The sequence below is a fragment of the Cricetulus griseus genome (genome assembly GCF_003668045.3).
Source record: "Cricetulus griseus strain 17A/GY chromosome 1 unlocalized genomic scaffold, alternate assembly CriGri-PICRH-1.0 chr1_0, whole genome shotgun sequence".
In the NCBI taxonomy this organism is placed as follows: Eukaryota; Metazoa; Chordata; class Mammalia; order Rodentia; family Cricetidae; genus Cricetulus; species Cricetulus griseus.
The window spans coordinates 68,243,505-68,531,862 of record NW_023276806.1 but is presented as its reverse complement, the minus strand read 5'-3'; the positions used below and the strand labels follow the sequence as shown (position 1 = coordinate 68,531,862).

The 288,358-nt window shown below is 41.8% G+C and overlaps 3 protein-coding genes and 3 non-coding genes across 14 annotated transcripts; 2 read left to right on the top strand and 4 right to left on the bottom strand.

Moving 5' to 3' along the window:
* The first annotated feature begins 65,510 nt into the window (after window positions 1–65,510).
* LOC113833146 lies at window positions 65,511–65,626 on the top strand. Its single transcript, XR_003480699.1, has one exon. It is a non-coding gene; the product is annotated as a small nucleolar RNA SNORA32 (small nucleolar RNA).
* An 18,718-nt stretch (window positions 65,627–84,344) lies between these two features.
* Sh3d19 (SH3 domain containing 19) lies at window positions 84,345–239,884 on the top strand. 9 transcript variants are annotated; one of them, XR_004772123.1, is made up of 23 exons: window positions 84,345–84,845; window positions 154,961–155,000; window positions 185,441–185,481; window positions 190,732–190,774; window positions 193,243–193,381; window positions 193,510–193,663; window positions 194,338–195,327; window positions 205,363–205,470; window positions 210,271–210,383; window positions 215,363–215,424; window positions 216,534–216,798; window positions 219,080–219,148; window positions 219,329–219,469; window positions 223,853–223,934; window positions 224,858–224,988; window positions 227,563–227,621; window positions 230,971–231,173; window positions 231,530–231,582; window positions 232,297–232,483; window positions 232,844–232,941; window positions 236,692–236,810; window positions 237,176–237,228; window positions 239,103–239,884. XR_004772123.1 is itself a non-coding variant. In XM_027392988.2 (22 exons), the coding sequence occupies exons 1-21, from the start codon at window positions 84,734–84,736 to the stop codon at window positions 236,806–236,808; spliced, it is 3,207 nt and encodes a 1,068-aa protein (XP_027248789.1). In that variant the 5' UTR covers window positions 84,345–84,733; the 3' UTR covers window positions 236,809–236,810; window positions 239,103–239,884. The 9 variants fall into 9 exon arrangements, 7 of the variants coding, with proteins under 7 accessions (XP_027248789.1, XP_027248788.1, XP_027248791.1 ...); XR_004772122.1 differs by having other exon boundaries at window positions 236,692–237,228; XM_027392988.2 differs by lacking the exon at window positions 237,176–237,228.
* Prss48 (serine protease 48) lies at window positions 108,307–117,665 on the bottom strand. Its single transcript, XM_035450587.1, is given in 7 exon segments — window positions 108,307–108,413; window positions 108,416–108,485; window positions 108,488–108,649; window positions 112,574–112,758; window positions 113,293–113,543; window positions 115,456–115,618; window positions 117,617–117,665. Coding segments are annotated over 7 exon segments (987 nt in total).
* Window positions 239,885–247,707: 7,823 nt separating the features above from the next.
* Rps3a (ribosomal protein S3A) lies at window positions 247,708–252,499 on the bottom strand. Its single transcript, XM_027392993.2, has 6 exons — window positions 252,342–252,499; window positions 251,584–251,687; window positions 251,133–251,320; window positions 249,007–249,215; window positions 248,525–248,634; window positions 247,708–247,879 (listed from the first exon to the last, which is right to left on the bottom strand). Exons 1-6 carry the CDS (start codon window positions 252,401–252,403, stop codon window positions 247,758–247,760), a joined length of 795 nt encoding a protein of 264 aa, XP_027248794.1. The 5' UTR covers window positions 252,404–252,499; the 3' UTR covers window positions 247,708–247,757.
* LOC113833143 lies at window positions 248,825–248,892 on the bottom strand. Its single transcript, XR_003480696.1, has one exon. It is a non-coding gene; the product is annotated as a small nucleolar RNA SNORD73 (small nucleolar RNA).
* LOC113833142 lies at window positions 250,294–250,366 on the bottom strand. Its single transcript, XR_003480695.1, has one exon. It is a non-coding gene; the product is annotated as a small nucleolar RNA SNORD73 (small nucleolar RNA).
* Window positions 252,500–288,358: the final 35,859 nt, after the last annotated feature.

The following is a 288,358-nucleotide window of genomic DNA, read 5'->3' as shown; positions in this document are numbered from 1 at the left end:
ACCTCTACAACAGCAAAACATCAAGTAAATCATGTAAATGCCAATCCCTCAGTTTCCTCACCAGCAGCATGAAAGAATGGAAAATAAACAGTCTCAGTGGTCCCTGCTAGCTGGAAAATATGACAATGAGCCTTGATTCTATCCTTGCCAGAGGATTTTTAATATACACATAAAATAAAACATTATATAATGTCAGAAAATCATAGCCAGAATCAGCAGACTCTTGCCTAGCCCTCTTTATCCTAAGTTATATGTTCCTCCTTTACAAAAATCCTTTAAAAGACCCTTCAACTCATAGCTATTTCTTCTTGTAGTTACTCCACTATTTGTAAAGGACATATTTACCTCTTCATTTGGGTTGGGCTTGGGGGTTTTGTTGTAGGTTTCTTTTTTGGTGATTATATATTAATATTTAATATATACCTATATTATATGTATATATCATTGGATAGATAGATAGATAGATAGATAGATAGATAGATAGATAGATATAGAGATATATATTATTCCTGGTATACTAACTCCCCAGGAGTTCTCATTTGAATTAATAAGAACTAAGATCTGGGGCTGGCCACAGATGGGTCAGAGGTTAAAGGAGCCTGCAGAACAAGTCTGATGAACTGGAATTCATGTAAAGGTGGAAGGAGAGAACCAACTCTGCAGAAAGTACCCTATGTCTTCCACACATGTACTGGAGCAGTAAGGCATTCTCTCTTGCTCTCATTTTCTCTATCTTACTCTCAAATAAATAAATAAATTCTGATAAATAAACCTTTCTTATTGAGCTGGGGAGACAGTTTGGTCAGCAGCATACTTGCTGCTCAAGAATGAGGACCCAAGTAAAAAGGCCAGGGACAGCAGCAGCCTGCCTGCAATCCCAGCCTGGGAAGGTAGAGAAGGTAGAGATGGCAAAACCCCTCAGGATTGCTTGTTCAGTAAGATCCTGTCTCAAACAATAAGGTGGAGAGATATTGAGGAAAACAGGTAACATTGTCCTCTGGCTTCCAAAATACAGAGAGAGAGAGAGAGAGAGAGAGAGAGAGAGAGAGAGAGAGAGAGAGAGAGAGAGACTTTTAAATTAAAAACAAAAATAAAATCCCATTTTACATCCAAAACCTTCATGAATTGTAACAGGGGGAAAATGACAAGTATGGCCCATAAGTCAACAATCTTACACTGAAGGGTAAATCCACTACTCCCAGAAGCTGAGTATGTCCTAAATAAGTCTCTTTACAACCCTGAGCCTCATCTGTCTTCCTTCTGTGTAGTCTAAGTGCAATGTACTCACTGAAAAGTGTTTGCGCTACACAGCTTTAATATGGCACACCTGAAAGCACGTGCCAATCATAATACTGTAGAAAGGTCTGCTTCTGTTACTGTTTATCCAAGAGATCCATAAATGAAATCCTTGGGGTTCTGGTCACTCCTGAGCACTGTTCCTCTAAATAGGCTATTAACTAGTGCTAGGAAGTCAGTGGAACTAAAGATGAAATAGCTATAAATTGTGCTTCAAAGCTAGAGTCCAAGGGTCCACCTGTGAATGGGCCTGTGGACTACCACAGAGACAACTGCACACTGAATGGAGAGGTCAGACATGGTCATTATGTAATATTTTCACAGAGGATGGATATTGTTCACCAAATTCTCCTTTTAACAGTAACCCAAGAGGACTGAGGGTATCACAACATAGTAAAATGCTTGCCTAGCAACCTGAGGCATTGCTTTCAATCCATGATACTGAAAGAAGAAACTAATACAGGCTCACAATTTCACTCCCCAGTGACTTCTGTTGTGGCCCCACTGGGCCACATATTTGTAGATTTTTGGTTTACAGCCATTGTCTACTAGTGTCCTACTACAGAAAAAAACTTTGCAGAAAAAGTTCTGAACTAAACCTGAGAGGTTAAGAACTGTCCAGCAGTGTATTACTCTGATTTAAAAGAACAAACAAACAAACAGAACACCCTAGTCTCCAAAGGCCTACATTTAAAGGGGAACACCCCATAGTGCCTCTTGTTGGGAGCGAGAAAAAGCTAACTGGGTAGTTGAGCCTAAATTATTAGACCACTCTCAACTATTCTAAATCCACTTCAGCAAGGCCTACTTCTCTTGCCCTTCCTCCCGTGTAGTTTAATCATATCCCTAAAACTAGAAGACAAATGACAAATGGTACCTCAACCTTAAAATGCTTAGCAGTGTCATGAGAAAGAATTCATTGGTTCTCAAAGAAACCAGTCTTTAATTATCTGAAAAGTAAAGCCAATCTGTCTGCCATATTGGACTGAATCTCTCGATTTCTGTCCCAAGAAGACCACGGATGTCCTCCAAATGGGTACATTGGCTGGGGCCCACAAGGTCCAGACATCTTCAGAAATGTCCTATGTAGTGCCAGGTGCACAAGTGAACTGCAGGTCAGGCAGGTACATTAAGGAGGGGGAATTTCACCCTTGTTAATCAACAGGATAAAGGTGATTAAGCGGGAATTATTTTTCATTGACCTATATAATTTCATCAGAACTGCTATGGCTATTAGCTGAAAGCAGCTGACTTCCTAATGAGATGAACTTGATAGCAGGAACAGAGTGGCCCAACCTAAAGGAAGCACAATTGGTCTGCTGTATTTCCCACCTTCCTCTTTCTGGGAGCTGTCTTTCGTCAGTTTGGAGCGCTTTCCCTATGAGAAACAAGGTGGTATTCCCTGAACCTGGATGCCTAGAGCTGCAGCACCTGTGGAATGGTTAACAGCTGCTCGGTCAAGTACAGGAGGCTGAAACCAACCTGGACTAATTCTCCGGACCCCCACACACGATTCCCAAAGTTCCAAGCAAACATAGCAGCTGTCACCACCAATACCTCATCTACCCAAGCTTGAAATAAAACAATAGCTAGTCTACTACCTCACAGGAGAGGGGGGTTAACAAGAGAGCTTTGTTGAAGCCAGGGAACCCACACACACTATCAGTGAGATCATAACTCTAGTCCAGTTTCATCAGAGAATTTATGAAATTGAGCAACAGCCACCCAACAGTAAATTTCTCACAGCAGAAAAGTGCTGCAAGCCCAGTGGCACCAACTCCGATTTCGGTGTGTGCCGGGAGGATTGGAGAGGAAGACAGATAGATCCAGATCTCATCGCCTTTGCCAGTTACTCCTGGGAGACCCAGGCACTGCGGCCCGAGGGACCGAGAAAAGCCTGATGACATCTTCCTCCGTCAAAACAAGCTGGCCCTCTCTTGGCCAGAGTCAGTCATGAGTAACGTCGCGTGCAAGAGCCCGCAGCGTCCCGGGCAGTCACAGGGCTTTAGGCTGGGAAGGTGCCAGCCTTCCTGCCCTCCTCTCTCAAAAACCTGCTCCTGTCGCCCAGCAGGATGCAGGAAGGAGGCTCTCGGGACACCCTCTTCCTCCTACTCCAACATCCTAAAATAAAATACAAGCAATCCTTCAAGCACAGATCTCTTACCTGCCGGCGGCCACGGATCCTCCCGCCACGCGGTATCCCCTCGACAGTCAGAAAGTTTGTGCGATGGTCCCGGGGACAACCGAGCCGCCAGAGCGCAGGGCACTACTAACAGCGGGGCAGAGCCGGCTCCTCCCGGGCCCAACACCCAACTCCCGGCGCCCGGGCAATTGCTCCTGGGCGCGGTGACCTCCAGGCCCGGCTTCAACTCAGCCTAAGGACCCGGGGACAAATCACCAAGCGAGAAAGGTCAAGGCACAACTTTTCTCCGGCGCGTCAGCCCTTGGCGGGGCCCGACAGGTCTCGGGCTGGTTCCCGCCCCACAGCCCGCACCCTCCGAGGAGCCTGGGCGGGCCGCTGACAAGAGGCAGGGCCCAACCTGCCCGGAGACCCAGGGGAGCTCGCGCCAGACCACGCCCCCGGGGCCTCCACCGCCTCGGGCCACGCCCCCTCCAGGCCACGCCCCTCCTCTCCGCCCTGTCTCTGCCAGGTGCTCCAGGGACTCGGGTTGCGCGCTCTCAGGCGCGCACGGGTTTCCTAGGTGAAGGAGGCGGGGCCTCCGAGAGAAAGTTTCCACCGAAACTTAAACTGGGACGCGGTGGAGGACACCTCGCCCTTGGGGGCTCGCCTCTCCCGCGAGCTTCACCTCCTGTCCCGCGCCACGCCTGACGAGCAGGCACGCACAGCTGGTTTCTAGGGTTTTGTAAGGAAAGGAAGCCGTACACCGCGACGGGCAGACGTCGTCGATTTCCCACTTCCAGAAGGTTCGAGTGCGGAGCCTGACGCTCCCGCCCCACTTGGGTTCCTTTCTCTTGTTCTCTTTTTGCTCAGATATTTGAACCTTGACATGACAGTCCCAGTAGACCTGAGTCAAAAGATGAACGTGGTGGCTTGTTAGTCTACTGGTAAACCCGCCGGCATGAACAGGAGGCAATGCATTTGGTCCCAGCAAGGAGGTGGGAGTTGCCGTTTTGCAGTTAAGTTTCTTACGGGTAATTTTAGCCATACGAACCTGATTTATGGGCTTGAGAGTATTGCACAGGTGTGACGCTCGTTCACTGCCAACTGTCCCCACTGCCACCCCACCTCCAGCCAAAATAAATAAATAAGTAAAAGAGGGATGTTTAATGTGGACAGTCCTGTGGCAAGGATGAAAGTTCGCAACTCAGAACTCCCCAGAGGAATCAAGAGAGGAAGGGAGGCGGTGATGCTTTGGCACTGCATGGTACCTTAAGCTCTTCCAGCGCCCAGCCCTCGACCCGGGGCGACCTTTGTCTAAGAACTGGGAGCAGCTTGCCACGCCAGCTCTCCCCTTCAGTCTCCACACCCCTACATGCTTGGACTGTCTAGTCTGGACTCTGCGGTCTGGACTTTAAATCCCAGAGGAGGAATCTGTATCTTGGTTAGCAGCTCTCTTGGTATTTGCATTGCCCTGTGGTTAGTGTGGCTGAAACTTGAAGTGAGCCTTCCTCCCAGCGGATGGGGCTACACCACAGCAAAAACGGATGTGGAGGTGTTCCACCACAGCATCCTACTAGCAACACACCAAATCCCGCTTCTGAGGAAGTGTCTTCCTTTATTCTACATGAATGGCATTCAGAGATAATCAAATTCGAGTAGATCTAGTTTTCAAGTTTTCCTTGCCCCCATAGCAACTGTGGATGACATTTGGTAGCAAACAGAAGTACCGGAAGAAGCTAGTGACACAGAAGGACAGATAATGGCCTTGGAATCACACTCTGGAAGTATCCTAGCTCTTTTTCTTTTTCTTTTTTTAAATACCATTTTTATTTAAATTAGGAACAAGCCTGCTTCACATGTCATTCCCAGCTCCCTCTCCCTCCCCTCCTCCCCCTCCCCCCCACCACCCCACCCCATCCCCCCTACGCTCCCCAGGGAGGGTAGGGCCCTCTCTGGGGGCTCCTCAAAGTCCACCACATCATCCTTGGCCCGGCCTAGGCCCTTCCCCATGTGTCCAGGCTGAGAGTTCATCCCTTCACGGTGGGATGGGCTCTCAAAGTCCCTTCTTACACCAGGGGAAAAAACCGACCCACTACCAGGGGCCCCATAGAGAGCAGAGGCCTCCTCATTGACATCCACGTTCAGAGGTCTGGATCAATCCCGTGCTGGTCTCCCAGGCAGCAGTCTGGGGTTCATGGGGGCCACACTCCTTTAATTCCAGGCAGAATTTAAGGCCAGCCTGGTCTACAAAGGAGGAAGAGGAAAAAAGAGGAGGAAGAGGAAAAAAGAAGGGGCCATTCAGAATAAGCTGAGGAAGAGGAAGGTAGGGGGAGGAGAAAAAGGAGGAGGAGGAGGGAGGAGGAAGAAGAAGGAAGGAAAGAAAGAGAGAGAGAGAGAGAAAGAGAGAGAGAAAATCTTCAATATAAACTGAGGATGGCCAAGGTAGTATGAAGAGAAATTAAGAATAGAGACTAGGTCACAGACCTGCTCTGCCATTGGAATGTGGGTAGATAATTCCTCTACTCAAAGAATACCTATTGGATAATTTTTGCGTGCCGAGCACTCTTTGAGGGGTTGGGGAACAAAAACATTACAGTTTCAGCAATCATGAAGTACGCAATTTCTCAGCTGTGGTTGAAAGACCCCCGAAGAGGTACTTTCGTAGAAGGAGACCCGCACCCAGGAATCAGCGAGACCACGAGCTTGGATGCAAAACCTCAAGAGGCTTTATTGGAGATACGGGTACCCGGGCGACTTAGCTTCTGTGAGGCCAAGCGCGCCGAGCCAAGGGAAAGGGGTCCTTATATAGGGAAAAAGGCGCAAGCTAGAAGCAGGGATTCTATTGGATAATTCTAATGAGGCATTGTACAGAGCTATTCCCATTGGTCAATGTAAATGAGGCGCTATACAGGGTTATTCAAATGAGGCACAGTACAGAGTTATTCAAATGAGGTGAAACACAGAGTCTTTCAAATGAGGCGAAATACAGAATCATTTCTATTGGATGGTTCAAATGAGACACAGAGCCATTCCAGATCAGCATATTCTCAAGGTCTGGTGTCTGGTGTCTGGTACAACAGACTCAATTCCCCCCACCTCCGCGTCCAGATGGCTGACCTTGGGGGCGGAGACCTTGGGACGGAGTGTTTCTCATCGGGCAGGGGCTCACTTGGTGTTCGTTCTCGGGCCGGGCGTGCGGCGGGTGGCGGGGGAAGTGGAAGCCGCCGGGGGTGGGGATCGGGGAAGCCGCCGACAGGAGGAAGAGGAGACAAACTTGAGAAAGAAAGGGCTAAGGGGCAGGGGTCTTTCATGGTGAGCACCCACAATGGTGTGCTTTGCTGCCATAGGGTCAAAGCAACAATTGGTAATGAACTGTGAGCCAAAATAAATCTTCCTCTTTTTAAGTTGATCCAGCTAGGTATTTTGTTACATTAATAATAGGCCAAATAACACAATTAGTAACGTGTTAACCTTTTAAAATGGACATTTCCTTTCCCAGTTTTATTCCTGTATACTCTCTTTGGCTGTATTACATATTGGACTTGAGACACTGAAATTACACTTCTTTAATGAAGAAGCCAGACTTCATTCCTCACTCTTTCTCTTCCCACTTTTACTCCCATTTGTAAATGCACTTATATAAAGTTGTATCATGTTTTCTAAATTTTTCTGTTTTAAATATCAGAAATCGTGTGTTAAATGTAAAAAGAGAAAGTCATACTCCTCCATTAACACATCCAGACACACTTTCATGCATTCTTATGGACCTAAACTTATCAATATGAAGAAGTAACAAAGGCCATCATCACCTCTGTCTAAGAAACCTAAAGTGCAGCACAGAGAAACATGGTACTGGACACCTTGAAATCTAAACTAAAAATGACATGAAAACATTATCATTCATAAATTAAATGTAAAATTTAAATTGCCTTCTAGAATTGAGCTCAGCAACAAATGCTGTACATTTTATTAGAATAATAATCATCCTGTCAAGAAATTGTTTTCTAACAACAACAAAAAAGTTGCTTTTGAATGATTTTATCTCCTATGCAAATGATCAAGTGGCCAGACTACTTCACTAGTTGTATAAGGTATGTTTATTCTTACGCACTTTTAACATCTACTTATCTTGAACTTTACCATGACTCACCATAGCCCCGGCTATCTAGTCAAGTTCCAGGCCTTTGTTTTCCAAATTTGTGACCCTGGTCAAGTAAATTCAAGTCTTATGTTTCAACTTTCTCTTTGAAAAAAAGGTGATGATTATATCTGCATCACTGCATTGTGACTATATATTTTCATTTCCAACACAGTTCAGACCATATAATAAGCAGTTATTAAACATTTCCAAGGCAATTTCTAGAAATTTATTAAAAGGAATCACTGTAAAGATGTAGGAAATTCTATGTACAAGTATTATTAGCAGGATTTTACAATATAAAAACTACATAAACAACCATCCAATAGGAATTAAGTAAGTTTTGTCCTGAGCAAATGTAGTCTACCAAATACTATATTTTGAGTTTATGATTTTTAAGTGTGTTTAGAATTACAATATAGCTATGGAAGTTGCTCGAGGTGTTTTACCTCAGGGACAGGTAGGACCTGATACATGTATATCCATAAGAAAACAACAGGCCTTTTGCCAAATTGTATTAGCCTTGGGTGTAGATGGTCAGAAAAACATCTCTCAAATTCTCCAAGCTAAAATGTGAACTCCAGTCATCCTGAAATACCAGGAGTGCAAAAGATATTTATTTTCTTTGTTATGCTTTTCTTTCTTTTCCTAACGTCCTATGATGGACATGCATTGCTTTTATAATAAGATAATCAATTTTATTCTGGGGAGGTTCTCCCTTTGTCTCTGTGTGTGTGTGTGTGTGTGTGTGTGTGTGTGTGTGTGTGTGTGTGTGTGTGTGTGTGTCTCTCTCTGTGTCTCTCTGTGTCTTTCTCTCTCTCCCTCTCTCTCTCTCTCTCTCTCTCTCTCTCTCTCTCTCTCTCTCTCTCTCTCCTCTCTCTCCTTGGCTGACCTGTTACTATGTAGATCATGTTGGCCTTGAAGTCACCTCCTAAATGCTGGGTTCAAAGGTGAGGGCCACCATGCCTGGCATTAATTTTACTTTTAAAATAAATTTTACTAAAGGAATAACAACACTGAGCTATCACCTCATAGCCATCAGTGTTAGTGAGCATGTAAGATGGTATTGCCCTGTGGAAAACCATTTGGCAGATCTTCACAATATTAAAAATAGAGTACTATGTGATCCAATAATCTCATTCTGGGTATATATCCAAAGGGTTTAAAAATAGCATCTCACAGAGATATGAGTACTCCCATATCCATAGCAGCATATTCATAATTAGCAGCAGGATAAAGCTAGGGGTTCCAGCATTGCACCTCATCAGCTGTGCCCTCTTCTCTAGGTAACCTGCTTCCAAACACAGCCAATGCAAGTAATCAAAGTCTGCCCACCCACTGCAAGAGCTGTCCCAGCTGAAGCCTCTACAAAGACTGTACCTCCAATCCTGCTTCCTTTAGTCCTCCATACGTCTGAATTCCAAGACCCAATAAGTTCCATCCTGATGTGAATCTCGGTCTTTTGAGTTTGTTTTCCAGAAAACCCAGCCTACAGCATTTATTGAAAACTTTTCTTTCCTGGTGTTCTGTATTTTCTTCTTTTTTTTTTTTGTATATTTGACATTTATATTTAGTGTATTTAGAGCCTATCTTATGTAAGAGGAAATAGAAATCTGTTGTACTATTCTCCTTATTTCCAGGATCAAGGTCTAAATAATTCCCCATTACTTCACTGACTTGTGGCAGGCTTCCTCTATATTGAACCCCCATGGATTTCAATTGCTTTGTTTTGCTTTCTAAAATTGCCCTGAAATATTTGCCAGATGCAATTCAGACTCGTTCTATTGGTTTCATTCCAAAAAACTCTCAAATTTTTATTAGAATTATATGAATTTAGTAGAATTTTATAGGAATTAAACATTTTAAATTTAAATCACCCCATCTGTTAGCATGGCATTTTACCTCATTATTTGGCTATTTTCAATGGCCTTTAATAGAAACAAACCTTGGCAGGAGGGAGAGCTGGGAATGAAAGCTCAGGTCCTGAGCATGCTCTGCCAGCACTAGAGCTGTGCTGAGCTGTGTCACCAACTCCCATGCTTCTTACTTTACTAACTTAATTTCTGGATATTGTATGATTTTTCCCCTTTTTTTTGCTCCCTCCACCTTTTCTTTTTTAGACAAGGTCTTGCTATGTATCTTTGGCTAGCCTGGAGTGGAATTCACGGAGAGATTCCTCTGCTTCTGCCTCTGTCTCCAAGTGTGTGGCACCATACCTGGCCATTTTCTAATATAGAGCAATACAATTTATTTATGCTAACAAGTATCTGAATGTCCAGGTGAACGCTTTTTAAATTGCTAGTTGTTAGTTAGCTTTTAAAAGCATCAACTGATTCCTTCACAATTGTAAATAATAGTAGATAAGTAGATATTTACTTGGGGGGGCATCCAATCAGTCTTCAAGTATCCTTCCTAGTTTGAAAGAGATTGTCTCCATCAGTAGGATTACAGCTGCACCGAGATTTTTAAGTGGATGCTGGATATCTGAATTCAAGTCCTCGTTCTTATCTGGCAAGCACTTTTCTGACTCAGCTATCTCCCCAACCTGCAACAAGCCAACAAACCCACAGTACTTCCTTCCAAGGTCAATGCCCCTGAGATCCAGTTTCCTCCTGTTACTGTCCAGTTCTAAATGGTTCTAATACTATCCCACCAAAGATCAGTCCTCTAGCACATGATTTTATCCAAACCATGCTAGAATGTCATTGAAGATCTGTGCCTTTTTTAACTGAACTTTGACTCTAGGCAGAATGATTAAAATGTAAAATAAATAAATGAATAAATAATTCCCCTGACTTCACAATTGATTTCAAGCCAAGATGAGACTATCTGTGTGGTCCAAAAATACCATAAATATTAGATTATAAAAGTTCTGGGTTGACTTTTGCTTCTAGGTTCCCAGCTAGAAAAAAAAAAAGTTTAAAGAAAGCATTTTTAATTCAGGTTTTAAGGAATTGCCACAGACACATAATCCAAGAAAAGTATTGTAACTTCTCTTTTGATTCCTTTTAAGCCCTATGTACCTTAGTAATGTTTCATTGATAGGTATTTTAAATTTTACCTTTGTTATTAATCGTTGCCCTTTCTCAAAGAATATAACCTGAGTGATCCTAAATTTTGGAAAATTTTTCTAATTTATTTATTTTTATTTTTATCTGTGTTGGTGTTTTCCCTGCATATATGTCTGTGAGGGTATCAGATCTCCTGGAACTAAGTTACAGACAATTGTGAACTGCCATGTAGGTGCTGGGAATTTAACTCAGGTCCTCTGGAAGAACAGCCAATCCTCTTAACGGCTGAACTATCTCTCCAGCCCATTTTTCAGAATTTTTTGAGGTGTCATTTGGAACCCACCACATAATTGATTGATACAAATGTTCCCTGAATATTCTATCAGGTGGTATTTGTTTTCTAGGAAAAGTTATATACTTTAAAAGACAGGAGGCAAAGCTCATTAATCTTCAACTATTTTGCCTACTTATTCCTTATCTGCCTTAATAAACATTTGTAAAGATATCCAATTATAGTTACTGTTTTCTTGGTTTTCTTCAAAACTTTAAACCCATTGCTCTACATACTTATGCAATCAATGTTTTGAATTGTATTATTGAAGTCATACCTCTTCATTTCCTGGTAGCATATACCTTAGACATTTTTCTATTGCTGTGAAGAGACACCATGATCAAGGCAACTATTTATTATAAGAGAAAGCATTTAATTGGGGTATTGCTTACAGTTTGAGGTTTAGTCCATCATCATCATCATGGCAGGGAGCATGGCAGCATGCAGGCAGACATGGTGCTGGAGCCATATCTGAGAGCTACATCCTGACTGTAGGCAGAGGGAGAGAGAGACGGCCTGGCATGGTCTTCTGAAACCTCAAAGGCCACCTCCAGTGACACACTTCCTCCAACAAGGCCATACCTCTCTATTATGTGACTCTGGCTATCACTTGATCTATAGACAAGGCTGGCCCCAAAATCCCAGAGATCCCACTTTGTCTCCTGAGTGCTGGGATTGAAGGCATGGGCAACCACATCCAGCTCACCTATTGTTCTTTACTACAATGAAACCACTTACTTTATACCTTCCTTATACAGAAACAGAATCCTATTATAAGAAGTGTCAGATCCAAATAGCTGGTATCAGACCAGAAGGCCAAATACCTAGGAGAGCTGATGTTGAGATAGTCTTGCAGAATCTGGCCTTTTTGATTTATATAGTACTTGACTAAATGATGCCTGCCTATATTATAGGGTGTCTTCTCTACCCAGAGCTTATTAATCTCATCCAAAATACACTCTACAGTGGTTAGAAGAGAATTTCAGTGAGGAATTGCCTTGATCGTGTGGACCTATGGTCACGTCTGTGGGAGATTGTCTTGCTTATGTTAATTGTAGACAGAACTATTCTCAGGACTGGGTCCTTGCCTCTGTGTGTATGGAGAGATACTGAGTTCTGCTTTTGACTGTGGATGTGACTAGCTACTTCAAGTTCCTGCCACCCTGATTTCCAGTCTCATGGTGGACTGGAGCCTGGAACTGTGAGCCAAGTACACACTTTCTCTTCTGTGTTGCTTCTGTCAGGGCATTTTATCACAGCAACAAAAATGAAACTAGAACACACCCCAAGCTGATTCTTAAAATTAATTAACCCATCCTTCTATCCTGCCAGTTTTAACGTGTGTGTGTGTGTGTGTGTGTGTGTGTGTGTGTGTGTGTGTGTGTTACCAAAGTTTGAGCTCAGGCCCCACTCATGCTAGACAAGCATTCTTCCACCAAGCTGTATTCCTAAGACTCTTTTTGATGTTTATTTTGAAACTGCATTTCACTGAGTTGCCCAGACTGGCTTTTAACTCACTTTGTAGTCCAGACAGGCCTTGAACTTATGATCCTACCTCAGCTTTCTGAGTATCGAGGTTACAAGCCTTTACAACAAGGTCCAGGCTGGTATTTTCTATTATTCTATTTCTTTATATTTTATGCCTTTCATGCAAATAATATGTTGCTAGACTTAATTTTTAAAAATATACACTGAGATTCTCATTCTTATGATTTATAAATTTAATCTACTTATATATGCTATAAATTTTGGTGTATTGAAGTATCCTTGCCATCATTTTAAATTTTATTTTTGCTATATTTTCTTTGTTTCCTGGTGTTTGACAAATCAAATTTTCTTCTCTTTGTTTGAGACATATATTTTATTTTTATTCTTCAGGTGAAGAATTACATTGATCATGATTTTTTCCTTGCCAGTGTCTAAAATGAAGCAAACCCTTCCTCTTGCTAAGTTCTCTTTTCACACCTCCTTTCCACCGTGTATCTAATTCCAGATTGTTATGGAAATGTTCTTCCTTGAATGTCCACTATTGTTTGTTTGGGAAAGGAAGTTGGTCTTAGCTCACCGTCTCATCTAGAAACAGAAGTCTACTTTAATGCATAAAACTTCCATATAAGTACATTCATATAAATACATTCATGCCTCAAGAATAGGTGTAAGCCAGCTGGGCTGTGGTGGTGCATGCCTTTAATCCCAACACTCAGGAGGCAGAAACAGGTAAATCTCTGTGAGTTCAAGGCCAGCCTGGTCTACAGACTGAGTTCCAGGACAACCTCCAAAGATACACAGAGAAATCCTCTCTCTCAAAAAAATAGGAATATGCGTATGCATGTATACATATGTGCATTTATTCTATTCTTTATTGGTTCCTGATATTTTATACATATGTCAAGAACCAACCAAGTCCTAAATATTGAATTAGGCTTTCAGAAAGCCATAAAAATAACACAAAACCATTTTACTAACATAATCCAGGAAGTAAAATAAAGTGTCTACCTTTACTTAATCACCTTATGCAAAAAGTGAGATAAATTTTAGTTATAAGGAACTTTTAAAGAGGAAGTAAGTTAGCTAGGGCTAAACCCAGGGAGGTCTAATAGGATGTTATTTAACCAATACTTTGATGGATTAAGTAGCATTGTTGTTATTCTTTTGGTTTGGTTTGGTTCTTGGGGTATTTATTTACTCAATATGTAGACCAGACTGGCCTCAAAATCAGAGATCCTCCTGCCTCTGCCTCCCAAGTGCTGGGATTAAAGTACTCAATTTAAGTAGCTTTTTAACAAATCAAGATTGACAAAGAACTGGCAAGATATCTCAGCAGGTAAAAGCACTAGCCTTGCAAACCTGATGAGCTGAGTTCCATACATACACACACACAGAAACAGACACACAAACACACACACAGAAACAGACACAGAAACATACATGCACAAAGAAACAGACACACAAACATAAACACACAGAGAAACAGACACACAAACATACACACACACAGAAACAGACACAAACACATACACAGAAACAGACACACAAACATACACACACACAGAAACAGACACAAACACACACACAGAAACAGACACACAAACACACACACACCATGCACACACACAGAAACAGACACACAAACATGCACACACCATACACACACAGAGAAACAGACACACACACAGAAACAGACACACAAACATACACAGCACACACACGCTGTGGAATAATCCTTTTATACACTGTGAAGATTTGTCACTCAGATTGGTTTAATAAAAAGCTGATTGGCCAATAGCTAAGCAGGAAGTATAAGAGGAGCAACTAGACAGAGAATTCTGAGAAGAACAGAGTCTAGAGTTGCCAGTCAGACCCAAAGGGAGCAGGAGTTGAACATGCCATGCTAATAAAGGTACCACCATGTGGCAGAGTGTAAATAAGGAATATGGGTTAATTTAAAATGTAAGAGCTAGTTAGTAATAAGCCTGAACTATCAGCTGATCATTTGTAACTAATATAAGCCTCAGTGTGTTTAGTTGGAAACTGCTGGTGGGACAGAAACTTCCATTTACACACACACAGACACACACAATAATAATAATAATAATAATAATAATAATAATAATAATAATAATAATAATAAATAGTCAAATCTTAAAAGAAAACATTTCCTATGAAAAAGTACTATCAACAGTGGTGTCAAACTTAGTAGCATGATAATTATAAGCCCTGTGCCCTCTTTCTCACTGTAGAGCCTATGAATATTTGGTTCATTATCCCAGATGATGTCTTAACACCCTTTTTTCAGTCAACTAAAGGATATAATCTCCACAGAAAAAGAAGATAAAAAACCCAGTGCCTTAAATGAATATATAGAAACTTCTTTCCCCTAATCATCCTGCTATTATCAAGGAAAAGGTCTAAGTTAGTCCAACCCAATTTTCTCTTTAGAAAGCTAAGCAGACCTTGCATATTTCCTAGTGATTGAATAATGACTAGGGCTAATTAAATTATCTTTCTGAACTTTCAAGATGAAGCTATTATCCTAAAATACCAAGGCAGATTATTTCCCCCTTCCTCACAAAAGGGTTCTGCACTTACACTGTCCTGGAGTGTTTTATTCCTGTGTAATGACGCCCTTGTTCTTCTTCTCCATGGACCCACGTGTATAGGTTCCCAGCTCCCACTTAGCTCTTCCTGAAATGAGCTGGTCCATTTTTTAGAAATTTAAACATTTTCCTTCCGGATTTCATGATATCTGAGGTTTGGTTTTCTTCAGGCAAAGTCTTGCTATGTTGTCCATGCAGGTATCTTGATGCTGGTAACCCTTATGCCTCTGCCCATGGAATAGCTGGCATGATAGGCGCATAAAACCATGCCTAGCTCTTTTGCTTGATTTGCCTTCTCTCTTTACAGGAGGCATCACTGTAATGGTCAGTGGCAATCTCTGAGTAGTGAACCCCTCCTTTTGTTCCTTGCTTTATCTACTGTGACAGTCCTAAGAATGCTTACCCAGAGCCTTTATATTTCTCACAGACTGAGTCTTCTTGCAACACTGCCACAGTTTCAACTCACATAATTAGGAAACCTACAGCTAGCTTCAAGAGGTTCCCCTAAAAAAACAGTGAGAGGTTATAATGAAGCAGTTGCGTAGAGCTTTTGAAAGAGAAATTGCAACAGAAAATTTTGGCCACCATGAATTCTTGATTAATCAGAAGATAAAATGGCATGAATAATTGAGATCTGTGGGTTATCCTAAAAAAATTGACTTCCTTCTATGTCATTAGGCTTTAGTTCCTCAGCCATTCCTACTTCCATAACTCATAGTCTCATCCAAAATTTGGAAAGATAACTACTAGGGAAGTCACTCTTGTAGTTTAAAAAAATATGAATCAATTGTACCAATATTAAGAGTTATGGTGATTCATATTAAAACAAATCTATATAACAACACTGGGAATCATTCAGCAGGGACTTTTTACTCAGCTGAAAAAAATAAAAGCAAATTTGAAGTTGAAACCTGTTCTAAGGGAAATGTGTGCAAAACAAGCAATCATCTGTCAAATAACAATTGTGTTTTAAGAGATGATGAAAAATCAATAAGAAATAACAAAAGAGCCGGGCATTGGTGGCGCACGCCTTTAATACCAGCACTCAGGAGGCAGAGGCAGGCTGATCTCTGTGAGTTCGAGGCCATCCTGGTCTACAGAGTGAGTGCCAGGGCAGGCTCCAAAGCTACACAGAGAAACCCTGTCTCAAAAACAAAACAAAACAAAACAAACAAACAAACAAAAAGAAATAACAAAAGATACCTGAGAAAATCTGGTTTAAATACTAAAGATAATGTCTTAGTGTAGCAGTACTTTTTTGTCTAGAAGTCCAGCCCACAAATAATGACAAAGAACTTATTAATTACGAAAGTCTGGCCATTAGCTTAGGCTTGTCCTACTAGCTCTTATAACTTAAATTAACCTGCTTTCATTAATCTGTGTTCTTCCACATGACCAGGTTACCTCTACTGTGTACCATATGTCCAAGCTCTTCAGAGTCTCCCTGGAATCTCGCTGGCATAATCAGCATGCCTAGATTCCTCCTCCTCTTCCTCTCTCTCCCCAGAAATCCCACATATCTCTTCTGCCTAGCTATTGCCCATTTGGCTCTTTATACAGTTTATCTTCATATAGTGTACAAATGTCTCACAACAAGTTAGGGTTTTTATTGCTGTGAAGAGACACCATGACCGTGGCAACTCTTATAAGGAAAACATTTAATTTAAGGGGGCTCACTTACAGTTTCAGAGGTTCAGTTCATTATCATCATGATAGGGAGTGGGAAGGTGTGCAAGCAGATGTGGTACTGGAGTAGCTGAGAATCCTACATCTTGTAGGCAGCAGGAAGTCCACTGAGACACTGGGCAGTATCCTGAGCATAGGAAACCTCAAAGCCCGCCCCCACAGTGACACACTTCCTACACCAAGGCCATAACTACTCCAACAAGGCCACACCTCCCAATAGTGCCACTCCCTTTGGGGCCAATTTTTTAAACCACCACAGATGATAGTACAAGTTGTGTATCCATTGTCAAAAGTGCTTGGGATACAAAGTATTTTCTAATATTTCATGTTTGGAAGTGTGTGTGTGTGTGTGTGTGTGTGTGTGTGTGTGTGTGTGTGTATTTAAAAACATATATATAAATATAACTTGGGACTAGAATCCAAATCTAAACAGGAGCTAAGTGTCCTACGTCTTATCTGACAGGCAACAGGAAGTGGTCTGAGACACTGGACAGTATCTTGAGCATATATGAGACCTCAAAGCCCGCCTCCACAGTGACACACTTCCTCCAACAAAGCCACATCTACTCCAACAAGGCCACACCTCCTAAGAGTTCCACTCCCATTGGGGGCCATTTTCTTTCAAACCACCACACACATACCCAACACATTAATATAGACAAATTAGACTACATCAAAATTAATAATTTCTACCATAAAATATATTTAGTAAAGTAAAAAAAATACATGTTTGAAAGTATTATTATATATATTTGTACATACTATATTATTGGTATATATTGTATATTATTGTATATATTGAAGTCCTAATGCCCACAATAAAAAACTTCTGCAGATAAAAATTACATACTATTTTTTTCAAAAATATAGGAAATTTATTGTTGCTACAACTCAGTAGCATATTATGAAATTGATAGTATTTGATTAAGCATTCTCCAAAGATATAAAATTATTATTATATTATTAGTAAGAAAATGCAAATCAAAACAGCAATAGGATACCACAACTCACTCACTAGCACTAAAAAAAATCCCAGAAAATAACAAAAGCTAGTACGACAGTAAAAAAAAAATGGAGTTTGTGCAATTTATCTATGTATATAATGATATTGTCACTGTAAAAAATAACATGGGAGATACTAGATTTTTTTAAATATTATCACTAGTTTTAGTCTTTTTGTGCTGCTAAAATAGAGTTCCTGAGACCCTAAAACAGATATCTGTTTTACTCAAGATCTTGGAGGCTAGGACATCCAAATCCAACATCCAAGGATCATCCTGTGATAGAAGATGAAGAGGCAAGAGAGCTTCGATGAGTGTTCTCATTGTCACCTTGAGTGCATTCACAATCATCTAAGACTTTAAAGAGGTTTCCAGAAAGGCTTAGCTAAAGAGGAAAGACCTACCTTGGATTTAGGCATCACTATCCCATGGGCTGCAGTCCTGGACTGGATGAAGAGACAAAGAGGAGAGAGCAAGCTGAGTAACAGCATTCATTTCTCTGCTTCCTGAGTGTAGATGCAGTGTAACCTACTACTTCATGCTTCCATCCACAAGTTAGATGCTATCCCTTCAACCATGACCAAAACCAAACCCTTCCTTCTTGTAATAGAAATTTTTCTCATTGTTGTAACAAAGTGCCTGGTAAAATAACTTCAGGAAGGAAGGATTTGGTGGGGTGGAGGGCTCATAGTTTAAGAAAATATATAGTCCATGATAGCAGGAAAGGCAATGTGGCAAGAGCCTCTTGTCTTAGGGTTACATAGTTAGGTTGCTATGATGAAACATGACTGAAAATCAAGCTGGGGAGGAAAGGGTTTATTTGGCTTATAGTTCCACAGCACTGTTCATCATTGAAGCAAAGTTAGGACAAGAACTCAAACAGGGTAGGAGCTGATTGAGAGGACATGGAGGGACGCTGCTTACTGCCTTGCTCCCCATGGCTTTTTCAGCCTAATTTCTTATACAACCAGGACCAGATGGCATCACCCACAATAGGCTTGACCCTCCCTGATCAATCACTAATTTAAAAAATGCCATATAGCTGGATCATTTTGGGGGGGGGGCGTTGGAGACAGGGTTTCACTGTGGCTTTGGAGGCTGTCCTGGAACTAGATCTTGTAGACCAGGCTGTATAGCTAGATCTTACGGAGGCATTTTCTCAATTGATGCTCCCTTCTTTCAGATACATCTAGCTTATGTCAAGTTGACATAAGACCAGCCAGCACAGCCTCTGTAGCCAGGAAACCAAGCACAGGAAATGGGGCCAGGTTATACAACCACATAATCCCATGAGAACACCTAACATTCATACTAGAATACTTTTTAAGTTGCTTTTGTCACATCAACCAACAACAAGAGCATGTACAAGAGAGGACTCAACTTTCATAACTAATCTACTCATCATAGTGATCCCACTTCTGCAATAGCACTATTCATAAGAGGTCAGCCTTTTATTGGTTTGTGGTGCCGGGGATCAAATGTAGGGCCTCATTCGTATTATATAAGCATTCAGCCACTGAGCTACAACCTAGACCATAGCATTTTAAAGGCCCTCTCCCAATAGTGTTGCATTGAGATTGAAATTTCTAGCATGTGAATTTGAAGGGACACATTTAAATGATAACACCATGTGATGTAGACTTCTACAGGGTGTAAACACACAAAACTGAAAGCAGTGCTTTATTTGCTTGTGATAGTGTCACTGTAGCCCAGACTGGATTTAAACATATTATGCAAACCAGGCTGTCCTTGAACTGTCAGCTGTCTTGCCAGTACCTGGGAAGCAGAGGCAAGATCAGACAGTTCAAGGTCATTGTCAAGCTACATAGCAAGTTTGAGACCAGCATGGATTACAAGGGACCTGTCTAAAATGAAGAAAATTATTATGGTGGCAAATTTATGTGTGCTTTACTTCAATTAAAAGTACGTATACATATGCATGTATGTATGTATATATATATATATATATATATACATATATATTGTGAGAGCATATATATATATATGTATGTGCATGCAGGTGTATAAGTGTTAAAATATTTCCCTTGCTGGCAGCAGTCATTCCTTATTTCTTTTTCTCACCTAGAGTGTTATCTATCACTAGAGCATTAGAAAAATGGGCAAAGTTATTCAACACTAAAGGTGGAGTCTTTGGCCATCTCTAACTCCATGGAATTGTCAAAAAGGTTAAAAGTGTCAACTTCTTGGCACTTTGGCAATCAATTTACAGACCTCTACTGGATAATATCTATCAGCCTAATTTGTAAACCTAGTCCAGTCCAACTCTGTCTTCCTAGGTTCTTTGGATTACATAAAACTGAAATGCTGCACAAACCTGTTTAAATAAAAACACAAATTTATTGACACCCATATATGTAACTGGCCACAGGCAAGGATGCCTTGGGGGATCCAAGTGATCTTCTTGACTTGTTCTCTCTCAGTTGACTGCATACCAGTGGCTGCCAACTCCATTTGCCGCAGTGCTCTAAGTTAATGATTCTCAATCACAAGCAGATCTGCACTGCAAAGGTTCAGTGTCTCTAACGTGAACATTTTTGTACATGCCTCCAGAAATGGGAGAGTTTCTCTTGGGAAATAGTTTTCAAAAGATAACCCATCCTTGCTTTCTCAAACTTTAGGGCACTCATAAATCACCTGAGATCTCGTTAAACTGTAGTTTCTGATTCTCAAAGTTTGGAGTGAGCCTACCTTCTGAATTTCTAACATGTTCCCAGATGTCACTGAAGCTGCTGGTCTAAGGATCACATTTTCAATACCAAGGCAGAATTCAGAAATGGGTAGAAGTAATTTTCATTGTCACTGTGACTGGGAACACTCTTGGCAATTAGTAGTGGGGATGAGGATGTTAAATCTCCTGCAGTATATAGGAGATTTCTACATAATGGAAAAGGGAACTATCTGAAATACCAATAGCTCTGCCTTTCAGAAGTGGCATCCAAGAATGTGAAGACACCACAAAGTAAAGAAGTAGAGTAGCCATGCAAGGACATATCAACAGCAATGCAAGACACTGCTATTGTGGCAAGTGGATCTGGCGAGGCACTTGGCATACCTTGTGTGCTAAGAATTGGGTACATTGAACAATAAACAAAGCAATGAGAGAATAAGCAAATACATTGAAGAAAGTATTTACCAAAGGTAGCCCAAGGCATTAAAAGTTGTAAGGATTAACTATCAACTTCATATTTTATACATGTGTAGACACATTTGAAAAATAGTTATAGACATGTATATACATGCACACATGGATTCACTACTATCCATAAAGAAAACTAGAAACAAATACAATATTCTTCTCTCAAACACAGTGACAATGAGGAACCTAGGTGCAGTGATATCTTGCTTGTACAAATAAAGCCTTTCTGAAGGTCAGAGAATGGAGCTTGCCATTAATTAATCATAGAGGTCTGGAGGTCTGTACAGAAAGTCAGGAAGTGCGATGGTTGGGCACAGACAGAAGTGAAATGACTGGGCAGAGACAGGATATAAGCAGGAAGAAATAGGAACTTGTTGTCTGTCTGCTGAGACACTAAGGAGGTAAGGTGTGGCTGTGGCTTGCTCCTTCTTCTCTCTGATCTCTCAGCATTTTCCTCTATATATGACTCCGGGTTTTTATTACTTAGACCAATTAAGAACTCCATTTATACCTAGGTCTCAAGATCTTGGTTTCTAAATAATGCCCACCAGTAAAAAGAACTTAAGGTTTGCTGGAGAAATGGATACCTTTGGACTGGCAATTGGAAGGCACAAGATAAACCTGGAGTATTCAACCCAAATACTTCCAATCCAAAAAAAAAAAAAAATAGGAAATATTCAAAAGAATAGAAATGTGCTGTGATGGTCAAGGTTAATTGTCAACTTGACAAAATCTAGAGTCATCCCAGCGATAGCTCGCTGGGTGTGCCTGTGGACGATTGTTTGGATTACACTAATTGAGGTGGAAAGATCTGCTATTCTGAGGCATTTTATGAACAGAAGATCCTGAACTATGTACGAGTGGAGAAACAAGCTCAGCACCAGCATGAATGCATTCATTGCCGTCTTCCTCTGACAGTGGAAGTAATGCAACTAGCCACAATGCCTTGACTTTCCTACCAGGACACACTGTAAACTAAAATAAGCCCTTTCTCTCTGAAGCTGCTTTTGTCAGGGTGTCTTTATCATAGCAACAGGAAAAGTAACTAAGATGCCTACCAAGAAGAAACAGGAGCCACCTTGAAGGGATTACCACTACATAAAGTTGAACATTAAAAATATGTTTAACACCAAAACACAAAAATAAAATAAAAATCTAGGCACAGTAGTTCTTGTATATAATGAGGCAGAGGTATCACTTAAGCCCTGGGGCTCAAGACCACCCTGGACAACAAAGCAAGACCTTGCCTCCAAAAAGGTCTTGGGGGGAGGATAAAAATAAAAAATCCATAAGTTCATATACATAACAAATAAATGTCATATACATAACAAATATTATAATAAAATGATAAGTGACAATAAATATATTAGGTTGGTGAAAAGGAGTTGAATTTTTGAATCATGGATTGTAAATCATTATATAACTTACTTATGGTGTGGCACAGACAGGACTGCAGCATCTTTCCTATGGTCTTTCTATCAGGGAAGCAGGACCTGATCCTGATCATGTGTGGGGAAACCTAAGCCACAGGCTAAGGGTCACCTACAGAATATGGGAGACATACTTTTTTTAAACTAGAGAACAACAACAAAAAAAATTGTGGATTCTCCCAGACTGGAGGAGAATAAAATAACATGATGACTGCATTATTCAGGGTTCTCTAGAGTCACAGAACTTACAGAATGAATATCTCTCTCTCTCTCTCTCTCTCTCTCTCTCTCTCTCTCTCTCATATATATATATATATATATATATATATATGAAAATGTGTTGGAATGACTTACAGACTGGAACCCAGTTAATCCAATAATGACTAGCTGTGAGAAGAAAGTCCAAGAATCTACAGTTGCTCTGTCCCATGAGGCTGGATTCCTCGGCTGTATATTCTAGAATCCCAAAGAAGCAGGCTCCAATGCCAGTGAAAAAATGGATGTACTGACAAGGCGAGGGCAAGCAGGCAAGAATGAATGAACCCTCCTTCTTCCATTGTCCTTAGATAGGCTTCCAGCAGAAGGTGTGGCCCAGATTAAAGGTGTGCCTTCCAGCCTCAAGATCTGGATCAAAAGCCTGCATCTTCCTGCCTCAAGATCCAGATCACAAGTGTGCCCTCCATTTCTGGACTGTAGTTCACTCCAGATATAGTCAAGTTGACAACCTAGGTCTCAAGATCTTGGTTTCTAAATAATGCCCACCAGTAAAAAGAACTTAAGGTTTGCTGGAGAAATGGATACCTTTGGACTGGCAATTGGAAGGCATTGAACAGCCATCACAATGACTAAATTCAGTATGTATCCTGGATGGGATTCTGGGCCAGAAAATAAAATGAGATATTTTGGAGATGGCTGGTAAAAAATGTGAGTGAGGTTTGTAGACTGAGTGGTTGCTATGGATTTATGCTCTCTATGGGTCTCTTGTAATTAAAGGTTAGTCCCCAGGGTAGCATTATTGAAAGGTAGTGAAACCTTTGGGAGATGGAGCCTAATAGAAACCCTAGCTCATTGAGGGTATGAGGTATTTCTGGCCCTGCCTGGCTGGGAATTCTTCATGAAAGAGAATAGCCTGGATTAATTTCCTATAATGGACAATTGCCACACCCTGCTCTGCTCAGCTTTGGGACTGACCTGACTAGGGCAATAGGGAAATGAAGAAATAACACACACACACACACACACACACACACACACACACACACACACACACACACACACACACACAGAGAGAGAGAGAGAGAGAGAGAGAGAGAGAGAGAGAGAGACAGAGAGACAGAGAGAGACAGAGAGAGAGACAGAGAGAGAGAGAGAGAGAGAGAGAGAGAGAGAAGAGAGAGAGAGAGAGAGAGAGAGAGAGAGAGAGAGAGAGAGAGAGAAAGGCTGGAATCAGGTGGGCCCTGCATTCTGAAGATGATCAACAACAACCCAGAAACTCAGCACATTATATGAAGCAAGAATGAGGAGGAGACTGGCCAGCTATTCTCAGTAGGAGGTCTCTGTATGGGGCACTCAGGTTGTTGTCATCCTGGAAGAGGAAGTTGCAGTCTCTTCATACACTGGTTTTTGCTAAAGGCCAACTGTTTGTAAACATCTGTACTTGGACTAAGGGGAAAGCTTTGCCATTTCCATGGGTCTGAGAACTGACATGGCCATGCTTGTATCAATAGTACACATTCACTGAGGACTTCATCTGCTCCCCAAAGATCTAATGTGGAAAAGAAGAAAGTCAGAGTAGTAATATTCTTACAGATACAAATGGCATGCATGAGCATTTACACTTAGAGCCTGGAACAAGCATTACATAGTCAGGGAGCAATAAAGAGACTGACTTGAGCAAAGTAATCGTGGTGAGGTTCAACCTAGGGAGGGGCTGGAGATGACTGTTGTTAAGCTGGAGTGCAGCTGTAGATTTTTACCTCTAACCTCGATTTCTTTTGAGGAACTGCTTGTTCTCTATTTCATGTGGTCCCTGGAGTGAGTCCAAGACCAAGACCTGTCCTATTACAGGATGCATCTTTCTGGGGAAAGTGAGTGGGCCAGGGATGGCCATGTATGCCAAACAGGAAAAGTCAGAGTGCTTCTTCCCAGCATTGCTGCGCAGATGTGGGAGCAGGCATGAACTTTCTTCCTGGGACAGCCATGCTGGAAGGATGTGACTATGAAGCTGACAGAAGTTGTTTCACCCACCGCCAGAATTAATGTTAGCTTTTGAAATTCCAAATTGACATAAAGCACCTTTTCTTTTTTTGTATTGCTACTCATTCATTCTCCTGGCTTGGGTTGAGCTCCTACATGAAAAATTCCCGGCCAGGGGGCGTGGTACTTATGCTTTTAATCTCAGCACTGTGGAGGCAGAGGCAAGAGGATCTCCATGAGTTCAAGTACAGCTAGGATAGATAGACAGCAAGTTCTATCTCCTTTATTCTTTTTGTATCAGCCACAGTTGGGGCGTTTAAGATAATCTGGCTTTATATTGCTGTGTAAATGTTTTGTGTGTTCCCTCTGGCTTCCTAACAATACTGCCGCTCTAGTGGCAGTTGAGCATCACTAAACCTTTTGTTACAATGTGTTGTAACAGCCAGGTACTGGTATGCCACACCTTTTATCCCAACACTCAGGAGGCAGAGGCAAGTGGATCTCTGTGAGTTCAAGGCCAGCCTGGTTACAGAATGAGTTTCAGGACACCCAGGGCAGTTACACAGAGAAACTCTTTTCCAAAAAGTCAAACAAAAGATGCAATATAACAACCCAAACTTAAGACCAGGGGTCTGGTTTGTGTAGACCTCTTCTTCAGGTCCTTCCCGCCCCAATAAAGGCCTGTACTATCTCAAGTTCCTCATTCTCTTGTCTGTCTTTCCTTCTTGCTTACCTTTCATTGGGAGGCCACATGGGGAGTTGGTATGTGATCTCTCCACCTGGGGTCTCAAGTTCCTTTCTCTCCTGCATCTGCCTCTGACACCTTCCTATACTTCCTCTTGAGCAACTCAACAAGACTACATGTTTTTTATTCTAATATTAAATATATTAGTCCTATGCTACATCTATGTTAAAATGTCAACAAACTACGCCCATGCTGTCAGAACTTCAAAGGTAAGTATGAAGAGTTACAGGTCCAAAGCCAAATCTATCTAAGACTATCTTAGGTTTTTTTTATTTATTTTTTATTTTATTTTATTTTTTGAGACAGGGTGTCACTATATAGCCTAGCCTGGCCTTGAACTTATAGAGATCCACATGCCTCTGCCTCTGCCTCTGCCTCCCAAGTGCTGGGATTAGTCAAACACTATCATAGCTGGCCAATCTTAGCCTTTTTAATAAGCATGTATATGAGACACAATTTTGAGACCAAAACTTTAAAACTAAGGTAATTAACTTCAAGACCATCTGAAATGACATAATCTCAGCACTGTGGAGGCAGAGGCTCCTATTAAAACCCATCTTTACTCTCTGATGTCTTCCTTCAACGTCCTCTAGAACATCAATCCTCGAATCTTCTAGATTCTCTTCTCTGGTGCTTTTTCTATTTTTAACTTTTTTATTTATCCTCTGCCACCTCAGAGCTGATCAGGTCATGCCCATCTGTATCTGTGTCTCTCCCCAACCTAATGATCTTAATCTCTTACCAATCTTCCGTTCTTATGGGGTTCTGGTGGTTCATCTGGGCTTCTTCCCTGCTACAAGGGTTCCTGTGGGTACTCCCAAGTTCTGCCCCCTCCTTCTGGAACTTCTGTTCTTTCTTCCCCTCCCTCTGAGAAGCTTCTGAGTTCTTCCAGATCCCTGTTGACCTTTCATCATGCTGATCTTTGAGTTCACCCATTTCCAAACAGTAACTTGGAGCTCACAAAGATGTTTCTCTTCTCTCTCCCTGCTCTACACCCTCTTGCCTTCCCATCCAAGGATTCTGACTTGGCTGTCTTGTTCTACTCTTAAGTGCTGTTTTCTGGATTCTCTATTGTCATATAATAAGGTCAATAAATTTCCTGTATCAGAATAAGGAGGTAATATCAGACCTATGGTTGATTACCAGCACCACCACCACCATTGATTCTTTGGTTTTTGAGGCTTGTAGAACTATTTGCATTTTAACAAGTTCCCAAGTGATGAACTGCTGCTGGTGGTCACAATTGTGCTTAAGAGTTACTAGTTATGATCAAAGATTTTGAGCATATTGACATCTGAGGTCAGACAATTCTTTGGTAACTCTTTGTTGTGGGTCTCTTTGTGGGATGTTTAGTTAGCAGCATTCTTGACTTCTACCCAATAGACATGACTAGCACCTCCCTGTGACAAAATTATCTCCAAGCTCGATATGGTAGCATACACCCACAGGAAGCTGAAGCAGGATGATCTCAAGGTAAAGGTTAGCCTGGGCTATATAGCAAGACCTTATCAAAAACAAAAACAAACCAACTAACCTCTAGGCATTTCCAGTATCCTTTGAAAAAGTAAAATTGTCTCCTTTGAGAATGACAGGTTTAAGAATATAAACTAGTAACATGAACCAACCTTAAAATATATATTTTAAGAGGACATACAGTTAACATGCACATATTCATATGAATTTGAGAAATATGAAAGACAATATAATACATTTTATGAATGCATTCACATATCTTTAAGTTATCAGAAATAATTATTGAAAGGACACACAGCAAAAGCATGAACATGAAAGAGGCTGACTGTATTAGTTACTTTTCTCATTTCAGTAAACCAAATATCTGGCAAAAACAACTTAAGGAAAGATTTGGTTTGGCTCACATTTTGAGAGGATACGGTCCACCTAGGTGGGGAAGGCATGGCTTTGGTAGAGTGAGGCAGCTAGCCACACTGCTTCTGCAAAGCAGCAGAGAGAGACAAATGGCTCTCTTTGTATTCTGTTTCAAACCCCAGCCCAAGAGAGGGTGTTGCCTACATTAAGAGTTGGTTTTCTACACCAAGATGTGTGTTTCCATGGCGATTCTACATCCATCAAGATGACAGTGAAAACTGACCATCACACTGCCTCTGAAAAGAGGAGTAGCAGTCGGCCTGGTGGGATTCTCTACTTGTAGTGTGTGAGTATTTTATCACACAAGCATTGTTAAAATCAGTAGCTCATTTGACAACATTTTTTTTTGTCTATTCTTAAGTGACAGGAATTGCAAATATTTATTACTTATTTTTTTATTATTTTTCCCATGTTCAGAACATTTTTCTGAATTAAAAAACATTCTAGTAAGCAAAGCAACCATCCACATTACTGTTTCCATTTTTCATGTAGTGGTTGAAAACATAGGATGGAGTTCAGTTGGAAAAGTGCTTGACCCCCACCCCATGCACAAGGATTTGAGTTAATTCCAGAACTTTGTAAATTGGGTGTATGGCACATAACCTATAATCCTAGCACCTGAGAAGTAGAGGCCGGAGGATAAAACCTCAAAGTCAACCTCGGTGACATAGCAAGTTCAAGGCTAATGCAACAATCTCAAAATGTATAGATTTTTTTTTCATTAGGACCTTTATTTTGGACATGTGTCAATTTGGTTTGTGTGTATGCTTCCACCTAAACATTACTATCCTAACCCCATATCCAACATTCTGAAATTTTTAAGTCAAGCTATTGGCTCTCACCAGATAATTTGGTTACCATTGTCCACTTGGGTTAAGTAGAAAAAAATAGCTGTAACTTTCTCATTACACACTTCTAATCTCTGAAACACAACTACCCTTCCTTCTTAGAGACAGCAAGCTTGTCCTCTAGTGAAATGTCAAACTAATGAGCAGTATTTTCACTCCCTTTCACGGTCACAGTCTCAGAGGCCATGCTGTAATCTAAATTGTGTCTTTCACACACTATATATGACAAAATAAATAGAAAAAATGCAGCAATCTCTGTAGTACTTTCAGTGCCTTTTCCATTATATGTTTTATAATGAAAATATATATTGATTTCATAATTAGAAAAGAGGATAATAGCTGTTATGATTTTGTGACTTTTTCATGTGGTTAAGTACATATAACATAAGATTTACCAGTTAACCATCTTTTAATCTTCTGTGTATGTGGGGTGTGGGGGGGGGGTGTGTGTATGCACATGCACACGTGTGTACATGTGCCTCAGTACTCATGTGGAAGTCAGAGGATAACCTCGTGTCATGAAGGCCTTCCACACTGCTTGCTGTTGCATACACAGGGTTGGTTGTCTCAGGGGTTTTTAGATTCTTCTGTCTCTACTTCCCATCCTCCCATAGGAACACTGAGATAACGGATATTCTTGCTGCCATTCCTGGCTCATAAGTTTGTTCTGTGAATTTGAACCAGTTCCTCATACTTTCAGGGCAGATTTGTTACCCACCGAGTCATCTTCCCAGCCCCTCATTTAAGCTTTGCATATACCCTTCTATGATCCTAACTAAATTCTGGTTGTTGACAAATGTCACCACCTCCATCTCTAGACCTTTTCCATTTTCCTCAGCTGAAATTCTTGAAACCTAGATCACTAACCCATCGTCCCTTCCTACCCTCACATCTTGGCAGTCACCATTCTACCCTGTCTCTATGAATTGGACTACTCTAAAACTCCTGTGTAGATTCAATCCCATAATATTTATCCTTGTGTGACCGGTTTATTTCACTTAGCAGAGTGTCTCCAAGATTCATCTGTGTTGTAGAACATACCAAAGCTTTTAGGAATGTTTACTGAATGGGAATGTATGAAAGTTTTCCTCCAAAAAGGTAATTAGCAGTGGCCAGCAGGCTCGTGGTTGTGTTAGGACGTATTTATCTGAAAGAAGTGTAAGGTTGGCATGGACTCTGCCTGATGTAATACATTTCCCACGGGGGAAATAGACCTTGCTTGTTTTCATTGAACCCAGGCATCTCTAAATTGATACAGTAGTAAGTAATCATTTTTCCTTACAGGAAATTTCAATCTTGTATTTGTACTCAAGTCAAGTAGAAATGTGCTGATAGTTTCCGGGAAGGCGGCTGTAAAACCTGCTTAACTAGAAAGCTGTCGGGTGTCCAATTTATCCTGCTCACCGGTCTCTGTGTTTGATGGGATTTGGTAACTGCATGAATCAAAAAAGGACGACTCAAAACATAGAGCAGGGTTTGATTCGGGATCTGAGGCCCTTCGTGTTTGATAGATTTTGTTTATGACAACTTGCAGCCTTACCCTTCTAATCTAGGAATCGCATCTGCACTTATCTGTGGGCCAGTTTCATTTCCCCTTTCATCATTAAGAGAATAGACTCTTCCCGGATAAGCATTCACAGTTTTTCATTTACCTCTCAAGGCTTGGGGATAGTTACCTGCCAACACTAATGAGATGGTCTTTGAAGAGTTGGGTGTTTTGGCTTTTTTTTTTTTTTTTCTCTCCCTCTTCTTCTTTTTGGCTGCTGACAGGCGGCTTTGCTGTTATGCTGCCCCACTGTGGCAGCATAAGGAAATTCATGTCTCTGGAGCGGGGTGTTCTTCCTTCCCCCTGCATCTCTCAATCTTTCCACTCTCTGATGTTTATTCTTGTTCCCATTTATACAGTGCATTTAAAAAAAAAATCTATCACATGGCCTTAGAGAGTAGCTCAGTAATGATAGAGTGCCTGACCGCATGCACACGGCCCTGTTTAGCTCCCAGAACCAAACAAAAAGAACAAATAAAGCATTTACCACAGATTGGGGGGAAAAGGGCTTAAGAAATAGTTTGTAAACATTCATTAAGTTTTTGCCTGATATTTAAAATAAAAACAACAGGACAGAGTTTGGTGTTCCAGAAGCACCTACTGTAATTTCTGTCGTCATTTTTGAAAACATAATTATTTTATCATTTATAAGATAATTGAACTTGATAGACTGCAGCATACATTAGAGCTTATTCCATCTGAACCATGATAAGAGACACAGTTTCCCATTTGCTGCTTTGAAAGGGTCTTTTAAACCTGGCTCTAAATGTTTACTAGCCAATATAAATTTTCCTAGCTTTTCTTTCATTTAAACATTTTTCTAAAATCCTAAATAAAGTCAAGACATTGGAATAAAGCTTTCTTCAAAATAAATTTTTGAAAATAATCTTATCCAGAAAAATTTAAAAACTCATACTGACAGATATTCATGTGACTCATCATTATACTAGAAAAATTTGCCTGCGAAGTATAATTCATAAAGCTACAAAAACTAAGCATTTTATAATAATGTCACTTATTCCAGTTTAATTATTCTGTCTCCTGTAAACATCATGTGATAGAATGCAGTATAAACCTAAAGCATATGTAAAGCTTTATACAACACAGAAAACATAACAACAGGAATACTTAACAATTGCACAGAGCCTTACAATTTAGTGTTTTATCAAACTGGATAGGGAGAGTTATCAATAATTTCAAAACAATCGTTTTCCTGAATCTATTGATATTCAAGTATGTATAACATCTGCCAAATATGTATTAATAACTTTTGAAGTCAGGTGTGGTGGCACATGCACATAATCCCAACACTGAGGAGACAGAGACAGGAAAAAGTATTTCAAGTCTGAGGCCCAGCATGGTCACATAGAAGTTTCAGGTTATCCTGGGCTATACAAACAAATAAACAAAAAAGTATTTCTAGAAAAAGAATACATAAACATTTTCTTACCAAAATAGGGTACAGAAGCTCAAGGCAACTATATCCCTTAGTTCCAGTCTGCTCATTCTAGATTTCCTCTGCCCTCAGCAAACACCTCAGCAGGTCTTGGTTCTTTTTATCTGGAGGGGTTATTCATATATTTATGTTTAAGGGTCAGGGCTATTTATCACCCTGCCTGGATTACGTTGTAGTTTTACGTTGATTTCAACTACAGGACATGGTAGGACCAAAAAATGTCCTAAAATACCTCCTGCAATCCAGACATGCCTGTCTCTACGTCCACTGTGAAGAAATCTTTTCATGTATCCCCAGACAGCTTGCTCAACAATTTTACAATCATGCTTCTTCCAAGTCTCCAACCATCCAGCTAAACGACTAAAGTCCAGGACTCAGAACATAATCAAATCTGCCCACCTTTCCTTCTAAGCAAAACCATACAGGAAGCTCTGCCCACTGTGAACGTTTCCTCTCACCACTGTCTTCAGGGTTGTCCCAGAAAGAAGCTGTGATGTCGTGACTGACAGTTCTGAGTGGTGCTTGTTCAGTGTAGAACCAGCATTAAAGCAGTCACCTGATCACGGAGCACACTTCATGAGGCCATAGGTGCTTGGTGCAGAAAGCACCACAATCAGTATTCATCAGGGTCTCCCAGAGGAACAAACTGCTAGAATAAATATATATGGATTTATATATCCAAATATAAATAGGTATATATTTATACACAAATTATAGTTATATAACGTGGATCTATATATGGATCTATTAGATTGTCTTATATGATATAGGTTGGGTAGTCCAACAATGGCCATCTGCACACTGGAGTTCAGAAGCCCATCTGGTGCTGAAGGCCTAGAGGATTCCTGGAGGGCTGCTGATCTTCAGTTTGTGTTGGGCCACTGGTCTTCGGTCCACATTGGACGACAGAGAAGCTGAGTTCTGATGTCAGCAGCAACAGGTTGTTACATATGTTCATCAACAAGTAGCAAAGGCATGCTAAGGCCAAAGATGCTATCAACCCTGGAAAAGACTTTCCTCCTTCAGTTAGTCAAATTGACAACCAGGATTAACCACACAGAGCCAGGTGAGTGGTGTGTAGTGGTCTAAATGGTTTCAGGCATCTTTGAGAGTCTTGGGATGTAACCCTTCGTTTACTGAACGACTGAAGTTCACAAAGGATCATATGACATGACAAAGCAGGGTTAACTTCAGGAAAGCAGGTCTAGTGTCGTATGAACAAATTAGCCTACGTAGTTCATCATCTTAACAAATTAAGAGACCACAAACGAGCCTCCAATTGGATGCAGGAAAGATAATTGACAAAATTCAACTACATAATCTTAAAAACCAAGTAACTTCCTCAAAGTAGTAAAGGTCATCTATGATTACCTGCACCTAACATCATAGTTAATTATAAAACACTAAACTTGGTGTGTATGTGCACACCTATAATCCTAGCACTCAGGACACAGAGACAGGAACATCACAAGTTCAAGGCTAACCTGCGCTACACAGTAAGACCCTGTCTCAAAGCACAATAGAATGTGAAATACTGAATGTATCTATCTTAAGATCATAAACACACATCGACCACAGACTGCTGTCTGGGAGGCCAGCACAGGACTGATCCAGACCCCTGAACATGGATGTCAATGAGGAGGCCTCCTCACTCTAAGGGGCCCCTGGTAATGGATTAGTATTTTTCCCTGGTGTAAGAAGGGACTTTGAGCACCCATCCCACATGAAGGGATGCTCTCTTGCCCTGGACACATGTGGAAGGGCCTAGGCCCAGCCCAGGATGATGTGGTGGACTTTGGGGAGCCCCTGTTGAGGGCCCTGCCCTGCCTGGGGAGTGGAGGGTGGATGGGATGGGGGGTAGGCCAGGGGTGGGGGAGGAGAGTGGGGGTGAGGGGAGAGAGAAGGAGAAGGGATTGATATGGGAATCAAGCTTGTTCCTAATTTGAACTAATAAAAAATAGTATTAAAAAAAGATCATAAACAAAGTATTGATGTCAACATTTCTTTCAACATTGTACTAGAGCACCCACTCTCAACCTGTGGGTCTTGACCCCTTTGCGGGGGAGGGAGTGCCACATACCAGACATCCTGCACATCAGATATTTACATTATAATTCATAACAGGAACAAAATTACAGTTATGAATTACTGCAATGAAATCACAGCAACAAAATAATTTTACGGTTGGAGTCACTGCAACCTGAGGAACTGTATTAAAGGGTGGCAGCATCAGGAAGGTTGGAACCACTGTGCTAGAGGATTCAAAAAGAAAGAGGGAAACTGTTCTCACCTGCGGGCATGTGCTCATCTATGTAGAAAATGGAGTAAACGCGCTAAGGAAGCCATTTGAATTAACAAATGGGTTTAACAGAGTTTTAGGATGTAAGATCAATATACAAAAATCAATACAACAGATTGTTTGATAAATCAAACTAACTGACCATTTGTTAGTAAGATACTATAATGGTAGAAACATGTGATTATACCATTTGTCAAAACGCATGGAATGCACCACACAAAGAGTGAGTCCCCAAGTAAACTGGACCTTTAATAATCATACATCAACATTGATTCACCAATGTAACAAGTATTCCACTGCTCATTACTAGTTATTACTCAAGATGTTGGTCATAGGGAATACATTTCAGATTGTAAGAGCCAGAAGATCAAGAATTTGCTGAGACTGTATCTCTTACTAATGTCAGACATTGTACCCTTAAAAATCTCACCAACATGACTGCCTAAATGTGAGCTGAACAAAGACAGCAATAGACACACTCAAGGGGCAGGAGAAAGACCACCGGGCCTCAGCCCTACACAAAGAACTAGAGACAACTAAGGAATGCTGAGAGTGGGAGAAACAGGCTTCCCCAGGGAAGAGCACATCTATTGGTTAGCCAACACCAAATGGCCAGCCCTGAAAACATACATACAAGTACAATCATACAAACAGAGTAAACTGTATTTAATAATGTAGATGTGTATACATATATGCACATAACAACAATTGACGAAAAAAGGAGGCCATGAATTTGAGAAAGAGCAACGAGAGATGTATGGGAGGGTTTGGAGCAAAGAAAAGGGAAGGGGAAAATGATGCAATTATATGAAAATCTCAAAAAAAAAAAAAAAGTAATTTTTAAAATGTGTCTGTCTTTCTACTTACTGTCCACCAGGAGGTGAAGAGCCTCTTCTGGCACACTCTTCTGGCAGCATGTTCTTCCCAAAGGGCATGTGGCCAAGTGACCATGGACTGACCCTGAACTGGAGACAACCTGATATGCCTTCTGATAGCATGAATTATGACGTACACAGCATTTCCCAGCACATATGACTGCCAAAAAAATTGTGAACCTGAATCTATTCCTGCCTATGGCTTAACCTCCTGTTTCCAGGAAATACATCTGGTGTAGAACAGATTCAAGGGCACCTCAAGAAAGAATCAGGCTCAGGGGAAGAATAGAAGAGAGCAAGAAGAGATACCATAGTAGAGGGAGCCATTGTAGGTTTAAAGAGAACTGGCACTAGTTAAATGTCCAGAGATCCATAAGGATGACCCCAACTAACAATCTAAGCAATAGTGGACAGGCTTCCTTAAATGCCCTTCTCCAATAATGAGATTGATGACTACCTTATATGCCATCCTAGAGCCTTCATCCAGTAGCTGATGGAAGCACAAGCAGATACCCACAGCTAAACACTGAACTGAACTCCTGGAATCCAATTGCAGAGAGGGGGAGTGATGAGCAAAGGGCTCAAGACCAGGCTGGAGAGGCCCATAGAACAAGGGGGAACTCATGGACCCCAGACTGATAGCTGGGAAACCAGCATAGGACTGTTCCAGACCCCCTGAACGTGGATGTCAGTTTGAAGGTCTGGGCAATCTATGGGGCCTCTGGTAGTGGATCAATATTTATCCCTAGTACACAAATGGACTTTGGGAGTCCATTCCACATAGAGGGATACTCTCTCAGTCTAGACACACTAGGGAGGGCCTAGGCCCTGCTCCAAATGATATGACAGACTTTGAAGATCCCCATGGAAGGCCTCACTCTCCCTAGGAGCAGAAAGAGAATGTGATAGGGGGTCGGTGGGGAGCAGAAGAGGAGGGGAGGGAACTGGGATTGACATCTAAAACAAGCTTGTTTCTAATTTAAATAAAAAAGAAATAATCAGGCAAATTTAGAGGGCAGAATACTGCAAGATGTCTCATGATCTCATAAAGGTAATGCTAAGAAAGAAGTACAAAGACTACTCTAGACTAAAGAAAATTATAAATGACAATTCAATAACATATATATATGTATATATATACACTTCTATTTTTAAGTATTTAAATGAACCATGTGTGCTTCCTATAGAAAAAAACTTAAAAATACAGAAGAAAATTGATGATGATATATAATTACAACTAATTAGTGATTTATTAAATATTCTTTCAAAGCCTTGTGAGTTGGCTTCTCAATCCCTGGCCAATATTAGGGGAAAAATCTATCTGTAGTTGACATTTTCTTTGGGCCATCAACTAGCTCCCTAGTAATGACACTTGTTATTAATTATGAATGCTCAGCCTTGGCTTAGGCTTGTCCCACTAGCTTTTTTAACTAATTAAACTTGTTTCTATTCATTTACATTTTGCCTTGGGGATTTTTTAACTTTCTTTCAATCTGTATGTCTTACTTCCCTGCTTCCTCTGTATCTGGGTGGCTGGCCCCTGGCATCTCCCTGCTCTCTCTCTCTCTCTCTCTCTCTCTCTCTCTCTCTCTCTCTCTCTCTCTCTCTTTTATTTGCAAGCCTAAATTCCTCATCCTACTTAGTCTCCCTGCCCAGAAGTCCTGCCTACATCTCCTTCCTCACTATTGGTAGGTTAGCTTTTTATTAGACCAATCAGGTGCCTTAGACAGACAAAGTGAAACAGCAACACATCTTTACATAATTAAACAAATGCAACACATCTTTGCATAGTTAAATATTCTGCAACACCTGCAGAATATAAGCAAACATGGAGTAGTCCCATAAGCATTAACAACATCCACTACGACTGGTAGACTGGATAGTCCTCTGTTTTGGTATTTCCTTCATTACTTTTCTCCTAAGCATAAAAGTGTTTGTGTTCCTTATTTTATAAAATTATAAAACCTTATAAAGAGGGAAATAAAACTTCAACAATAAGTCTGCCATATAGAGATTTTATTCTACGTTAAGTATGTGCCATCTAAAAACTTTAGTACCACTAGAATATCAAATCATTTTGGTATCGGGATTTTGCTTTTGTTGTTGTTGTTGTTTGATGTGAGGTAGTATTTGTGTTCCCTGGTATTTGTGTGCACTATTTGTGGGCATTGTGAGATTGGACATCTGCATGGAGTGGCTTTCCTCCATTGCCTAGATACCTTTGTTTTTGAGACAGAGTTTTGCTGAAGCCAGAGCTGACCTAGAGCTAGCCAGCAAATCCCAGGGATCTTCCTGTCTGCCTCTGCAGCTCTGGGATTACAGTGTCCTCCTTTTTACCTAGATGCTAGGGATTGAAACTCAGGTCCTAATGCTTGGTGGCAAGCACTTTACCAGCTCTTGCCAACTCCCAGACACACACACACACACACACACACACACACACACACACACAATATATTTTAAAACAAAATCTCATTGTGAGGCACAAGTTAGCCTCTATTTTGCAATCATCCTTCCTGCCTTAGCCCCCTGAGTACAGGGGTTATAAATGTGCCACCACGACAGGCTTGCTTTTTTGACTTAACTACCTTTAAGTAATGGCTGGAACGTGCTTGCATAGCTGTACTGTGTTTCTTTGTATGAGCATTAACAAGTCATTTTGCCAGCCCTTCATCATTAGATATTTCTGTTATTTCAATTTTTTTTTTTCCACAAGGCAAGACCACTTACTGGAATAGGGAACGTGTAATAAGCCTGTAGAAACTGTTGTTTAAAACATTTGGAGTTCCACAGAGATTAAGGTAGAACTGAGAGGCGAGATGGATGGTAAAGATAACTGGTAGCAATAAAGGACACCTTCCAACTGCTTCCAGATCAGTTCTCATTACATGGGAAGGGATTCGCTGGAAGCCGCCTCTCAACACAGTTCCTACTGTCCGCTGAGCTGCACTGCATCCATGTGGCCATGGGTGGCACTGCAGCACGTAGCCCTTGGAGAAGCCACTTGGATTCCTTTTCTGACCGATTTTAAAATCCAATTTAAAACTGTGACACTTTTCTTCAACTCACAAACTGGAAATGTACAAGCTCAAAATGATAGACTGTGATATTTTCCCTGTAATAAACACTACTTTAGCGTCTTGAGCATTTAACTAAAAAACAAACAAAAACCTACCCAGCTGCAGCTTCTGCCCTCCCACTCCCCACTCTGCCCTTACTCAGGCCCTTTGCTTTAGCCATGATGAAGCAAGTTCTCACACAAACCGAGTTTATTCTTCCTTCTGGGAGTTTCCACATGCTAAACAAGAACTCTTAAGACTCAGAGTTCTTTGGATTCCAGTGGGTTTGGTTGCCTTCCACGTGCTTCCCCAAGTCTAAACAGTAACACCCCACAAGCTAATGTTCCCTACAGGGCTAGAGGGTTTCCTCACTTTATCCATCATTTTTCTTATCTTGGAGTCACAAACACACAGTAGAAATCAAATGTACAAAGCCCGGGAACATGATAATATATAGTGCAATACATTTTCTCCATGCAGTTATAATTATATTCAGTTCTGTCAGTGTTCCCTGGGCAACTACTGAATAGCCACAGACGCTGACCCCGAGACGGAAGGGCAAGGGAGGAGAATGAAGGCATGGGAGATCTGCTAGTAACTGTGCACTGTGCACAGTGTATAGTTCCTTTCCATCTCCTACAGTGGGGACAAAGTTTGGTGTGTTGGAGTTCGGCATCTGGACTTCACCTGATGATTTTTGTGTTTGCTTGCTTGCTTTTTCAGTACTGGATAGGGACCCGTGGCCTTGTGAAAGCCAAGCAAGCACTAGACTAATGATTGCCAGCCCACTGGACTTCACTTAAGATAGTAAGCTCGGACATCCACATTCTTAAAAGAATGTTTTGGCTACCCACATGACTCCCCTACACCACCAACACTGCAGACTTTTGCAGCAGAGTATCTGCAGTGCCAAAGGAAACTTTTGAGACTCAGTATTAAGGAAATGGTTCTAAGAGTAAGAATTTCTGGAAGTTACTTGAAGACAGACAGTACAGAACTGGTTTTGGGGATCTGCTGGTTTTGCTGCCTACTAACCACTCTGTCTTCTAAAAGCAACTGATTTTCCCATGTGAAACTGCTGGTTTGTTCCCTACCTAAATCCTTGACTTGAGGTACAAGAGCCTCATCCTTGCTTCCCTACCTGGCTCAGTACAACCACACCCACCCCTGCCCATATGTACACACACAGTGCATCCAAAGTATGACTTAGCTTTTACGGAGCTAGAATTGCCCTTTTTAGACAAAACATCCACCTTCAAACTTTTCCATTCTTGAACCAACCATCCCCAGCTTTACCATTTTTTCTAAGTGAGTTTGATATGGACTTTGTCATTTGCAACACAAAATGTGTATGCCTCTCAGCTGTGTCTACACACAGAAGGGGACTGATATATCATGCTGTTTTCTTTGTTTTGGTTCCATGGTAAAATTTCCTCTATCATTCTAGGCAAAGTTCAAGATAATCAAACACAAGTTGTCCTGCTAATTTGGAATACTTCAGTCCTGTCCAGAATATCTATTTCTAACACAGGTTCTTATAAGCTGCCCACATACATAAAATGGAGATAAGATATTTCACAGAGTTATTGAAGGTAAAATGTAATAACCCACATGAAATCATTTCATGCTAGAGAAGTGTTGGATTTTCCTAAAGGTGTCCTCATCGTTATCATCATCTTTCATTTCCTGACACTAAGTTCCTGGAAAGTTATCTGCCGTTAGTATCAATGGCTATACAAAGCAAGAAAGCAATGAAAACAGATTTTCTGGCTTTTTAGGCTACAATCTTCCCACAAATGTTACAAAGATGAGTTTGAATAATGTTCCCTACATTTCTTTGAAAACAGAAATGCTGTGGTGTGGTTATCTCTGCCAGTGAGCCACTGCATCTTTGAGGATCACTTCCATAGAAGCTCTATTTCAAGGCTTATTAATATCTTATATTTTTCATTTAATTTTAAAACAAGAAACCCACAGCTGTTTCAGAGAGGGTAGCTTTATACAATGAGCAGCTTTATCTTGGTTTTCATTTGCTCCAGCCTCTCCGTGGCATTTAACCACCCTGACAACCCACTGCTGGAAATTCCTTCCTCCCTAGCCTCAGTGGCAATGCACTTCCCTAGCTCTCTTGGCCTTGTCAGCCATTGGACCCTTTCTTCTCTTCTTCTAGCTCCTGACTCTGAGGATCCCTCCCCCAAGGCTCTGGTCTTGGTCTCTAGCAATTCCTGGAGAATTTATCCATTTTCATGTATCTTGAATAACTCCATGGTTTCATCTTTCTAATATTTATTTCAGTAAGTATGTCTTGCCACAAACTCATTTTCAGTATCATTTTCCCAATCTTTGCATTGGTAATTGGCTGCCTTTGCAATGCCTGTGTCCTTTGGTGTCACAGCTTCGGCTTCCATGTTCTGCTCTCATTGCTGCTTCCCTCTCTTTCTCTTTTTCTTGGTCTCCAACCATTTCAGCATCTTTTAATCTCATTAGTCCCCTGGTATCACAAGTCTCACAGGAGCACAGGCCTCACCATCTCCCTGCCTACCCTCATAACTGGTTTCTTTAGTACTGAACACTGCCTGTCCTGTTTTACCCGTGAACTGCAGCTAAGTTGGTAAAATGCCTCCCAATGAGCTCTGTAGGAAGAAAAGCCATATACAGGTCATCATAATGTTCCCAGCACATGGTGCAACACATATTACAGCATTTGGTTGATCATCATTCCCAACTCAAAGGAGTGGGGGCCGGGGGCACATACATGCTCCTGTATTCAGTTTGACATTCCTTAGCTTGACTAGGTCTTCATAATACAAATTACTCATACCATCTTATTTCTGAATACTTCACAAAGTAAATCAGTTATTAAATTCAATCTGGATTTTCCTTTTAGAAGTTCACATCATACTGTTAATTAAGACCAAACTACCTGACCTCATTAATTCTCTATTATCAATGTAATTTGTCTCCGTAACCAAATTACAATATTGTTGAAGCCTGAAACTCTTATAATCAACTGCCTAAAAGCAGTTGATTTAGCCCTTACCAAAATACTCCTTCACCACAAATGCTACCTATAATCCATCAAAGCAAAAACATCTGATATGATTCCTATCTGTGTACAGGTTTGCAGATCTCATTGTATCTAATGGAAGTGGCCATGAGTCCATTACTCAATAACTATTTGTTGACTTAAACAAATAAAACTGAGTAGCATTCCACTTTAAATCACTCCTTGACCTGTAAGCCCAAAACAAAACTGTACTTTGGTGGTCTGACCTCAGTAATAACTTTTTTGTGTGTCCTGGAGATTAAACCCAGCAACTCATACATACTAAGAATGCATTCTGCCACCGAGCTGCTCTAGTTAATATTTTCATTAGGAAACATCAGAACCTAACTTGTCACTGAGTGTCCTTTAGTTCAGACATACTAGAACCTTGAGTATTTAGCCTACCCCCCCCCAAAAAAAATAATAAGGATAAAAAGCAATAATAGCAACATTCCATCAAAAATGTTGGACTTAGAATGAAAAAGTGTCTCACTGTTGCTACAATGGAAAGAGAAGAAGGAAGGAGGAGTGAAGGGAGGAAGGGAGGGAAGAAGGGAGGGAGAGAGAGAGGGTGGAAGGGAGGGAGAGAGGGAGGACCTTTACCAGTTCAAGCTTGTGTCTTTTCTGATCTTTCTTTTGTCCTTTTTCCCCATGACAAAAATGACTAAATGATCACCTGTAGACCCCCAAAGAATTAATGAGCCTTTTAAAAATTCACAGCTCAAACCAAAAGAGTTATTCCAAGGACCCAGTAGAATCTAATACATTGTGTTGACGCAGGAAGGAGCCTTCGAAATAGACTTTAAGGCTGTAAAGTTCTGCATGTATTTGAATAATTAAAATGTATGTGTCCCTTCCCCCCAGCCAGCCTTTCATTTGGAGCACACTGCGGACATTAACAACGTGAAGCGAAAGTGCACTCGCACACTTTCTCAAACAATTGCGCTAACTGTGGGTTTGCCAACTCCTAACAAGAACGCCAGTGTGCTTAACCCTGCAGTTGTGCTCAGTTCTAGGAAGAGATAGCAGCACTTTTGTCTCCAGTAGCCACAGCTCACAGATGGGCCACTTGGCTGAGGCAGAACTGGGCTGTGCTCTGGCAGATGGATTGGAAAGTTGGCTGACTTGCTCAGAAACCTGATATACCGACCATCTCCAGCCTTACACACAGACTCTCCCAGACAGAGTTCACTCCCTTCCTCCCGTTCCCGTCAGCAACCTCCTGGGGAAAGTCCCTTCTTACTGTGTGTTTACCTCCACTCTGCCTCTCTGATGACTGTATTTTTGCATGTCCATCATATATAAGAAAGAGAGTGTCAGTGTATCCAGGGTTCCTTAACCCCAGCATTCTCAATATTTTGTACTGGATAATTCTTTGTGACAAGGGCCTGTCCTGTCATGATGATTGAAAATGTCTCTAGACATTGCCAAATGTCCTATGGGGGTAGAAATAGTTCCTTGTTGACACTCAGTGATACCGAGTAATGTTGGGTGAATTATTTCAATGGTGTCTTAACTACTGGCATGGTCATAATCCATTAAGAAGTACAACCATAGAAAAACTCACTAGAACTATACATCCGCAAGTGAGAGTCATTTCTTTGCAAGAAATATGAAGTACAGCATAAACAGAATATTTAAATTTTTAATGATACTAAACTTTTGTTCCAATTTATCCTTCTTAATCAAGTAACATTGATATATTAAGCTTTTGCTCAAGACATTTGTATAAAGAAGACAAGTGCTCCCAAAGGCTTTTGCCTCCTCAACTTGCCTTGCTAGAGTCACAGATTCTGTGCTAAGTACTTAAAAACGTTGCAAGATGAAGCTGGGCAGTGGTGGCACATGCCTTTAAACCCAGTATTCAGGAGGTAGAGGTGGGTGGATCTCTGTGAGTTGTAGACCAGTCTGGTCTGCAGAATGAGTTCCAGGACACTCAAGGCTACACAGAGAAACCCATTTCAAAACACCAAAAAAAAAAAAAAAATGCAAGTTGAAATAATTTCACAGCACAAAGTCTGGTGCAGAGTTGGTGGCTTTCAGTAAGTTTGAGCAAGTGTTATTATCTTGCTTAACCCTTATAGCAATCTTTTAAAATAAAAACTATTAATCCTGTTTTAGAGATAAGAAAAGTTAAGAAGAAAGGGGCTCTTCTACTGGGCCATGCAATTACAACCTATCAGAGCTATTCATGGAGCCCTGGCCCTTTGTTGTTTTGGGCTTTTAAAAAAAAAAAAAAAAAAAAAAAAAAAAAAAAAACACAAATTCTACTTTTTTTAGTTTCTTGTTTTCTTTCTACTATATTGAGAGAACCAAAGCCAGGAGAAGAAAGAAATTGTCACAACTGAGGAAATTCTTGGTGGACAAAGTTCCTGATGTGCTTAAGAACTGAGTTCAGATCCTCAGTACACTGTGTTGGGTGGGTGTGGAAGCCCATCTGAATGCCAGTGCCCAGGAGGTAGAGACAGGATCCTCAGTGCAAGCTGCTAGTGAGACTAGCCAAAGCAGCAAACTCTGGTTTCAAGCGAGAGACCCTGCCTTAATAAATAAGGTAGAGTGACTGAGAAAGATAACTGTCATCAATCTCTCATCTACACCTGAACACAAGTGCATACACACCCACAAGTGTGTCCACATTCATGTGAACGCATACATCACACATACACACACACACACACACACACACACACACACACACACACACACACACGCACTCGAGTGCTGCAATAAAAAGTAAATAAAGAAGTTGTTGGAAAGCCCCAACAGGATTTCTTGGGTGGCTCTCCAGTTTTGCTGCATCACGGCTGGGGCATGAAAGCCTCTCTCACTCACAGTTCACTCTTGCCCTTGGCAGGCTTGAAATGCTATCCCTATCCCCGATCTTTAAAGGGGCTCTTCCTTATAATGCTTCCTGGAAGTGCATTTAGACCCTGCAGTTGCACATGTCAGTAGTCCCAGTACTCAGGAAGCCCAGGCAGGAGGGTCGCTGGAGCCAAGGAGTTCAAGACTCCATCCATATCAAGAACAGTGTAACTTCTGAGTCTGATTTTGATCCATTAGGAGATGATCTGGGTTGAGTTATTTCTGAAACTGGCCATTGGACAAGATCTAGAATAAATTCCAGTGAACCTGGGATGGGCAGAGTCATGGGGTGGGCATGGGAGAATAAAGATGGGAAGACCAAGTAACTGGAGAACAAAGCTATCAGTGAGTTGAAGACATGACCCCTGCCCAAAACAAGCAGAGGCATGTTCAGAGTCCCAGCCAAGGAGAAAAGAGATTGTACAAAGGAGAAAGTATGTTCTCCACCCCGGGGGGAGTAAATCTTACACCACTGATAGAGAGGATCCCAATGATACTGCCAGACTGCCATAACAAAACCACAAACCATATTACTTAAAACTTCAGAATGTATTGCCTCAGCTCTGGAGGCCAAGGCTAAGATCAAGGTGTGGGCTGGGTAGGACCTTGCTGGTGCTATAGGAGGAAACTGTCGCTGGCTTCTCCCCTTAGTTTATGGTGTTTTCTGGTAATCTTCCATGTTTCCTGGGTTGTTGAAGCTTCACCCCAGACTCTGCCCTCATCATCATGTGACACTCTTCTACGTGTGAGCATGTCTCCAAATTGCCTCATTTGATAAGAATATCCATAACGTTAGATCAAGGCCCATTTCATGACCTTACTTTAATTTGACTAACTCCCTGAAGACTCCAAATAAAGCCATGTTCTGTGATCCCGAAGTTAGGACTTTGATATGTGAATTTGGGGAGAGATAATCCAACCTATAGAAAAAAAAAAACGTAGCATTAAATGTTTCAGAATGAGCAATGGGACTGGTGATATGGCTTAGAGGGAAAGGTACTTACTACCAAATCTGACAACCTGAGTCCCAGGAGCCCACAGTGGAAGGAGAGAACCAACTCCTGCAAGTTGTTCTCCGACCTCTACTCATGCACAATGGCATGTTCAGTTCACATAAATAAAGTAAGAAATGTTTTTAAAAAATGTACTGAACTTTGACTGCTTAAGGCTGTAGTCAGGGGTAGAGCAATTGCATGTATGGAGTCCTGGGCTCCATCCCTTAGCACCGCACATATAGGTACACACCAAGAAATGAGCCTCACTGTGGCTTCTCCCTAGAGGCCTCTTCCTCCCCTTCTACTCTGACCCAGCAGTGCTGACAGCAATGCTCCAGCTCCAGGTTCAGACACTGGAGAGACTACTTCAGACCAGCAGCTGGTGAGCCATGACCACGCCACCCCCAAACCCCTAGGAGCAGAGAAGAACTCATAAAAGCTGCTGTGGATGTCTTTTAGATCGTATAAAGCACACACTTGGCTTACCAACACTGAGAACTCCATTTCTGAGCTGAGGACATTAAAAGACAAATGTCTTTCAAGATAAACAGAGATTGGAGATTAAAAAAGGAACACCTTTTAAATGAAATGCTTTGGAGAACTTAAACCATGAGTCGGTGACCCAGAAGTAATTAAGACATAATTAAGGTACTCCGGAGTGTAGGAACAGAACTAATTCAGACGCAAGAGACTAGAACCCAATCACAAATGAAAGCCAATGACAAATGAGAGCCAATCACAGAAGCATGAATCAGAGACTCCTCAGAGCCCTAACCAAAGTCAGCAGAGCGTCTTCATGGACTGTTTTGTCCTCAAATAGTAGCTGCTATCTTTACCTGCTCTTTCCTCCCTAGCTCACTCTTCTGCCAAGAGTCCCCGCGACCTCCTAACTAATCAGGATGGGCATCTGACTATGCCCCATCTTGGTGCTCAGTCCCCATCCCCATCAGCCACCCCATTTCAGTGTGAAGCTTAAGATGCACCCATTAAAGTCAAACCAAGTTGCAGAAAGGCTTTTTCCAAAATTGTCTACCAAGGAGAAGAGGCCCATTCTTGTCTCTTATGTCACAATGCAGAAAGGTTGTGAATTTGAAACTGTCAGAGATGATGTCTCTGGGACTAGCAAGGGATGGATGGGAGGCCAAACAGAAAGTCTGGGCAGCTTTGAGCCGCGGTTAATCACTAGGCACTCAGAACCACTCTTAGTTCCGGCCTTTCTGTCTGTTTTGTGAATGGCTTCCATTTCTGTTTAATAAATCTAATAAGGTGGTTTGGCTGTCATTTAGAACCAATGGAATTCTGAGAAACACACTTGGGATCTGTTCCTAGATGAAATCTTTTCCTCGAAGTGGAACATGACTATACAAGTGCTGACAACAAATACAGTTTAATATTTGCCAGGTATTGCTAACTCAATCTAGAGATGTCTGCAGTCACTAGGTGGAGGCTTTGCGAGTCCATGATCAAGGGTGCCATAACTACGAAGGAGACTCTACAGAACTCCCAGGCTATGGTTATCTGTCTCAGTTGAGGTCTGCCTTAGCATCACACTAAGCAATATAATAACAGCATATAGGACCATGAAAGGCAGAATGAGAAGAACCAGTTCCTGTGTGAAAACCTCAGAAATGATCTCAGCATTTGAGTGTTAATTATAGACCAAAAAAAAAAAAAAAAAAACTATCAAAAGTTAAGGTAAGCCTGTCAAAAGTGTTTACCTTGCCTTTTCTATCCAGGGCTGGGCTGACAGAGCTCAGAGCCCATGGCAATTAGCCCTACCCAAGTATGCAGCAAGTCACCACATGTTGCAAATTTCTCCTGAATGGAATGTAACCACCTCCAGCTGGTAAACACCCTGCACAGGCTGGCCTGGCCTCTCCTCATGTCTGCATGTGTTGCCTCTCTCTCAATGGTTTGGTTTTCTCTAGCCATGGGGAGCCATTTTCTGCCTCCCACTCAGGTTATGCAGGTTCACTTCTCCTTCCTCGATAGTGTCATGACCTCTGCCTGAAAGCCTACCCTTCAAGGATTTACTGTTGTCCTCACCAGAAGTGACTCGTTTAATTTTGCATTCATGCATCTGCCTGTTCACTTCAAGACTTCAAGGGCTCCTTGGTGGTGTCTGTCTGTCCGGTCTTGCTACCACCTTGGTTACAGCATAACTCTCTTCCTTGGTGTGTGCTCCCTAATGCTAGAGGTCATCTCTTCTTAATATCTGCATCACATCCACTAAGAAGGACTACAGCCAGGCATGGACTATATGGAGAGACACATTGGCCTAACTCTATGAAACAGTTTTCATTCAGCTCCTTCCAAAAAGATGTTTTGGACCACTTGTTTTTGCCATTATTTCCCAGGTATAGTGTTGGTCTCATTTTAGTCTTTGCCCATTCATTGATCCAATCCATTTATTCATGCATTCATTCTCTCCTTCTGTCACTCAAGTGAGAACTTGAATGTGCAGAGCATCAGACATTGTACAGAGGGACCGAGAACACAAAAATGTCAGGACTTTCTCTTTGCCATTCTATATGATAGAGGAGACAGATAAGTAAGCCAACCATTAGAAGTAGCTTATAGGGACTGTGAGGTTTAGCTCAGTGATAGGGCATATGCTTAGCATGCCAGTGACTTGAATCCAATTACTATCACTACATATATACAAAATACTGTGTGGTACAGTTAGAGTGTAAGAGCGATACACCTGCAATTAATGTGAGGAGAGAGTAGTTAAGTCTACCAAGGAGATAGGACTGTGGTCAGGAACACTTTACATGATACATCTGCAGCAGCAACAAAAGATTGTCACTGAATGTCACTCTGAACAGTCAAGGGTTGTGGGCAGTCCAAGTGTGAGCCACTCATGGCCCCGTGAGGCTGTCTCACAACTGGGGATACTCAGCAACCTATCTTGGGGTCTCTCCTTGGAGTAAGATTGGGAATCAGAAAAACTCGAACTTATTTTCTCCAACACAATTCCTCCAACAGTCTAAAATAGTCTTTATTTAAATTAAGGTTCTAATTCATCCCTAAATAACTCATAATACACTTTGCCTGTGATCTGTGTGCTTCCTGTATGCAGAGTCATCTCAACTGTCTCTAGTAATGCAGTTCTCAAGACTCAAGGAGTGACCAACAGGTATACTCTAGTGATTCACATGAGAATTCCTTCCCACTCTACGCTACAAACTCCCAGAATGCAGGGTCTAGTGTGGTCTTGTATATCCTCATAGCCATCTGTGCTTGGTCCCTGATAAGGAAGGATCAAAGGCTATTGGGGAAACAAACTCCTTTTTCTCTTTCTCTAAGGCAATTCCTACTTCCCATCTTCTCCTCTAACTCCTTATCCACTGCCCACTATTCTCCCTACTGTAAGCTGCCCTCTGGCCCCAAGGGGCCATGCACTATCTAGGAAATTCAAATTTTCCCAAAGGAATAAAATTTAGGTAGCTGTTGGACCCTCAGTATTTGTTCACTCAGTATGATTCAATATACCAAGGTACAAATAGTTTATTTGCCATAGTTATTTGTTCTCCTGTTGTTTCATGTTCTATTACTGGAGTTGAGTTTTTTCATATAAGCCATATTTTAAAATAGATATTGGGAAAAAAACTAGTTGATAAATGTTTATCACAAATAGCTTTGTGACATAATTTTTGAATCACACAGTTATTCATCAAAAAACCTAGGTCAGGATGATTAAAAGAACTGTGTGGCCAGGCAGTGATGGCACACACCTCTAATTCCAGCACTCAGGAGACAGAAGCAGGCAGATCTCTGTGAATTCGAAAGCAGCCTGCTTTACAAATCAGGTTCCAGGACACCCAGGGCTATTACACAGAGAAACTCTGTCTGGGGGTGGAGTGGAGGACTAGAATGTTTAACAATGTTTTGTAACTACTAAGTACTATGAAAAAATTGTTTTAATATTATCCATTATTGCTGTCCCAAATGGGTGTTTTTCACCTCTGAGTCATGTGAAAGACTGGGCAGCATTTCCATTCCTTCCCAATTCAAGATAATTTATAGCAAGCAGAGATGATTTTATCTTTCTTAGTTCATCATAGACTCTGATCAACAGTGAGGACCAGAAGTTGAATATGGAACAGGGCTATACATTCTTCCAAAGGCAGTTAAGAGTTTGGAAGCCAGGACTGTCAAGACAGCTCAGGAGTTAAGAGTACTTGCTGTTCTTAGAGAGGACCCAGGTTTCATTCCCAGCACTCATATGGTAGCTCCAGTTCTAGGAATCCAGATTCCCTCTTCTGATCTCCATGGGCACCAGACATACACATGGTGCATATACATACATACATACATACATACATACATACATACATACAAGCAGGCAAACACTTATACACATAAAGATAAATTACCCTTTAAAAATGTGTAAGTTTGGGAGCCAAAAAAAAAGTTTCTCAAAGTAAAATCTTATCATCAGTGGACACTGATGCTACAACTGGAAAAGTCTGGCAGCTACCTGTAGAGCTCCTGGGTGAGTCTGATTGGTGCCTTCTTGCCTCTTTCTGTTGTGCAGATGTCTCCCCCCTCCCCCCATATTGGCTGTCAAGGCAACAGGATTCTGTAACTCGCTTCTGTGGTTCACATCTGGGAAATGAAACTACAAAGTGGAGTCAGGTTATCAACATACCCTGAGAGCAGACTTTCATACAAGTGAGATCTATGTAAACATGTATGGTTTAACAGAATTTTGTAAAATAGAGTACAGAAATGCAGAATAGGAGTATGAACCCTGCGTGATAAGACTGAAGAGGGTGGAGACGAACTTGAAGCAGGTGCTTTGTTCCCGGAGCATTTTTCTGTGCTTCAGTTTATTGTGGAATAAAATTAAGTGAAATGAGTTAGTAAAGTGAGAGGTACCAAGGCTGTTGCCTAGCAAACAGTAAACACTTAGATATCACACGCATCTCCTATTCTTCTGCCATTGTTATCATCAAGGCTGTGTCTAACTTGAAAATCAAGACCTAGAATAACTAGGCATGATAAGACATATCTATAATCCTTGCACCTGGGAGGCAGAGGGAGGAGGATCACCAGTTCAAGGTCAGCTTGGGCTATACAGCAAGTTTCATGTCAGTTTGGGCTGTATCAGACCCTATCTAAGAAAGGGAAAAAAAAAAAAACGAGAGAGGCAGTAAAAGTAAATTATCATGAGAACTGGAGACAGTAGGGGTATGCAAGAGGTGTGTTGAAAGTATTGCACACCCATCCAGCAGACCAGTGTGAATTATCTATACTTACACATATAATAATGCCTTCTCATCCTTGCTCTTATTCTCTGTGGTTCCAGTTCACTATCATAAATTTTGATCAAAAATATGAAATAGAAAATTTCAAAAAATAAATATTTTGGTTGTTGCTTGCATTTGTTTGTTTCACACTATCCTGAGTATTGTGATAAAAATCTTGAGCTGTCCTGCTATGTCCCACCTGGGATAGGAGTCATTTCTTTGTCTATAGTATCTATACTGGCTATACTCCCCAGCTGCTACTCAATAGCCATTTCAGTTATCAGATCTATTATAACAGTATCACAGTGCCTGTGCTCAGGTAACTCTTAAGGAACAGACTGACATAGTACCTATGTCATCCACCTCATCTCATCACTTAGGCCCTGTATCATATCACATGATCACAATATGGGTGACATAGAGCAGTAAGATGTCTTTACGGAGAGACCATGTTCATAAAATATGTATCACAGTCTATTAGAATTGTTTGATTTTGTTATTGTTGTTACTCCCTTACTGTGCCTAATATAGAAATTAAACTTGTTCATAGTTACCTTTGTGTAGGAGAAAACACAGGATGTGTTACTGCTCATGGTTTTAGGCATCTACTGTAGAATCTTCAAATTGACCCCTTGCAGACAAAGGGGAGCCTTGGTATTAAACGTGTATGAGTTCTGACAGAACACAGACTTAGAATTCAGTACCAAGCCAGTTAGCCTGCAAAGACTCAGAAATACAACCAGACTAGAGGAATAAGTGAGAAGCATCAGAAATGATTCAGCACTTTAGATGTGGTTTCAAGTCATCATAGTTATGAAGCTGCCCTTGCCCTCAGCAACCCTAGCATATAAGAATCCGCACAAAATAAAATTCTGAATTCAAGGCAGAGATAAGGAAAGGACATTTTCCTTCCAAAATACTACCTCAGAGCATCAGTCATTGCTATGGAAGATAAATCATAGTACATCTCTGGCATTCATCAAAGTGCCAGAAACATCATAGACACTCAGTATTTATTAGATAAATGAATCTCAGTTTTTTAAAAGAATGTTTGACAGTTGATTCCAGGTAGAGATGATGGATTGAACAAATGCAGCTAATTTGGCTCCTTCTAGAATACCACTAAAACTCTAGGAGAGCTGGGGGGGGGGCAACAATTGAAACCATGGTGGAGGCTTGAGAGTATGATGAAGGACCTCACACATCTGAAAAAAAGCAAGTGCTAAGTTAGTAACAGTGCCACATCTTCCGGATATGAGGGAAAGATGGATAAGGTCCCAGGGCTTCTAGCCAGAGAGCTGGGATTAATGGATGCAGGCCCTCTATCTCCTCCCACTTCCCCAAATGCTGGGAGTAAGGCCAGACCCTTCAAGAGAAGATTGGGATAGACTTCTCCAGGGGACACAACCAGGCCAAGAGGAGGGAACAGCCCTTTGACACACAGTGACAGTGGGTGAGATGGGAAAGACTGCCCACCACCTTACATAAAGTTCTACTCTGCTGTCCTTCAGCTCACTCTTAAATATGAGCAGACATGTGGGATCAGCAGAAGGCAGAGGCAATTCTCTAGTACGGAGGATAATGGAAGGGTCTAACTGGCCAGATTGAGAATGTCTGCCAACTATGCAGCTCAGTGGATGCAAAGCCCCATTCACTACTTATTATCATGATATTTTAAAAAGTACACTTAAAACTTGCAGAAGGAAACGGCACACACTAAAGGGAAGACTCAGAAGGGCATCAGACATTTCAAAAACAACCGAAAGTGGATGTCCCAAGCTACCTTCCGGTCGTCCTAACTGCAGTCATTCTTGTCAGTTCTCTCCTGTCACTGTGTCCACTGATTTGCCCAGAAGTGGTTTGAGCTCAGAGAAGCTTAGAGTCAGCTTAGGTTTCTTCTTGGTGACCTTACTTGATAACACCTTCTTGCTTTTTCCATATACAACCAGGTTTGGGTTTGCTGTTGAGTTCTTATAACTTAAAGAATTATTATTGTTTTTGGTTTTGTTGTGGACTGATTTGGGGTCTTATACTTTGTTTTGTACCACTGATATGTGTGTGTGTGTGTGTGTGTGTGTGTGTGTGTGTGTGTGTGTGTGTGTGACAACCTCACTAAGTTGCCCAGTCTAGCCTCTAACCTGTGTTCTTGTTGCCTCAGCCTTCTATGTAGCTGAGACAATACATGTTGTGACAGCTTTTAGGTTAGACTTTGAATGGTCTCCAAAGGTTCGTATGCCATGGGCCTTGTATCGAGCTGGTGGCACTATTGAAACTTTAAGGGAACCAAGTTAGGTTATCCTTGAAGGAGCTACTGGGTCTCCACTCTCTGTCCTTTCTCCTTCCTCTCCCCTATCTCTATCTCCTTCCTTCCTTTCCTATCCCTCTCTCTTTCCCTTTCTCACCAACCATGAGGTAAAGAAGTCTTTTCTACAGTGCCCTCCCCACCATATTGTAGCATACAGGTCAAAGGGTCAATGACTACAAACTGACACCTTTGAAACCATGAGCCAAAATAAATCTTTTCTACTTCTAAGCTTATGATACCTCCTTAACTAATTCATATATTCCTATTCTATAACTTTGGAAATGGTATTCTGGCTGATGAGCCAGTCAGCAGTAAACTGGACTGTAAAGAGCCTGTGTGATAGAAAAGCAGCCTCACAGGGCCATAGACAGCTGAGGAAACACCTGTTCTCTGACTCCACACCTCCACCCTACCTCACACCCCACCCCATCTGTACTTGTTCAATTGGCCCTTATTACCAGTACCCAGTCCCTCTCCAGGAAAATAACCACCTAACAATAATAGTTACTCAAATAATAAGGTCTGATAAGGATGGGAGGGAGCCAAAATACTGCTTAAAATTTTTCCATGGATCGCTCCTTCATCAAGATGTCCCCGCCTTTCCACAGAGCACATTCCAAGATTGGGTTAGATGCACTTGCCTTGAGCATATCTGTGCACACCACACCATAGCGAAAATCATCTCCGCACCTATCTGTGTCTTGCATAAGCCTTAAATATTTTGATGGTAGAGACAAAGTCTTCATGTGTATACAACCCTGGTGTCCAGAACAGAATAGGAATTAAATAACATTTATGAATTTAATTCTTACAAAGCCTATGATACATTGAAAAACTATTGAGTTTGTATCACTTTTAATTTGAAAAAATAATTGATGGATTTTATTTTTAAGAACAGCTTTAGGAGCTGGATAAATGGCTCAGCTGTTAGGAGCATGAACTGCTCTTGCAGTTTAGTTCCCAGCACTCACGTGGGAAGGCTCACAGCCGCTTGTAACTGGAATTCCCGGAGGATTCCACACCTCTGCCATCATTGAGCACTGCTCATGTGTACAAACCCCTACTCAGACACATACGCATACTCACACATTTTAATTCAGAAAAGAGAAGTTTTGTGTTACAGAAAAGTTAAGCGGGGAGGTTTCGGTATACACCCTGGCCTCACTCCCAGTTTCCCCCATTACTAATAATTTGCATTATTGAAATGATTTTTTTTTTACGAAGCTAGTGCTTCTATGTCAGTCTTAAGTCCATATTTCACTTAGTATTCACTCTTTGTGCTATACACCCTGTGGGTTTTGACAGTTACATTTGTATCATACAGAATACTTTCACTGCCCTTACTTATCTTCCTTCCTGCATCCCTTCCCATGCCATCCCAGCAAAACACTGATTTCTAAATTAATTTTTAGTAGACAAATATGTGTTTATGACATTTTGTACTTTGCATCATTGTACTTTGTACTGTCACTTGGACCATTGAGATTCTTGTATCATTATACTCTGTTGATATTCTCTCTCCCGCTGCTTTCCCTCACCCATCTTCCCCCCTTCTCATTGGTCCCTTTCTTTCCCCTAATTATTCCTCCTTCTGTTTTTATTTACCTATTCCACATATGAGATGAGATGTGAAAATTTGTCTCTCTGAGCCTGGTTTATTTCACTAACTATATCAATCCCAAGTTCCATCCATGTTCCCACAAATGAAATAATTTCATTCTTTTTACTGCCAAATGAAACTCCATTGTGGAGTCAACAAGATGGCTCAGTGGGTAAAGTGCTTGTGTAAGTCTAGTGTGAACTGAGTTCAACACCCAGAACTCACACAAAGGTAGAAGAAGAGAACAAACTCCACAAAGTTCCCTTCTGACATTCATATGGACACTGTGACGTGCGTACCTCAACACATATCATCTACACATGCAATAAAAATAATTTAAAGACTTCTAAAACTTCCTCTCTCTCTGTCTCTGTCTCTCTGTCTCTGTCTCTCTGTCTCTCTGTCTCTCTGTCTCTGTCTCTCTCTGTCTCTCTCTCTGTCTCTCTCTCTGTCTCTCTCTCTGTCTCTCTCTGTCTCTCTCTTTCTCTCTCTCTGTCTCTCTCTTTCTCTCTCTCTCTCTCTCTCTCTCTCTCTTTCTCTCTCTCTCTCTGTGTGTGTGTGTGTGTGTGTGTGTGTGTGTGTGTGTGTTTATCTATTTCCTGTTGTTGGGCATCTAATTTGTTCACTATCTTGGCCATTGCCAATGGTTCAGCAATTATATGGATGTGCAAACATCTCTGAAATATTATGATTTAGATTTCTTCAGGTATAGATCCTGGATAAAAACTGATCTTTTTATAGTCTCCATAATTTGCTTTTTTAGTATCATAAAGATGAATCATAACATATGATCCTGTCCATACTGACTTCTTTCACTCAACAACGTGATTTTCATTGGCTCTATGTCTTTGGAAGGAACATTATTATCTAATCTTCATAATAATTCTGCATGGTAAGTGTTTGTACTAGATGAACGCTTGAGATCTGGGAGGCAAGGTGACAGTGCAGATATAGCCCAAAGCACCTACTGCCATTATATTGTCAATCAGTGAAGTATTCATGCATTGGGTACTTCCTTTTCAGCCTGGCTCAGTAAGAATATGATTCCTCTTGGAGAAGCTAACAATTTAGTGTATAAGACAGCTATGTGCTTTTTGCTCAGTGTGGTATCACATGCCTGTAAATTTAACACTTGAATGTGGAATGACCAGGATGAGTTCAAGGTCATCCTCAAACACAGGACAAGTTCAGAGCCAGCCTAAGATACACAAGACCCTCTCTAAAAACAAAAAGACAGCTATATGGTTTTTAAAACCTCATCCTTTGAGCCAGGCATGATGGTGCACACCTTAAATCCCAGAACTTTGGACACAGAGGCAAATAGATCTCTGTGAATTCAAAGCCAATCTGGACTGTCTTGCAGTTCCATGCCAGCCAGAGCTACATAGTGAGACCCTGTCTCAAAACAAACACCCAGCCCTATCCTTTCATAAAGGGTTACTAGAAGAGTAGGTTTTTGTTAAAAAAAAAAAAAAAGAATCAGGTCATCATATAAACACTTAACATAGATATGAAACATCGTAATTGCTCATTGAATGTTGTTATAATTTTCCTTAAATTGTCCAATAACTTTAAAAGATACCAATTGCTTTTATTTTTCTTAATCAGTCTAAAGAAAATGAATTAGTATGTTTAAAAAAATCACAGAATGAGGTAATCTGATTTTTCCCCCAAGCCCATCCTCTTTCACTTCTGCTGTCTCTGTGAGCCAGACAGCACCATGTCCCTCCCTGTGCAGTACCATGTCCCCAAGTGGAGACAATTAGAGAGAAGGGTGTGTGGGGGGGGACAATGACAACCTGAGCATGCCTGAAGTACCTGGATGGGGAGGGGGCAGTAGGCAGTGCATGGATGCTGGTGACAGCCAAACTATATAGAGCCTCCAAGTATTGACGTTGGTAAAATGTTGTCAGTTGTCCTGATTTGCCCGTGGTATTTAGGCTCCAAGAACTGCTGAAGCTGAACATTCTCTTTGGAGTGACTGGAATAAGGCAAGCTCTGTGTGAAACATTTTTTGGTCTTGCTAAGGTCAGTGTGGTGGGTTCTGACAATTGCTACGGAGATGCTATAAAACAAAAATAAGCAAAAATGTCTGTTTCCCATATGCAAAACTAGGGAACGGCACAATAATTCAAGACTTCCTAATTAGCAAGTTCTTTAGATAAACAGCAATTCAAATAGAAACTTTAGGAAATAAAACTGAAGTTGACCAAGTGAAAGTTCTTGAAGAAAAGCCAGGCGTGGGGGCATATGCTCATAATCTTAGCACTTGGGAATTAAGGGCAGGAGAATCAGGGGTTCTAAGACAACCTTGACTACCTAATGAATTCAAGGCCAGCCTGAGATACATGAGACCCTAATCTCAAAAAACAGGAGCCAAAACCCTTGGCTGTGTGTTAGTGTGTGCATATATGTGCACGTGGAGGTGGGAGGTTGACATCAGATGTCTTTGTTAGTAACTCTTCATAGTGTTTTCTAAGATAGTGTCTCTCTCATTAAACTCAGAGATCACCCATTCAGCTAGGCTGGCCAGCAAGTTCCAGGCATCCACCCATCTCCATCCTCCCAGTACTGGGTATGTGAACATGGGTCCTCATGCTTGTATGCAAACACTCTACCTACTGAGACACCTCCCCAACCCCAAACAAGTTCTTAAAACCCATCTCTCTCGGTTAGACTGTTTCTATGTGGGGCTATTTCTTTTCATCATGCTAAGCCGTCTCTATCTCAATAAAAAAAATAAATAGAAATTTCATCTTTGGTCTTCATTATACCCTTGAAAGCATCATGTACTTTAAATTTAATGGAGCTGGAAATTGTGTGGAATTCTGGGGTGGGAGTGGGGGATTTATTTCTGCTTAGATTTTAATTTCATTTTTTGAGATGTGATCTCACTATATAGCCCAAGGTGGCCTCTAACTCCCTGTCTAGTTCTTTTCAAAAATACATTTAGCATTGATTTTAATGCAACAGGAAAAAACATTAGCATTGAGTTTTAATTAAGTACAATTGGAAAAAATTACCAATACCTAGTTAATCTGATATGCTTTAAAGTGTTAGACTCGCAAATATAAGAGGTCATTTCAATACTTCATTTTCTTGTTTCCTTAATAAAAAACCTGAATGCTGTCTGCCAATATTTATTTACACATTTTACCAGTTTTTATTGATGATCTATTACATGTCCAAATTGATGTCAGACACTTAGAATATAATTAGCAACATAGTCCCAATATATTTTACAGTCCACTTAATAATATCACAAAACTATAAGCAAACAATTACATCAAAAGATGGAAATTAGATATTTCTATTACCATATTTCAAGAAGTCCCAACAAGGTTAGTACATGCAACAGGGCCTCTCAAATTTCCCTATTCATGTGAATCATCTGGGGTTCTTATTATTTTCTGGCTCTAATCTCATAATCCAGGGTAGAAATAATGGCCTGTTTAAATAAATTGTCATACTTGTTGTCACTTCATGCTGATTCTCTTGGTCTATGGACCACTTTGAAGTAACGACAATACAACTCAACATAAAGGTGCAAGATTCTGGATTGAGAAGATGCCTCAGTCAGTAAAAGTGCATGCTGAGCAAGCATGAGGAACTGAGTTTGATCCCCAAACCCCACATTAAAAAGCCAGGCATGACACATTGGCCATCACTGATAATCCCAACATGGGGAGTTAGGGACAGGAGAATCCCTGGGGATCACAGGCTAGCCAGCCTAATTAGTAAGTTCCATGCCAAGTGAGAGGCACTGTCCCAAAACCAAGGAAGGCAGCACTTTAGGATTGACACTTGAGGTTGACCTCTGGCCTCCACATGCATGCTAGCCCACACAAATACACACACACAATCTAAGGTTTTAGGATATAGTATTATAATGCAAGGTGCAGAATAGGATCAAACCTTTTTTGGTTGAAACAATAAATGGATGAATGAGATATCTTTACACACAGTTCTACTGCTAAATGTTAATTCCCACAAGAAGAAGTAAAAGTTGGCAAGGGAACTAAATAGAGGGAAACAGCATCCAGGCTTATATTAAGAAGTTTAAGAAAAGCTTCCTAAGGAAGGCATGGTCCATAGCTGAGCCCAGAAGGCATAGAAGGTATCTTCTCCAGAAGTGAGGCAGAGCAGTACCGCTGGCTGGCATGGGTAATGGCAGTGCAGGGTCCATCCAGAGGCCAGTGAATGGTTGGACAGCTCTCCTGGGAAGCAGGAAAGGCAATGCTGGAGAGGAGGAGGCTTATGGAAAAACATTGTCTGATGAAAGAGCACCCTAGCAAGAACAGCCCCAGCGTTCCTAAGAATGTACCGAACCCCCCCACTACTGTGTGTGTGTGTGTGTGTGTGTGTGTGTGTGTGTGTGTGTGTGTGTGTGTGTGTGTGTGTGTGCTGTTTGTAGTGGTGCTGAACTGATGGTCTCAAGCACACTGATGAAGCACTATGCTCCAGAGCTGTACCCCCAGCCCTTACACTAACTTTCTATGAACACACAACACTCAGGCAGTACCTTGGTTTCTGACTAAGGGCTCTGTGCCCAATCCAGGATCTCTGTGTTTCAGCTCTTCTGGCTATTCACTAACCCTATTATTTACCAACTTCTTAGCAATTTGCTGTTTTTCTGTCTTTCTCTAGCCTGACTTTTCTGGATTTTTGCTTTTTGACAAGATCTTTGGTAACAAGTTCTCTTCACTGGTCCTGTGGATGATTTTGATTAACTTTGGTTGGGTCCTCTCCTGGGTTCCTTTTGTCACCAGAGTCCCCATGAAGGCATGTCTAAAGTCCTTCATTAGTTGAGTGGCTGCTGCCTCGCTGGCTGCTACCCTCCCTGTTTTGTCTCCCAAACCTTGGAAGTCATGTAGGCTGCAGTCTGATTGAGTCAGAGACCAAAAGCAAAGGTCAGGGAAGAGAGAGTAGGGAGGAGCCTTAGCTGTATGCTAGACAGTGTCTGTTCTATAGCAAACACTCAATACTCGTTTGCCAAATTTTTGCAAATTTACTTTTGAGATGGGGTCTCACTGTTTCCCTACCTGGCCCTGCATTCTGGCCTTAAACAACCTTCCTGCTTCAACTTCCCCAGTAGCTGGGGTCACAAGGCTTGGTGCTGTGCCCTGGTAACTGCACCCTGTAATCCAAGTTTTTTTTTGTTTTTTTTGAGATTTAGGTGAACTAGAAGAGTATTTGGTATAGGGGATTGGCCCAAGAGTCTTGTGTATAATATAATAAACACACATTCCACCGAGCAATGGTGAATTTTCAATACAAATTGTGTGCAATCGTATTTTACTGACTTTCAAGACATTCATTACTGGTTTAAAAAGCACTCTCTATTAGAGAAAGTTTTTACATTGCATAACACTTTCAACTGATGAACATTCTTCTCTTACGTTGTTTTGAATGGAGATGAGGTAATGTTCATGGCACACAACATTCTGGAATTATACCATGACCCTCACCCTTTTCAGGATGGATGAAGCCTGTGAGTACGATGAGTCGCTGAGATTGCTGCTATGTGAAGGCTGTTCTGGGTGGACCTAGCAGAGTGGCAGCCATGGCATGACACATCTAAAGGCGGAGTTTTCTTTGGCTGTCTGCAGAAAAAAACAGAGACTTGAGCCGCAAAAAGGCTTGTGATGTCAGCACTAGCTTGAAGGGAGCATGTGGAAAGGTCCAAGGAACAGCTTTTAGTAGCTGACAAAAATGACAAGAAAATGTCAGTCAGCCCTACAACTACAAAGATACAGATTCTGCCACCAATGCAAACAGGTTCTTCTCCAGAAAGCCCGGCTTGTCAACACCTGGATGTCAGCCTTGTAAATAGTTAATTCTGAAGGGCCTTTTTTTTTTTTTTTTTTGAGACTTGATTTGCAGTTCTGGGATGAGCTGAAACTTGTAACCTTGGCTTTTACCATATAGAACTGAGAACTGTAATCTCATGGCTATTGTTCAATTTGCTAGGTGTATAGTAATCCATCTCTGCACAGGGCTGCAGAGATAGTTCAGCAGCTATGAATGCATACTGCCCCTGCAATTGACTCAAATTCATTCCTAGTCCCACATCAGGCAGCTCACAACCACAGGTAACTCCAACTCCAAGAGGATCTGACACCTCTGGCCCCTACAGCCACCTGCACACACATGCACATAACCACACACAGATGCAAAATTTAAAGACAAGGTTAAACCAGGCAGTGGAAGTATATACCTTTAATCCCAGCTCCCTCAGAGCAAGGTGGATCTCTGTGAGTCTGAGGCCAGCCTGAACTAGAGGGCTAGGTCCAGGACAACCAGAATGTATTAGTTAGGGTTTCTATTGTTGTGAAGAGACACCATAACCATGGCAAGTCTTATAAAGGTAAAACATTTAATTGAGGTGGTTTGCATTTTTCAGAGGTTTAGTCCATTACTGCCATGATGCTACGTGGTGGTGTGCATATTGTTGAAGAAGTAGCTGAGAGTCCTACATCTTGACTCACAGGCAACAGGAAGTGGTCTGAGATACTAGGCATGGTTTGAGCATATATGACACCTCAAAGCCCACCTCTATTTCCTCCAACAAAGCCACACCTATTCCAACAAGCCACGCCTCCCAATGGTGCCATTCCCTACAGGTTTTGGGGGGAAGACAATTACATTCAAACTATCATACAAGGCTACACAAAGAAACCCTGTCTTGAAAAACAAACAAACAAAAAATTAATATATTTTTATTTAAGATATATTGAAAATTATTATCAACATAAAATATTTAATATATATAATCTTTAAAACTAGTATAATTTAATTTGTTTGTATAAACACCTCAATTTAAAATATGCATTTAATTAACTGTTTTCTACTATGTGTGCTGGAGGCAAGAAAAAATGTAGTTTAAATTACATAGGCAATATCCTCCCTTTGGTTATTTCTTTCAATAGACTGTGGGAAGCATCTGACAGAATCACTATAACATGTCCCTCAGGAGGCGTGATGGACATCTATCTGCCTTGTTCAGTTCACCTCCAAGCTCAACTGACATTTCTCAGAATTTGTAGGTTTCTTCATATTTCCTAACTCTAGACATCCCTATATTCACTGCACTTATATTATCCTTCATAATAGTTTAAACAATTGGGGCAATTTTGATTATGCCCTGCCTAAGAAGCACTTCACTCTACTGGTTTTTCTTATTTAAAACTGGGAGTCACCCAGCTATCTCAGTGTAAGGGCATGAAGATAAGTGAGTTCGCTTGTCTTCATTAGCTTTGAACTTGTGCTATATGATATGGTAGCCATTAGCCCCTCATAGGGACTTAAGTTTAAGTTTTACTAAAAGTAAGTAAAATGTAAAGTTAACTCTTCAGTGTCATTAGCCACATTTCACGAGTGTAGCTCTGTGACCGTCACATAAGACAGCGTAAACACAGAACACCACCATCACCATAGAAAGCTCTGCTGGATCATGAAGAGACTCGTGTCTTCAATTGCCATTCGGTCTGTACTCAAATATCCTTAGCTTATAGCTTTTCATCAGAGAAGATTTTTCAAAGAAGTGATTGAAAAGTACAACTTTTTAATCAAATAGTCTGACTTTGAATGCTGGATTCACCACTTGAAGACTCTGTGACCTGTAGGGACAGTGGCAGGACAATGGTCCTTAAAATCGTTGAAAAGACTGAATAATCTGGGACTGGTGAGATAGGTCAGCAGGTAAAGGCACCTACCATCAATCCTGTCTACCTAAGTCAGATCACCAGGACCCATATTCGGAAAGGAGAGAGTGGATTCCCACCAGTTGTCCTCTGACCTCTACACACACACACACACACACACACACACACACACAGAGAGAGAGAGAGAGAGAGAGAGAGAGAGAGAGAGAGAGAGAGAGGGAGAGAGAGGGGGGAGGGAGGGAGAGAGACAGAGAGAGAGAGACACAGAAGAGAGACAGAGAGAGACAGAGACAGAGAGAGAGACAGAGACAGAGAGACAGAGACAGACAGACAGACACAGACACAGACACAGAGACAGAGAGACAGAGAGGAGATTAAACAATGTAATTTATAGAATGTGCTTAGGATAATGCCAACTCCTAAGCACTCAGTATGTTTAACTACTATTTTTGTATCAGTATTTTAGAAATCAAATTGATATTTGTTACCTCATTAATCTGAAAGCTCATGATTTGTATTATCTTGGGATAATTTCCTGTCATTATCCTCTCTCTCTGCTTGGGATAAACCTGGGGCTTCATGCATGCTAAGCAAATGCTTTACCATTGCACTTATCTTTTCAAGTGTCTCCTTGCCTTAATTCTTTTATCTTGTCCTGTCTAGAATTCTGGCTAGCTATCCATTGTATGCTGTCATTTTATCTTCAGTAGCCTTTGAGTCAGCTTGCTTTTCTATAAAATGAGGGGACAAAGAGTATCTATCTCGTAGGCTGGTTGTAAGGAATGAATGAGCTAAACTGTGTAATACATTTGTACCAGTGGCATGTATGTGTCAGCTATTTTTAACACTCTGGTCATAGTTCCTTATTCATTTCTAGTCCTTGGAGATTTTCTTTAAATTATTAGGGATCTTTTATAATAATTTATCTACTCTATTAAAATCAGAAGCTCTGTCTCTTTTGGTTTCAAGCTGTAGCGTATACTGTTTTTGTTGTTGTTCAGAATATTTTGCTTTTCTGCGTAACACCTTTCATGATTCTTTAAGATAGACTGTAATGTGTGTGTTAGTTTGATTTGCATTCAGCACATGTCTGAGAGCCCTAAAAAATAACCACAGTTTTCAAAAGTAGAAGTTTCTTTCTTATAAAAAGTAATGAAGTACAGAGGGATGAGATCTCTTCTAGGTATGCTTCTTCTCCATGATAATAAGGGTCCAGGCTTCTTTTCAAACTCTGGCTTCCATTATATACTAGTACTAATCAAGAGAGGAAATGGATTAGGAAAAGTGGGTTTCTTCCACTTAATACATTTCTCTAAAACATACATGCCATTTCCTATTGGTCAGAGCTCAGTCACATGGCTATGAGTGATGCCAAAGGATGTTGAAAATTTTATTTACTTATAGACAGATTCTTATCATGTAGCCTAGGCTAGCCATAAATGTATAATCCTTCTGCCTCAGCCTTCTGAGTGCTGAGATGGGAGACATGTGCCATCATGCCTTATCATTCATAAACATCAAACAATGAGGAGAAAACAGACTCGATGGATCTATCAGTCTTTGCTACAGTGCTTCTCCAATGTTGCCTTGAGGAGCCTGTCTTTGTTCATCTTAAGAGAAAAGGACTAGAGTCTACTTTACTGGGACTTCTCTGTGGTTACTGAAAATCCTGTATCCCAACACCTCTTAGCCCCACACATTTCTAGTCCCAAGAAAAGTGGGACCGTTGATCACCCTCTATCTATCAGGACTTAATGAAGAGTAGATCTATGTCTGATTCACTGCTACACATGCTCTAGAAAATAAATATAAGATGAGCGTTTTGTTTTAGCCCAAGGTCTCAGAAGTTTCAGTTCCAAATAAGCTGGGTTTCTTGCCTTGGGCCTTTGATGGCACAGCACATCCTAACAGGAATATGTGAGAAAGGTGCTCACTTTATTGTGAGCAAATGAGAGAGTAGGAGTGGCTGGAGTCCCAATATGCCTGTTAGTGGTATGCCCCAAATGGCGTAACTTCCAGCAAGCCCCACCTACATAGCACCGCATTCCAGGGGCCAAGCTGTAACACAAGAGACTTCGGGGACATAGCAGACCCAAACTATACCAGCACATACTCAATAAAGATCAGAGATGTGCATAGTCTCTCCTCTATGCCAAGAGGTGTTCTGGGTGTTTTACATATGGAATATGTTGAGTTGAGGCTCCTTAAAATTCCTGTTAACATCTTAGTTCCACACAAAGTGGCTTTATTTGGATTAGAGTTTCTACATAAGTAACTACATGAGGTTATGCTGGAGTAGGGTGGGCTCCTAATCCAATATGGCTGGTGTCTTATAAGAAAAGAGAAATCTGGCCTCAGAGACACCTACACAGGGAGCAGGTCAAATTAAGTTTGGAGTCAAAGAAGTGTGAGGAACCCTCTGAGCTTTCTGAGGGGGCAAAGCTCCCCTCTGCCACTGTCTCGGATGCCCATCCTTCACAATTGTGAGGTGGCCAATTTCTGCTGGTCAAGCCACTAATACTGCAACAGTTCTAGCAACCACAGCAATCTTACACAACATATTCACTCCCTTTAATCCCAGCATCTTCTGATAGCTGATGTTCTCCCATTTTACAGATGGCAAAGCTAGAAGTGCAGCAGTTAAGAAAACCAGAGTGACAAGGGAAAGTAAGGAGAAAGAGATCAGAACAAACTGAAGGATAGGAGGAGGGGAAGCTTTTGAAAGGTTACAGTATGGGCCAGAATACAGAGAAAGACTCAAAGGATGGGATTTTAATGTGGCCTGCCCAAAGAATGATACAAGTTCTAGGTTACTATATATACAACCAACATTTTCATTTTCAGATGTGTGAAGGTTTTGAATAAAAATGACCTTCTCTCAGGAAAGCTCCCTCATTTTGGACACTTGAAGTTATTTTATCGCATTTTGAACCTAAAGCTACAGTTCCTAAGAGCCCTGGTCTTGATTTTTCAAGATAGGCCTCATTTTTACTTGGAAAGAAGGATTAATAGTGATCTCTTGTTCCAGGAGCATTATTCTGCAAGGTTTGGATTTTATGTGTTCTATGGATTTGCTTCTGATGGATGAGCTTATCCTTTAAAAGTTTTCTAGTGTCAAATATATGTGTATATATATGTGTATATATTTGTGATATGCATGTGTACATATACATAGAAGAAGCACACACACAACATAGCTGAAGTGCAAAGTCAGAGGCAATACACAGAAATGATAGGGCTCAGTCTCCTGGAATGCAGAGACCTTCACATGGTTCTGTATCATCAATCAGAAGTATGCATGGATCTTGGGGTAAAGGAGGAGTGGATGCACTTCCCGAGGCCCACTGGGACTTTTTGTTCTGTGGTCCATAAATGGTTAGAGGTTCTTTTTATCAACACAAGTGTATATTCTCACCAAAGGATGCAAAAGGGTTCAGTCGAATTAAAACTATACCTGTCACCCGGGCATTTGAATTCCTTGTAGTCAGGGACCAGCCGGTAAGCAGAGCTACAGTCTTTGGGCAGTCATCAGTCATCAGGGAAGATTAGGAGTAGAACCAGTGAAGATCCATCCAGTGCTTCTTGTTTCCTTGCTTTCCTTTGGTGAATAGTAGCTATGAAAAGGTAAGCAAAGCAAACCAGCCCAAGATGGATATGTTCACCAGGCTAAGAAAGCCCAGTTATGAATTAGTCAAACCCTGGTGAGTTGCCATGACTAGCTACAGGCAGATTTTTTTGTTCTGCCTGCCAGCTCCCAAAAAACCACACAAAGACTTCTTATTAATTATGAAAACGTGGCCAATAGCTTAGGCTTGTTTCTAACTAGCTCTTACAACTTAAATTAACCCATTTCTATTAATTTACTTTCTGCCTCGTTGCTTTATTACCTTTATTCTGTACTGCCCATGCTACTTTCCTGCTTCCTCTGTGTTTCCCATCAGTCTCTCTGCCCCTGCCTAGCTATTGGCCATTTAGCTTTTCATTAAGCTAATCACAGTGGTATAGCTTCACACAGTGGAATATTCCACATTGCATATAGTTTTGCTATGTTAGAGTTAAAGCCCTTTCCTTTTTATTCAGACCAAAAAGGGGGGAATATTGTGAGATGTTTGAGTACACTGCATAAAGATATGTCACCCTGATTTGGTTTAATAAAAAACTGAAGGGTGAATAGCTGGCAGGATTGCCAGGCACAGAGGACACTGGGAAGAAGGGCACAGAGACACTAGGGACACAGAGTAAGCAGCATGGGCTTTACAAAGTAAAGGTAACTGAGCCAAGTAAAAGAACATAGATTAAAAGATATGGGTTAATTTAAGTTATAAGAGCTACTTAGAAACAAGTCTAAGCTATCAGCCAAGCTTTTATAATTAATAATAAGTCTCCGTGCCATGATCTGGGAGCTGGGTAGCAGGACAGAGAAAGACTCCTACAGCTAGTAGATGTGGGAGCTGAGGACAAAGGAATTGAGGGTGGATAGTGGAGAAAGCACACTCTGAGTACTTTTCCCTAAGCACACTTCAGAAAGTGGATTTGCCTCCTACAATACGTAGCTTGACAAACAATTGTGCCACTCAAATCTCCCCTCAAGAAAGGACTTGCTTGGTCATTACCAAGGTTTAAGAATGCTTTCTCAATCATTGTGGGCATCATCATGAAAAAATTACCACTAGGCTTCCGTCAAGTACCTCTCTAGTGATCAGCCTATTGGGAACACTTTTATGAATCCTTTAGTAAACTGCTACAGGAGGTGGCAGGCTTGTTAGCACATATCTATGATCCCAGCTCTTGTAAAGCGGAGGCAGGGAGATTACCGTGAGTTCAAGGTCAGCCCAAGCTACATAGCAAGACTCTTTCAAAAGAGCCAAGTAATAACAAAACCACTACTGGTTTTATACCCTCTCTCTTAATGGGCACTCTACTACAAATGCTGTGGACGCCATGTGTGATTTTCTAATAGCTATTTCATCCAAAACAAGACTTGAGTCATATTTCAGATCCTCATCCTGTATGCCTAGATGTGTAGAGCATTACAAATTGACTTTGCCTGGCTAATTTGCATTGCATCCCTTCTGGTTTGCTAATGACGGCAGTTTGTATATAGGGAGCTGAAATAGGCTGACTCTAGAACATTCTTGATTTATGGATGATCATCTCTTTATCTGGGTGTTATCACTATGTAAGGCTGACAGAACAACTGTAGATTTAGCATCACTTCTTCTAAAAAGGGCAGTCACTAAGATAAATCTTGTAGTGAGTTTTAAAAGAGCTAAAATGACCTTGATGGGCCATAGAAAGAATTACATGTGAAATCCCTTAAGTAAAAAATGTATTGTTTTGGGGATGGAGTTTAGCATGCATGAGGCCCAGAATTTGATACTTTTAGCATCAGAAGGCAAATAAAATGTAGCCATGCATGGAAGTCTGTGCCGGCACTCCCAGTACACTGGAATCTGAGGCAGAAGGATCATGAGTTTGTTTGTTTGTTTGTTTGTTTGTTTCCAAAGGGTTTCTTTATGTAGTTCTGGCTGTCCTGGAACTCCCTCTGGAGACCAGGCTATCCTGGAACTCAGAGATCTGCCTGCTTCTACCTCCTGAGTGCTGGATGGGATAAAAGGTGTGTGCCACCAAGACCAGCTATGTGTTGTTTCTAACCTAGGCTATACAGCAAGCTAAAGGCCAGCCTGAGCTACATGATATGATTTTATCTCAACAATACAAAACAAGAACACTGACTTGAAAAGAAAAGCCATTTTCACAGGCACAAAAGGTGCTGGGGGTCTTCAGCATGCAGCTGTGGGTGCCTCAGCTTTCAGGCAGCTCAGCCAACTGAGCCAAGCAGCGACTCAAGGACCTGGCTGTGTGTGCTTAGAGTGGAGTGTGGCTCTCTCCATTTCCAGAGCTTCCAATTGACTGGCAGAGGCCCTGTCAGGTTCGTAGAGTAATGAGAGTGCTCCTTTGTTCTTATTGCAGCCATTCCTCTCTACCAACATTGTTGCTCTCCTGTTTAATCAAACTATTAGTTCTGGGAGAATCCAAACCCAGTCAATTCTACACAACAAACAACCACAAAACCTTAACACAAAACACAGCACCTCTTGCTGACTGTGAGTTAGCTGACCAGCTGCTGTAGTTGTAACCTGAGCTGGCTCACTCAGGTGTCTGTGGTCAGTTGTTGGTCCTGTAAACATTTCTGCTGATGTTGCCCTGGGTTGTCTGTCATGCTTGAGTGCCAACCAGTTGTGGGCTGGTTTCGATGCCTCAACTGCGACAGGTAGTCTTTTCTTCCCACAGTGTCTCATTTACCAATAGACTGACCTTGGCTGGCTCATCTGTGGTAAATGGCTTCCAAGAGAACAAGTTGAAGCAAGCAAGGCTTCATAAGGTCTGACTTGAATGCTTGCATCACCATTTCTGCTGTATTCTAAAGACTAAAGCAGGCAAGCTCAACTTTGTGGAAACCATGTCTTGATGGAAGATATGAAAACAGCATATTTTGAAGTTAATATGAAGGGAGGCATAAAAGTGGGGAGTATTTTGCACTAATCTACTGTGGGGAGAATTCCACTGTGGGGTGAAATGCAATGCTCTAGGCTACCTAGAGCTATCTCAATTTACTACATTGCTACTGCCTCTCCAAATTCCTCAGTGTGTGTCTGATGCTTTTGCTTTTTAAATTATCGTTTATTTATTTTCTGAGACAGGGTCTCATGTATCCCATGTTGGTCTTGAATTTGATAAGTATCCTAGGATGACCTTGAACTTCTGATCCACATTAGTGCTGGGATTTCAGGTACGCACCACCAAGCCCAGTGTCTGTAGTTCTAGGGATCAAACCCAGGGCTTCCTGCCGGCTAAGAAAGCATTGTGCCAACTAAGCATGAGGAGTGTTTAGGAGGTGGGCCTGGCCAGTATGTCAGTAAGCAAGGTTGTTAACAATCAGGCACTCCACTGGCCTGCCCTCAGGGATGAGTGGCTTCATCAGCCCCCAAGGTGCAACACATTCCCACTGTCTCCACCAGTCATGCATTCTCCCTGTGTTCATGTGCTATACCCCCTTATAAAAGTCCTTCTCCCCTGATCCTTTTCCCCTTCCTCCTTGCCCAGAGGCAGCCTCTGACCTCACCCCCAATTGACCTGGTATGAGAGCTGTGGCGTGGTATGGCTTTGTGGTGCCTCTTGGCTCCAACCTGCCAAGGTACCTTTTGACTCTTAAATCATTACAATGGGCCTCTGGAAGTAATACCTGGCTCCAGAGCCCCAAGTCTTTCTGTTCCACCATGATGTGAAGAGCCTCCACCACACGCCCTTTGACTGCCATGTGGTCCTGCTATGATGGGTTAAGATTCTCTGAAACCATAAGCTAAAACAAACGGTTTCTCCCTGTGGTGGTTTGAATGAGATCAATCCTAAAGGCTCATATGTTTGAATGCTTGCTTGGTCCCCAGTTGGAACTGTTTGGAAAGGTTTAGGAAATGTGTCCTTGTTCGAGAAGGTGTGTCAGTAGGGTGGGCTTTAAGGTATCAAAAACCCATGGCATCCATTCCCAGTCTCTCCTCTCCCCCCTCTCTCTGCAAGTGCTTATAGATACAGATGTGAGCTCTCAGCTATTCTCCAGCACTAAGCCTGCCAACTTGTCTGTCTGCCTGCTGCCATACATGCTCTCTGATATAAGGATTGTCTTAGTCACTGTTCTACTGCTGTGAGCAGATACCATGACCACAGAAACTCTTGTGAAAGAAAGCATTTAATTGGGGCTTGCTTACAGTTTCAGAGGTTTAGTCAGTTATGGTAGGTGCATGGTGGCACACACAGGCAATGTGCTGGAAAAAGAAGCTGAGAATTCGATATCTGGATCTTCAGGCAGCAAGAAGAGAGAGACACTGGGCTTGGAATGGGCTGCTTGAAACCTCCAAGCCCATTCAGATTGCCCTGTAGGCATTTTCTTGATTAGTGATTGATGTGGGAGGGTTCAGACCAATGTGGACAGTGACCCACTTCTGTCAACTAAGCCACACCTATTCCAACAAGGGATTACTTCCTTAATCCTTTCAAATGGTGCTGCCCCTTAGTGACTGAGCATTCAAATACAGGAGCCTCTGAGAGCTATTTTTATTCAAACCCCCACAATGATCATGGACTCTAACCCTCTAGAACCATGAGCCCCAAGTTAAACATTTTCTTTTATAAGTTGCCTTGGTCATAGTATTTCTTCACAGCAGCAGAAAGGTACCTAAAACACCCTTCTTAAATTGTTCTATCAGGTACTGTGATCACAGCAACAAAAAAAAAGCACATAGTACACATTCATCCAAATTTAATCACTCTTGGAGCCCTGCAATGTTAAGAACCATGTTTTGAAGATTCGGTACTTTTAAATCCATCATTATAGTCTAGCCATTCTTATTTTTTCTCCTCTGAAAACTTCAGCAGCAAATTTTTAATTCCAGTTATTTTATATTTAAGTGAAAGGACCTAAGACTCATACTTTCAACAGAAAAAAAAAAGTTATGTTCATCCAATCATTAAATATCTATTGTGTTTCTATTTGCCTAACATTGTAACACATGTATATTTATATGGTTGTGCTGGCTAGTTTGTGTTTTTTTTTTTTTTCCCGGGGGGGGTGGGGAGGGGAAGGTTTTGTTTTGCTTTTTTGTGTGTAGATATTTTTTGTTTGGCTTTTTGAGACAGGATTTCTCTGTATAACAGTCCTGGCTGTCCTGAAATTCACTTTGTAGATCAAGCTGGCCTCAAACTCACTGAGATCTGTTTGCCTCTGCCTCCCAAGTGCTTGTGTGCTTGTAGTAAAGGCATGTACCACCTAGGCCGCTGGGCATGTGCTGACCAATTTTATGCCAACTTGATATAAACTGGAGTCATTTGGGAAAAGGGAACCTCAGTTGAGATTATGCCCATACCAGATTGGCCTGTAGGCATTTTCTTGATTAGTGATTGATGTGGGAGGGTTCAGACCAATGTGGACAGTGTCACCTCTGGGCTGGTGGTCCTGAATCCTATATAAAAGGAGGTTGAGCAAGCCAGTAAGCAACATTCTTGTTAACAGATTTTTCTTTGGGCTATCAGCTCACATAAAATGACACAGAGACTTATGATTAATTATGAAAGCTCATCCTGTAGCTTAGGCTTGTTCCTAACCAAATCTTATAACTGAAATTAACCCATTTCTATTAACCTATATTCTTTTACATGGCTCCATTACCTTTACTCTGCATTGCCCATTCTACTTCCTCTCCGTCTGGATGGTGACTCTGCCTTTCTTCTCCCTAGAGCTCTCTCTGTCCAGAAGTCCTGCCTAGCTGTTGGCCATTCGGGTTTTATTAAACCAATCACAGTGACACAGCTTCACACAGTGTAAATGAATATTCCATAACATTTCCCCCTTTTTGTCTAAATAAAAAAGAAAGGTTTTAACTCTAACACAGTAAAATTATATACAGTTAGAACAGTTATCAGGTAAGAATTACATTCACAATGTCCAGTCCATTTGTATTTGGTGAATTTAGAGAAAATACTCCATTATCTATCCTTTCTTTGTCCAAAGTTTTATAGCTAAACCACTTTTTGTCATAATTTGTATAACCATCTTAAGAATATCTTTTTAGACCTTAAAACATCTTTTTAGATAAACAACTCAAGCTTTTATGTTTCTCAACCTTATAAACTTTACATCTTATATAAGTTTCTTCTCTGAATTTGATAACAAGGAAAACTGTAAAACTGTAACTATCTAGTCTTCACACTCCATCAGAGACATAAGAAGAATAAAATATTACTTGAGTAAACAGAAAGTGCAGAGAAAGCAACATTGAACTATAGAAATGACAGAGACATCTGGCTGCCTGGACAGTCACCCAAGGTTCCTGTGCAATGTTGGGGCATCCATCTTTGGCCTTCAGGCTTTTTTGTGAAGCAGGAATTTTGAAAGACTGTCCAAATTGTCTTGGCAAAGTTCAACATTCACTTTCTTTTGTGTCTTGCTTATTCAGTTTGGACAGCATACTCTCAGCAATCAAAGGAAAGGCATTTATTGCTCAAATGTCTACCTTTTGTCACAAAGAAAACAAACTCCATATGGAGGCTTTTCAGCGCCCATCATCCTTTTTTTTTTTTTTTTTTTTTTTTTTTAAGTAGATTGGTGTTGCCAGGAGCAGACATGTCTCATTGTCATAAAAAACCTTATTTTATTAAAATATCTTAAATGCCATTTTATATAGGTCTTTGAAGTGTTTGAAGATCACCTATCTTAAATATGTCTCTGTATGACCTTGAAAACATACCTAACATGACTATAAGTTTGATTGCTACAAATGACTATTAACCATTCTTTCTTTAATATCCTAAACATCTTTTAAAAACTAAAACTTTACATTTTTAAATGAGCTGCATAGGTACAATGTCTTAAACAACAGTAGAAGCATATATACAGTATAATAAAAATAACCTTAAATTTGTATCAATATACAAAATTCCATAACAATGTAAAATATTCGAGACTACTGGTGTTCAAAGTAGACTTAACAATTCACTCTTTTATCCCATAATTTCTATACTATATCCCTTTTTTTCCCTTCAGAAAGAGATCCCTGAACCTAATCTCCTTTGTTTAGCTTTTTTCATCACCATGACCAATAACAACTTGTAACCTCCCCCTAAAGGATGACAAACAACCATAACCAACCTCTTGGGAATGTGGGTGTTGTGTTCTCTAGACTGTTTTCTGTTGTCTGGGGGTGATGGAATCTTTGGGAGACCCTGAGAAAATTGGGATAATGGTCAAGTCCTGGGGAGTTAGCTTTTGTCCAGTCTCTGTGCAATTGGAAAGCACAAAGCTTATCTGTAGTCCTGGCTAGAATAGTCTGTGAGGCTGGACCATCTCAACCAGCAGCCTTGAAGCTGTTCTGGATGTACAACTCTGAGGAAACTGCAACAGAGGCACTCTGAGAGTCTGGATCACGTGAACCACCCATTTTCATTGGTATCTGGTCCCCTTACTCCGAAAACACACAGACTTTCAAAGGTATATACTCATATTAACACAGTATGGACTGTGCATTGTACATAAGCCAGACAAAGATGATTTTTTGCTTTGTGTTTGAGCAGGCAAAATATACATCACTTGTCTTGTAGGGTTTTTTTTTTTTTTTTTTTTTTTTTTTTTTTTTTTTTTTTTTTTTTTTTTTTGTCTGTAGTCAGAATTTTCAGGGTGTCTCTCCCAGTCAAACCTGATTGTCTTTGGCCTTGAATGAATCCACAGCCTTTCATTTTCTGTGGAAACAAAAGCATAACTTCTTTCCCAAAGTAATGTATTTTCTGACTTCCATTCTAAAGTTAAGCCATTTGTGCAGTATCCAGGCTAGTTTAATTCAGCAATCCTTTCCACAATCCAATGTCTCTCAGCAGCTGTCATTCTCTGTTCATTAGCATTTAAAAGACTTAAAATCAGTAAAGTGCCATATGGGATCCAGATGCCCTATGTGTTTTCCATCTTTACATGGCTTTTTAAAATATACCATTTTATTCTCTTTTTAAACACTTTATTATTATTATTATCATTATTATTATTATTTTGGTTTTTCGAGACAGGGTTTCTCTGTGTAGCTTTGGAGCCTATCCTGGCACTCGCTCTGGAGACCAGGCTGGCCTCGAACTCACAGAGATCCGCCTGCGTCTGCCTCTAGAGTGCTTGGATTAAAGGCGTGTGCCACCCAGGCCTGGCGCTTGACTTAATTATTTTTAAACTATTTTTTTCCTATGGTGATCTACATCCATTTTCTTTTCTTTTTTCAGCATCTAAGCACATTTTAAAACATATTGTACCCTTTTAGAGGTTTTCTGTATCTGTGCCTAGCTTTACTAAGCATTTATAGCATTCCCTGATCATGTGAGACAAATCTCAAACTGCTGTGTCAGCCGCCAGTGTGCTCAGCTTCGTGCATGGTGCTGGCACACGGCATTGGTGGCTGGCTCAGCCCACAGGCAGTCTCTGTATGCTGAGCCTACCCAAGAGACCTTGCTCATCAGGAAGCTGCACCAAGAAGCCACGTTTGACTCCCTCTTCCAAACTTTTTGTTTGTTTGTTTTGTTTTTGTCAGACCTTATAGATATATGTGTCCAGACATTGGATACTATGTAGACAGATTTTTCTTGTGTTGCCAATTCAAAAAATTCAACACAGAGACTTATTATTAATTATGAAAACTTGCCCATAACTTAGGCTTGTTCCTAACTAGTTCTTATAACTGAAATTAACCCATGTCTTTTAATATACATTTTTTTTTACATGGCTTGGCTACCTCTACTCTATACTGTCCATCCTGTTTCCTCTCCATCTGATGGCTCTGCCTTTCTTCTTCCCAGGGTTCTGTCTCTTCCCTGAAGTCCCACCTATACCTCTTGCCTAGCTAACTATTGGCCATTGAGCTCTTTATTAAACCAATCACAGTGACACATCTTCACACAGTATAAAGGAATATTCCACAATATATTCCTCCAGGTTTATGTTTCAGTTTCTGCCTCCAGGTTCCTACCTTGAGTTCCTATCCTCTTTTTTCTTGGTGATAGAGTTTGTGACCTGAGACTTATAAGCTGAAATAAACCTTTTCCTGTGCAAGTTGTTTATGGTCATGGTGTCTTATCACAGAAATAGAGACCCTAAGACAATAGTATATTTTTGTTTTTTCTAGTATTTAATTACCATACTATTTTGCTGTAGGTTAGAGCTGTAAATTTAAACTAAGAAGCCAAGAATATTTTTCCTGGATCTGGTGAGACAGTTCATCAAGTAAAGAAACCTGATGACCTTAGTTCAATCCCAGGTACCTACACAGTGGAAGGAAAGAATCAACTCCTAAAGGTTTTGTACACAAACACACACACACACACACACACACACACACACTACACATACCATAATAAAAATGAATAAATAAATTTAGACATAACTTTAAAAAATAAAATACTTTCCTTAATAACAAGTGTACTTTCTGATATCTCTTAGAATATTTTTTATAACTTACAGCTTTGAAGGTGAATCATGCCCAAGTCTGGTCTCATCCCATGTTTCTTACAATTCTCCTTCTGTGAGTAGGTTCTTGCACCTTGGGTAGTGTCTTAGTCAGGGATCTCTAGAGGGACAGATCTTATAGAATGAATCTATATTCTCTTTCAGGGCCCACTTACAAACCTTTAGACTATGGACATCTGGAGCTGGTCAGTTTTATCACTGAGTTCATTGTTGTTCTTCACTGTGTTCTGAGATCCTGGGAGTTGTTTAATCTTATCAGGCAGCTCATTCTCTTCTTTGGTCAATTTATCCAGAGATGCTGGAGCAACCAACCAACATCATCATTTTCCTTATTTTTTTTCCTCGCATTGTTAAAAGTTTTATGTACATAATCACCAAATCTGTTGCCTCTCATAATTGTTGAATCAGGATAATAGAATGCATTTTTCTCCTTAAGTTTATAAAATAGTTCATACAATGGGTATGAACCAAGGTTCCAGGAGAGGCTTCAGTAACTGGGCTTCAGTACCTGTAGGTGTTGGCAAATTAGAAAACCTAGTCAGATCCTTAAAATTTTATATTTCTATTGGCTTACAACTACTTATGATACCAAAATCTTTACCAGTCAGTGTTCTTTAGAGGAACAGAACTTATATAATGAATATATAATATATGTATACATTATATATACATAGGAATATACATTATATATTCATCATGTAAGTTAATATATGATATTATATATCAATACATAGTAGATTGTATTAACATATTATATATTTATAATAATGAATCCTATATTTATGAGCATTTATTAGAATGGGTAACACTACGTGGTCCAGCTAGTCCAACAATGGCTGCTGCCAATGGAAGACCCAAGAATCAGTCCGGATATCTCAGCTGGTCTGTGGTCTACACAGGAATTCCAAAGGAGTAGACCCTAATGCCCATGAAAGAATGGACTTGCCAGTGAGGGTGAGAGCAAGCAGGCAAAGAGAGCAAGCTTCCTTTTTCCATGTCCTTCACAAAGACTGCCAGCATAAGGTGGATCTTCCCACCTCAGGAGACCCAGATTACAAGTGGGTCTTTCCACTGCAAATGATTTAATGAAGAAAAAAAATCCCTCACAGGTATACTCAGCATTTGGGTTTTAGTTAATTCTAGATTTAGTTAAGCTGACAACCAAGATAGCCATCACAGATAGGTAGTTGACCACACCTTTGGTTTTCTTTCATACAATTGCATTGTTATTGCTTGTAATTCTTACCTTTTTTAAAAATCTGTTTCCTGTGCTTTTGTGGTAAGGTGATTTATCTTTTATCTTAAATAGGCATTATTAAAATATGTGATAATATACAATTTATATACCAAGAAATTTGTTTCAGTATATTTAACATACTATCAAATTAATTTCTTTATTTTAGAAATAAAGTATCTTCATGGGCCAGAAAGCAGACAGCTTACCAGAAGTGAGGTCATTATGACTCCTAGAGTTTTCCCCCTAATGACCTATATCACCAGGCCCTGACTCTCAAGGGCTCCAACACCTCTCCATACAGTGCCACGAGCTGGCAACCAAGTGTTATACACATGAGCCTATAGTGACATTTTACATCCAAGCCTCACGTTAACACTCCCCGTGCTGACTGGTACTCAGTGTCAACCTGACTGGATTTAGAGGCACACTCGGACATGTCTGTCCTGGCATTTCCAGAGAAGTATAACTGAGGGAGGAAGACTCACCCAGGATGTGGATGCACACTCTGGGAGAAGGGGGGAGGCGGTGGAGTGTGAGAATCTCTGCTCTTTGCTGCCTGGAGTGTGGAGACATGAGTCCCAGCTGCCTGCTTCCACCATGGAGTGTACCCTAAAATCAGGAGCCAGAATAGACCCTTCTTCATTTACATTGCTTTTTGTATTTCATCACAACAACATGAAACATAACTAACACATCTCCACTTCTGCCTGCCCCTGGTAACCACTAAGTTTTATTTTGTCTCTGTGGACTAGCTACTCTGGACATGTAATGTAAACAGGATCAAATATCATAGGACTGTTTTGTCTCTGGCCTCTTTAACTTAGTGTAATGTCTTCAGTTTTTATGGCCGAATAATCTTCTATATGCCACATTTTGTTTATCTACTCACCAACTGATGAATGTTTAGTTTTATCTACTTTTAAGGTATTAAGAGAAAGCCACTAAGAGCATTTATGTACAAGATTGTAAGGGCCTATAATTACAATCGGCTGTATCTTTTAGATGTTCACTGAGAATGATAATTGCTATGTTAAGTGTTAACTCTAAGTTTAACTTTTTGAGGAACTGTTCTCCAAACTGGATATGGCATTTTACACATCCCAGACATGTGTGGGATATCCCTATCATCCATTTACATCAAGATTTCTTTGTAGAAAAAAATTAACTATTTTTCTATATGGTAATATAGTATGTCATGTATGTCCCTGGGAACAAATTAAAGTAAGCATCTGTTTGTGCGATATAGCCCTGACTGGCTTTGAACTCACAATCCTCTCGCCTCTGACCTGAGTGCTGGGATTACAAATATGTGCTACAATGCCTGGCTCCTTTTATGTATTTGCCTTCATTTGAGAATCTGGAGAATGCCATTTTCCAAAATAATAGTAAAAGGCCTTAGTGGTCTTTTATTTTTAATTTTACATTTGTTTATCTATTGCCTACAAGTGTGTGGGTGCATGAATACCATGAGACATGTATGGAATCAGGAGAACTTTTGGGAGCAGATTTTCTCCGTCCACTGTGTAGGTCCTAGGGATAAAACTCAGGTGTCGGGCTTTGTGTGCTGGCTTGTGAATGTCAATTTTTAAAATTAGACTAATTTATAATTTTTATTATAAGTCTTTGTGTGTAGATGTGTGCATGTGAATGCAAGAACCCTTGTAAGCCAGAAGAGATAGGTGTCAGATTCCCTGGAAGTAGAGTTACACACACTTGTGAATGACCTGGCATGGGTGCTAGCAACTGAACTCCAGTCCTTTGCAAAAGTAGCAAGCACTCTTAACCACTGAGCTAGCACTTCTCTCCAGCCCTGAAAGTATCAATTTTTAAATTGGATTTTATTTATTTATTTTTAGTTTTTCAAGAGAGGGTCTCTCTGTGTAGCTTTATCTGTCCTAGAACTCACTCTGTGGACAAAGCTGGCCTTGAACTCACAGAGCTTCTCCTTCCTCTGCCTCTGCCTCCCAGTGCTGGAATTATAGGGGTGAATCACTACCACCCAGCAAATTAGATTTTTTTAAATTGCTGAATTAAGCTTTTTATAGACTCTCTCTGTGTCTCTCCGTCTGTCTCTCTGTCTCTCTGTCTCTGTCTCTCTGTCTCTCTCTCTCTCTCTCTGTGTGTGTGTGTGTGTGTGTGTATGTGTGTGTGTGTGTGTGTGTGTGTGTGTGTGTGTGTATGTGTTCACATGAATGTATATCTCAATGGAAGTTGGAGGTCCACATTGTGTGTCTTCCTCAACTGCTCTTACTTTGAGACAGGGTCTCTCACTGAACCAGCCAACCATTCCCAGGATGCTCCTATCTGAATCTCCCTAGTGCTGGGATTGTAGGCTAGCACCTCCATGTCCTGGTTTTTACCAGGATGGTAGGACAAACTCAGGCCTGCTGTTCATGTTGTTATCACTTTGATGACTAAACCACCCAATTCACAATCTCATATTCTGATTTTCTTTATCAAGTATGTGATTTGGGAATATTTTATCTTTTTACTTGTTTTTAAGACTCAATTTTTAATTACTACAAAAAAAAATCTGCCAGGCTATGGTGTTGCACGCCTTTAATCCCAGCACTTAGAAGGTGGAGGCAGGCAGATCTCAGTGAGTTTGAGGTCAGCCTGGTCTACAAAGTAAGCTCCAGGACAGCCAGGACTATTACACAGAGAAGCCCTGTCTTGAAAAAAAAAAAAAACTGACTTTGATACTGGCTGGTTGTGGCACATGCCTTTAATCCCAGCACTTGGGAGGTAGAGACAGAGAGATGGCATATCTCTATGAGTTTGAAGCCAGCCTGGACTACAGAGCATGTTCCAGGACAGCCAGAGCTATATAGGGAAACCCTGTCTCAAAAGAAAAGAAAAAAAACTAACTTTATAATTTTATGAAGCCCTCTGACCCTGTGCTTATGCCTTCAATACTTCCACAATCTCCTGCTCTTCAGTGGGGAAGCATGCTTGACCCTGTCACTAACACGTTTAGTGAGTGTGGAACCCTTCTAGATCTGGCTAATGTGAGCCTTTTTTCCACTTTCAAAACTCTCATAAGGACTTTAGGTCTCACAGCATGAACTCCCCAAAGTCGGCCTGGATGCACACACCACATGTGGATTTTGGTGATTTCCCAACCTTCTTGGTCTAAAGGTAGCAACTGTATTACCAGAGGTTCTATTTATATTAGAGGTCACGTGCAGGAAAGCCTACAAAGGCATCTCAAATGCTGAGCCATTCAAAGTGCTTTCAGACACTGCTCCAGGAAAAGGAAAAAGTGACTTCGCTTTTAAATTTCTTTTTATTTTATGTGTTTTAGGTGTTTTGCCTGCATGGATGTCTTGGAGCTGGACAGTTGTGAGCCTCCCTGTGGGCACTAGGAATTGAACCCAGGTCTTCTGTAAGAGCAACAAATGCTCTTAACAACCAAGCAATCTCTCCAGGCCTAAATTCGCAGATGTTTCATACTGCCCTAGCAGGCCTGGAACTTGCTATGTAGACTAGGTTAGCCGCTAAGTCATAAAGTTCTCCCTGCCTCTAGCCTCCTGATGTTGGAATTAAAGGCATATTCCACCAGGTCCAGCAATACTGTGTTTTCTTTGATATGTTTTAAAATTCTAGTTCTTACATATAGTTTTTTAAAATTTAGTTTTATTTTTTGAGACTTTAATATAATTACATCAGTCTCCCTTTGTTTTCCTCTGTTCACACTCTCCCATGTACACCTCTCTTGTTCTCTTTCAATTTTTCTTTAATTATTGTTACATATGTGCATAAATATTGCTAAGTACATGAATGTACCCTGCGCAATCTGTGTAATGTTTCTTGTATGTATGTGTTTTCAGTGCCGACCATGTGGTATTGGTAAACCAGTTGGTGTGCTGTTCTTCCAATCTCAGGGTTCCTTGGTTTCCTGTAGGTCTTTGTCTTGACTTGAGGCTTTGTGAGCTTTCCCTGTCCATAGCATATCTACTGGTGCTGTCCTTGTTCAGGTCATATTTAGGCGGTCACGCTGGTGGGACTTTAAGGGTGTAACTTCTGACATTCCTAGGAGACACACTCTCACAGCAAACTCCCTGGACTCTTACAATCTTTCCATCCCCTCTTCTGCAATGATCCCTGAGTCTTAGGTACAGGAGTTGTGTTATAGATGTATTAGTTGGCATTGGGTTCTAGAATCCTCCCCTTGGATCAGTAATGGTCTCTGTCCATTGCAAAGAGAAGTTTCCTTAAATAGGGGTGAGAGCTACCCTTATCTGTGCACATAGGATAAATATTTAGAATATAGTTAGGGATTATGCTGGTTTAGTAAAGTGGCAATTGTAGGTTCTTGGAATTGTTTGAAAGAAAATGGCCCCCAAAGGGAGTGGCACTATTAGGAGTTGTGGGGTTTTTTTGTTTTGTTTTTTTGGGGGGGTTTGGAGTTGATATGGTCTTGTTGGAGGAAGTGTGTCGCTGTGGGCTTTGGGGTCTCCTATGCTCAAGCCACTCCCAGTGTCACAGACTATTTCCTGTTGCCTACAAGATGTAGAACTCTCAGCTACATCTTCAGCACCATGTCTGCCTGCATGTCACCATATCCCACCTTGATGATAATGAAATAAACCTCTGAAACTATAAGTGGCCACCTCAATTAAATGTTTTCCTTTATAAGAATTGCCATGGTCAAGAATGAGACTGGGCAATTGGGAGGTGACAGCAGATGTTTGCCCTGTTGCTTCTTGATTGGGAAAAGTAATTTTTCTTAATTAAAAATTTATTTATCTATTTAAAAAAAAAAAGAATTACCATGGTCATGGTGCCTTTTCACAGCAATAGAAACCCTAACAAAGACAGGTTGGTACCAGCATAGTGAGGTATTGCTGTGGCAGGCCTGACTATGTTTTGGAGAGGATTGTAGAAGGACTTTGGAAGGTTGGGCTAGAAAAGCCATCGAGGGTTGAAACCTTAGTGGGATGTTCAGTGGGAACTTAAAAAATAAGAATGTTGAGAAGGAAGTTTAAAGACTCTATCAGGGCCATTTTCTATTTTGGTTTAAGATTCTGTGGTCCTTGTTAGCTGAGACTGAAGAATCAGCTGTGATTAACAAGATACCAGAACTACTAAAATGAAACCTTTATATTGCTGGGATAATTGATGCTGGTTAGCTGAAGCTAAAAAATTAGTGGTGATTAAGACGAGACCAGCATCACTGAGTTGAAATCTTCTGGGAAGTGTTTCCTGAGAGCACAGAGAAGCTGGGTTCTAGAGGCAGTCATTGTTGTACCTCATGTTGGCAGCAGGGCTTGGTAATGTGTGAGAGTCACCCAGGTGGTACTGGTTTTGAAGGCGTAAAGGGCTCATGGAGAATAGCTGAGACTTAGCATTGTGAGATGCCCAGAGAGACCATTGGTGAAGGTATAGCCTCAGTAGCAGTTGAAGGCCTAAGACTGAAGGGGTCAGGCAAAGAAGTTAAGACTTGGCACCATGAAGAGAGCCTATGAAAGTTGATAGGTGAAATGCAGCCCAGTTGCAGCAAGGGACTTCAGCATTTTGGAGATGCCAGTATCATGGGAAGACCACCAAGAACCATAGCAACAGGCAGAGTGGAGTCAGCTGGAGCTTAGAAGACAAGCTGGGTGTTCTATAGAGGGCAGAGCTGCAGAGTGACTCAAGCCCTTTGGAGGAGTCCAGAAGATCATGACTGAATCCCAGATAATTGGACACTGAGTTACTTATACTGTTGGAGCTTGGTTTTGCTTGGGTCAAACTGTGACGGTGCCCTGGTTCTTCCATCTTAAAGACTGTATTTAATTTAGTTTTTGATTTTTAAAGGAGGCCACAGATGAAAGACTTGAACTTTTAAAAGAGCTTGGATATTTTAAGGAGATTCAAATTTTAATGTGTCTGAATTTATAAAGACTGTAGGACTTTTAAAATTATTTATGATTTTAATGTGAGATCTTAGGGATGAATAAAAAAGAAAGGGTTGTGGCTTAATAGTGATGTGTTTATGTGTCAAGTTGACAAGGAGTCTGTTGTACTGGCTGGTTTTGTGTGTCAACTTGAAATAAGCTAGAGTCATCAGAAAAAGGAGCCTCAGTTGAGAAAATGCTTCAATGAGATCCAGCTGTAAGGCATTTTCTCATTTAGTGATCAATGGGGGAGGGCCCAGCCAATGGTAGGGCGTGTCATCCCTGGGCTGCTATAAAAAAGTGGGCTGAACAAGTCATGGGAAACAAGCCAGGAAGTGGCTTCCCTCCCTGGCCTCTGCATCAGCTTCTGCCTCCAGGTTCCAGGCCTACCTGAGTTCCTGTTCTGACTTCCTCTAATACTGGACTATGATCTGGAAGTGTGAGCCTAATAAACCCTTTCCTCTCCAACTTGCTTTTTGGTCTTGGTGTTTTGCCACAGCTATAGAAACCCTAAGACAGTTCTCCAAAATCCATAAACCCACACATCAGAGCTGGATCTGACCTGAAAGTTTCCTCCTTGGGGGCCAGAAGGCACTATGCAAACTTCCAAAGAAGGAAAGCAACCAGTAGTCCTACCCAGCTATGACATCTATGCACCACAATAATGAACAGCATGGCACAATAACCATAAGGTTCCAATGGTGGCACACATGCCTTCATGGTAATCAACAGCTCTAATTGGATTTAAGACCCTCTTAACAAGAGGGAACTCATGCCTGGTACTAGACATCTTACATAGAGTTTTATAATACATGTTAACTTTTGTAGATGGGGGTCAAGTTTATTCTTTTATACAGGGATATTCAGTCATAAAACATTCTTTTCCATTGAATTAGCTCATCACCCTTGTCTGTGGCTATATCTTTATTGTGGGACTTTCCAACTACTGCTTTGCTTTGTTGTAAATTGGTTAGGTCTTTGTTGCATTAACTTCCTGGGGGAGACATAAATAGACATCTACTCAGCTTAGATAAGACACCAATGACAGACCAGTGGAATGATTCTACCCAAGTGTAGCTTAAAGAGCCAATCAGTTCATGCAAGGGGTGACTTACAGGTGTCCCCAAGCAACTGCATCGCCAGGAACTCTTATTACAGTATGTATGACAACTTCTCCACAGCTACATTGATGGAGCCTTCCTCCCCTTTTGTTCATTTTCTACCTGCTATATATGATAGACCTTCCATGTGCAGCTGTGGAAGAATTACATACCGATGAGGTGGGTGTGTGGGGGGGTCTAATGACCCACCCCACGCTTCTTTCCATAAAGGAATGCCAAGAGGCCCAATCTGAGGGTTGTTTGTGTGTGATCATGCTGCTAAGATCAAAATGGCAACAAATGGCTGCAAGATCAAGGCCGGCTTCTACAACTGTCTTTCTTGGGCAAAGAATGTAACATATATATATATATATATATATATATATATATATATATATATATATATGAAAAGCATCCAGGTCTTTCTTTCTTTGGTCTCTTCAAGGGATCATCTGGTGTGGCTCTTGGCACACAGTAGTAAGAAATAATGTTTGCTAAAGGTGAGCAGAAGCATGCACCCCTAAGTGGGTGTGTATCTTTGCATGGCGGAAACAGGATGATTTTCAGAATTCCCCAAACTAAAGGTCTGGAATTGGTGGATTGACCTCAGTAGTCATGCTGCTGTCAGAGAGAGGCCCCAAAATTATTCCTCATTCCTGAAAGCCAATGGGAAATACAAAACCCGAGAGTTCAGAATTCTATCACCCCATTTAGTTTTCAGCTATCCAAGAATGCACTTATTTAACTGCTTAACAGTAGCAGCATTTTTAACTCATGGATCTGACCTCAATTTCTTACAATTGAATTTTGTTCTTATCTACCTAAAACCAGAAATGCTTTTCTCAGGCAGCAACAGTCACCACTGCAAAGGCAAAGAAACAGGGCCAGCATTTCTGCCTCCAGTGGCCCCTCTCTCCCTTTCTTTTTCTGGCATGCTGAACGTCGGAAAGTCTCACTAGGTCTTAGAAAGAGAGCAGGAGTCTGTCTACAGATAAAAAGGCCTGTTCATCCCACGCAGCCCTTTCCTCAGGGTTTCGGTGTCTTTTTCCAGAATTCCAGAATCTGCCCTCTGTGTGAGATGTGCACCTACAGAACCTTAGATGTGTGTCACAGGGTACACACAATGACTTTTGTCACATTGCTCTTTCCAGCTTTGGAGCAGTGTTCAGGGAGTAGACCTCACAGTTAAGTGCTTCAAATTATAGCCTCTGACATCAGAGCCAACCCTCCCACCACTTGGCCAAATTACCTCTCTACAAATAACCAGGTACAGGACTCCTTAAACACGTTTTCTTCCTGGTCGTCTAGGGATCGTGGCCTTCTCCTAACCCCCAATTAGCCGGACTACAGGAAGGCTTTTTCTGTTTATTTATGTATTTATTTTTTACAGTGCCAGAGATAAGCCTCACCCATGCCAGCCAAGTGTTCTACTCCCACTCCAACCCCAAGTTCTATGTAGTATTTAAAAGAAATTAGACTTTATTGTTTAGATCAGTATTATGTTCTCAGTGAAACAGAAGTGAAAGTACAAATCCTTAGTTTGCCTCCTTCCCACCATCCCCCATATAGTGGTACATGTGCTACAACTCATCAACTTACTGGGACGCAAGAAACATCTTTATCACCCACAAAGTCCAAATTGTACATAGAGGCTTACTCTTGTTGTTGTGCACCCTATGCCTTTGGACTAATCTATAATGACATGTATCATAGAGTAGTTTCATTGCCAAAAAAGAACAACAGCAACAAAAGCCTGTTCCCTCGAGAGGTACATTTTAAAGGGTTATAAAAGGGGAAAAGGGCCCGACATGGTGGTACACTATTGTAATCTCACCACTTGGCAGGCAGAGGCAGAACGATCAGGAGTTCGAGGCCTACTTAAGCCACATGTCCCAAAGAGGGGTGGGGGGAGAAGGATGAGGGGAGACAGACAGACAGACAGACAGACAGACAGACAGACAGACAGACAGACAGACAGAGACAGAACTCCCAGAGCCTCTGCTCAACTCTATCTAGGTGGTGCGCCCCAAGTGAAGTTCAGCCTCTCCCAGCTGGCGCATCTCTCCTAGCTCGCCTAGGAACCGGTTCCTCCCCCTTTTGTTTAAGTGTCAAACGAATGGGTTTCCTGTTGACTCTGGGATATTGTGAAAGGGCAGGAAGAGGCCAGGCCTTCTCGTCTCTCTCTCCTCGCCATCCCCTTTATTTATTTTGTGCACGTCTGTTTGGGTTCTGGGGGTGTTTCCAGCTTGTGCTGCTGGAGGGCGGCCTCAGCAGCCCGTAACCCCTCCCCGAGGAGGCGAGGCCGGCCCGGAGCCCGCCCGATCCCAGGCTGGACCTCTGTGGGGCGGGGAAGGGGACAGGACGGGAAGCGAGCGGAGAGAGCCAGCTGTGGAGCTGCAGGCCGCCCGTGTGTGCCCAGGAGGCGGGGAGCTCGGCCGGGTCCGCGCCCCAGCTCCGCGCGCTGCAGGTGGAACCCTCCTTCCTCGCCGAGCGCGCTGGCGACGGGCACCCGCTGCCCGCAGCTCGCCCGCTGTCCCCGGGCTGCGTGGCGGCGCCTCGCCCATGGCTGAGGGACGGCGGCGGGAGGACGAGGAGGAAGAGCTGCGAGAGCGCCGCGAGCTTGGGGGCCCGCGCCGTGCCCGGGGCCGCGCGCTCCCGGGCCACTCGGCTGCAGGTGAGACGCGTGGGGCGCGGGGACCGGAGCTACACAGGGGTGGGGAGCGCCTAGGACCCGGCTCCTCGGTGGCCACTCACACCCTGCCCCGCGCGGTGGCAGTTCTCGCTGCAGCCAGGAGGGACTGACACCTTTAACTCGTGAAGACGAGAGGGCGGGACAGTGGCCATTCCATCCTTAGTCTCCTTTTTCGGGCTGAGCCCGAAAGAATTCAGATTGGTTTCTTTACCTGTTAATGGCTTTGGAGCTGAAACTCCAAAATTTCCATGCAAACTAAATCTAAGGTTGCTGGTTTGGAACTTGTGGCTGGGTGATTACTTATCTGTGGGTGAGTCAGAGGCCATGGAGAACTCCCTACGTCTGGCTCTCTCGGTGGACAACGACCCCTCCCTATGGTTTCGCCTGCACCTCCTCAACCTGGTCAGACCACGTGCCCACACTGAGTCAAGTCTTGTTGCCGCAGCCGGTTGAACTTTGGACCTCTGGTCCCTTCCTTCCCTCCCCCGCGGCACCAATGTTCTGCTTGAGAGTAATTTGTTGAAACTACCCTCCCCGTGGTAAAAGGGAGTGCCCTGTGTAGTATCAGAGAAGGGAATTCATTTGGACCGGGGATCATTTTGGGGCCTATAGTTAGTTACCTTTACGATCTTGTTTTGGGGCACACAAACGCCCCACGAATCAAGTAGCTTGGCGCGTAAGTGTAAAATGTAGATCCACATTCCTTCCCTTTTCCTGGGTGGTTTTATTTGTTTGTTTGTGTTTTTTTCTAATATAATGGGGAGGAAATGATTGGGCCTTTGGTTCAAGCTGGCTAACCACAGTTATCTGCAGCTGGAGGGAAGAATTAACCTAGAGGCTGATAAGGAGGTGAAGGGTTAGGGAAGAGTCAAGTGAAATTCCCCACCAGGCTGGAGTCTCCCGAGAAAGGGAAGGTGGAGGAGCTTTTCTATGTGACCACCAGGAGGAAGTTGGGTCTGTGGAAATGGAGGGCAGAACATGGGATACAAAGGAAAGGAGAAAGTTGATCAGAGTAAGGGTGCTTTCGTAGAAGTCCTGGAACCTTAAAAATAACTTCTGTGCCCGTTACTGGGCCTTTTCTTCAGAGTGAAGACACTTGACTGGTAATTTTGTTCGGTGTAACCCTAAGTGAAATAACACATAATTGTTGAGTAAATGATTCGGGAATGCCATGAAAAAGTTTGCAAGGATGTGCCGGATTCCTGGTACCTGTCAGCAGAAAGCTTCTCTCTTACAAAGGCTGCACTGTGGAGTGCTGTGTTGGAATTTAAACTAGGTAACACCCAGATATATGTTCAATATTTCCTCAGTGTCCCGTCCCCTTCTCCCCCCAAGGCCTGTACAAATGGCATTTTTGTAGCTTTTTACTGGTTCCATAATGTCTGAAGACTGCCAGGGGATAGGTTCTGTGATAATAGTTGCCAAAACATGGTGGTGTGTAGTTTCTGCATCTAGAAATAGGTGCATTCAGCTTTCTTATCTTTAATACGGCCTTTCTTCACGAAGGGGTTCGGGGACAGCGATTCTGTAAGTGGGTAAGAAGGTCAAACAGTTTTAGGTTTTATTGTCTTGGAGATAAGTTATTTAATAGTTGACACGCTTTAGAGGTAGTGCTTCTCTCGCCAAATTTATTACCATGTTTTCAAACACTTTTTGCATTCCTTACCAAGCTTGGGCATTAACTCTGGCGCTTGTCTGCTGTCCCCTTCCAAGGGAGTGTGAACTGACTCTGAGGCCTAATGTCCCTCTGCTTCCCCTTACAGTCGTGCATTCTGCCTGTTCCAGTGTTTCTTTCTTCTCTATCACCTTGAAGGTTTCCTTTCTAAAGATCTCTCCTTCTCTTTCATCTCATATAACCTGATGCATGTCATAACCCTGGGGCAAGGAGACTTGAAACGGCCTGTGAACCTCTTTGCCCTGCTAAATTATGTGTGGTTATACAAACTACCTATTTTTGCAATATACTTACAGTAAACTATAATGTGAAGACTACTCTATTTTATGCAAGAGTAAGAAAAAGAATATCAGTTCCTCAGAGTCATGCTTCTATCCCTCCCCTTCTCTCTGTATAGTTAACCATTAAAACCTTTTTCCGAGTGTGTGTGTGTGTGTGTGTGTGTGTGTGTGTGTGTTTCTAGGGACTGAATCCAGACCATTGTGTATACTAGGCAAGTGCTTTCCCACTTGAAAAAAAAAACAAAACTTTTTTTGAAACTGTTTCCTATTTTGTCTTTAAATTTTTACCACACATATCCTATATAATACTAAGTTTATACCTTGGCTTAGGTAGAATCATCATGAATATCCTTTCAGTTTGGCTTCAAATTAACAAAGCATCTGCCTCAGCCTTCTAAGTGCTGGAATTATAGGTATCTGACACCAGATCATGCTTTTGTTTTATTTTGTGTTTCTTAGATGACAGCTGTAGGGTATTCTTAGAAAGCAAAAGTGATTTTAATAATCACTATTTCAACTTACACATAGGAAGTTAATTGATTTGGTTCTTGCCTTCTTCCTAAAATATATTTGAGTTTTCTGAGGTTACTTTATTTGTTTGTGGGGACAGGGAAGCATTCTAGAGATTGAAGCCAGGGCCTTACTTATGCTAACATGGTTCTTACCAGCCCTATTTCTTTTTTAACTTAATTTATTTTTTAAAGTCCCAAGGCATTACCTGGGTTATCAAATGGACTATTTCCTCATGTTTTGATCATATTATTATTATTATTATTATTATTATTATTATTATTATATTCTCCCCACACCCATTATTTCTTTGTGACTTCAATTTTCTCTTAGTGATTCAGAGACTCCCACAAAAAAAAAGTTATAACCTATCGAAGGTAAGAAAGAGGGGGATTAAAAGAAAAGGAGAACAAAAGAATGAAGGGAAGGAGGAAGAAGAAAAAGCCAACTGAAATTTTGCAGAATTGGAGAAGCTACCTAGTTGACATTAATTTATGAGCAGATGGGAGCAGGGAGGGTAATCGTGCACCCGTGTTTGTGAACCCTGTGTGGTTCTGAACCTGGTACCATGTGAGAGATACTGTTGATAGTGTGATACGGAATCCTTAATTGCCTCACTTGACAGTTTTAATATAAAAGCTAGGCACATTTTAATTCTTGGAGCATCTTTACTGACCCGTTAAATGCCAGTCTCAAGCAGGGCAGGCAAATGTGGGTTTGTGAATCAAGTGAGTCTTGAACTTTTTCTTTGTGCACCAAAATTGCCTTACAGACACGGACTGCTGCTGAAAATATTCATTGTTGTTGTTTTTTTTTAATTACAGTTTATTTATTTATTTTGTATGTGTTGCAGAGGACAATTTGCCGGAGCCATTCTCTCTTTCTACCATGTGGGTCTCAGGAATCAAACTCGGGTCAGCAGTCACCTTTATTCACTAGGGCATCTCAGAGGCCTGGATCAGAGAATGTTCTTAACGTGCTCCCAAAGATTTTGATGATTCTGGACCCTTCAGAAGGGTTCTTTTGAACAGATGATTGAAAAACAAAGAGGTAAACACAGAGAGATCCTCAGACTAGCACATAAGCTTATTTTTCATTCTGGGGTTCTTGGCAGCTTAAAGGATTCCATGGTTATTTATGTGGGCCAGCCTAGACAGTCAACGGTGTTCTCTGTTCTTGACTTTTTCTTTCTTGTGATTGGCCAAAGATTCTTCATCTGTCTGCACAGCTAATTCTGTCGTGTTGGCATTCCTGTGCCATGCTGCTAAGTGGTTAGCGCTGGTGAAGTGGAGGGCAGGAAGTAAAAGCTGGGGTGGCCAATTTCTTTCCAGGTTTTCTGAGACTGCCTTAGGTTTTAAAATGGAAAGTTCCCAGGAAACTCCAAAGTGTTAAGTGCAGCAGGATGTAGTTACCCTCAGCAAAGCCAAGGTTGGGCATCTTCTGACCTTGGAGGAAGAGGGAAGAAAAGGAGAAAGTTGGCTGATGACACCACGCTTACATCAGAGTGAGCATCATGTTTGGTTTTCAGTCACCCTTGTTTGTGTCACAGGCTGCCATAGGTTTTTTTTTTTTTTTTGGTTTTTCAAGACAGGGTTTCTTTGTGGCTTTGGAGGCTGTCCTGGAACTAGCTAGGTCTTTTAGACCAGGCTGGTCTCGAACTCACATAGATCTGCCTGCCTCTGCCTCCCGAGTGCTGGGATTAAAGGCGTGCGCCACCACTGCCCAGCTGCCATAGATAGGTTTTTATCGCCATTGTATAGAATGGGTCTTCTTATTTTTTTTTTCACTTAACACCCTTTTTGGACCAGAAAAAAATTATATACCCCTGGATGTATAAGCCTATAAAAACATTAACTGATAAGAAATCACAAAGAATTTTTATGTTGAAACAATTCTTTGATATACATGTGATTATCCCACTCATTAAAGAGAAAAGCAGATTTTCGTGCTAATCAGCAGGATTTGGTTTTTACTTTGGAGTCTTGGCTGAAATGTTAGTGCTGGTGGATGTCAGAGCGTCTCCAGTGTTTTCAGAGTTGGGTATTTTGATTTTATACTTACTTGTCAGTGCTAACAGTGCTACTCATAGAAGCACATGGTCTAGGATGACTGAAGTTATGCTTAGGGCTTGTTTAGCAGATGGTTGGAAATTCTGTTCCAATCCCAAGACAAAATTCACTTAACAATTTTTTTGTTTGTTTGTTTTTGGAGACAGTGTTTCTCTGTGTAGTCTTGGCGGTCCTGGAACTTGCTCTGTACACCAGGCTGGCCTCAAACTCACAGAGATTCTCCTGCCTCTGCCTCCCAAGTATTGGGATTAGAGGCGTGGGCCACCACCGCCCAGCCCCATTTAATGCTTTTTTTTTTTAATGAAACAAGCCAGTATCTCAAATAGCAACTTTAAAGTGGACCATTTAAATCAAATGGTCCAACATAATGCAATTCAAATATATACTGATTTGATCCATGCTGAAGAATGGTGCTAAGAAAATATTGTCTTTATTTGCCATAATTAACTCATATTATTTCTATAAAACCAGAGACTTATTATATTCAGAAAAAATGAAAGAAAAAAACCTGCAATTTATATTGATTGGTGTGGTGACATGTGGTGCAGGCTCTGATTGGTGTGATGTGTGGTGCAGGCTCTGGTTGGTGTGGTGATGTGTGGTGCAGGCTCTGGTTGGTGTGGTGATGTGTGGTGCAGGCTCTGGTTGGTGTGGTGATGTGTGGTGCAGGCTCTGGTTGGTGTGGTGATGTGTGGTGCAGGCTCTGGTTGGTGTGGTGATGTGTGGTGCAGGCTCTGGTTGGTGTGGTGATGTGTGGTGCAGGCTCTGGTTGGTGTGATGTGTGGTGTAGACTGTGGGTGTTCCATGGTCAGAATCAGGGCTGCAGTGAAGCCCTCGGCTGTAACACAGGCAACAACTGCCAGAACCCTTGAATTTGCTGCACATTTGATTTTGAAGTTATTTTTGGCCCTTGTACATTCAGAAACATTTCACTATTCCCAATTTTCTTGAAAGTACACATTCAGTTATGTGACCCCATATGAAAGGCAGCAGTTCACACTTTAAGAAGCTGTGGTAAATACATTATGCTTTTTGTCCATTCTTTTTATTGATAGAAGTTCTTTGGCTTTTGTTTTTAACTAAGGTATCTAAAAAGTTGTGTTACGTGCACTGCAAATACTTTCTCCTCTGGAGCTTATCTGTTTGTTTGTTATTTTCTTTGTGGTCTCTTTGATGTCAACATTTCTCCTTTCAATGTAGATGACTGCAAATTTTTTCCTTATGATTGTGTCCACTTCCTCTTCCTGGTTAATAAATGTATGCCTACAATAAATTATGAGAGTATTTTCTCTGTAGTGTTTCATTATGACACTCATAGAACACAGCCAGACATGTTGTAATTATTTATAGTTATTAGTGCTTACTTTATGTCTACTTTTCAGTATTGCAGAAGTGTCTGACACTTAGTTAAATCTGAATTCTGTTCCATTTGGGGATATTTTGTGGGGCAGATTTTTGTTTGTTTGGTTTTGGTTTTTCAAGACAGGGTTTCTCTGTGTTATACCTTGGTCTGTTCTGCAACTCACTTTGTAGACCAGGCTGACCTGAACTCACAGAGATCCACCTGCCTCTGCTTCCCGAGTGCTGGGATTAAAGGTGTTTACCACCACCACCAAGCTAATTGTAGGTTTTTTATCAGCAGAAGCAGCAACAGGCACATGTAGTGTCACCATTAACAATCAGATATGGTTGATGTGAAATGTACACTTCTCTCGGGAATACATTAGTCCTACCAGTCTCCCAAAGCCTGAGACTGGTTCTTCATCTTGGCATTCTGTAAGCCATACTATTATTATCATCATCATCATCATCATCATCATCATCATCATCATCATCATTATTGTGTGTATGGTTGTTTTGCTTGCATGTGTCTCGTGCCCATAGAGGTCAGAAGAGAGTCTGGAGTTCAGACGATTGTTAGCCATCATATGGGCCCTAGGAATAAAACCGGGATCCTCTGCAAGAGCGACAAGTGTTTTTAATAAATGTCCCTACACAGATGATTTTAATATAGCCCAATAGTAATGTTTAGTTTTCATCATTTTCACAAATGAAAAGTTTGTTCCTGTGACTTAATTTCAAATCAGAAGTTGATAGTTTCCTTCCTCCTTCTCTCCTCAGTCCTGGAGATCAAACCCAGGGCCTTGAGTATGTGAGGGAAACACCTGAGCTGCGCACGCACGCGCGCGCGCACACACACACACACACACACACACACACGCACACACACATACACATGCACAAACACACATGCACACACACTCACACACATTCACACTCTCACACACACACACTCACACAACTCACACTATCATTTGCTTTCTTTCATTCCTCCTCTTCTTTTTTCAAGTTATTTCTAAGCTAAAACAGCTGACAATTTTATTTTCATATTTCACAATACACATGAAAACTGCTCTTTTAACCCGCCCCTCCCTTTAGTTTATATTTTTAATTATGTATATACAAGTGTTTGCCTTTGTGTATGCGCATCATGCACACCCCAGGGGCCTTCAGAGGCCAGAAGTGGGTGTCGGGTCTCCTGGACCAGGAGTTACAAACTATTGTAAGCTACTGTGTGGGTGTGGGGAACTGAGCCTGGATCCTTTGCAAGAGCAGTGAGTCTATTACAAATACTTAAACAAAAATAGCAAAAGGCCGACATAAAATAAACACTAATAACTTTATAAATATTTACATGTCTGGCAGTATTCTAGGGGTATTACACTGCAACATTACAGAGAAAATATTCTCATGACCTTTAGGGATAGCATAAAGAGTATGGGGTCTTGCTTTGCAACCCACACTGGCCTCAGACTTGTGATTCTTCTGCATCAGTCTCTGAAGTGCTGGCATTGCAGGTGTGCCAGCCTGTAATCATACCCGACTGGAGCAACCTATGCATGACGAGGGTGTGTCCTTTCATTCTTTGTCTTCCCCTCTTCAACCCCTGTACTTCTGTAACTTTATCAGCTTATCACATTCTGGGGAGAGCATAAGCATTCTGCTTTCAATGAAAACTTCAGCTTTGCATCCAATCCCTTCTCATTTAACTCTGTAGCCCTCAGCAGTTTACAGCATCTTTCTGGGCCTTAAGTTTTGCTTTAAGATTTTGTGTTGTGGGTGGAGGAATAGTGCTGGGGTGTAGCCCCAGTGCCTGGCACATGCTGAGCAGGAGCTCTGCCACTGGTCCAGACAACTCATATTTCCTTAGTTTCTCCTTACTGTCCTTACTGTGTTGTAGAATCTCACCTACCATATTGCATTTGCTTGCCATGTCTCTTTAGCTCCTTGGGTTTTTCTTGGTTTTGATGCCCTTGACGTGTCTCTACTGGGACTTGACTGATTGATTTCCAAGTTTGAGAAGCCACTTAAGTGTTTATTTGCTATGTGAGAAAGTGCAGCCATGGGTGTGCCCCAGTGGGCCTGTTCTCACTTTCCCTGTTGTTGAAGCAGGGGCAGTGTCTCTCGTGTCTGCTGCTGTGCTGTGCACCAGGGTAGCTTGCCAGTGAGCTTCTGGGTAATTCTGCCTCTGCCTTCTGTCTTACTTTAGGAGTGCTAAGATTATATTCTGCTATAGATGTATGCTCTCTCATCTGGCATTTTACTTGGTTCTGAGCATCAAACCCAGGTCCTTACCCATCAAGCTATCTCCCTGGCCCCCAGTTGTTTTTCTAAAGATGAGACTGGGTGCTAGGAAGACCACGGAGATGAAATGCCATCTTTATTCAGTATCAGTGATGTATACTATTCTTATTACTTATTCTTGGGGATGCTGACTTTGATCTCTGGCATTGGTAGTAACTGTTGGTTTGTTTACTTCAGCTTTGTTCCCCAAAACTTCTGTACTGAGTAAAATGAAGGAAGTCACTGTGTAAGACACCCCAACACAGTAAGATGCTTTGACATACATTTAAAAAAATACTCTACATGAAAAACCTATTTTGAATTTTTGAAGTGTCATATATTTCAGGCTGCGCTCAACCTTGTTATGTAGCCAAGAATGACCTTGAACTCATGATCTTTCTGCCAACATCTCGAGTGCTGGGATTAAAGGCTGATGCCACCATTCCTGGTTTTCAAAATTCTGGGAATCAAACTCAGGGGCCTGCTAGGCAAGCATTCTACCAACCAAACAACATTCCTGCCCTGAGATCATCCTTTTCCACTCCCTCAGTAACTTCAGCTCTACAGAACAATGGCATTTACTTTGGTCCAGGAGAATCTCAGTTCCTCCACCCTATGTCTTTGTATAATTTTATTTCAGAACTTAAAAGAGAAGGGTGTGAAATACACACCTGATTGAGGTGACCCTACAACTAAGGCTCATTCACACTAGAGCACTCTAGCTACAGGTAGGATGACTAACAGACATTCCTTTCCAATTTCAGAAATGGAGAGGAAGTCAGAGAGCAGGAGAGGATTTGGAAAAACACTGGGCTCTGGTGAATCAGATAATGAGTTACCATTTTACTGTGCGTTAGGTGCCAGGCAGTAGTCTAGTTATTTACACATTTTTTTCTCATTTAGTCCTGGCATGAGTCCAATGAAGTAGGTATGACTCTTTCCTTCATTTTATGGACGAAGGGCTCACAACCTGCCAAGGGTAGATAATCCACTGCAGGTCACACAGATAGTGATGGAATAGGACTGACAGACACTGGTCTACCTAGTGCTCATTCATTATATCATCTTGGTGATTGGAACACCTGTTGTTGCTGAGCGTAGTGGCAGCGTAGTTACCCACGAATCTGCTTCTAGCCTGCTAATGAGCTGTAAGTATGTGTTGAGTGGGGTTTCTGAGAGAATTTTGTTCTTTAAAGGGTTAACTCAGAGGCTGGAGGGATGATGATGACTCAGCAGTTAAGAGCAGTGGACCTGGGTTCTCTTCCAGTGGAACTGGGTTCAATTCCCAGCACCCGTGTGGTGTTGAAGGGACCAGCTTCCCTTTTGGCAGCCATAACGGCCGAACACGTGCTTCTATGACCTTGTCCTAGACACTAGAAAGTCAAATGCCTGCCTCGTGACAAGGAACCAATCAGAAGTTAGCTGGTGGCGCTATGCTCTACGACCCTGGGTGTGCTTTACGGACAAGCTCACAGCAATGATGCACAAAGCATAGCAACCACCCTGGGAGGGCCTATTGGCCATAACAACCAGTTGGCCGATCAACACAGGGCAAGCCCTCCAAGCCTGGAGGCACACCATTCGTGAGCCTGTGTGTACCCCTAGACACTCCCCTTACGCTGTCCTATAAGATCTCTTGGGAGGCCCTAGGAGCTGTCTTTTGCAAGCCTTCCACCATGGCGGGTGGGTGAAAGACCCGAGCTAACATGGGGTTAGCTCGTTAAATTACAATAAAGCCTCGTGCAGTTTGCAGCAAGCTCTCGAATCCGCCTGGTGATTGGGGTGACTGCAGTCGTGGCCTGGGACCCTGGATACCTGAGTTTTCCGGGGGTCTAACAGTGTTTAACAAGTGTCTGTACCTCTAGTTTCAGGAGATCTGATGTCCTCTTTTGGCCTTCAGATCACTGCATGTATGTAGTACACGGACATGCATGTAGGCAAAACACCTACATGTTAAAAAGAAAAATCTTAAAAGAGTTAACTCAGTTGCATAGAATGGGCTTTTTCCTATCACTTCATTTCCCCCCTGCTACTACATGTTGGTAAGCTTTCTATTACTGTCACAAAAAATCAGAGAAAGTCAACATAAAGGAGGAAGGGTTTATTTGACCCTTGGCTTCATAGGTGTTGGTCTGTACTCGATTAGTCCAATTGTCCTTACGCCTGTGGCAAAGTGAGATTCTCATGGCCAGCAGTTCTTGATACAAGAAGCCTCTCTCTCTTAATGTTTGTTGGAAGCAAAGGGAGAGAAGGGAAGGTTCCATGCTTCTAGTGACCTAACTTCTGTTTACTAGGGCTCACCCCTCATATCTGTTCCCTTACTTTCCCAAAGCACGAGAGGCTGAAGACCAAGCCTTCAACACACAGACCTCTGGGGATATAATGATATAATGATAACGTGCTAGGAATCCCAGGCTATCCCAGGCCCCAAGAGCAGAAAAAGACTATGGTGGAGCAGAAAGGTAGATAAGTTCTTAGTTCCTAATATTAATAGAGTCACCACAGGAACTTTCGCTTGCCTTCTTTCTGTGTGAGAGAAAAACAGCAACAACAACAACAGAAACTGTCTTGATTAAGCCACTGTTCTCCCATGCTCCTAACCACAAGCCCCATGTAGTCCTTAACTGGGAAAGGCTCCAACCTGATGCTTTTACTTGCCTTCTCTTATCACTAAACTTTAATGTACTTTGTTAAAGCAAGGTTCCCAGAGGATGCTTAGTTTGGGGGCTGGAGAGTTGGCTCAGTTTCTGGCTGCTTTTTAGACAAATGGAGTTTGGTTCCTAGTATTCAGTGGTGGCTCACAGTGGTCCATAATGCCAGCCCCAGGGGATCTGACCCCATAATGCCAGCCCCAGGGGATCTGACGCCCTCTTCTGACTCCTCAGACATGCACATGGTACATAGACTTCAATGCAGAAAAAACACACACACACACACACACACACACACACACACACACACACACACCAAACAAACAGACAAACAAAGACACCTAGATCCTTGTAATATCTTTTGCTTTATTTTGATGACCTTGAACAAATCACTTGGTTTTATGAGTCCCTCTTATTATTTTGGTTACCTCTTTTGAATGGGAATTCAAGAGGCTGATGATGAGAGGTGTGTTTATAAGTTTGAAGTTCACACCCACAATTGTGATGTTAAGGAGTCCAGGTTACCTCTGGACAAGCCTGGAGAAGGAAACCTAAAAACAGTTTTTCTCTGGTTTTGTCATTTGCCTAATGTCAGCTTAATTCAGAATAAGTGGACTAAAGCCTTAGAAGGAGGTGCTGCTTTTCCCCCTATGCATTTGAACAGGTTTCCATTTGCATTGCTAATGAAGACCATAATGCCAGCCAGGACTGCTGCTGGTAGGGGTCTAGAGTTCTCCTGTTTTCAGTATAGTTGCCTTCATTGCAAAAGAGGTTTGTTTTCAGATGTTGCGTTAATCAAAGAGTATTAGAAGGTTGTTAATATATTTCCTCTGAGACCTGTTGAGTACAAAGGGTACAGAAGAGAATGTTTTGTATAAGATGTAGAGGATTCGTTTTTTTTTTTTTTTTTAATTTTTTTTATTAGTTCAAGTTAGGGAACAAGCTTCTTTCACATGTAAGTCCCTTCTCCCTCTCCCTCCCCTCACCCCCAGCCTACTCCCCCACCCCATCCACCCACCACTCCCCAGGCAGGGTAGGGCCCTCAACAGGGGCTCTGCAAAGTCCACCAAATCTTCCTGTGCTGGGTCTGGGCCCTTCCCCATGTGTCCAGGGCCAGAGTGTATCCCTTTACATGGGATGGGCTCTCAAAGTCCCTTCTTACACTAGGGAAAAATACTAATCCACTACCAGAGGCTCCCTGGAGTGCAGAGGCCTCCTTATTGACATCCATGTTCAGGGGTCTGGATCAGTCTTGTACTAGCCTCCCTGACAGCACCTGGGGTCGATGTGCTCTCTCTTGTTCAGGCCAACTGTTTCTGTGGGTTTGTAGAGGATTCTTTTTACTTTCTTTTCTTTTCTGGTAATAAATATCACCATTTCTAAATAGTCGTTGGAGTTACAAAGTATTCACCTGATATTGCTCGGACCCCGATGTGGGATCATTGGTGTCCATAATCCCTTCTTATCCTTCGACCACACCCTTTGCTGTTCATCTCTTCTTGAGGACTTGTGGAGAATGGAGAATGCTGGAGCTCCCTGGAGGTTACAAATAGATTTGTGTTTCTCAGTTGAGTGTTGTCACCAGAGTGAGGATGTGTCACCAGAGGTCTCTTGGTCTCTGAGTGGATTCTGTTGAGCTAAGGGGTGTGGGGTGTGGTTGTGAGCCTTAAAATGTGCACCATTTGGTGTTTTTAAGACAGGATTTCTCTGTGTAGCTCTGGCTGTCCTGGAACTCACTTTGTAGACCACGATAGCCTCTAACTCACAGAGCTCCACTTGCCTCTGACTCCTTAGTGCTGGGATTTAAAGGCATGAGCCTTTAAATGAGCCTGGCTTATATGTGACTTTTAATTGGATGCTTGATGTAAAATGCCTTAATATCACAAACATAGATTTTTATCTTGTACCCTGTACTCTTTCTTTTTCATATAGACACTTTATAATGTGTCATATTCCCATATTTTTGTAGCAGCAGGACGTCTTCTTCTCAAATCTCATTATGTCCACAAATCAGCTGGAGATTTTGCTAGAATACAGGTCAGGATTTCGTAGGTTTTAAGATTCTGCATCTTTCCTTCACTTCTCTGCTCTTGTTTGACCTTTCCTCTCCTTTTCCTCTGTGATGGGGGTCTTACTGTGTTTCCCAGGCTGGTTTTTAACTCCTGGACTCAAGGGATCCTCTTGATACTCACCCTGAGTAGCTGGAACTACAGGCCTCCCGCTGAGCTCTGCAGAGATAAGCTTCAAGTGGTCCTGCTGGTGGTTGTCCTTGGACCAAATCTGATGACCAGATTCTCCCAGTCTGTCTTGTGGGGCAGTGATTCCCAAAGCTGGCAGAGCATTAAACTCAACTAGGAAGCAGTGCACATGTACCCCAACCCCGGGGGCTTGCACAGACAATGCTTTCTCTACTGAGCTACACCCTCACCTTTGCTTTTGAAACAGTGTCTTAATAGGTATCCCATGTTGGCTTCAGACATAGGCCTCAAGCTTGTAGGCCTCCAGCTTCCTACGCAGTATTTAGGATTATAGGTGTGTGTGTGGGGGGGAGCACCCTGCTGATCTTAATTTTTAAACCATAACTTGATTTACTGTCATTAAATTTATTTTATTTTAACCTGAATCCTTATGTATGCAAGGTTGGAAAGCGTCCTCTGGTCATGGTCTGCCCTGCTGAGGGGAAACCATTTATCTTTATGCTTTCCTGTCTTATGTGAGTCCAAAGAGCATTAAATGTTTGTCCTTTGGTACCATCAATATAGCCTGCACTAGCTTGTTGCTATTGGCTTCTTGTTGCGTGGCCTTATATGGATATCAAGTCCAGCTTCCAGAGCCTTCCCACCAGCCGTCTTTGGAGATAGGTGTTCTTGGCTATAGAGAGGCTCGGTGGGGGCTGTGAGCTCCCCACACAAAGGGAGAGCCAAGTGACTATTCGCATACCACAACTTCTTGGGTGCCCTGTACAGGAGGGCACAGCCATTGTGTTTTATCAATTGACTTTTAAATAAGTTCAAATTACATTTGTATATTTAGCCATGAAAAGAATGCTAATCATGAGGTAAAAAGGGAGATACTGGAAAGACACTACCATTAGAAGTGTTTGCAGCCTCTGTTCAACCATGTTCATAGCAGCATTATTTGTAATAGCCAGAAACTGGAAGCAGCCTAGATGCCCCTCAACCGAACAATGGATACAGAAAATGTGGTACATTTACACAATGGAGTACTACTCAGCGGAAAAAAACAATGGAATCTTGAAATTTGCAGGAAAATGGATGGAACTTGAAGAAATCATTCTGAGCGAGGTAACCCAATCACAAAAAGACAAACATGATATGTACTCACTCATATGTGGATTTTAGGCATAGAGTAAGGGATTACCATCCTACAATCCACACTGCCAGAGATACTAGTAAACAAAGAAGACCCTAAAAGAGGCAAACTTTGTCCCCTGGAGAAGGGGAAAGGGTCACCATCCCCTGAGCAAATTAAGAACATGGGAAGAGGGGGGAGGAAGCTACCAGAGTGAGAAGGAAAGAAAAGGAAGGATGCAGAGGTCATGAGGAAGCAGAAATTTTGAGTCAGGTGTAGATTAGAAGAAAGGACATATGACAGGTAGGATTTTAGTTGGTGGGTGGTAGAGGAGGAAGCGAGGGAGAAGGGAACGGGGAATCGTCATGTAATTCAATCTTGTTTGTAATTCAAATATATAAAAAAAAAATTAAAAAAAAAAAGATCCCCAGAAGTTTTTGCAGCCAAGTTTGGCATAGTGTGACAGGGTTATAATCTCAGCACTGAGGAGGTTGAGGCAGGAGGCAAACATTGAGGCAAACGTGGGCTAGGTCTCAAAACAAAATAAAAACAACCAAAAAACAATCAAAACCCCACTCACCTAATAAACCCAAACCGTGATTGCAAAAGCCTCCGGCTCCCTAACTCCCCACCAAGCTGTAGGAAGAGTTATGTGTAGCCGGGGTGAACCATTGCATTGTAGCCTGAACCTGGGGTACTGGGAGGCCTGAGTCCAGTAGTTCCAGGCCAGCCTTGGCAACACAGTGACTGTTTATAAGAACAAATCGTGGGGTGGAGAGATGGTGTAGTGGTTTGTTGCTCTTCCAGAGAACCCAGATTCATTTCCTAGCCCCCACATTGCAAGCTCACAACCACCTGTAACTCCAGCTTCACGGGATCTCACATCTATCCTCTGAGGGCACTACACCAAGGTGTATAAACATATATACATATAATTTAAAGTAATACAATAATTCTAAGTAAAGTATTTAGACAGAGGAGTCCTGAGATAGGCCAGGTGGTTCATGATTAAAGATGATAGACAGGAAGAAGCCTGAGTGTCTGAGTTCAGTGTCCAGGACCAACGTAGTGGAAGGACAGGGCAGTCTCCCACTTTTCCACTGACATTAATGTGCTATTCATAGCATGACAACCCCATGCTCACAAAATAAATAAGTAAAAATGTAATAAAGGAAAAAAAAAAAAAGATGAGTCTTGGGGCAGTAAAGGCAGTTCAGTGGTTAAGTGACTGCTCTTTCGGAAGACCTGGCCTTCATTCCCAACACCCAAATGGGGACTTAAGACTATCTGTAACGCTAGTCTCAGGGGATCCAACACCCACTTCTGGCTTTTGAAGGCACCAGACATATGTGTGTTGCATAGAGATACATGCAGACAAAACACTTATACACCTAAAAGAAAAACTGAAGAACATTTTTAAAAAACGAGTGTTACTTATCTGAGCATCGCACCCCCATTCAGACTCTCTGGGCTCCTTGTTTTCCTAAATCATAGAAAGCCCCCCCCCCACCCTTTTGTTGCATTTTCTTTGTTTTGTTTTGTTTTGTTTTCTTCATTGTATTTTAAAACATGATTTCCCAGGAATGTCTGGCCAGGGGAACTCCATTTTCTTCTTTGCCAAAGTGACTAGAAAAAGTAACTTTACCCCATTGCTCAGATACAGCCGTAATTAATGATAAAACAGTGTGTGTGGTTAACACTCTGGAGAGTGGGATGGAAGAGGGCCTGGAGTGTTTTACTTTATATTGCTGTATTGTTTGAGTTCCTCCAGGTGAGTGCCTATTATTTTTGAAATTTAAAGAAAAGGAAATAAATGTAAAACACAAAGGGTGGGGATAGGTCGGTGGTTCAAGCTTAGCTGACAGGACCTGGGTTTGTCTTCAATGCAGAGACAACAAAGGGAAACCTGAGAAGCGATTGCCAGCTGCTTTCCTATACCTGTTTGCTTTATGATATTTTTAAAATGCTATTTTTTCCTGAGATGAGTTCCTGTGAAGATAATAGCAAGTGCTGTCCTGTTGATAAAAGAAATGATTGATAAACTGTCGTGCAGATGATTGTAGAAAGGAGCATGTAATTGTGTTTCCACCAGAGTTCATTTTTCAAAATGCTGGCTAATTTGTCATTTGTTCATGAGTTTGGTCTTCAGCTGTTTACTTGTTTTCACAAACGCTATAATCATTTGAAAAGCAAATCCTCACTTATAATCAAACTGTTGCCTGTTTAACATAATTTAAAAGAAACCCAAGTATTCACTGCTTTATTTTTTTATGTGTATCTTTTTGTCTTTTTCTCGTGACCCAACAGAACCTCTTCTGGAACTAGATTCAGGAGATATGTATTCTTTTGGTTTTTCAAGACAGGGTGTCTCTGTGTAGTCCTGGCTGTCCTGGAACTTGCTTTGTAGATCCATCTGCCTCTGCCTCCCCAGTGCTAGGATTAAAAGCATGTGCCACCACCTGGCTGAGACATGCATTATAAATGCTGAACCTCCATGGGCATGGTGGAGCACACCTTCAATCCCAGCACTCAAGAGGCAGAAAGAAGCAGGTGAATCCCTGAGTTCAAGGCTAGCCTGGTCTACAGAGTGAGTTCCAGGACAGTCAGACTATATAGAAAGAACCTTTCTCAAAAAGCAAAAACAAAACTACTAAATTAAATGTATGACCTCCTACTGGCCAGCTGTCCTAGTTAGCATAAATGTCAATCAATTGTGACAAAGTCTAGAATCATGGGGTGGGGGGGGTGTGGTAAAGAGTATCAGTTGAGTAATTGTCTGTATCTGGTTGATCTGTGGCCAAGTTGCTGCGGCATACCTTGATTGTCTTAATTGATCTGGGAAGATCCACACCTGTGGGTAGTGCCATTATCAGGGAACTAGCCAGGAAGCTAGCCCCAGCCTTCCTCCATGGCTTCTGCTTCAAGCTTCTGCTTGAGTTCCTGCTATAACTTCCCTCAATGATGGACTGTGACCTGAAAGTGTAAGCCAAATACCTCCCCCCCCCAGTTATTTTTGGTGTTTTTTTTTTTTTAATACAGTCACAGGAAGAAGAAAATTAAGGGGTAAGAGAGATGGCTCAGCAGTTAGGTGTACCGCTGCTCTTCCAGAAGACCTCGGTTCAATTTCCAGCACCCACTTGGCAACTAACAACCATCTGTAACTCCAGTTGCAGGGGATTCAACACCACCTTCTGGCCTCTGAGAGCACTAATACACATAGTGCACAGGTATACATGCAGACAAAAATACCCATACACACACACACACAAAAAAAAAAAAAAAAAAATACCCATACACATAACCAAAGAAAGAAAAATAACCAAAGAAAATTAAAATACCAACTATATGGCCATGACTCCCTCTTCTCAGAATCTTTATTGACATGTGAAGGAGCTGGACCTAGGCCCCAAGCTTATGACTGCTATAAATTTTCATTGGCACATAGCACACACATTTATATGTAATACATATATATATATATATATATATATATATATATTTACACACAGATATATATATATTTTTTTTCCTATGGCTATTTAGTCCTATATCTCCAGAGTAGTTACAGTAGAACCTATGTGGCTGCAAGCTTGAAATACTTGCTGTCTTGCCCTTTGGAGGAAAAGTTTTGTAATTCTTGTTCATCAAGTTTCCTTTCAGGGTTAAAATTCTTGGTCTTGGATTTGGATATATAAGCCAATATCCCCACAGGCCCCTTCTTAGTAAAGTATTAGAAAAATTCAGCTGGGAGAGGGGTAAATACCATAAGTTATACATTATTTGTTAGCAACCTGAACCTGACATTTTTTTCACCAACACTGTGGTTAAAACAAGCTTTATATCTCACTGTCATATTCAGCTGGAGACATACGTACAAGTTCACCCTGTTGGTTCTGAGATCCTGGCTGAAGGAGTAACCCCTAGCTGGGTAAGAACAAACAGAAATCCACCTGCCACTGTTCAAGCTCCTGCTCAGAAGTTGCAGGTGTCAGTTCTCACATTTCTTTGGCTAACCTTGCTTTAACAGCAATGGGCAGTTGCATTCTCCTGTGGGAGACCTGGAAGTCATGGGGACCTTGAGTGGAATCCAGAAGGAACAGTGATGGTTAAAGGAGGTAACGAAGTGAAGTCTTCCTCGCCTGCTGAAAGCTTTGCTAGTTGGAAGCAACTGACACTGTTGGCAGAAACTTGTTTTGGAATTCTTTGTGCAATGCTTCTCATGAACTTCCTGTGTCTAAGAAATTACTAGAAACCAGCCCAGTGAGCTTTTGGAATATACTAGTTTTTGTAACTGGCTTATTCAAAAATCATAGTATGGGGTGTGCTTTTTGGAAGTTGAAAGTGATGCTATGAAGGATTTAGAGTAGGTCCATTCAGAACTACTTGGATATTGGCTTAGGCCCTTCAAATGGATTAACGTCTTTTTCCTTGTATGGCACTGACTTGGAAGTCTGAAGCAAGAGTGCACTTATTTTTCTTGTTTGTGATCTTTTATGTCGGCCCCCTCTTTCCGAATTAAAAGTAGATTCCCTGAACTCCTAGGGGGATAGGATATTTCTCCTAAAACTCAAATACTTGCCTTTGATGTGCCCCCAACTTTTAGTTTTCTAAAGCCAAGTATTCTTTATTCTTCCAAACTCATTGGTAGACAATACTGATTAAATAACTGCTGTCATTTCTCTTTACCTCCCCTATTGATATGGGATTTTTAATGGCATCAGTCAATTCTGAAGCCTAATAGCTTCGGCATCACAGATTTCTGTTGTAAGCTAGTCTTGAGCAGCTTCGTTTTAACAGATGAGTACTGTTTGTTCCAACTTTTCAGAAGGAGTCATGGCACAACAGCCAAGGCCTCAAGCCAGCTCAGAGGGCAACAGTGAGGATGCTGTGGTACCCAGAGGGTTTGAATCTTCCATGTCGGCTGCATCTGTTCTGTCTGATTTTCTTTCAATAGCCAGAATTCAGGAAAATTATTCCTTTTTTAGATTGAATGTTCCTTGACTTTCCCCTCTTAGGGAGGTGGCTGTCATGATATTGGGGCAGGCTGTTTTGTCATCACTTACGGCTTTCTGTGCTTATAGGGGTTCTTGAATATTTTGAAAATTATAAGAAAAATAAGTGAATGTGCATTTTCTCTTTTGGTATTTACTGCACTGGCAGTGTGGAAAAGATGGTCCATAGATGGAAAGGCTCTTTCTTATTTCTCTGCCCCTGCTCCTCCTCCTGAACTGTAGCATATCTGCTTGGATAACTAAAAGGTCCTTCAGCTTGCCCCATCTGTATTAGTTTCCTATTGCTTTTGTAACAATGTACAAATGAAAGGCTTAAAAACATGAAATTAAGAGAGTATAGTCCTGGAGGTCCAAAGCTGATCAGATGTTGTCTTGTCAGCACCGGCTCTATCCAGATTTATCCTGTTCACTAGTTTTCACTAAGCACAGGATTAATGTCTGAAGTGTCTTGGATCCCTAGGCTGGCTCCCTGCCCCTGCCTTTCACTCTTGGGTGTTGTGAGTTAATTATAGCCCGATACTGCATGTAAGGGTCATAAGTAGCACATACAGTGCCTGACACAGGACTAGATCTCAGTCACTTTCCTTCAGCCATATGGAGGTGAAAGTGAAATCTTACATCACAGAGGACACTGGAGAGAATCTGGATTGGTTAAAGGTAATTATCTTGCAAGGCAATTGGGATTTGCATGGAAGATTTCTGTCTCTTTTCTTCATCTGGTTGAGTATTTCCCCTCGATTATCTGGAACAAATGTTGAATGAAATTAAGCTCTGGTTATCTGAGCAACTCTTTCCCTCCCCTTCCTGAACAAAGAATATGTTTTTAAAAGTTGCAGATGACTGCTTTCTATTGTGTAAATAAAGCGTATTTTGTTGGATTTGTCAGGGAACTTGTGACATCGTCAGTGAAACAGCATCCAGATGGGTGAAGTACCACCATTGAAACAGTCACAACACGCAGGCTTCCAATCCTATTCTGAACTTTTTCTCTAATGTCCCCACATGTGGGAGGACAACTGTATGGCTTCATGAAATCGAGGGAAAAACTAGGTCCCTACTTGAAGCAGTCCACTTGCTACAAAGAAAAACAATCTGGATATCACTAACTACACACTCCCCCCTGCCACTTTTAGGGAGAAAAAAAATGTTGACTAAATTTCAGCAATTTTTATTTATTAAAATCCTACCTTAATTAAAATTTCTCAAGACATCTGAAAATGAAAGGTAGCACATATGAAAATGAGATACTCCAAGAAGTAACATATTCTGCAAATTAAAATTGATTTTAAATCAGAAGTCCTGTGCTGAGCCCTCCCAAAGCTGAGAATAAAGATGCCCTTGTTTATACCCTCCTTCACTCTGTCAGTGTGATGGCAATGGCTACATTAGTTGCCTGTAACTGCTTGACATTTTAGTTTTGTGAATATAAATGTCTATTGATTATTCCCCCCTTCAGTAATGTATTAACAAGTTCCATACCCCACATTTTGGGTTATACTTTCCATTTTGTGTTTTAGCAACTGAAACAGAAAATGTATATAATTACTTTGAGTCTTGTTTTGAAATGCAATCACAAGTATTGTCCAGATCTTTAGAGAGCCCTAAATATATCACAGACAAGTCAATATTTAAGTTAAGCAGGAGATAAACTTCCCTGTTCATTTTTAGAAAGTGACATTAATGAGATATAACTCATGTGCCATGCAATTCACCCATTGACTTTTAATTTTTCTCTACTGGTACTGGGGATGATCCAGGGCTTTGCTTACCACAGCAAGTATCCTACCGATGACCCACACCCCAAGCCCTAATTTAAGAAACCATTCCCTATGGTGCTTTTAATGTATTTTGTCTGTATTCTCCCTTTTCTAAGCAGTAGACAGAAATAAATGTATTGAGAGGTACAAAGACGGGTATTTTAGGTATGAAGGGCAGACACAATAAAGCCATGAGGTGGAAATGGGCTGAAGGATCGAGAACCTGCTCTGGGTGTCTCAATGCTGGGTGTTAATTCAGTGTAAGAAGCAAGCTGTGGCTTTCTCAGATCACCATGGTAAACGGGCTCCAAGGACAGTGCAGACAAGAAGCAGGGAGAGGAAGAAAAACAACACGTCAGGTGGAATCCCATTACTCTTACCTGACTCTTTGGACTTCTTTTTCTCCATCAGACTTTCTTGTACATGGCTTTAGTTTGTTTCTTTTGCATTAGGTATTGTCACTCCCTAACCAGGCTGTAAACTCCTGCAGGTTCTGCTGTTTATTTGGTGCCTGTTACATGGTGGGCACTTGATACTGTTAAATGTACAGATGCACACACTGACTTATTTCAGACTTCCCCAGGGGAGGAATGTTGTCCAGGATCTCTTAGGCAAGACACCTGGCTCCTGTGCAGTTGGGTTCCTGTTCCTGTTCCATCCTGTCAAGTGACACAGTCCTTTTGATTGCTTTCTTTCTACTTGGACCCTGCACCCACTAAAGGTTTATGTTTTGGTTCCTGGTTCATGAGATCCTATTCTGGTTGGGCATAGAGAAAAGGTAGAGTGATATACTAGGAGGCTGAAGAGGCAAGCTAGGGCCAGGTTTGAGGGCTCTGTGGACCATGTGCAGGATTTTTCTCCTTACCATGTGAAGGACTTTTCTCCTTATTCTCTGAACAAGATAGCGTTGAAGTGCTGTGAGTAGGAGAAATAAGGAGGCTGGTATTAGAAGTATTTCTCATTTTAAAAGCATGGGTGTGAATGCTCTGGAGAGTCAGGGAAGTTGGGTATAAAGCTCCAGCATAAGAAAGGACACAGACTCTTCTGCTCTTCTCTTCTTCCACCTATTCTCTCTCTCTCTCTCTCTCTCTCTCTCTCTCTCTCTCTCTCTCTCTCTCTCTCAACCCTGTTTCTCTTCTTTCTTAGTCTCCCTACTCTGCCGGGCCTATAATAAACTAGTTAACATATCTAATTAAAAAAAAAAGAAAGAAAGGACACAGAATCACCAGTTAGGATGCTGTCATAGCAGGTACAAAAGTGAGATTAAAAGTTAGCAAAGTCTTCCAAAAGTTTAAGTTATGTGTATTTATTTGGTCTGTGGGAAATGAGTGCATGTGCCATGTTTATATGTGGAGATCAGAGGATATGGCTCCTGGGAGTTGGTTCTTGCCTTCTACCTGTAGGCTCCAAGGGTGGAACTCAGATCTTCAGACCTGGTAGCAAGTGTTCCTACCTGCTGAGCCATCCTGCTGGTTCAGCTCTTAAGTTTCCAAGTCCACCTCACTGTCCTGCTTGCTCTTTTTCTCATTTTAGATACTGTCTCTGTAGTTTACACTGGCCTTGAACTCCTGCCTTAGCCTCCTAAATGCTTGTACTGCAAGCATGTGCCATGCCTGGCTTTTATACTCACTTCCTATTTAATGTATTTATTTATCAAAAAATTACTTTTGAAAGTTGATTTACCACAAGAGGCACAGATACAATAAATAAGTCAAATGAGAAATAAAGGATGGCTCAAAGGTGTATAAATGAAATTATACCAGAAAATCAAGGAGAAACAGAACTAAGCTCTGTGCTCCTGCAGTCTGAACACAGAAGCTCTTTCCTTGATCTGAGCATTTAAAGTCCTTTATTATAAAACAGGCATTCTGGAACCTTAGTAGTTTAAAATTGTTTACCTAAGACCTCAGGGCTTGAGCTCATAGCATTAGTCTACTTAGTTGATCGATCTATGTTTTTTAGACAGGGTCTTGCTTTAGAATGGGGCCTTCTAGACCGGTTTGCCTCAAACTCATCATGTAGCACAGGCTGGCTCCAGACTTGCTGACCTCTGATTTCAAGGTGCTGTGATTAGAGACTTTGCTACCAAACCTAACAGTATTTTTAATAGTAAATCACACAGGAATTTGAAAAGAGTAAAGCTATTTATATGCACTCCTTGTTACAGACTGAGGGATAGAAAAGGATTAGCAGGGAAACAAAGGCTAATAGAGGAGGCAAAAAAAAAAAAAAATACAGAGTAGGTAAGAAATCTATGATGCAACTAAGTTTCAAAATAGACCTTCCTAGAGTTCCTTGGAGACCCTCCCTTACACCATTTTAATTTTTTTAGCTTGCTTTTCTAGTAGTTATTTAACTCATATTCACAAATATGTATTCATAGAAAGCATCCTTCCTCTGTCATAAGATACATTATTCTGGGATAAAAATTTAAAAATACCATGCATAGATGTGGTAGCCTTATTTATTAGCTGTTTGCATTCTAACCACTAAAACATGAAAAAAATCAAGAACCTTTAAAACAAAATCATGAAGGAATCTCCGTGACTCTCTTAGGAGTTCTCTGCCCAAGGCTTTATTCTCCACCCATTCCATCTCATTAGTTCCCCAGCAGCAGCGTCTCTATTTTGTCTTGGTATTGTGTTAGGGCCAAGGCTCAGGAGGATCCCAGGAGAGCCAGAGAAAGAAGTACAGTAGGGAACAAGAAGTCACGTAAGTACAGTCACCACCCGAGCCCTGGGCTCTTGAGATAATGGCACTGATCCATTTTTGGTAGTAGGTCACGTTGGTGTAGACTCCAGGAGCAATTTTGCCACATTCCAAACCCCAGCTTACGATACCTATCTGGGTCCAGACACCATCAATTTGACATGTCAGAGGCCCTCCGGAGTCGCCCTGAGGGAGACAGAAAGGCCAGAGCTCAGCAGTGAAAAGGCCTGAGAGGGTAGGGGAGTGTATTATTATTCAGGAGGGATGAACAGGACCTGAGCTGTGCAACTGCAAGGGAGCTGGACTTCCTACTGCTTCAGGGAGAGCTCACAGGAGTTCTAGAATCAATAAAATTTGAAATTGGCAGGGACCTTAGAAAAGTATGTTAGTTGTTTCTAAATATTCATTTGATATACTGTGAAAAAGCAAAGGAAAGTTAATACAATATTTCTCATTAAGGTTTTCACTACAAAGTAAGACTTAAATGAGTGTAAAATACCCTTGTTTTTTTCCCACAGGTTCTTATTGTGTTTTTAGTGTGGTGTTCATTTCTTCTATGGGATGATGGCAGCCATTAGTAATTTGTTTCCTGTTTCTTTGTTTTATAACAGTTTTAAGATTTAATGTTGAGCTCAGTTGACTTTGTGTGTCTGGCCTGATGCTTGCCCACACTGTTTTGATTACTGTCACTTTATAGAAAGCTTTGGAATCAGAAGGTTTGAGTCTTCAACTCTATTTTTCTTTTTCAAGACTGGTTAGGGCCATTTGAATTTCCATATGTGTTTTAGTATCAGCTTATTAATTTCTCAGTCTAGCTATTTTTTCCCAATTTTATTTTAAAACAAACTTTGGCTTTTTTTCCTTTTTATTGTCTTTCTGTTCTCTGCTTCAGTAAATAAAATCCTTATTTCTTTGTTCTTTTTGCTCCCCAACCCCCAGAACTGTGCCCTCTCTCCCCTTCCCCATCCCCCTCTTCTTTTCCCTTTTTCCCTCTCCCTCTCTCTCCTCCCGCTCTCTCTCCCCTCTTCCTCTCTTTGGTGGCTGTCTTTCTCCTTGTTCTCTTCCTTACCCCTTTCCTCTTCAGTGTTCAGAGTGAAACCATGGCTTTGCACAGACAGGGAGGTCCTGCCTCTACATTATGTCCGGACTCCTTTCCCAGTGTCTTAATATAGAGGTTAGGTTCTTATCTTGAGATATTCTTGTTTATACAACTGACATTAACAACTATGAGTTTCTCTAACCACTGCTTAAGCTCCGCCCATAAGATGTGTCTTTACTTCATTTCTATCAAACTATTTCTCAATTTATATAGTGATTTCTTTTTTTGGCTCACTGGTTATTTCGGAATATGTTAACTACCACAGATCTGAAATGTCCATATTTTTTCTGTTACTTATTTCTAACTTTATTCTGTTGTTATTAGAGATCCTACTTTGTATGATTTCAATCCCCCTAACTGTATTGAGACTCAGCTTACAGCCTTGGATAAATCAGTTTTGGGGAATGTTCCATGTGCACTTAAAGTGTGTTCTATTCTTTGCTGCTTATCTCAGAGCAACTCTGCTGCACATGAAATAGAAAAGCCAACTCTATGAAGGCAGTGGAGAGGTCAAAAACAGACAGGAATTGGGTTAATCTTCAGAAGAAAAAGAATAACACTTTGTTTTTCTATGATTTTCTCTTAAACAGGCCCATCCTTCACTTATCTGATAGCTAGAACTTAAAGAGAAACCCACAGTCTTGCTGGCTCGAGATCAGGGGACAGAGCTCAGAGCTACCACAGGCAGTTAGGAAGTGAAGGGTGAAATGCTAGAAAGGAGAGAGGAAAGGAGGAAGGGAGCGAGAGGGAAGGGAGAGAGAGAGCAAGCCAGCAGCCTAGAGCAAGCCAGAGCAATGCAGCATATACGTGCATGAAATGGAGGTTCAAGCATTGGCTGGGTTGGTTGTTTTTATGGTGCTAGGAATCAAAGCCAAGGTCTCATGAATGCTAGGCAAGTCTCTACCATTGAATAATACCCACAAACCTTGATGACTGATAGTTGAATAGGAGAATGACATTTGAAAAGTATATGATGAAATATTAAGAAAAATAAAAATTTAAATTTTGTGTTTACCTCAGTATATTTGTGAAAAATTACAGGTTTTTAAAAATGTAATAACAAGTGGCTACTTTGGTCTAGATCAGTAGTTCTCAACCTATGGGTCTCGACCCCTTGGCAGGAGTTGAAGGACCATTTCACAGGGGTCACATATCAGATACCCTGCATATCAGATGTTTACATCACAATTCATAACAATAGCAAAATTACAGATATGAAGTAGCAACAAAAATAATTTTATGGTTGGGGGCCACCACAACTTGAGAAACTGTGTTAAAGGGTCACAGCATTAGGAAGGTTGAGAACCATTGCTCTAGATCAATAGTCTTATGTTTGAAGGAATTAAATTGATATAGGTCAACATTACAGAAAACATAGCCAATCAAAATACAGTGATTAAGAGCCCTGACTCCTTTTCCAGAAGACCTGGGTTCAATTCCCGGCACCCACAACTATCTAACTCTAGTTCCAGGGGACCTGACACCCATGGCAAAACACCAACACACATAAAATTAAAAACCCAGAGTTGTGGGGCCTAGTACCAAGGGATATATCTATAGTACAACTCCCACACCTAAGGCTCAGGGAACATTATGGAAAAAAAGGCAGAAAGATTGTTTAAAAGCCAAAGCTTCAGCTGGGCAGTGGTGGCACATGCCTTTAATCCCAGCAGTACTCGGGAGGCAGAGGCAGAGGCATGCAGATCTTTGTGAATTCGAAGCCAGCCTGGTCTACAAAGCAAGTTGCAGGACAGCCAAGACTGTTTCAACGAGAATCTGTCTTGGAAAAAAGAAAAAAAAGCCAAAGATTTGGGAAGTTTGCTGTGAGCTGTGTCTCCTAGTAATGTCAGAAGCTGCACAGGGTCTCACCAACATGACTGCCCAAATATGAGTTGAACAAAGACAACAACAGACATGCCAAAGTAGACAGTGAAAACCCCATGCAGCCTCAACCCTACACAAAGAGCTATAGGCAACTAAGGAATGCTGAGTCAGAGATATGGTCTTGGTTATCTAATACCAAATGGTCAGCCCTAAAAATATACATGTAAGTAACATTATACAGACTGAGCAGGTTGTATATAGGAATATATATACATAGGAATATATATATATGCATGTAACAAAAATGAAATGAAAATGGAGGCTGATGGGGGAAGTGCTCCTGTGTATGAGTTTGTCTTATTGGATGATAAATAAAGTATTTATGAGGCAGCAAGTTAGGCAGGACTAGGAGTTGAGGAGGATTCTGGGAAATGTAGTAAAGAAGTGTTGTGATTCAGGCAGGAAGTGACATAGCAGGGAGACTCATATATAAGCAAGGGCAAGAAAGAAAGTCGTTCCCTTTTTTCTTGCTCTTCCTCCTGGTCTCTGCTCTGGAGTCATCATGTGATCTACCGGCAAGAGAGGGCACCAGCAGAAGGTTTCCTCAATAAGATAAGTCTTATAAAATATCATATAGATTTATGATAATTAAGACTGAGCTAGCCACAACCATCTGTTATGAGATCCGGTGCCCTCTTCTGGTGTACAGATATACATGGAAGCAGAATGTTGTATACATAATAAATAAATAAAATCTTAAAAAAAAAAAGACAACTAGCAGATGAGAAATCCTAGTCATTGGCCAAGCAGCAGTAACTAATATAAGTCTCTGTGTGTTACTTGGGACCTTAATGTGGTGGCGGGCAGAACTTGGGCAGCCTGGCAGAAAGTGCCCATGTGGCAACAGGGCTCAGGCGGCTTTGGAGTAAAGACTTATTGTTTTGAAAGGGAGAAGCATATTGTAGGGTTTAGAGGGAGGAAGTGAAAGGGGGAAATAATGTGATTATAATCTCAAAAATTAAATATTGATATAGGTTAGCTGATTTGTCCAGCATAACTGAAGAATTACTGTCAGAACCATCATTTCTTGGGTGGTAATTTATTGTTAATTACAGATAAAATAACTTAGATAAGACCTCCTGGCAGGGAAGAAGGTACCCTGGAGTGCCTCAAGAGCAAACACTAACCTTGCAGCTATCCTTTTTCATCTTAATGTCACTAGCACAAAATTCGTCCTTCTTAATGACCGGTTCCAGCCCCGGGATGAACATGCTGAGGGGGTTGTACTGTTGCTCACACTCCACATCATCAATGAGGGGTACTTCAACTTCTTGGAGGAAAGCAGGGTACTGACCTGCAGAGGAAGACAGGAATGAAAGATTGTAAAACCCTGGAAAGTAACAGGGTGCCAGTCAGGACCAGCCAACTTCCAACCACACTTGCTATGCGAAAATCGGAGGTGCTTAAATCCAAACAACTGAATTTGAATTGCTTCAGTTCATACCAGCATTCTAATAAAGAAGCCAAAATGTAGGTAATCAAAATTATTCTAAAATTGTTCTCCTCCTCATTTTTCTGCTTCCAGATAAATTCCTATCATATCTCTACTTCATTCTGGGAAAGTATTGACATGCATTTTATAAACAAATTAACATATACACACCAAAAAAAAAAAAACCAACCCCTAGACTCTCCAAACATTAAACCTTGTTTAATAGTCTCTGAGGGAGAGGTAATTATGTGTTTAAATTGGTAATATTTTCTCTCTCAGTTATAACCAGACTCTAGGCATGATATAGAAGTAAATAAACAGGTAGCTGTCAAAAGTATATTTTATTTGAAGACTTTTAGATTGATTTGATCAATTAATCCCTCTCTCCACCCATCTCTCCTGTACCTTTCATGTTTTGTCCCCATCCAGTCACCCAGCAAGAAGCTGGAAGCTTATGATGCTTTGAGATATTGGGCAAGCAAATGGGCATAATGACAGAGGTGAAGGTGACTGGGGTAGACAGTTTCAGCAGGGCAATGTCTCCATTTGTATCACTCTTTTTGGGATGGATGACGATTTTGGACACATAGTATTCCTTGCCTTTGCTTGATTGTCTTACATCAATGGATCCAAGCCATATACTGTATGGAATAAAAATCCAGTGCCTAAGAGGAAAAGATAGAAGAGTATAAAAGTGGCATATTGGCTTGCCGCACATTAGACAAGCTACCTATCTGTAGCCCAAAGTCATCTCTGAACAAGAAAAGATGATACCACCAGGGCTCAGTTCATCTTGAGCTAAGATTAGTTTGTGTCCTTTTCTTATCTCCTGTGCCCTGTCCTGACTTCTCTTCTTGTGATCTCCACTTATATGCTGGTGGCCATAATTTGTCCTACATACTCTCCCTGGTTCCCCACTTAACCTCTTCCATTCTCCATAGGGTGTGTGTGTGTGTGTGTGTGTGTGTGTGTGTGTGTGTGTGTGTGTGTGTGTTAGTTTCATAATTTATTTTGTACACTAAATAACCTAAGTTCTTGTCTCAACACCATATATTGCTCTTTCTTGACACCCCCCTCACCCATACACACACACACACAATGTTTTGGACCTTAAGTTCCAAATACTCAAGGTAAGCCCTGGGCTTTCTTATACATCTCACTTTCCAGCCTTGTCCTAGTTAGTTTTTTATCAACTTGTCACAGCTGAAGTTACCTGGGAAGAGGATTCTCAACTGAGAAAATGCCTCCACCAGATTGGTATATAGGTGAGTCTGTGGGAGGGGTCGCTCCAGGGCAGGTCTTGGTGTTATAAGAAAGCAGGCTGAGTAAGGTATGGGGACAAGCCAGTGAGCATGGTTCCTCCTTGGTCTCTGCTTTAGTTGCTGCCTTGAGTTCCTGTCCTGTCTGTTTCATGATGGACAACAACTGTAAGCTGATGTAAATCCTTTTCCTACTGGGTTGATTTGGGTCATGGTCTTTATTACAACAAGAGAAAACAATGATGAGAAGCCTCTATCCTTAGTGTTCACTCCTCTCCCTAAAGGTCGAAACTTTCTGTTTTGATCAGTGTTTTCTTGCCACTGGGTAAACTTCCTGCACTGCAGGTTAGATTGGATCTTGTGATTGCATTTCTCATAAAACCCTTTGCTTTACCTGAAGTTCATAATGTAGTCTTGTTTTGTTTTCTTATGCCCATCACAGATCCATCATTTTGTCCCCAAACTCTCTGCTAGAAATACAAACTTCTCAGTACATCCAGGCGATACTGTCAGGCAGTCCATTACCACCACCAACGTGCTTCCTTGGCCCTCTGCCTTCTTGTTTCTCCCTGCCCATATGCACGAGTGGTAACATTGTTTTGTGGCTTTGAGTATTTGTAAATGTCTGTGTTTATACACTATCTATTCATAGTTTGTATATGGGTAGACTATATAATTCTGAACTAGGAAGAAACTCTCCCTCAGCATTTTGAAGTCACTATACCATTTTTCTGAATTTTCATGGTTGCTAATGAAAAAGCCTGTTATTTTGACTTCTATGCATATTAGTTATCTGTTGCTGCACAGTTAGTTTCTACAGTGTTCTGTGGTGTAAATGAAAATGTATTTGTGTCTCAGATTCTTTGAGTCAGGGATCAGCTGTGGCCTAATTTGTGCCTCCATCTCAGGGTCTCTCAAGCTGCTCCAGTCAGGGCGGGCTGCAGTCAGCTCCAGGCTTGACTTGGGAAGAGTCTGCTCCTGCTCACTTACATTGAGTTGGAGTCCTCATGAGGAACCGGTTTCATATGGTGCTCACCACATGGCAACTTGCTTTCACACAATGACTCTGAAAGCTCAGACTGTTTGTGAGAAACAAAAGCTCAAGACAATCTCCTGACAGGTAGGTAGTTCAGAAGAGAGATAGTACAATGAAAGGGACTTGTCCACACCCTGTCCCCGATTGTGTTCACTCCAGGAGATGTAGTGTTTCCTTCTGCCCTGCTCATCTTAACACTTGTGCTAGCTTATTCGTTCCCATCATGCCATCCAAACATTCCCAGAGAAGCCATCTGTGGGTCAGCTCCCAGCTACAACTTACCCTTTTAGGCAGTGTGCTGCTGTCAGTACCCAATTCTTGCTGATGAGGGAACCTCCACAAATGTGGGCCCGGCCAAACTGCAGGCTGACCTGCCAAGGCCAGCGCCCCAAAGCAGCAGCTTGGCCCCCTACGATTCGTCCAGAGTATACAGGTCGTCCACACACTAGACAAAGGAGAGAAGGAACTGTGCAGACTGGGAAGTTCTGTTCAACCTCTGGTGTCCATTTCATCATTGTCCCCAAACTCCCATCTCATCCTTTTCTAGGATTTAAGCCCTCCCTAAGGCAATTTAACCTCTCCCTAAGACAATTTATGATTCCCAATTCCAGTTTGTTTGTTTGTTTGTTTCCCCAAAGAATGTGCTTTAAGTATATGGGTGTTTTTATCTGCATGCACATCCGAACATCAGAAGAGGGCGTCGAATCCCATGGGATGACAGTTATAGACGGCTATGAGCCACCATATGGGTGCTGGGAATTGAACTTGGAACCCTTGGGAGAATAGCCAGTGTTCTTAACTGCTGAGCCATCTCTCTAGCCCCCCTCCCCACCCCCAGAATTCTAGTTTCCAACCCAGCAGTCCTAAGCCAGGGTGGAGACTACTCACCTGATTGCAAAGTTTTCTTTCTGCCATAAGGGCATTGACAAGACCCTACAGAAAACACACTATATCAGTAATGCATTGTAATGATAAGTCTTTCCGCCAGCCACTCGAGTTTCACCCGCCACGTGGGTGGCCAAAATAACACACAGAGACTTATATTAGGTACACGCTGCTGGCCAATGGCTAGTATTTCTTATCTGCTAGATCAGTATTAATTATCAACCATACTATTAATCTATATATTTATAAGACTTATAGAGGACACCGGCCTTGTGTTCTGTCTTCCTGGCGATCACATGGTGACTCCCGTCTCTAATACATTTCCCAGAATCCTCCTGACTCCTAGTCCCACCTATCTTTCTGCCTCATTGGCCGAACAGTGCTTTATTCAACAACCAATAAGATAAACATATACATAGAAGGACTTTTCCCATCAATGCATAGTAACACATCTTATGTTTAAACTCATGGAACAGAATGCTTTCCAGATTGGTGGTAAGGCTAAAATTTACAAATATCTACCAGTCACTGGGGCTCTTGATAATTATATGCCTCCCTTCCTATAGCAACTGAAGTTTACCTTACTTGATGATTCAGGGTCATTATCAGGAACATCAAGTATGTTTGGTTGTAATACAATGATGCCCTGGGATGTTTATGAGATTTATAGGCTGTTTATTTTTATGGCATTTTCTTTAACTGAATTGTCATTTTACAGTATTTATGAATCTTTTTGCTACCTCTTACCTCTTTGCTACTGACAGCATAGCCTTCTTTTCATCTATTGTAAGCCAGAGAAATAGCAAGTTATGTATTATACCTGAAGCAAGTTATGTATTATACCTGGAAAACTGCATTTCAGGCCCAGGTCTTACCTAACTTCCTCCCTATAGGGAAGAAGCCTTGAGTGAATGAAGCCCTGAGTGAATGTATACTGTTGACATGGCCATGGTCACATGCCAAGGGCCCTAGCCTCAAACCTGTGGGAAAATGGCAAAGCCCCCTCACTCTAGGGGTGGGGCACGGAGGGAAAGAAGAGCCTTGGTTCATGTGTGGATGGCAATAATATGGGCAGAAAATATCCCAGTCTCTTTCCAGGATCTGCTCAAATTATTCTTTTTTAGAGAGGCCATTTTAGACTAACCTGTTAAAATTACAGCACACCTCTTCTTCTTCTTCTTCTTCTTGTTCTTCTTCTTCTTGTTTGTTTTATGTAGGCTAGGTTGACCTAGAACTCCTAAATGTAGCACAGTCTGGCCTTAGCCCTCCTGTCTTGCCCCTTTCCTTTCTTAACATGTACTACCCATTACTGTGCTTTATAATTTACATTTTTAATTCGTGCACTGATTATAAGTCTCATGAAGACAAAGACCTTAGTTTTGTTTACTACTTTATCTAACTAACCACGGACATTAAAAGTCTCATATATGCAATAATCTCCCAAGAGTTTCTTAGATGATGCCACTCACAAGTAGCATCCATATGTTATCATATAATGTCTTCTTGAGTCAAATGGCTTCTGCTTTTCGCCCCTCTTGGCCCTGCCCGTGGGACTCACCTAGCATAAGCAGCAGCAGGACCATGGAGACAGAGAAGGCGGGTCCCATGCCTCTGCAATCAGGTGCAATACTTTCTCCTTCCCACCTCAGGGCCCAAGCAGAGGAGTATCCTGGGAAGGGGCTGGACCAGCTTCTGCTGTAGATGGGAGCTCTCAGCCAGGCTGCAAGGGATCAGATTTAACACTTGCCGGGACCCTGCAGCGCTCCCTACTGTGACGAGGAAGCCCACTGTGTGGCGTTTTCGCCTGAGTGGAGTAACAAGCTAAGGGTACTGGGAAGGTTTTGTCTGTCAGGAACGAGAAGATGAAGGGGGACAGGATTCGTAGATTAGTCAAAAACAAGAAATGGGAGCCTGACGAGGTGGCGCACACCTTTAATCTCACCCAGCAGCACTCAGGAGGCAGAGGCGGATGGATCTCTGTAAATTCGGAACCAGCCTGGTCTACAGAGCGAGTTCCAGGACAGCCAGTGCTACACAGAGAAACCCTGTCTCGACATCCTGCCTCTCCACAAAAAAAAAAAAAAAAAAAAAAAAAAGGAAGAAAGGAAAGAAGGAAGGAAGCAAGGAAAGAAGCAAGGAAAGAAGCAAGGAAGGAAGCAAGGAGGAAATTAACCCACTGAGTTAAATCCATTTTTCTTTTACAAATCAGTTTTACAAATAAACTCTAATAACAATAATCTGTGTATAGGACATTTATTGTAGACTCAGGTTAATACCTGGCGTATGAGTGGAAAAAGCCAGGAACTGAGTGCGACAGGAACTGGAGCAAACCTAGAGCAGACCTGAAGACCAGAGCTAGGAGGGGTTGGATGATGTTAGCTTGAGAGCTAGAAGCAGGATTGTTCAGTGTTTCCATCAGATTCCTTGCCATTCATACATTAAAATAGCTCAACTACATCTCATGCCACCTCCTGAGAGCTTCCTTGTAGTCCATTTGAATTACTGAGAGGCTTTATTTGATGCAGATAATCTGTTCTTACCAGGACATAGGTTCTCATGGCTATGGATTATTTTTGAGGTAGGCCTCCTTATATAAAAAGAGGAGGGGTGGGGGGATGCAGAAATGTCAGAGCAGACCAGCTGTTTTTTAGTGAGGTTGCCCTCAGCCCGACTCCCCTTACTGTTGTGAAGATGATGCCTGTGTGCACACTCTCTCGTGCATCTGAAACAGAGTCCCAGGCCAGCCTTAGAAATGTGATCTTCCCGAGAGTTAACTTTCTGGACCTATGTCACCTACTATTTTATTTAAATAACTACAGTTAAAAGACATTTTTAGACGTGAACAGTAAAAAAGCCATGCCTCCATGTATTTGTTTACTGGCTGCCCTGCTACATTTTACCAGGTTTGTGCTTTTCAGATCTACTTGTTTTGAATTGTATCTGCCAGATAAAGTGCCATCTTTGCCGTTAACCTACTAGCGTCCTGAAGACTGTCTTGGATTCTTAAGAGCTTTATACATTCGAACTGGCTTTGTAACAGTTGTGTGATTTTCATCATCTTATAATTTATGACTTCCTGCTTTCCATCTTGTTTTTTTTTTTTCAGAAGAAAAAAATCCATTTATTTTAATCACAACCACCTTTGTGGGTATTTCAAATAATTTATGGTGTTCACAATTTTATCTGTGAATGTAGCTTTTAAAAAAAGTCAGGAGGCTGGGAATAGCTCTATAGCAGAATGTTGGCCTAGCATACACAAGACCCTGGGTCCTACCCCAAGCACTGCAAAAAGTAAAAAGTCAGATCTTTGTCTAGCATTTGCCTCTGAATTGTGTCTGGAAATGGCTAGTTTCTCCTTGTTTTGCCATGATCCTTGGGTTCTGGACGGGTCTTTCACTTGTCTGGAGTAAAGGTTTGTGCAGACACTGTTGGGCCCCATCATTATCCCAGGTTGCTGGGCAAATGTGAAGTTTGAACTGACTCCCTTTATAATTTTGTTAGGTTGCTCACAGAATCTCTTTTCCCTTCCATTAATATATTTTCTAAAAATGTACTTTGGCTGGGCAGTGGTGGTGCACACCTTTAATCCCAGCACTTGGGAGGCAGAGGCAGGTGGATCTCTGTGAGTTTGAGACCAGCCTGGTCTACATAGCAAGTTCCAGGACAGCCAGAGTTGTTACACAGAGAAACCCTGTCTTAAAAAAAAAAAAAAAAAAAAAAAAAAAAAAAAAAAAAAAGTATTTTGCTACTGCTGTCTGTTAAATTTTGTTGTAGGCAAACTCTGTAGGATGTAATGAGGGCACCAGCTTCTCACTCTGAAAACTGGAGGGTAAAAAAGAGTTGTCCTGCTTTTCCTGTACAAATTATAGTTCACAGAAACCAGTTAGGCTCAGTTGGTGAGGGACAGAGTCTGCCCAATAACTGTCTTTGGACTAGTAGAAAATTTAAAAAATTAGAAGGTCACTACTTGCATCCCATCATGAAAATTGATTAGGATAGTGGTCACAAATAGCCAGAAGCCTTAGTTGAAAGGTGGATTCATATCTTAGGCTGGTACCTTTGAGCCCTCTGATCAAGTGTGGCATGGCTAAAAGTGGGACAAGGCAGACATGTGCCTCTTGATGTCTCGAATATGAAGCACACAGTACCTCCTGTGCAGCATTCTTGTCAGAAAAAGAGAGACCAGAGCTCTAAAGCTACTTCCATTTGCCAAAAATACAGGGGATGAAAGATCCAGTTAAATTACAACACAAGGAAGTAAATAGGCAGAGTCAGAATGTGGGACATTTTCTAAAGCTGCTAACCTAGTTTCTGTAGTAAGTCAACCCTGTGGAGGAAAAGGAGGGAGAGAGACTGCGCTAGTTATAAGAGACTTTAAAGAGGGAGGCAAGTATTGTCCCTGTTTGGATCCTGATTCCGTAAACCAACTCTAATGAGTCCTTTTTCTGCAAGGTAAGAAATCTGATAGAGCTGGATATTGGATGAGTGGCCTTAATCTTGGTAGGTGTGACAATGACATTGGGTTATATAAGGAAATATATATTTTCAAAGAGAGAACCAGGAACCCCTGAGTCCTTTGTAAATCTGAGCTAAATTCTTTTTGTCATTTTGAAGAATGCTCCAGTGGTTTTTAGTCTGTAGCACTATTGTTTTCATGGATGAAGCATTGTGGCCTTGAACACATCATCTAATCCAATGGCCTTTCTCCAGGCTCCTGTTGGGCCATGCAGGGATCAACTGAAGACCATAATATCCTTTATAAATGTAACATTGACTGTGCATTGCCTCTTTATCATCGTATGCTTTATTGATTCTACTTTTCCTCTATAATTTTTTAGTTTCAGTTCAGCAATCAAGAAACATGCTAGACTGGACAAGCTAGGCTCTCCTGGCTTTTCTAAAATAGGGAAGCACCAGAGAATTGGAAGTAATGAGTGTAAATCTTAAGCCCACCCCATGGACACTCTTGGAGCTGCTCTTACCATGTTCTGTCTCCGGTTTTGGATTCTCTGTCCCCAGATGTTACAGTTCTGGTGTTTTTCAGTTGCTTCTACTGTACACAAAAGCTGCTGGTTTGGGAAATGGCAATATTGGGGCGGGGGGAGTCTTGAGAACTTTGTTACTTGCTATGAAGCTGTGGACAAGTTATCACCTCTTTATCTTTGCAAAATAGGAATAAGTAATACACCATAAGATTTCCATAAGAATTAAATGTATTAGTACAGATCTAGCATTGAGCTTGGATTTCACCTATTAAAACAGCTTAATAAACTGCAGCTGTTGTTCTTAGTTTAATTCTCAACAAACATTACCTTGGTGACAGCTTAGATTTGTGCCTGTGGACACTGGAGGCTAAGATGCCCCAACCTTGGCACTGGTGGCCTTAGGGATCAGATGACTCTTTGCTGTGGGGGTTGTTGCCTTGTTAATTGTGGGGTATACGGAGCATCCTTGGCCTGCCAGGTGGAGGGAGTTCCCTACTATTAGTGGTGACATGTCTCCAGACATTGCCAGATGTCCCTGGGGTCAGAGTCAGTAGGTTGTTGAGAACCTGTTTGTAGAGGAAGGATGCCACATTGGAAATTAATTTTTATCATTGGTACCCTAAAAATAAAATAGGGGCAAAATTGACTTGCAAGTTGTGTAACTTTTTATTTACATCCTGTCTCTTCCCTATTCAGTCCATCAAATCAATCTATAATATTGGAAAACAATCTCCTAAAGCAGTGGTTCTCAACCTTCCTAATACTGCAACCCTTTATTACAGTCCCTCATCTTGTGGTGACTCCCAATCATAATATTATTTCTTTGCTTCTTTGTAACTGTAATTTTTGCTACTGTTATGAATCATAATGTAAATAGCTGATATGCAGGATATCTGATATGCAACCTCAAAGGGGTCACAACCCAAAGGTTGAGTACCACTGCCCTAAAGATTAATTGATTTCTCTAGTATGTGTGTAGTAAACCCTGTTATTGACCATTTTTAGTGCCCTCAGCAACAGATACCTATGTTCTCTACTAGAAGATCTAATCTGGGCCTGGCAAGATGGCATAGCTGGTAAAGAGCTTGCCATAGAAGCCTATCTACCCCAGTTCAATCCCTGGAACCTACAGTAAAGGAGAGCATTGACTCATAAAAATTGTCCTCTGACCTTCATAGTTGCTGTGGTGCACAGGTCCCTGTACACACATGCGTGTACACACACACTCGAATATATACTACCACCACCACCACTAATGATGATGATGATGATAAGCACAAATCTAAAAGGCCCAATCTGGTCTTAGTTCTTTAACCTGAACAAAAAAAAAATTTTTAGTCAAGCTTTAGTTTCACTACAGTAGTCATAGAACTAGTTACTGTGTATATGTAGTGTATTTGTTCCATCAAGTCCACACCATGAACAGCCCTCTTTCCCTGGCTCTTCGTTTTCCTAGCTGGTCTGTGTATATCTGTTGATGAGACTGACCCTGTGCAAAGCTTTGCCCTGCTTCTTGCCTTATTGTAGGGAGTTGTACTGTCCTATACATTACTAAAGAAAAAATACTTCCCTTTTAAAAATTTTGCTTCTAAAAAAAATTGCTTCTACTCATCCTGAGGAATCCTTCTTCATGGTTTTAACAGTTGTCTTAACAGTTGGATTTCTGTAGTGTGTAGTTCTAATCTTATTCATTTGAAAACTAAATTGAAGCCAGACAGTGGTGGTGTACAACTTTCCTCTCAGTAGGCAGAGGCCAGGGGAACTCTGAGTTCATGGCTAGCCTAGTCTACAGAGCAAGTTCCAGGACAGCCAGGACTACACAAAGAAACCCTGTCTGAAACAAAAAAAAAAAAAAAAAAACCAAAAAACCAAAAAACAAAAAACAAAACTACAATATCTTCCCCACTCCCACCCCAAAACAAGATTGAAGAGAGCAAGGCACATGCCTGTAACCCAGGATTTGGAATGTGGAAGTAGGAGGATCAGGAGTTCAAGGTCATCTTCAGCAACACAGGAAATTTGGGCATAACCTATGGGTTATATGAGCCCCTAGCTCCAAAAAAAAAAAAAAAAAAAAAACACCCATCCATAACATTTTTTGAGATGCTGTTAGGAGGTGGTGCACACCTTTAATCCCAGCACTTGGGAGGCAGAGGCAGGTGGATCTCTGTGAGTTCTAGGCCAGCCTGGTCTTCAGAGTGAGTGCCGGATAGGCTCCAAAGCTACACAGAGAAACCCTGCCTCAGAGGAGGAGGAGGAGGAGGAGGAGGAGGAGGAGGAGGAGGAGGAGGAGGAGGAGGAGGGAAGGAAGGAAGGAAGGAAGGAAGGAAGGAAGGAAGGAAGGAAGGAAGGAAGGAAAGAAAGAAAGAAAGAAAGAAAGAAAGAAAGAAAGAAAGAAAGAAAGACAGACAGACTAGGACATTTGTGTCTTCCCTCAAGCTGTTTATACCTGCTCAAAAGGAGAAATAAACAACTACAAATGGAGGCTTGCACTCTAATAAGATGTCCAATAATTGGGCTCAGAGGGTGGATGTTGTTTTAGTATAATAGAAGGAGGAGCCTTTGACAGAGCTTTTCAACAGTAAATGAAAGAAACCTATGATGGAAAGAGCCGTATGTTTGGAGTCAGGCAGTTCCGGATAAATCTGTTAATATTAGCTTGGTTGTTTTGTGTTTTCATTTGTGGGATAATTAATAACCTTTAATTGTTAAGACTAAATAAAGTGATATTGAAAGTGAACAATGACAGGAAATGTAAGTTTGTGCCATAATTAAGAAATGAGACAAAGATGTTTTGTCACCTAAAGAATCCAGGTCTTTACATGCATATGATTTGGCTCAACTCATCTCATTCTTGGTTCTAGCCCTTATCTTCTTGGCTTCTGGAATTCAAGGCTTGTCAGAGCACCCCCATCCCCCAAAAAAATCCAATTTATTACATTCCAGACTTCCAAAAGAAACTAGTGTCACTATTTACAAGGGGAACTACTTATTTCCTCATAATTTAAAACATTTCTTTTTTTCCCAACAAGGCATCTTGTTCGTTATGTGTAGGGAAGCCAGATGAGGAGGTAGGTGTGGTTTGAAGAGCCTAAGAAGAGAGCAAGTGGTGTTGGCCAAACAACAAGAGGCTTTGATGTACTGGGATGAAATACTCATGCAAACTACTGTACAAAAACTGCCTAAGAGCTGTTCTCCACAGCATCGTATGTTTCTCTAAGAAAATGCAATGCTTCTGCTTGGACTCATATCTCAGAAGCTTAAGTTCTTATAAACACATATCGTTAACTGACTTCCCCTCCAAGATTCCATGACTACTGGCTGTTTTTCTGCAGTCAGTATTCAATGTTGTAGGCAAAAACTAACTTTTCCTACAGGTGATCTCATTCCAAGTAAAATTATTCTCAAGTTTAGTTTATTCCTAGAATACATGAGGAATAAATTTATAGAAACTATTTGCTTTTCTTTTAGATGTAACTCAATTACCTATTATCTATTATATTTAAGTTTTGATTTTAAAACATTGTAGGGCTGGGGGTTGTAGTATAGTGGTAGAACGCTTGCCTGGCACACACACACACACACACACACACACACACACACACACACACACACACACACACACACTCACTCATGATCTGCTAGTGTAGGAGAAGAGAGAAATCTAGGGTACAGGGTATGCTGAGGCTACATAGTGATCACAACTCTCATTTCCGACAGTCAACAATTAACTTTCCAGTGTATTATTAGCAGGCATGAGCATCATCTATTGTGTCTATAAAAATCAAACTCATGCCTTAAGGTAAGGATTGTATCCTATTGTTTACAAAGTACCTTTCAACTGTCTTATGATTCTATAGCAATCTTTTCTCCACCTGTGTGTTTGGGGCTCTAAAAGTAGACACATGGTCTTCTTTCACAATCTTTTATGTTTCTACATATTTGGCATCTCTTTCTTATGCTTAAGCATTCTCCAATGTCAAGTAGAATAAATTGTAATCATTCTTTGAATTTTACAGTTGAGAATTTTTTTCAAAGTTCTAAGCACTTCATGTGTTTGGAAAAGTTTAATTTTTTATTATTTTCTTAATTTTATGTATATGGGGTTTATCTTCATATATGTCTGTACCCATTGTGTGTTCCTGGTGCCCAGAGAGGCCAAAAGAGGGTAATTACAGACAGCTGTGAGCCGTCATGTGGGTGCTGGGAATTGAAGTCCAGTCCTCTGGAAGAGCAGCCAGTGCTCTTAACCACTGAGCCATTTCTATAGTTCTGGAAAGCTTTTATAACAGTCCTGATTTAGTTTACTTACCATTATGTAATTACTTTTTTGTGTGTGGTTATTAACGAAAGCTGTTGTTTTCAATAGTTATTTTTTTTAAAAAAAATGAAATCTCAGATGCTTGCTCTGTTTTTCATTCTACTTTGTGCCAGAACTCCTTCCTATAACTAAGTTTTACTCTTATCTATCATGTGATATATTGTTGTTTTAGTATTTTATGGAAAGAAAAATGGACTTAGCCCTAGCCAGTGTATAACCCACTCATCTTTGTATGGTGGAGCTTAGGAAAAGAACAATAAGACAGCCTTGCATCTGTTATGAAAGGTGTTTTTAGACTGCTCTCTATACATATTGAATATACCTTTAATAAAACTTTGCTTAACACCACTCCTGAGAGCATGACTATGACATGCTTTCTGTGGATGGGGCTAATGAGAGATTCAAGGAATTTCCCCCACATTCTTCTATTTGATCCTTGAGCACCAGGCATGGCCAGCCTTGACTTTGGAGCCATCACAGTTTCCCTTAGCTTCTAAATGAGGAAAGCAGCCTTTAATATGTCCCCTGTGATGGTTTGAATGAAAATGGACTCCATTGGTTCATGTAGTTAAGTTCTTAGTCCCCAGATAGTGGACTGGTTGGGAAGGATTAGGAGGTGTGGCCTTTTTGGAGGAGGTGTGTCACTGGGGATGAGGATTGAAATTTCAAAAGCCCATGCCATTCTCAGTTAGCTTTCTCTCTGCCTTGTGCTTTCGGATAAGGATGTAAGCTCTCAGCTACTGCTCCAGCACCATGCCTGCCTGCCCCCTGCTATGTTTCCTGCCATGATGGCCATAGACCCTCTGAAACTGTGAGCCCCCAATAAACACTTCTGTTACTTGCTTTGGTCATGGTGTCTCTTCACAGCAATAGAGAAGTAACTGAGACAACCCAATCTTTGCCTCTTGACAGTCACACCTTGTTGGCATATTTCTAGAGACTACAACAGGAAATAGTAAAATGACTGACACCGGAGTAGCTTATGAAAAGACCTAGGTTCTTACTTTCATTCTTTCTTTCTTTAGTCACTCACTCTTGAGAAGCCATTTTCACTAAGGCATTTCTGCAGAGAGGTCTCTGTGGGTGGTGCGTAAAAGAATGACAAGCAAGCTGAGGTCTTGCAGGTACACGAATGAGCTTAGAAAAGAAAGTGGAATATGGCCAAGACAGTGGCAGTCCATGAGAGAACCTGAGCCACTACTCCCCAGCCCAGCCCTTCCTGGTCACTGACCCACAGAAAGGAACTAAGGTTTGCCATTTCAGTGACTTAAGTCTGGAATAATCTGTTGTACAGCAGTAGATGACTAATGCGCTGTGTAGGCTCTTCTAGCCTGGTCCAATTTAACTGAGTTCATTTGATCTTTTACATTCTTCTTCTTTTATTTTTTCAGAATTCAGTCTAAGTTCTACATTGGGTGGTTTTCTTCACAAGAACAGGCTCACCTCTGGACCCCAGCTTCTTTTTCTACTGAATGTGGAGAGTGGTTGGGCCAGGTGGTTTCTGGATTCCTTTCAGCCATAAAGTTCTGTGCTTCTAAATTTCTTTCCAAGCTCTGCATCATTTTCATCAAAAGAATAAGTATGAGAAGTGTTAGAGTTGACCAGTTGTTTTTAAGTGACAGATTATAGCTATATAACCTCATGTGTTCTACTATGTTTTGGTACATTTATTATATAATGATTGACTTAAGATATTGGGGTTATCCATCGTCTGAAGTAGTCAGTCTGGCAGCTCGGCTTTCCAGGCAGACAGAGAAAGTCAAAAACAGGTTAGACTTACAGGGTGACTCATCTGAGGTCCCCAGAAGTTGTAGCAAGTTCTCAGTGCCAACAGAGTCCGCACCTGTCCTCAGGAGCATCAGAATGAGCAGCTGGGAGCTGCAGCAAGACCACCCTCTCACCTTTGTCTTCACTTCAGCCTGGCTGTAAAAGGATCAGACTGAAAGAGCAGCTGCAGGGCCAGACAGTGGAGGCAAAGGTGCTGTTGGGGAGTTTCTGCTTACTATGGGGGATGGGGGAGGGAGAGGCAGGGGAAGGTATTACAATAAGTCTTTACTCCAAAGCTGCCCAAGCCCTGCCGCCATGTGGGCACTTTCTGCCAAGCTGCCCAAGTTCCGCCCACCACCACGTTAAGGTCCCAAGTAACACAGAGAGACTTATATTAGGTACAAATGCTGCTTGGCCAAAGACTAGGATTTGGCCTGCTAGCTCATTCTTAATTATCATAAATCTATATATTTTATAAGACTTATCTTATGGATGCCAGCAGAAGCATCCTGTCTTCCCGGGCTCACATGGTGACTCAGGAGGAAGAGAGAAGGTGCTGACTTCCTTCTTGTCCTTGCTTAAGTACTGAGTCTGCCTGCTATGTCACTTCCTGCCTAGATCTTTTACTACATTTCCCAGAATCCTCCTTGACTCTTAGTCCCACCTAACTTGCTGCCTCATTGGCCAAACAGTATTTTATTTATCATCCAATAAGACAAATACATACATAGAAGCACTTCCCCCATCAGGAAGGTGAGCAATATAAAGAGCAGGGCCTACTTAGTGGCTAGTGTTTGTAGTGTGGGACAAGTCTAGCCACAGACCATCTTCTGCCCTCTCATTATATCTCAGGAATATGTCCTGGTCTCCCATCTATTTCCTCCCCAAGAGCGGGTAGCTTAGACCAAGCCCTAAACTGGAATCACCAAAAAAAACCCTATGAAAACTGGCTGTACCTGACTGTTAGCTAACCAGTGTTTTCTACTTTCTCTTTACATTTTTGCCCTCCTGTGCTTTACAGTCCTTGATCACCAGGTATTTATTATGTATTTGTAAAATACAAGGTGTGGGGCTAAATGAAGACCAGAAGTTTTAGCACTAATGGGGCTGTGAGGTGGACAATAAGAGACCCTAGTGGGAAAGGAAAAGTAGCTCAGAAGCATTTGTTTAGAACTTATATCATGTTTATTAAAGACAATAGTAGAGAAGGCTGTGGGAGCTAGGGGACAGCATTGGCATGCATGGCACGGGCTGTCCAGCCTTGTTCCCAGCCTGCCTGCAGGTTGACTCTGAGAACTTGTGAACTTACAAGGTCTAACTTGACTGCTGAGCAAGAGCTGCTTATGATTTCTAATAAAATAATGATGTTGGAGCGGCTGAGAGTCCTTTCTGTTTTAGGCCCTGTGTTCAACACAGAATGCATCATGAGAATAATAAAAATGTATAGGGTCAAAGGTCCATGGGGAAAAAGGGAGGGGTATATTTCCCAAGACTCAAGGACAGGATTGTAATGTTGTAAGGATTACAATTGAGAACTGGAGGTTTCAAAAGGTCAGTGCACTAAAAGGCATGTTACCTTTCCCATCCTACCTGATGATGGCAAGTGTATGTTCAACCAGGAGATACTTTTTCCTCCTTTGTAATAAAACTCAGGGAATTTGTCACATTATTATAAGCACATTGATTAACATAATAAGCAGTTTGATAGAGAACGTTGTTAAGGTGATCTCCCCATACATGCTGACACCATCATTGGAGATACACTAACTTAACTGAAGTTTTCACATTCCTGCTTATAGAACTTGAAACACAAGTAGAACTCAGGGAAGATGCCCAGCTGTGCACTCTAGATCCCCTAGAGCAGTGGTTCTCAACCTTCCTAATGCCGTGACTCTTTGATACGGTTCCTCATGCTGTGGTGACCCTCCAAACACAAAATTATTTTATTGCTGCTTCATAACTGTAACTTTGCTACTGTTATGAATCTTAATGTAAATATCTTTGTTTTCTGATGGTCTTAGGGGCACCTATGGAATGGGTCATGACCCACAGATTGAGAATCACTACCCTAGGCTGTGGGATATTATCCCAAGAAACAGAGCTCCTTGAGAGCCCACCTCAGCTTTATCTGATTAGGAACTGCAAGAAGGTCTGTGAAAAGGACAAAAGTATCAAAATAACAAGTAACATTAACCTCAGAATACAAAGCAAAAATAATCTTGGCCATAGCACCCAGAAGTTAGGATTTATAAGGTATGAATATGTACAATTTATATGAAGGCAATTATAAACCCTGGAGAAAAGAAAGAAGTTAAAATCTTTTGTTATTGTCAAAGTTTTCCTTTTGGTTTATAAACCAAATAGCCCCTCTAACAATGAACCATTACGCAGAAATTTGAAAATGATTCTAAATAATTTGAGATGCTCTATTATAGAAACTCAACAGTGTTTTTTATTTGCTCGGTGTTCTCATCACACGGTGGCCCTTCTAGTTTTCATTCCCATTTTGTGGATAATGAAACTGAGGTTCTTGGAGGTTAAGTGACAACTAATCATCTTATAACATTAATTAGCAAAGGTTGGTAATACCCTGATTTCTTAATATTACAGATTCAACCCAGATCTTCAGATTCATTGTCTAACAACATACCCCTCCATGCTACAAAAGGCTCCTGAGACTGGAACCTCATTCATTAACCTAGCAGTCAGTTCTCGGGTTCTTATATCAGGTGCTGGACCTGTTCTAGAGTGGGCATGTGATAACAGAAAAATGCCCTGTCTGGATATTTTATTCCATCCCCTTTTAGAGAGTTTAGTATTGCTTGTGACTTTCATTTGCTCAGATAAACCACAGGAAGAGAGAAAAGAGCAAAGGCAGAAGATGGCATCCCCGTGAAGACTACATACCTTTAATACAGGACTTGTAAATATGAGCCACTAAAATAGAATAGCCAGTTGAGACAGGAGGATCACTAATTAAAAGGCCAGCCTTGGCTACAGACATTTAGTTTAAACTGAGATGGCCTTAACCAGTGTCCTAATTAAGAAAACTATGAGCCAGACATAGTGGCTCATACCTTTAATCCAGTGCTTGGGAAGCTGAGGCAGGAGGATAGTCCCAAAGTCAAGGCCAGCTTGTGTTGTATAGCTAAACCTTGTCTTAGAAAAAAAAAAGAAAAAGAAAAAGAAAAAGAAAAAGAAAAGGGAAAAGATGAAGAATTGTGGAAGCCATCATTTTCTTCACCAAGTTGTTAAAGAGTTCTGGAGTAATTAATCCCTATAACCTATTGATTTCAGACCCACCAGAATGTGTGATGATGAAACTGGAAATTTTTTCTTTAATCAGTAACCAGGTTTTCATATCTTTAAACTTTGACCTATTTTACAAGGAATGTACATGTATCTGATAGGCAGTAGTATAGATTTAGACCTTGAAAGTTTTTTCCCCATCGATTATTTTATGGAAATCTTAAATGCATGCTCTCAATCCAGTTAAGTCATATTCTTTGTCATGGCTTGAAAACATTTAATTTTCCAGAAAAGAGAAACACTGAAAATAGTGTTCAGTTTTAAACCAGAAGAGCCACGTGTAATCTTTTTATTTAACTGAGAGAATATTTTTAAATATTGTGACTTGTACAGGCATAATGAATGTGTGCTTAGGATGAAGGTGAGAACAAACCAAATACATGTGTTACTGTGCCCTGGGTACCTTTGCTGTGACTTGACTTGTCAGCACAGTGATTACCCTGGAGTGCTTCCGAATGGAGAGCTCATGTAAGTGCACATCTGTTTGAGTCTCAAAACAATTCTGCAGTATACACTTAAATATTTTTTGAGGTTCACTTTATGTGTTTGAGTGGAGGATGACAGAAAAGCTAACAGATGGCCAGCAAGGATATTGAGTTGACAAGGGACAAACTATAATTTAGTTGCCTTAGTTCCCAAGTAAAAACAGTTGGGTCAGTATAAACTCACTGTATGAAAATCTTGTAACCACTTTTTCCATTGAAATGTTTTATTTACATTTTTTTGGCAAGGTAAGGGACTGGCAGATAATAGGAGGAGACAAGGGAAGGTGGGGCTGGGGGACAAACACAGTGGTCTGGAGATTTCAACCCTTATCTACAGTTTTTTAAAGTGTATGTTCTTTGCACTTTGCCAAGAGTTTCTTTCCTGTTGACCTTTGTCATTTGAAGAATTTCTTAATGCTGAAAGGAGTTTTTTCCCTAGTAACCTAGATCTAAAAATACTGCTGTCCTGAGTCTACACGTTTGAACATGTAAAAATATTTTCTTATTAAATTAAGTTTAATCTTCTCCTTAATGCTCCCTGCTGTGTGGGGAGAACTTTGGAGCAAGGATCAGAAATCAAATGACACAAATGCTCCCTAATTAGGAAAGTCTGTTCAGTGTTAACCAAAAATATATTGGCCAGTCTGTTAGTCAGCTGTTCCTATTTCTAAGCACCAAACTCCTGAATATTTGAGGTGAAAACACTGTGTCCATTTCAGAAACAGCTTTTTCCAGACTCTCGTTAGTCCAAATTATAAGAAGGTGAGCACTTAAAAATATCTTCCAATGAAGAATGGTTAACAGGAAGCAAAGTGGCCATTTCTGAGATGCTTCACAAACAGTGGAATTGTTGTGGTATCTATTATGTTAGTGTCAGCTCCTTTTGCATGGTCCCAAGAGCACTGCTAAGAATATATGTTTATGGAAGCCACAGCGCTGAATATAGGGAAATGAGAGCAGCCAGTTTTGGTTTGGTTTGTTTTTTTTTTTCTTGGTGAAGACTGAACCCAGGACCTCACACATGCTAGACAAGTATTCTTTGACCGAGCTGGACCGAGCTGTATACCTTCTAAATTGTATTTTGAGATAGGTGCTCATGCTCACCATATTGCCCCATTGCCCCTGGTGGCCCTGAGCTTGCAGTCCTTAGCTAGTATTGCAGTGCCACATGGGAGGGTTCCACAGTGATCATGGTAATTGGAGGGGTCCACAGTGATCATGGTATTTGGAGGTTTCTGCAATGATTTGGTAATGGGAGGGTTCTACAAATGGGAAGGTTCTACAGAGATTATGGTAATGGGAAGGTTCTACAGAGATTATGGTAATGACTGCACAGCTCTGTAAGTTTACTAAAATCATTGACCTGTATCCTTCACGTAGCTAAATTTTATGGAATGTAAATTATGTGCCATTAAATTGTATGAAATGAAAAGTGTGATAGCTGACCACAGAACTCATAGAATTAATAAAATCTAAAGACGAATTAATATCGATTAAATAGAGAAGTTCTTAAAAGAGCTTCTCTTTCCTTTCCTCCTTCCTTCTCTTTCCTCCTCAAAGGCATAAAAACCTTACTGGGCCTTGGGTAGCTTATTAAAACTTGCTGTTCATTAAGAATACTGCAGTGGGGAGCTGGAGAGATGGCTCAGCAGTTAAGAGCAGTGGCTGTTCTTGCAGAGAACTCAGGTTCCACTCCCAGCACCCACATGGCAGCTTGCAACCATCTCTAACACCAGTTCTATGGAATCCAAAACTTCTGACCTCTGTAGGCACTAGGCATTAGGCATGCACATGGTATACATATATGCATGCAGGCAAAACACCTATGCAGATGAAAATAATAAATCTTTTTTCAAAACAATAGTACAGTGAAAATCTTAATGGAAGTCTCCATTGCTCTTTTTTTTTCCTAGATAGATTTTTTTTTTAGAAACTGAACTTTTGAGAGAAAAAAAGCTGTAAACTCTATAAAGTGCCACAATGCTCTGGTCTAGAAAGATCCATATCCATTTCTACCACAGGTTAGGACAATTGCCCATGTCTGTGCTATTTGTACCATCATTGGACATTATTACTGAAAACAGTGTCATTTTATATGTATTTAGTTAAATACAAGATGAGATAGAGTAGGCAAGGAATTAGGGAATTGGGAGAGGAGGCAGGTAGGTTCTCAAAAGGCAGATTAACACTTTCAAATGCTAACATTTCAGCAAACACTGCTCACACTGCTTGTCTCTGTTCAGTTAAAAAGGAACCGAAGGAGCTGCCAGGGGCCCTACACTGACCACAGAAAAAAAGGGTAAACCGATTACACTAACACAATTAGCTGTGCCTTTCCAGCACAAGGCTAACAAAAGGTAATAAATTTGGTTAGCTGCCTGATGTCTCTATCCTGAATTTGGTTGCACAAAGAACAAAGTCTTTTAAGTGACTGCAGAATTAAAGCCACCAGTAATGGAATTTGGCTAATTATTTCTTCTTGGCCCAGACAAAGGAGGTCGAGTGCAGTTTTGACTCCTGCAGCAGAACAGTTTTTATGTCCATCTTGGAAAAGTCACAAAAACTGGAGGTACCCAGTTCTTTGCTTTCTCTGTGTGCCCACCTTGACCTTCCAAGGTCTTCTTCCCTTTCTACCTTATTTAAAGGTCCCTTGTCCTTCCCTCTGGTCTCCACTTCATTCTTCAGGAAGGTTCTCTCAGGCTCCATTTCTTAAATCATGAGTTATGACCTCATAAGGGATAGAGTGAATGAATGTAGGAGTCTTGAAGAGTGTGAAATTTCTAAAATGCAATGATGAAAAATTAGTTTAGAATCTAAATTCTTTCTGGTGTTGCTAGCTTGTGTTGAATCCCATGACCTCACTGCAGCCTTGGTTCTGAATGCCCATGGGTACCCTTGCCTTGTGCCATGTGCTGCCTGAAATACCTCAGCTAAGACTGTTGTATGTTATGAATCATGGTGTTTTTGCTGTACATACAGAGTTTTCTGCTCTTTAGAAACATAATGATTATGGAGAGCAAATATAGTGTTTTCATGCCAGCATTCTTTAGCATGTGAGTACTGATAGTGTGTCTGTGGATTATACTGTGTTATAAAGTTTTATTTTATTTATCTAAGCTTTTTATTTATAGCCAGGCGTGGTGGCACATGTGTCAGGAGGCAAAGGCAGGTGGATCTCTGAGTTTGAGGCCAACCTGGTCTACAGAGTGAGTTCCAGGACAGCCAGGACTGTTACACAGAGAAATCCTGGCTCAAAACAACCACCACCACCACCACCACAAAACAAAACAAAACAAAACAAAACAAAACAAAACAAAACAAAACAGGTGTTTTGCCAGCATGCTTGTCTGTGTACCAGTTGTGTGTGTGGTGTCTGCAGAGTCCAGAAGAGGCCTTCAGATCCCCTGGAACTGTATTTATAGTGCCAACTGCCATGTGGGTTCTGGGAATCCAATCCAGGTCCTCTGAGATGCTCTTAAGTGCTGAGCCATCTCTCCAGGCCCCAAAACTTTGATTTTAAAAACTGGTATTTGGTTTCATTTTTAAAAAAAATTGTTAAATGAACTTTGTCTTGGGCTTAGGACAGAACTTCCAGTAATTTCAGAAATGGCCCTAAACATATTCCTGCCATTTTTGTACCATGTTTTATGTGAAGGAACGCCAGCAGCATTCAATTGGCCGAATCCAACTCTGAAAACCATTGAAGAAGTTCTACCCTTCAGTGTCTTTACTCAGCCAGGATTTGATTATTTATATAAAGTTAAGCAAGCACTTTTATCTCATTAATATTTAAATTTGCCTTTGTCTTTAATAAATGATAAATGTTGACATATACCAAAGAATTGTTCTAGAATAAATTATTTTATGATTTATTGTCAGTGAATGTTTGATTTGTATATTTATTTCTATACCTGTTTATATGGAGTTGCATAAAATTTCTCAGGTGAAAGGTGTTATGAGTGGAAAGAATTTTGTTTGTTTGTTTGTTTTGTTATTGTTTTTGAGACTGGGTATCTCTGTGAAACAGTCCTGGCTGTCCTGGAATTCACTGGCTGGCCCTGAACTCACAGAGATCCACCTGCCTCTGCCTCCTGAGTGCTGGGATTAAAGGCGTGCGCCAACGCTGCTTGGCAGAGTAGGAAGAATTTAATAAACCTTTGTCTGAGAGACACTGCTAATGCCAAGCTGAGGTGACTGTCCAGTTCTCTGGTGACAGATGGACAAATGCATCTCAAATTTACCCCAAGGTGCATGAAACGCAGAAATACAGTTGGCACTACTCCTCTAGGTAGGTACCTGGAGTTGGATTTTCTTTTCACATTTATGTTTTATATGATATTATAAAATAAAAACACTATAAAATTAATGTATAATGTTATATTGCAAATATAACATTATATTAACATATAATATAAAAATTAGCCTTTGCAGCAAAAAGCCTCTAGATATTTTAATATTGTGATGAATTTGTTTTTCCTAAAAACGTAATTTAAATGCCACTAGAAAAAAAAAAACTTCCATTTTAATCTTTTGTGAGCACAGGGATCTGGTTTTTCAAGTCACGTGTCTTATCAGTCCTTCCCTTTATTGTTCCTTCTCCAGTTAAATTTATCTTAGTCTTTAAATTCTTCGGGAAGTGAGAATGGCCAGATCTCAGTGAAAGACTCGGAAGGCTGTACTGGATCAGTGTAAATCCATCCAATTACATTTGAATTGGACAGCTTTACTGCTAAACCACTGAAAACAGGTGTGAATGGTCTAGGAATATTTCAAAGTCCTGGGCACACCTGCTACTGAAAATTGAGAAGGTGGGAAGAGCCCATCCCTGTGACTGGACCCTCTCCTAGTGCTGTTGAGGGAGGACCTCTTTTCCCATGGGAACCTGTTGATTTGTAAGCCTTGGAAACAGCAAGTTAACTCACTCCTCTCCCCAACCCCTCCACCTCCGCTCTCCGAAACACATTAAATGGAAACCGTCTTGTTGCAATATTTAATCGATATATTAATGTACTTCAGAAGGGCCAGCATGATCATGGTGGGATGTTTAGAGATTGCTCCCGTTTGCCTGTCAAGTTTGCTGTGGTTGTGATTCAGAGGCAGCCCTACGCAGTGACACTTGTTTAGCAGCTTGGAAGCATGTTTGCTGTGTGGACAGTTTTAAATTAGTCACCCAAGTGAGAGACCACCACAGTTCTGATGTCTGTGTCTCACCCTAGGCTCTTTCAGAATCGACATTTTGTTTGACGTATGTACTTTATGGTCTTCGATGATAACACAACAACTATTAAATAAATAAGTAAATAAATAATAAAAGTAAAAAGAGCCATCTTAGTCTCAGATATAGACAGAAACAATTTGGGATCAAGTATTATCTTGCTTCTTTCACAGCTTTGCTGCACATTGTGCTTTCCCTAGGTTAATTCTAGTGTCTAGCTTTCTTCCTATATTCTGTCAAGATTTGGAACAATTTTATTTCATTTCATTTTATTTTGGTTTTTTGAGACAGGGTTTCTCTGTATAGCTTTGGAGCCTATCCTGGCACTCGCTCTGGAGACCAGGCTGGCCTTGAACTCACAGAGATCTGCCTGCCTCTGCCTCCCGAATGCTGGGATTAAAGGCGTGCACCACCAACGCCCGGCTTGATTGGAACAATTTTAAAAGTTGATGTTGTAGTTCTCCCAACTGATAAACTACTAGGGTATCTTGAAACAAAAACAGAAGCATCAAAACCCTTGGGTGTTGTGCCTTTGTTTTTGGAGAGGTGAAAATTCTGCAGTGTCCTGCAATTCATACCTCGTTTACTCTAGACCCTTAAAAATCAAATCAGCCATTGTTCCGTGGTGATTAACTTCAAGAGTTAATAGGCATTTTATTTACTAAACCACAAAAATCATTTGGCCTTCTGGTTAGCACCCACTGGCGCCTTGAACAAGTGTACATTAAGATTGGAACTAAATTCTACAGCAAATCTTCAAAATCCACTAGATGTTCACTTTTTGGAGAGTGTGATGAGATGGTTTTCCTTCTGAGTTCCTTTTCTAATAAAGGGGTCGCATCCTCATGTGAGGACTCTCTGTGTGGTGGTTTGAATGAGGAATCCCTCATAAAATCTTTGGGCATTTGACTACTTGGTCCCCAGTTGGTTCCCCTCTTTGGGGAGGTGTGGCTTGGCTAAAGGAGGTGTGTTATGATGGGCAGGCTTGAGGGTTCAGAAGCTGTGTTTCCAGTGAGCACTCTGCCTCCGGTTTGCAGTGGAGAAATGAGCCCTCAACTGCTCCAGCTACTCACCGCCATGTCTTTGCTCTGCCATCAGTAAGTACTCTATCACTCTGGAACTGTATGCCAGGTTAATGCTTTCTTTTGTAAGTTGCCTTGGTCATGGTATTTAATCAAAGTGATAGAAAAGTAGCTAAGACAATCATTTATGGTCTGTCTGCTTTTTAGTAGCAGTTCTCAAACCATTCTAGTGTTTGAGCTTGTATCAAAGAATGAAGTTTTTCGGCCGGGCGTTGGTGGCTCACGCCTTTAATCCCAGCACTCGGGAGGCAGAGGCAGGTGGATCTCTGTGAGTTCGAGGCCAGCCTGGTCTCCAGAGCGAGTACCAGGATGGGGTCCAAAGCTACACAGAGAAACCCTGTCTCAAAAAAAAAAAAATGAAGTTTTTCTCAATACTCAGGAAAAATAAATGAGTGTCCAGCTTTCCCCAGCAGTTGAGATGCTTTGCCTGGGAGATTGCTTTGCACACTACAGACCCAGTGTCTCCTGCTTCGTTTCTGTTTTCAAAACAGTATTATTAGTAGTTACCATTTGTGTTTTATCTAGCATAGTATTGTCCAGTTATGACTTAATTTTTGCTATTGGGCAAGAGCATAACACTTTCTGTTGGTGGGTGGAAGGTGGGTAGCTCATGGGGAGATTGTCTGCTTAGCATGGATGAGACCCTGCATTTAACATTGGCCATAAAAAGGGACAGGAGGAGAGGGAAAGGGTTGGGTTGAGGGAAAGGGAGAGGAGAGAAAGTGAGGGGAAGTGTGGGTTGAGGAGAACAGGGAGGGGGTGCTAGTGTTGCAGGTAAGGGAGGAAAGGGAAGGACTTTGGCATCAGTGACATCCTTTAATTGTCCTATACAGGAAACACTTATATTTACCTCTTTGTTTGATGATTCATGGTGTGACTATAAAGAGTTTGTCTCTCACATCTTAGTGATATTCACAGAAGGAAATAGCAAGAGACAATTTTTTCCATTTTATAGCACGAAAGCTTAAAGTTTCATTTGCCATTCATTGTACTTTTTATTCGATATTAACAAAGTGCTCTCACCTTAGATATTAAATAATTGTTCTTATAAATATTTGGGCCCTGATTACTCAGGAAGTATGGAGGCTCTTCGTTGAAGTTTGTTTGCTCTAAACTGATTAGTATCATAAGAACTGAGGGCTGGTAACTATGAGGATGCTTCCTTTTCAATTGTGCTGTTTCTGGGAAAATGCAAGAGAGATTACGGAACATCTCATGGAATTTCCAGTGTGTCTGTTGCTTGGAGTTGTCTCTCTTGAGTCTTACAACTTAGTTACCCTAAGGGCAAATCTGTGTTCACCTTTTTATGTATATTTTTACATGGCTTTCTGTTACAAGGTCATTTCTATATCATCGTATCATATTTAGATAATTAGACTGTTATAGCCTTAGTTAAATATAAAAGGATATAGTTGGGGCTATATTATTACTATTGAAGCTTTTATACTGGAGACTATGTATCCTTAAGGATGATTGCTCATTTTATTTTTAAATTTTAATTTAATATTAAAGTTATTAATTTACTGTCGCTCAAGAGTAAAACGAATCAGATGAAGCTTCTGTCGTTTGATTGAAAAAATGTTCTCCACAGGCTCAGGCATTTGACACCTTGGTCCCTAGGTAGTATCATTGCTTGGGGGGATTTAGGAGATGTGACCTTGCTGAAAGAAGTATGTCACTGGGGGTGGGCTTTCAGGGTCTGTAGCCTTGCCTCCTTCCAGTGCACTCTCTCTGCTTTGATCTTGTGGATAAGGATGTGAGCTCTGAGCTTCCTGATCCTGCCATCATGCCTGTGATCAGTTTCTTTTGTTGAATAATGTTTTCAAGGTTCACCCATATGTGGCATGTTTCAGTTCTTCATTCCTCTTTATTGCTGACTGATCAAATGATATTCTATTATATGCTATACTATTTTAAAATTTAAAATTGTGTGTGTGTGTGTGTGTGTGTGTGTGTGTGTGTGTGTGCGCGCGCGCGCGCGCGCACGCGCGCGCACATGTATGCTTTCGTGGACACACCATGTGCATGTGTGCCATGACACATGTATGGGGGCCAGAGAACACCTTGCAGGAGTTGGTTCCCTCCTCCTATCATGTGGGTTCCAAGCATGGAACTCAGGTCTTCAGGCTTAGCAGCAACCGCTTTTATCTGCTGAGCCAATATTTTATCCACTACTAGTTCATTCATTTAAAGTTTATTTCCATGTTTTGGCTACTGTTAAATTATGCAACTGAGCATTTTGAACAGGAGTCTGTGTGGGCATTATTTCGTTTGTCTTGGGTATTGTGAACAAGAATTCCTGGAAATAAGCCATGTCTAAAAAAGGCCAATTGGCTGATTAGAACATCAGTGGTGTGGAGAGGATGGAATGTTGCAGGCCCAGAGTCCATTTAAATTTATCTTGGGCTATCTTTAAGGTCCTTAGTAGCTATTTCTTGCACTCCCTCCACCAGCCCCAACAGTGCTGGACCTAACATCCTGTCACTAACAGATAAAGCCATACTTAAAAACTTTTTGGAATATATTGGCTTAGCAAAACCCTAGTTCTACCAATGAAAAGGCTAAGAATGCTCTTAGATAGCATCAGAGGGCAATGGCTGAGATTTCTCTGCTGTACTGTAACTGACTACTTAGTGTTCCCACCAGTAGTGTATTTGCAGAGTGCCTTGATTTATGACTTTCTTTGTTCTCTTACTATAAAAACTTCACGAAACTGCTTCCATGTGTTGGAACATGAAATTCTAGATAACCTATATCTGCGTTCCCACGCCACGTTCACTCATATTTGGCTCCAGAGTAAGCTCTCTTATTCCCTTAGAGGTATGAGCTGTGTTTTTTGTGTTGACTGCATGTACCTGGGGATGGCATCTTGGGGTCATATGGTAACTCTAGTGTTTAACTTTTTGAAAACCGCTGACTCTTTTACAGCGCAAATGCACCACTCTGTGTTCCCATCAGGAATACTTAAGGGTTACATTTTCTCCGAATCTTTGCCAATACATTTTATTATCCATCTGTTGGGTTGTAGCTATTCTAGTGGGTGTGAAGTAGTAGTATCTCATTGTGTATTAGCAACTCCTTGGAGTTGAACATGGGAAACCCTATCAGTGTAGTGATACCTGATCAGTGGTGAGGCTGATGGAAAACTTAAGCCTCTTATGTGGAATCTTTTATTAACTGCTTTGTGAATAGTATTTAGCTAGAAATTTTCTCATATTTACATAACCTCTATTTACATAATCTCAATTTCCAGTGCTTTTTTGGGAGGTTCGCCAGCTCTACCCCTGACATTTTCCCTGTAAATACTGTTACAGAATCACTAGCTCCAGCAGCCAGTTGCACTGCATCCCATCTGTAATTCTAGCACTCATGAGGCTGAGGAAGAAGTTTCCGTGAGTTCAAGGCTAACCTGCACTACATAGTAAGTTCTAGGCTAGCCTGACATGTAGTTTGAGGCCCTGTCTCAAATGTGAAAGTAAACCCGAACACATACACAGACACCCCAAAGCAGATCCATAACCTCTTCTGTCTTTCCTTTGTCCACCCTTCCCCTTGGAGGGTATTTTCTCTACAGAATGTTGGAACCTGGGAGATAACTCTTCTTTTGGACAGTTACCTATGGAATATTTTCTGTTCATAGCTTTTTGGGATTCTTAGTTCTCTCTATTATCTATCCTGTTGCTCTATGCCGAGTTAACATCTCAGAGATAAATGCATAAATGAGCAAATGTTGTGGACCTCCTGAGTCCATTTTCTATGGATCTTAATTTTTTATATCTTCTGTCTTTGTGTTGTTTCTGTCACCTTATTTTTTCAGATTAATTTTCACTTCTGTTTATTCTCTTATTTAGCCTGTGTGCTTAATCTTTTATATTGACAACCAATCATATATTTCCTTCCAAGAACTATTTCTTTTAAAATAATCATTAATTTTGACTTTTATGTATATGGTTTATATACCTATATATGTATATATTGTACCATGTACATGCAGTGTCTACAGAGACCCAAAGAGGGCTTTGGATCCCCTGGAACTGGAGTTACATACAGTTATGTAACTGGAGTTACAGCCACTATGTAGGTGCTGAGAACTGAACCCAGGTCCTCTGAAAGAGCAGCAAGTAATCTTACCTACTGAGCCATTTCCCCAATCTCTCAAAAGAACTACTTCTTGTTTGCTGTCTACTCTTTCTTCATGGTAGATTTTTCCTATTTTATGTATAAATATAAAGAGATAGATGAAAGTTTTGTTAAATTGGAGAATGCAATTAGAATATCTCCTTTTTTCTTTTTCTTTTTCTTTCTTTCTTTCTTTCTTTTTTTTTTTTTTTTTTTTTTTTTTTGGTTTTTAATCATGGGTTTCTGTGTATAGCCCTGGCTGTCCTGGAACTAGCTCTGTAGACCAGGTGGGACTCAAACTCTCAGAGATCCACCTGTCTCCTAAGTGCTGGGTTTAAAAGCGTGTGCTATGACCGCCTGGTGTGATTAGAATATCTTACATATCTTACTCCTAAATTCTCTTTCTCTTTCATCCAGAATCGATTGTACATTTGGCCACTTTATTTCACATATTGATTTCCTCAGCTGCTTGTTTAACGGTGGTTGAGGGAGCATGTTTTTGACTGAAGGAATGAGTTGACCGACACAGGATGAAGGTTGTTTGCAATAACACTTTCCTCTTATTGTAGAGCTGACTGCACCCAGCTGTGTATTACTAGGGCATGCCTGTTTCCTGTAGGAAAGTAGAGAAGGGTTCGGGAATTAACAGCAAACAGTATCTCAACAGAATTCAAGCCTGTTAATGTTATGACATGCCACATCCCTATCATTGTGTACATGTTTGCTCATAAATTCAATGTTAGTAACAACAATGACAAAAATTCTGATACTGATAGGCAGTAAATTGGAGCTCTTCTCCCAGCTCAGACACTTCTGCCATAAGGATCTCATCTAAAGGCTTCTGTATAGCTGGGGGTTTCTGAGCTTAAGAAAACTTTGAGTCGTGGGAAGGAATTCAAGGCTCTGGATTCATTTTTTGCTCAACATCCCTTCTGATATAAGATGAGTGTGGCTTATGGTGAATAGCAATTTTGTATGTGGATCATGGGTTCATCAGGTGAGATTTGGGGAATCTTCCGATACAGCTCCAAAAGTCTCCCCATTTGGTCTCTAAGTTCTCTGAGACTTTACTTTCTCATCAGTCAAATGTCAGAGGCATTTGATGTGGGGCTCTGGGAAAGATGAAGAGGCCTCTAGCAGAGCAGACACTCAAACAGCTTTCAATGCTATTATGCTGTTAATCAGTTTTTGCATTTGTTGCTATGGTTTTCTGTGGCCTGGGAGCCACAGAAGTGACTCTTAGGTAGTTTTGCATTCTCTGTGCTGGATGCAAGGTCCCTCAATTCTGCATTTCTTCACTGATATTATGCATTTCTTCATTTTGCGTTCCTGAAGTAACATTTCACGATGCTTTCTTTTCTAATCAGAATTATTTGAGGCTTTTGTATGATGATGAACACTGTGAATCGGTCATAGCCACCCGCTTCCACAAAAGAAGAGACAAAGACAGGCAGCGCAGGCATTTTAGCTACACTTGTTTCTAGTTTGCGGAGATACGGAGGACTCCAGCCAGTGTATCCCTCTATTTATGTTGCACTGAAGCTGTTCATGGTACAGGGCATTGCAGGCTTTGCCATCTTTAAGCAGTTTCCACCGGTGGAAGCAATGAGCTGTCAGGGTGTGTTAGTGCTGAGAAGTGCTAAGCACTGGATGGATGAGGGAGAGGACAGGTGTTATTTCTGCTCTTGGGAGAAGATCAAACAAGGATTCACAGTGAAAGTGATAGATGTCTCTTGGGCATTTCTTCACACTCAGCGGTTGTGAGTACTTAGGTGTGTCTACACGGGGAAGAATAATAGCATGAGCCTGTTGGGAATTGTGCTTGTGTTTCTGTGTTCTTTTGAAAGAAGCTGTTTGGGTGGAAGTTAATGGAGAAGAAGGAGATGAGTGGGCTTGAGTTTGCAGGAGGCTGTAGGTGTATAGAAAATACATCCCTATCCCTAGATAAGATACGTTAGAAGGGCTCATCCATGGCTTTACCTTTTCTTGATTAAAAGGTTGTTTTCAAAAGTCACTCTAGATTAGAGATCAAGACTGCCCCACTGTGGATAAACACCTGAACTTGAAAATGCACGTCACAAGAATTCTCATCCCAGTGAAAAAGGTTTGTGAACCAGGTGTTTCACTGGAGCTCCTGGGTCTGGCCCACTGTTTGGAATAGTGTAGTCCTGTCGCACCCAGCTTTTCCACAAGGTCCAGGTGCACCCAGCTTCTCCACAAGTAAAGACATCTCTTAGCTACACTGGTCCTAATATTTACTCCCTTTTTAGAGTCAGCTGTGCAGGCGGAAAGCTCTGGCATTACAAGATCATGTAATGCTCACAACTAAGACTAGGACATGGGGAAATGAGGTTTTTGTCTCAAAGGAATTTAAAGACTTCATCCTTTTTTTTTTTTTTAAACTCTAACAACTGAAAAGGCAACATGTAGCTAGAGATGTTATCTATCCTTTTGCTCCTGAAATAGCAATCTTAATGTTTGTTTCCTGAGTTTGATTGGACAAAATTTGTATTGTTCTGAATGTAATGGGAGGTTTTAATAATTTCACAAAGAGATAAAATTCTTACATATAATCTATTATTTCCTTCCTCTGTGTCACCCATTCAGCCTACTCAGGAAAGTGATTTGGAACTCTTTTTCTTTTTTTCATTTTGGTTTTTCCAGACAGGGTTTCTCTGTGTAGCTTTAGAGCCTGTCCTGGAACTCACTCTGTAGACCAGACTGACCTAGAACTTGCAGAGATTCACCTGCCTCTGCCTCCTGAGTGCTGAGATTAAAGGCATGGGCCACCACCACCCTGATTTGGAACTCTTGGGGGCTAAAAAAAAAAATAATTTTGAGCTAAGTTTAGTGTAGCACACCTTTAATCCCAGCACCAGGGAGGTAGAGACAGGCAGATCTGTATGAGTTTGAGGCCAGCCTGATCTACATAGTTCTAAGACAGCCAGGGCTACATAGTGAGACCTTGTCTCAAAATAGCAAATTAACAATAATAATAGCTTTTTTGTTGTTGTTTTTTCAAGACAGGGTTTCTCTGTGTAGCTTTGGAGCCTATCCTGGCACTCGCTCTGGAGACCAGGCTGGCCTCGAACTCACAGAGATCCTCTGCCTCCCGAGTGCTGGGATTAAAGGCATGCACCACCAACACCCGGCAACAATAGCATTTTTTTAGATCAAAATATGTAATGTCACAATGAAATACATTTGGGAGCACAATTAGCATATGCTAATAAGGAGCAGACTCCTATAATCCTAGCGCTTGAGAGTCTGAAGCCGGCCTGTGCTACATAACAAAATGTGTCTCAAAACAACAGCAAAAAGTCTTACACACACAATAAATAAATAAATGCAACAGAGATGTTGTAAGAACTTTGAAAGAAAGTAATCAGTAAGGTGAGAGAATCACGGGAAAGCTTAAATCAGAGCAGCAAGAAGGATTGATTCCGCCCTGTCACTGAGCCAGCTTCCATTTCTGCTCCCTCCCTGCCAATAGCACAGTGAAATGTTCATCTTCCTGAAGTCCCTGCCAGACTCACTATGGGTGAAAAGGGGAAATGCAAGGGGACTGGATTCTCTGAAACGACCAATGTAAAAAACGTCAGATCCAAATGTCACACAATCTTAATTTTATGTGCAACCTAGAAATGATGAACTTATGTTAACAGAGAGCAGAATTGTGGCTATTAGACTTCAATGTGGGTTTTTAACAATGGGGAAATGATTGGTTTAAGGAAGTCCAACTGAAGTTGGACAAGAGGCATGGACTCTGTGAAGTCTTGAGGTCTACTGAGAGCATGACAAATATGGTTGATAACAATATGCTATATTTTAAAAGTTGTGTGATAGTGTACTTTAAGTGTTCTCAGAACAAAAATGATGAATATGTGTGATATAACATGTTAATTGGTTTAATTTAGCCATGCCATTGTGAACATACTATATTCTGTATCATAATTGTGCATGACTTTATTTATGAGCTAAATAAATGAATGGAGAAAAAAAAAGTCAGATCATAAATAGCCTGATATATAATACACAGTTGAATTCAGCAATCAAAACGAATCAGCCTGTGGCTAAATAGCCAGTTCCTTTTCCAGTTCCTGGGCACTGCAATTTTGTCTCCCCCCCCCCCCCCATATTTGGCTTGTTTTCCTGAGTGCTGCTCTGAGGCAGGAGAGTAGACTAAAAGTGGGCCACTTTAAAGCAGAGGTGATTTTTAAAAATCATTATTATGTTCATGAAAAGCAAAAGATGGCACAGACATTGTTAGATGTATTTTTCAGCAGTATTGGGTTTATCTGTGAGATAATGAATATCGGTACAGTGTAAGGGATTCGGGGTAGAAGGGATGGGGGATTGGGGGTGGGGGGGCGGACAGGGACACTGGGCCATCCCATTATTGCAGACATTCCCAGTGACTGGCTGTATGAGGACCTAAGACTGTCCTTGCTTTCATCAAGCACAATGCTTGGGATAAATGGAAAAGACTTGTGCTAAAAGCTGTACAGAGCAATACATACAAGTATGTATTGCTTGTATCTGAGCTAAGTATTGCTTGAGTAGGATGGAGTGTGGCATTCAGATAAAGCAATTGGGGTAAAATAATGCTCTTCCCTTCCCCACAAAGGTCCACATCCTAATTCCTGGAACCAACTATCTCATTCTGTCGCGAAAGAGGATTAATGTCTCTGGTCAGTTGGTCATCTTACAAAGAAAATTATATTGAAGGATCTTCTCCACTATAGCCATGACTGGTACTTAAAGATACAGGCAGGAGAGGAAGCCAGGGTCAGAGAGCATTCTAAAGTGCTGCCTTGTTGGTCTGGGACTATGGCTCAGTCGGTAACGTACCTTCCTTCTGTGCAAGCCTGGGGATCTGGGGGGGGGGGGAGATCCTCAATACCCACATAAAAGCCCACTGCATAGGTACATATCATCCATAGTTCCAGTGCTGGGCACATGGAGATAGGCAAATCCCCGGAGCTCATTGGCCAACCAGCCTGGCCAAATCAATGAACTCCAAATTCAGTGAGAGACCCTGTATCAAGAGGTAGAGAGGTCCCATGAGCTGGCTCAATGGGTAAAGGTGCCTACCACCAAGCCTGATGACCCAAGTACAAATCTCAGGGCTCACAATATAGGAGAGAACTGATTCCTACAAAATTGTCCTCTAATCGCCACATGCACACTGTGGTACATATGTACTCCACACACAGACACACAAAATGAATAAAATAATTATAAAAATTAAAAAGTATAAAGTTATATAATTATAATATGAAATTATAAAAAGATAAAAAGTATTAGAAAATAAATAATTATAAAAAGTGAGGTAGACCACAGTAGAGAAAGATACTCAGTGTCAATCTCTGGCTGCATGCACATACAAATACACACACACACAAACACCCCTCACACACACATACACACCACACACCACACTATTGGAGGAAGAGGTCATAAGCTAAGGAATACAAATAACTTCAAGAAGAAAAGAAAAAGCAAGGAAATGAATAGATTTCCCCCACCTCAAGATTCCAGAAAGAATAAAGCCTTTAAGAAACCTTAGTTTTATCCCAAAGTGATGCACTTTTGACATCTTGCCTCTGAACAAGTTAATGCATGTGTGCTGTTTACCATTAAGAATGAAGCAAGAGGAAACTAATAGAAGGGTGTTGAAGAAGAGAAAGAAAAATTAATGTCTGCTTTGTGGAGAAAGTGGCTCTTGAGCCACGTATTAAAGATGGTAGAAATAAGCCTGGCATAATTGTATATGATCATAGTCCTAATTACTTGGGAAGCCGAGGCAGGAGGATTGTTTGAGCCTAGGAATTTGAGAGCAGCCTAGACAACATAGCAATACCTCATCTTAAAAACAACAGCCAGTGTGTTAGCTTACGCATGGAATCACAGCATTTGGGAGGCTGAGACAGGATTATAAAGTTGAGGCCAGGCTGAGCTGCATAGCAAGATCCTGTCTCAAAAAAGCAAAACAAAGCCAGGCGTTGGTGGCGCACGCCTTTAATCCTAGCACTCGGGAGGCAGAGGCAGGTGGATATCTGTGAGTTCGAGGCCAGCCTGGTCTCCAGGATAGGCTCCCAAGCTATACAGAGAAACCCGAAATCCTGCCTCAAAAAACCAAAAAAAAAAAAAAAAAAAAGCAAAACAAGGGCTGGAGAGATGGTTCAGTGGTTAAGTGCACTGACTGTTCTTCCAGAGGACCAGGGTTCAATTCCCAGCACCCAAATGGCAGCTTACAATTGTTTGTAACTCCATTTCTAGGGACTCTAATCCCTTCACACCAATACACATAAAATAAAGGTTAAATAAATTATGCCGGGTGGTGGTGGTGCACGCCTTTAGTCCCAACACTCGGGAGGCAGAGGCAGGTGAATCTCTGTGAGTTCAAGACCAGCCTGGACTACAAGAGCTAGTTCCAAAGCCACAGAGAAACCCTGTCTCAGAAAAAAACAAAACAAAAAAGCAAAACAAGGGGCCTGGAGACTCGGTCACTAGAAGCACTTGCTTTACAACTGTGAGGACCTGGGTTTAGATCCTAATACCCATGCAGCAAGCCAGTGTGCTCCTGTCCATGCCTAAAATCCCAGTGAGATGGCATGTGGAGACAGGAAGATCACTGGGACTTGCTGGCTACCAGCCTAGCTAAAAATTGTGAACTCCAGGTTCAGGGAGAGCCTCTGCCTCAAAAGAATAGTTGAAGAGTGAGAGAGAGTAAATGCCCTTGTGGTGGATGTACACAAGCACTCAGGTGTGCACAGCTGTGAACACACACACACACTCCACACTCATATCCCTCCCCCATATACTTGGTAGAGTGCTTACCTAGCCTGCATATAGCCTCGGGTTCGATCTCTAAAACCCCATAGAAAGGAATAGAATGCTGAAATCCCAGCACTTGGGAGGTGGAGGAAGGAGGATCAGAAATTGAAGGGGTCAGCCTCAGCTACATAGTAAGCTTAAAGCCAGACAAGAATATATTAGACACTGTGTAAAAATAAATAAATAAATAGAGAGATAGATAAATAGTGAGAACAATACAATATAGCAAGCAAGCAAGCGCGCGCGCGCACACACACACACACACACACACACGAGTTATAATAAGTTGATTTTTTTTCTAGATACTAAGGTAAGTTTTATAGCCTTCTTTTAGTTCATAAGGCCTTACAGAAACTGTGAAGTATTCTCTCACCTTTTACAACTGAGAAAATTGGCTGAGCATAAATAACTAGTGAAGTCATTACACTAGTGATTACAGCTAGTTCACTGTGGCCCTCTGTCATGATGGTGGCTAATGTTTACAAGGTCTTAAAAGCACAGGTAGCATGTAAAAGGAGTCACTGTTATCTCAGTCTTCTCGGGTGTGTGGCATGTCATGATTTGTAGTTTTTCAGAGACCTAAGTTTATCTGGCAAACAAGATGGCAGGATTGAGGAAGAAGCCAGAACCAGAAAACCCAGTCCGATCACAACACCCTGAGGAGAGCTGATAAGTGCTTGGGAGGGAGTAGAAACAGTGAGAGAGGCAGGAGCAGACAGATCACGCAGGCTGCTGCTGTATAATCACAAACCCTATTTTGAAAACTAAACTCCCCTTTCATACTCATTCCCCCTCCCTGTGATTAAGGTGCTACACCTCAGTGACTTTAGGGTTTCTAATGAGAATTAGAAAAAGGGCAGCGATCATGTAAACCGCTCTGAGTGTGCCTCAAATTTGTCCCATAGTAGTTACCAAGAGGTTCTCTTTAATCTCCTGGCCTTTTAATGAAGAGGGTGGGTCTTTCTTACCTCGGTTCAACAAGAAATAGTGGGCTGCAGTGTGGGACAGCGGCTCAGCGGTAGAGCAGTTACTTCCTTAGTGTGAGCAAGGCCTTGGCTTTGATCCCCAGCACTTCAAGGAAAGAAACTAGTTATTGGAAAACTTACACTTAATCAAGCAATATCCCAGTCACTGTAGGGCCCTCAAAAGTGAAGAAAAGTCACTTTACAGACACAATAGAACAAAACTGGGCAGTAGAGGCAGGCAGATCTCTAAGATCATGGCTAGCCTAGTCTACACACATGCAGAGAACGATCACTGAATTCTTAAAAACTGTGTGTATGTAGAATGCATTTCATTACATTTATTTGTTGCACATGCATGCATGTGTGTACATGTGGACGTCAGAGAACAAATTTGTAGGAGTTGGTTCTCTACTGCCAGCTGTGGGGGTCCCAGAGATGGAACTTGGCTTGGCAGGCTTGGCAGGGAGCTCCCTGACCTGCTGAACTGTCCCAAACATCCTAGTATGCTTTCTGATCATTTGTTTTAAGTTTTAGAAAAGCCTGTGAAACTCTATATAACATGTAAAATTCTACCCACGTTCTATCTTTGTTGAATCAGTTTGCTATCTTTTAAAGTGTCATCAAGGACTCATGAGCCCTGAATGTTTTTGTTCCGTCATATAATGTATGGGTTCATTGTTTTGTTTAAGCTGCTTATCGTAAATAAAAAGCAGTAGCATTGTTGGGCAAATATCCCCTTGGGTAGCTAATGATGGGGATATAATGTGTATGAAAAATGTGTCACCCGGCAGTTTCTTGGTCATGTGCACATCACTGAGTGACTGCCACAAGGCCAGGTGGTGGAGATCAGTTACTAAGTGAAACCCCTAGATGCAGTCAAGAAATTCGATAGATGCAAGATGAATGAGGTTGCCATGTGCTGTTCTATAGTAAATTTGTATTACAGAGAAGGAACACACCCTAAAATAATGATTAAAAATATAGCACAATAAATACATAAACCATCAACACAGTCATTATTATGTGTCCTACCTAATTGCATATGCTACACTTTCATGAGTGACAGCACATTGGGTTTGTTTATGCAGAATCCTACAAATGTGTTGCACTGTGATGGTATGAGAGGCATAGTGTCTCAAAGTGACAGGAGCTCTTTGCTCCATTAAATCATTTGGGACCACCAGTGTATGGGTGGTCTATTGCAACCTTAATAGCATGTGGTAACCCTTTTTCATATATATGTTCCCCTACATTAATATTAAATGATTAAAGGATTTGTATGGAATTGATCCGTGTTTTTGAAATAACAGAATAAACTGAATGTGGAGGCTAGTGCATGTCTGTTAATCCTCCCTACTAGAGAGGCCAAGGTATCATTTGAGACAGGTGTAGGCATCGTAGTAAGACTTAAAACAAAAACAAATAACTACTAGGCATGGTGGTGAACATGGGAGGCAGAGACAGACAGATCTGAGTTCTTGGCTAGTATGGTCTATACAGAGAGTTACAAACCAGCCAAAGCTGTATGGGAAGACCCTGTCTTAAAATAGACAGACAGACAGACACACACACACACACACACACACACAGAGAGAGAGAGAGAGAGAGAGAGAGAGAGAGAGAGAGAGAGAGAGAGAGAGAGAGAGAAAGAGATACCACATCACACACATACACCACACGCACACACAAATAAAATTTAAACCAGTGCGTCTCAACCTTCTCAGTGTTGCAACCCTTTAATACAGTTCCTCATGTTGTGGTGACCCCTAACCATAAAATTATTTTCATTGCTACTCCATAGCTGTAATTTTGCCACTGTCGTGATTAATAATGTAAATGTCTGTGTGTTTTGATGGTCTTAGGTGGCCCTTGTGAAATGGTTGATTAAACCCCAAAGGGTTTCAACCCACTGGTTGAGGACCCCTGAACCAACATATACAAACACCTATGCTAGAACTTGATGGTAATGCTTAGGAGCATGATACAGAATCTCTTTAAGATTTTTTCCCATCATAGAGACATTTTGACACTCCAGTGTGCAGTGTGGAAGAGATTTCCACTCTGCTGTGAGTTTATCCTGTGTTCATTCTGGAGATTAAGTTTTCCCCCTAATGTCAAAGAACAATGTAAGGCCTTTCACTTCTGACTTCAGTTCCAGTCTCTACTCAATGAGGTTTGATTTTTCTTTCCAGTTATGTGATCAAAGTCAAATCATCAAAGCCTGAATATCTTACAGCAGATTCTGGCAAGTTCTACATTGGCCATTCTTTTTAAGTTTTAACCAAGGAAAAAGATGACATTTGCATTCTTGTCGTCTTCATTTCAAAGTGTTTGTCTTCTTGGTTAGATTCAGTTCAGAGTCACCCTGAATGATAGGGTCTGTGCGGTCAATCCCCCAAAGCTGCCCTGGTCAGAGGGGGCCCAAATGGTGTGCGGCAAATACATAAACATTGGATCACATGTGGTGGTAGTTTAGATGAGAATGGCCTCCAGAGGTGCATATATTTGAATACTTTGTCTCCAGTTGGCAGAACTGTTTGGAAAGGATTAGGTGTGGTAGCCTTGTTGGAGGAGGTGTATCACTGGAGGTGAGCTTCCAGGTTTCAAAAGTCACCACATTCCCAGTTAGCTCTCTTTGCCTCTTCCTTGTGGATCAGGAAGTAAGCTCTCAGCTACTGCCCCAGGACCATGTCTGTCTGCCCACTGACATGCTCCATGATGGTCAGGGCCTCACCCTCTGAAACAGTGTGGCTACAAACCCAGCAGGCTTTGTGTAGTTATGCAATATAGCTACCAAATCCAACCATGTGGACCGTAACACAGAGGACACTTTTAGCCTTTACATGACCTTAACCATCACGCTTTTCTTGGTGCGTTCTGAGGTTTAATTCTGAGGTGCATTCTGTGGTATGCAGTATCTGACAGATAAATATTTGGGACTTTTTTGTTTTTAGCGACTCTTCAATGGTAAGCCTTTGAGCTGGTAGTTATTCATATCATTGCCAATATGCGTAAGTCCAGAAACCTTCATTCTACACACACATTCTTTTCTGATTATTTAAAATTTAGAGAGGGTTTTTTAAAGAAAAGGAGAACATATTAGAAAGCATTTGATTTGAACTAAATGAAACTCATACCCTTTAAGCATGTGTATGGCCAAGATAAAATGTCTATGTGTGCTGTCAGTCTGTTCATGTTCTTCTTAAGGTTTTATCCAACTGTTTGGGGTTGTTTTTTGTTTTTTCTGTTGGCAAGAAAGTAGAGCGTGTCTCTGCTCTTGGTGGTTTGTTTTGTTCAGTCTTGGTTTTTGGACCAAAATAATCACAATATATTTCTTGACAGTTGCACAATATTCTTCCCTGTTGTGAAAATTGCTTTGCTTAAAATAGAAGTGCATAAACTATAAGGATATTTGAAAAATATAAACATATGACACAGACAACACCCACATACATTCCACATATTTATATGCATTTAGCTAAAAGCTGACATGACCACCAAATATGAAGTGAGTTTATCTGTATTCTTTGGGGGAAAAGATCAAGGTGAGGGCATGTGTCTCAGTTTGTTCCTGTTGTTGAAAGTTGAGAGTCTGGGGATATTGTAAGCAATGGATAACTTACCTTTATCCTCAAATCATCACAGTGTTCCTAGGAGTAACACATTATAAACACTGCATATGTATTCACATAGGAATCTGATCCGTAGCGCGAAGCAAACTTGTGGGAAATGTTTAAATGCCTAACAGTTAATCAGGTCGTTTTCTTGGATTTTATTTACCAGTGTACTACTGCGGGAAGGAAGGCATTTGTGTTTTCTTAGAGCAGAAAGTACCGAAATGACCATAAGATTTCCTGTTTGAACCAAGAATGGAGGAGAGTTGTGAGCCCTCTGCTTCCTGAGTGGCCACATTCCAGATGTGCAGACTAGTCATAGCACATCTGCCAATCAGGAAGGGCCCTGTAGGGAAGCCCTTGGATGCTGAGGCTTGTTTACGTGCTCACTCGTGACTCTGTTTCTCCCTCCTCCTGTGTGCTGTGCCACTGGGAAGATTAGTGAGGGAGCATGCTAGCACATGCCCAGATAAACAAACTGCCTGAAACCAGGATCCACCACTGGAGCAGCCACATCTGGGGCAGAGTTTCAGCTCATTGCTAGCCACAGGTAAGAGCTGCTGCTTGAAGAGAACAACTGTTTCTATCAAGCTTCTGGCTTTACCTTTGTTAATAAAACAAGCAAGCTAAAATATACCAAGTATTACTATGACTTTAATACTCAACAAGTGGAAAGTCTGCTGTTGCTTTTGCTTAAGGAGGGAGAGAAATGAGTAAATTAAGATAGTTTTTAAAGGTACAGTAACATTCAGTGTGGAGAAATTAGAACCAGAAACATTAGCTTTGTACACGTAGAGGGCAGGACATCTAAACAGTCCTGTTTTAACACCAGTCTACTTCCTACTCGTTCAGAAAACAGTGTCTTAGTGTATAGTGTATACTAATTCTTTGGCTTAAAAGGGCATTTCTTGGGAGGGTGAGATGGCTCAGTGGGTAAAAGTGCTGCTGCGGGTGAGAGTTTTTGTTATGCAAGACTGTTGAGTCTAGTCCCTGGAACCCACAGTGGAGGGAGAGAACTGATTGATGCCTGTGAAAGTTACACACACAGACACACACACACACACACACACACACACACACACACACAATAAATCATTTCTTATTATAAACTCAATGCACCTTAGTGTGTCTTCTTCCTTTCCTCCCCTTTCTTCTTAGGGTCCAGACTTACCATGCTCTCTCTCTTTCTCCACCAGCAATGAAATTGGGGGTGGGGGTTATTGTCTAGTCTTTGCTTTGTTTTTAATTCTACCTTGTTAGCATTGATTCAGATGATGTTACAGAAAAGTGTGTTTTGATAGTATTCCTTTGGGGTTCCTATTAAAGTCGGGTGGGACTGTGCTGTGGTTTGTTTCTTTCAGCGTTTGCATAACACCGAGGCTTTCTTCAGTCTCCTTTCTTATTCTGAAGCATTTACCAAGGAACAATTGCTGCTTGGACTCAAATGAGCAACGTGGGTGTTTTGTGGCTTCCGTTCATTAGGTGTTTTTTTTTGTAACAGTGTAGGAAATCACTGTTGAGAAAAATCGGGCCCCTAAACTCTTACACACAGCTGCCTTTCTCTCTCGGAGCACAGTTGACATCTTCAGGGTGTTGCCCTGTCACTTTTGGACAGTTACCAGCATCTCTGCTCTCTCATCTGTAGAGCTCCATCCTTCTCTGTTGTGACAACTGGAACATTTACATGAACCACCTTATAGCTAATTATCCATAGAACGTTCTTGAATGTTCTGGATGGGAGAGAGTTAAGGCTGGTCTTGGTGTATTTGCAGATGTTGCCAGCTGCTCATTTTGCTCCCTCCCATTCTGTTAGAAACTCCTGCCAACCGTGATTCATGGAATGATTTTTTGGAGCTGAGTAATCTGTGGCTTTTCAGTTTCTTTACTTTCTTTAGCTAAGTTTTTTTTTTTTTTTCAGCAAAGCCTTTAATACAGCAAAAAATCTTCTAAAATGAAAAACTGACACGTGGCGATGATATTTTCCAAGTAGTTGATTTTAACAAACCATCAAAAAGTTTTATGTGTCCTATGTTGCGTGCTTTTGGCGTCCATGTCAGACAGATCATCTCAACTCCAATGAAGAGCACTGGAAAAAACACAGCTGCCCTGAACGGTCCTTTGTGAGACCAGTGGTGTGGCAGCTGGATTATCCAGTTTGTTTAATGCCTGTGCTGACATGTGACTGTCTTCTTTCTTACAGATCACAACGAGCGACGTAAGCCAGAGCATCGTTCTTCAAGGTATGAGTTTACAGTATTTCATGGTTCTGTTTAAAGTTGCTTGTTTGAAAAACTACTTGGAAGCAATGAAACTGTCCTTTTTAGGGAGACTGTTATATTGAATGCAGTTATGGCAGTCAGAGAAACTTCCCAAGAGAAATGTTTGTTCTCTGAACAGAAAAACCCTGTGAAGTGACTGTGTGCGTGGACAGTGTTTCACTCTGAGGATTCCTTTCAGGGCAGATGCAGCTTCATAAATATTCTCAGTCCCTTCCTTTTATTACAGCTCAGTTCCTTCTCCTCCTTTAACCAACATTTTAAAATACACGTGGCTGTTTTCCTAGTTACAACATTAACACAGGCTCAACATAGAAACTCAGAAAGTATTTTAAATGTTATCATTGTATGTGTGAATGATATATGCTTACAGGGTTGGGGTACATGCTGCAGCATGCATGGGTTAGAGGACAACTCTGGGGAGCCGAGTCCCTCCTTCCATCTTTATGTGGGTCTCAGGGATCGAACCCGGTTGTCAGGATTCTATGGCAAGTACCTTTACCTGATGAGCCATTTGCCCCAGAAAATTTTATTTTGTTTTGTTTGAGTCAGGGTTTCTCCATGCAGCCCTGACTCTCCTGGAACTTGATCTATAGATCAGGCTGGCCTTGAACTCACAGATGTCTGCCTGCTTCTGCCTCCCTAGTACTGGGATTAAAGCTGTGTACCACCACACCCAACAGTTTTTTTTTATAATTATAAAGCATTAAAAACACAAACAAATAAAAAACCAACCTTCACCAGCACCAAAGAGTATTTCTAAAAATCCTCTCAAACTTGAAAAGGTAGTACAACTGACTTTGTCTCTTTCTCTGTTAGGCAAGACTGGCAGGCTATGTTTGATATTTTCAATCAATTTCTAGAAAACTGTAATTTTTCTACTATTACTTTCTCATTCTGTACTTCACTACTCTTTACATTTTATTTTGTGGAAATTGATAAAGTAGTAGTAGTACATTTATTAGGTCTAGTGGTAAACTATGCCCTAATGCTTTTTTAAGGAGTCAGATCCTACCTTGTATTGAGCTCACTGAATCAGAACATAAATCTCTCAGAATTCCCAGTTGTCAGTCAAATCAGTACGTAGCTGAGTGTCTATGATATTGGCTATTGTTCAGGTATAATGTATACACTATAATTCACTCTTTGTACGTGACTGGTTCTAAGTCTTGATAGACATAAAAATTGACTATCTTATTATATATTTGTGTGTGTGCATGTGTGTGGATGTGCTATATATATAGATATATATAGATATATATGAGTGTGAGTGTGTGTATGTGTGCATGTGGCTAGTGTACATTTGGTGGGTGTGCCTGTGTGTATGCATGTGACTGGTGTGAATATGGTAGGTCTACCCGTGTGTGGATGTGCATGCATATGAGTGTGATGGATATGCATGTGTGTGAGCCCATTGTTGGGTATGTACGTGTGTGTGCATGTGTGTATGCATGCATGTGGTGTGTGTGCATTGTGTGGGTAGGTATGGTATGGTATGGGTATGGAGATCAGAGTAAACTTTGCAGGAGTTACTTCTCTCCTACCGTGTTCTTTGGATCAAACTCAGGTTATCAGGCTTAGTGGCAAGCACTGTACATGCTAGGCCATCTTGAGTTTGATTTTTTTTTTTTCAAATACAAAGTTAAAAAAGAAGAAAAAACGAAGGGAACTTTGAGAGCATACTTTATCTACGGATCATGTAAAGTTGGATTATTGCATGGCACAGTCCTTGTCAGGTCAGAAGAAAATTTCTGGGAATCAGTTCTTTCCTTCCGCTGTGGATTCCCAGTAACTTGGGTCTTTAGGCTTGACTGCAAGCTCCTTTACTTGCTAAGCCACCTCATTGGCCCATGATGCCACAAAGTTGGAAGAGTGAATTTTAAAAATGGTTCAAATAGTACAAACCAAGATTCATGAGACCCTTGGCAATTGGGGGTTGGGATTAATTGAGCAGTATAAATTTTAATGTAACACAGACCCTTATACTAAAACATAAGTGACGTATAAAAGATAGGAGAAGTAGGATTTTAAGCACCATGCTTTTTAAAAAATACGAAGATTTAGCTCTTCATAGATTTACCATGACTGGAACCTTTGTACTTGTTTCCACATCCCCTAAAGATTTCCACTGTTGGATTATATGGTAGGAGAAGAACCTGAGTGCTTTGGGTCTCAGGCCTTTAAAAAAAAACATGGTATTCCATGGAGTGGATAGATTGGTATCAGATGGACAGCTTAGAAAACAAAGTAGAATCTCACTCCCCATCCCAGAGAGCTTACTCAGGAGTCTGGAGTGGTTCCTTGAAGACTGTGTTATCAAGGTATCTGGTATTTCTGGTGCATAGGCAAGCTGGGGCGCTCTGGTCCCAGATGCAACAACTGACTTGAGACAGGTAGAGGAGAAACACAGCTTAATCATGGAAAGACCATGTAACCAATGTAATTGGTAGGTGTTTGGGACAGAAATGGGATCTGGCTTCAAAAACCTGGAGACTGACACATAAGAGACCAGAAGCAATGTTCTTCATAGTTGCTGTACCCTATGTAGCGTAGTCCTAAAAGTTGCAAGGATCGCTGATTTCAGGTCTGGGAGTCTTGACTCCCTCTAGAAAAGCTAGGAAGTGCCCAACTGAAGGAGTCATAAAAAATACATAACTGGGGGCTTTGGGGAGGTGGCTCAATCAATAAGGTACTTGCTTCACAAACACCAGGACCTGAGTTGGATTTCCAGCACCTGGCTTAAACAAACAAACAAAATCCAGGCATGGCAATATGGGCCTGTCATCCCAGCACTGGGAAAGTAAAGACAGGAGGGCCCCTGGGCTTGCTGATCAACCAAATTAGCCATTCATTGAGTTCCAGGGTCAGTGAGAGACCCTTTCTCAAAAAATAAGATGGGAGCAATCAATAGACACCTGATGTTGATTTCTGGCCTCTTCACACATATGCACGCACACAGTAGGTTTCGGAGGATAACCAAACAAGTTTGGAATGATTTTGAGTGTTTAAAAAATAAGATAATGGGTTTTAAATATATGCATGTATATATTTTATGTATGAATATATTTGAAACAGGGTCTCAATATGTAACTCTGGTTACTCTTAAACTAACAGAGATCCTCCTGCCTCTGCCTCTTGACTCCTGGGTTTAAAAGCATGTACCACTATGCCTGGCTGGATTAAAATATATTGGAATTTCTTAAATCCAAGTAGAAGAAATCCATCACTCTGCAGTTTTCAATGGAGTTGTTGATTGGGTCAAGGATCATCGGTGACAGTTACCACTTCTGCAGAGTTGTTGGGGAGCTGTTATTTGTATGGCCTTAAAAGATTTGTATGGCCACAGAAGAGTTTTTAGTTGCACAAGGGGAAGTTACCACCTTCATCAAGTGGTCACCTTATCTGTCATCACCAGCAAGAGCCTGACAGGGTGTTTTCAAATGGTGCAATCAGCTACACACAGTACTTAGTTGGTAGAGTGGGCTCTGGGGTATAGTGTCTTGAAAAACACAAAGAGGCTGGGAGAAAACTTTACATTTAACGAAACAAAACAAAAAAGCTAAAAGAGCCAGATGTGGTGGACACCTGTAACCTCAGCTCTCAGGAAGCAGAAACAGGAAGATTCTGAGTTCTAAGCCAGCCTCATACATACATACATACATACATACATACATACATACATACACACACACACACACACACACACACACACACACACACACACACACACACACTTGATTAAAGAGACATTAGCAGGTAAATGTGGTATGTGCATTTGATTTTTAAAAACTGAGATTAAAAAATACCCCACACACAGACAACACACATGTACACACAAAAAATAAACTTAAAACAACTCTAATTTTAAAGAAAGGAATTGGAGGAGTGGTAACTAAGGAAACTTAGGTGGGAATTTTATTTGTAAACTTTGCTTGTTTAGGTAGAGAATAAGAATGCCATTCTCAGTAGACAGATGCCAGAGTATCAGGGGTGACATGTTTTATGTTTACAGTCTACTCTCAAACAATTCATGGGAGAAAAACAAGGGCAGATGAAGAAGCAGATGTATCATAGGAGAATATTAGTGATTTGTGCATAGAAGAAAGGCATTTGCGTGTGAATTATATTATTTCGTGTCTTTTATAGACTTGAACATTTGTCATGTGTGTATTTTGGCAAGTACATGTGTGAGCATCTGGACAGCAGTCAGCCTTGGGCATTGCCTTGGTGCTGTCCACCATTTCTTTTTAAGGCAGCCTTTCAGAGCACCTGCAGCTCACCCCTTAGCCTAGGCTGGCTGACCCGGAAGCTCCAGGGATTCACCTGGCTCTGTATCCCCAGCCCTGGGCTTACTCACACACCTGGTTTGGATGCTGGGGTTTCAACTCAGATCCTCATGCCTGCATAGCAAGCAATTTACCAATGGAGCTGTCTCCAAGCCCTGCTGACTGGAAAATTTCAAAGTAGAATGTTGCAGTGGAAAGAACTGCCGGAGTGTTTGCAAAAGTCCCAGGAGACAAATGCGCCTCTGAGGACAGAACTTTAAGGAGAATGGATCTCTACACAATATGAGGAAGAATTTCCTGTCAGAGCTGATCAAAGAGAGGCTGTTCTGTGAGCAAATACTGTGAAGGAAAGCTAACATAGCTGGCACTAGGGAGAAAATAGAAAAAGATTCCTGTGTGACTAAGTTATTCTTCGAGTTGCTTCAGCCCTCGATTGCTTAATAACCCATAAATATTTGTTTGGGGGCATCCCTATTCTGGCTCACGAGATGGAGCTGGGTTCAAAGGAAGGGACTGACAGAAGTTGAAGATGACAGAATCATGTATCTGAGTGGTCAAGATCAAAACTGGCTCCTTGGGGTTAGTTCATAATAGCTGACCCCACTGAATAAAAGATAGAGGGACTATGGGAGAGGAAAGCACTGATGAGCACTGACCAACACATAGCTGCCTTTTAAGGTATACTCAAGCTCTTTCTTATTTTCTCCAAACAGGCTTTCTTATTTTTAAATAGCCTCTTAAACTCACTACCTAAGTCCAGGCTGACCTTCACTTGGAGATCCCCCTGCCTCGACCTCTCATTACCCACAGTTCACACTCAGCTTCTTTAGATGGACTTATAGATGTTGGTGCTGTGTCTCCACTGTTTCTATACATTGCTATTTAAAGTGGAGTGTTTGGACCATCCACTGTACTGCCGTCTGCACAAGGAGTCAATGTCGGCTTTACTGACAGTCAGCATTATCTCTGTCACATTTGACATTTCCTTCTCTGGGGCTTTGATGGCAAAAGCTTTGAGAGAGCCATTGATCACCTGGCAAAACTTGTAAGTATGGAATCCCTGGGGCTTCAGGCCTTCATCCACTTCCTTCAGGGTATCATTGCCATCAACAGGATGCTTTCCACAGGATCACTCCTCCTCCATTAGAGCAGAAACCAGGTCAGCTCAGACCAGATCCCAGAGTGCAGAAAGAGCCTAGAGCTTCTGCCACCTTCTGAGGGCTGAGAGTAAAACAGAGTCCCAGCAGACTCCCATCTCAATCCTTCCTTTTCCAGGGAGATTCAAGATTTTCAGGTTGGATTCCTTTGTTCTCCTTTCACACTTAAAAAACAAAAAACAAAACTCCAGTGTGTAGAGCAGATCCTGCTTTCATCTTTTTCTCTGAAGATCAGGCCCAACCCCAGCCTTTGCTGCTGCCTGTTAAAACATACTAACCTCACTAGTTCATAGGTTCTAGGTGAGGGGCAGAGTGTCACAGATGTCTTTCTTTAGATTGACAGGTAAAAAGGATGGTGGGTGTTCTAGTTTCATTTCTGTGACAAAACGTAATTGAGGGAAGAAAGGGTTTACTTGGTTTAGAGTTAGGGATTACAGCCCATCATTTTGGGGAAGTCAAATAGGAAGTGAAGCAGCTAGTCACATCACATCCACAGGTAAAATCAGAGAGAAACGGTTGCACCCATTCTGCCTGTTATGGCTCTCATCCAGCTTGCTCCTGTCCTGCGTAGTTCAGGACCCACTGCTCAGGGAATGGTGCCTCCCAAATGGGCTGGGTCCTTCCTACATCTATTAACAATCAAGACAATCCCATACACAATCCTACATCAATTAACAATCAAGACAGCCCGATAGAAATAATTCCTCAGTTGTGGCTGTCTTCCCAAGTGAATTAGTTAATTTTCTGCTGACGTGATAAAACACCATGACCAAGGCAGTTTATAGAAGAAAGTTTTATTTTGTTTAAAGTTCTAGATGTTTAGAGTCGATAATGTTGGGAGACATTATGGCAGAAGATGGCAGGCATGGTGGCAGACAGAAGCCAAGAGCTGACATCTTGAACCACAAACACAAAGCAAAGAGAGGGAACTGGAGGTGGCATGAGACTTTCCATCTCAAAGCCCACCTCCAGTGACATACTTCCTCCAGCAAGGCTAGACCACTTAAATCTTCCCCGAACAGTGCCACCAACTGGGAACCAAGTGTTCAGATGCCTGAGACTGTGGGGGACATTTTCATTCAGACCATCACACTAGGTGATTCTAGGTTGGCAAGTTGACGCTATAACCATTATAAGTGCTTCAAGGAGAATGCAAAATGTCCTTTTTATCTTCACTGTGTGTGCTTTGCCTATCAAAAGGAGGCTAAGCCATTTGCCTTCTGCTAAGACGCATTAGGTGGCTTTCTTATTTCTCATTAGCCTGTCAGCCGATGGTTCTCAACTTCCCAATGCTGTGACCCTTTAATACAGTCCCTCATGTTGTGGTGATTCCCCAACCATAAAAATCACTTTTTGCTACTTCATAGCTGTAATTTTGCTACTGTTATGAATCGTATGTAAATATCTGATATATATGACCTACAAGTTGAGAACCACTGCTCTGAGCATTAGGTTCTGTTCTGTGCATTCTCACTGTCTATTCTTAATTCTGTGTCCATGGAAAAAAAGACATACATTTTCCTTTTCTTGTTCTTCTAAGTAGGTGTGGTTCAAGGAGGGTGGGGTAAAAATGGAAGATTCTGACAGGGTAAGAAACAAAACTTGGAGACAGAGTCATGCCTAATTGTCAGTTTAGAGGCCTTCTCATATCATTTTTTAAAAGATTTTATTTATTTATTTATTTGATTATTTATTTATTATGCATACAATATTCTGCTTCCATCTGCACACCAGAAGAGGGCACCAGATCTCATAACGGATGGTTGTGAGCCTCCATGTGGTTGCTAGGAATTGAACTCAGGACCTCTGGAAGAGCAGTCAGTGCTCTTAACCTCTGAGCCATCTCTCCAGCCCGATTTTTTTATATATGGTATATAATACCTTTAAGTACCTATTAACATTATCATGACTATTGATCCTAACTCTAAAATTCCTTTAAGGACAGCTGAATCCCAGATGACATCTGAGAAAGTGCAGATGGGATGTTGGGGGATGGTCCAGTAGTTCTCCTGGGCTCTACCCTGTCCCCAGTGGGTGAGGACTGGGCAGGGTGTGATATGGCCATGAGGCATTTTAGCAGGTCATCATGGTAAGGCACCACTGAGTGAGGCCTAAGATGGCAAACCTCAGTGAAATAGACTTGACCTATTTTAAGTTAGAATGTCACCCAGCCCGGCGTGTCATTGAGAGAAACAAAGGCAAAGGGTTAACAGCCTCGTAATGACTTTTGTTGTTTTAGTAAATTAAGATCCTCTATTGATGTGCAACTCAGGCAGGAGCTGGAGAAGAATGAAGCACTTTCCTAAGGCAGGGCTCTCTTTTATTCTGGAGCGATAAATCCAGGGTTTTATTCTTGTATGCTTTAGTGTAGCGTGAGTTGTTTGTAACATCACAGCCAGCTGCAAAGGCTCGTGGCCCATCTGGGTTTTTAGCAGCATCTCTTCTGTGGGGTGGAGAGGGTGGAGCACAAATCTAGAGAAAGTAGACTGATGTCTGACCCTATTTCAGTGCATACTGTTTAATCCTAGCTTTATTTTCTCATTTAAATTGTGGAATGCCTGTCTTAGAGGCTAGACAAAGTCTCCCAAACACAATGTCAAGAGGACTTAATTTGAGGGCTGGAGAGATGGCTCAGCATTTCGAAGAGCACTTCCTGCTTTTTCTCAGAGGACATTTGTTTGATTTCCAGCCCCCATGTTGGGCCCTCCCAACTGCTCATAGCTCCTGATCCAGATGGTCTGGCGCCCTCTTCTGACTGTACAGGTACTTGCATGCCTGCATATACCTTCAAAATTTTAAATAAATCTTTTTTGAGGCCTTGAGTCAGTTTCAAAATTCTACCTTAATTCAAAGTAAGGCAATAGGAAAGACTATCTCATTTTAAGTGGATCTCCAATATTTTTTTTTAAAGTTAAGGTTCATCTTTTCTCCTCCCCCTCCATGGATCCAGGTCCTCACCACAAATGTAACCTAAGTTGTTTACAAACTTAGGTCACCTTTGAGGTGTCCAGAAACAAAAGCCAATCCATTGTCACTTTGTTTTTGGTTTTATGTTGTTGTTTTTTGGTTTGGCTTTTGGTTTTTCAAGACAGGGTTTCTCCTTGTAGCTCTGGAGCCTATCCTGGCACTTGCTCTGGAGACCAGGCTGACCTCGAACTCACAGAGATCCACCTGCCTCTGCCTCCCGAGTGCTGGGATTAAAGGGGTGCACCACTAATGCCTGGCCATTGTCACTTTGAATAGAGCTGAAGAGTCCACACCCAGGAATGATCTTTGAGGGAAAATCTAATCATCTCTGTTGTTCTCTTAATTCTAGTATGGCATGTTTCCCCCAGCAAAGAAAAATACTCACAAATACTACTGAGAGCATTTTTTAAATATAAAGTTCTTTTATAAAAGTCTAAGTGAAAGCTCTTTTACACATCAAATTAAATTTTTATTTAAATTCGTAACTTTCTCCCCAAGACATCGCTATTAATAACATGTAGAAAAAAGTGCTGTGAAACAGTGTTGGAGAAACTAATTAGATGGAAGTAGGAACTAAAGATAATAAAGAATGTTAGGTCCTGTGGCGATTATCGCCACGAATAAATTACAGATTCCAATGACTTACAGGCACTGAATAACTAGATATTTCACCTCAAATATTTTATCTTCTACAAGAAAATAATTTACAGCAGCAAAGAAAGAGGCAGTGAAACAAAACCTTTAAATCTACTTTTCAAGAATTATCACATGAATCTTGATATTCCTAAAGCCTTGTTAAAATTATCTATCATAATCTCTTTTGGGGCCCATTCAGGAAATTGAGTGATATTTTGTTTAAAAGCCACACATAAGAAAGGAAACATAAAGTGATTCTAGCATGTATAATGAAGAGAAAAGATAGCCAAGGTAATTTTGAAAGTCAAGAAGGAGAGGCAGATGGCCGTAAGTGATTAAGACGGTGTTGTCAACAGTTAGGTCACTGGGACAGAATGGGAAGAGCTCAGAGACAGGTAATTATATTCAGTATCTGTGGGATGTGACAGAGGTGGCATTATAGATCAGTAAAAGAATGAGCTGTCAACAAATGGTGCTAGAAACATTGATTATCCAGGTATTAAACGTCCACATGAGCCCCTATGAGATGAGAAAAACTGAAATGCTTGAACAAACGTGTAAGCTTGTCTTTGTGACTGAAGAGTACATGGTGAGCTTTGTATTGCCCTAATTTTATGTATATGGGTATTTTATCTGCATATATATCTGTACATGCCTGGCCAGAAGAAGTGTCTGATCTCCTGGAACTAGACTTATATAGATGTGAGTTACCATGTGGGTGCTAGGAACTGAACGCAGGTCCTCTGAAAGAACAGTCAGTGCTCTTAACTGCCGAGCCATCTCTCCAAACGTCACGGTGAATTTGTTAAGCTTGACAAGTACAAGTCATAAAAAAGACTTAGGTATGTTGACCACTGCTGTGAAATTTGTCAAACTTGAGTTTGACATTGAACACAGCATGGATATTTGCAGTCAAGACATGGAGGTCAAGGACATACATGCAGGCAAACATGTATACACATAATAAAATAGAATAAAAAAGAAGCAGGGTTACACAATAACACATGTCACTCTTTCTAAAAGTGCAAGGATCTGTGGTATTCGCCTTTACCTCCTAGATAACCATTAGAGAGTCTGGTAGTCCAATATCTGCCCTAGCCTACTTTCGATGCATATATTTGACATAATCAAATAATATTTAAAATAAATGGACCTATGTATGCATGCATATATGTGGCGCATAATTAAAAAGGAACACAAAGATATTCCTGCCATTTTGCTGTTTTCCTGCAAAGTGAACACTTATTTGTTTATTTATTTTAAAATTCATTATTTTCTAACTGTTGTAAAAATTGCTCAGCATAGCTTTATATCGTTTATTCAGCCAATTCCTTTTGAGTTGTGTTTAGGTTATTTCCAGGTCATTACAGTCAGAAGATGCCCTGTAGGAAACATCTTGTATGTAGATCTGTGAAAACCTATGTTGTTTCTTCCTAGATAGACTTTAACTGTTTATGTATTTTATGTATATGAATGCTTTATCTGCATATACTCCTACATGCCATTATTTGATTGTGAGCCACCATGTGGTTGCTGGAAATGGAATTCAAAACCTCTAAAAAGAGCAACCAGTGCTCTTAACCACTGGGCCATCTCTCCAGCCCTCAATAGATTGTCTCCCCTCCACCCCCCCCCCCGTTTCTATTCTCATAGTCATTTTAAATATTAATTTCACGTGATTTATGTTTCTGCCTCTGAATTTCAGATACCTCCATGGTGCCTAGGGAGTGACATCAGTACAACTCACAGAGAATATTTATAGCACAGAGTTCAGTAAACCCATGTTAAAGTCAAAGCAATCACCTCATCATTTAGTGTCAACAGCTCCTGGTTCTCAACATTGGTACCTGTCATTGATGGTTCTCAGAATGGGTACCTATCATTGATGGTTCTAGGCATCGGTACCTGCCATTGATTGTGGTTCTCACCATTAGTGTCTGTTGTTGGTCATGGATCTCAATATTGGTATCCATTGTTGATCTTGGTTCTAGGCATTGGTACCCCATTGCTGATGTTGAGGTTTCATTTTGACTAATCACCATCATCTCATCATGGTTTTGAATAGAATGTCTGAATAAAAGATTTACTTTGTTTTTTGCTTTTTTTCCTTCTAAGTATGTCTACTAAAACATCATGTTCTCCTGGGCTCTGTTTAACTACTATAACTCTGTAGCATTTCCCTGCCCATATGTTTTGATTTCTGTACCTCTATAAACTATAGCTTGTGTGTAATTACTTCTTGGCATGATGTTTTCTGAGCTATAACAGAAACATTACTTTTGCTCTAGAATCATTGAAGTTTGAAACAAGGTGAAAAATTAAAGTGTGTATGGGTTTTGTGAAAGAAAGAGGACCTTTGCAGAGGGAGATGTGATATTATGAATTGTGCTGTTTTATTGTAGTTTTAAGAAATGGGACTTTAGCATTTCCCTGTGGTGTGATGGGAATGAAAATGAAATGTTTATATTGTGCCTTTTGGATAATTGAAAAGTTTTACCAGCTGACCTACTGCTGCCATCAAACTTACTTGGGAGCTTTTCTGAAGTTGCAAATTTAGCAGCAGGCAGCTAGCTTTGGACCAGCTGGCTTGTATTTATGTTCTCTCAAGACAGGCCTATATGGCCACCATTTTTCAGCAGTCCAGGGAACACATGGAACTCCTGATCCTTTCATTCTTTCCCCCTCTTTCCTTGGGTTGTATTTTAGATTCGTTCTTCACCTTCGTACACTATAATTTAGAAGCACTATAATTTATCTACAGGTCTGCAAAGCCAATATCACAGAGACTTTGGTTGAATGAGCATGGTGTACAGTTTTGTGGTTCAATCTGTCCTTAGGTTATGGTTTCTCCTAACCAGTAAATATCCTTGTAAATTGGGGCTTTAAATTTTATTTAAATATGCCCCTTACTGGCAGAGCACAGACCACCTTTTTCAAGTATATCTGCTGGGACCATAAACTACAAAAGAAAACTATTTCCTAGAAGAATCTCAGTCTAGACAGAGTTGGTTAAAAACAAAAACATTCAGTTGGCCTGGACTTCAGGCCTCCGTCTTATTGACTGTCAACAGCTGCTTCTCAGAAGCCATGCTTTCCTTAGCCTGCAGCTAAAACTGAGTTAGTCCAGAAATCAGGACTGGAACTCACTGGGCTCAGGAATGGAGCTCACTGCACCCAGGAATGGGACTCGCTGGATTCAGGTTGGAGCTCACTGCACCCAGATTGGAGCTCACTGGACCCAGATTGGAGCTCACTGGACTCAGAATGGAGTTCACTGGACCCAGGACTGGAGTTCACTGGACCCAGGACTGGAGTTCACAGGACCCAGGATTGTAGTTCACAGGGCCCAGGAATGGAGCTCACTGGACCCAGGTTGGAGCTCACTGGACCCAGATTGGAGTTCACTGGACCCAGGACTGGAGTTCCCTGGACTCCAGTGAGGAATGTAGCACTCTGGTTGATAAGAGAATTCTCTACATCAGCCCCAGCAACATTTTTGCCTCCTCTGCTCTAGCTCATGTGGTAGACAGCCCAGCTCTGCGGCCATGCAGGGGTCATCCCAGTGCACATTCCTTGTGACTGTGCTGAAAGCAAGATAAGTGTCTAGAGAAGGCTTGTCTTGTCCATCCTCCTTTGGGACAGGAGGGGTGGGAATTAGTACCGTCCCTTTGTGGAAGTGCCAGTTGTCTCATAAGCTTCAGAGAAGCAGTGTCTAAAGGATAAACATTCCTTCGACTACACCTGTTTCCTCAAGATAAAGCTATCCTTGGCACTCGTGTCCTGCAGGCAACTCAGGGGTGCAGTGCAAGCTGATGGGCAGGACCTACCGCTTACCCTCAGCCATTGCCCACTCATCTGCCAGTAGATCCTGAAGGGAAGATCTGGACAGAGGAAGTCTTTAGAGACTGAACTGTATTAGTCACCGTTTTATCATCTGAGGAGTTCTGTCTTTGATACCACGGTTCTTATGGAATTACATGTGTTTATTCTAATTATGAAGCAGAATATATTCATGATAGGAATTTTTGAAAAGAGAAGTATATAAAAGAAAGGAAAATCATCTAATCATACCTCTCCATGGTTAATCATTATTACATTTTAATGTAATTTTCCTGATTTTATCTTTTCAAATAGATCCTGACTTTAATATGGAGAGATTCATGAATATGCTATTTTAAAATTATTGCTTTTATTTCATTAGTTCATGAAAGTATTACCATTTCAATAAATATTCTTAAAATTATGCTTAATGTTTTTTATAAAAATAAAAACGTTTGTTGTAGAAAATCTATTAAAAACTTCAAGAAAAAGCATATTGCTTATAGTTCAAAAGTAACTAGTGTCAGTGTGTTGATGGGTTGGCATTTTGCTAGGAATGCTTGTTCTATTCTTATTGCCATAGTTCATCACAAGACAATAATAAATAAATGGAAGCATTTTCCCATAACATACACTTTAGTATTCTATATATAGCGTATCGAACTTTATCTTCCTGTCACCTGTTGTTTCCGTTATTTCCATCTCCCCCCTTCCTCCTTCCCTCCCTGTTCTTTCTTCTTCCCAAAAGGCTTCACTAGGAAGCCTCAAACTCTCAATCACCCTGCCTCTGTCTCCTGAGTGCTGCTCAGCCTCTTACTGTGAGTAAACAGTGCTGTGAACATTCCTGTGTTTTCATTTTATCAGCTGCCACTGATTATCTCATGATAAATTCCTCAGAGTGAAATTAAGACAGAAAAAATGCAAATAAACAGTTTGGGACTTCCTGTGTACAGATGATCTTTGATTTAATGATTTGGCTTAAAATTTTTAGATAAAGCTAAGCAGTGATATTCAGTAGGCAAGAAGGGGTGTGTGTGTGTGTGTGTGTGTGTGTGTGTGTGTACAAGTGAGTATTTACATTTGTATGTGAGTATGTGTCCAGGTAGAAATCAGAGGACAACCTTAAGGGTTTGTCTTCTAGTCAGAGTATCTGTACTGCCAAATGGCTTTGCTGAAAGTTTGCCATGCTCACTTACTCTACAACATCTTTTTTTGTTGTTGTTTTGTTTTTGTTGTTGTTGTTTCGAGACAGAATTTCTGTGTGGCTTTGGAGACTGTCCTGGAACTAGCTCTTGTGGACCAGGCTGGTCTGGAACTCACAGAGATCCACCTGTCTCTGCCTCCCGAGTGCTGGGACTAAAGGCGTGCGCCACTACTGCCCAGCTACAACATCTTGTTTTTAAATTTTTTATCATTTTTTTATTTGAATTAGAAACAAGATTGAATTACATGACAATCCCAGTTCCCTTCTCCCTCCCTTCCTCTCCTACTAAAACCCTACCAGTCACAAACCCTTTCTTCTATTCTTCACCTGACTCAACCTTTCTGCTCCCTCATGTCCTCTGCATCCTTCCTCTTCTTCCCTTCTCATTCTCGGGGCTCCCTCCCCCCTCTTCCCATGTTCTCAATTTGCTCAGGGGATGCTGACCCTTTCCCTTTCTCCAGGGGACAAAGTTTGTCTCTAAGGGCCTTCCTTGTTTACTAGTATCTCTGGCAGTGTAGATTGTAGGATGGTAATCCCTTACTCTATGTCTAAAATCCACATATGAGTGAGTACATATCATGTTTGTCTTTTTGTGATTGGGTTACTTCGCTCAGAGTGGTTTCTTCGAGTTCCATCCATTTTCCTGAAAATTTCAAGATTCCATTGTTTTTTTCTGCTGAATAGTACTCCATTGTATAAATGTAACACATTTTCTCTATCCATTTTTCGGTTGAGGGGCATCTAGGCTGCTTCCAGTTTCTGGCTATTACAAATAATGCTTCTATGAACATGGTTGAACAGATGCCCTTGCTGTATGAATGTGCTTCTTTTGGGTATATGCCTAGCAGTGGAATTGCTGGATCTTGTGGTAGACTCATTCCCATTTTCTTGAGGAGTCGCCATACTTATTTTCAGGGTGGCTGTACAAGTTGGCACTCCCACCAGCAGTGGAGGAGTGTTCCCCTTTCTCCACATCCTCTCCAGCATAAACTGTCATTGGTGTTTTTGATTTTAGCCATTCTGACAGGAGTAAGATGGTATCTCAGAGTTGTTTTGATTTGCATTTCCCTGATGGCTAAGGATGTTGAACGTTTTCTTATGTGTCTTTCAGCCATTTTAGATCCTCTATTGAGAATTGTCTACTTAGTTCTGTACCCCATTTTTTAATTGGATTATTTGGTGTTTTCGAGAATAGCTTCTTGAGTTCTTTGTATATTTTGGAGATCCGCCCTCTGTCAGATGTGGGGTTGGTGAACATCTTTTCTCAGTCTGTGGACTGTCGTTTTGTCTTTACAACATCTTTTTTAAAGCTCTTCCTTGCCCTGCATTATTTATGGGTGTAGCAGAAGAAAATAACAAGAATATTGGGTTTTGTGAGGGTGTAGCAGTTTGTAAGGCTGTGGATTCTCTCCTCTCTCCCTCTCCCCCTCCCCCTCCTTCTCTCTCTCTCTCTCTTTCTCTCTCTCTTTCTCTCTCTCTCTCTCTCTCACACACACACACACACACACATACACACACATACAAACACACGTGCACTGTATTTAACTCACATTTTGTATTAGAATGCTCATACCCATTTCTGTTATGCATTCCTGTACATTTTAATTCAGACTCCTATTCTACACTTTCCAGCCTGTATTTGAAAAAAAACACATGTGTTCAAGTTGAAGAAACTTTTAGGATGTTCTGAAATGAAATTTTAAAGCCCCGTTGCAGTTGTTTAGCGCTCCCATATTGGTAGAACCATTCCAAGGGACTGAAGAACAGACATAAAACGCCACGGTTCAGGCTGCCTGAATTTAAATCCTGGCTTCATCATTTAGAAGCTGGCTTCCCTGGGGCAAGTTGTGGTCTTTGTTGACTTCCTGTTCTTCTTCTGCAAATAGGGCTAATCATAGTAGCTCTCTCTTAGGTTTGTGTTACTTCTTTAGTTGCCATATCTGTCAGAAAAGCAGAACTAGTGGTAACTATTCCTATATAAATAGATATATTGGGACGCTGAAGAGATGACTCAGCAGTTAAGAGTATGTGCTGCTCTTGCCGAGGACCAGAGCTCAGTTCCCAGTGCCCACACTGGGTGGCTCACCTGTAACTCCAGATCCAAAGCCTCTGGCCTCTGAGCCAGTCAGCACTCTAGTTCACATGTCCACATGCAGAACAGCACACATATACAGAATTAACAATAGAATGAATGTTTTATTAAAGAGAGAGAGATTGCAGAGACTCACTCACAATATTGTAGGAGCCAACTAAGCAAGTCAAGAACCATAGGACAGGCCACAAGGAAGCAGGTTGACGCTCGCCCTCACACTGAAGCAACTACCTGGGTGCTGCCCACAGGGAGGCTTCTCTATCACAGAAGCCTCAGTTCTGCTTTTGAGAGTTTCTAGATGATGGAATCAGCTCCACCTGGATTTATTTAAGGCTAACCTCCCAGTATTAACCCTTTGTAACACCGATACAATGCCTTCAGAGGAGCATGTAAATATGAGGACTATCCCCAGATAATTGACCGTAGGTTCTTAGGACATTGAATAAGCAGACTGAGCTCTTCAAGGTCAGGACTCTTTGATTCTCTCTAACCCAGAAGGTTTGATTTTTTAATATTCATTCATTTTTGTCATAAAATAGCTTCACAGTTACCATTGATTGTGGTCCTGGAGAGCTGTCATTTTGAGACAGGTGTCTGATCATGATAAGATTCTACACAGGAAGAAGAGCCAGGCTCTGAGTGTGTGCCACATCCAGGCTACCCTGCAGCCTTCCGAGGCACATGGTTACTTGCTTTATCTGGACTGGAGGTGCCTAGAGTTGTCAGGAACTGTAGGTTTTGATGTCATGATAAGGTCCTTTCTTAGGCTGCTTGAGGGAAAATTACAGGTTTGTTTTTCTGCCTTTATTAGGACTGATTTGTCTATAAGCAGGTCCACTGCTCGGGAAACTGATTGCATCCCTTTGGGAATAAACCAAACTAAAGTCTTTTAGATGTTGTCAGAGTACTTGCTGGTGGTTTGAGGATTCAGGGCTTTTAGGAATGGCTGGAACCATCCCCATGTGAGTTCTCCAGCCTGTGTTCAGGGTATTGTTTCCATCGTTTTGAGCAATGTGGTGATAACAGTGCTACAAAATCTTAACCCCATGCAGTGATGGTGATTTCAGGGTACCCGGTGCCTTGCCTGCTTCTCTGAGAACTGCCTCCGGAGTGCCCAGGCCCAGCAGAAGCACAAACTCCTTGAACCAGGCTTCCGTAGATGGTGGGCCTCTGACCTGCAGGATTTGCTAATCAAGCCTTACTCTTGAAACTTCAAGCTAGAAGACCCAGAGTTTTAAAGTTAACTTCATTCTGAGCTGGAGATTCTTTAGATGTGGAATTGTTGGGATGTGTGTGCAGATGTAGGCAGAGTGCAAGCACAAAGATGACAGCAGTAACAATGAGAGCAGAGAAGGGACGAAAAAGCTCGTTTCTCACCGGTGCTGAACCATGTTCATCTGTGTTTTCTGTTTGTAAGAATTCTAGAGATAAAATTTGCATGCTCATAATAAATCTCATTTCTTTAGAACTTCAAAAAGTTTCGGCCTCAAGCAATAATATGATTCCATTGAAAGAGGAATCATACAGCAGCGGCAGTATTACAACTTACAAGTGAAAGCTGCGTTCCCCACATACTTATACTGGCTTGAAAACTATCCCAGACTGTAGTTTTCGCTCTAAAATGGATTTGGATGCCATGAATACATTAGGAAAACAGAAGGGAATAGGGCTTTAAAGTGTTTACAGACAAACCAAACCCCTCCCGTCTCCTACGTTATAAGGAGGAAAATGTGTTGCCTTATGGACACTGGCAGCCAACCTGTGCCTCAGTGAGCAATAGGCATCTTTGTTGTTTTGTTTTCTTTAATCAACAAGGGATAAAAGTATTTTTCATGTAGGATTTCTTAAAACAAAATACAGCCAGATCTATGCATTTCCAGATACTCATTATAGCCTCACAGTATTCCTTGTTTTATCATTTCAAAAACCCCAGATAGAACCAATCTTTTCTTTGAGGCAAGGTCTCTCTAGACCTGATTTGACTTGGCCTTGAACTTGGCTGTATAGCCAAGGATAACCTTGGCCATCTGGTTCTCCTGCCCCTACCTCCCATGTGCCTCCATGATCAATCTATGTGGTGCTAGGAACTAAACCCAAGGCCTTGTGCATGCCAGCAAGCACTTTACCAACTGAGCATATATCCAGCCCTTAAATACCCTTCAAGATAGTACTCCTAGTCTTCCACTGTTACTTCTCATTTAAATCTTCTAGACTATAGTGTGTTCCCTGAAAGATGACAAATTCTCAAGGTTCCTTGAAATTGCTCCATGCTTTTTATTTGTTTGTTTGTTTTTTTGTTTTGTTTTTTGAGACAGGGTTTCTCTGTGTAACAGCCCTGGCTGTCCTGGATCTCACTCTGTAGACTAGGCTGGCCTCGAACTCACAGAGATCCTCCTGCCTCTGCCTCCTGAGTGCTGGGAGGTGTGCACCACCACCCAACATTTTTATTCTATTTTATTTGTCTATTTTAACTTTTTTTTTTTCATAGAAAGGGGCACATGCTATATCTTTCTGGAGTCCATTCTCTCCTTCTACCATGTAGGTCCTAGGGATGGAACTCAGGTCCTCAGGCATGCTTTTACACACTGCGCCATCTGCACACCTCCATCACTCAGCTTACAGTTCATTGATAGACTGAGCACTCAGTCTTTTCTGGTAGTTTCCGTGAGGCCAGTTACTCCAAAGCTGCCAGCATGAGCTCATCATCCTCCAGGCAGAGGCTGACCTTCAGCACACTGGACACTAATACAAACAATAACATCTCCTATATATATAAACAAAAACTGGTTGTTCAAAACTGTCAGTGCCCAAATGCTAGTGAGAGTTGTCTTCATAGGTATGTAATTATGCCACAAAGCTTTTGAGCCTTATACGAATGACAGGATGTTCTGTGTAATTTGTAAGTTGCTTTATTACTTTGTGTGTTTATAATGGGCACATATGTGTGCATGTGTGTATACTCATGCCATGGCATGTGTGTGGCAGCCTAGAGGACAGCTTTGTGGAATCTGTTCTCTCCTCTGAGCCTCATGTGGGTTCTGGGGACCAAGCCCGGTCTCAAAACTTCAGAGCAAGCACTTTCATCTACTGAGCCATCTTTCAGCCCTGTGAATTATTTTAAAATAACTTGCTGTGGCAAAAAAAAAAAAAAAAAAAAGCAAAACAAAATAAATCAATTGGCTCATGTCAATTTCAACACCTTTGAATAATGAACATTATATTTAAGCCATCACCTAATCAATCACTTTGTGAAATTAGCAGCCCGAGGTCAAATTTATTTACCATCATAGGAAAGAAAATCCCCTGGATCCAAAGTTGAATAATAAAATGACTCAGGGCCTGTATGCAATGTCAGAACTGTTTACAAAAAGAAAATGATCTGTTTCCTGAACCACTACTGCTGTGGCATGAAAATGAAAGCAATCACATTAAATTAACATGCAGACTTAGAGTTCTTAAGACTTATTTTGTTGTTGTTGTTGTTTTGTGTGTATTGTTTTGCCTGCATCTATGTCTGTGTACCACATGTATATAATGTCCTTGGAGGCCAGAAGAGGGCATCAGACTGATCCCTTTGAAACTGCAGTTACAGCCAGTTGTGAACCACTCGTGTCTGTGCTAGGAGCTGAACCTAGGTCCTCTGGAAGGGCAGCCAGTATCCTTAGCCACTGAGCCAAAGCCCCAACACTTTAGAATTGTCTTTTTAAGCAGTTGTGTAATTAATGTTTCTTGAGAGCATTTGCAAGAGTCCAGTTTTTCCTAGATGCTGGGAACAAATGTAAAAGTGAGCCCCTGCCTTCAAAAAGTTTATTAGTGTAGAAGAAAGGAAGTAAACAGGCAATTAAACAAACCAAACCCAGGATTTTAATACAGACCAGGAGACAGACATCGTTACAAAATAATTAACAAATATAGAATTAATCATGTGTCACTTCAGACAAAATATGTCTAAAGGAGAGGGTATTGTCAGAGTCAAAAAATAAGAAAGTACATCATCCTCTCCTAATACATCAAGAAACTGAATGACAGATTTTTAGGAGTAAGGCTGTACAGTCATGAATAGTTGCCTTCACCTTGCTTTCAGCACCCAAAGCCAGAGCCATTCCTCAACCCACCCAGCTAGTCCAGCACAGGCATGTGTGCACAGAGTCTGTTATTAGTTTGAACCTGTAATGGATGACAACATCACCAGAAGAGTATCTAGACACTATTTATCTGCTTACAGTCCTTCCTGGTTATAAATTACCAACAAGAGAAGTCAGCTGAAGTGGACCTGAGTACAGGAGTGTGAATGACAGGTGGACAGTTTTGTTTGGGGGGTTGGAGAGATGGCTCAGTGGTTGAGAGCACTCCCTGCTCTTGCAGAGGACCAAGGTTCAGTTTCCAGCACCTTCATGGTGGCTTTAAATGGCCTGTAACTCCTGTTCCAAAGAATCTGATGTCTTCTGGCCTCTGATGGCACATGGTATACATAATGCATACATACACCTAAAACAAAAAGGAATAATTTTTTTTGTTGTTACGTTTGGGGCTGGAGAGATTTCACGGTGGTTAAGAGCAAACTGGTCTTTCAGAAGACAAGTTTGGCTTGTAGCACCCAAGTCAGGCAACTAACAATTGCTTAAGTCCAGCTCCAGGAAGCCTGAAGCCCTGCAGGCACTTGCCCTCGGATGTTCTCTCTGTCTCTGTCTCTGTCTCTGTCTCTGTCTCTCTCTCTCTCTCTCTCTCTCTCTCTCTCTCTCTCTCACACACACACACACACACACACACACACACACACACACACACACACACACACACTTAAAAATAAACTCATCTTTTAAAAAGTCCTTCCAAAGGTTGCCCTTTGAGAGAAGAATGATACATACATGCGCAGTAATAAGGTGGATCCTATAGCAGCGTGGATAACAGAACAAAGACACACTGTTGAGTAACAAACTACCTATAATTATTCAACATCAATCTTTGTTTTATTCCTCATATTGATGGGATGACAGTACTGTGTCTTTCCAAACACCCACAGCTGCTATGGTAACACAGTACATTCTGTTCCAGACAAGTACCCTGCTGAAACCAAAGCCATAACTTTCCCAAGATTTTCAGCTGTTTCTGTCTGAGTACAACTGTGTCAGAGAACATTGAGAAAAAGCTAAGAAGTGAGTGGCAATGGTGTTTTAAAGCTCAGAATAGTTGTGCACATACCTGCAGTCAAGAGGGTGGAGGCAGGAGGATTGCTTGGTTCTCAGCCAGTTGGGCAAAATAGCAAGACTATATCTCAAAAATCAATTAATAAAAAAAGTTTTAATTTTTCTGTGTGTGAGTGTTTTGTATGTGCACCATGGACACCTTTAGAGGTCAGCTGAGGGCATCAAAATTACAGACAGTTGTGAGCTGCCATGTGGGTACTGGGAATTAAATCTGGGTCCTCTGCAAGAGCAGTCACTGAGCCATCTGTCCAGCCACATGAAAGATATTTTTAAGAGTTATTTTGGTGTGGGAACTATTGTAGTCTTTTGTTTGGAGGGAGTAGTATTTTGAGACATCTCCCTATGTAACCAAGGCTTGCCTGAATAGTGACCCTCATGGAGTGCTGGGCTTATGTGCCACCATACCTGGCTTATTGTGGTATCTTATAATACTTTAGGGGCTGGAGAGATGGCTCAGAGGTTAAGAGCACTGACTGCTCTTCCTGAGGTCCGAATTAAATTCCCAGAAACCACATGGTGGCTCACAACCATCTGTAATGAGACCTGGTGACTTCTTCTGGCCAGCAGGCCTGTATGTAGGCAGAACACTGTATATATAATAAATAAATAAATCTTAAAAAACAATAATATGTTAAAAATAACTTTACTTATGCACTTTATTGGCATCTAAAGTATATTTTAAAAAGTATCTGCCTCATGTCACATAAAGCTCGTTTTAAATTAACCTAATTTCTTTCTTTGTTTTCCAAAGTATCAATTAATAGTTTGATCAGTTTCAAGTGCTTAAAATATGTATTTGTCTTGGCTTTAAGGGGAACAAAACAAGGCCTCCATTCTTCTTGGCAGTTTTATTTTAGTTTCATAAAGAGTGGAGAAGTATAGCCAGGTGGTGGTGGCACATGCCTTTAATCCCAGCACTCAGGAGGCAGAGGCAGGTGGATCTCTGTGAATTCGAGACCAGCCTGGTCTACAAGAGCTCGTTCTAGGACAACCTCCAAAGCCACAGAGAAACCTTGCTTTGAATCCCCCCCCCAAAAAAAAGAATGGAGAAGTTTAAAATCATGTTTCTCACCTATTTTCTGTTAAACCCACTGATCTTTGAGTGACTTTGTATTAGTTGTAAGGTTTTTGGGAGGAGATAGGAGAATATTGTACTCATTAGCTGAGGTGACTCTAGCTCCTCCCTGATGCTCACATACAAGCACAAGCCCTTGTTGAAATGTATTTTATTGCTAGCCCAATCCCAAATGTCAGCTGTTTCTGGAACTTCAAATTTTTAGCCATAGCATCAGTGGATATTAGAGATCTATGCCAGGAATTTTTATCTTCTAAATTTCAATATCCAATGCTTCAAAATGACTGAAGCAATATCAAAAAAAAAAAAAAAAAAAAAAAACAAGCCAAACATACTGGCCTGACCACAATGAAAACATATGGAGGCTTGTATATGGAATATATTTCTCTCTTCCTCTCACCCTTCTTACTTTCTCCTCTTATATCCTTTTTTTCACATGTATGTGTGGTGTGTATAGTATAAGTGTGTAAATGTGTGTTCATACACATGTGTGCATATGGGGTAAGGGATGTACTTGCACATGAGTGGGCCTGCCTGTGGTGACCCAAAGTTGAGGTCTGAGTCTGCCTCAGTCACTTTCTACCTCATTCACTGAGGCGGGGCCTCTCAACTGAACCCCAACTGATCGGGTCCCATCTCTGCCTTGGCACTAGGGAATTCCAGGTGGACTGCCACAAGCACCAGACATTTACATAGGTTCTGGGGGTCTGAACTCTGACCCTCTGCTCACTGCTTGCTCAGTGAGTACTTTAGCCTTGGAGCAATCTCCCCAGCCCCTCACATCCTTTTTTTAAAAAGCTTGTTTACCTTTGAAAATATGTATGGGTGTTCTGTGTACATATTTATCTGTGTACCATGTGTATGCAATGCCCACAAGGGCCAGAAGAGGTCATTGGGACTAGAGCTCTACCACTATTGAGTTTTGAACCCAGGTCTCACTCTGTAACCCAGACTGGCCTTGAACCCACCATCCTCCTACCTGCATCTCCTTGGGGCTGAGATTATAGGTGTGTGCCACCAGTCCAGTGAACAGCTCCTGTTTTTAGACGCAGACACTTTGGGCAAGACATGCACATGACAGGGCATAACTGGGTATTGCTATCAAGAGGACAAAACCAGTAGCAAAATTAGTCCTGAGGATTTGTGTGCTAAGTGGGTTGTGTGTGGAATCACTGGAACTAGTTAAATTGTATTTTTTTCTTTCTGCCTACAAGCAGGATTGAGTTCAGCGAGCACATGATGCAGTTTCACTGAGTTGCTCTGTGAAAATGGAGAGAAGCCATTATTTCTCCTTGATAAACTTGCAGTCTAATTAGGAAGTCAAGGCATGCATGTAGTGGGGGGGGCGGGAGCAGGATTAGGAAGGACAGGGCAGCACACTCCAATTTTAAATGTTTCAGAGTTATAGCAGTTGAAAGCATTTTCCATGATCTTTGAACTTTTTATAGAATTTCTTTTTTAATAGACTTACAGCAATATGAAACTAAATCAACAGAGCCACTGATCACCATGGCCATTTTGTAGAACACACCCTGGGAGGGTGACCTAAAAGAACAGAGGACTGACTGTGTTTACAGTGGGAATAAAAACATGCCACTAAAGTTTGTGGCTTCTTTTCTTGGCCTTTGCTTGGCCAAGAGATGAGGTAAACAAGAAATATGCTTTGTGAGACTCCACAGTTTGTCAAATGGAAAGTAGTGATTCCAACAGGAATGCAAAATATTTGAATTTCAGGATAGGAATATGGTAACTCTAGATCAGCCCAGCAGGTGTTGACTTAGCTCTGACAGTTTCAGCCTGGCTATAGGACAATGGCGATCTAGGAAAATGGGTAGAATGCTTGCTTGTTATGAATGAGGCCCTGAGTTCAAACCATAGCACCATATAATCCAGGTGTGGTGACACATGCCTGTGATCCCAGTATTACAGAGACAGAGGCAGGAGGATCAGAAATTCAAGGTCATTCTCAACTACATAGTTTGAGACCAGTCCAGAACACAGGAGAGTCCCTCTCAAAAACAAAAGATTTCAGCCACATATATTATGAGCTATAGAGATTTCTGTTTCGGAAAATAGCGTAGGAAATAGAACATTTTTGAGTCTAATATGTGCCAGCTCTGTGTTAATATATTTTACATTGTTTTCCTTTGAGTCTTAGCTGCCAGCCAGAGGATAGACATCCTATCATCATTTTATAGTCAAAAGAGAAACAGAAAGTAGATAGAATGGCCTGCCAAAGAAGTATGGAGGTAGGCCTCTAGCTGATTTTGTACCCTTCTCTTGACATTGATATGTCTCTAGTCAACACACACACACATCATACATCCTACCAGCCTGTCTCTCCCCACAAATATGTAGCATATAGGTATAACTCATTGAAAATAGTTCTATCTATCCTTTATATGATTTATCTTTGAATGAGCTGAATGAGAAAAGTCCCCGGTAAAACTTAGTATTGTATTATTGATCTTTTGAGGTTTTCCAGCCAGGGTCTCACTATGTAGCCCTGGCTATCCTGGAACTAGCTCTGTAGACCATGCAGGCCTCAAGCTCACAGAGATCCACCTGTCTCTACCTCTTGAGTACTGGGATTAAAGGCATATACTGCTACCATCAGGCATACTATTGATCTTTTTAATATTTTTATTTATTTTTTGACAAGTCCAGACCTGTATACAATATACCTTTTCTAATTTTTTTGTATACAATATATCTTCATTGTATCCACCTAATGCCTCTGCTTCCCCCAGACCTCCCCCTCAATGTGGTTCTTCCCACCTTGATATCTTCTTTGTATGACCCACTGAGCCCAGTTAGTGCTGCTGAATACACGCGGTATTGATCTGAACAATTAGAAATTGGCTTGTCAGTGGTGACCAAAGGTGAGTGAATTCAAACTCACATACCTTTTCCTTAGTTTCAGAGATTTAATTACAGGGAGGGGGTTCTTTGTTTTTTTGTTTTGAATTTTGAGACACAAGCTTGCCAAGTAGCTGAAGGTGACCTATAAATCGCTATGAACTCAGGCTAGCCTCAGACTCATCCCTAAGGGCTGGGATTGTAAGTGTGCCCATCACTCCCAGTTTAGAAATTCTTCTCTGTTGTGTCACAGTTTTTAATTTTATCTAAAGCCATTCCCTGAGGCTGGAGATGTAGCTCAGTGGTAGCGTGTGGATGAGCATGTGCTGTGTGGTAGACTCTTGAGTGCAGTCAACGCCCCCCTTGAAAGTCACTCCAGTTGGATCACAATCAGTTTTCTTTGTTTCCTTTTTTAAGATGGGGTCTCATCTAGCCACAAGCTCATTTTGTAGCTGAGTTTAAGTTCCTTCTGCCTCCGCCTCCAAGGTAATGGGGTTACCGGCCTGGGCCTCCACATCTGATGTATGCAGTACTAGGAATCAAATCTTTTGCTAAGCAGTACTCTGCTAGCTACATCCCCGTTCCCCCTTTTACAAATCTTCATCCTCTACATCTTAAGTATGAGGCTTATCTAAGATTTCAGAACTCACTTCATGCAGCTACACTTTCTCATACATTTTTCATAGTTTATCACATTCTAGCCCAACATAGTATGTTATGGCATTAATTTAGACCAATAAAATATCATTATTCCTTTATATTTGTGGAGCCGAGTCCTTATAGAGCAGTACATCCCTTTCTCTGTTACATGATATATTGCTTTAATTCAAGCGTCAATACAAGGTGGTGTGAGTTACAGCCAGTGCACACAGAACAGAAGCACAGCTATCCCATAGCTCACTTGGTTCCTCTTTGGGGATGCAAATCAGACTGACCACAGTTTATAAAATCACAAGCAACTGTATTTTTCTGAAATGTAGTAGGTCATATGTGTTTCACTGTAGTCAAGGAAGAAATATTTAGAGGAGGAGTGGAGAAGAAAATGGGAACATGGAAAGTATATTATATGCCTATATAAAAATGCCATGGTGGAAGCCATTTTATTTCTTTATTTATAGGTGGTTTTCTGGGACATGACATATATCTCCAAATCCCAGATTTTCAGTTGACTGTAGAGCCTGGCTGGCCTGCAGTTCACAGTCTTCCTGCCTTAGCTTCCTGAGTATTAATGGGATTATGGGTATGACCACCATACGCAATCCATTATTGTGTAAAATTACTATATGCTAAAGACAGATAGATAGATAGATAGATAGATAGATAGATAGATAGATAGATAGAGATAATATCATTATAGATTAGAGCATATAACTCAGTGGTAGAACCTCACTTGGCCTGCCTAGGGTCCAAGCTCAACATTCTAAAAAGAAGAAATTCAGGCCAGTGGGGAAGGGTGCTTCCTGCCAAACCTGACACCCACATGGTGGAAGGAGAGGACCAGCTTCCAAAAGTTGCCCTCTCGCCTCACACATGCTCACCATAGGACACACATGTGAACACACAATAAATATATATAAACAAAAAAATTTTTTTTGACTGCAGATAATCCTGAACTCTTAAACACCTCACTTACACAAAGATTTGTCTCTTAGAATGACTGACTTTCTGTGTTCTGTCAGGGAAAGACTTCTCCACCTCATGTTGGATATACTCCCAATTTTCTAAAAAACCTTTTGTTTCTAGAACCGACTTCCTCCCTTCCTCTCTTCCTCATATTGCCTCAGCCCTATGTCCTCACATCCAGCCCCTAATTTTGTCACTCGCTTTCACTGCCATCTTGCCTTGCCAACCAGAAGTGGTGATGCTGGCTTCAATTCCATCCACATTGATCCTGGGTCTTTGTTGCTGCCAATACCACTCTCAGTAGTACTTTCAGCTGTCACAGCTGGAGGAGGCAGAACAGGCTGCTGTGACTCAGTCTAAATTCTATTTGGGGGAAATGTGACATCCATAAGGTATAGAGTTCAGTGAATTACCACATCCTCTCAGTAACTTGGGAAGTCCTTTATCTGAAACACCTACGACAGAAATGTTTTGGATTTCAGAGTCTTTCAGGTTTGGGGTACCTGGGTGGACTTTGCCTGTGAGGCATCCTTATCCCCAAATCCAAAGCACTCACATACCTGCACCTTCGAGTGCTGTGGCAGTGCTCAAAGGTTTAGGTTTGGGATCTTTACACCAAAGATGCTCAGCAGTGACATAGGACTTAAAGGAGACTTAAAACAATAGCAGTGTATTTATTTCACTGTTTTTGCTGGCATCAGTGGGTGACTTAAAATAACAAAAACATATTAGCTGTTTTTGCTGGTGTTGAGGTGTCAGGAGTCCCTGAAACCCACAGACAAAACTGTAACAATAAGTCTTTCCACCAGGCCACCCAAGTTCCCCCTGCCGCCACGTTAAGGTCCCAAGTAACACACAGAGACTTATATTAAGTACAAATGCTGCTTGGCCAATGACTAGGATTTCTCATCTGCTAGCTCAGTCTTAATTATCAACCATAATCATAAGACTTATCTTATGGTGGACGCAGGCCTTTGTCCTGTCTTCCTGGCGGTTACATGGTGACTCCAGAGCAGAGAGCAAGAGAAAGAGCAAAAGAAAAGGGTGACTTCCTGTTTGTTCCTGCTTATATATGAGTCTGTCTGTGATGTCACTTCCTGCCTGTTTCACAAGACTTATTTTTACTACATTTCCCAGAATCCTCCATGACTCCTACTCCCACCTAACTTGCTGCCTCATTGGCCAAGCAGTATTTTATTCGACAATAAGATAAACATACACAGAAGAACCTTCCCCATCACAAAACCATCCTGTTTTTGTGGTCACCAATAGTCTTTGATGGTTCTCAGCTCTGAGCAGCATCTCTGTTACTGTGTGGAGCTTTCCCTAGATATCTGTCTTCTAAGCAACTAACCATATTGGATTCTGCCCATACTGCCCCCACATGATTTTATTTTAACCCAAATAAGTCACATGTGGAGGCACCAGGCTAATGTCACCAACATACCTTGGTGGAGGAAGATGGAATCCAGCCATCACATCCCCTGACTCCACCTCATCCATACACCTTCCTCTGCCACAATGGTAACAAAAGGGTATTTCTAATAAATTTTGTTCACAGTTAGTGAGCTAAGAGAGTACATTGTACTCAAACAGCCCCTCTCCTTCACATATTCAATATTTTAGCTTTCCAGCACTAATTCTTTTTATTTACCTGTATTTACTGTGTGTATGTGTGTGTGTGTGTGTGTGTGTGTGTGTGTGTACATATGCAAGTGCCTGAATATGTGTGTGTGAGAGAGGGAGAATGGGGGGGTGAAGGTTGTGAGTATATGTGTGCCAAAGTGTACGTGTGGACGTGGGAGTCTTCTATCATACGGTTCTGGAAATCCAGCTCAGGTCCTTGATGACAAGCACCTTTACCTAGTGATCCATCTTGCTAACCAAGCCATAGTGCAGCAAACCTCAATCTACTTGCTTCTCAGAGCAGTTACTTCTGCATTTCCTTATCATTAATTCGCTTTCCAAGCAATTGTTTTATAGAAGGCCTTTAAGAACTCTTTCAAAAGTCAATATTGCTGCAATAGTTCTTACTTTCTGCTATCAGAGAGCTTCTAGAACTTGCCTTTCTTCTTCTGGAACAATGCATCATCTCAGTCCATTTTGTGCTGCCATAACAGAGTACCCCAGACTGGGTTATTTATAAAATGAGTAGAAATTTATTAGCTCCTGGTTCTTCTGGCAGTGAGATGTCAACAATTGGGGAACTGGCATCTGGAAAGGACTTTCTTGTTCATGGAATGCTAAAGGGCAGGTGACAAAAAGAATGTGTGGACAGGAACCAAATCCAGCTCTTCTACAATGAATTTATTCCTGTGCTATTGATGATAGCAGGGCCCTTACAGCCTGATAGCCTCTAACTAGGTCCTCCCGATACTGGTCCATGGGAGTTAAGCTTCTAATACACGATTTATGGGAGATCATAGCAAGTTTATTCTTAAAGAACCCTCCTTTAAATGTACCGATAGCCCTGAAGTTTATACTTACCTACTTAAGAACATAAAATTTAAAAGCAAGCATCTTAGTCTTTTAATTGCTATGAAGAGACACCAGGACCAAGGCAACTCTTATAAAGAAAGCATTTAGATAGGGGCTCACTTACAGTTTCAAAGTGTTAGTCCATGATCGTTATGGTGAGAAGCATTTAGGCATGGTGCTGGAGCAGTAGCTAAGAACATTACATCCTGATCCACAGGCAGAGAGAGAGACATTAGGCCTGGTGTGGGCTTTCAAAACCTCAGAGCCCACCCCTAGTGACACACCTCCTCCAACAAGGCCACACCTCCTAGTCCTTCCAGTCCTTCTCAAACAGTTCTATGTCCTAATGACTAATCATTCAAATACATGAGCCCATGGGAGCCATCCTCATTCAAACAACCACAGAAAGTATAATTTTCAAAGAACATTCTGAAAAGTATAAGGAATGTTGTAAAAAAAAATTGTTGGGTTTTTTTGCCTAAATCTTCTCATGAAACTATTTTTTTAATGGTTCCAAAGACAATACAGCTGATTTGAGTGAAAACAACACAAACATCAAATTCACATATTTTGTGGCTAGAGCGTCTTGACCAATGAACAAGCACACTCGAAAAGGGGGCTATAGCAAAGTCAACAAGAAGCCAGCTACTAAACAAATTGTTGGTCCTTAAGTCTAATTGATACTCAGATAATGTATTCAGATCTACCGTAAGGTTGTGGGGGCACTGTGGAAAGCTCTTTTGAGCCACATGCAATACTACTGTCTGATGGTGAGGTGTATCCAGATTTTCACTGAGCGATGTGATTTATAGGTGTCTAAGAAAGCAATTTTAAGGCATCATAATACAAAGGTAATTGTAAGTTTTTCATTAATTTTTGTTCTGCAAAGAGACCAGTAAACTAATGGCTTATGCCCCCCCCCAATGACTTGGCATTATGAAAAAACAACCCTCCTCAGGACTGATGAATGTGTAATACATTTTCTCTCTTTCTTTTTCTAGCCAAGGACCGTTGTCATCCATTAGAGCGGTAATCAAGAGATGTAAGTCTGTTTTCTTCTGCTCTATATTTTCCTCTGTAGTCATTACAAATGATGGTTTAGGTTCCCAGCAAGTGATTGTAGATGATGAATCTACAAAGGCCCCAAAAAGTATAGCTTCTCCTAAGAGGCAATAACACATTTTTGACAGCTAGTTTTTCATTTGTCATTGAATGATAAGCCAGTATCTCAGAATTCTACTTTTCCCTCATAGAATCAAGTAATTTAAAACAAAATCTGGAACTGGTTATGGTGGCCATTCCTATAGTCCTAGCACTTCGGAGGTGGAAACTAGAGGATCCAGAGTTCATACTTATTCTTGGTCACATGAGGCCAGCCTGGGCTACATGAGACCCTGCCTCAAAAAACAAAACCAAAAACCTAAATCTGGTAATGTAATATCAATGAGCAGACAGAATTTTGTGTAACAGTTTTTCTAACATATGAGATATCTATCTTCTGGGTTTAAAAAGTATTAAACCCTGGACTAGAGGAATGGCTCAGTGGTTAATATCACTGGCTGTTCTTCCAGAGAACTTAGAAGAGCATGGCAGCTCACAACTATCTTTAACTCCAGTTACAGTGGACCCAATGCCCACTGGAAAACATTTTTATTTTGCATTACCTTTGGATGGTGTGGCCAGGTGGTGGCACACACCTTTAATCCCAGTACTTGGGAGACAGAGACAGGTGGCTCTCCATGGGTTTGAGGCTAGCCTGGTCTACAAAGCAAGTTCCAGGACAGGCTCCAAAGCTACAGAGAAACCCTGTTTTTGGGTGGGGGACTGGACAAAAAAACCTTTGGATGGTGTTTTAGAATTTGCTGTTGGTATAGGATTTAACATTTTATAAATAAAGTCTCCGAAAAGGTCCCGTATTTAGACAACACATGGATTACGTTTTACAGAAAAAGTAAAGATGTGATTTTCAATGTTTTGCTCAGTATCTGAGCCAAGATCACCACACTAAAAAGAATATATAGCTTATTTTTAGGACTATAACTTCTAATACATAATATGAATTTAAGGCATCCACATGTCATGAAGAACATGGATTTGAACAATTACAGTGAAAACTCAATATGGTGGCAGTTCATAAAAATGTGTCCTCTTGGGGTGGAGAGAAGGTCCGTGGTTAAGAACGTTTTCTGTTCTTTCAGAGGACTGGAGTTTTGTCCTTGGCACTCACATTGGGAGGGAAAAAAAAAATGACAAGAGATAGAATCTGTTGGTGTCTCTTAAAGCTGTTCCTTTTAAGGGACGTAATGGAGGATATGTGTGGTCATCTTTGTACACCCTTCCCTGCTGAGGAGGGGAGCATACTGTCACTGCCTGGCATCTTTCCCCTCCTTGCCTGGGATGTGAGGACTGTTCGGAGTTCCACTTTGTATCTAATTCCCCACAGAGTCCCCCAGGATGTAGTTTGCTTACACTATGCAAGGCTTAAAGAGAGGGTAGCTGAGGAGAAAGAGCAGGACAAACAAGAGAGAGAGAGAGAGAGAGAGAGAGAGAGAGAGAGAGAGAGAGAGAGAGAGAGAGAGAGAGAGAGAGAGAGACCAGAGTAGTAGAAAAACCAGGGGACAGTAACCTGTGAGGCTAAAGGATTTGGCCATGAAAGGAAGAACGTGTTGGAGTAGAGCCAGGAGGTCAAGCGAAAGGTGACCAAGGACAGGCTATTCTGTGTCATACCTGGGAGGTCAGTGGAGACAGCCGTGACAGTAGAACATTTGAACAGTGAATGGAATGAAGTTTGGGAGTGACGAGAAGAGAGAGTCTGGTGTTTGAAAAGTCAGCAGAGTCATGCAGGCAGAACCTGTTTGTAGACTACTAAGGACGAGGAAGTTTGGGGGTGTTTGGGGGAAGAAGTCACTGGGGATCAACTGGGGTGTGAGAGAAGAGGAAGGTGGCACAGTAGCACTAGCAGAGGAGGGAGGAGAATGGAGCAAAGGGAAACAGCTAGATTTTGGTTTCTGATGACCCAACTGTCTTTTAATTCCCATGTGTCATTTACATCGTAACAACTACACCAGTGTCTGCATTTGTTCTGTTGGTAGACAAGAAGGCCAGACAGATGCAGTGTTCTCATTCATATAATCAAAATGAGGAGGGATCACCACCACCACCACTCCTCCTTTTGTCTATTTAAGAAAATCTGTAGGGCTAGAGAGATGGCTCAGTGGTTAAGAGCACTGGATGCTCTTCCGAAGTGCTAGGTTTGATTTCCAGAACTCATATGGCAGCTCACAAACATCTATGACTCTAGTCTCAGGGAATCCATACCCTTTTCTGACCTCTGAGGACACCAGGCATGCACGGAGTAGAAGCAGGCAAGCATCCATATATATAGTTACTGATGGTGGGTGCTGGGAATCCAACCTAGGTCCTCTGGAAGAGCAGCCACTGCTCTTAACCAGTGAGCCATCTCCCCAGCCACTGATTTAAAAAATAATAATAATAAAAGTTGGAATTTTTTTAAATCAGAGTAGCCAATTAAGATGTATGTTTTATTAGCCCAGAATCAACCATTTAACCCTGACAAGAAGAGAGCCTTCGTTACTTTTTTAAGGCAATATTCCACAGCCAGTTGCTTTTCAAATTCTTTAATATTGATTCTAGCTCCAGTCTATGGTGAGTCTTCGTGAATTCATTCTTATGAACCCTAAATATTTTTTAAAGTTTTTTTATATGTGTTAATTGGATCTATATGGCCTTTATTAACTTTTTGCCATTTATTTGCTTTAAAAAAAAAAAAGACAGGATTTTGTTAGGTAGCTCAGGCTAGCCTGGAACTCATTATGTGTACCAGGCTGGCCTTGAACTTATAGTGATTCTCATGCCTCCAAAGTGCTGAGATTATAGGTGTGTACCACAACTCTTGGACCTTTCATTCGATTTTTTAGACAAAAATATCCTTGGAATTCCAATGTAGCCGACACTGTTTCCATACCGTAAATTGGGAACTGTTTCACACTTAGGAAGCAACCCTGCCTGCAGATTGTGAGCTAACCCTGTTTTACAACTGAAGGGAAGCTGAATTCAGGGAGGTAAATAGTTCACAAGGTGGAGCTGGGATGTGGACGAGGCTACCAAACGTGAAGGCCACTGAGTTTGCCATCAAGGATTCCCTTGATGTCATATCACATGTATCTGCTGACACCCTGTCCAAAATAATGTAGCCATTGAGTTTTTTATTACTGTGACTTTTACCAACAGGGTGGTTATATAACAAGAACATTTATAACCTAAAAACCCTTATATATATTTTTCCTCTAATCATTTAATAGATAATTTTAAATAATTTAGGATCAGGACTAACATCCAACTCACCCAGTAACACAGGAGCCAAACAATTTGGAGAAACAAACTTCTCCCAGCCCTTGGCCACCATCACAGCTGTGTGACCTCCTCGGGTTGCTGACCTGAATATACATCTCTCTCCCTGTGCTTTTAGGAGGATCAAAGAGGGTCTGTCCAGGCTTATGATCCCACTAAAACTTGAAGGGTTCTGTATTGGTGGTAATATCACAAATCAACCTCTCAACTTACTTCTTAACCATCTGAAACTATGGTGCATCACTTTTCTTCTCCATTTGAGTGTGAGGAATGGGGGAGAAGTTGGAGATCTCCCCTGCAAAAGCCCATCTTTAGAATGGGCTCCTTGAGAATGGAGGCTATAATGTCTTTAAGTAAAAAGCAACATGGCAGGTGGTCTTGCTGCTGACTTCCTCATAGAGCATAGGCAATTGGCTCTCCCTATCCCCCGAGCCCCTTTCCTCTTCTGTAACCCCTTCTTTTTCTCCCTTAGCACTCATGAATAGTACACAGCACAATGCCCCGTGGAAGAGGTACGTTTATGCCAGTAAGACTTAAGTCTTGGGTAAAGTGCCAGATCTTCGGATTGCTGCTTCAGTGGTGATGGTGGGGACATGACTTCAGCGTACTGGGGCAATTCTGATGCAATGAAACCTTCTTACCAATCAGATATCTCCCCCAGAGCTCTGATCTCTGCTGCTCTAGTAGATAAATGCCTCTCAGGGTGGCTCAGCTTTGATGCAAATGTCAAATGTCAGTGGAGCCAGCTGATGCCATGAACGTGTTCCAAGTCGAGATCCACACATGGTTTTGGGTTTCATATGATGAGTTTCACCTATGCATCCCAGTATTGGTTCAGCTGTCTCAGCTCTAAGTGTAGCCCAAATTTCATTCCTGCCTTCACTGGTGTCCACCCTCAGGTCTGGCAGCCATGCTCAGAGAAAGTTGAAAGATGAAGAAGAGATGCACACTTCCCATCTTCCCAAATAAGAAGCACTGGGAGAGTGTAGTGAAGAGGCAGGCAGTGAAAGCACCATTCAAGTAGTCTGTCTCGAAAATGAATGCCCTTGTGTGCAAGTCTTTATGGTAGAGTAGATGAAGAGTCCACCCACCAAAGGGATCTTTGAAAATAGAGATAGTTATATCAAAATGGATTTCCAAATGTGACCTATCTGCCACATTATGCTATTGAATTGATTTGCTTTATAAATAAATTTCAAGAAAAATTTAAGCCATAGAGCTTTTACTGGGGCAGGGTGAGGTGATTAGACAGAGTCTCACTGAGTAGCCCTGACCAGCCTGGAACTCACTATGTAGACCAGGCTAACCCTGGACTCACAGAGATCTGCCTGCCTCTGTCTCAGTACTGGGACTAAAGACATGTGCCACCATACCCGGCTGCCATAGAGAGCCTTGAGATTGAGACTTGAGATTGTGAAAGTGTTTTGAGTACCTTTATATTATTATTATTAAAGATAATGAAGAAAACTACTGTAAAGGTCAATAAGGTTAGAAAATAGGTTTTAAAATGTATTACTTCTACACTTATTACAATAGAAATTTAAACTATTGTAATAGGATAGTCCCGTAGATATGTTTAAATTTTTCTTCCCATTGTTACTTCATGTCACAATTTCACTGTGCCACCATGCAGTTTCTCTCTCTTTGTTCATTCTTCACACTGTGATTGTCAGAACAACATGATATTTTAGATGCTATTTAAAATCTATTATTTTCTTCTGCAATGCAAATATATGATTATAATTAACTGTGCCATATTCAAAGATCATTTTGATTTCTTTTTCTTAGTGGTATTAAAAGTAATACCTTTTATACTAGTCCTGTCTAAGCTAACTTACTCTTAATGGTGTACTCTATAGAAATTGAATCTTCACTGAATATACTAATTTGGTGCTATACTAGTTTACTTTTTCTCTCACAGCTTCTAGGACCTGTATTCAGAGTGAACTTCATCGGGATAGGAGGTATGGTTACATTTACAATAGAGGACAAATTCTGATCGTGTAAATTAAAGTATCTCATCAATTGGCAAATTATTTTTGCCCTCATAAACAGTGTTGTACTGAGTTCTACCTCAGCAACACATCTCTGAATCAATCTGCAAGATTGAGAAATTAAGGTTTGCTTTAGAAAAGTAACACTGGCCTTAAAAGATTCTTCTGTGAACTAGTAAACAAGGAAGACCCTAAGAGAGACAAACTTCCACTGGAGAAGGGGAAAGGGTCACCATCCCCTGAGCAAATTGAGAACATGGGGAGAGGGGGGAGGAAGCTATGAGAGTGAGAAGGGAAGAAAAGGAAGGATGCAGAGGTCATGAGGAAGCAGAAATTTTTAATCAGGTGTAGATTAGAAGAAAGGACATATGACAGGTAGGATTTTAGTTGGGGGGTGGTAGAGGAGGAAGGGAGGGAGAAGGTAACTGGGATTGTCATGTAATTCAATCTTGTTTGTGATTCAAATATATAAAAAAATAAAAAATTGTAAAGATTTACAAAAGATTATAAGGTAAGAAAAAAGATTCTTCTCCGTTTGATGAAACCAATTTTAAATTAATTATTAAGCAACTATTAGATGTAAAATGTTATTATAATGGCTTAGAGGAATAATCTATTCTTGCATAGATATATGAATGGAGGGCAGGGTAGAGAATGAGTTAAAAGGGTAAAAGAAGAGGCTAGATATGTTTGTGGATGGATAAATGGTAGAGGTGAGTAGAAAGAGTGGTGATAGAGAAGTGAGTCGGGGGATGGATAGATAAGATAGATGATAGAAGATAGATAGATAGATAGATAGATGAAGATTGGAAAGTAGATAGACAAAAGGATGGGCAGGCGGATAAATGAATGGACAAAGCTTTGAGTCAACATCCCTGCTTTCAGTAAAGAATAATGACGAACAAGGACTATTTTGGGTATTGGAGAGAGAAGAGTCTCCCTCAGTAGCCCAGGCTGGTCTGGAACTCATTATGTAGCCCCGGCAAACCTCAGACTTGCTACAGACCTCCAGCCTCTGCTGTCTAAGTGCTGGGATTACAGATGTGGGCCACTTATCCCAGCAAGACTTTAGACTGAGACAGAGCCAAGTTCAAATCCTGACTTCAGTATTTTCTAACCATATGACCTTGGACAACCTACTGTACTTCCTTAGCTTCCATGTCCCTCTCTATAAAATGGTGCTGGTCACACCCGCCTCACAGGTTGTCATAGGGATTAATGTATATTTATAGTGCTCAACATTAACAGGCAACAGTTAGAAAAGGCTATCAGCAGGGGTTTTAGGGAATTCAGTTCAAACTTAATTAATACTCCACAAGCTAGTAAGAGAATATGTATATATGCACAGTTTTGATAACATATTTTCATTGAGTACTGGAGAAGACAAAATAAATATCATTATTCCTGTTTATTAGATAAGAAACTGAAGTTCAGAGACATTGACTGGCCTTCCCAGGGTCACGTAGTTGGAGTTTGCTAGAAAAGCAAGTTGAAAATGAAGCATAAGGCTGGGCATTGGTGGCTCACACCTTTAATCCCAGCACTGGGGAGGCAGAGGTAGGTGGATCTCTGTGAGTTCGAGGCCAGCCTGGTCTCCAGAGTGAGTGCCAGGATAGGCTCCAAAGCTACACAGAGAAACCCTGTCTCGAAAAAAGAAAAAGAAAAAAGAAAATTAAACATTAAACTGTAGATTCAGAAGCCAGGCACAATAGCGCACCCCTTTAATTCCAGCACTCAGGAGACAGAAGCAGGCAGATCTCTGAGTTCGAGGCCAGCATGGTCTACAGAGTGAGTTCCAGGACAGCCAGAGCTACATAATAAAACCCTGTCTCAAATAAACAAACAAACAAACAAAAATGTTGACTAAAGGTAGGAAGGTTTTCCTGAGTCACTATGACACAAGTATTCCAGATGAATCATCAAGTCTTGTACAAAATTGACTAGGGATGTGTATTTACACACCAGGTTCTCAAGGTAAACACATAAATTTAAAACATTTAAAGGTGACTTCCAGTTAGGGCAGAGGTAGAGTGAGAACAATGATATTCATCACATGGTATCTTTCACTGTGTATATCCTTTACCATCATAAAACCAAACAAGTCCACCACCAGGATATTTTTCTACTGCGTGCCACACATTGGTGCCATCTGCTAGCCAATGGCAGAGCTGTGGAATAAATCTGAAAGGCCTTAATTATCCCTGTCCACTATCAACCAAAGCAGGGCTAAGCATACTGGACCTAATTCTCTAACTTTTCAAGATTCTTGGAGGGTGTTAGTCATTTGCTCCCTTGGAGTCTTCCTGGCTACACTATGTAACCACCAAGTCCCAAAAGGCCATTCTGAGACCTCTAAACCATGAGTCTCTGAACACTGATAGACAGATGCTGGTAACTTGTTTCCTACCTGAGAACCTCACTGGGGCTCCATCTTCCAGGCGCCCAGAGATCACCATTGTGGCAGCAGAGCCACTGAGGCCGGCCTCGTGGTTTCCAGGAGCTCCACCACCAGGACTGGGATTTCCCTCCACCCCTGTAGCAGGCCCTTGGAGACCAAATGACTTGGTTCCTGCTGAGGTTTGTAGACACGGTGTTACCCCTTTGCATTCTGTTTTTCAAATTAAATTCAAAGGTTTTCACAGTGAGACTTTCACACCTTGCCTATTGCCGGTAGATGCAGGCAGTTCTCTTTCTTTGCTTTCCAGCTTCCGCCCTCCTATGAGCAAGTGATAAAAGAGATCAACCAAGTTCAGGTCAACACTACAAATAACAATAATGCCGCTGCCACGCCAAGGAGCACTATTACTTCTGCAACTCAGACCGACTTTCCGGAAGAAATAGACAGCGATCTGCCTCAAAGTAATGCAAGTAACCCGTCTCCCCTAATTCTGGCCTAGTTCTCTGACTGGAATCAGCCAGCCTCCAGCCTTTAAAATAATCTGCAAGTCGTGCGTAACTATTGAGCCCTATTTCCTAGGCTCTGTGATTACTGTGTGCTTTCTTAATTTGGGGATACAGCGATTGCTAGAATAGATCTTTCCTGAGAGCTTCAACCCCAATTTCTGGCCCGTATCACAAAACCATCTTCTGTTTAACTCCCAGTCTGTGTTACCATGGGTCCCCTTTGTTCCCATTGAGAAGGATTTTTACATTTAGTGAGTTCAGCTGGCAAAAGAAGCTGGGCTTCTTCAGAGTCGTTCAATAGGGAGATAGAGATAAGGAGAGTGACTTGCCTTGGTAGGTAAAGCATTGAAGCTTTTGGAGTTTTGACAACCAGATAGACGTGGTTCCTGTGATGTCTAACGAGAACCAGGAATCTAATGGTATTTTAAATAAACAAATTCAAGTTGCACACTGCTGTAAGCTGACTACCAACAATTCCCTGGTGGTTTTGCAATTACTTTTACTGCTTAAGGAAGCCAGATCTCTTGGTAGCCTATATGCATATTTAAAAAATCTATATGTCTTCTGTCAAGTTTTTTGCTTTCAAATGATAACACTGTAACTTTGCTTTGTTCCTTTGGTCTTGTCAGCACTACAGGCACCTCTCAAGCCTCTGCAGGCATCTCCAGCAGCCTCAGCCGGTGACCTCCCACCAAGTGTAGCGCCTTTAATAGTCTTTGATATTTCTGAAGAGCAGACTTGTCCTGAAAACCCCAGTGCTACAAGATGTCCAGTGCCAAGACCAAGATCAAAACCCAACCTCAGACCAGTAGCTAGAGATACTAACAGTGAAGAAAAAGGTATCCAGAAAAGCCCAGTGGGCCCCAGAGAAGACTGGCCACCCCCGTGTCTGCTGGACAGCACCTGCAACTTAGATAGTCAGGCTGTGATGAACATTATGAACACAGAACAAAGCCAAAATAGTATTGTTTCCAGGATCAAAGCATTTCAGGGTCAGACAAATACAGAAATCTCAGAACTGCCCAGGAAACCAGAGATTATTCCCCGCACAGTTCCCCCGAAGCCTGCTGTTTCCTCAGGGAAACCTTTGGTGCCGCCCAAGCCAGCTGCTAACCGGGATTCTGGACAGTGGGGCTCTTGGACCGGAAACAGGTTCAAGGTGACTTCCAGAGAAGGGCTCACCCCATCCTCCTCGCCACAAGAAGCCGAAAGTATCTCAGTAACCAAACCTGAATTGCCAAAGAAACCAACTCCTGGCCTTACACGAAGTGTGAACCATGAGATTTCGGGAGGAAGGCCCGTGGCCGAGAGCCCAGATGCAGGGAAGAAAGTTCCAACTCCTGCACCCCGGCCTTTGCTACCGAAGAAATCAGCGTCTCCAGATGCCCCAACTTACCCTTCGGTTCCACCAAAACTGGTTTCAGTTCCTCCCCGCCTCTCAGTAGCATCACAAGCCAAAGCGTTCAGGTCACCGGGAGAAGGGCCTCCAGCCAACACTCCAGCTCCAACCCTGCAGAACAAGGCGCTGGGAGACATTGACCTCATCAGCTTTGACGATGATGTTTTGCCCACCTCAGGGAGCCCAGCCGAAGAACACATTGGTTCTGAAACGGTTCTAGGTGAGTAAAATGCTGAATTGGGGGCAGGAAACCTGAACTCATCAATGGTGTCCACAGTGTCACTTGCTGGTTTGGTTTTCAGTAAATATGCATGTATAGAGATGTGTGTATGTTTCAAGATAGTATAACAGAAATGAGAGACACAGAATAAACTGAGACGGGAGGGAGACGGAGACAAGAATGAATGGACATATGCTAGAACACATTGGTTTCTGATATATGGGCCAGCGGTAAGCAGACAGGTTTCTGATATTTGGGCTGGTGATCAATTTGTTGTGATGCTGGCTTCCCTAATTAGCAGTTTGAAGTTCAGGCCTCACATTGAAAGGATCTGGGGACAGCAGTAGGAGAATAAGATGGAAGCTTCTCACAGATAGAAAACCATGTGGTGACCCCATAAGGTTCCTGGCTGAGAGCCAAAAGGCCTGCCAAGGATGGGTCCTGCAAGAGTGATGTGTGAAGCTAGGACCCACTTGCTACAAGAGTCTTTCCCATAACCCTCACAGTATACCTGGCAATGCAAATTTCTGTAAATAAAACTCAACAATTGTCAGTGTGCTGCCAAGATCAGGATAATTAAATTTCCCGAAGGCCAAAAGAACGTTTTTCTTTCCTCATACTGTTCAGATAGCAAGGCTTATCTCTCTATAATGTGAAGCTTATCTTCGACCCTTCAAACCAAGCTGATCCACAGATTACTGATAAAATTCCTATTACATTGTTTGCTTATTTGGATAAGCTTTGTGGGCTTATAAGCTTAATAGTATTTTCCAGATTTTTAACTGTTACCTTACAAATATTAAGCATGCCTCAGAATGATGTAGAACACAGGATTTCAAAGCCAAAGTCTGGCCAAGCAGGATAGTACTCGGAAGGCTGAGTTAGGAAGATCACAAGTTCAAGGACAACGTAGGCTATGTCTGAGACTTGCCTCAAACAAACAAAAAAATCTTGTATACCATATACATGGTAGTGCACACAACAATATAACTGGTTATGGCAAATAAAGCAAAAAGCTATATGTCATATCCATAAAAAGCAGAAGGAAAACATTAGACTATATTGAGCATCTGCTGGTGGTCCTAACACTGTGAGGGATATTATTTTTATTTAATGCATACAATTCAAACATAATTTGATTTAATGCAGAAACAAACCCTCAGTAGGGCATCAATTGCTTACTTTGCCAATGAAGTAAACAGACTGAGAGACTGTCAATACCTCATGTCATAAAGCTGTTTTCCCAGCCAAGGCTCGTGTGTGTGTGTGTGTGTGTGTGTGTGTGTGTGTGTGTGTGTGTGTGTGTGTGTGTGGTGTGTGTGGGGGTGTGTGTGTGTGTGTGTGTGTGTGTGTGTGTGTGTGTGTGTGTGTGTCCATTTCAATTTGTGTATCACTGGGGATCAAACCCAATGCTTCATTCATCATGCTGCCAACTGCTCTGCATTCCCAGCCGTCTTTTTATTCTGTCTTGTTTATTTTTCACATTACATTTGCTACACAACATTTTCAGGACTCCCTAAACAAAGCAAAACCTCTGAGACCTTTTTAACATTGTTGCTAATACCATTTTCTTATCTGAACCTTTTGATGTTACAAGTGTCAGAGAAGGACAGAGATGGGGAAACAATACAAACCAAACAGATGTTGCCTTTTTAGAGCCTGCTATATAGTGCGAGATGGAAACTTGGTTAAAATGCCGAGAATTTCTTCTGTATCATAAAGCAGATGATAACAGACATCTTCAAACAGGAAGCTGAACAGCAGACATTTGGCGCAGCTACAGTTTCATGTTTCACACTCAGCCTTTTCAGCGCCTTGGTTTCTACCACTTCATTGCACAACATTTAATTATCAGGACTGTCTTTCAGCAAAATGTATAATTTGTATGCCCCACCTGACTTTAACCACTGCTCTTAACTGTGAAGTCATTGGGAGTTTTTCTTGTAACCCTGCCTCCTATATTTCTCACCTCACCTGGTGAGGTGACAGCCTCACGCGAACAGCCTTCCCTAGAGAGACAGAAGCCACCCCTGAATCTTCTCGATGCATAACACAGTATCTAGCTATTTGGGTTTGGAGTAGAGAAGGCTCTTGCACAATTGCTGTGTGACTTTTAGCACTTGCCCTGTTCTCGAAGGGCCTCTAGAGTCTCCTCATAGATAAAATGCCATAGTAATACCTCGTCATGGAGGATGTTACCAGGGCTAATGTGATTATGTAGGAAGGTCCTGTAGACTGGGATGTAATGATTACTTCTCTGCATTCACATCTATTAAGTCACTGTCACCTGCTGGCTTGACCTTGTGACCCGTCCTCAAAACTGCCTCCTTCCTTCCATCCCAGCATGCTGGCCCACTTTCAGCCTTTGTGCCGAGATTACTGCAGCTTCCTTCTAAACTGAGCTTGCTCAAGCTTTTCATCATCTTCTGAACTATGGCTGCCTGAGGGATTTTTCCCAAGTGCACACTGGCCTTGTGCCTTCCCATACTTGTCCCCCCCCCCCCAGAGGCCTTCAGGGTCACCTCAGCCCCTCAGTACTGGTAAATTTTTTGCTTGATTTTTGACTGGGGATTTTGTGAGGTTCTCTTGGTATTTTAGTGGTATTGTCATTAGAAATGAAGGTTTGTGGCTTCTCTGAACCCTTGCCTAATTGGTTCAGGCATCAGCCAGAAACTGGGGAGGAACAGAGAAGAAAACTCAGAAATATGTCTTTGCTCCTCTTTGTCTCCCCTCAAAAATAATGAAAGACTAATAAAAGTGTTCATAAAATGAAGTTGCCGTATTAATCTCAGGAAATAGAGATCAGAAAATACTGACACTGTGGAAACATTGTAAAGATTAGAAAAATTATTAAAGGAAAACTCATAAAACAGACAATTTAATATTGGATTCATTTCTTAGGTAGAATGCCTTCCAGGTTAATGTAATAAAGCCAAGAAGTATTAGCGATTCCACTTCACACCCTTACAAATCATACCAAGCTGTCAAAAAAAGGGGGTGGGTGGGACAGAATGCTTCTACTGTCAGCTCCATTACACAGACCAGAATAATAGTTTAGTCAGTCAGTCTCTGCTATTAACAGAACTCCAGGGACAGCAATGACAGAAAAGCAAGCCAGAGATGGGGAAACTAATTGCAGCGACAAGCATATTATTACAGACAGGTAATGGCCAGAAAACTACTTTATCATCAATGGTTTTTTTTTCAGCCCAGTAATGAAGACCATGCATAGGTATAAAGGGGCCTGCTTGTCTGGTGACACGTGTAGAATAATTGGTGTTGATATGAGGGACTAAAAGGAAGACAGAATGAACACTGCAAATGAAAATACAGAAAAATGCCATTGACTTCCCTATATTTGGATGGTCCATTTGTCTTGTGACACGTGAGCAGTCTCTGATAGAATTGTCACCATGAGGTTGTTAACCATTGGACTAACATCCCAGGGTTCTGAGGACCTCGTAAAGATTGAATCTTTTATCTCCTTTCAAATGTGTGCATTATTTTGTGTGCAAATAGTTTAAGGCACAACATTCAGCATGTCAAGACCACTCCTGGGTGCTAAATTAAGGACTTGTTCTAAAGAACATTGGCGACAATGCATGCACATATGTCTTAGTTACTTTTCTATTGCTGTGGCAAAACACTATAACCCAGGCAACTTATAGAAGAAAGAGTTTATTTGGGTCTTGTGGTTTTGGAGGGTTAGGGTCTGTGACCATCATAGCAGAGAGCATGGCAGCAGCAGGCAGAGCTTTCATCCTTATCCACAACTAGGAAACAGAGAGAGACACACACACACATACTGGGAATGGCTCTTTTGAAACCTCAAAGCCTTCCCCCAGTGACACACCTCCTCCAACAAGACCACACCCATAATCCTTCCCAAACAGTTCTACCAACTGGGGATAAGATGTTCAAATATGTGAACCTATGGCAGTCATTCTCATGCGAACCACTACAGGTTACATACACACAAAAAGAATATTGGAAATAAGTTTCATTGGGCTACTTAAATGAATTGTGGTGTGATACACTACAATGAATGGAATAGCATATACCTAGACAGCAAACAAACCTATGATTTCCTACTATGGTCCAACTTCCATATACTGTATTCACTTTTTTTAAATGCAAGGTATAGGGAACTAGGGACATATCACAGTTGGTAGGGTGCATGTCTAGGATGCATGAAGCCCTGGGTTTAACCCATAGTACTGCTTCAACCCGATGTGCTGGCACTCACTTGCCTGTAATTCCAACACTCAGAGAGAAGGAACTGTGGGGTCAGAAACTCAAGGTCATCCTCAGCTACGTGGTGAGTGTGACTCATGTTATATATCACTATGCAGCTCATGCATCTTACCTATCACTAAGTATCACTGCCCTGGGATACCTAAGACCCTCTCTCAACATAAACGATAAATGTGAAGAATGGCATTCCTGGTATTTTAGCTACTGGTTGTGTTAAAAGTCTTAAACAGTGTGTCTGGAAGGACTCTGAGGAGATGGTAATAGAAGATGGATGGAAGGCCTGGTTTCCATTTTGTGTTAAGAACCATTTAAATTGTGTCAGTGCTACCTTTAACAAGATAGTTCATCTTTTCTTGTTTTTCTTTCCTTTTTTTTTTTTCCTGCCAGGATTTCTTCATTATGTAGCTCAGGTTGCCATCAAATTTTCCATCCTCCTGCCTTCACCTCCCAGGTGTTGGAATCACAGAATATGCACCCACGACCATCCCAGTTATCACAGCTTTTCTGTTTTTAAATTGTGTTTGTCATGTGTATTAGTTATATGTGCGTATCTACATTCCTCGAGGTCACCAAATCAGATTTTATTTTTAAAGTTTATTATTATTATTTATTAGTATTATCATTGCCTTGGAAAAGCAGTGCAATGTTTGTTCTGTTGTTTTGTGTTGTTTTTGTTTGTTTATTTTTTTAAGACAGGGTTTCTCTATGTAGCTCTGGCTGTTCTGGAACCCACTTTGTAGAGCAGGATAGCCTTGAACTCAGAGATCCACCTGCCTCTGCCTCCTGAGACTTCTAGGATTAAAGACACATGCACCACCATGACTGGCTACAAAGCAATGAGATTTATTGACAACATTTCTTCAGATTAATAGTCTTTATACCTAATATCTCCACCTTTAAAACTAGAGCCATTTTCCAAACCACTAAAAAAAAAAAAAAAAAAGTACTTAAATTTAAAGTTCCTTCTTAAAGTATATACTTTTTAAATGTTTGTTATCCATTTTTTTCAATAATGAAATGAAAATTCACTCAGGTTTTCCCAGTTAATATTCAGTTTCCCCTATATTTTGTTTTTGTTTCATTTCTTTTTTTAAAAAATATATAAAATATACTCCCATAAACATTTACTTCCTGTGTTTTTTGTTTCTGGAATAAATTTCTAAAAATAAGGCCCAGGACCTCTCCGCAGTACCTATTGACCTCCTTTCTCTGTCCACCACCCACCCTGTGCCCCTGTCGTGCGCCTACCTAATCTGGAATATGAAAATGTGTAGGTAATATATTAGCCCAGAACCCAATTTCACACATTTCACAGTCAACATTTTCTTCTCCATCCAAACACACCCAGCAATCATCATTAGCCAAAAACCATACCAATAGCCAACAGATTAGAAATGCCTGAAGCAGGGCTGGAGAGATGGCTCAGAGGTTAAGAGCAGTGACTGCTCTTCCAGAGGTCCTGAGTTCAATTCCCAGCAACCATGTGGTGGCTCACAACCATCTATGAGATCTGGTGCCCTCTTCCAGCCTGTAGTCATACATGGAGGCAAAGCATTGTATACATTAAAAAAAAAAAAATTAAAAAAAAAGAAAGAAATTCCTGAAGCAGCAGCCACAGCAGAAATACAACTTGAAGAAAGGGTTGATCTCACTGAACATTTATCAGCCTTAATTCTTTTCGTAACTCTTTGGTTCTCTTGCCAGCAGAAAACAAAGCCCTGAGAGAGTGAAAATGGGGTGGAACAGCTGAGATTTTGGATGAGGGTTGAGGACAACTGGAAGGCAAAGTCAAGCTTCTACAGCTTGTAGAGGGTAGGGAAGGCTAGTATTCTAAGTTCCAGCAGGCCAAGGAGGCAGCACAGAGCAGTGGCAGGGAAGGAAGTGACAAAGAGAAAGGGAAAATGCTATAGAGCATATCATTTTATTTTTGCTATTCTGTTTATTTTCAGGTCTCCCATTATTTTTTTCTCTCTTTTTATTATTATTATTATTATTATTATTATTATTATTATTATTATTAATTCAAGTTAGGGAACAGGCTTGTTTCACATGTAATTCCCCTCTCCCTCTTCTCACCCCCATTCCTTCTCCCCCACCTCCAACCTACCCCCCACCCCATCCACCCACCACTCCCCAGGCAGGGTAGGGCTCCCAACCGGGGCTCCACCAAGTCCACCAAATCTTCCTGTGCTGGGCCTAGGTCCCTCCCCATGTGTTCAGAGACAGAGTGCCTCCCTTCAAGTGGGATGGGCTCTTGAAGTCCCCCACACACACACCAGGGCAAAATGCCAGTCCACCTCCAGAGGCTCCCAGGAGTGCAGGGGCCTCCCCATTGGCATCCATGATCAGGGGGCTGGATTAGTCCCGTACTGGCCACCCAAAAAGCGTCTGGGGTCAATATGCTTTCCCTTTTTCAGGCCGACTTTCTGTGGGTTTCTCCAACCTGGTACAGACCCCTTCGTTCTTCATTCCTCCCTCTCTTCAACTAGGTTCCAGATTTCAGCTCAGTGTATTTCTGTGGATGTCTGTCTCTGCTTCCATCAGCCACTGGATGAGGACTCTAGGATAGCATAGAGAGTAGTCATCACTCTCATTCTAGGGGAAGGGCTTCTAGGCCATCCTCTCCTCCACTGCCCGGACTGTCAGATCGTGTCATCCTTGTAGGTCTCTGGAGATCTTTCTAGTTCCAGATCTCTTCTCAGACCTATAGTGGCTCCCTCTGATATGGTATCTCTCATCCTGCTCTCTCTCCTCTATTCTTCTCCCAACTCAATATATCTGCTCCTCCATTTCTTCTCCTCTCCTCTTCTTCTTGTGCTCTTATTGTGGCAGCACCCTCTCCCCTACCCTCATGCTCTCAATTAGCTCCGGAGTTCATGCCACTTCCCATTCCTGGGGTCCATTTATCCCTTAGAGTCATTCATGATTTCTAGTTTCTTTGTCTCCCATTATTTTTTAAATTATTTTTGTGGTGTGTGTGTGTGTGTGTGTGTGTGTGTGTGTGTGTGTGTGTGTGTGTGTATGTGTGTGTGTGTTGTGTGTGTGTGTGTGTATGTGTGTGTGGTGTGTGTGTGTGTGTGTGTCTGTCTGTTTGTGTGTGGTGTGTGTCTGTGTGTGTGTGTGTGTCTGTGTGTGTGTGTGTGTGTGTGTGTGTGTGTATTGTGTCTATGTGTGTGTATGTGTATGTGTATCTGTGTGTGGTGTGTATATTGTGTGTGTCTGTCTGTCTGTGTGTGATGTGTGTGTGTGTGTGTGTGTGTGTGTGTGTATGTATATGCATCTGTGGCACTTACCTGTGTATATGTAGAGTCCAGAGGCTGACATCAAGGACCTTCCTCTGGTGCTCATCCCCTTTTTTCTCAAATAGGATCTCTCACTGAACCTTGTGCTCCCCTTTTCTGCTGTACTGGTTTTCAAGCCAACCCCAGGGATCCTCTTGTCTCTGCTTCCTCAGTGCACCAAGCTTTTCCCATGGATTCCAGTGATTGAACCAGGTCCTCATGTTTGCATGACAAGCCTTTTACCAACTGATGTATCTATCTCCTAAGCCTCGGCTTTCCCATCTTTAAAAGAATTTATATAGGAGCTAGGGAGATGGTGGGTGTGAGTGAGTATGAGTGCTTGCTGTACAAATGCCTGAATGTGGATCCCCAGCATCCACATAAAGCCCAAGGAAGGGCCCGTGAATCTGCAACCCCAGCACAAAGTGGGGCAAAGATAGATAGACCATTGGAGCTCATGGGCCTGGCAGCCTAGCCGAAAAGCAGCAAGCTTCAGGTTCAGCGAAACAGCCTGCCTCAAAGGAACAAGATTGATAGAGCAGGACACTTGGCATCCTCTTTGTCCTCTGTACCCATGTGCACATGCATGTGACCCAGCACATACACACATGTGTACATACCATATACATACATACATATGCATAGACCACATGCATACATGCACGTGTATGTACCACACATACAAACATTTTTAAAGATTTATTTACAGAGGGTGCGCCATGCATATTTATGCACCACATGTGTGCCTTGTGCCCCTGGAGCCCAGACAAGGCAGTGGATACCCTAGAACTGGAGTTACAGGCCTGATGTGGGTGCTGGAAACTGAACTTGGGTCCTCTGCAAGAGCAGCAAATACTCTTAACCTCTGAGCTGTCTCTCCAGACCCACATACAAGCTTTTTTATAGACATTTCTAAAATAATGAAACGAGGCATTTACATTAAAGTTCATTTCTTTCAGTTTAAAAAAAAATGGGTTTAATGGATGTCAATAAGGAGGCCTCTGCACTCCAGGGCACCCCTGGTAGTGGATTAGCATTTTCCCTTCTCAAAGAAGGGACTTTGAGAGCCATCCCACATGAAGGGATACACTCTGGCCCTGGACACATGGGGAGGGGCCCAGGCCCAGCACAGGAAGATTTGGTGGACTTTGCAGAGCCCCCCTGCCTGGGGAGTGGTGGGTGGATGGAGTGGGTGTGGGGGAGGAGGGTTGGGGGTAAAGGGAGGGAGAGGGAGAAGGGACTTACATGTGAAACAAGCTTGTTCCCTAACTTGAATTATTAAAAAAAAAATCTGTTCTAAGGAACAGATGAAACAAAAAAAAGAAAATGGGTTTATAGGTAGGTTTTTATTTAAAATACTTACCCCAAGCATGTCTGATTCACTTAAAGTAAATTAATGAAGATGGAGAAATGCTAAGTCTTTGCCCCTGTAAGACCCTCAGAAAGCTGAGGCTTCCAGAATCTTAGCCCAGGACGGCGGCCACCCCAAACACAGAATGGAGGCGAAAGCTTGATGCAAACTGCATGAGGCTTTATTGTAGTTTAACGAGCTAACCCCATGTTAGCTCGGGTCTTTCACCCACCCGCCATGGTGGATGGCCAGAAAGACGGCTTGAAGCTGCTGCGCATAGATCTTTATAGGGCAGCGTAAGGGGAGTGTCTAGGGGTACGCACAGGCTAACGATTGGTGTGCCTCCAGGCTTGGAGGGCTTGCCCTGTGTTGATTGGTCAACTGGTTGTTATGGCCCATAGGTCCTCCCAGGGTGGTTGCTATGCTCTCCACGTCATTGCTGTGTGCTAGTCCGTAAAGCACACCCAGGGTCGTAAAGCATAGCGCCACCAGCTAACCTCTGATTGGCTCCCTGTCACGAGGCAGGCATCTGACTTTTTAGTGTCTAGGTCAAGGTCATAGAAACACGTGTTCGGCCGTTATGGCTGCCAAAAGGGAAGCCGGTTCCTTCACCCCAAAGTTAAATATTTGGAGGAAAAGGTTAACTTCCACATTATGGAAGTATAGCCTCACAAAGTTAAACCTAAGACAGCTGAGCCCCTTCCTAGCGTCAGGTCATGTGAAGGGGAGGATGGGGCCACCGGTGAGCATGTGTGCGGCCGTGCACAGGGATATGGGGAGAAAAGTCCTCCTGGGGGCCTGGGAGGTGCTGCTGTTTGGAAAGATAGCTGTTACAGTTGCCCCTCATTTGCAGGCAGACATTTATGAAATGATTGTGCTCCCCTGAAAGCTAGCTTCTACATAATTCAGGGTTGTCCTGGATCTCTCTCATCAGAGAGGAAGAAAGCCATATGAATTATTTACAGGGTACTAAATTATTTCCTTTTATGAGCTCCAACTTTGTTTTTGTCTCTGCAAACTGAGATTTTGTTTATCCATGAATAGTTTTCCCTGGGGCATGAAAAATATGACTCTTAAATTATGAATGAGGCTTTTTTGTTTGAGTCCATGTTAACTAAAACATGCAAAATAAACTATGTTTTTCATTAGATCCCTTTCAGCTCCCCACAAAAACAGAACCAACAAAAGAAAGAGCCGTTCCACCAGCGCCCACCAGGAAGCCTACTGTAATTCGAATCCCAGCCAAACCAGAAAAATGTAAGCTCCTCTCTGTCTTCCTAATTTACTCCTTCAAGAGCCTAGGAGAAATCTGAATGAACTTATCAATGTCTGCTTTTGAAATTATGTATAACCTGCTGTTTGTTACTCATAGTCACAGACATCCTGGAGCAAGGTGTTCTATCACAGTTCTGTGGAGAATTCTCACCATATATTTGTATTCTGTTTCCCTTTAAGGTTGATTTTAGACAAAGAGAATAGGAGACTATGACCCTGAGAAGCATAGTATTCTGTATCACCAGTGCCTCTGGTAAAGATGGGTGGGGAAGCAATGAAACTAATAGCAAATGAAGTTAGATATGTCTATCGTGGGTATATTGTTCTAGTCAGCTCCGTCTTCATATGGCGATGCATGAATTGTGCAAAGAACTGTACCCAAAAGCTTTAGAAACATACAACAATTATACTTCTTAGGATGACTGAATTGCAAAATAAATGTCATTTTAAAGTTGGTATAACACTAGATTTTTTTGTATACTTCCTTAGTTGGTTTTTTTAAAAAAAATCATACAGTAAGTGAAATTTTGTATCTGCTTTAATTGTACTTCAAAAAGAAATTTGATGTTTAGGGTTGGGGTGTGACTCTGTTAGTAAAATGCTCACTTAGCATGGTGGAAGCCCTGGATTCAATTCCTGGAAGTGAATAAAGCTGGGAGAGATGGTGCATACCTGTAATCCTAGCACTGAGAAGGTGAAGGGCTGGAGAGATGGTTCAGCAGTTAAGAGCACTGGCTGCTCTTCTAGAAGTCCTGAGTTCAATTCCCAGCAACCACATGGTGGCTCACAACCATCTGTCAAAATCTAGTACCCTCTTCTGTCCTACAGGCATACTTGCAGGCAGAACACTGTATACATAATAAATGAATAAATAAATACTTTCTTTAAAAGAAAAGGGCTAGGCGGTGGTGGTGTATGCCTTTAATCTCAGCACTCGAGAGGCAGAGGCTGGAGAATCTCTGTGAGTTCAAGACCAGCCTAGTCTACAGAGCAAGATTCCCAGGCTCCAAAGCTACACAGATAGATAGATAGATAGATAGATAGATAGATAGATAGATAGATAGATAGATAGATGAAGGCAAGAGGATCAGGAGTTCAAGGTTATCTTGGACTACACAATGAGTTTGAGACCAGCCTGGACTAGAGAGACACTAAGGAAAAGAAAGGAAGAAAAGAAAATCTGTGGATTCGGGAGCAGTCCCCAGCATTGCTGAAAATCATCACTCAGCTCTCCAGGAGCCTCTGCTTTCATTCCTGACTGCAGTGCTTTTGCGTGGTCCTGAGGTGGGAGGTGTCGTTGCCTTTGTCTGACGAGAGGTACTTCAGGCATGTGGGGTACGATGTATCAAGAGCTGGAGTGCCCCAAGAGTGTACAGGAGCATATACTTGAATTTAGGGGACTGGCTTTTCTCTAAAATATTACCGAGGAGCATCATATTGGTTTTGGTCTCTTGGTGGTTTTGTTATTAACCGATAGATAGCACTCAGCCAGTATCAAGAAATTGAACTGAGTTGCTGTGAAAAATGAGCAAAAAGTCAGGGCTCTGAAATTCCAAAATTACAACAGGTCTTGCTTCTTTGAAGGTTATATCATAGTGTTAATTGAGGAAATGATGGCATAATCGCTTTTGACAGTGTGATAGTCAGAAAGGTATAAAATTATAGCTTTGGGTTATTCGACTGTTTGCTATTACCTTATAATTGTGTTCTTGATTCAATAGGCGTAGTAAAATATAAAGATCATGAATATTATAGGAACCTCATGTGGGTTCTAGGTTGACCTTTTTTTGACTGGCTAAGGATGGAATCCAGCCCTGTCTTGTGGCTTACACCGAGCTCTACTCTCTAATGCCAGTGCCCCCAAGACCACCTCTAAGTCAGTGAATCATTAGGACTCCTCACAGGGTTCAGTATAAAGGTTATAATTTATTACTGCAGAAGTAAATGAGACAGAATCTACCCTGGGGAAAAGCAAGTGGGGTATGATGTGACAGAACCCGGGTATAAGCTTCCAGGAATCTTCTAGGGAAGTCACACAGGGCATCCTCCAGTTGCCCTACAATGAGTTAGGACAATACACAAAGTGCTGTTAAATAGAGGAACTTCCTGCAATGCTTTGCCCACTTTTGTGACTGGGACTAGTTACATAACCACCATTAGAAACCGAACAGATTTGGGCTGCAGAGATGGCTCAGCTCTTTCAAAGGTCCCGAGTTCAATTCCCAGTAACCACATGGTGGCTCACAATCATCTGTAATGAGATCTGGTACCCTCTTCTGGCATGCAGACAGAACACTGTATACACAATAAATCTTAAAAAAAAAAAAAGAGAGACAGAGAAAGAAAGAAAGAAAGAAAGAAAGAAAGAAAGAAAGAAAGAAAGAAAGAAAGATTCTAAAATTCCAGATGTCTGGAAAGTAGGTGATGGTGCATGCCTCGAATCCCAGCACTCAAGAGGCAGAGGCAGACAGATCTCTGTGAGGTCAAGGCTACTCTGGTCTATAGAGTGAGTTCCAGGACAGCCAGGGCTACACAGAAGAAACCTGTCTCAAAAAAAAAAAAAAAAGAAAAGAAAAAAAAAGTGGTTGGTCCCATCTTCCAGACCAAGTTCTGAGTGCAAGCAAACAGCAGAGCTTGTGAGCAGGCATTCCTCTAAGGATGGGCAGTGTCAGGCCTACTGTTTACTTATCCTAAACTGGGTTAATAACTTCTACTGAAGAAATGATAACTCTGAAATCATGAAAGTATAAGCTAAGGAACCACCTTAAATTATTTTCCAAACAAAGCCCCAGGAACTGTTAAAAAGATGAATCTGCCCTGCTGGGTGTGAGAGAATTGACTTGCCAAAACAGCCTCCAAAGAGTTAGTTCCAGCAAAAATTAGTGCAATTTTTAAAATTGTTTGTTTCTTAATGGATGTTTTGCCAGCATGTGTGTCTGTGTACCATGTTCGGTAGTACAAGAGGAGACCAGAACAAGATGTCAGGTCCCCTGGAACTGGAGTGAGAGATGACTGTGAGCTGCCATGTGGGTCCTGGGAATCGAACCTGGATCCCCTGGAAGGTCACTGAGCCATCCTCCAGCCCCTGCTGGTATAATTTGTTTGTTTGTTTGTTTGTTTTTCAAGACAGGGTTTCTTTGTATTCCTTTGGATCCTGTCCTGGAACTCTGTAGACCAGGTTGGCCTTGAACTCATAGAGCTCTACCTGCCCCTACCTCCCAGGTGCTGGGACTAAATTCATGCGTCAACACCCGGCACTGTTTGTACAATTTTTAAACAATGTGTTTATACATTAGAGGGAAAAGTCTATGGTTTCTGGTGTCTACAGAATTTGGAATGGACAGGGAAGAAATGAACAGCTTTGAAGTACAAGGTCCTTTGTAGTCTTTAAACCTGTCAGCTGCTTCCCCTGGAACCCGTTTGTCCTAAGATATCCTCCCCAGGGTATAGACGCTCCTTCAGGCCTTTGCCAGATTCCTTTACTGGCTGGATTAAAATTGGAACTGTATTTCTGAAGCCCATCACACCCACACTAGGTTCTCCCGGTGCCCTAACTGTAAGTAAGCCTCCAGCTCATTTCTTGCTTAGGACTACAGTAAACTCCTAAATAGCATAGTCCATTTCCTTGTGAGAATGAGGAACTGCCACTGTGGGAGGGATGCAGAAGGTGACTGACTTGGATAGTCCTGTGTGTCTTCATCCCCAGAGCAGCCCTGCCTGTCACTACCAACACTTGCCCATCTTAAATCATTGTTTTCCTAGTAGCTGGCTTGGACATTTTTCTCCTTTTGAGAAAGTTTTCCTGTCTGTGGATAAAAGAGACCTGACAGATCTTCCTCTTGTTAGAGGTTTTTCACTGAAGCTGGAAATTTGATCAAAGGAGAATTCCCATACACTTTTAGTAGTGACACCAGATATCTAAAAGGTAGCTTTAGCTTCCTGCAATATGTTACAGTCATCCCCTCATGAGGTATTCCTGCACACAGATTTTAATTATCAGGCAATAATTAAATCTAATCATCTCTATTTTCTTTCTTTAAAGTAAGTTGGGAGTATTACTGAGCTAAGTGTGTGGTTGGGATATAAAGGTATTGTTTCTGTAATTGAGGCTAATTATGGCCATTAACCTAAATTATCAGAAGTATTTAATTATTTGTGGATGGGGGGTTGAGTACTCCACCTATGAAGGACCATGTCTTACTAGAATGAGCACGTGCTTTGGGTTCAAACAAACAAACTTGACAATTACTGACATTAATAAATTAAGTAGCTCAGTTTTCTTAATTTCAGCTTCTGTAAAATAGGTAGCATATTATATAGTATGAGGTAATGCTGTGTCTGTCCTGGTCACCATGGTAGCCTCTATGCCCCAGTGGCTACTATGTGCTAGAAATGTGCCTAGCACAACTAAAGAACAAAAGCTTTAACATTATTTCACTTTAAGGAAGATTTAAATCTAAATTGCCACATATAGTTACCAGTTATTTATTTGTTGACCAGACAAATCTGATACAGGGATGATGGTTGCAATGCCTAAGTCAGTGCCTGACACATCATTCTTAGCAATGCTATCCCCCCATGTGACACGTAATATGTTAGCTCATTCTGCAATTTTCTGAGGTCTGCTGAGGGCTCTTTATTGTTACTTAACTGCCTAGCGCTGTGTGTGGCTCTCTTCTGCCAGCCATTTTCCTAAGGAGCCCAGCTGCATTCAAGTTGACATCATATGGAATCCTGGGCCAGCCATTGCTGGTGACTTCTGTCTTCTATCTTTTTCCCTAGGTTTACACGAGGGCCCACAAGGTCCACCTCCTCTTCCTTCCGAAAAGCCTGTTGGGAACACTTACAGTACAGTGTCTGGAAAGATCAGTAATGCGGACAGAACTAGACACCCGGTAAGTGTCCTGAGAGGTTGTTAGGCTGAAGGCAAAGTTCTGAACTGATTCTAAATCTTCAGCTGCTGCTTAAATTATTTTACCATTGGTTTGATTTTTAGAAATATTTTATTAGAACCCATTTGCTAAACCTCATGTACTTACTTAATGTTATATTCAATATTTTACAAGTCCCTGTAGAAGGATTGGGTTCATTTGTTGTACATCATATAAAGTAATTTCTCCTGTACCAATACAATGGCATTGTCTTTTATATGACACAGGAATAATAATGAAGATGTTACTAAAACTTCCAAAAAAAGCTTTAATATTTGTAGAAATAGATTATGTCAAATTGTCGAGTTTTGTTTAAAACACTCAAATCTATTTTTATTAAAAATAATAATGATGATAACAATTTAAGATAACTACCCTAAGAATTTTTATTCTGAAGTTTAAGACATTTTTTAAATTGAAATACAATGCTTTTCTATACCTTTGTTAACATACCTAGGACCTTTTATGTAAGTATTTTAAATTTCAACCTTCATATTATTCCCTCGTGCATTTTTAAAAATTTCCTCCTGATGGGCAATCTTTATGGCTTGTTTCAAGAGAAATCAATTCTTAAAGTCTTTAAACCAATTCAGCTCAATTTTTGTAATAGTTTTACCCTGTGCATTAACTGTGCTCATCATACAAGCAAACCCATCCAATCTTCTAGTGAAGAGAAATTTCTTTGAAAAAGACATTAAATTAAATTAGCCAGTACCAAGTTAATGAGATTTTCTGTAGAATGAATTAAAATTTAGTGATCATTTGTATCTTCAAAGTACTTGATAATAAATTTTTATTAAAACTGGGCTAAGAAAACCAAAAAGCAGAGAGTAGGGCCCTTTCCATACTGTAACCCCAAACTCCTGTGGAAGAATAGTTGCTTGCAAAGATCTCAGGCTCCCACTCTCAAAGGATCCTGGATGGAGCTGAGAGAGCATGATGAGCAGATGCCCTCTCCAGTGACTGACGTGATGGGGTCTGTGAACAACAGAGCTAAGATTATCACCACCGTGTCAGCAGTCCAAGAGCAACACGTACATTTAAAAGCAAACAAGTTAGGATAAACTGCACCAACCAAAGAGCTCCTGTGTTCACACCTACATCTCTGCCTCACATGAACATGATGGAAACCCTTCCCTGCATCCATCCCAGGGGGCATCAGAGCCACCTGCATCCTCATCTATGCAGACCATAGTAGACACACTGAGCCTGAAGAAAAGGGCATGCCAAAACAGATTATAAATTCAGTGATATGCCTGAAGTTACAAGTATAGATTTTTAGAGACTAGGCTCAAACACATGCCTGAAAATTTTGTTTTGAGAATTGTAATTATTGAATTTATTTAGATCAGAGGCCATAAGGCTAAAGGTAAAGGGGAGGACCTCTAGAAAGTGTCAGTGTCACCAGACTCTGTTGGCGCAGGCCTTTAATCTTAGCACTTGGGCAACAGGCCTGCAGATCTCTGAGTTTGAAGCCAGCCTGGTCTACAGAGTAAGTTCCAGGACAGCCAGGGCTACACAGAGAAACCCTGTCTTGAAAACAAAACAAAGTATCAGTGTCACAGACCAGGAGGGTAGACAAAATTCATCTATTTTTCCCTAACCAGAGTGCTAGGAAAGTTTTTATCTGGTTCTGGTGGCTACAGTTGCCAAACCTCACTTCTGTTACTTAAATGATGGACTTTAAGGTTCCATCCAGAGCCACTGGAGCTGAGAGCTCTCTGGCCTGTCCCGAAGCATCCCCTAAAGAAACTACCAACTCTATGGTAGAGTCGGGAAACCTGCGTGATTCATGTCAATCCAAGCACACAGACCAGAAGTGTGTGTGCAGTGGCAAGCTGATTTTAAACTCATTCTAAGGAGTGTCAGCTCCTGCAAAACACACCTAGGCCAGTTGCTCCACAGTCCCAACACACATGTAATAAACATGTGATCTTGAGAGAAGGAGCAATATGTCCCTTTTTTAAAATGCCACAGAAACCTCGTAATCCCCGGGTGTGGTGACACTCACCTGTTACCCTAGCTCTTGGAGAGACTAAGACAAAAGAATTGTGAGTTCCGTTCGCCTCCAAGCCGTGCAGCAAGTTCCCGTCTCAAAAAGAAAAGGAGGAAAAGGAATTTTTCTAAAATTAAAGTATGATTCGAATGTGAAAATATGCCATCTATAGAGATGCTACAAGCAGAAAACCACCTCTGCCAGGCCCTTAGGCAGCCTCTAAGATGCCAAAGTTCCAGGGTCTCAGAACTAGAAAGAACTAAAAAGATACAGAAAAGCTTCACAGTCTGTGCGGATTGCTGCAGAGGGAGACATCTGTAATCAGTGGTCTCCTAAGACTGTCGGCAGAACCTGGGCACCAACCCAGGTTGAGCAAACACTAAGATGACTGCAGCAGTAGCGGCCACCTCTTCTCAGTGTGGGAGATGTTGCATATGACAGTGCCTTTCTTGTTCCAACTTGAAGCCTGTCAAAAGTGGGAGATCAAAAAGATACTTTTTAAATTTCTCATAAACATGCCGGCACTGGAATGGGATGCATCTCAGTTGTAGTCAAGTCTTGCTGAAAACAAATGAGAGAAGGAAAAAAAGCCTTGGCACACCAGACTGCAGCTAACATTTGTTATTTCCATATCAAAGTTACACATTAATATTTTTGCTTAAGTTTCCCTTCAATATTAAGGTACCTCCATAACTAATTTTGAGAAAGATCAATAAAAAATTCTCCTTTCCTGCTAAGGCTTCTTTGCTTTAATTTTAAAGGTGGCCAAGGAAAGACATGATTTTATCATAGCGATATTGTCAGAAAGAATAATGGGCAGCAGTGTATTTATAAGGCGAGAGTTATACTCTGGAATATTGCAGGGTTTATGAGCTGGTGGCTTGCTTCACTACATTAACTGAACTCATTAGTGAAACCAAGTTTTAAGGGCAGGCTTAATTTGTTTTTTAAAAAATGAGATTTTAAAACATTGGAGCAAGTTTAAATCATCATCATTATTGGCGATTAATCACTTGGTATTTAAGGAAGTGTTGTAAATAACGTGAATTTAAAAATTGTGGAAAGAAGTTTTAACTCATTTGTTACATGGATGACACAGTTTGAATTTGCCCAAAGATTCCTAAGCAATAGCTAAATAATTATTAATGCAATGTAAGTTTAAAGGGCTGGAAATTTCCTCCTTAAAGTCTTAGAGACAGCATTTCATGGGTGTGCATTGGGGTCTTAAAACATAGGAAAGGGAAAGTTGATATTGGTAGTGAGTTATTTCAATTTTCCAATTGATAAAAACAATTTAGTTAGGACTTTTTACAAAAGAGAAGAACAAACAGTGCTGTTTGGGCTTTGAGGTGTTTTGTTTCTCATTCAGCAGAAGAATGATTTCCCGGTCCACAAACATGTGTTCTGGGGGCTGGAGAAATGACTCTGTTAAGAGCACTGCTGCTCTTTCAGAGGACCTGAGTTTGATTCACAGCACCCACATAGCAGCTCACAACTGTCTAACGCCCTCTTCTGACCTCTGTGGGTACCAGGCACACACATGAAGCACAGACACACATGCAGGCAAAGCACAATACACATAAAATAAAAATAAATGCTTTAAAAAAAAAAAGTGTTCTGAAAACCTTTGAAACAGCCGAGCCTCTCCCCTGAAGAAACCTCTATTTGTTCCCCCCACTCCCAAATTCTCTTGCATTGGTTCATTGCATTCAGTCACTGCATTTGCTCACTGCATTGCCTCACTGCACCAGCTCACTTCATCCGCCTCACTTCATTCACCTCACTGCGTTCATTCACTGTACCAGCTCACCACACCTGCCTCACTGCATCAGCCTCACTGCATTTGTTCATTGCATTCACCTCACCAGTTTGCCTCACTGCATTGCCTCACTGCATTGCCTCACTGCATTGCCTCACTGCATTTGTTCATTGCATTCACCTCACCAGTTTGCCTCACTGCATTGCCTCACTGCATTGCCTCACTGCATCTGGCTTGTTGTATCCAGCTCACTGCATTGCCTCACTACAAATGCTTCCTGCATAGGCTCCCTACATTTGCTCACTGTGAAGGTCCACTGCATTTGCTCACTGCATTGCCTCGCTTGCATTTTTCCAGTCCCCTTCTTCACTCTTCCCCATAAAGCCCTTGTCAGCCCATGTATCCTGTCTGATGTCTGGTGAAATCCCTGTCTCCCTGCCCTTCTCTCTCCTTGCATGTCTTCCTTTCTTCTGCTCCTTAAGTTTTGGGTTTTGTTTTTTTGTTTTTTTGTTTTTTTTTTTTTAATGTCCTCAACTTCTTTAGTGTAAACCTGACTGCTTGTTTTGAAGCCATCCAGTGAGGAGATTTTACTGTCCAAGGCAAAACAACTACCCACTTACTCTCAGGTTTAAACTCACGATTGTTTGCTTTCTATCATAATTGAGATGAAGAAATGCCATATATTAAAATTGAAGCAAACTCTAGCAGGAAAGGAGAAAACTACCAGCTAGGGCACCCGACCCCCTCTTCTGTCCTCTGAGGGAACCAGGAACACATGTGGTGCATAGACATACATGTAGGAAAAGCAGTCATACACATTAAAAAAAAGTTTTTTTAAAAAATATTGCTTTATGGGCTTGGCATGGTAGTGCATGTCTTTAACCCCAGCACTCTAGAGACAGAGACAGGTAGATCTCTGTGAGTTTGAGGCCAGTCTGGTCTACATATTTCCAGGCCAGCAAGGGCTACATACATGAGACCCTGTTTCAAAAATAAATAAATAAAAATAACATGTATGTGTATGTATGTATGTGTATGTATAAATAGTACTGAGAGTCCTTCTTGGCTGCTTTCTGTAACTTCACAGCTTTTCTACTTAGAGACTCACCCAAAAAGTTGATCCCAGTTCCTCTTGCAAACTCTTGTTTTAGGTAGTCTTAACTAAAAAGCCTTCTGTGACATTTATAGGAACTGGAGCAAGCCAGTGAATCAGGAGGCTTGGGACATGGACCCCCCAGATTACCACCAAGGTAGGTAAAATGTGGGAAAGTTGGAGGGAATCAAATGCCTTGGAGAACTGGCCCTTGTTTTCTGTCCAGATGCAGGGCTGTGAGCCTTAGATCTTGCCTTGGAGAGAAACTCACGAGTCTGCCAGGCCACCAACCCACAGTCTGCTTGGGACAGCAGGTTATAGAGCTCTCATCTTTTCTTCTTTCAACGAGGTCCAAACACCTACAGAGCACAAACATGAGTCTCTGATACTGTTTCCAAATAAACAAGACAGCTTTCCAAACTGAAATAGTTCCTCTGCCGGAATCCCTTGCAAACACCCTTCTGTTAGGAGGGGCCAGCATGTTTCTCAGCATCACTGAAGGGAACTCAGAGGTGGTCTATACCAGCCCCCCACTCACCCCAGCCCAGCACTAGAGGTATTCGACCCAAAGGCTGATGCACTTTCAGAAGGCATTGCCATGTTGAAATTTATTGCCATTTAGATATTAGGGAAAAGGGTTTTTAAAGTAGTTGCTGTCCTATTCCATTTTCAGAGCTTCCTTTATGCTCATCTAAATTAAGAGTTTTTAAATAGTAACGGCTATAATGTGAACATTAGGGGGGGGGTTGATGTTCCTTTTCCAATTATGCAGAGGACCCAGGCACGTATACCTGACATCATCATGTGTATAATCTTTTGTCTCAGACTGTGGTAGAAAGTACTTAGCTTCCTGAAATAGTCGGTGTGTTTAGGAGCAGTTGGGACCTTGGAGAACTCATGACAGTAAGTGCTTGTTTGTCTTGAACTAATGAATCTCTAGTGCAAGATAAGAGGAAGCTGGGACATCATGGTATTTCCTCTACTATAATGTTTAATGCAAGAGTCATTTGCTCAAAAACAGCATACCCTGCAGGTTTCAGTAAATTGTATCCCGCTAAGCAGAAAAGCTCTTCATGTCTGTGCCAGGCGCTTGCTCTCTCTCTCTCTCTCTCTCTCTCTCTCTCTCTCTCTCTCTCTCTCTCTCTCTCTCTCTCTCTCTCTGTGTGTGTGTGTGTGTGTGTGTGTGTGTGTGTGTGTGTGTAGAAAGTGTGTAACAGAACCTAGATGAGATCAAAATGCTGACTTGTGCTCCCCCTTGCCTTTCAGACCTGTTCATGGAAAAGTCATTCCACTTTGGAAGCCTTCTCCCAAAGGGGCCCCTGAGAGACCACCCCCCCCTAAACTTTCTGCAACCAAATCATCAAGTAAAAATTTGCCTCTTAATCGGTCCTCCTCAGACATGGATCTTCAGAAAAAGCAAAGTCACTTGACCTCTGGGCTCTCAAAAGCCAAGAGTCAGGTTTTTAAAAACCAAGATCCGGTGCTACCACCTCGTCCCCAACCCGGACACCCTCTCTACAGGAAATACATGGTAAGCCTGGAATCTAAAATTGGTGCTTAAGGGGTTTACTCTAGCCGGGCAGTGGTAGTGACACCTTTGGTCCCAGCACTCAGGAGACAGAGGCAGAGGCAGGCGGATCTGTGTGAGGCCAGCCTAGTCTACAGAGTGAATTCTACGACATCCAAAGCTACACAGAGAAACTCTGTCTCGAAAAACAAAAACAAAGGGGGAGTTGTACTAGGAATAAGTAAGATCTGTAATACTTAGGAAAATCGGTAAAACATAAAAACAAACGTGGGGTTGGCCCTTGACAGGGCAAACTTTAGGCTGCCTCAAAACCTGTTTTCGGGGGCTGGAGAGATGGCGCTGAGGCTTAGAGTACTTGTTCTTGCAGAAGACCCCAGCTTGATTCCCAGCATCTATATAGCAATTCACAACCATCCATAACTTTAGTTCCAGGACTTACATGATACAGACATACATGGGAGCAAAATACTCATATACATAAGACAAATAATTCATGAAAAAAACAAAACAACAACAAAAGCCTGGGTTTTCAAGGCAGGGTGTCAGTATTAGGAGAATCAGCCAGAAAGGGAAAGCAGGCAGACAGGGAATTTAAGCCACTGACACAGTAGGATCTGCCGTGGGAGTAGGTGACAATTGCTATGGGTCATCTCCTGAAATAGTTTGTACTTTCCAGCTGCTTTACCCACTAAATGAGTAGCAATTAAATGAAGTATAAATTAAGTTTTTATTAAGATCAATGGACTTCTTACAGATTTTTTTTCCCATTTTGTAAGCATAATTATCATGGCCCATTTAATAGCTACTAGTTAAAAGTTCTTATCAGTAATTGAGATGGTTGAGTATTAGTTTTGTCCTCTTTGGATGTTTTTTTCATCAGATGGCTTTTGCCTGAGTTTCCCACAAATGACAAACAGAGTTGATTTGCTTTTCTATGTGCTCGGGTCAACCAGAAAAATAAGAAAATTCACTTAGAAGTGGGGGGAAGATTATTTGCATTTTTAGAATAATTGGATGCAGTGCTATGTTTAACAGCAGTTAGTAATTTTATCCTGTTCTATACTTCCACCAAGCCAGAAAGTGTTTCTTAGTTTAAGCTAATACAGATTTTGAGAAGAGAATAGACAGATAAAAAGAAATAATATATTCACAGTCATTTAAGTTGCTGAAACCCATTGCTCCTCTCTGTCTCTCTCTCAGCTAAGATGAAGTATAAACTGATGAAACTTTAACTACACAAACCCAAGGGATAGTCTCTGGGATGGACTACTTAATAAATAAAGTAAAATAGTAATGGGTATGTGTTGAGAACTAATTGTTAGCTAGGCACTATTCAAAAGTAATCTTTTAGATTAGATACTATTAGTATCCCCATTATACAAATAAGGAAAATGAGGCTAAGATAGAAATTTAAGCCAGCTAGCAGTAAAACCAGGATTTGAACACAAAACAGTTGGCATTGAGTCTATGCTCTTCACCATTTTACCATACCATGAACACAGTGTTAATTAGTGGTAAGGCCTCTCTCTCTGCTTTGGTCATTCTATGCCAAGATTGTTTACTCAAGGAGAACCAGCTTTCACTTGGGGTTCTTTGCATAGCTGCATAATGTCAAAACACTTAAGGAATTCAGAGAAATCAATGCATCAAAACGATGGTTATTTAAATGATGTGTCTCATTATAAAATACACTCTTAAATCCACTTCCTGCCCCCATGGCTACAGTACCATTAAACTACTAGTAGGAATCTGTGTGTCTTGGGAGCCCTGCGTGCTGTGGAGATGTGGGGGAAGTGATGCTACTCAACCCAGCTTTACAAGGCCCCCTCCTTGTACTCTGTGTGTTTGCTCTTGAGTAATCCAGGAGCCCAGGCAACCTCCTTCTCCGAGTTTTAAGTGTGTATTATATAGAACTTCTGACAAGTACTCCTCAGAAACGGAACCCCTTGGCTCTGGGGCCCAGGTATAGAAACCATTGTAAGATCAGACTGCTGAGGGAACAGGAAGTAGCTGGGCTTCAAGCAGACAGGCAGGCTACCAGGGAAGACTACAAGGCAAATGGAGAGAACTTGAGGCCACATTCACCCCCTTGTGATTCTGTGGGCTCAGCTCCACCTTTTCGGGACTTATTAGTATCTAGGAGAACTGCTGCCCCCCTGGATCCAGGGTGTGAAGTCTGCTCACCCTCTGAAGAAGCTGCCCTTTTCAAGCACACATGCCAAGTCCTAAGTGATCAGTAGCAGGTGAGGGATTGCAAATAATTCTCTTATGGTTTACATTTAAGCTGTCTGTGCCTCATGGAATTGCCAATGAAGACATTGTCTCCCAAAACCCCACGGAACTCTCTTGTAAGGTAAAGTCAAACAATTTCTTTACTAACTAATTAAAAAAAAAAATTAGAAAAAAATCCCTGCCCTCTGTTCCTGCTATTACATGTTATTAAATGCTTTAGGCTCCAAAGATTAAAATGTGGGAAAGTAATAATGTTTTATTAAATAATAATTGCTTCAGAGAGTGGTGTTGTGTCTTACAGCGAGGGGACGTGCTTGTGATCCTGAAGCAGGCAGAAAATAATTACTTGGAATGCCAGCGGGGAGAAGGCACTGGCAGAGTTCACCCATCCCAGATGAGAATCATCACTCCCCTTGAGGAGCGGCCGAGAAGCAGACCTAACGTACGTTGCTGTTGTGCAGCCTTCATGTCACACATGGCGGCACCGTCATGGAGCTATTAATTATATCCTTTCCTCCCCAGGCGTCTTTTATTAGCAGCATTATTTTAACCTGGGTGGAAATAACAGTAGCAGTTTGCTCCAATTTTGGAATAAATGACTCTAATCACATTGGCACAGACTACCGGGTATTCTGCCCTCTCCGTGTTGTAGTGGCTTGTGGGAGCTAGGACACTCACTCACAAATTTTCAACTGAGAAAGTGACTTACTCTTTTAAATAACATGAACCTGTTTACCAGACCAGAGTTTGGTTCTCTAGCAGAATGAGTCTGTTATTTTTAAAAGGAACCATATAAATGCTAAATCTGACATAAGAGTCCTTTAAAATGCAACCCTAGTCTTACAGGGTGTGGTGGGTGCTCCCCTGTAATTCCATACATGAAAAATACACCAGTCATTCAAGTCAAGAACCTAGTTTGTTATTTATCCTAGATTTCATAATCTAGTCTAACTCCTTCTTTTTGGAAGGCACTTTATCTTTTCAAGTTTTCCTAAGAAACTAAAATTTCTCATTTTAGGGAGAAGATAGGGCTTCAACTAGTGCAGCTGGCATGTGAAAAATCTAACTAGTTCACACAGGAAAAAAAAAAAAAAACCTCTCTTACCCAGTTTTCTCTTTTTGGGTCCAGCGTCATCCATCTGTCATAGCTACCCTTCCTCTCTCAGAGTATGCTGCTGGTAATGGCAGGGGTTATGCTGCCAAAAACCTATCCTTTTACATATATTTTAAAGCTTAAAAATTAAAAGTTGTAACAGTCCAAAGTTTCCCCACTTTAAACATTGCTATTGCCTTTTAAAAAGTCTCTGTTCTCCAGGGACCATTGTATGACCTCTGTTGGTGAAAATGAGTGAACCATTCTTTAGGCTTTTGGGTTTGTAGAGATTGTTATAGTTCTTAGATAATAAACTTGGGTGGCTCCCTGGCCTAGCACTTCCTTAGCGTGCACTGGTGCCTGTCCCCAGCACCACCTTACATGACAAAGAAGGAGGTCCAAAAATGTGTTATACTTTTGGACCTAATTTGGTCAACAGGAGATGTTAATCAGTTAAAGTTGGAAACAAAGGATTGGTCATAGAGACAGTGAATGGTTATCACCAAGTGTGTGGCTCCAGTTCCCCTTCTCCACCCTGGTGGTCAGAGTGTGCTGAAGGTTTTTGTTGTTGTTTTGGTGTGAAGTTAGTGTGGTAATGCTCAACAGAGTTGTTTTGGGAATTGACATCTTGTATAGAAACCCAGAAAAGGTACACTGTTAATAACAGAAAAGGTTAGCATTTGCTTACAGCTGAGGGTAGAGTGGAAGAGTAGCTACTAAAGGGTAGATGTTAATCCCACCTTCGAGAAAAAGACCACTACCACAATTTTTAAGCCACATTTGAAGCTGTGATCAAGCACATTCCTGTGCAATTGGGGCAACCAGCCTTGTTTACAGCAGTGAAAACAGGGGGCTTGTTATATTACATAAACAGTCCCCAGCATTCCAGGAAATTATCTGTCCTAGGATAAATGGGGCTTACAGGTTAGAGGCATTTTTGTTTTAAAGATCTCTTAAGCGCAATAATTAAAACTTAAAACATAACTTTAGCCCTCACATGGGTTCGGTGGGAGAGGGGTCGTAAAAATGCTCTACTTCATAGACTTCAATGAAGTTGCACAATTCTATGAATGTTCTAAAACCACACACATTCTAAATGGATAAATTTTATTTTGTGTGAATTGTATCTCATACATTTAACAAGTTAAGTAAGCCCATGTTAATGCATAGAAGGTATTTGTCACAGTGAGCGGAGCACCATAAATGATTGTAGTTACTCTTATTGTTATGATATCATTTCTTAAGCAATGATGTAGAAAGACCTTCAAACTCTCTTCGATTTGCCTGTATCAAGTATGCACTCTGGTGGCAGCATCTGGGCTGTACTGCTCCCTTGTGGCCAACCCTGTCTAGCCTCTAATGCCTGGTGAGTCTCATTGCTCATCACTGAAGGAAGGCTTGAAAAAGGAAACTAACTGGAGGCTCAAATTGTCTTCTCAACTCTCTCACTTGGGTATATATAGATCTTTGGTCTATTTGGAGATTTGTGTTCATGTTACATTTAAGGTGGATCCCTGATTTGACTTTTTCCAGGTCAGTAGCCATCCAGACTAACACTGTTTATTGACTAGCCATTCCTCTTCCTGCAGATGTAAATCAGGAATAAATAACACACACACATACATGCATGGTGGTGGTATCTCATGTCTTTAATTCTAGCACTTGGAAGGCAGAGGCAGCCAGATCTCTAAATTTGAAGCCAACCTAGTATACAGAGCAAGTTCCAGAATAGCCAGGGAAACATAAAGAAACCCTGTCTCAGGTGGAAACAAAACCACACACACACACACACACACACACACACACACACACACACACACACACACACATAATTAATTACATAAATGGAGATCTTAAAGCCACTGGAGACCTAAAACAGCTCACAATTACTAAAACTCCCATGTTGCTTATTATTTAGGCAAAAGCAAGATCTAAGAAGGTGTTGTGTTGCTTAGTAAGCTGATATATAAAAATAAAAAAAAAAAGCTGTGTCAGCCATAACTGTCTTGACCTGAGTTACAGCTCTGCTTACTTGTATAAGAATAGACAGTTTGCCCCGTGGTGCATTTTGGTTCAAAGAGCAGGTGGATTCAGGAAAGATCTGACAGAAGTGCTAAGGGGTAGAAAGAGTGGGCTGTGGGAGGGACAGAGATGAAGTATCCCTAAGAAGTCAAGAGTCCTTGAAAAACAAAAAGCACAAAAGTCTACCTCCATTCATTTCATAAGTTTGCTGGTGTTGAAGAAATTTAAGTAACATCTCCCAAGGGTTGAGGGTGGACCACTTCCTTGCCCGTGAGTAAGGCCCTGGGCTTGATCCCCAGCATCACCAAAGAAAGCAAGCAGCATCCTTAACTGGATTTGATGATGGTGATTATGATGATGGTGATGGTGATGATGTCATTTGATAAGCCCGTTTCTTCACATAAAGAGGTTAATTATGGTGACACACCTCCATAATTCTAGATCTTAGGATGTTTGAGGCAGAAGCATTGTGAATTTGAAAGCATGCTAGTCTACATAGTGAGTTCCTGATCCAACTGGGCTGTATAGCAAGACCCTCCGGTCTCAAGAAACAAAGTAAGCAAGAGGTGGCTCATGCCTTTAATCCCAACACTAGGGAGGCAGAGGCAGGAGAATCTCTAAGTTTGAGGCCACCCTGGTCCACATAGCAGCAGCAGCAGCAGCAGAATGAGGAGGAAGAAGAACAAGAAGCAAAGTAAAACCAGAGAAGCAACTACTCAGCAGTCATGAGTATCCCTCTTTAACCTCACCCTCTCCTCCAGATAATCCAGGGCATTGTTTACCTAGCTAAAGAATACTACATTCTCTTTGCTAATTTACTTAGAATTGCTGTTGAATAAACCATTCAGATTAAATAGAAAGGCCAAGCATGGAGGGATAGCATTGCTTTCAAACTAGAGAATATATTCAGTTAAGTGGTAATAAATGAAGTGGTTTTACTCTTGTGAATTATACTTTTGTGGGAAGTCATTAGCTCCTTTCACTGCAAAAAACAAAGACATAAATACAGAACTTCATTCTCTTGCAGCAGAATGGGCTTAACTTTGAAAGCTCTGTCCTTAAGGTCTAAATTGGTCAGTTGGCTTGGGAGTGTGTGTGTGTGTGGGGGGGGGGTTACCATTGGAATGCAAAGTGGCTAAACCCCCCCCAACTTTGAGGTAGGATAAGTGTTATGGTATTTTGTTGTTGTTGTTGTTTTGCTTCCTTTAAAGCCTTTAAAGTTAAACAGTTCTGTTTTGTTTTAGTTTCTTTCTTTAAAATCCAAGTGCTTAAGGGGCTGGAGAGATGACTAGGTGGTTTAGAGACCTACCACTACTCTTGCAGAGTACAAGGTTCAATTCCGAGTACATACATCCAGTTCCAGGGGATCTGGTGCTTTCTTCAGGTCTCTGCATATGCCAGATACTTCTATGGTGTGCAAACATACATGCAGGCAAAACACCCATGTGCATAAAATAAGCAAATCTCTAAGAAGAAATGCTTAGTGATATGCAATTGGAAGTTATTTCTGCCCCTCCCTGGCAAGAACACATTCTATTTTGAGGTGATAATGATTCCCTTAACTAGTTCACCTGTGTGGTTTACATCTCATGCTTATAGTGCAATTCTTTTGGGGAGACTCTAATGAGAAACAAACAAACAAACAAACAAACAAACAATGGCCTGGGGTGAATAATGAAACCAGTTCTATCCTGCATACTCCATTCACAGCTCTGCTTTCCCTCCAAGGATTCCGGCCACACTGTTGACAGTGGAGCTCCTCATGCTGTGGTTCTGCATGATTTCCCAGCAGGTAAGGACATAGATAATGAGTGGATGGAGCCCTGGGACACCTTCTCAAAGCCTTCCTTCCTCATTGCCTGTGTCTGTAGAATCCTAGCCTAAGGGTAGCATCTTATCCATCAGTTCTGCCTTCAGAAAGGGGCTGTGAACCCAACCATGCCAGAAAGCTTAGCTGGAAAGCTGTCCTTCGAAAGGGATGGGGAATCCCCCACCCAAATGACAAACAGCCATTGCTTACAAACTTTAACCCTGTGGTGTAGCTATAGCTCAAATTAACATCCTTCAGGGCTCAGGCTAGAATATTTACTTGTTTAGCATTGTGATGAAGTCAATTCTAATTTAATAAAAAAGTGAGTTTTTAAAAAAGATTTTTTTAATATGTGTCTCACCCACCACTTAGCTATGAGATCAAAGATTTAGATTTTTTGTAATCATTTTAAGTTATCCTTTTAGCCAAGGCTACAATTTTTTTTAACTATTTACAACTTATATAAATAAATAAATCTTTTTTCCATGCAGACTGGCAAGCTGATTTTTATTTTAGAGTAGAACATTTTTCTTCCTAAAGAGCTGTAGTTAATATTTGAAGCTGGTATGTCTTTTAAGGGTGACTGGGAATAATGGTCAGTGTATCACGCCATGTCTACAAAAGTCTTTCAGGGTGTTTTCAGCAAGAGACTTTAATTGGCACAGCAGGAACCGCTGGCCAGGACAATGGTAGTTTTATAAATGGTTTCCCTTAGTAGATATATCTAATCTATTCTTAGAAAAGAGAATCACTAATATCAACATTTTTAAATAAAATGTTATGAAAAAATTAATTTGATCAGTGTAATCCAGTCTGTGGACAGAGCTAAATGCCACTTTCTTCTCTGCTTTTAATCACATGTGTAGCTGGGGCAATTCATCGTTGTCCCTAATTCTGTGTTACAGAGCAAGCTGATGACCTGAGTCTCACATCTGGAGAAATTGTTTATCTTCTCGAAAAAATTGACGCAGAATGGTACAGAGGGAAATGCAGAAACCAGACTGGCATATTTCCTGCCAATCATGTCAAAGTCCTTGTAAGTGGGTTTTGTTTGTTTTCTTTGGCCACACATTCAGTGGTTCAGTGAGGCCTGAAGATAAGAAAGAGGAACTAGAAGCCTGCAGTCATGAGTTCCTCTTTTCTGTCTTCTCTTGATCATTTGGCATTTAGACATTTTCAAAATAAATCTTTTTTCCATGCAGACTGGCTCGATCAGCTATCAGTTATGAAAGGGATGAGGGCTCCGAGGGCCCTGCCCCTTACTGCTGACTATTGACAGAGTCTGGGAGAGGGGGAATTCGTTATCTTCAGTTGTGTGCCCACTGCTGGGCCCACCATGCTCCATAAAGAAATATCGGTCGGTAGATCATTTATCCTTGGAGGGTTCTTAAACACTTAAGGATATACATTAATTCTTCTTTTTATTTAAAAAATTTATTTTTCATTTTACATACCAACCCCAGTTCCCCCTCCCTCCCCTTCTGCTCCCCCTTCCTCCCTTCACATCCCCCATCCACTCCTTAGAGAGGGTACAGCCTTCCTTGGGGAGTCAGCAAAGTCTGGCATACCAGGTTGAGGCAGGACCAAGCCCCCCACCATCAAGGTTGAGTAAGGTATCCCACCATAGGGAGTGGGCTCCAAAAAGCCAGTTCATGCCCCTGGGTTAGGTCCTGGTGCCACTATCAGCACCCCCACCAAGAGATCAAGCCACATAACTGTCACTCACAGAGGGCCTAGTTTGGTCCCATGCAGGTTCCCCAGCTGTCAGTCCACAGTCCATGAGCTCCTACTAGCTTGGGTCAGCTGTCTCTGTGGTTTTCCCCATCTTGTTCTTGACTCCTCCCCCCCCCACCTTGCTCATGTGATCCTTCCTCCCTCTCTTCAACTGAACTCCAGGAGCTCAGCCCAGTGCTTGTCTGTGGGTCACCTCATCTGCTTCCAGCAGTTATTGGATGTAGGTTCTATGATGACATTTAGGGTAGTCACTAATCTGATTAAAAGGGAAGAAGGCCCATTCAGACACCCTCTCTACTATTGCTAGGAGTCTTAGCTGGGGTCATTCTGTGGATTCCTGAGGCCTTCAGTGAACATGAGTTTAGGTGCTACTAAACAGTTCTGAAAGGATATTCTGTGGGGTTATGGTACCATGTCAGTTTGAGAGTACCAAGGCACTTTCACCTTAGGTAGTAGTCCACTAATGGGTTCTTCACATAATATCTTCAAGTCTGATTGAAGAAAATTATATTGAAGCATCACAATTTTATAGCCCCTAATAGCTGAACTTGTGAACACACTCCAGTATGTTGAAGGTTTTCATGCTAAGCCTAGGTAGCTGTCAAACATGGGGACAAAATTTGATCGCTCTTTGAATATTTGTATAATGAGGGAGAATATGACTCACTCCCTGATATAACCTACTAATACTATGAAATATCAATAGAGCTAGCTTAAAAGTTAATGGCTTATTTTGAAGGGGGGAAAAAACCTAGTAATTTCCCATTACCTCAGAAACTTTAAAATTTAAGTATAACAGAAAATCTGTATTTTTCAAATAGAAAAGAGTTTGAGTCTCTTGGAGTATTAAATGTAGATCTTAAAAATTGCCCAGTGTAGATGTGGCCTGGTTCTTTGGAGAAATCTAACCAACATTCTCTAAATTAATAGTAAGAGTGATGTTAGTTTTAGCACTCTTCATTTTTCTTCTGCTCTGTGTAACAGGGCTTTAAACAGCACAATTACCACACTGAAATCAATCACACCCAGTCAGCCACATTATTGGTATAAATGTTATTCCTAAGCCCACAAGTTTAAAAAATTGTTTTAAAAAAACCAAACTTACAGAATTTATTTAAAAGGGCACTGATCTAATATAGACCTCATAGCCTGGCCAAGAACTTTATTCCAGCCCAGCTCTACTGTTTACTGAAGTGCCTGGCACTTAGTAAATGCTTATCTAGTACACATTGCTTTCTTCCTACCCTGTTTGCAGTGAAGGGGCAAAGTCCCCTTCAATATATGGAGAGAATCCACAAATCTAATCAAATGCTTCATTTGGGGACCAGGGAGGTATTACTGAATCCTGCCCTTCATTTGAACAGGGCAGCAGCATTATGACCTGATGGCTGATGGCTATCTTAAGTTCCTTGGAAAAGTGTAGAGAACTCATGCTCATGGCAGCAGGGTGACTGATTGCTCAAGGAGGACTACACAGAAGCTATTCTCCCTCCACCCCTTTTAGACAGGGTCTCACTACAGTAGCCCAGGCTAGCCTCTGCCTCAGCCTTCTGTGTGCTGGTGGTACAGGAGTATTTTAGACTAGACAGGATCTCACTACTGTAGCCTGGGCTAGCCTACACCTCATGATCCTCCTGCCTCAGCCTCCTGTGTGCTGGTGTTACAGGAATATGTCACCACATCCAGCTGAACTTGTATATTTTTTCCAAAACTCAGTTTTCGTTTTCTTAGTGTTCAGCAGCTATACCTCCAATACACTCACCAGCTAGCTTTCCTGATTAATTTAAATCATGCATTTCCTAATTACTTGATGCTAAATTTATCTTAACCAAATTATAAAAAAGAAACAAGCATTACCTGATTTTGTCTTTGCTAGGTTGATATTCCAGAAGGAAGAAGTGGAAAAAGAGAATCGTTTCCTTCTCACTGTGCTAAGTAAGTGTTGTTTGTGTTCTTTTGTATAAAATAAAAAAGAGGGAGAAATGAAGAATTTCTAAGCTGAATCATTTCCATTTCGTGATTAGCCAGATTCTCAGTGTCTTTACTTCTGAGGAAATTTTATTTGCTTAACATGTGATAGTGAGAGGCTGGAGACATGGTTCAGTGGTTAGGATGCATCCTGTTCCTACAGAGGACCCAAGTTCAATACCTAGCACCCACATTAGGGAGCTTACAAGACCCAACTCCAATTCCAGGGGATCTGGTGCCCTCTGCTGGCCTCTGCATGCACACCCACACCTGGAAGGAAGAGAGGGAGGGAGAGAGGGAGGGAGGGAGGGAGGGAGGGAGGGAGGAAGGAAGGAAGGAAGGAAGGAAGGAAGGAAGGAAGGAAGGAAGGAAAGGAGTTGGACATGGCACATGCCTTTAATTCCAGCACTCGGAGACAGACAGGAGGATCTCTGTGAGTTTGAGGTCAGCCTGGTCTACAGAGAAATTTCCAAGACAGCCAGGGGTGTTACACAGAGAAACCCTGTCTTGAGTGGGGGAGGGGGAGGGAAGGATAGGATAGGATAGGATAGGGAAGGGAAGGGAAGGGAAGGGAAGGGAAAGGGAAAGGGAAAGGGAAAGGGAAAGGGAAAGGGAAGGGAGCCTGGAGAAATGGTTCCTCAATTAAAAAGAACAACTTGCTGCCCACATGTGGCTCACAAGCATCTATAACTCCAGTTCCAGGGGATCCAGTGTTTTTTTCTGACTGCTGTAGGCACCAGGCATACGTGTGGTGCACATACATACTTCAGGCAACACACTCATACACATCAACAAATAAAAGAAAACTGTTAAAATAGAAACACATTTAAAAATCAGTGCAGCAGGTGGATAGAAGCCAGCTTAAGCAGTCTTCCATACAGGCCCAGGGACAGTTAAATGTGTCCTGACCTGGCTGCAGCCTGCAGAAAATAGTTTTGTTGTCAGTGAGATTTTAGTGTGGCTTTCTGGTGTTTCCTAGCAGCTTTTTTTTTTTTTTTTGAAACATTAACTGCTTTCCTCATGAAAAATATCTCTGTCTCATAGAAATATGAATCCTACAAAAACAGCCAGGTGAGACCAGGGCCCAACTCAGTGGTTGAATGCTTACCTAGCAATGTATGCAGCTCTGGGTTCAAATCCCACCCATGAAAATAATAAAATGCCTCTTAGTAGATGTTTTGTGTTGTTTTGTTTTTAAGGACTAGGCAGAGGTGAGGGAAGAGTTACATTGCAGATTCTTGTGTGTCCCAGTGTTTGTGAGACCTTTCCAGGGATTTATATGCCTTTTATGCTTCATTGTAACTCTTGTGTGATTTAAAGCCCTGCCACAATGCAGCTTTATATTCTAGTTAAATGAGCAAATTAGAACAATTCTCTACCTGGTGAAGACTGTAAACCTGTCTGTGAATAGGTCAGACATAAGGAGGTGTTCCCAGGGGACTGGAGACGATAAATGCAAAGGTTATCACAAATAAGAAAATTTTCGGTGCCACAACATCAAGTCATTGGGTCATACTCCAGGCTGCGTTTCTCCTCTGAGCAACAGATACCACAAGGGCAGCTTGAGTTTAAATGGGCATGAAGGGCCATTCATCTACTGAGCCGCTTAGATCAGAATTTGGATTCCACAAGGACCAGCCTTTCCGTTACAGGCGATTGTGTCCTCTTTAGATTTCTGCTATTGAAACTTCTTTTCTGAGGCCTCAAATCCAAGGTCTGGTATTAAATTAAACAGACCAAGTTCTATCTCTGCTTTGAGTGACTACAATAGATGGTCCATAGTCCGTAAGGTCAAGATATCTTTATTGAGATAAATACCAGCCAAACACAAGCCAGAGAGTGCCCAGGTCAGCCCAGCAGCGAGGCCAGGGAGAAGGGGCTTCCCATGTGCTCTGCAGCCCCTTAAGAGCCCATCCTGCATCATCCTGACCTTACCTGTCAAGGCGTGGTCAGGCACACCTGTAGCCAGCCTCTAACAGGCGTGGCTTACTGTCCCCTACACTGCTTGTATCTTATTTTCCCTCAGAATTACAGATCACTAAAGGGTTGTTCCAGTCTTGAGAATGCAGCCTTTTTTTTTTTTTTTTTTTTTTTTTTTTTTTTTGGTTTTTCTAGACAGGGTTTCCCTGTGTAACTTTGGAGCCTATCCTGGTACTTGCTGTGTAGACCAGGCTGGCCTTGAACTCATAGAGATCCACCTGTCTCTGCCTCTCTAGTGCTGGGATTAAAGACATGTTCCGCTACCGTCCAGAGGAATGCAGCCTTCTTAAAGGCATCACACAGTCCTTACAGAGCAACAAAGTGGATGGAGGGTTATGTGTTTCTCCAACTGTCAGGCTCATTTATTCCTCCCACTCACTGGTGCAGTCAGTGCCCAGTGAGCATCCCTTCTGTCTAACAGATGCACCCCTTGTACTGTCCTCATTCTTAAGCAAGACTTTGATGTCTTTCCCTGAGATTCTCATGGGGACTACTCCCAGTCCCAGCATGTTTGTGATTGAAAGGGTTCAGACTGGGCCATGGACTGCTTTGGCACAAAGAAACAAACACTTGGAGTCTGGGGAGATTCTGTAATTAAATAAAAACTGACCAAAAGGCATAGACTACCAGTCAGCTACTGATCGGGAATGCTGCTTGAAGTGTGTGGCCTTGAGCTTGGCCCTTCTGTGTTCAGAGCTTCACTATCTAGAAATAAGCCTTGATATTTAGATGTGTAGCTTACTCTTTTTCTTGGAAGTTTGATTCCTAGAACAAATATACCGTGTTCCATAATAAACAGGGTATTTACTGAAAGACTGAATGCAAGTTGAAAAGTTTTTTTTTTTTTTTTTTAAGTTAAGACTAGAGAATACTTTATTCTGATTTTGTTGTTGTTTGGTTTTGGTTTTTGGTTTATGAGACAGGGTTTCTCTGTGTAGCTCTGGCTGTCCTGGAAGTCAGTCCGTAGACTCAGCTCACCTGAAACTCACTGAGATCCGCCTACCTCTGTCTCCTGAGTTCTGGGATTAAAGGTGTGCAGCTCCACCTTTAGTTGCTGGCTAAGCAACACTTCTTAAAACAGAATAAAGTAACCAGGGGCAGGGGTACGGACGGGAGTGACAGAGACAGGTGGATCTCTGTGAGTTCAAAGCCCAGTGTGGCCTACAGAGTGAATTCCAGGACAGCCAGGGCTACACAGAGAAACCCTGTCTCCAAAAACAAACAAACAAAAAGTGTTGCTTAATGGTAGAGTTAAAAGTAAAGCCAATGAAGGTCTTTATTTTATTTTTGTAAATGCTCTTAAGTTTAACCCATAACTGTGCTCTTCTTTGTTCAGAGGCCCACGATGTGTTGCTCGGTTTGAATATATCGGAGACCAGAAGGATGAGTTAAGTTTCTCAGAGGGAGAAGTAATTATTCTTAAAGAATATGTGAATGAGGAATGGGCCAGAGGAGAGATTCGAGACCGAACTGGGATCTTCCCCCTTAACTTTGTGGAACTTGTGGAGGATCATCCCACATCTGGTGCAAATATCTTAAGTGAGTATGGAGAACATGGGTGTTTATTGTGTCATTGTCTTATTCAAACGAATCAGTAATTAGTAACACTTCAGAGACTTTATAATCCATGTTGCCATATTCATAATGTAGAAGGAAAACTTTACTTTGAATGGTAATTTGTGTTGGAAACTGGTCTGATTTATTGTTTATGGTAGTTAGCAATGGCTAACTGTGAGAAATGACAACGACCTTTAGTCAGTGGGTTGTTCAGTTAACTGTGGTCCTGATCTATAGTTAAATAAACAGTCCCAGAAAGCTAACACTCCACACTCTCACTCAAAACTTTTCCACTAATACTATGTAGTGTTTTCATCTGACTTTTTTTTTTAATGTAGGCACAAAGGAGCCACCAAAGACCAAAAATGAAGACCCTGGCTCAAATTCTCAGGTAGGCTGCTTGAGTGGATAACTGTAGTGACAGCCACATTTAAACCCTCCAGGCCTTGGTGTGTGTTTTGTTTGGACAGAATCTTATTCTGTAGTCCAGATTGGCCTCAAACTTATGGCAATCCTCCTGCCTCAGTTTCGCAAGTGCTGGGATTACAGGTGTGAGCCACCAAACCTGTAAGAGGTTTTTAGTTTTTTGCTTTTTGTTGTTAGTCCACTAGTTACTGAGAAGGGAAGTGGGAAGTGTCCCACAAGGCACTGTGAAAAGTGTTCTCTTTGTGTCCTATCATTTCACCCTCACAGCAACCCTTAAATGGAACCAAAGCTCAGAGAAGCCTGGTTGTTGCACATAGCCAGGAAATAGCAGAGCTGGGTCTAGAACCCTTGCCTGTCTGGCTGCAAAGCCTTTGCTCTTACCTTTACCCTCCACTGCCTTCTAGAGGTTCTGAAATACTGAGTTCCCATCCAACTTTGAAGAACTGCCTCTCAGTTCTTCAGACAAGGGTGTTGGGCACCCATTGTGTTAGAGTTACAGATGGTTGTGAGTGCCTGACATAGGTCCTAGGGAACTGAACTCAGGGCTTCTGGGAGAGAAGCGTGTGCTCTTAACCACTGAGCCATCCTGTCAGCCCCCATGACTAGTTTTTACTCCTCATCATCCTTGAAGCCTTGGGGTAAGCCCTCATGTTCCTTACCAGACTCCTACTTTGAACAGGCTAGCAGCCCTTCTGGAGAGTGGTGCAGAGCTCTGCACAGCTTCACAGCAGAGACCAGTGAGGACCTCTCCTTCAAACGAGGAGACCGGATCCTGATCCTTGAGAGGCTAGACTCGGACTGGTACCGTGGCCGACTGCACGACAGGGAAGGCATCTTCCCAGCCGTGTTTGTGCAGCCCTGCCCAGGTATGACAACTGCCATATGTGACCTACACTTCAAGGGCCCAAGGCTTTTAAACAGTGTATATTCCTTTACCTCTGACCACAGTTGACTTAAGTTTTCTATCTGCAGCTAGTAGAGATGATTAATAAACTCACTCCTACACTGCTATGTCAGCGATGTGGAGGGAAAGAGAAAAATATCACTAAATAATGGCAAACTTTGATTAATAAATAGACTTTATATACGATTCCTTTCCGGCTAAGTACACATCCTTTATTCTTTTTGCAAGTCAAGTGAAACTAAGTAAAAATATTTAAAGACAGGTTCTTAGGATGTTCATGTGATTGTCATCCTGTGTATTTGAGATTCTTGTGTCTTTGCAGCAGAAGCAAAAAGTATGACTACCACAATATTGAAGGGGAGGAAGGTCAAAGCCCTATATGATTTCCTTGGGGAAAATGAAGATGAACTCTCTTTCAAGGTCAGACTGCATACCTTTTTATACCTCGCTAGCAATACATAGTTTGCAATGTACTCATGAATGGAATAGTGATCATTACCTAAGTAAGAATGAAGACCTCTCAGACCCTAATTGTAAGGGAAGAGAGTGGGTAGACCTGCACATGGTAACACAGTCCTCTAAGTCCAGCTCTCAGGAGGCAGAGGAAGGAGAATCATATGTTTGATGTCAGCTTTCACCTCTAGTGAAAAAAGAGGGGGAGGCCAGCTAGGGAGGAGGAGCAAGTGGAAAAGACCTGACAGTTTCTATCACCCACTCTCACTTAAGGACTCAGGGAAAACCTAGCTTGTAGTTACAGTCTTCAAATAATTCCTGTATCTTGGCTTTATAATACCAAATCTTGATATGGGAGTTTTCATCTGCTGACATCTGAATGGAGAAGTCAGATAGCTCCTGCTAGGGTTTGCTTTGGTAACCCGATAAGAGCTGTTCTTGTCCACAGACACCCACCAGTGCTTTGGGAAACAGCCCCAAAGTGGTAAGCTGAACTGTGAAGATTTTTTTTTAAAGAAACCCAAATATAACCCTGATCTGCCTTACAGAAAAAGTATCTATTTTCTTGAATGTGGAAATGAAGTATGTTTCTGTTGAGCCATGGTGAGAGGAGAGCACATCCAGGCAGAACTTTAGGACTATACTGTAGGAAACTGGTGTAGTTGTTGGTGCTACCAAACAGCTGTGGCCCAGTGATAAAGTCTCCATCTTTGAAGGCAGCCCATCACAAAGAATGAAAGCCTCCGGGAGCAGTTGGATAAGATGAGACCTAAAACGGGGGACTGCCCACACAAAGGTTTCACTCATCTATACGAAGTGAGCAAAGGGTGCCAGCCTAGCAGTGCTGCCTGGGAGGTGTCGGTGAAGCCGCTAACTCCTACTTTGTGATAGTTTCCTTTATTCTAAGACTGTCTACGTTTTATATTAAAATATCATTTCTATTGTGGTTAATAAATATTGTTAACAAATGACAGGCATCTCAAACTAAGTTGGAAACTCTATTCTTTGTCTGAGTCCTTGATCCACAAACTCCTCAAGTTTGGAAATTGCTATCTTGCTCCTTCTCAGTCTTGCAAATCAGCAGCTCAAGATTTATTCCTTGTCTTCAGATAAAATGTTGTCGTAGGTAAAGAATCTGAATTCAAACTTTTAGGGGGTTATTTTGGTTTTCACTTGTGTCAATTCACAACAAAGAACAGGTTGTCCTAATAATGAATGTCTTGTAAGTTAAATAGTTATGGAGTTTTTTCGTTAAGGGACACTTTACTGCTTTCAATGGTATTGGTCATTAATACTTTATTAAATATTATTTAAAGGGGGCTGGAGAGATGGCTCAGAGGTTTTCAAGATTTTATTTATATTTTTAATCCCCTTTCCTGTGTGTGTGTGTGTGTGTGTGTGTGTGTGTGTGTGTGTTCACATGCTCTTACACAGGAGCATAGGTGCTCCTGCAGGTGCTTGCAGAGACCAGAGTTGTAGGAGCCCCTAGATCTGGAGTTACAGGTGGTTGTGAGCTGTCTGACATGGGTGGTGGGAACTAAACTCAGGTTCCTGCAAGAGCAGTCTGTGCTTTTAATCACTGGGCCATCTAACCAGTCCTATTGTTTCTTTTCTTTTTCTATCTTTTTTTGGGGGTGAGGAGCAGAGTCTTGAGACATGGTCTCTCTGTGTAGCCTGGCTGTCCTGGAACTCTCTCTGTAGACCAGGCTGGCCTCGAACTCACAGAGATCCGCCTGACTCTGCTTTCTGAGTGCTGGGATTAAGGGCATGCACCACTACAGCCTAATGGCTCAGAGGTTAAGAGCACTGTCAGCTCTTCCAGAATTCCCAGTGGCCACATGGTGGCTCACAACCATCTATCATGAGATCTGGTGCCCTCTTCTGGTATGCAGGCATATATGCAGGCAGAACACTATATACATAATAAATAAATTTTTTAAACATTATTTAAATATGAATGTTCATAGCATATTAGTAGATAGATATCGTATAGTCCTAGAACTCAGGGCTGACAATGGTTGGAAAAATAGCTTCAACTATTCATTATATTATTATTTAGGGCAGAAGTAACTTATTTGTAACAAATTTTGAATAGCCAAAATTTTACATATTTAAGCAAACAGATAAGTGACATCTGATATTCACCATGTTTTCAGTCCATTCTCAAAAAGAGTTTAATCAAATAATTTTGCAGACACCTATGTAGTAGTGCTACAAAGAAATCTACTTGTCCTAGTAAAGATATTTTTAAAGTAGCCAGGTCATCTTAGACTTGTGCAGAACTTTAAAACCAGGCTCTAAGAAATTATGAGCCATCATAAGGAACAAAATCATATTCTTCATCCGATACAGGAATTATAACTTCACACATGTGTAAGGCACACTACCACTGTGACTAACATAGATGAGGGTAAAGCAGTACCCCCTGTGTCAAGGCAAAGCACTTAAGATAGGACTGGATGAAAATTGATGTTGAGGCTAAGGAGAGATAGAATAAGCCGCATGTTAGAGGTAAACACTGCTATGACAAAAATTAAAACAGAGTGTAATGTGCTCAGGCTGTTTTAGAACAGTTTTATTGTAACTTTCCACTGTGAACTGTGGTGGCTTCATAGCCTCTTGGTTAGGAGTATGGGCCCTAGAGTACCTCGAGGTTTGAATTCTGGCTGTATGCTAATTATATGTGGAATCCTGACAAGTTGCATGATGTCTGAGCTTCAGATTCTTCATCTATAAAACAAGGACATGTAGAGCTGGGGAGACGCTCTGTGGGTAAAGCTCTTCTGTATGTGACAGGATCGGGATTCAGTTGCCCAGTAGCCATATGAATGCAGGAGGTCATGGCAGTCTGGGGGACACAGGGACCCCCAAAGCAAGCTGCCTAGCTAGATCAACTGAATTAGTGAGTTCTGGGTTCAAGTGAGAGACCTTTCCTCGGTATGTAAGGTGGAGAATGATTGAGGAAGACACTTGGCATCAACCTCTGGCTTTCACCTGTATACACACACATGCACTTGTGCGCACACGATCCCACACACAAACACACATGCATGCCCACCACATACATACAAAATAAAAATTCCCTCTAAAATGAGGATGCTAATAGTACCCATCTCTAGAAATACACTTATTTAAATAAGTTCATTTTTTGTAAGGAACAGACTGGGACAAAGCACACAGGGAGCATGTGGCTCACACTTTCATCTGTAATCTTTATGGAGTCATGACTGTCAGTGTGTCCCTCTTTGACGGCCCTCATGAGTAGCAAAACCATGCTCTCTGTTGGCTTATTTATTTGTCTTCTCACCCTAGAGGGAATCCATTATTTACTACACTATACCTATATTACCAAGAACAGTGTCTGCTACATAGTAGGTATCCTGTAAATACTTGCTAGATGAAAATGTGTATGTTGTATGTATATATTCTTACTGATTAAAGTGATTTAGACTAGGAATTGTGAACATAAGCAGGAACAGTGTGCAGCAAGGCTGACATTGGCGGGGGACTGAGTTTACTTTGAGAAAAAGAGGGCTATAAGCAAATGTCATCATTAGGTACACATCATCTGTGTGGCTTATCATCTAACCCTCTCTGCAAATCAAGATAAATGAGTTATATAAAGAGAAGATTATTCATGCCGCTCCAGGTAGGCTACGCTCTGTGCTTATGCCCTGCAGAAACCAATAATTATTTCTAACTCCTGTCTTCTTCCAGGCTGGAGATATAATAACAGAGCTGGAGCCCATAGATGATGACTGGATGAGTGGAGAGCTAATGGGAAGATCTGGAATATTTCCCAAAAACTACGTTCAGTTTCTGCAAGTCAGCTGAAGGTGAAGCTTGGCTGTTCCTGGGCACAAGAACTCACTTGAACACTCACTTTGACTATCAGATATTTTGCACTATTTTTTTTAACGGAAAGAGAACTATCTAAGCTGTATGTGGTACACTAGGGTTTCTGAGAGCAGAAAACTTGTAGGTTTTATAGTTTAGCTTCATTCGTAGTGGAAGGGTGTACATAAATCGGAAGTGAGGAAGCCAGGAAGGAAACATTAGTGGGGACAGCGGGCAGATGCACACTTTCCCAGGAAATCATCTGGTGTTGGCAGCGTGGGGAGGCTAATGATAGGAACTGTACTCATACACCTGTCCCCATCAACACACTGAATTAACCCTGCTTCTTCATTTTCTACTTTAGTTTAAAAAGAGGACTTTGACGTTCTACATGCTGTAACTATCAGGACATGGATGGTAATCAGAATTTCATTTTTTGATACTCAAATTAATTCTAACAGCTTGAGCACATGAGTCTTAGTCCCAGGGCAAATTCTTGCTTCTGGACAGATAGTGTGGTAACTAGAGGAACATTTATAAGCAGGTGGGGAAATGAGCTCAAGTTTCCCCCTGAATGTTCCTTGTATTCCCAGAATTTCCCATTTGTCCAGGGACTTGAAGGGGTCAAAAGAACCAAAACCATCCCTGAGATGCCTTGCTAATACAACTAACCCTTCCACAGACATGCCACACTTATCTCTTTGTCCATGTATACTTTATGTTAACAGGGTTATTATAAAGCACACTTTCTGAATCTGCAATCATTCCTTTGACAATTACTGGTACCCAAGGAAAACTCATTTTCTTTGCATTACCCCAGTAATACATAAAAGCTGTGTCTTGTTATAGTAGTACATTATGAATCATGGATAGTATCTTACAATACAGAGCAAATGGGTAAGATGAAAAATAGTGGCAAGGCCTGGTAGCTCATTCATTTCTTCTCAATATAATCAGAAGAAAAAATAATTTAAGAGGACTGAAGGCTGGTGCAGCTCCCCACCCCACCCCCTGGTCATCCCTGGAGTTATTGGAGTAAACACAAGACCACTTCCCTGCCGACTAGGGTATCACATTTTGAGCTTAAAAAGTGGTTCTTGCATGACTGAATCAATTACCGTTTACAAACTAAAGCCAAATGGATTGAAGACAATCTTCCTGATGGATCAGTGGGTTAACATTTCACTGGAAATGTGAAACACTTCCCAACAAGGTTTGTGGCTTTCTTCTGTTTTTGAGAAGAGTGCCATATGCTGGACCACTTCTTAGTTTCCATTGTTTTCCCCATTATCCAAATAGCTGGGTAGCCAATGATTATCTGAACATGTGGGTGCTATAAGGAAGTAATATTTACTTTGACTTTGACTAAATTTCCTATCCCTGGAATATCATTACATTTCCTTTTTGGAATTTAGGACCTGTACTATGTTTTGAGTGAAGAATGTATAAGGAAAATTCTTGTCAGTTTTCAATCAAATTAATTTCATGGGACTGGGATAACTTAAAGTGTTATCCAAACTAAATTCTCATTTGCAGCCAGCCGTACAAGCACATGAAGGGGTCAAGGGTGAGGAGTGGGCCATGAAGCGTCTTTGCTTATGGGATTTCAACATCTAATAGTAAAGATTCTGAAAAATCTAGCTTTATTGAAGAAAAAAAAAATCCCTCTTATATGTTGGCCTTCTGTAAGCAGAATGATAAGTGCAATAGTTGTGTATCTACTTTACACTATAATAAACTGAACTGAACTTTTCAATTCCTTATCTACTATACTGCATTTTTCAGAATGTAGACAGTATCTTACTTATCCTTGTATCTCCAGTCCTTTGCCCAGGTGGGTGAGGTGGCTCTGTGCTAGGTGGGTTTGTTGTACAGACAGATGGATGACTTCACAGGAAGCAACAACACTATCAAGTCTACTCAATACTTTTCCTCTTTGTTTGCAGAAATATATATTCAAACAAATTTTTTGTCATTTCACTCTACCATGTTGTTTTTGCTATTTATTTCTCCCAGCTAATTGAAAGCAAAATGTATCTGTGGGGTTTTCATAGGTATTATTTTAATATATATATATATATTGAAGTCAAGGCAAATATCAACAATGCTCCAAGAACAACAAAAACAATTTATAAGAAAGAAATGGGAATGGATTGTTAAGTTTGTTTCCAGAATTTTTAGGTGAAAGCTTGACATTGTTCATCTTTGTCTGTCAGCTTTTGATAGCTGTGATAAAATACCTGATTATAAACAACTTAAAGAAGAAAATATTTGTTTTGGCCTTGTTTCAGAGTTTTCAGTCCAAGAGCATCTGGCTCCACCACCGTGGACTTGAGGCATGCCAGAACATCATGGCGGAGAGCTGCACCATATAGAATCCATGACAGAAGAGACAGGAGAGGGAGGGGAAAGCAGGAAACAGGAGGAGAGAAAAGAAAGGGCCAGGCACAAGTCATGCTCTTCAAAGAAACATCCCCAGTAGCCTTCATCCACTTTCTTAATAGCCCACTCGGCAGTCAATTCATCAGTGGATCCATCCATCAAGGACTAGTGCATTTGTCAGGACCTGATTACATTTAAGTAGTGCCTATAGACAGACAGCAAATCCTTCAACACATGGTCCTTCTGGGGACACCTTCACACCCAAACCACACATCATACAAACCTCTGGAAATACTTATTTTTTTTAAATTAGGTTAAAATTAGTGAGGCCATTTTTAATATATTGCCTTGTTTTGGTTTTGTTTTTTTCTTTGTAGTATGGGGGATTGAACCCAGTCCTTGTGCTTAGCTGCATTCCCCCAACACAATATATTATCCTTTGAACCCTAAAAAGGTGGGGTGTTTCCTTAGGTGCTCTTGTATACCTTGCTGTAGTACGAATGTAACTTCTTTCATTGCTTTTGGAAATCAGTTGGTAACATTTAGAAGAGAAACAGTGTATTTATCAAAATGTATTATTAGAACTGACATCTCATAGGACTGTATGGCAGTGTCCCTAAAAATCGATGTTTGTATTCAGTTTCTTCAATTTAATTACATAAGCCTGAGAAAACAGTGGATATGAAGATGAGTCACACAGGTGTGAACATCAATGGTTTCTTGTAATTAATGTCAGATGCACATAGGCCACAAAATTCGTGATTCAATGCCATTTTGAATGTCTTTGAGTGAATCCATAAGCTGATATTCAGAACTAATGGGAAATTATTTTCTACCTTACTTTGCACTTCACTGTGTGGGAAGAACAGAATCCAGAGCCTCCTTCAGAACACTGCCACCATCTAGGGGCTTCTCCTTGCATTACAAGGCTCTTCTACCACAGAGCCCTCAGGAGGTTAAAGGACTTGGCCAAAGTCACTGGCAGAGCCCTGAGTATAGCCTATCTCAGCTAATGACCAATCCAGTGTCTTTTCCGTTTATTAGGCTAAAATGATGTGTTTCTCTGTGGCTGTTAAAAACTTTTATGTGGCTAGAGAGATGGCTTAACATCCTGTTCTTCCAGAGGACCCAGCACCCATGACAGGCAGCTCACAGCTGCCTGCAACTTCACCAAGAGTACCTGAAACCTTTTCCAAACCCCAAGGACACCTATATATAGGTGGCTTTCACTCACACAGAAACAAAGATATTAATAAAAATAACTACCTCCCAGAGCACTGGAATAGAGTAATGGAATTAAAGGTGAGTGCCTGGCTGGTTTTGTTGTTGTTGTTGGGTTAGGGTTACAGATGGTTTTGAGCTACCATGTGGGTGCTGGGAATTGAACTCAGATCCTCTGCAAGCACAACCTGTGATCTTAACCACCAAGCCATCTCTCAGCCCCTGAAATGCTCTTTCAAATAGAGAAGTACAAGCCAACCTGGCTGTGCATGCATTTAGGAGGTAGAGGCAGGCAGTCCAAGGGTACTTGGTTAGTCAGTGAATTCAAAGCTAGCCTGGGCTATATGAGACTGTCTAGGAGGACAATTTGTGGGGGGAGAAGTCCTGTCAGTCTGTTTTGTATAGACATTGTATACCAATGTTACCTAGAAACTCAAGCTGTAAGCTCATCCACTAATGGACAGTTCCTTTTTCTGTGACTGCTTACCCGTCAGGTCTGTAGATTCGTAAGGCTGTGTGTGCAACAAGCCATCTCCAAACTACATGTCAGATAAAGTAATACAAGATGAGTCTGGAGAACATTCTGGATGATGTTAAACAAACCCTAATTGTATATACAGTAGGGACTGTTTCTTTATCTACTACAAATAATTCACCAACATTCTTTTCAGCATGATTCCAATTCATAATTCAGAAAATATTACATATTGGTTGTCTGCTTTTCAAAATTAACCAGCAATCTTTCTGTTGTTTGTAACAGGGTCTTCTCCCTATGTAGTTCAGGCAGAACTAACTCATGAATACCCTGCTTGAGCCTCTCAAGTGCTAGAATTAGTCGTTAGCCACATCTGGCTGACTAACAATCTAAATTACCATACTGTATTTATTTTTTCTTTTTATTTTTAACTTATTTTTTAAAGAAAACATATGAAAAAAACAAAAAGCAAGATGTGGTGGTGAAAGCCTTTAATCCCAGCACTCAGGAGGCAGAGGCAGGTAAGAGGCCAGCTTAGACTACAAAAGGAGTTCCAGGACAGCCAGAAAAACACTGTCTCAAGAAACAAAAGAAAGAAAAGGAGCTAGACATGATGAAACACAGTTGTTCTCAGCTACTTGTTAGGGCTGGAATGTCAAAGACACTTCAGCCTAAGAGGGTTTAAACCCAAATTTGAATCTGAAGCCAATATGGGCAATATAGTAAAACCTTGTATCTAAATAATTAAGAGCCAGGCACATGGGCGCTGGTGACTCGCACCTTTAATCCCAGCACTCGGGAGGCAGAGGCAGTCGGATCTCTGTGAATTCGAGACCTGCCTGGTCTACAAGAGCTAGTTCCAGGACAGCCTCCAAGGCCAGAGAAACCCTGTCTCGAAAAACAAAACAAAACAAAAAAAGAAGAGCCAGGAGTTTGAGGTTAGCCTGGTCAATATAGTGAAATCTAGGCCAGCCAGAGCTACCTAGACTCTGCCTGGAAAACAAAAACAGTGGCACATCCTATAATCCAAGCACTTGGTAGATAGAGGCAGGAGGATAAGGAGTTCAAGGCTATCCTTTGATACATAGTTAATCCACAAGCTACATGAGGCCATCTCAAAAACAAAACCTATCAATCTACATTTATTTCTCCAATCATGCAGAAATATTTTTTATTAAGAGTCCTGACTCAAAGACCATTGCAGCCGACCACATTGTTTTCCAGGCCCCCAAGTGTCCATTACTCTTCAAAGGCCTCAGTGTGCCAGGCAGTGGTAGTGCACACCTGTAATCCCAGAATGGGAGGCAAGGACAAGTATATCTCAGTGGGTTTTTGTACAGCCAAAGATACACAGAGAATCCCTGTCTTAGAGTGGAAAGGGGACAGGGCTCAGTGCATTTAACCCTCCAGTTCAGTAGCACCAAGACAGTAGTACTGTCTTCTCTGGATGTATGAGGATGTTGACATGATTTTTAAAAACATACAAGAGTGGTGAAAAAGTGGTGAGCAAACAAGCAGGTCAGAACTCTGTGGGGCCAGGAGCAGGCCCAAGTAACCCCTAGGGCACTCCAAGTACGGTGAGATGGTGCATGTCTTGAATTCCAATATTCAAGAGACAGAGACCAAAAGATCAACAAGGAGTTTGAGGTTAGCCTGGTCAATATAGTGAAATCTAGGCCAGCCAGAGCTACCTAGCTAGACTCTGTCTGGAAAACAAACAAACAAACAAACAAACAAACAAAAAAGCAAATAGCAAACTAGATGTGGTGACACAAGCCTTTAATCATCACTTGGAAGGAAGAGGCAGGCTAATCTCTGTGAGTTTAAGGTCAGCCTGGGCTACATAGTGAGTTTCTGTACAGAGCTCTATAGTAAGACCCTCTCTCAAAAAAAAAATGTATGTGGGAGACAGAGGCAGGTGGATCTCTGTGAGTTCGAGGCCAGCCTGGTCTACAAAGCTACACAGAAGACCCTGTCTCAAAAAGCCCCACCCCACCCCTGAGCAAAAGAAAAACAACAAAAAACAGGCTCACACCTTTAATTCCAGTGCTCTGGGAGGTAGTCTGGTGTATCTGAGTTCAAGACCAGCCTGGTCTTTGGGTGGGTTACACAGAAACTGGGGGAGGAGGGAAGCACACAGAAAACAAAAACCACACGTCTGGTGGATCTCTGAGTTCAAGGCCAGCCTGATCTACAGAGAGAATTCCAGTACAGCCAGGGGGGTTACACAGAGAAACAGGTGGGGGTGGGGGGGACACAGAAAGCAAAAAACACAAACCAAACAAACAGCAAAAATAAAAGTACTGAATCCCTGCAAATGTGAATCTCAAGTGGTCTAACCATCCTGTTGTTGGTTCTTCCTACTGGATGGGTAGACCACTTCAGGATCATATTCTAGGGGATGGATACAAAAGATTTTGTGAGAACGAAGTAAGAATGAGACCTTATGGAAACTGAGTACCTCAGGCAGGAAGAGTTTCAGGACCACATTCTCTGCTGCTAGGAGTCACTATTGTCAGGCCACTAATGATGCTGCGTCTGACCTTTGGGATGCTGGATAGCATTATCAGATCCAACCCCATGACTCTTATAAGTGGTACCCAGGCCCTGGTCCTGATTACCACAGAAGCCAAGAACCCCATGACAGGGAGAAAGTGTCCAGTTCCAAATAAGTGTGAAAAGTAAGTTCAGTGTGGAAAGCATGCATAGGATAGACAGGATACCAGAGTGCAACAAAATCAATGACCTGGTTGGCTACACCCAATTTTAAATCAAGTCATAACTTACATAAAATAAATGGATATTAAGCAATTCTATAAATTTTGATACCATATACAATCAATATATGAAACAATTGTCTACAAAGTTCCTTCACACCCCTTTCCAGTCACTATACCCCTTACCAACTCCCATACTTTTAATACCAGCACTGGGGAGGCAGACAAGCAGATCTGACATCAAGGCCAGCCTGGTCTACATAGCAAGTTGCAGGGACAGCTAGGGCTAGAGAAACCTTAAAACATACAAAATTTAAAAAGTAGATCAAGGCCAAGTTGGTGGTGCATACCTCTATTCCTACAGAGACTGTCTGGTGTGTGTACCTGAGATCAGTGCTGCAGGTTGGCTTCAGCTGTGCCCTCAAGTCCTGCTGATGGTAACCTTAATGAAATGTCTGAATGGGTCTGACTCTAGCCTCTGTTGGTTAGATTAACTGTAGCCCTCAGAATAGCATGAAAAGTCAAGGTTGTCCAATAGTGTGTCAATCAGGAGTGACAGGCAAGATGCCACAAACCCTGTCTCTACATTTGAATTCTAGTACATATGCTATGTCAAAAATATAACCCATTGGCTGCTCTTGGCCTGGACCGTATCATATATTTACATCCTGTGTGTAATCCTGAAGGATGAGGTAATATCAAGAACAGCGGGCTTGCTTCTACTTGCTACCAAAGTGAAAATCTTAAAATGCCCTGTACCATAACCCATTATAGTATGGGCCCTCAGGATTTAGAGGCACAGAAAACAAGGAACATAAAATTCAGCCAATACTTTGAGTGAAGGCCTCACTTTCTGATCCAGTAGCCTGTCTTCTGCCAGGATTTATGAAACTGCAGCAAACCCACATGTATAAAACACAGCACCAAGCCAATGTGACTTCTATAGTAAATATCTGAGGGCTGTAGAGATGGTGCAGTGGTTAAGAGCACTGGCTGCTCTTTGCTAGCACTCATATGATCATTCAGTTACCAGTTAATTCTGGCTCAATAGATCTGATGTCCCTGGGGACCAGGAGTGTTTGTGCATACATGGAAGCAAAATAGGCACACACAATATTTCAGCAGCTATTGGCCAGCTTCCTGTCGTGGTGTTTGGTTGCTTGGCACTACTGCCTTTGTGCCTAAGTGACAGTCTAACATATGAGGTGGGTGTGGCAGAGGAGGCTACATACTACATGGCAGGTTCAGATGCTGTTGGTAATAGCAGTGGTCACAGCACAGTAGTCCACTAGCAAACCAGGTGAGATGCCGTTGATTCAGATGATTGTGGGGCTAAAGATAGTGGTTCCAACTGGAAGTTCTGCCTTTCAGGATACCTGGCAGTGCCTAACAGCATTTCTTCCACAACTAGGGTGTTACTGGTATCTATCTAGTGGGTAGAGACCAGTGACCCTGCTAAATACCCCACATTGTACAAGGCAACTTGTACTTGAACTATCTGGTCAAAAACAACAGATACCCTCTTTGTGACTATGGGCTCCTGGTCTCTTCTACTGCATTCCCACAAGGTAAATAGGCCTCCTCAGCCACACTTGCCATGATGTACCTGCCATGCCACCACAGGCCCAAAGCAATGGGGCCAGTTGGTCCTGAACTGAAACCTACAAATCTGAGCCCAAATAAACCACTCCTCTTTCATTGACAAACTTAAGATACTGTTTAGTCACAGAACGATGGTATACCACTTTATGTGAAAACAACATGAAGCCAAGTTGCTGCTTCTCCAAACATCCAACTTCTTTACTTTCAAGTCTCTTGCACAATGAATCAAAGTTCTAAACAGACCAACAAACTCTACTGGAGGTCTGCATGCAATACCTCTACAGGTGGCAATGATAGAACCAGTAAAGCTTGATTGAGATTGCCAAGTACTGTTTGTCCTATGAGTTAAAACCTTTAAACAAGATAAGTTCTAGAAACACTTGTCACTGAACTCTACCCCATAACAAACAGTAGTTTGTTCCATTGAAAAAATTCTTAAGCAGGGCGGTGGTGGCCCACGCCTTTAATCCCAGCAGAGGCAGGTGGATCTCTATGAGTTCGAGGCCACCCTAGTCTACAGAGCAAGTTCCAGGCCAGGCTCCAAAGCAATACAGAGAAATCCTGCTTGAAATAAAAAAGAAAATTTTTTAAATTGTGCATGGTGACACTTATCTGTAATTCAGCAACTCATAAGACAAGTTAAAAGCCAGCCTGGGCTATACCCTTAACCCATCTTGGGCTGGAACGATGGCTCAGCATTCTTGTAGAGCTGAGTTCCCAGCACCCAGAACAGGGAGATCACAACTGCCTGTTGACTCCACCACTTTCAAGGGATCAGATGTCTCTGGCCTAACCTTCAATCATGTATGGACACATGAAAACCACATACACATACAAGAGTTAAAAACCCATCTTGGTCTTCCACTCCCCCCTCCAAAAACCAACTGTCCTAATAATGCCCTAAAAATGGGACTCTACTGGAACACTGAGCATTAGTGCCCAAGCATATACACATTGCCACGTTTAGCAACGGGAACTAAAGTACCACAGGCAAATACAATGTACAGTTGAGGCGGGATCTTGAGTTCAAGGCCAGCTTGGGCCACATGGTAAGACCCTATATAAAAAGTTGGTGGGATAAAATTCCGGGAAAGGACTACAGACTACAAAAGCAAGCTCCCAGACCATCATAGTTAAATTGCCTCACAAAACAAAGTAAAGCTACAATGAGTAACTTGGAAAATCTCTGCTACCCACAAAGATTGTCCAGGCCTTTTGGTAGCTCACTCCTATGATCCCAGAACTAGTACGTGGAAGCAGGAGCATCAGAAGGTAAGACCAACCCCAGGGGTAGGTGGGGTGGGGGTCTAGAGCACTGGTTACTCTGCCAGAGGATCCTGGTCCCATTTCTATACCCACATGGCAGTTGACAGATGTTCTATCCCTCCAGTTCCAGATCTGATGCCTCTAACCTCTGCAGGTTGCTGCACACATGTGGAGTATATATTCACTCAGCCACACACATACACATAAAATTAAAAAAAAAAACTTTTGAAACAATTTAAGAATTCAAGTCTGGCAGTGGTGATGCACACCTTTAATCCTACACTTGGGAGGCAGAGGCAGGTGGATCTCTGAGTTCAAGGCTCAAGACCAGCCTAGTCTGCAGAGCTAGTTCCAGGACAGCCAGGGCTACCTACACAAAGAAACCCTGCCCCCAACCCCAAACCAATAAATTCAAGAGAATATTGTTCTGAGAACTTCCTGAGAAGTGATTATCTAAGAACAAGCTTCAGATAACCAAGTAACTGCAGTCATTAAGCATGACTATCATGTCCAAACACTTAAAGCATTGGAGCCAAATGAAGACCAGAAGGTATCATAGTCAGTGCTGCTAATACCTAGAGTTAACTGTTGCCACTTGTCTTCCCTGATTTAGAAAAAGCCTGCCCACATTGCCTCTTATACGTTAGCAGATGACTTCTCAATTCTCCCTTATGTAAGAATTCCCAATTACAATGACCCATCTTGATGAAGGTCTCTCTAGGACTTACCCTTTCAAGTTACTCTACAGTTAGGGTTACTCTTGGTTGAAACCAATGCAAGGTTTGCTATCTTGATCACAAAATTTGTCTTTCTAGGGCAGACTTAGGAAAATGATCCAAAGATCTATAGATAATGAAGTTTCTATTAACCCCATTGAAGCATTTGTTGTAACAAACTTTCAGAGTGGCCTATAGGTAGGTTTTGCTCTAATATATGTGCACCACACAGCATACCTGGTGCCCAGAGATCCCAGAAAAGGGTATGGGATTTCTTTGTACTTGAGTTTTGGTTGGTTGGGTACCAAGAACTGAACCTAGGTCCTCTGCCATGAGCAGCAAGTTCTCTTAATGGCTGAGTCACCTCTCAAGCTCCTGGCCTAACAATTACAATTAACAATTTTTAACTCTTTTTTGAGCCTTTCCAAATAAACACAAAAGTCACAAGTTCAGGTCACATTAAACAATACCTGATTCTCCAAGTTGTCATATTTTAAAACAATGTTCAGAAGCAAACCATCATCACAAATAAGACTTTTTATTTGTCACTATTAAAAATCTGGATTTTTAAACAGATTCTTGGACTGGTGGTTCATATCCATCAGCTCGTTCAACTTTAGCACCTGTCTCATCACCAGTAGTTTTTCCAGAACTACCTCCTTCACCATGGAGCTCCATGAGTTTTCCCACTAAAAGGGGAGGGGAAAAAAAAAAAAAAACCTGTTATAAACAAGTACCACAACTTAAAACAATGCTCTTTCATTCTATACAAACAAAGCAACAGACCATTGTCTTTTTTTTTTTTTTTGAGACAGGGTTTCTCTGTGGCTTTGGAGGCTGTCCTGGAACTTGACTGGCCTCGAACTCAGAGATCCGCCCGCCTCTGCCTCCCAAGTGCTGGGATTAAAGGCATGAGCCACAAACGTCTGGCCAGACCATTATCTTACACTTAAAAATTTACACTAATTCCAGGCCATGGTGGGGCACAGCTTTAATCCCAACACTAGGGAGGCAGACAGATGGATCTGTGACTTCCAAGCAAGCCAAGGCTACACAGTGAAACTGTCTCAAAAACAAAACAAACAAAAAATTACTAAAGAGGTAGCTCAGTGGTTAAGATCACTTGTTCTTGGCAGAAGAGCTAGAACCCAGCTTGCAACCACCTGTTAACTCCAGTCCCAGCGGAACTGAAGCCTCTTCAGAAGATCAAGATCGCCAATATGCATGGTGCCTATACATACACACGGGCAAATTACTACAAATCAGTCATTAAAAAACAATCATGTATTTGGCCCCACAAATTTTCATCCCATGAATCCTGATTTCTCACTTACATTCAAACTTGGGTTTCTTCAGCATTTTTACTTTTCTAACGAAGACATCATGAAGAGGATAAATGGACTGGCAAGCCTTTTCTATGTCTTTCCCAATGCTGTCTGGAATCCTGCAAGACCAGCAAACTTTTAAAAAGCAACCAAGCAAACAAGAAACCAACCAAGGCAAGTTTTTCACATAAGTACTTTACATGGAAAAAAAGCAGCTTAATTAAAGTCATCCTATTTAAAGATGGCCATAATATCTAACATCTAAGTCTTCCTTATTTGCATAGCATCCTCATTTGTATTCCACATGGGAACATCAGAAAAATGTTTCCTTATCAGCATACATCAACTGGGACCGAAACATTTTCTCATCATGTATTCCCATACATTATTGTATATCTTCTAAGTTAACACCTAAGTTTCACTATCCACCGCTAATAGAGCTTCAGCCAAAACCCAGCAATTTTAAAGGATGAAAAATAAAACCCACTTACAACTTATTAACCACTTCCTTCAAGTCATTTGTCTGTACTTCTCGGGTCATGATTTCCATCATCTTCTTGCGGATCTGGCGGACCTGCTGGTGCTGTGCATAGGAGGTCTTGCGTATCTGGTTGTTGCGTTTTTTAGTAAAACCAACACAGAACAGACGGAGCAAATAACCATCAGTCGTCTTGACATCCACATGGGCTTCAATCATAGTCTAGGGAGAAAATGATACTGTAAGATCCAATAGTTTGTTTTTCTGAGACAGGGTCTCACCCTAGCTTTGGCTATCCTCCCCTGCCTGTGCACACCACCTCCATCAGCTTTTGCAATAGCTTTTAGGGCCTCAATCAACATAAAAAAAGCTTGGAATGTCAAACCCATTATGTGACATAAAATATGAATGTCTAGTTCACATTTTTCTTAAAATGAAATGAGATTCTTACCATCTTCTAAACCATCACTGCCATCTCAACTGGAACCCACACCCTTTACTAGTGTACCTATCAACAGTCACCCTGGCCCCAAATGGAAATTTGAAAGTTACACTAGAAGACCACACACAGGATAAGACCACATGAATGTTTTCATCTCTTAAAAAGAAAATACAGGTTGTGTGTGGTAGCTTTAATCCCAGCACTAAGCAGGAGGCAGAAGAAGTTGGATCTCTAATAAAGAGTTTGAGTCCATCATGGTCTACATAACAAGTTCCATGCCAGTCTGAAGAAATAAAAACTCCAGTAACACAATGACACGTTATCTACAATTCCTTTGCTTAGAATACAAAGGCAAATCACAAGTTCAAGGCCAGCTTGGTCTACATAGCAAGCACCATACCTAAGAGGCTAGGGATCCTTTCTCCAAAGGAAAAAAGTTCTGCCATAAGAGCATTTTAAATCCCTTTAAATCCAAACTAAAGCCATGCCAAGGATTTAAATATATAACCCTACAGATAAATCTAAATAAAAACCATAATTGGGCCACATTTCCATCTTTTAAAGGGCCATTTTAGTGGCAAAATGATTTAATCTCTTTGCATTTTATAAATTATGTACCTTGACTTTTAAAATATACCCAGTATCTGCCATGAGTGGTGGCACACATCTTCAGTTGTAGCACTCAGGGGGGCAGAAACAGGTGGATCTTTGTGAGTTTGAGGCCAGCCTGGGCAGCCTAGTAAGACCCTGCCTCCAAAAAAAAAAAAAAAAAAAAAAAAACTTGACTTCCACTGCAAAAGTTATTTATTGCATGTATTAAACAACTTTTTACTTCCAGAATTGCATAATCTGTAAGGGAATGTCAGAAAAACATGTAACGGTAAAATCAGGATGTTTCATTTGGGACCGAAACATTTTGTCATCATTCATTCCCATATTGTAATATGCCAATACTGTTACCTGGATACATCGGAATAATATCTCCTGAAATGACATGGTTACCCTGTGCTGAAGCTCAATTACCTGCATCAGCTATTTCATCTTCACAACTCAACGAGCTGATTTTACAAATGAAGAATCGAGCTGCTAAGCTTGTTACTTTCCAAAGACAAAATATGGAGACTGAATGACTTTAGCCCCACAACAATGTCCTGTCACTGTTATACACCACTGTCAGAGACAGTCAAATTAGTTAGAGCCACCTTTTCACCATAAATATACTCTCAACTGGCAAAGCTGCCCGCCTTGCCTATCGTCCTTCTATCAGTAAAACACTTGGCAAGAGGCTACAGCTCAGTTTAAGAGTGACAGCCCATGTGGAAACCGGTGGGTTCTACCTCTAGCACCAAAGAATAAACAGCACCTTGGCCACACGTTAAAACTTTGTCATCCATGAGGGCAGGGGAGTTCAGAAGGAACTCAGAGAAGTGGGTGAAAGACCAAACTGATTGCAGTTTTATCTCTAGAAGCTAGCTAAACAATATATAAACACAGTGGGAAAATAAAATTGTTCACTCTTCAAGTGAAAACAATTTTCATGTCATGTTTTACCGATGTATATAAACCTTACGGCAATGTGTAACACCAAGAAAACAAAGGGTTGAAATAAAATCTAACTCCATTTCATGTTTTGATCCTTCCCATCCCGGCACCATGACATCTTTGCACATGCTCAAATGCAGTCTGGGGGGTCTCACCTGCCACTTTTTGACCATGGAGCACATCTTGTCCCGGGTAAGATCCATGCCATGGAAGTTAGTCAGACAGTTTTTGCCCTGAACATCCTCAGTAATTAGCTTGAATTTTCTAAATGCAACTTCGTCATTCTGCAGATCAGCAAGGCTCACTTCAAACACACGACCCTTGAGGCCATCAGATGCAATTTCTACGAAAGAACCAAAGAACCCATTAAATTGTTTCAAAAACCCACTTGGACATCAATGACTTACCAGCAATACCCAACCAAACATTTTCTTGGCTAACTCTAAAAACACCTCCTTGCTGCTACAAACACACCGCAAATGCCAAATCTGCAAGCACTGGGCAGATTTTCCCATCACAGAACAAAAAAAAATAGCAGGCCCAGGTGCCTGTTAAAATACACACGCAACAGCTTAAGGACAAAGCAAAACAAGTATTGGTACTCACTGGTTCCTTGAGTCCTCGTGACTAGTGTTTTCCCAATGTTTCTAATATTGAACATCGCAGGCGCTTTCACGTCATACCAGTCTTTCTTCGAAAATGGATCAACCCTAGATTTGAGAGAAACAGACTCAAGCTTCTTTGTAATAAATCCCAAGACTGCCACTGCCAACTCTTAAACTTTCCTCGTCCTTACTTCCGCTGACAATGTCCCCGGCAAAAAAAAAATCTTAAACCGGCTTGTCTTTAATACAAAATGACGCCCCTCACCGTGATGAGCCTAAGGCCGGCGTGCCTGTCAACAGGACAAACCGGTAAGCTGGAAACCATGCCTTTCCCGCTCCTCCACCCCACAGGCGGCATTTCAGACTATCTCGGAACCTGGAGGTCCTGTGACATTAACTATTCCGTGACAGCACGGACCGGTCAGCAAGTGTCGGGAGCTCCCAGGCAGGGTCCACGAGGCCCCAGCGCAGGAGCCAGCGACTGCCGAGCCCAGATGTAGAAGGGACATTAAAAGTGCCCAGGACCATTAAGTCACCCAGAGCCCACAGATCGCTACACGTGACGAAAGCCCGGCTCACACGCGGGCGCGACGCCCGGCCCGGCCGGGGAAGAGGCGGCCGTCTGGAGCGCACCGGCCAGCGGCGTCGCCGCGCAATCCGCCCCGCATCCTCACCATCCGCCCCACGCTGCAGCCCAGAACCAGCCCGCCAACTCCTGTGGGACCCAAAGAGCGGGGATCCGCAAAATGCGCCACTTACACTTTCTTCTTGGCGCCCTTCTTGCCGCCTTTCGTCAGGCGCTTATTCTTGCCGACCGCCATGGTGCTGCTGAGAGAGCCAAAAGGGCGGAAGTAGTACCCGCGCGAGAACTTACGCGAGCTGGGCGGGGAGCGCTGTCTACGTGACCCTTGCTCTTTCGCCCTTCCGGCTTTCTCAATCTCGCGACACGAGTCAGCGGCTCGCTCCCACCGGGCTGCGACAGCGCCCTCGTGTGTCGGGAGGCCGCGCAGCGGGCCGCGGGGCTGGCTGGGCGACTTCGCTGAGGTCAGGAGCGCGCAGGCCCGGCAGAGGCGCGCACACCAGGTTTCCTGTGGTTCCAGTTGCCCCCAGGGTGGGAAGTTTCCGTACGAGGAGAAGCCCTCTGAGCTGTCTCGTGTTCTAAACTTTGAGAGTTTGTTTCTTTCCTAGAGCCTGGGCTTTGAATCGGAGACAGCAAGTTCATGTTCAAGAGGTGGTTTGAACAGTACTTAGCCTTCCGACCTCTCTGGCCTTCTGTCCCCTCACGTGTAAAATGGGAATAATGATATGATCTACTTCAAAACGTTGGTATAATTAAATAAGCATAACTCCGGGCATGCTGCTCACGTCCCGCGCGTGCTGATTTGGATTCTGATTAGTCTCGGGTATGGGTGTTTTGTGAACATGCATGAAGATAGAGGCTCAGCTGGGGTGGTAACGCATGCCTGCAATCCCAGAGCTCTGGAGGCAGGACAACAAATTAGAGGACTGTGAGTTCCAGACCAGCCTGAACTACCTAGTAAGACAGACTGAGCTGAGGGGTGGTATAGATACTTTCCGGTATATTTCTTACTTATCAACGAGAACAAAGGTGTTTGTGATACCAACTCCTGCCCAGTGTGTATGCTTACCTACATATCTCTTACACATTTGCAATCATATTTTTATTGCTTGTGTGTGCCTATGTTATGCATGTACCCTCTCCAGCCTATGTGTGGAGGTCAGAGAACAACTCTCTTATTCCACTCTCTTATGTGTATAGGGCTGGAACTGCGGTGGTCAGGTAGAACTCAGGGTCAGGCCTCTGCGGGTGCCTTTACCAGCTGAGCCATCTCGGCCCCCGCCCCGGGTGGGGGCGTGTTTTGCTTTTTTAGTGGAATGGGAGACTGGAGCCGCTCAGTGGTAAAGACTAAGCACGTCTAAGGCCCTAGGTTCCATCCTCAGCACTTCAAAAAAGACACAGTGGAGTTCAATCCTTGTACCTAATTGCCCACCAATTTTCTTAATGTAAAACCCCCTTTCCCATTTTTTAAAATATTTATTTATATTGTGTACATTGGTATTTTGCCTGCATGTATCGAGAGTGTCAGATCCCCTGGAACTGGAGTTACAGACAGTTGTGACCTGCCATATCATATGGGTGCTGGGAATTGACGGTCCGTTGGAAGAGCAGTCAGTGCTCTTAACCACTGAGCCATCTCTCCAGCCCCCCCACTTACCATTTTTATGTTTGTTTTTTCAGACAAAAGTCTTGCTGTGTAGTTTGGGCTGACCTCAAATTCTCGCTCCTCAGGCCTCAGCGCCACCACATCCATTTTAACTACAGCAATTTAGCAAAGCACAACCTCGTCAGATTCACCCGCTACCTTGAGTGTAGCCCAAGAGAGCTGGCTGTGCAGGTTTGGTGTTCAGCCAGCAGTGTACTGAGTTCCCTTCTCTAACTTCCTCTCTGGCCAAAGCCAAAACAAACAAACAAATAAACAAACAACAACAAAGACCATGACCAAGCTGGAAATCAATGCCCTATTCACCAGGCGCCCTAGAAGTTTTTCAATCTTATTTTTCTTCAAAATACACTGACTCTGGTTTGAGAAGGGGGTTACTGTCATGTTAACCCTATATTTGGGAAATGACAAAAATGTCCCATTTCCAGTCTGTTTATAAAGATAACAATCAGCCAGATGTCTCAGACTAAATACAAGAAAGGCAAAAGCTGTCTAGTTAAGGGCACACCATAAACTTTAAAGGAAATCATGGAGCTGGGGTCATGACACACTCCTGTAAGCCCAGCATTCTTCAGAAGCCCAAAACAAGATTCTTTGAGGACAGCCTGGGCTACATAATGAGGTCTGTCTCTGAAAATCTAAGACTGGAGCTGTTGTTCAGTGACAGTGTTTATCGAGCATGAACAAGGTACTGGATTCATTCCCATAAAAGAAAAAAGGGTGGGTATCTCTGTGTTTGTGCTGTGTGTATGTGATATAATGGAAATACCCAAAGTAGTAACAAGGAATATTTATCTAGAACTGCTGTTTTATTGTTATTTCTCGATGGAGTCTCTGTATGTAGCTTACGCTTCTCCCAGGCCCCTGCTTAAAGGATCCTCCCACCTCAGGTTCCCAAGAATATAGAACTCCAGTCGTATTCTTCTGGCATCTAGCTGGAATGTGAAGTTTTGTTTTGTTTTCTGCCATCGTTGTCTTCTGCCTCTATCTTTAAGCATGTGTGTGAATTCAGTGTAATTGAAATTCCCTTTTTTGTCCATGGGTGACTTTCTCCACAGCTCATTCTCCACAGTGAATCTATAAATGGATCTCAAAGCATCACAGCTGCTCCACCAAGTAACGTTACTGAATGGATACAAAGTTCATAATCTGTGCCATTTAACTTCTCAGCAGCATTGTGAGAAGCTGACGGGACCTGAAACCTCACTATCAAGATGCTCATCACTTCTCCTCCAGCAAGGAAGCATATCATGAAATCCTTCTCTGTTAATGAAGCCATCTTTGTTCCCATCAGTCATGTTAAAAGCTCTTGAACTCTGTGACTGGTCATGCCTAGCAAACACATTGGTGGTTGTACTCCAAGGGCTTTTCTTTGCCCTCAGGCTCTACTTGATAGTCAGTAAGTTCCATCGCGGCCTTCATGGCCACAGGACAACTTCTACTCTCCAAGCTTTTAAAGCTTAAAATCCCTTCCAGATTTCAGCCCTTACCTCCTTCTACCCTAGCCTTGTAAGTCAGTCTCCCTAAACTGTTAGCCCCATCTGCAGTTCTTCAGTATTTCCACTTATCTCAGTGGTGGATAGTATCCTACAGTCCTTACTTTATAATAGTGTCACTATACTTAACACTACTGGTGTACCCTCAGAGATAGTTAAGGTGAAGCAAGGAGTGTAAGTCAGTAATAGAGCATTTGTCTAACATGTACGAAGTCCTGGGTCTGTCGTCAGCACAGTTCAGCAACCCCTCTGCCCCCACCACAAACACACAAAAGAATTTTGAAGATAGTAGATTTTATTTTTCTCATTACAATTTAAAAAGGCAAAACCAAAGGGCTAGAGGTGTGACTCTGTTCCTAGCATGCTCACCTAGCGTGCACAAAGCCCCAGTTTTCATACCTAGTACCACATAAACTGTGTGTAGAAGCCCGTGTCTGTGAAGCTGGGTGGTGGTGGCTCACCTTTGATCCCGGCACTCAGGAGGCAGAGGAAGGAGCATCCCTGAGTTTGAGGCCAGCCTGGTCTACAAAGTGAGTTCCAGGACAGCCAGGGCTACACAGAGAAACCCTGTTTGAGAACAAAAGAAGTCTATGCACTCAGGAAGTATAGAGGATCAGAAGTTCAAAGTAACCAACAACACATAGGGAGTTTGAAGGCAATGTGAGATACTGTGTCACTTTTTTCTACTTTTCTTTGAAGTTTTAATTAATTATTTGTGAGTGCTCTGTCTGCATATACACCTGTATGCCAGAAAAGGGCACCAGATATCATTATAGATAGTTGTGAGCAACCATGTGGTTGCTGGGAATTGAACTCAGGACTTTTAGAAGAGCAGCCAGTGCTCTTAACCACTGAGTCATCTCACCAGCCCCCCTGCATCACCCTTCATCCCATCATTCAAGAGGTAAAGGCAATTGAATCTGTGTGTTGAAGGCTAGCCTGATCTACATAGTGAGTTCAAGGCCAGTAAGGTCTATAATGAAGGAGAATCTGACTTTATTATAATTTTATTGAAAAAATATTTTTGTTTTGGTTTTTTGAGACAGAGTTTCTCTGTGGCTTTGGAGGCTGTCCTGGAACTAGCTCTTGTAGACCAGGCTGGTCTCGAACTCACAGAGATCTGCCTGTCTCTGCCTCCCAAGTGCTAGGATTAAAGGTATGTGCCACCACTGCCCAGCTGAAAATTTTTTCATACTGTGTCTTTTGTTCATTTTCCCCTCCCTGAGTTCCTCCCAGATTACTGCAGCCTCTCTATCCACCCAACTTTGTTATTTTTCTCCTATTTTCAAAAACAAAAAATCCACAAAATGAAAAGCAAAGCAAACAATCAAAAGACCATTTCAGAAACAAAGCAAGATGAAATAAGAAGTCCACAAAAAACATCACTGAGTTAGTTTTGTGTTGGCCAACTGCTGTTGGGCATGGGGCCTACCCTGAAGTGTGGTCAATATACCAGTGAGACTCCATTGGAGAAAATAGATTTTTCTTCTTTACCAGTGGGTATCATTTGCAGATAGCTTCTTGGTTAGGAGTAGGAACCCATGTCCACTTCCCCCTCTCAGTGTTATGGCCACATCTGTCTGGAGCCTGTGCAGGTCCTGCATATGCTGCCACAGCCCCTGAGTTCTCTCTCTCTTTTTTTTTTTATTTTATTTATTTATTATGCATACAACATTCTGCTTCCATGTATATATGACACCAGAAGAGGGCACCAGATCTCATAACGGATGATTGTGAGCCACCATGTGGGAATTGAACTCAGGACCTCTGGAAGAGCAATCAGTTCTCTTAACCTCTGAGCCATCTCTCCAGCCCCTGAGTTCTCTTATGTTCATCAATCCTGTTGTGCCCAGAAGATGCTGTCCCCTTGTCATCCCATCATTTCTGGCTCTTACAATCTTTGCTTCCTCTTCCACATTGTTCCCTGGTCCTCGAGGGGATGGAGACACCATATTTAGGACTGAGTGTTCCAAAGTCTCTCATTCTCTGCACATTGCCCAATTATGGATCTTTTTGTTAATCCTCATTTACAGTAAGAAAAAACTTCTCTTATTGTGGGGTGGGTGGGGCACTGGTCTATGGTTATAGAAGTATGTCATTGGGAGTCATTTTGCTGTCTCTCTTTCACAAAATAATATTAGGTTTTCCCCTAAGCCCATGACCTACCCACCTAGTCTTAGGTTCTTGGTGTCAGGCATGGGTTCCGTTTCATGGCGTGGACATTAAATCCAACCAAACAGTGGTTGGTTGATCCCATAATATTTATGCCACCATTGTACCAGTATATCTTGCCGGCAAGTTGCTGTTACAGGCTGCAGAGTCTGTAGCTGGGTGATAATGATGATCATCTTTTTCCTCCAGCAGCGTGAAGAGTGCTTCCCAGCACTGCTGGTGCCAGAGGTAGGCCCCAGCTTGACCTCTCTGTGTTCAGTGACTTAAGTAAGCATTTTCTTCAGCAACAGGACCTTACCATCAGGTTGTGGAGAGCAACCAGTAGCCTAAGTTGTTAGGGGGTTTTCACGGGACCCCTTTTGCCAGTGACTCAACAAGATGTAACCCATTCTTGGCACTGGAGGCTTTACTTAGCAGCATTGTCTAGTTGGTACACTGTCTCCCTATTATTTGGTCACTCCATTTAGATTCCTCTCACATATGTATCTACATTTAGAAAGCTTCTACTGTAGTAGGTTTCTATATGGTTTTTCTTTTTCTTTCTTTTTTGCTACATGGCTTTTCAAATGACCTGTGGTGTTAGTTGTCATTCCTTTACACTCATCCATTTCCCTATTTTTTTTCTGAGACAGGGTTTCTGTGTGTAGCTGAAAGACCCCCGAAGAGGTACTTTCGTAGAAGGAGACCCGCACCCAGGAACCAGCGAGACCACGAACTTGGATGCAAAACCGCAAGAGGCTTTATTGGAGATACGGGTACCCGGGCGACTTAGCTTCTGTGAGGCCAAGCGCCCTGAGCCAAGGGAAAGGGGTCCTTATATAGGGAAAAAGGCGCAAGCTAGAAGCAGGGATTCTATTGGATAATTCTAATGAGGCATTGTACAGAGCTATTCCCATTGGTCAATGTAAATGAGGCGCTATACAGGGTTATTCAAATGAGGCGAAGTACAGAGTTATTCAAATGAGGTGAAACACAGAGTCTTTCAAATGAGGCGAAATACAGAATCATTTCTATTGGATGGTTCAAATGAGACACAGAGCCATTCCAGATCAGCATATTCTCAAGGTCTGGTGTCTGGTACAACAGACTCAATTCCCCCCCTCCGCGTCCTGATGGCTGACCTTGGGGCGGAGACCTTGGGACGGAGTGTTTCTCATCAGGCGGGGGCTCAGGGGCAGGGCTCCAGGCCGGCTCACTTGGTGTTTGTTCTCGTGCCGGCCCACCTGGTGCTCGTCCTCGGGCCGGGCGTGCGGCGGGCGGCGGGGGAAGTGGAGGCCGGCGGGGGTGGGGATCGGGGAAGCCGCCGACCGGAGGAGGAGGCAAACTTGAGAAAGAAAGGGCTAAGGGGCAGGGGTCTTTCATTCCCCCATTTCTCTTGTAACTGAATGGAATCTTTCATTCAGAGGTCTCTGGATACTCTGGATCTATTTGCTTTAGCTGGTGGTATTGTTGAGTTAAGACTAAGGCCTGTACAACAGATAGTCGTTCTCTGATGAATTGAGTCATTTTGTTCAGAATGCAGGGACCAAATATGAGGATCAAAAATAGAATAACCAGAGGTCCCATGAGCGTGGATATAAGGGTAGTCAACCAGGGGGATTTAGCGAACCATCCTTCGAACCATCCTTGTTGAGATTCAAATAGCTGTTGCCTCTGTTTAAACCTTTCCCTAAGTTTGGCCATGCTGTCCCTAACTATTCCTGTATGATCTGCATAAAAACAGCATTCTTCCTTGAGGGCAGCGCATAGTCCTCCTTCCTGTAGAAATAACAAATCTAACCCTCATCTGTTCTGCAGGACTACCTCAGAGAGTGATGTCAAGGATTTCTCAAGTGCGCTTACTGACTCTTCTAGGGCCTGGATATCAGTATGCATGGCTTGCTGTAGAAGTTTGAAATGACTAGTTTCCTGTAAGGCAATCGTAACTGGTCCCTATGCCAGCTGCTATACCTCCCATAGTTATTCCCCCTAATAACAGGGCCACGGTTAAGGACATTGGCTCCCTCTGATATCGGGTTGACTTTTCTAGTACCCTATAAACATATTCAGGTTGGTGATACGTGACTCTGGGCCAAAGTTCTGTTAATATACAAAAGTCAATAGTGGCATTGAGAACGGTAGTAGAGACGCAGGGGGTCAAACCAGTACTGCAAGCCCAATAAGTTCCATAGGGGGCAACAAGGTATCGGCTGTCCTGAGATAATGGCTCTGTTTGGTTACATAACTCTTGATATGAGGGAGGAACCCTGCCTATGCATAGCCCCTTTCCTGAGACCTCAGACAATGTGAGCTTGTGCTGCATAGCAGTTCCACAATTGGTAGGCGCTGAGGTTTGGTTAGAGTATTTACCCAATACTGCTATGCCTTCATAATATGGGGGCTGGGAAACTAGGCATAGCCAGCATTCCTGAGTCTTGCTGGGGTCTGAGAAATTGAGGGTCAAGTAAGCCCCTTGTACTAGTTCAAATAATCTGTCCCCTGTCCCTGAATGGGGGAGGTGGGGATGTGAACTGGAGTTGTAAGAATAAGGGTGTCAGTACTGGGAGTACTGGGTGAGGGCGTTGATGAGGGTGGGAGATGTAGAGGCCTATAGGGCCGAAACCCAAGAAGCTTGGTGGGAGGTTTCTGGTCTGCTAGAACTAGGTTAGGACCCATGGTTTTGGTGATAGTTTCTATTTTGAGTCGAATTTTGAAGATGGCCCCCTGGTCTGGTCCCGACAGGTACCAGCGAAGGCCCCAAACATATCCCTTCTGCCATTCTGTTGCTTTCTTACCCTTATCCGTAAAGGAAATGAGGAGAGGCATAGAGGTGGTACCAGTGGAGCCCTTTTGCCATCCTCTGGTTACCTGAATCTTGTCCCATGAGGATGAAGGCTTCCAGTAAACATCCCCTGTTGTTTCACATCCCCAAGCGGCGCAGAAAAATTGTTTATGACCCCCACAAGTTTGAGTCTGCTTCCAGGTCCGGCCGTCTCTAGGGCAGACATAAAAGTCCTTGCCCGACAGTTGGTCTTTGGCCCATTGACTGCTGCATCCAGGATCTCGGCGGATCCTCCAACTTTGGAGTGACCTGTGGTCATTGCCATTGCTGTTGCAAGCTTTAGGGTAACAATGTGAAATGTCCCAGGTATCTAGACCAGCGACCAAGTCACAGAAATCGGGTGTCAATGTAGGCCACCATATACCGAGGGCATGGTTTTTGGTGGTCTCATAAATGACCTCCCCTGTCTGAGAAAGAACCTGCCAAGTTAACGCATGAATGGTATGGGGGCTGGTTGCTACATGGGGGGTAAACAGGCAAACAATCAATAGGAGGGTGTACGAGAGAGTCTTATCTTTAAAAGATTTTGAGTGCGGTGTACGGTCCATTCTGATGCAGTGGCTGAATCGGTGGGTCGGGCTGGTTTTACATGAGAAGCATGTATCCAAGCTGCAATGCCGTCTACTTTGAGTGTGGTGGGGGTGGTAAGCAAAACGATGTAGGGTCCCTTCCAGCGGGGTTCGAGGTTCTTGGTCTGGTGACGCCGGACCCAGACTGTGTCCCCGATCTGGTAGGAATGGGGAATGGCAGGATGGTCCCTCTGGTCTTTATAAGCTTGAGCAAGGGGTTTCCAGACCTCCCGTTGTACTAGTTGGAGGGCCTGTAAATGAGCTTGGAGAGAAGGGGAGTTAGCAAAATCTGAGACATCTTGATCAAGAAAGTTAATGATAGGGGTAGGTACTCCATGCAGGATCTCAAAGGGTGTGAGCCCTTGTGGTCCAGGGGTATTACGAGCGCGGTAGAGTGCTAGGGGGAGTAGGAGGACCCAGTCTCTAGTGCCAGTTGCAAGCGACAATTTTGTTAAAGTCTCCTTGATTGTTCTATTCATCCTTTCTACCTGTCCTGAACTTTGGGGTCTATAAGCACAATGTAATTTCCAATCAATCCCCAACAAGGTGGCCACTGACTGACTTACCTGGGAGACGAAGGCGGGCCCATTGTCTGTTCCCAGTACCTGAGGCATCCCATAACGGGGAAAGATTTCTTCAAGCAATTTCTTAGTAACGATCTTGGCTGTTTCATGTTTAGTAGGGAAGGCTTCAACCCATCCTGAAAAGGTGTCTACAAAAACTAATAGATACTTGTATCCATATTTACCTGGTTTAATCTCAGTGAAATCTATCTCCCAATGTGTTCCGGGCCGGTAGCCTCTGACCCGGTTCCCAGGAGGAAGCTTCAGTCTGGATGCGTTGACTCGGGCGCACGCATCACATTTCTCAGTTACCTGTTTTAGAATACCATTCTTCCCCAAAAGGAAATTGAATTCCTCTTCTCGTTCGAGGAGCTCCCGCATCTTCTTGGAACTCAGATGTGTCATCTTATGTAAAAATGTCACTAGGTACTTGGTTACCCGGTAGGGGATGACAGTCTTTCCTTCATAAGTCCAATCCCCACTTTGGTTCCTTTGTGGCTCCCAATTTCTCTAGGGTTTGGATGTCTCTTTGTTCATAGTCCCATGAGGGGGAGGGATGGTCGTTGGTGGGCTCTAGAGCCAGGAGGTTAGTGGTGTCTGTGGTCAGGGCCGCCTCTCGGGCAGCCAAGTCTGCCCTTCGATTGCCCCTTGCTTCAAAAGAATCCCCTTTTTGGTGTCGGGGCAATGTATGATACTTAAGGCGGCGGGCAGATGAAGGGCCCTTAAGAGAGCGAGGATTTCCTCCTTATTTTTAATGTCTTTCCCTTCGGAGGTAAGCAGCCCCCTCTGTCTGTAAATTTCTCCATGTATATGGGCAGTGGCGAAGGCATAACGACTGTCTGTATACACGATGAGCCTCTTACCTTCTGCCAACTTTAGAGCCTGCGTGAGTGCTATGAGTTCTGCCCTCTGCGCTGAAGTTCCAGGGGGGAGTGCCTGGGCCCAGACGACCTGATTCTCTGTGGTGACTGCCGCGCCCGCCCTTCGTTCTCCTTGATGCAAAAAGCTGCTTCCATCTGTGAACCAGATGTGGTCCGGCTGGGTAGAGGCTGGTCAGTCAGGTCGGGTCTCGCCCCATGGGCCTCGGCCAGTACCTGTAAGCAATCATGAGCCTCGGGCTCCCCAGGGAGGGGGAGCAGGGTGGCTGGGTTCAGAGTTACCAAAGGCCCGAAGTGGACCCTGTCTTTGTCCAACAGCATAGTCTGGTAATGAGTCATTCGGGCCCAGCCCATTTCCCTATTTAATCCTCCTATTTTCCCCTTAGTCTCCATAACACTATATTCTATTTCCCCTTCCTTGGCTGAATCCCTCTCCCACCCCATTCCCTCAGATACATAACCTCTGTGGCTGCTCAGATTATAGAACACAATTTTAAAGCTCAAAAGCTAACATCCATGTAAGAGAAAACAAACAGTGTTTGTCTTCAGGGGCCTGGGTTATCTCACTCAGGAAGAACTTTTTCTAGCTCCATCCATTTACCTGAAAATTTCATTTTTCATAGCAGTTGAATAATATTGCATTGTGTGAATGTACCACATTTTTGCTAGCTATTCATCCATTAATGGACATCTATCTAGGCTGTTTCCAATTTCTGGCTATTCTGACCAAAGAAGCAATGAACATGGTTGAGCAAGTGTCTTTGGAGTAGGGTGTAGAGTCCTTTGGGCATATGCTCCAGAGTGACACAGTGTCTTATGGCAGCTTTAACTCCCAACTTTCAGAGGAACTGCCACATAGATCTCCATAGTGTCTGTACCAGTGTGTACGCCTACCAGCAGCAGCATTCTCCTTTCCCAACATGCTTGCCAGCATAGGCTGTCATTTGTTTTGTTGATTTTGGTAATTCTGGTCTGTATAAGATGAAATTTCAGAGTAGTTTTAATTTGTATTTCCCTGATGACTAAGGATGTTGAGCATTTATTCAAGTGTCTCTCAACCATTTGTGTTTCATCTTTTGAGAACTCTATTTAGTCTGTACCCTATTTTTAATGGCCTCATTTCTTTTCATGATGTTCAGTTTTTGTTTCTAGTTCTTTATATATTCTAGATACTAACCCTCTGTCTTAGGCACTATTCTATTGCTGTGAAGAGACACCATGGCCAAGGCAACTTGTATAAAAGAAAGCATGTAATTGGAGGCTTGCTTACAGTTTCATTGGGTTAGTCTGTTACAACAATGTCGGCGAGCATGTCAGTATCCAGGCAGGAATGATGCTGGAAGAGTAGCTGAGAGCTACATCCTGATCTGTAGGCAGCAGGCAGAAAGGGAGACACCAGGTGTGGGCTTTTGAAACCTCAAAGTCCACCCCAAGTGACACACTTCCTCCAACAAGGCCACAGCTTCTAATCCTTCCCTAACAGTTCACCAACTGGGGCACTAAGCATTCAAATAAATGAGCTATGGGGCTGTTCTCATTCAAGCCACCACATCATCTATCAGAGGTATAATTGGTAAAGATCTTTTCCTATTCTGTATGCCTCACTTTTCCTGAGTGATGGCGTTATTTGCTGTACAGAAGCTTTTCTGCTTCATGAAAGACTCTGACTTTAAAAACAAACAACAACAAAGTGAAACCAAAAATCGTGATGGCAGCAGATGGGGGGATTGGGAGGGGTGGAGGGGTGGGGGGAGGTGGGTTCCTTTGACAGCATTTACAAGGCCCTGGATTCCATCTCTAGCACATAAATAAAGCACAACAAACGTCCTTCACTGAAAACACTCTTAGCTGCCCTCACTATTATCCTCACCATATCTTGACTCCTACAAGGTAATTTTACCTCTGCCATCAATAAATTAGTTAAAATTCCCTCACCTAGACAAGCTTCCCTTGCTCACTTCCCGCTCACCCCTCGTTAGCAGGCACATGCCTGTACTTTTCAATAGTAGCCTAGCTTCTTTCTGAAGGAACCGGCTTCCCTTTTGGCAGCCATAACGGCCGAACACGTGTTTCTATGACCTTGCCCTAGTCACTAGAAAGTCAGATGCCTGCCTCGTGACAAGGAACCAATAGGAAGTTAGCTGGTGACGCTATGCTTTACGACCCTGGGTGTGCTTTACGGACAAGCACACAGCAATGACGTAGAGAGCATAGCAACCACCCTGGGAGGGCCTATGGGCCATAACAACCAGTTGACCAATCAACACAGGGCAAGCCCTCCAAGCCTGGAAGCACACCAGTCGTGAGCCTGTGCATAAGCCTGTGCGTACCCCTAGACACTCCCCTTACGCTACCCTATAAGATCTTTTGGGAGACCCAAGGAGCCGTCTTTGCTAGCCATCCGCCATGGTGGGTGGATGAAAGACCAGAGCTAACATGGGGTTAGCTCGTTAAATTACAATAAAGCCTCGTGCAGTTTGCAGCAAGCTCTCGAATCCACCTGGTGATTGGGGTGACCGTGAACGTGGCCTGGGACCCCGGTTACTTGAGTTTTCGGGGGTCTAACATTTCTATATAAAACTGGTCCCTGGAAAAACAGGCTTTCCCTCAGACCTGCTTTCCAGACACCTAGCATTAGTGACAACTGACAAAACCTGTCCCTTTCTCACTGTGTGCAAGAAAGGGACCACAGTGGTCTTTTTCTCATGTGTGCCTCATAGTAACCCCTCAGAATATTTAATGACTCAATAGAGAAGCTTAGATGACATCAGTCACATATTGAGAACCAGTCCATATAGTCAGAGTAATGTTAGGAACCAACAAGACAACAATTGTTAAATTTTGCCAATTTTAAAACAAAAACAAACAAACAAAAGATTTCTATCCCCCACCCCTCCCTGATTTTCGGCTTTGCTTTTTTGTTGTTGTTTAAAGTCAGGGTCTCTGGTGGAGCTAAAAAGCTTGTGTACAGCAAAGGACACCATCACTCTGGGAAAGTGGCAGCTACAGAATGGGAAAAGATCTTTACCATTATGTATACATAGACCTTATTTCTCTCATGTCATACAGACTGGTGAAAACTGGTGACCATGTTAGAGTGTTCCATGTAACTCAGCAAAGGAAACACGCCCTCTCTCTCCTCTCTCTCTCTCTCTCTCTCTCTCTCTCTCTCTCTCTCTCCTTTCTTTTTCAGTGTTAGATAGAACCCAGGAACACCTACAACCTCATGCTTTCAACACAAGTGCTCAACCACTGAGTTACATACCCAACTGTCAGTAATAATTTGACTCCAATTTCTTTCTAGCTGGGATTTCACTATTGTAAAACTTTCCCAATAAAATTTATTATAGACCCCTCCCCACAGGCTGCCAACTCCAGAATAAAACCCAAGGGTAAAAACTATAGTCGGGGCCATTCACGAAACCAGCTATGTCTGTTTTTTTTTTGTTTTTTTTTTTAATTTTCTTTTTTATTTCCCTTTTTCCCCCTGCCTCCCTCAGGCAGAGTCTCACTCTGTAGCTCAGCAAGACCTGAGACTAACTATGCAGCCTAGACTTGTCTCTGGCTTGTAGCAGTTCTCCTATCTCAGCCTGTCGAGTGCTGGGATCATAACCATGAAGCACAAACTGACAAGAGGACAGGTTCTGGGGCTATGGGATTCAGTGGATGCCAGGGCTGGATTTCTTTTGTCATCCAGAGTGGCAATCCAAATAAATTGTGATTTTCTGGAACCAGGAAGTGCCCTCTGGTCAAAAGTGGCTTGGCTTTTGTTTATCTTACCTCTCCTTGTTTTTCTCTTCTGTTTTGAACATGCCATTCTTTCTAAAATAGCAACATTTTAAATAGAATTTGGTCTGCATCTTGCAGCTTAGTAGGTAATTTATTTAATTAATGGATAAATGTCTCCAGCAGATGAAGAAATTTGAGGAAATCTTAGGTCGTTATTTTTATTTTTAGAATTCTGCCTTTTTAGGGGGCTGGAGAGATGGATCAGTGGTTAAGAACACTAGCTGATCTTCCGGAGGTCCTGAGTTCAATTCCCAGCACCCACATGATGACTCACAACCATCTGTAATGAGATCTGGTGATCTCTCTGGCCTGCAGGGATACATGCAGACAGGACACTATCTGCATAATAAGTAAGTAAATAAATAAATAAATCTTAAAAAAAAAACAAAGAATTCTTCTTTTTTAGAAGTCAGGCACGGTGACCCACACACCTTTAATCTCAGCACTCAGGAGGCAGAGGCAGGTGGATCTCCTACTTTGAGGCCAGCCCTGTCTATGAAATGAGTTCTAGGAAATCCTGCAAATTTCATATGTCTTTGTAAGAATGACATTTCCCAAAATGCTTAGATGACAATATAGATTGACCATGGAAACATGAAATGTTTCAAAAATCTGAAACTGTGTGATCACTGATATGAGACCTCAAGTGGAAAATTCCACATAACTTTATTCAGGCACAAAATTATTTTAAAAATATTTATATAAAATATGCTGACCATGGTAGTAGATGACTTCTTATTAGTCAGGAGGCAGAAACAGATGGATCTCTGTGAGTTCAAGAGTTCTTAAATACATCTAAATATATCTATTCCACTTTAACCAGGGCTGTATAATAAGACCTTTTCTCAAAAAATAAACAAATAAAAATAATTGTGGTGTTTCTCAGTAGTAGAGCATATGCCTGCATGCCCTAGATTCAATTCCCAACACTAAAAGTTAATTATTTATTAATTAATTTTTTATTACATAAAATTACCCTTGGACTATGTGTGGAAGACATATGTTATCATGTCCAGCTATATAAAGACCAAAGTTAATTAATACATTTAGAAATGATGATTTTGTAAATACTGTGATAAAGTTCATAGTGTGTGGCTTTTAGCTTTAACTAAAAATTATTACATTGAAGACTACAAATTAAATTCAAGGTTCTAGTCACAATGACAGAAACTTCCAATTCAAGGTCTTTGTGACAAAGGCTTTGATGTGATTGCACATGCCTGTGACCCTCAACCCTTCTAAGGTGGGGAGTAGAAAAATCGGGAGTTGAAGTTCATTTCTTGCTAGAGTGAACTTGAAGGCAATCTGGACTACTATATGAGACTCTCTTTCCAAAAAGAAAGACTTAAAGTGTAGGGAGAGATTGTTTAAGAACGGATAAACCATTTAGCATTCGGGTTGTTTACTCAATTCAGTTCCCTGTTAGCACAGACTTTGTTAGGTCATTAAAGCAGCCGGAGAGAGAAGGCACAAAGAAAGGGAAGCCTGGTCTGACCTTAGGCCAGACCATGTTTACTCAGGGCAAGGGAGCTTTTTGTCACCCATGTATGTTGATGGCCAAAATGCCTACAGGAGAAGATGGGATGTGGCCCCGTATAGGGGCAGAAAATGACTTCTGTAGTCTGCAAGGGAAGCTGGGAAGTGTAGTCCGTCAGCAGGAAACTGTCATTCCTAACTCTGAGAGGATATCAAAAATTCAGGCTGGGCAGTGGTGGCACACACCTTTAATCCCAGCACTCAGGAGGCAGAGATAGGAGGACTTCATTAGTTCAAGGCCAGCCCCACTCTACAGAGGGAGTTCCAGGCAGCCAGAGCTACATAGAGAGACCCTGTCTCAAATAATAATAATAATAATAATAATAATAATAATTTAGGGCAGGGGTGTTGTAGCTGCTTTCTGTGGAGGAGGGTCTTTGGGCAGAGGGGGTACTTCTGACTCCATCGAAGAGAGGATTCTCTGGTCTGTAGCACCGGGAGAGTCTTAACTTGATCTGCTGCGATGGAGCCCATTATTGCCATCCTATATGCCTGAAGAGACTTGGAAAATAATTACTAGAGGGCCGAAAGCAGATGATGTGATTACAGACTTGAACTGAGAGACCTCTGGGAAGGTGGGGTAGGGGAAGGCGGAGGGGCAGAGGACAGAGTAGGCCCATGTAGAGTTGATACAGGGTGACAGTGACTGGTCCCATTGCTAGAACTGTTGTACTGAAATGAGCTATCAAGTGCGCAGACGCATCAGGGGGCGACAGAGCACCGAAGGAAGGCAACAGGGGAAAATAGAAGACTAATGTACAGAACTGTATCGGGCCTGGGGAGAAAGGGATGAAGGTCCATAGCATCTAAAGGGTCTTTGTGCAGATGTGTTGGGATCAAATGAACAAACGGAGCTGTTATAAAGTAAGAGCCACTGGAAGAGCTTGTGTGGAACATTTTGTTTGGGTCTAGTGGGAAGTCCAATAAGTAAAACCTTTGAAAGGCAGTATACAAGCATAGGTATGAGGATAAGAAGGAAGGAGTGATCAAGGGGAGGAGCCAGAGTGAAATTTTGTCTGGCCCCTGTGTCATTAGGCCCCATTTAAACCAGTTAGGATCTGTTGGTTTGGAAGCAGCATTGTCCGTGGCAGTAGTCAGAGCTGGTCCTTTTTAATCTTGGAGTGCTGCAGCAATCAGGATGTGAAGCTGATCTGAGCTGGTGAAATAGAGAGGGTAGCTGGTGCAGAGACAGCCTCAATCTAGATGCTTTAGTTCTGAGCCCCAGACAATGTCCAGAGCATCAAGGAGAGGGATAAATTGGATGGCCCATGGCCCACAACCCACTAGTCTCCTTTACAGAGGTCATTTGAATTGCTTTTAGGGTTTGGGGCCATTCTTAAGGCTGGCAGAAGGGCAGCAAGAGAAGCCAAACAGTTGGCAAAGGTCCAGAACATAAGCCAAGAGGTAAACACCATACAGCTTTGTGGGAAACATTAAAGGACAAAGTTATATGAGAAAAAATTTTACATCAAGATTAACAAGAGTCAATATAACATAAGGTTAAATATAAAGTTAATATAAGGTTAAAGGCAATTGTAAAACTGGCTGGACCATGTGTTCTGTAGAAGGAAAAGGTGACTGTAATCAGCTGTTTGTTACATCAGACTGCTGCATGAAGAACAAGGACCTGGGAGCTGTGTAAGAGATGTCAGTTAAAGTCAACATCTAAAATGAATCTGAACAGAAAGTGTCTAGGTGATATTTCTTGCTTTCACAAATGATGAACTTCGTATATTTGTTTTGATATTAATAATACCTGTTATTATTTAATGAAAAAGGAATGTATCTAGTAAAACATAATTTTTGGTTAGAAACATTTGATTAAAGTAAAAATTTAAAGTTGTGACTATTACTTAAATGACCATTATCTAGTATTTAAAAACATGACAATATATATTTTTGTTAATATTAAATTGTCCAAGGATTATCCAGTAAATATATTTTATACTGTCAGACTAGAGACGTAAAGAGATGATTTAATTCTAAGATATATTCCCACCAAAAGAAATGATTTCCAATTTCCAAATTTAAATGTATATTCCCAGAGACAGTGACTGCCTTACAAGCATAAATTATTTGCTTTACAACATTTTCTGTTAACCTTATTAGCAGAACTCAAAAAAAAAATTCTCTGCATTTTTTCATTCCATATACTCAACCAATAGATGGAAGATGAAAATAGTCAGTCATATCAAATCTGTAATAAATGATTTACATGTAACATAGACTGAATTAACAAAGAAGGCTAAACCAATTCTACTCCTGATGATGGACAAATCTCTAACCTACCACATATTGACAGCCATAAGCATGTTTCTTTTTTTAAATTAAATTTTATTTAAATTAAAAATAATCTTATTTTACATATCAATCCCAGGTCCCTCGCCTTTCTGTGCTCCCACTTCCCCCATCCCCCCATCCACTCCTCAGGGATGTGGAGTGGATCCTCCCATGGGGGATCATCAAAGTCTGTCACATCATTTGGAGCAGGACCTAGGTCCTCCCCCATGTATCTAGGCTGAGAGAATATCCCTCCATAGGGAATGGGTTCCCAAAACCCATTTGTGCTCTAGGGATAATGTACTGGTTTCACTGCCAGAAGTGCCATAGACTGCCCAGGCCTCCCAAATGACATCCATGTTCAGGGGGCCTGTTGCAGTCGTGTGCTGGTTCCCCAGCTGTCAAACTGGGGTTCATGAACTCTCACTTCTCAGGTCATCTGTTTCTGTGGGTTTCCCCAGCTTGGTCTTGGCGCCTTTGCTCATCACTCTTCCCTCTCTACAACTGGATTCCAGAGTTCAGCTCAGTGTTTCGTAAGCCTGTTTCTCAACCTTACAAGCAAAAGGTTTGCTTGTAAATAGGTTGGTTGTTTGTTTACAAAGCCAGATAGCCAAATTAAATGAGCTTTTGGCTTTTGGAATTTCTTAGAAAGCATCCACAAGCTTCACTGCCAAAGCCTGTATACTCCCTGTAGGCCTCAAGGTAAGAGTACAGGTGCTAGCTCTAGAGCTCTCTATCTGGGTAGAGACTAGACTGGCAATTTCCTAAGAGTCCCAGCGCCTCATATGCGCCAAGCATGCACCTCAGTATCACCGTATACCCAGGAACAATATATTTGAAAATGAGAACATTTTCAAAGGGTTTTAAAACGTTAGCAAGGTGTACTGGAAAGAACATGGGATTTGGAGCCAGTTAGTCAGGTCACAGCTATGTGACTATTGTCCTTGTTTTCTCAACAGGAAGCGTTCCCGTGATCACTATGTGGAAAAATATAGTAAGTGCTAGCGGCCTACCTCAGAGCTTAGCATATAGTGGGCACTCAGAAACTCTTTTTCTCCATCTTACAAAAGGAACTATCTGGGCATCTTTCTCACATGCACCCACTCACTCCCATGTCAACTCCGTCCCTAGCCTGGTGAAATGATGAATATGGCTTTGTAGGACTCATTGCTCCCATGTACTCCAGCCTTTGGGGGTTTGTTGTGATTGGCAGACAAGAAGAAAGAACATGTTCCAGGAAACAAAGCAAGAAAATTGAGAAAGAAGCTGAGATTAAATCTGTACATGGTGATATTAGTGTCATAAAAGTCCAGAGGTACAATCACGCCAGGTTCTCTGTTCTCTTTGCTACCACAGGAACTAAACCTGTCTGGGGCAGGCACTCACCTTTCTTCACTCCACACACAGCCATTGCCACTGTCTTCACATGGGAATTGAAACTGCATTGTCAACTCTAAAAGCACAAGTTCTAGAACTTTCCTATAGCCAGCAACATTTCAGAAAGTGAAAATGGGGGTCTCAGTTCAGTCTTACCTCAAAGTAGTTTGATCCTAGGAAACATTCTAGTCTTCCTGAAATTAGATTAATTAGAAGTTTGGTAAAATCTACCACATACTACAACTCAAGGAGACACCAACAGGAACACAAATAACAGAATAAACAAGGTAGAAGTCATCTAATGTAACTGACAATCCAAGTATTGTCAGACCAGATCTGACATATAGGTCCCATGGTGTCGCCGACATAAACATCTGTTGATGTGGGTTGTCTGTCTGTATGCTGTGAATGTGTGTTGCTCTCATTGGTTGATAATTAAAGCTACGTAGTGAGACCTCATTTCCAAAGAGAAGATACATAAATCTCTTTTTCTTTCTTTCTTTCTTTTCTTTTCTTTTCTTTCTTTCTTTTTTTTGTTACAAGGTAAGGGGACTCAGGAAAAGGAGGAAAGGAAGCATATTTTTTAGCATCTATGTATTCTTTTTTGTTTTGTTTTGTTTTGAGACAGAGTTTCTCTGTATTGCTTTGGAGGTTGTCCTGGAACTCTCTTTGTAGACCAGGTTGGCCTTGAACTCACAGAGATCTGCCTGCCTCTGCCTCCCGAGTGCTGGGATTAAAGGTGTGAGCCACCAACGCCCAGCTGCATTTATGTACTCTTCACCAGATTTTTCTCTGTAAACTCCATTTCATAAATCTTTACTAGGGAGCTAGGAGCTAACTGTTCTTATCTGTTCCTGCTTTTGTGTACTACTCCAGGTTTACTTATTTACTTTTCCTATTGCAGTGCTGGGGAAGGAACCCAGAACTTGCACATGCTGGGCAAGCACTCTCTCACTGAGGTATGCCCCAGCCTTAGTAACAGAATTTTTGGTGTGAGCATGAGTCTTCTTTGCCAGCCTGTCTTCATTCTCAGTATGTCAAGGCAATGTGAGCAGAAAGGCTGTTTGGACTATGTGGGTGGTATTCTGTAAGGAAATAAACGTAACTTCCTATTTGCCTTCTCTTCTCCTATGTAGCCTTTGTTGGCCTGGAACTCACTATGTAGACACAGAGATTCACATGATTCTGCTTTCTGATCACAGGTATTAAAGGCATGTTCCACCACTCTTGGCAGGAGATTATTTCTCATAGCTATTTATCAAAATACACTTGTGACCAATCAATAAGGATTATGTACATGAATTTTTTTCTTGTTACTCACAAGGTTTATGCATCTACCAACATGTGGAATGATATGACAAGTGAATGAAATGTATTGCCAAATTTAGAGATTGGCAGTAGGAGTGGCTATGCAACCCATATTCTCTGCATTTGAAAATTAAAGACCACCTTTAACTACACAGAGAGTCAAAGGCCTATCAGGCTACATGAGACCCTGTCTCAAAAACAAAATAAAACAAGAAATATTGACCCCAAGGATTAGAGCCAAGGATTAGATGCCTTTGACAAAAGGGGAACTGAATGAAGAATAATTGTAAAGAAAATAAATGAATTTGTTCATTCATGTATTTACTTATAAATAGATGAGATTAGGAGAAAAAAGGGCCCTTCACCAGGCTCAGGGATCTTAGGTCTGGTATGGTAAGGAGATTGGATAGTATAGACACATATACTATAATACTAAACACAGATATTATGAATGTGCTGGCTAGTTCTATGTCAGCTTGACACATGCTAGAGGCATCCGACAGGAAGGAACCTCAATTGAGAAAATTACCCCATAAAAATCAGGTTGCAGGCAAATCTTTATAACATTTTCTTAGTGATTGGTAGGGGAGAGCCCAGCCCATTGTGGGTGTGGATGGTGCCATCCTTGGACTGATGGTCCTGAGCACTATAAGAAAGCAGGTTGAGCAAGCCATGGGGAGCAAGCCAGTAAGCAGCACCCCTCCATGGCCTCCGCATCAGCTCCTGCCCCCAGGATCCTGCCCTAGTTGAGTTCCTGCCCTGACTGCTTCCATGATGAACAGTGATTTGGAAAAGTAAATGAAGTAAACCCTTTGCTCCCCAAGTTGCTTTTGGTCATGGTCCTTCACTATAATTATAGAAACCCTGATTAAAACAATCCATTATTACTGTTTCGATATTTACTGCTGGTCCTTCCCTCTCCCCCCAACCCCACCAAAATCCAGGTTGTGTCAAACACCAAACTCATTATGCACATATCAAGGCAGACTATGAACTCCTGGTTCTCCTGCTTCATTTACCAAGAGCCAGGATTACAGGCATGTACCATCATGCCAAGCTTAGAGCCTTCCCTTAAATGCACAATTCTCTTTCCTATTCAAGTTATATCTTTTGAATCTATTCATTTGGATTCGTTATAATTTCTTTAACTAATCAATCAGATATGTATTTCCTCAGTAGTATTATCTAGGTGTGTAGTGACCTTTATTCACTCAGAAGATACTTTAAGATTTTCTCATCAGCTCTGAGACTGTAATTTGCAGTTAATTGACCTGACTTAAGCTCCAGCTTCCTCACCAGTTAGTTAGTAATCACAGGCAAAGCCACTTGATCCCTGACTAAAAATGGAGATAATAATAATTGTCCTACCCATCTTAAAGGGCCATTAAAAGTGGAAAATACACAGACCAATGACTCTTGTCAGTTCAGGCCTTGAGCCTACGCTAGCGTCCAGGAAAATTTAGTTAATTCTATTTTCAGAATTTGTTTATTGTCAAAATCACTCTGTAACAGTAGCATGTAGGGTAGTATTTAAATTGCCAACTCTGAACACTTTGAAAACAAATGGGGACAGAATTTCTCTTTCCTGAAACACCACATAACCTCAGTTTTCTATTCCCAGTCCTATGTCTGCATTTTCCTTCCTGATAATTGTTAAAATGAGAAGTGTTTTAAATAGTTGAAGCCTCTGATAGTTACACTAAAAACATAGTACCAAGGAAAGTGTTTTTCTTATATTTTGTCAATAGGAAAGAAAGTTAACACTGACAAAGCTTTGAGCTAGTAGAAGAATCATTTACATGATCTCACTAAATCTCTTTGAGTCCTCTGGGGTCAAAGGAGGAAACAAGACCCAGTGGTTTTGTGATTTGCCCCAAACCACACTGTTGAGGAAGTAGAGCTAGGAGCCAAGTGTTTAAGCACAGAGATTAAATTTTTCTGTAGTTGCTGACCTTTGGGTGCCTGTTCTGAGAGCCTGAGGGAAAGCTCTTGTGTTTGTCACTCAGTGTGAGTATTCCGTGTGCTCTTATTTATTTATTCATCTATTTATTTATTTCTGTAGGCAGTGTTGGGGTCAAGCCCAGGAACAGGCTGATGAGCTTCTCCTCAGCCCAGTGTTCTTTGATATGATGGTCAGTTGGGAGAGTTACAAGACCAGACACAGAAATACAAGAGAGCAGTATTTACTAGTCACAGGTTCTAGAGAAGAGGTCTCTGGCTGCCACCCAATGATCAGTGTCAGGTTAGGGTCAGGTGACTGGGCTGTGGAGAGCCAACAGTAGAACCCTTTGGGGGAATTTCTGTAAGACAAGAAAGGAGGGGCAGGGTCAACAGTTTAAATCAGGCCAGTTTGCATACCTGAGGGTACCCTAAACTCTAAGGCTGATTTTTAGTTGCTTTTGACCTAAGTCTGTGAAGACCAAAGAAAGGAATATTGCCTCCTGACACACATGTGCCCGGGAAAGGAGGTATGTGCTTTTGCCAATTACTTTTCATGTTAAGACATGCAGATTCTTTGCTATTTTTCAAAACTGGCTAGCTTCACAGGGGCACCTGGTCCCAACAAGAAAGCATCATAATATACAGAAAATAAAGATCTGTAGAAAGAGCATGGGGGAGGGTGGGAGAAAGAGCATAGGTTTGTAACAACACAGGTTACTTCTATGGAAATACATACCTTTGTGTGTGCTAAAAAGTAAGAGGAGTCAAACCACATACCAATATATAGAAACAAGTATTTAAATGACCTCTATTTAAGTGTAGCTCATCTGGTAGAGCACTAGCCTGTCATGCACAGAGTTCTGGGGTGGATCCCCAGCTCTTCATAATCTGAGTGTGAGGATACATGCCTGTAATCCTAGCATTCAGGAGATAGAGATTAAGGATAAGAACCACAAAGTTGAGGCTGGAGAGATGCCCAGCTAAGAGTCGTATTGCTCAGTCTTGGTAGCACATGCCTTTAATACCAGCACTCTGGATCTCTGTGAGCTCCAGGACAGACTTGAATTTCAGGGTAGACAAGTCTACATAGTGAAACCTTGTCTCAAAAGCAAAACAGAAACAGTAACAAAAAGTAACATTCATAACATTGAGTGTGAATGAGTTAACTAGTCCAATTTAAAGGTATTGTCAGACTGTATAAAAAAAAGTAGTATGTATGTGAGATTGATTTAAGATCTTATTAATCTTAAGATCTTAATAAGAGAGCTGGAGAGATGGCTCAGAGGTTAAGAGCACTGGCTGTTCCTGCAGAAGTCCTGAGTTCAATTTCCAGCAACCCCATTGTGGCTCACAACCATCTATAATAAGATCTGGTGCCCTCTTCTGGTGTGTATGCATACATGAAAGCAGAACACTACATAATAAATAAATCTTTAAAAGAAAAAATAATGTTATTTTTTATTGAGTATGAGTATTTTTCCTGCATATATGTCTGTGAACCATGTGTGAGCCTGGTGCCCAAGGAGGCCAGAAGACCACATTATATCTCCTGGAATTGGAGTTCAGATAGTAAGCCACTATACGGGTACTGGGAACCAAACCTGGGGCCTCTGCAAGAACAGCAAGTGCTCCTAACCACTAAACCGTCTATCCAGCCCCAAGACCATATTTAGATTCAAATGCAGAAGTAAAAGAATGAAGAAGCAGCCAGGCATGGTGGCTCATGACTTTAATCTCAAGAAACAGGGGGGATATCTGTGAATTTGAGGCCAGCCTGCTGTACATAGTGAATTCCAGGCTAGGCAGGGAGATACAGTCACAAAAGGGAGGAGGGGGAGCTATCATTAAAATGAGGAAAGAAGTGGGAGTTCTGGGCATGGCTACACACACGTGATCTCAGCAATCTGGGAGATTTTGGAAGATCACCACTTGGAGACCAACCTGCTCTAGAACTATGACCTATCACAAAAACTAGGAAAACCCAACAAACACCAAACACTGTGGAGTAACTCTACTATTATCAGATGAAATAGAACAGATGTGAGGATAACAGAAAACGTTACTACAGGTAACACAGTGACAAAAGAGTAAATACACCAATCAAAAGCCAGCAGAAATAAAGGAAGAGGGGCTGGAGGTTAAGAGCATTGGACTCAAAAGAATTCCATTTGCAGCATCCACATGGTGGCTCACAACCATCTGTAACTCCAGTACTAGGGGTTCAAAAGCCCTGTGGGTTCCAGGCACACGTAAAACACCACACACATAAAATATATATATATATTTTTTTGAGACAGAGTTTCTCCGTGTAGCCTTGGCTGTCCTAGAACTTGACCTGTAGACCAGGCTGGCCTCGAACTCACAGAGATCTACTACCTCCACCTCACTAGTGCTGGGATTAAAGGTGTGCACCACCACTCAGCTTAATTTAAAAGTTTTTAAAGAAATAATACAAAGTGTATTCTCTAAGAAAAGCCAATACTAGAAAGAAACTTATTCATTTAAAAGGGTGGGATTAAGAGCACCAGCTGTTCTTTCAGAGGATCAGGGTTCAATTTTCAGCACACACATAGCAGCTCACAGCTATCTTTCATTTTAGTCCCAGAGATCCGGCGCCTTCTTCTGACCTCTCTGGGCATGAGGCACACATGTGGTACACAGACATACATGCAGGCAAGACACCTATTAAAACATCGACAACAAAGAAACAAATATAATACAGCCAGCTAGCAGGACACAAGAACAATTCTCAAAACATTTTCTATATGTTAGCAATACCAATCAAAAATGATATTGAGATAATGAGAACAGGGGATAGAAATTGGATAGGCCAGCTCAGGGATGGAACCCACTTAGAAAGCAAAAGTTCCAAAATGTCTTGCTTCTCTGGCTAGAAGGGAGCTCTGGTTTTTTATCTAGGCCTAAATGAGCACCATGCCTGGAGGCTCTGTGTGAGGGAGGGACTGAAACTCCAGTCTAGACATCAACCCCTTCAAGCCAAGTGTCTAGAGCTCCAGATGTTCATGGTAGAAATAAGTTATTTTCATTCCCCAATTCCAGCCCATCTCCTAAGTGAGGAGGGGCTGATACAGCAGCAGCAGAGGCTCACTAAGGGAAAACTTTTCTCTCTTGGTCAAGAGAATGCAATCTCTAGCCTGGGTGGAGACCTAATATTCCAGCTTGGCAGGTCAGCCACTTGGCTAAGGGTCCACCCCTCAGGAAGGAGGATCCACCCTAAACCACACTAAAGAGATAGAAAGAGTGATTATCCCTTAGTGAAACTTTGTACTTTCCTTTCCAAATCCCTGCTCTCTGTGTAGCCACTTATAGAGCCTCTGCTGATTTCCTGAACTGCTGAGAAAAGCATAACTTTTCACTATCTTGTTAAGTTGTAATCTGTGAGTTAAGAGTGCTGTGATTAAAGGTATGCACCACCGTGGCCTGCTGCCTGGGGGAGAGAGGGAGAGGGAGAGGGAGAAGGAGAGGGAGAGGGAAAGGGAGGAGATTTGGGTGGGTGAAGAGGTAGGGAGAGTTGGGAGGAACTGGGGGAGGGGAACTGTGACCAGAATATTTATTCTCAATAAAAATTAAAATTATATAAAAAACTCAAATTCATGGCCATTTCTATCCCCTTTAAAAGCATCCTTCCCTTAACACTTTGTGCTTCACCTGCAGGTGAAAGAAGGAAAGTGGGAATATTCAAACACTGATTTGTTCACAGATATTCACTGCAGCACAATTTTGAAACAGACAAAAGAGCTAACCTAAAATGTTCGCCAAGGAGAGGATGAATAAGCAATGTAATATATTCACATAGTGGAGAGTCATTCAGCTATAAAAAAGAATGTCACTAATACATACTACAGATGAAGCTTAGAAACACTTACATAAGAGAAAGAACTAACAGGCAAAGACCATAGACTGTGTTTGCTTGTTTGTTGTGGTGCTAGCTCTTGTACCTGAGGGCTTCATGCATGTTCAATGTATACTCTACTCCCGAGCTACATCTCCATCCCAAGAGTGGTAAAGACACTAAATATCAATAGTGGTCATTTTTTAAAAAAAGATTTTATTTATTTATTACGTATACAACATTCTGCTTCCATGTATATCTGCATACAAGAAGAGGGCACCAGATCTCATAATGGATGGTTGTGAGCCACCATGTGGTTACGTGGAATTGAACTCAGGACCTCTGGAAGAGCAGTCAGTGCTCTTAACCTCTGAGCCATCTCTCCAGCCCAATAGTGGTCATTTTTATATTTTACATATTAGACAAACCAAACATGTATCCGTTATTCAGCCTAAGAAATGAACCATTCAAGGAGCTGAAGAGCACTGACTGCTCTTCCAGAGGACATGGGTTGGATTCCTAGCACCCATATTGTGGCTCACAACTATCTTTAACTCCAGCTCTATGAGATCCTACAACCCTCCTCTACCTTCTTGAGCACCAGGCACACACACATGGTGCACATACATATATGTAGGCAAAACAATCATATGCATAAAATAAATAAATCTAAAAAACAATTTAAAAAATAAAGCATTTAAGTACAAAAAAGATTAGCCAGGTGGTGGTGGTGGCAAATGCCTTTAATCCCAGCACTTAGGAGGCAGAGGCAGGTGGATCTCTGTGAGTTCGAGACCAGCCTGGTCTACAAGAGCTAGTTCCAGGACATCCTCCAAAGCCATAGAGAAACCCTGTCTCGAAAAACAAAACAAAACAGAACAAAACAAAAAAAGTACAAAGAATGGTATGCCAGCTGTGACAATGAACATGAATTTACTGTTATCATACATTTTTGAGGTGCTAGAAATGAACCTCATGGCCTTGTATACGCAAGATAAGCTCTCCATCACTGAGCTAGACCCTCATCCTTAATTTTTCCCCCACAAAAGCAACTTAGAGCATTTTATTTCATGGTATACCACATGCCAAAATATACAGTTAAGAGTTTTTTGGAAGGCTGTGGAGTGCCGCATGATTTAATGATCAGCAAAGTGATATGATGAGAACTCCACTGTAGGAAAACTGCCTGGTTTTGTTTTGTTTTCTGGAGGCTAGGTAGGTTGTTGAAACTACTTAGCTCAAGTGATTCTCCTGCCTCAGCTTCCTGTGGTGGTGTTGGGCCTCAGGTATACTGCCTCTGACTCTAGCAAAACCATCAAATTAAAACTCTGATTGGCCTGGATTCATTGTTTGTTTGTTTGGTTTAGTTGTGTTATTAGTTGTTCTTTGTTTTGTTTTTAAAATTAATGAATTAATTTAGTATGTATAGTGTGTGTGTGTGTGTTGAGTGTGTACACACACACACCATGGCATGTGTGGAGGTCAGAGAGCAACTTTTGGAGAGTTGGTTCTTGCCTTTATTAAGGCAGGGTCTCTCTTGTTTCTGTCTTTAGACAGCAGCTCCAGGCTAGCTGGCCTGTGAGCTTCTGATGGATTCTCTGGTCTCTCTCTGCCTCCCATCTCACCATATGTGCAGTGAGCTGGGATTGCAGATTCACGCCTCTGCATCCAGTTTTTATGTGGGTTTTGTGGATCCAGCTCAGGTAGTCAGGCTTGGCTAATAAGAACATGCACTTTTGCCTACGGAGCCATCTCCCAGGTCCTCTGGTTTTGTTCTGTGTGTTTTGGTTTGGTTTTGGTTTTGGCTTGAGGAAGGGCTCACTCTAACACGCACTGATTTTGAATTCACTCTGTAGCTCCATCTGGCTTCAAAGTCACTACAGTCCTCCCATCTCTGACTCTTGAGTACCGGGGTTAAAGGCCTTCACACCCACACCCATTGGGTTGAGTTTTTGTTGATAATATTTGCAGTGCATGGGACTGAAATCTCCATCAAGGCCTGTATTAAAGTGGTGGAGGCAGGAATGGTGGAAGCCGATCTGATGGTTTGGCCCGTGGTATTCATTACACCCAAAGCCCTCACAATTCTAATTCCTGGGCAGCCAGAGTCTCTGAACAAGAAGATACAGAGCACATCTAGAGTCTCCAGGAAAGGGACCCAAGGAGAGCAGAACAGGAGATAGCAGGTAGCCTTTGCTATTGCTGCTGTTGTTAAACAAGACTTTCACAATATTTGCTTTCTTATTTTGGCCCAAGAAAAGAAGTATTTGTGCTTTATCGACCATTTCCTAAGTAAATTGTAGGGAACTTTCTGATCAACTCTCTGTCATTTTACAACCCTGGGGAAAATTATTTTATGAATGGGTAGATTGAGGTTCAAAAATATTAAGATTAAAGGTAAAGGCACTTGATTCCAAGCCTGAGTACTTTTTTTTTTAAAGATTTATTTTTCTTTTATATGTTATGTGTTTTGTCTTCGTGTTATACCTATGCACCACATGTTCGCAATGCCCTCAGAGAAGAGGGTGTTGGATCCTCTAGAGTTACATACTGCTTTCAGCTGCCCTATGGGACCTGGGAACTAAACCATTCAGTGTTCTTAACCCCTGAGTTGTTTCTCTAGCCCTCAAAGTCTGTATGCTTTTTTAAAACATAAAAACAAAATTAAAATTAGGAAACCAGTGTATACTGGCTGGTTTTGTGTGTCAAATTGACACAAGCTAGAGTCATCAGAGGAAGGAGCCTCAATTGAGAAAATGCCTCCTTGAGATCCAGCTGTAAGGCATTTTCTCATTTAGTGATCAATGTGGGAGGGCCCAGCCCATGGTGGGTGGTGCCATCCCTGGGCTGCTGGTATGAAGTTCTATAAGAAGATGGTTTGAGCAAGCCATGGGAAGCAAGGCAGTGAGCAGCTCCCCTCCATGGCCTCTGCATCAGCTCCTTCCCCTGGGATCCTGCCCTGTTTGAGTTCCTGTCATGACTTTTTTTTTTTTTTTTCGGGGGGGGGTGTTTCGAGACAGGGTTTCTGATCTGTGGCTTTGGAGGCTGTCCTGGAACTAGTTCTTGTAGACCAGGGCTGGTCTCGAACTCACATAGATCTGCCTGCTTCTGCCTCCCGAGTGCTGGGATTAAAGGCGTGCACCACCAACGCCCGGCTCCTGTCATGACTTTGTTCAGTGATGAACAGCAGTGCTGAAGTGTAAGCCTCCCTTTCCTCCCCAACTTGCTTTTGATCATGGTTCTATTGCAGCAATAGAACCCGTAACTAAGACACAGTGTTTTGCTGTCCTGATCATGTCTCTGCTGCATTTAAGCCTAGTCTTCACACAGAATGGCCAGTCCAGACTATTAACTTTCTAGAAGTTTAAACATAAACATTTTAATTAGTTTGGTGGAGAGTCACAAAAAAACTTAAAAAAAAAAAATATATATATCCTTTGAAGAATGTTAAGCTTGTGCTGGGCAGTGGTGGTACATTCCTTTAGTCCTCAGGAGATAGAGGCAGGCAGATCTCTAAATTTGAGGACAGCCTGGTCTATAGAGTGAGTTCAAGGCCAGCCAGGACTACACAGAGAAACCCAGTCTGGGGGAGAAAGAAAAGGAAAGAATGCTAAGTTTGTGGCATCAAAAATCCTATAAAACCAAAGAGCAAGGTCACACTTCTGAGATGGAATGTGACAGCCTCTACCAAAGATTGGAGCAATGAAAGTGATTGAGTATCAGAGAAAAGAAGGGACTTAACCAGAATATCAGACTGGGAGCTGAAGGTGCCAGACTGGGAGTCACTCTACTCTTATGCAAGAATTCATTTCATTCCTGGAAGGAAAACAAAAGGTGACCTTTGCAGCTCAGAGGCAGACAGTCCCAGGCACCAGCTCAGGATGAATGAGATTTGTCTTCACAAAGGATCAGCTGGCTCAGGTTTCTTTCTGCTCCCTTTGCTGTTACCACTGAGCCTTTGGGGAAAGTCTATTTAAATGTTTCGGGCTGACTTTAACTATGCCACAGGGAGTGAAGGTAAGCGATCTCTCCATCTTGAACCAAAGGTTACTAGGAGGGAGTAGGTCCCCTTGAGGCCAGCCTGTGGGTGACAGCATTGACTGCAACTCCCACTGGGAAGGTAAAATTCAGGACATCGAAGCTGGGGGTTGAGCAATCACTGTACTTGTCACCATTGTGTATGACAGTAGTTTTCCCTCCACTTCCTGCTACAATTGGTATTGAGGGAGCCAGGTGCTCCTTATCTTTTGCCTTAGAATGGCGTTGTGCTCTATAAACTGAAAGTCAGATACATTAATGAGTCATAATATCAAGTTAATGGGTGTCAAAGTGAGGCAGTATAGAGAAAAATTACCAGGACATGGCAGAGAAAAGGAGATTCTCACTCTGGAGTTTGACTGAAGTCTGTCATCAACTGAAAATCACAGCACAATGAACATATTGCTGTGAAGGCTGCCACCCCAGAGTACACTTACACACACACACACACACACACACACACACACACACACACACACTTACTTTTCCCATGTTGAGACAGTCCTTAATCCTAAACTGGCTTTGAACTCCCTTTGTAGTAGAGGATAAACTTAAATTTCTAATCCTCCGGCCCCCACCTAGAGTGCTGGGATTACAGTCATGTGCTGCCATCCACAGCTTTGACACGGGTGGCTCAACTCAGAGCTTTGTGCATGCTAGGCAAGCATTCTACCAACTGAGCCATATTCCTATAGAGCAGTAGTTCTCAATGCTGCGACCCTTTAATACAGCTCCTCATGTTGTGGTGACCCCAGCCATAAAATTATTTTCTTTTCTACTTCATAGTTGGGATTTTGCTACTGTTATGGATCGTAATGTAAATATTTGTGTTTTCTAATGGTCTTAGGTGACCCTTGTGAAAGTGTTGTTCCACCCCCCAAAGGAGTTTCCACCCACAGATTGAGAACTACTGCTATAGATTTTCAAATAAGAATGTCAAAATAGCCTGGTCTATAGAGTGAGTTCCGGGACAGGCTCCAAAGCTACAGAGAAACCCTGTTTTGAAAACAAACAAAATGTCAAAATAGTAATGAACCATGCTTCAGGTCTGAGCATATATGACCTTGAGTATGGCCTGATTCCTCTTCTGGATATTTTCTGGGAGTCTCATAAGAGGACTCTGTTTGCAAACATAAGCTTACTTTCCTTTGACCCAGGATTTGGTTTTGCTAGCTGTTAACCCTGTCTGGTGCACCTCAGGAAAAACCCTGTGATCTCGATGACATTCCTTAGCCACACCTTGAAGATAATACTTGAACTCACAAAAGTGTGTGTATGGCTATCACAGTAAGTGTGATTCTTTTTGTTTGTTTGTTTGGTTAGTTGCTTTGGTTTTTTGAGACAGAGTTTCTCTGTCTCTGTGTAGCCCTGGCTGTCCTGGAACTTACTCTACCAAACAGACTGGCCTCAAATTCAGAGATCCACCTGCCTCTGCCTCCTGTATGCTGGGATTAAAGGCATAAACTACCACCACATGCTGTAAGGGTAATTCTTTTTGACCACACCTGTGCTCTTGGTGTTTCCTATCCTGTTCCTGGAGCACTTCTGTATTAACTCCTACACTTAAATCTCTGTTTTTAAAAAATTAATGAATTTATTATATACACAGTGTTCTGCCTGATGTATGTCTGCACACCAGAAGAGGGCAACTGATCTCATTATAGGTAGTTGGGAGCCACCATATGGATGCTAGGAATTGAACTCCAGACCTCTGGAAGAGCAGCCTTAACCTCCGAACCATCTCTCCAGCCTTTAAATCTCTCTTTTAAAATTTCTCTTAAGTCAGGCAGGTGCCAGGCAGTGATGGTGTATGACTTTAGTCCCAGCACTCAGGAGGCAGAGACATTGGATCTCTGTGAGTTCAAGGCCTGCCTGGTCTACAAAGCTGCACAGAGAAACCCTATCTTGAAAAAAAAAAAAAAAAAACAAAAACAAAAAAACAAAAAACTAAAAACAAGGTCAGGCATGATACTAGTAACTTTAGCCTCAGTACTCAGGAGGCAGAGGCAGGTGGGTATTTGTAAACTCAAGGCCAGCCTGACCTACATAGCAAGCCCCTGTCTCAGAGAGAGTGAGCTCAGAGGTTAAGAGTGCTAACTGTTCTTGCAGAGGACCCAGACCCAAGTTCAGTTCCTAGAACCCACATCAAGCATCGGTCATATTGTCTATAACTCCAGCTCCAGGGGATCCAATGCCTCTGGCCATCTTGAGCACCTGAACTTATGTGCACATACCAACACACACTAAATCTTAAAAAAATTAATAAACTCCAACTTGGGGCTGGAAAGGTGTTTCTGTGGGTAAGGTATTTTCTGTGCAGACATTAAAACCTGAGTTTGGATCCCCAGTGCCCACTTACAAGCCTGGCATGGTGACACATACCTGTAACCCCATATGTGTTATAACTCTAGGGAGTCAGACGGGTGGATCCACAGAGCCTACTCATCTGCCAGCTTAGCTGAATTGTCACTCTGCAGGTCAGGAAAAATATCCTGTCTTTAAAAAACAAAAAGATGGAAGTCAATAAAGAAAAACATGCAATGCCAACCTCTGGCCTCCATGGATCATATGCCTCAATTGTATGCAGAGAGAGAGAGTCAGAGTCCAACTCTGCTTCCTATTGGCTTGTTCTGAAATTCTTGGTTGCAAGTGCTTTTATCCACTGAGCCATCTTGCTGGTCCTTTTTTTTTTTTTTTTTTTTATTTAAGATTTGTTCTGGGGGCTGGAGACATAGCTCAGTGGTTAAGAGCACAGACTGTTCTTCCAGAGGTCCTAAGTTCAATTCCCAGCAATCACATGGTGGCTCACAACCATCTGTAATGGGATCTGGTGCCCTCTTTTGGCATGCACTGTATACATGATAAATTTAAATAATATGTATTGTGCACGTGCTGCACGTGGGTATGTGCACATGAGTTCAGGTGCCTCTGGTTTCCAAGGGCAGCCTTGGAGCTGGAGTCACAGGCAGTTATGGGTCACCCAGTGTGGGTGCTGGCAACTGAACTCTGGTCTTCTGCAAAAGCAGTAAGCATTCAGTAAGCATTCTACCCTGATCTGTCTCTCCAGTTCACCCAGTTACTTTTTGTTTGTTTGTTTTTGGGATGTGGTCTCATGTAGCTCATGATGGCTTTGAATTTGCTATTTCCTGAGAAGGATGTTGAAACTTCTGACCCTGTTATCTCTACCTCCCAAGGGCTAAGAATATAGGCATGTACCTCCATGACCAGTGTATTTGGTACTGGTGATCAAACCCAGAGCATACAAATATTCTACCAACTGAGCTAAATCCCTACCCCTTACGCCCTTTACTTCTTAGAAGGGTTTAGGCATTTTTCTGCAGTCTGACTTTATGGAATTCATAAAACAATATACCCTCTCACCTACACTGCTCCTTTGCATTCACTGTTAATAAGTACTTTGATCATTAATTTTGAATCTTTAATTACAATGAATTACATGTGACTAAATCATCTCACATATATGCCATAGTTGATGTTAATTCATTTATACCCAGACATTTTTCATAAGCCTATACTTTTTTTCAAGCCAAGTACTCAGATACCTATGTCCTTTTTGTTGATTACACAAGAACAGTAGTACCTCAGTGCTGGTTCCAGGTTTTCGGAAAAAAAGGACCATTTTTCATCAAAACATGAACACAAAATACTGAGATCTTATCAGTGTTATCAACCAGTAACAAGTTCCAGATAAGAGAAAACTAAGGACACCCCAACAAAAGTAAAAGTAGGACTGTAGTGGGAGCCCACCAGAAACAGTTTCTAGTCAACTGAAAGTCCTTATTCCAGCTGGTTGGGACTACACTTAGGTATTTGGGGACCCAGGTGTGGCTTTGGGTGTCCAGAGCATGGGGTTTCAAAGGCAAAAATCATGTCCTGGCATCTTGCTTGAAAGCTTCAGGGTGTGTGTGTGTGTGTGTGTGTGTGTGTGTGTGTGTGTGTTGTTGTTGTTGTTGTTGTTGTTGTTGTTGTTGTTGTTGTTGTTGTTGTTGGGGGGATGACTGGTTTCATGTAAGCAAGCGATTTGACAAAAGCTAAGATCAGTGGTTAGCTGGAAGGGAAGTTCCGTGCTAAAATAAGCTATTAGCTAGAGGGGGCTCTGTACACACAGATGGTTTAACAGAAACTAAGACAAGTTAGCTGGGGCATCTTGACTTTCGGTTCCCAGAAGTGTAGGCAGAGATTCCCTGTCCTAGGAACTGCTTCCAAATTACCACACAGAGGCTCATAATAATTGTAAATGGTTGGCCTATAGCTCAGGCTTATTACTAAGAAGCGCTTACATTTTAAGTTAACCCATATTCCTTATTTACAATTTGCCATGTGGCAATACATTTATTAGCATGGTGTGAATTCATCTCCTGCTCTCTCTATGTCTGACTGGCAATTCCTCTCTCCACCCTTCCTCATCCCATCATTCTCAGTTTGGCTTTCCTGACTAACTTTATCCTGTTCAGCTACTGGCCAGTCAGCCTATTTATTAAAACAATCACAGCAACATATATTTATACAGTGTAAAGGAATATTCCACAGCATAGGAAAGAGTTGGGTAATTTTCCATGGGATTCTCCATCAAGGAGGTCAAGTTCTAGTTAAAACTAAAATGACCTCATCAAGAATACAAGACGGAGGAATGTCTACATTGTCTTGTTCTGTTACAGACCTTACTAAATATAGTTGACTCTCTACTATTTATCTCACACGTAAAGTTTTGTGGTGTCCCTATATGGCCAGCAGATGATAGCAGGAAATCAGGATCCCCTCTTACTCTAGTTAATAAAATAATTTAAGAATGTACTCAAACAAAAGGTTGAGGTCAATTTCGTTTGAGTTTAAAAGAAAAAATCCCCAGGCTTGCAAACTGCCCAGAGCGGGAAAATGGAGAAGAGAGAGAGAGAGAAAAAAAAGCCAACTGAGTTAAGCTAGTGTGGACAACAGCTACATGGGGCAGGCAGTCACATGGCAGGGTAAGGAAATTCAGAGTTTTAGGGAAAACATGCTTAAAGCAGAGATAGAAGAAAAGGAAAAGTATGTCTGTGGCCCTGTAAGAGAGCATGCTGTGGGAGGGAACTCTGGGAAGGAAAAGTACACTGTTCCTTTAAGAGAGTAATTATTCCCCCTTGGGCTTTGATATAGCTTACAGTCAGCCTGGCATCCTAGGGGTGGTCAATTCACCAGGTCAAGGACCTGCCCAACTGGATTAACTCTTAAGGAAGGAGACAATGGCATGTCTCTACCTACAGGCAAATTCCATTCCTTACTATAACAATATGACTAGCACAATCAATCCAGGGCATTCCGTCCTGGGACCAGTAATTGCTTTCCAAATAAGCATGGGACCAATTTTGTAGGGTTCTTAAAAAGACTTCCTCATTCCTACAAATGAATCTTCTTTCTCTGGATGTTAGCACGACTGGGTTATTATGTTAAGAATTACTGCAGTTACGTCCCCACTGTCTAAGGGCAGCAGGTGACCTGGTGTGATACACCTGAAGGGACCCAAGAATCCTTTAGTTTTTGTATAGTTGTTAATCAATGACATCAGTCAACCCTGCCCTAGCCTTGAACTTCTTTGTCTTATAACATAGTAAATGTCCTTATTGTCTGTGAATATGATTCATGGGGATGGGTTTTATTAAGTGTTTACAAATGAAGTACTCTCACTGATCCATTGCATGCTAGTGCCACTGGTAATTAGTTGCTATGGCTTGAGTCTGAAACGACCCTCACCCAAGACTCTTGAAACCTTGGTCCCCAGCTGGTGGTGCTGGTAAGAGGTTGCAGATCATAAAGGGGCTAATGAGTTGGAGGAAGCTAGGAAGTAGCACCTATTTAGTGGAAGTAGAGGCAGGTAGTGGGGGTTACATGTCCTGTCCATCATGAGCTGTCCACCA

Coding starts and splice junctions, on each gene's coding strand:
- Sh3d19 (XM_027392988.2), top strand. CDS start 84,734: ATGGCTGAGGGACGGCGGCGGGAGGACGAGGAGGAAGAGCTGCGAGAG. Junction 223,935..224,857: donor TCTGCATGATTTCCCAGCAG/GTAAGGACATAG, acceptor TCTGTGTTACAG/AGCAAGCTGATGACCTGAGT. Junction 227,622..230,970: donor TTTCCTTCTCACTGTGCTAA/GTAAGTGTTGTT, acceptor TTCTTTGTTCAG/AGGCCCACGATGTGTTGCTC.
- Rps3a (XM_027392993.2), bottom strand. CDS start 252,403: ATGGCGGTCGGCAAGAATAAGCGCCTGACGAAAGGCGGCAAGAAGGGC. Junction 249,216..251,132: donor CCATGGTCAAAAAGTGGCAG/GTGAGACCCCCC, acceptor TTTTCTCCCTAG/ACTATGATTGAAGCCCATGT. Junction 248,635..249,006: donor AAGGAAGTGGTTAATAAGTT/GTAAGTGGGTTT, acceptor CTGGTCTTGCAG/GATTCCAGACAGCATTGGGA.